The sequence below is a fragment of the Brachypodium distachyon genome, chromosome 1, assembly GCF_000005505.3.
Source record: "Brachypodium distachyon strain Bd21 chromosome 1, Brachypodium_distachyon_v3.0, whole genome shotgun sequence".
Classification (NCBI taxonomy): domain Eukaryota; kingdom Viridiplantae; phylum Streptophyta; class Magnoliopsida; order Poales; family Poaceae; genus Brachypodium; species Brachypodium distachyon.
Window position 1 is genome coordinate 29,647,065 of NC_016131.3, and position 222,614 is coordinate 29,869,678.

Sequence of the window (222,614 nt, forward strand, 5' to 3'; positions counted from 1 at the left end):
GCCAACATCCGTTCACTCCTTGGGCCCATGTCCCATGCATGAAACGGACCCCACCAGATAAAAGTCCTGAAACGGTGCGGGGCCCACCTGATCATCGGCTCTGAGCGGGACGTCCTTCATTTGCGATCCAAGTTCACTCCAGATTTCGGATTTTCAGGCGAGGCTTTTCGATTAAAAAAAAGGGTCAGATTTTCATCGTGACATACAGAGTTCACAGGATTTTTGCGTTCAAAGAAATCATGGGATTCACCCAAATCTATGGCACTCTCAACACCTAAATCTACGGTTCCAGTACTTTACTTGGTGCTAAGCTAAGCTGGCCATTGCATCTTGTCCCCATCTAGTCACTGCGCCGGGACGTGCGGCGCATGTGGATCCCTTTTGCTTCCCGGATTGAGGTAGCCCATGTGTGGTCCGCAGCTTGATCTTTCTTTACCTTTTGTTTCCATGTTAAACAATGACAGTGTTAGACTCTGCATGCATAATCATTTGCTCCAACGGCATGTTCAAATTTTTGGCGGCATGCATGTTTCGACTGCCGGCGAAGGGCATGGACTGTAATCTTGTCATTTGTTTTCCATTCCTTTTATTCAAGTCACACGTGATAGGTTTTGGTCCCACAAGGCACCAAATGTAAAATGTAAATAGTATGTGATTAAAAAGAGGTAGTAAAAAAGAAGAACAAGTATAAGCAAAAGTATAAGGTGGGTGTAGATTGGTCAACTTGTCGAAACCGTCCATCTCTTTTCTTTTTTATTGCGGGATCCATCTCTAAACAGAGAAAGCTTTGTTCTTCCGTCGATCAGAGGTAATCTGGGCTATTTCTTCCTGTTGTCTTCTCAACAAACCACCACACAATTCCCATTGTATACCTCTCATTAGTCTTATTTGCGAGTTGATGATGAATAACCTTTTAGAGCTGATCATTCACACGGTTTCCTTTTCCTTGTCTCGCCTTTTGAAGCAAAGATTGCTTCAGCAGTTCTCCGGTGGGAGGCGCATGATTACCTTGGGGGTTACTACATATATACGCGTACACAAGTGAAAAGCAAATTAACTGTTTCTATGATCAATCTCAAATTGTGATTTTAATACTGGTTCCTGGATGCTACAATGCAGGCTTAACTTGACCGGTAATTGTTCCGTCAGGCACTGCCGTAAAATAGACAGCTTTTAAGAATTTTTTTTGAAATAAAAAGGATGTGTCATTGCCTTGTCATTTCATGGGATGAACACCTGCCCGGGCACCGCTTGAGCCCTGGCCACTGAATGCCAAGTACAGACCGGGCCCGAACAGTGGTTCGTGTCAACTTTGCTCTACGACAAGCACGAACGAGGTGACGGAATCACGGGGAAACATGCATACACCTATCATCCACCTAGACGCTTCCGAGGTATAATTCAAATATTTTCACGGTGAAATTTACATGGGTTTCTTGTGGGACTTTTTTTACCATCCACACGACCGTAAGTTGAAGCTATGTGCTGTGGTGCAGTCTTGTAAGCAACCAACTAATAAACCGTGTTTTAGCATCAACCACCGGCCGGCAGTTTTCTACTCGTAGTACTACTAGAATACATGAGCAAGTCAACCACAGTAGCTAGCCTAAACAAGAGCTTTTATTAACATGCAAGGAATGAAGGAATGGTCGCTTTTTTGTGACCTCATTGCACGCCTAATCGTTTACTACTAACTTTGAAATTAGCCATGCTCTGAGGTCCCGAGTCCTGACTTTGCCAACCCCAAACACGGAGTACTTTAAACTCGGGATCGGCTGTTGTTCATCAACCGTACGTTCGTCCATCCAACCCTGCCACTAAGCCCCAACCAACTTCCATTGAAGCGCTTGGCTGCACCTGCACCAATATGGCAGCAACCACACTTGCCTTTAAAAGCCAACACGTACTATATACGCCATAGCAGTACTGTCAGTATAAGTAGACTCAATAGCAGTACGGGAAATTCAGAACGGAACCGAAGCTCCTTATTCTCCGTTGCGTGCACGTCATTCCTCGTCTCCCATTCACGTTTTTTTATCACTGGCATATGTAGCAGCGTACTGACAACAGAAGCGTTGCACTACAGAGAGAGAGAGAGAGTTCTAAGAAAAAGCATCCTACGCCGAGATGGGTTGGCACCCGAGTTAACGCAAGGCAGTGTCGCGTGACAGTACAAGCGTACTCACCACAGATGGATGGTCACTGCTCACCGGGTGTTGCGAAACGAACGGAAAGGATTAATTGCAGTGGAGCTGGCTGACGCAGCAAACAACAAGAAAGACAACCTCGGATTCCACTGACAGCACGAGTGACCGGACGCCAATCCATTGACCTGAAACTGATCGTACTAGAAGTGAAAAACGGGCGACCTCGCCCAAGTTCACCGCATCGGTTCTTGCCTCGCCCGGATCGAATCAATCCGGCTCGAGAAAACCCCCAGCGGCCCAGTTAATTCCAACCTGGAGCCAACACTGCCGTGTTGATTGCCGCTGCTTGACCCAAAATACCAACGGAGAAAGGCCCCGAAAGAAACAAAACCCAGCTCCGCGTGCGCGGGGCGAGCCGGTTCCAGGGCGAGCCGCGCCCGCACCCCGCTGACCGCTGCCGCTTTGCTTCGGGCGCCCCCGTGGGTGGCGAACCCCAGGTTTTCCTTTTCCTACGGCTTTCTTTCCACCCCTACGGCACCCAACAACAACAAACCAAGGCAAGGCCGCCGCCGAGCCGAGGGAGGCGCCGGAGGGAGCGCGTGGCCTTTCCTTCCATCCGTCCTTCCTCTTCCCATCGAAAAAAAAACTCCCCTTCCTTTTCCGCCTCTCCCTTTCTCGTTCCCCCTTTCCAACCTAAACCTCAGCCCCCCCCCCCCCCCTCTTCTTCCTTCCCCGCTGTTCCCAGCGCCCGTCACCTACCTGGACGGGTGGGCGTCCGCGTCTCCGTCTCCCTCGCTCGCCCTTTTCCTCGTCGGATAAGTAAGCAGGAGCAGCAGCTTGGAAGAGACCGGCAGACTCCGTCCGAAGCCTCCCCCCGTACGGCACTATCTCGCTCCCGGGTGGATTCCTCTGAAGATTGGTGGGGTTTGGGGATTACGGAGCTCCTAGTCCTGGGCGAAAGCTTTCGAGTGTTTTTTGGTGCGTTTTGGAGGGCGGATTTTCGCGGGTCGGAGGGGTGTGCGGGGGAGGGTTTGGGGGATGGGTCAGGAGGAGGAGCAGCAGCGGAGGGCGGCGGGCCTGCTGGCGTCGCGGGTGGCGCTGCGGGCCGGGGTGGAGAAGTCGCGGGCGCTCAGCCACGCGCTGGGCCGCTCCGCGGCGAAGGTGGAGGAGATCCAGGCCCGGCTGACGACGACGGAGGCGGGGGTGCGCCCGATCCGCGCGTCCCCGGACGCGCTCGAGGACGCGGCCGCCAACATCGACCACGCTGTCGGGCCCGCCGCCGCCGTGCTCAAGGTGTTCGACGCCGTGCACGGCCTCGAGCCGCCGCTCCTGGCGGACGCCGCCGCCGCCGAGGACCTCCCGGGGTACCTCGCCGTCGTCGCCCGCCTCGAGGAGGCGCTCAAGTTCCTCTCCGACAACTGCGGCCTCGCTGAGCAGTGGCTCGCCGACATCATCGAGTATGTCGGGGAGCACAGCCTCGCCGATCCCCGCTTCGTGTCCGACCTCGCCGAGGAGCTCGCCCGGCTCAAGAACTCCTCGTCCGACCTGGATGGCGGACTCCTCGCCGCTGCCCTTGACAAGCTCGAGGCTGAGTTCTGTCGACTCCTTGCCGAACACTCTGCTCCGCTGGCTATGCAGGACCCCGACAATTCCAAACCAACCTCCATCGCGCCACCTCGTATCCCCCCTGCCGCCGTGAACAAACTCAGCCTGACCGTTGACCGCCTCGCTGCTAATGGGCGGCTCAGCTACTGCGTTGCTGCCTATGCTGATGCTCGTGGGGACACAGTCAGTGCTAGCCTCCGAGGGCTCGGCCTTGAGTACTTGCAAGACCCTTCTGAAGACGCTCAGGCGCTCAGTACGAGCGTTGAGCTTTGGGGGCGGCATTTGGAGTTTGCAGTGCGCCACCTCCTAGAAACTGAACGAAAGCTCTGTGTCGCGGTATTTGAGCGGCGACCAGAGGCCGCTCCCTCTTGCTTTGCAGACATTGCGGCACGTGCTGGCATTCTTGATTTCCTCAAGTTTGGCGGCGCTGTGGCTGATGCCAGGAAAGACCCCATCAAGCTCTTGCGGCTGCTTGACGTGTTTGATTCTCTGAATAAGCTGAGGATGGACTTCAACCGGTTGTTTGGTGGAAAGGCATGCGTAGAAATCCAAAGCAGGACTAGGGAGCTTGTGAAGAGGGTGGTGGATGGTTCTGTTGAAATTTTTGAGGAGTTGCTCGTGCAGGTGGAGCTGCAGCGCAACATGCCACCCCTGTTTAACGGTGCAGTGCCACGCCTTGTTACCTTTGTTCCCAAGTACTGCAATCAACTCCTTGGCGAGCAATATCGTCCTGTGCTTACGCAAGTGCTTACCATCCACCGCAGCTGGCGCAAGGAAGCGTTCAATGACAAGATGCTTGTTGATGCGGTGCTTAAAATTGTTAAAGCTCTTGAGGCCAACTTCGATACATGGTCAAAGACATATGAGGATAAGACACTGCAATATCTCTTCATGATGAACACACACTGGCATTTCTTCAAGCACCTGAAGGGTACTAAGATGGTTGAGATCTTGGGTGATTTATGGCTCCGGGAGCATGAGCAGTATAAAGACTACTACTCGACAAATTTTCTAAGGGAGAGTTGGGGAACACTTGCACCCCTGTTGAGCAGGGATGGTTTGATCTTGTTCTCCAAGGGTCGGGCTACAGCAAGAGATTTAGTGAAGCAGCGGCTCAAATCGTTCAATGCTAGCTTTGATGAGATGTATCAGAAGCAGTCTGCATGGACCATACCGGACAAGGATCTGCAGCAGAGCATATGCCACCTTGTGGTGCAGGCTATAGTGCCTGTTTATCGTAGCTTCATGCAAACCTATGGGCCGCTCGTTGAGCAGGATGTAAGTGCGAGCAAGTATGTGAAGTACAGTGCCGAAGCCCTTGATAAAATGCTCAGCACTCTCTTCATGCCGAAGCCAACTAGGACCGGAAGTTTACAGCTCAGAAACTCAAATGGCAAGATTACCAGTGCAATGACAGGGTTGTATCGGAGTACTTCCACATTGAAGTAGCTTCATTTGAAGTTCGAAAAGACTGGATGTACAAATGTGCAATAATTTGGTAATCAAGAGTAATTTTCTTCGAGCCAGCCATTGAAGATCCCGGTTGCACGGGAGACATAATAATGGCTTGATGATAAGAGCAGCTGGAGCATTAGAACATAAACTTCTCCAGCACTGACATAGGGGGGGGGGGGGGGGGGGGAAGGAAACTGAAGTGTCTCCTCAGGGCGTATGAACATCCCTTTCCCTGGGCTATTCTCTTCACCTTCTATGCAAGCAGTATACTCAATTCATTTTAGGAACTTATGTGGGGGGAACATAAGTTGTGTAATCAGTTCTGGTATATGTCAAAGTTTGATTTTATTTTAGGTGGATATTTAGTCATTCTATATGTTATAAAGCTTTAATTTTATCAGCATGCAGTGAGTTAGATGGAAGTATACGACTATGAGTGATTAATTTGACTGACTAGTATATGACTATGAGTACTGCTGCCGCACTTCTTACCTTTTAGTGGCCTGTTATATACTTCTCCATGTTTTGCTGTAGAGATAAATCATGCATTCCTAAAGGTGCGGTCTCTGGAGTCCTGGAGATGAGAGTTTCCCTTTCTCTGAAGTGTAATTTTGCTTGTTGATGTTGTCAGTTACTACAGCTCCTGGATTACTGACCTGGCATAACACTCTGCAATGCAACTGCCATGGTATGTGTCCCATATCAAAAGAAATCGCTGAGATTCTTACCTTGTATGCAAGTGATGTTACATTATGGTTGTACCGAAATGGGAAACAATCACTTGCTGAAGTTGAATTGAGCATGACTGCTAACAGCAGTTCCAATGTTGATGTATATCTGCCGCTCACAGGATAAAGCGGCAAGAAGGGCAGCCACGGCGTTGCACGAAGCGAACAAAGTCATGAAACAGAAGCAATTGGGATAAGTTTTTTTTTTCTGTAGAGATGCTTGTGATAAAGCTAGAGCTGCCAAGTGAAATAGAAATGTCAGCGGGCTTTACCTATATCGGATGGCGTGCAAGGAAAAGCCTCCTAGTTGTTGCGCACCTCAGCTTGTCGTCGCAACATGGAGAAGGCAACAACCCAGATGAGAAAGTAGCCACAAGTAGGCGTACACGGGACCTCAGAGTTCCACTTCGGGAACATCGTATAGATGGAAAATATGGTGATAAACCACATAAGTTCGACAGGAAGACAAGCGTAAATGAGAGAATTGTGAACAACATTTTTTATACAAGACTAATTGTTTTGACAGAACCCAAAAGGAGGTGTCTAAATTCTGCAAGAATGAGTGGAGCAAAGACATTTGAGTAGGTGTTGAAAATCTTATGAATCTGGGGCGCATGTATACAAATCTATAATAGAAATTTTGTAGCATCAATCCTTTGGGGGCAAATGCTTTTATAGAAAGTAAAACTAAATAGCAAAATTCACATAAAAACTTGGATTCAAAAAATAGGTTTAGCCGAGCAAGTAGGTGAGGGTGACCAAATGACACGTTTCTAACAATTGAAACTAAAGAACTCACCAATAGTGAGATCTTGACTACCCACGATGGAGTTTTCACATGTAAGATAAGGCACCCTTAGATAAAAATGAAGCAAAATAACCATGTAAACAGAGAGCATAAGTACGGGTGCTGAGAACTCGTCAATAGTGAGGCCTCAACCTGCCAAGATGGGTTCACCATGAGTTTGTGTGGGGAAGCAACTTTCGGGTGACAAAACAAGATGGACCAGATCCAGATTTCACGATCGTGGTTCTCGGGATGGAAGTAGGAGCACCCGAGAATTCACGATAGCAAGAATACAACTATAATCAAGACGAGATTGCATAAATAGTAGCGAGATCTGACTAGCCGAGATAAGACTTGAATGTATGAGCATGAGAAGACAAATTCAGGTCAACAAATTTGCAAGAGGTAGATGTCCACCAGGACTTCGATGGAAGTAGAACCCAAGGAGCTTTTGCGAGATCCTGACTAAGGATTTGTTCAATAGCCCTCTGCTCCTAGAAATCTGCAACTTTGCTCCGGTCTCCTCGATTCCGCACTCCTTGACCCAAATCCGGAATTGGGTAATCTGTTCGGTAAAGAACCCCACTCCAATTTGTATATTTTGTTGTAACTAGTTTGGGATCTGACCTTGCGTGTTATGACTATGGCGCGGGATGTCGATGCGAGATCTTGTTGCGGTTGGATCCGTCGATGAAGAACTTTCGCAAACGGCGAAAGTTATTAACGGGCCTAGCGCCTTAGAGCGGCGAGTATAAGCAGGAGGGTGTCATCAGGAGATAGGTTCCGGTTGGGAGCGTCGGCGGAAAAACGGCATCGATGGTGGGGTGACGCTAGGGTTAGAGATCTATGCATATTGCCTTTGAGGACAGAAGGGGGGAGAGGAGGAGGGGGAAGGTCCGGCTCAAGGCACCCCCCCCCTCGAATAGGGGTAGTATCGTAAATACTTGCATCTCTGTTCACGGCCAAACGGCTCTACCCACATATCCTCGCTTTGAGAAGACGGAGTCCACCCTAAAATGTGCCAGGCTCTATAACCTGACTGGCTTCACCGGTACGACTAACCGGTATGGAACACTCACAAGTGAGCATGGAGAGGAAAGTGCAGGTAAAGAAAAATTGATCAATGGATCACATACCCTTGACCGGGAGGAATATGTTTTTTTGGGTCAAAGAACTCTTCTCGTAGCAAGATATAAACTAGGTGAAATGGTGGTTCCCATGGATGCACATAGAGTGAACCATATTAGCATAAGTAAAAACAAGCAGAAACAATACGCAAAATCATGCGCCGATCGGATTTCTAACCATATATGTATGATAAAATTCGCACAATCTAGTTACCATTAGAGTAGTCTGATTTTGTGGCCTAGCAAAGAGTTCATGGCTAGTAGATTTAGTTACAATTAGACTCTGAACTTAACAAATTCCATAGTATGCGAGGCAGTTCTGAAAGTAAAGTTTCAAGGTTGAGTGTTTCAGGAGGACGCGGAGAGAAATGTAACTTGTTTCACTTACAAACAGATACACATGCTTCGAGAGGGTATTGTCTTTAATAAGTTATGTAGAGAATAGGCAAATAAAAAGAATGAGAGATCTAATACTTAATGTTTTCTTGATGGACTTTCCCAAGCGAGCTTTCTTTTTCCGGCGAATGATGAGTCCTCTTTCAAGCGAATCACATAGTTCTAATGTAATTTTCCTCATTCCTTTAAAAAAAAAACTATATCGTTGGAGCCATTATCGCCGCAAAGAATAATGCAGATTTTAGCTGCGGCTACCACGAACTTCGCACACTTGAAATTTTTATTCGGCCAGTCCTTGTTCTGTAGACGTTTCAGTCATTAATTGGTACCAGCTGTCCGCAAAAATCCATTTCGTGTAGAGTTTCCACTTATTTAATTCGCGGTGGAACGTCCGTTACGTTTGTTTCGCTAGTCGTGAAACAGAAACGGCGCAGCGGAAAATAAGCGTGCGTTTCTTTGAAACTAGCGCGCACATTGCCAGGCATCCATATCGTGGAATGCGCTAGCCGAAAAAGGCCCTGCAGGCTCGCGAGTCGGTCCACGGGCCTCAGGCCTTTTTTCTTTGAGCGAACGGGCCTCAGGCCTTTCCCACTCAGATTGGACGACACCACCCGACGGTTGTGGGTTGGATGATTGGGCTGGGTCTATGGCCCAAAGCAATTTAACTCCTCCCCGTCCTTCTCCCCTCCCCGTCTGGAATCTGGATCTCCGAGTCAGCAGAACAGCGACAGACAGACGTGCAAAAAAGGTGAACAGACCCCGCTTGAGACTCTCCATTTTTCTGACCCATCTCATTCTCCCCAAGGATTTTTTTTTTAATGAAAATTCTCCCATGGATTTGAGTTGAGTGTACGCTAATTCAGTGTTATATCGATAATAGTACTTTCTCTGTTTTTAAATACTTGTCGCTGTTTTAGATCAGTTAGAACTAAATTCAACGAACGCTAGGATCTGCAGCAACAGAACTAGGATCAGACGAGCAGATCGGATAAGCTGCTATGATTACATGGCAGGCCTATCTCTCTATCCATATATGTCTCGATCCATCCATCCGTTTCTGTCTTTTTCATATGATAGGATACTTAGTACTACGTACGTGCTACTGTACAGAAGATGGCTACGTACATATACATCGTGCGCTGAATCTTGATTCCTTCTGCTTCCAGCTCCATCGGCGACGTCATTTTCGCCGGCCGGTAGCTTTGGATGGATAAGCAGCTGCCGCAGCCTGTCGGTTCAAGCTCATCGCTGCAAATGGTGACGCAAGCAAACAAGATTAAATACTACTCCCACCGGTCACATTTTTCTTTCAAAACCCCACCCCCACCCCCTTTTTTTTTTGCCTCGTTTCATGCACAAAACGGCCAAAAGACCGAGGTTTAAAACAAGGAGAAGTCTATTCTCCCGGCTCAAAATTCCCTAATAAACGCAATGTCTAGTCTCCTTCCCGCTTCCACTTTTGATATCCGATTCTTTTTATGTTGGATAAACTGCTGTTGAATGATCAGTCGGATGATGCCGATCATTTTTTGGATGGTCGTATGGTACGTGTTAGATAAGGATAAATAATGCCATACTGCCTTAGCTTACGAGTTATGAGCGTGACGAGGACGACGAAAGCTTGGTCGCAAAGTATCTAACCTAAGATACGCAGCTACAAGTGGAGCTTCTTAATTTGGTTACATGATCGATCAAAGATAAATTTCTGGGACAAGATCACAAAGATCCCAATTAGTTCCAACTCATACTTCTTGGATGTACTTTATTAATTACTGCTTCAAGCCCAGAGACGTCAGCTGTAAGCAAGTTCTCGACACGTCCTGTCTGGAAATTAACAGCTAGTCTCATAGAGGCTGCGCGCGCCAGGAAAATCTAGACATAAAAGAAGATTATGACAACGATGGATTAAAAAGTAGCTGATCAGGCGATAAGATAAGATTACTGAGAATATGCAGAGAAGTTGACTGCATTCTGCGTAGTAGAGTACTTAGTACTTCAAAACGAACGTCTATTTCTAACATACAGTGCTACCTCATCCAATCCATGGCAAGTAGTGGCGATCTGGACTCCTAGCAAAAATAAGGGGACCCTCGCAAACGGAAAGGTGGTCATATGTTTCACCTCAGAGATTATTTGTTTGGATTGCAACATTCTCAAAATGCTGGAATAGGAAAAAAGTTAGGATTCAATATTACTTCTTGTTTGGAGGGAGTACAGATTCAAAATACAATGGGTCTGCAAAACATAGTCCTTAATTTGGAAGTTTCACACAAATTTTGCAGGAATTTGAGGTTGGAGAAGATGCATGCAAGCCACATACAAAAAAATTCCATGATGCCTAGCCTCTTGTTAGACATTCTTGGAATTGCGGCATAACAATGCAATCTACATGATTTTTGGAGGTCACATTCCTTTGATCCAAAAGGCTTCCACATGATTTTTTTCCCCAGTGATTGAAATCCACCAAAATTTCTATAGAAATCCTTCAATCTAAAGAGGCCAATTATATCAACCAATTTATTGACTTTTTGGCTAGTTCAAAAAATGAATAGGAAAAGCCATTGGGTTTGCATGGTTTAAAGAATCCGTTTTTTTAACACCTCTAGAATATTCACCCATATTTATATATGATTAATTAAACTTAGTTCAAACTCCTAAATCATAATTTGTGAAAATAAAACGCAAGAGTTGACGCGTAGATAAATTCAACAAATAAGTTGAGGTTAGTGTACCGAAGATTTTGACATGTATCCCTTGCTGCAATGTATCAGAACTTTGACTCACCAAACTTACTTGGAGGATCTCGTCCTTTTAGCCACGCTATCTATTAGCGACCCAGGAAGGGACAAAGGAATAATACATGTTAGGCTAAGGAGTACCGATGTTTAGGGCATCTCCAATGGCACCCCCAAACCCTCTCCGTTTGTCCATTTGGGAGTCCATGGACAAATATACAACGCAATGAGAACCCCCATTTGTCCTAAAGATGCCCACATCCCCCATTTTTCCCCAAAATTTGTGCAAAACTTGTCCACTTGTCCTTTTAGACCACATGTCAAAGACTCAATAGAAGGACAGACAGGGGTTTTCATTGGGCAACATGATATTTTCTTCACCCCCATTTGTCCAAAAGCCCCAAATGGACAAATGGGGAGAACAAATGAAAGCTCACCTATGTATAGCCCTCCTAGCTTGTCCCTATACCGCCTGCCTTTGTCTAGAGGGTGGCTAAACTATAGTGTCACATCATTTTTTCAGGTAAAGAAAGAACGGGTCATGACACACACTATCTAGTGGCATGACAAACATATCAGTTTTCGACTACATTGGGCTAAATTTGTATGACATTGCTATTCTTCCACACCAAAATCGACAAGACTACAACATGTGGCATATATAGAAATCAAATTCAGGGAGAAGCTGTCAGGTAAAAGAATGAAACAACAACAATGTGAAATTCTAATGATGAACTAGCGTTACTGTGTACCATCCACATACTATCTCATCAGATAATTAACACCAAAGAAAATATAGTGATATGTATGGGTGTTCTAGTATATGTTGGAGTCAGCCGAACCAAATCCATCCCTTGAGTGACGTTTTATTTTATTTTCTAAATATTATGTTCATGATAGTCTGATAGGTGACACTTTCAAAACGTATCGGTTTATTTTGAAGTTTAAACTTTATATGTTTCCACAAAAATCAATTACTTTGAGGACTAATTCTCGTACTTACTAGCAGAATCTTCAACTTTCTTTCTTTCTATGATTATGCGCAGGAAACTCCTAGGAATTGGAAGAAACTTGGCAGGTGAGATATACACGGAAGGATGAGGATATCGTGAAAAGATGGCGGGGGGCACATGGCATGGGCGGTTTACATGGCGTGGGGAAGTTTATGAAGAGTACACGGACATACATAACGGTGGTGGCATTTCTGTTGTACATAGAATGCCCTTGGAGGATGATTATGTGCGGGAGGAGAAGAAGCTTCGCGGTCTGCGTAAGTGTGTACGCGTCCACAATGTGATGTATATCTCATGAGAACGAAAAAACTAGCGGGTGGAGACGGAACAAAAGGAAGTCGACTAGGTAACAACTAGGATACTTTTATCGAAGGAGCGTAGTCGCCGATAAGCGACAATGGTTTATGATTACAAAAAGTTGTGCTGAGTGCGTGCGATGGTATCGTGAGTGTGTGCGCGTCTACAATGTGATGTGTATCTTATGAAAAAGAAAAGACGAGCCGGTGGAGATGAACGGAACGAGAGGAAGCTGGCCGAGTGACAACTGGGGATACTCTTACCGAAGGAGCGTGGTCGCCGATAAGGCATAAGGGTTTATGATTAGGGAGAAGTTGTGTTGATCATGTGCGTGTGGTAGTATGGTAGGTGTGTGCGCGTCTACGGTGTGACATGTATCTTTGAAAAAGCAAAGAGGAGCTGGTGGAGATGGGATGCGGAGAATCGGCCGGATGACAATCGAGAATATTGCTATTGAAGGAGCGTATCCGATAAGCGATGGGTTTATGGTTAGGGAAAAGTTGCGTTGATCGTGTACGTGTGGTGTTATGGTAGGTGTGTGCACACGCCTACAATGTGATGTGTACCTTTTGAAAAAGAAACAAAAGAAGCCAGTGGAGATGGGGCGCGGAGAACCGGCCGGGTGACAACCGGGGATATTACTATTGAATGAGCGTGGCTGATAAGCGATAAGGTTTTATGGTTAGGGAAAAGTTGTGTTGATCGTGTACGTGTGATGTTATGGTAGATGTGCGCCCGTGCCTACAAGTGATGTGTATCTTTTGAAAAGGAAACAAAAGAAGCCAGTGGAGATGGGGGCGCGGAGAACCGTCCGGATGACAACCGGGGATATTACTATTGAATGAGCGTGGCCGATAAGCGATAAGGTTTTATAGTTAGGGAAAAGTTGTGTTGATCGTGTACGTGTGGTGTTATGGTAGATGTGCGCCCGTGCCTACAATGTGATGTGTATCTTTTGAAAAGGAAACAAAAGAAGCCAGTGGAGATGGGGGCGTGGAGAACCGTCCGGATGACAATCGGGGATATTACTATTGAATGAGCGTGGCCGATAAGCGATAAGAGTTTATGATTGGAAAAAGTGGCGCTAATCGTGTGCGGGCGACGATACCATGGGTGTCCGCACTTATGCAATGTGATGTTTATCTTATGAATAAGATAAGGGAAGCTGGTGGAGATGGAGCACAAGATACCTTTTATCGAAGGAACGTGGCCGATAAGCGATAAGGGTTTACGGTTAGGAAAAAGCCACGGATGATCGCGTGTGTCGTGGTATCATGGATGTGGGTGCGACGGCAATGTGATGTATATCTCGTGAGAAAACATAAAAACAGGTAGAGATGGAACAAGATAAACCCTTCGAAGGACGATCGGGATACTTTCATGAGGATGGTTGTCGCCGATTAACGATAAGGGTTTTATAATAAAGGTTTTATGATTAAGGGAAAAAAAAAGCTGCGCGTCATATATGGATGGCATGGCATGTCATGGGGGTATACCTGGGCATGGGTGGCCCGGCTTGGCCGGCCAGGCCCGAAGCCCGACGTCCCGGGCCGGGCTCGGGCCTCAGTTTCCAGTCCCAAGCCCCGCCCGAAAGCCCGAAATGACAAAAAATGGTATTTTTTAGGAAAATAGGTCTAAAAATTATTTATTTATTCCGAAAAATAATTATTTTAATGCTTAAATGGCATATTTTCAGGATTTCGGGCCAGGGTCGGGCTTCAGGTTTGACCGCCGGACTTTTATGAAGCCCGGCCCGAGATTTGCCAGGTATACCCGGGGTAGCAAAAAAAGGCTAAGCTAAAACGTGTTGCCGCGCGGTCGCGTGCATGCGGCAGCCTCTGTCCGGTGCGCCCGCCCCCTTCGCTGCTCCCGACACGTCGTCTCCCGCTCCACGCGTCCACGTCCACCCGTCCTCCTCCGCCCACCGCCTATATACGCCCCCGCGCCGCGCGCCTTCCTCTCCTTCTGTCTCTCTGTCTCTGTCCTCTCCGCGAACGCTAATAAGCGACTCATCATCTGGTAGGCCGTGGCCATGGCCGTCTGAGCCCGCCGGGCCGGCTGGCCGTGTCCCGCGCAAGCGCGCGCGGGCGCCATTGATGAGAGCAGCGCCCTTCCCGGCGGCCGGACGTCCCGATGTCCGTTGTGGCTGCGGCGGCCGTGGGCCCCCCCGCCCCGGTGGTGGCCCCGGCCCCCGCGGTGGCGCCCTTCGGTCTGTACGGCGGCGGCGGCGGGGGAGGGGCGAGGAAGAGGAAGGACGTTGTTCGGCCGGAGGAAACGGCTGAGGACGGCGGCGGCGGCGTGCATGGGCTGTTCGTGCTGGAGACGGTGGTCGAGGAGGAGGCGGAGGCGGAAGGAGAGCGGTCGTCCATTGGCGCCGTGTCGGACGACGAGGCGGTGGAGGACGGGGATGAGGCGGAGAGCTCGCCGGGGCAGAGGAAGAAGAAGGCTGGGCTCGCGTGCTTGGACGCCCTCGACGACGCCCTCCCCATCAAGTAAGCTAACATAAACTTTGCCTTGCCTCGCCGTTAATCAAACAATTAATCAATGAATTTGATGGACTAATTTTTGATTATCGATCGAGTCTGATCCGGTTTGATTTGATCTGTGCGTGCGTGTGCAGGAGAGGGCTGTCGAGCTTCTTCTCGGGCAAGTCGCGGTCGTTCGCCAACCTGCAGGACGTGGTGGCCGTGGCCGGCGAGACGGGCGGCGCCAACGTGCTCGCCAAGCCGGAGAACCCCTTCAACAAGCGCCGGCGCGTCCTCCGCTGCTCCTCCATGCGCCGGGTCTCCTCCACCTCGCTCACCGCGCTGCCGCCCTTCCTGCCGCCCGGGCCCAGACCCTCCAGCTTCAACATCGGCAACGACGACAGCGCCACCAATGGCGGCGGCGGCGGCAGTGGCTGATCGATCAGAAACAGACAGATGAAGGAGATCGAGGGAGGCAGTTACAGTCAGTCTGGGGGTCGTCTCATCTGGTCATCTCAAATGCATCCATCACCAATCGCCGTATACATAGAGCTTTAGGTTTCTTGATTTGTTCTTTTGTTTTAGATGTTAGCAGCAGCTTGCATTGTGACATGCAAGAGGGGAGGGAGGAAGAGCGAGTGTGATTACCAAACATACACAAGGTTATGGTGCATGTGTCATCCTAGCTGTGCTGGCCTGTGATCCAATAGAAGAAGGCTAGATTAACCTTTTTCAAGACTCAAGAGTGTATTGTATATCACAAGGAATGCAGACAAAGTCACCTTGATTAAGCTAGTTCCCGGCCATTTGATCATAATATTATATGATGAGAATATCTAGCAGTATGCTCCTTTTCGAAAGTGCCCTGCGTATGTGATTATATATATGTGCCGGTATAGTGTTTTTTTTTGCGGTAAGCCGGTATAGTAATTGACAGTACTAACACTTGCCAAGAACTGCACAGTCGTAATTATAACCACTGCACGTTGGGTGCACGACCAACTGACCATCCATGTTTTTTTTTGGGTAAATAGCAGAACCAAACCGTGGCTGGTTGGTGCCACTGTACTGTATGGGCTCTTTTTTTTTGAGAAAAAATATCTGGGGAAAAATCATGTTTTTTATTGCTTATTATTGAGTGGAACATATTTATGCAGAGTACAGAAAGCCAAGGAGCTGATGGCTCACTGAGATTGATCAGGCTACCATCTTTGTTCACAAAACATGGAAACCGGCGTGTGATCCCACGCTAATTACTGGTACCGCGAGATCTTCCTTAATTATTACTCCTACCCAGCCTGTGTATAGTAAAGATCGAGACGAAATTAGCAAGGAGCGTGACGTGGGGAGAGAGAGAGATGTGTCAAAAAGTGGTGTCGACCAAAGGATAAGCTTTTGGGGAGGAAAGAGACGGCTAGGCGGGATAATGACGAGATGAGACGCGGTGTCACGTCGTGAGAGGAGATGATGGGCCACGTCCGTTTTGTACACGTAATAAGCAATGCAGTTCGTCGGGGATCGATCTTATCCGTTTCCCAAATTAATTACTCCAACATTAGTAGGTACTGTTTCCGTCCATCCGTCGGCGCCGCTAATCAATCAATTCTTCAGAACCTTTGCTTGTGATTTTTCTTTCTAGGTTTTTTTTCCTAGCCCCGTAAACCATAAGAATCCCGCATTTCAGTAGGATGATGTTCCCTCGGTTTCGAAATAACCGACATGGATTTATATAAATTCTCGTTTTTTTTTTGAGGCGGAAGGAATACATCACTTGTTCTTTTGAACACTCGAGAGTGGGTGCATGGTGAGAATACTCCGTGTGAGTTTATTTAGCCGAGGTCTAACCCAGCTCACCATTTGTTAATTTTTACAACGCAGTCGTCAAATCTGTCGTGTGTGATGGTGATCATTTGTTTTGTGTCCACATTGTAATTTGATGGGATAAGCAGGTGTGCCACCTTGCAGTCAGTAATATTTTTCGAGTAAATTGTATTTAGACGTTTTTTGAGTATAAATACATTCATATTTTGTCAATTTTGAGTTACTTAACGTAGTACTTTCAATTTTTTTAGACACCCGCACCATGACCTCACAAACTTGCATTTCAGTTTATATTAGGAATGCACTACTTTTTTTTAGCGAAATGGGACTGCACTCTACTAGCTGCTGTAAAAAAATAAGGTTGCGCTAAATCGTTGGGCCTCTCGCGCAACACATGCTAAACAGAACAAAAGTACCGATATTACACTTTTCGGACCATGAAGAAACTAACAAAGCCTATTTCCTGTTATGGGCCACGAACAACCAAGCCTTTCTCGCCCCAACCATTTTCCTCGGCTAGACGCCTAGACGCTCGGCTCTGTTCCTCTTAAAAAAAAAAAACGCTCGGCTCTGTCACTCCAGCTCCCAACGTCACCCGCAACTCGCAGTCGCAGGCAGCTTTGCCGGCCGGCGATGGCGATCGCGCAAGTCCTAGCCCTTTCCTCCTCCACCTCCTCCTTCGTGAGGACCGATCGCCCCAAAGTCCGTCGCGCCGCGCCGTCCCGCGTTGCGGCGGCAGCGGCGGGGGCGACGGTTGGGGAGCCCGCGCGGCGGCTCGTGGCGGCGTTCGACCCGGCGATACCGCTGGCCTCTGCGGTGACGCCGCCGAGCGAGTGGTACACCGATCCGGAATTCCTCCGGCTCGAACTCGACCGCGTCTTCCTCCGCGGGTGGCAGGCTGTTGGTACACTCAATTTTGCGCCCCGACCCCTTGCTTGGAATTTCCTTTCAGTTTACAGAGGAATAGTCGCTAGTTGTACAATACATGCGCCTCTAACGGCTCTCGATTATGGAAAGCCAAAAACAGTAGATTCGATTTGAGCTGCATGATACGACGCGTCACTTTTCTGGACACGGTAGATCGACTGCTCAGTGCTCACTGGCTTGAAATGGACAGTTCACAGTTCAGGTCCCGTGGCCTGGCAACTAATTAGGGCCAGGACCAAGTTCGACAACAATTTAGGATCGGAGGGAGTACCTTATATCGTTTTCAACAGTTAACGCCACAGTTCCTTACTGAAAGCTTATATCGTTCCAACTTGTGTGCTACTTTTCTAGGTCACATAGGACAAGTCAAGAACCCAAATGATTTCTTCTCAGGAAGGTATTCCACCATGTTTTCATGCTCCTGTAGCTGGAATCAATTATACTTGCTACCGTATTTGGTTCGCAAACCTTTTTCCAATTGTAAAGGTTATTATGATATTGCTAAAACACAGATCTGCATAGAAAACACTTGCTTGAAAATTTGTATGTCATGGTTGCCTCCAATTCATTGTAAAATAAGACCATTTATGTAGGACACTGCTTATTTCAATCATCTAACAAGGTGAACCAACAGACTCGGAAATGTAGAATTTGTCATATGCCGGGATGCACATGGGAAACTTCACGCTTTTCACAACGTGTGTCGCCATCATGCCTCACTCCTTGCATGTGGAAGCGGTCAAAAGACCTGTTTCCAATGCCCTTATCATGTGAGTTCCTTAATAAACCACCTTTTAGATAAGGTAAATGCATCTATGTGATTGTATATCATAATTTCTGTTTGGTTTTCTAGGAGAATCTTCTGGATAGTTTTGTTACTGAGATTTGAGATATGAGAAGTGACTAGATAGCTTCTCTTAAAACTGTTGTTTAGTTGAAATTCCATGGTCTGGAATCCACTTGGTATGAACTAAAGATTATTTAAGATGTTAATATGATACGAGGGAAAACATCTCATTTCTGCTATGGAACCCTTAAAGTTTAATTACAAAGGAACTCAGTATGTTAGCTGGATTGACAACTTTTTGGTAGCTGTGCAGATCATCCAAACTATAAACAGGAACAGGTTTTATTTGAACTGCCTGAAATAGAAAGAATGAACGACTAAATAATGAAATGTATCTCAACTATTGTGGGAACTGTGTGGTGCTTTCTAAATTGAGCAGAAATTGAAAATAATTATTATGTCATTCTTTACATATTGGTTTGATTTGCATCAATTTTGTGAGTCAGTAGCTAACTTATGCAATTTCGTAGGGATGGACATATGGATTGGATGGTGCCCTCCTCAAAGCTACACGAATATCAGGAATCAAGAACTTCAACAAGAATGTATATCCCAATTCCTTTTTCAAGCCTGTATTCTTATCAATCCAACAAAATGCAACTTATGCTTATGTTTCGGAGACAGGATTTTGGTCTATTACCAATCAAGGTAGCTACATGGGGACCTTTTGTGCTTGCCAGATTTGATAATTTCGCTCAAGATACTGTCGATGATGTAGTTGGAGATGAATGGCTAGGCAGTGCTTCAGATCTGTTGAGTAGAAATGGCATTGACACTTCACTACCTCACATTTGCAGGCGAGAATATATTATCGAATGTAACTGGAAGGTCTATTGTTAATAAACTTGAATAGCTGACATTTTTTAATGAAATGTTACTAATGCGGTGAGCTTCTCTCGATTACATCTTTATGCCCATCAGATTTTTGCCATGCAGGTCTTTTGTGACAACTATCTAGATGGTGGATATCATGTTCCATATGCACATGGAGCCCTCGCATCTGGCCTGCAGCTTCAATCCTACGAAACACTTGTATAGTTTGTAAACCCCCTTTCCTTCCACAGATCACCCCTTGACAATATTTTGTTTCGGTATAGGTACTTGGTGCCAACTGATAATGCTTTCATGAACAGTTTGAATATCCTCTCTTTTTATATTGATGAGATTGTTTTGTTCTGAAACTATCAATTTTGATGGATTATTACTTTTGTGAATATTCACACCTGGCACCTTGGTTACTGCAGTACTGCTTTATTTCCTTAGAATGACTGTTGTTTTGCTTTTCTTATGATGATCTAATAATTAGCATGTTCTTATCTTTCACAGACATATGAAAGAGTTAGTGTTCAAAGATGTGAAAGCGCCCCAGCAGAACAAGAAGACATTGATCGCCTAGGGACAAAAGCTATCTATGCCTTTGTTTATCCAAACTTTATGATCAACAGGTGCACTGGACATCCTTCTGAACCTTTAGTTTCAACTTGCTCATGTTGTCGTTCCTGCAAAAGAACTTGCTCGCATTACATTCTTTATGCAGATCTGAACAAATTATCAATTTTCAGGTATGGTCCATGGATGGACACTAATCTAGCTGTTCCATTGGATGCAACCAGGTGTAAAGTGGTTTTTGATTATTTTCTCGACGAGTCTCTTCTGGTATCTATTTCCTGATCCCATATGCCCATTTTATGTTCTTTCAGTACATACCATGTATAACCCATATATCCCCATATCTCAACGTGTCATGTGCTTAAGTAGCTAAAAGTCCAGAGACTGGGTTAAGACACTCGCCCTCATCGGCAGGTCCTAATGCCTGCCGTGATTAGAGAGGTTGTGACTTCTGAGCCTCAGTTCGTGTCTTCCAATTGAATCCATTCCTTTAGTTACAAATGAGTACATGGTGGTGCATTGGACTATCTAAGAGACAGGCAGCAAAGAATCTTTAATTGAAAGAAAACTAATCTTTACTCTATCTTATTTTCTTAGCTATTTCTATTTCTTTAACTTCCTAAATACTCCCTCCGATCCATAATAAGTGTCGGGGATTTAGTACAATTTTGTACTAACTTTGTACTAAATCCCCGACACTTATTATGGATCGGAGGCAGTAGCTTCATCTCTTTATTTCATTGCATGAGATTAGGATCTATTGTATTATAGTACCACGTGGTGCAGTGCAGGTGAACTTGGGCCTAGGACTGGGTCCACCCACATTACACAATACTAGCATAATAAAAACTTAATACTATTTACACAGCTCAGGTGGCCCTCTAGTATGATAGTAATTTGAGTTGCAAATATGAGCACCTGACTGTTACATATTATGGCTACTCCTTTCTTTCGCTCAATAAAATAAGGATGATTTTGAAGATGGCCCCAGCTTTATCGTTGAACAAACTGTTGCGGTACATCATTTCTACTCCTATAATAAACGGCAGCTATTGACTTGTGAATTGAGAAAAAAAGAGCTAATAGTACAAAGTAGCAGCGTGACACTTTTGGTCAACTACTTTTTGCCCGAAAACAATTCAGAATGGGAACGCGCCATCGCTACGAAAATAAGCAGGGCGCAGGAGCAGAGGGAGAAAACTAAGAATAAACATGAAAAATCACATTACGATAGTCATGTTCTGCATTGAAGGTGAGTTACTGTGGTGATGGGTCTCTGCTGTTCAACTGAATTCCAATTTTGAGGGTCAGTAAAGGCCGTGCTTCTCTGAACAAATCCATGCTGAACAGATCTAATGCCGTTTCCCTAAAACAAAATACTCCCTCCGTCCCATATTAAGTGTCGAAATATCACATGTATCTAGACACTTTTTAGGTATAGATAAATCCATATTTGAACAAATTTGAGACACTTAATATGGGACGGAGGGAGTATCTGAAAGCCGAATGATGTCTCTGACCGGGTGACGATGCTAGCTTTGTACATTAATCAAGTTCCCTCTGAAACAAGTATTGATTGTTACACACACTAAACTTCAAAATGGAAGATATTTTTAAATTGGAGTGCTATTTTTTTTCTTGCTGGCTGTAAATATCTTCAATTAACTTTTCATACTGAATATGCAGGATGACCAGGATTTTATTGACCAAAGCTTAAAAGACAGCGAACAAGTACAGGTGCGTTAACATAAGCCCAAGTTTTTGTCGAGGTAGCTTGATCCAATGGGGCCATTGAGCACCGTGTTCATGTTCAAGTAGATAGTGTCTTTGAGCTAATAATCACATCCGTAAATTGCATGGTCTTCTAACCGCATTCACCAGATAGAGCACATGTTTTTCCTCCTACAAGAGCCAGGCTATCCGAAATCCGATGTAGTGACAGGCTATAGGGCATCAATAAATATGCATGTTACTGTAACATATAGTGGCCATGGCATGAAGGGTCATATATTTTCAACGTCACAAAGCAAGAGGTCAAGAGTGTGTAAACAAGCATAGTCTGATAATTCTCCCCACCAGGCACCAGCTGCTGACAACATGATGCGTTGTACACTGCTCTGCTGCAGATAGAAGACATCGCTCTCTGCGAGGGAGTCCAGAAGGGCTTGGAGTCGCCAGCCTACGGCGTGGGTAGGTACGCGCCGTCCGTGGAGATGGCCATGCACCACTTCCACCGCCTCCTGCATACTAACCTCTGTGGCTAGTGAATTCTTATGTGCATCATTTCCATTATATACTTGTAAATAAATTCTTATGTACATTGTTGGAAATTTACAACTGCCAGCAGCCATCGTCTCCATCAGACGCCTGTTTATCGACAGGCGCCTATGATAGCCAAATGGACGTCTCTCCATCTTGTATGAACAGTGAACAGTGGTATTATTGTACATCATGAATAAAAGGAGGCCTCCTCCTGATGCTTTTGCTGAAGTTGAACTGCTTGATCAAGAGATTTTGAAGGCTGACATCTCGTTTCATCGTGCTGATGCTTGGCAGCCGGTCTGGGGTAATGTTTTTACTGCTAGTAAGTTTTATGAGTTCTGCTTCAGAAGAATGGTTGTGCCCAGACTTTCAAATGGATTTGGAAATCCAAAGTACCTATGAAGATAAAAGTATTTGCTTGGCTGTTATTGAGTGATAGACTCAACACAAGAAACATGCTCAACAAAAGACACTTTTTAATTGGAGATGATCTGAAATGTGTGTTGTGTGATGCTGAAGTTGAAGAAACACTTGATCGTCTTTTCTTGTGCCGCCCTTTCAGCTTTGACTGTTGGTTGCAGATTGGGATTCACTGGCCTTTGGATGCCACTGTGTGGAGATTCTCCCTGAGATTAGAGCAAACTTTGGCAGCCTTTTATTCTTTGAAGTTTTTGCTTTGATTGCTTGGAACATTTGGAAGATTAGAAATAATCTAATCTTCAAGGGAGAAGCTGCTTCACTAAAAATCTGGCGTGCTAAACTTAAGGCTGATCTGATTCACTACAAAACCTTCATCGTCTGGACTCTGTGCGGGCCCTGCGGGTTTGAGCTGAGGTGATCTGAATGGCAGATGAGTTCCACAATCCACACTTCCACAGCATCACTGCAAACAGTGCAATCTTATTTCAGGAACGTGCTGGGAACATCCAGACGAAAACTTGTATACAATTTACGACGTAGGAATGACAAAACAGTTGTGGTGAATTTCCCTCCAAGCAATGAACAGCTTACAAAAAAGGGATAGGAAAAAATATTAAAGCAAATGAGTAAGAAAAGAAAATACAATCGCCAACAAAAAGACGAGGGGTCATTTGCAAAACCAGGAAAATAAAACCGCACAAAAAATTCCGTCGCCGGGACTTGAACCCGGGTCTCTCGGGTGAGAGCCGAGTATCCTAACCACCTAGACTACGACGGATTATGCTTACAGGTAGAATCATTATTTTTATACAACATATAATAACGCGATTCTTACCCAAGTTAAGCGGCTGAAACCAGACTCAAAATTAAATTTCCCATTCAGAAATATGTACTGAAGACATATACTGAACAAATATGCCGCTAGAGATCATCCGAATGTAAACACTGCAATCAGCAAATCAGACAACAGTTGCCAGATCCACGTTCTCATTTCCGAAATGTAAGTGTCAGGAATGCTACTAATTCTTTGCAGTCTATTTATGGGCTGTGCAGGGGGACATAGGTAATGGCACAGAATGCGGTGGCAACTAAGACATTTTTACCAGATTCAACTAAAATAAGAAATCTTCAGTTGCACAACAAATGTCTACTCCATTGAAGCAGATGGTTGACATGCATAAATATCAAACATCCTCGTCATTTGTTCATTCTTGATTCTTGTAGATTGTTTTGCCTAAACCTCCCGTTCCAAGGATTGACACGACCGACTGGTCTTGTCTCTCCGTGAGTAGCCATTTTGTCAACCTTCCAATTTCACTGGTATTGCCCGATAACTCAATATCATCAGGCGAGAACCAAGCTCGGCTTGGGTGGGTATGCGGGCTACCCACCAGGATTCGACCCATCGAAGATCGCATTCTGGTGTCTCACCTTGCGAAAATTAATATACTCCCACTGACCGGAATTACTTGTCAAAATATTACATGTATCTAGACGCTTTTTACAAATAGATACAACCGTATTTGGACAAATTTGAGACAAGTACTACCGGTCGGAGGGAGTATGTATCTATATACTGTCAGAATGCAATCACGCATCTATTACATTTTAAATGCAAAAAAAAGAAAAAAAAACTCGCTATCATGATCAGGCAGATAAGCTAAAACGGATAGACAGAGCTGCTTGGCACACTGCGGCGACTACCGTTTATGTGAGCGTATGCATTTGTACTGTATTCCTAAAAAAAAATCTCATCTTGGATAGCCTCTGAATTCGAAGTTTCATCTTGGTCAATCTAGCTGGAGAGGCGCCATGCTATAAAGCTCCTGGCCTGATGGAATTTCCTCTCGAAGAAGTTACTCTGCCCGTCGCTTGCGAAGGAAAATGCCCGGTCCGGGAACTGGACGTATTTCATTGCTTATACACATAGCTTGAGAGAGTCGGAGCACAAGTACATGTTTACATGGTTTTTCAAACGTACTGCTGCTAAACACGGCGAGCCTGCCATGCACAAAACATAGCCATGGTAGATGGGAAACGATACAAACTTGGAAGTCTGATTCTAGATTTTCAAACGAGTTTCATCGCAACTTCATTTTGCTGGCTACAGTTCACGTTAGCTTTGCCACATGACCTTGTACGACTCGACATGAAAGTTTTACACTTGGACCATGCAGATATTACCTATACCTGATATATTGTAGGACACCCAAATGAAGTGTTGCAAGCTGGGGCTGGAACCAAACAATCATTCATTTTGAACGGTACAATTCATGCCGATGTCCAAGTTGCTGAACGCAGCACATTAAAGGACGAATGGTCTTTATTCACCTGAATGTGAAGAGTACAGCTCAGACATGACTGCACATAGAACGAAACCACAGCAATAATGGTTTATTTGATTCCAGTGTATCAGTAAAGGTGCTGCGGTAAGAAATACAACATCGGTTAAATACCGACCCAAAAATCAAATAGTTCTTCAATACTTTTCTCGTGACTGCATAGCGCACAATGCAACACACATGAGCAAATCATAAGTTCCTGCCTTTTAAGCTAAAATAAAAACTTTTGACACAATACAGGAGACCTAAAAAATTGCTCTTCTAAACCATGGCAGTTCCTCATACGCCTCTATAAGAACACATCCTCCTTGTCTACCGGGAGGACTGCAAACCTCAAGACATATGGAGATGCTACACTTGGCAAGATTGCTTGTGTAGATGAATAATGCCTACAAACTTCTGTAGTCAAGAACAGTAACTTCCTCATCAGGGGCATCAAGGTCATTATAGCTGCAACCCAGGCAAGACGAGAGATGAGTTCAGACAGTCAAGGGTAAGAAGAAAATGAAGTAGCATGATATATGCGAAAATCAAGACATTCTAAATTGCTAAAACATACTCCCTCCGTTCCATAATATAAGGCACGCACGCATTTCAAGATTTTGCTTTGACCACCAATTAGACCAACAAAATGTGAATTATGTATTATAAAAATTATACCGTCGGAAACTTCTTTGAGATATGAATCTAGCGGTATAATTTTTATAACACATAAGTCACATTTTATTAGTTTAATTGATGGTTAAAGGTGGACCTCGAAATGCGTGGGCGCCTTATATTATGGAACGAGGGAGTATGTTGCTATAAATTACAGGGACAAGGTTATTTGTTTGCCGACAACAGCTCTCATATCTTGAGCAAACAAAAAATAACAAGAAAGTTAAATTTAGCACCATCACAAAGTAATTTACTAACCTTCGCAAACGACGAGGATCATGATGAAAAGATGGTGGCATGGCTATAATTGGTGCTGGACCTCCGCCCATCATTTGTCCAAGCACTTGTGGGTTGCCATGGGGTGCACCGTTTGGTTCAAATGGAGGAGGTCCTTGCTCTCTCAGCATATGCATGGCTATTTCTGGAGGCGCAGGAACAAATGGTCCCAGTGGACTAAAGAAAAGCACACACACACCATTTAGCATTCCACCAAGCTTCTTATAAGAATATATTTAAATGCATGGTTTTTCACGTACCCAGCACCAGGAACAGGCATCAATATTGGCGGAGCAGGGAATTCAGAACCGAAAGGAGCATTGGAGCCTCGTCCACGGAAGGCATCAAACATCTGATCATCAGGTCCATCACGGTTTGGAGAGCCATCACCTCGACCATATCTGCCTCCATCTCTATCTGCCCTATCATAATCTCTGCGATTGGTACGGTCATATCTCAGACGACTGTCCATACCACGCCTTGATTTGTCCTACAGAATCAGAGGTAGGATCATTTATCTGAATGTCAATTCGCTTAGTCCAGTAGTTGTTGATGCTGATGCAGTTTTCTTCTGTGTTAAATGTATTCAATCAAGCACCTCTGCTCATTGCAGCCATATTATTTTGCATGTTCTAACAAAAAAGAATTGGTTTCAAACTCTCCTGTTTCCTAAGCCCAAACACATGTACACTAACTAGTAATAGAAAGGCATACAGATGTATCTTCAACAGATATAGGGCCTTAATAGATGCTAATTTGCATCGGAGATTCACGGCCTTCAAAATTATAACAAGTAAAAAAAATATGAACCAAAACTAATGGAAGCTGTATAGTGTACAACAAGGACAAACTTTATTTGAAATTATCACAATTATGTGCAACACATGTGATATGTAATAACTAATAAGGATACTTAAGGTTTATGCTATTTTAACTTTTTAAAGCATGTAAATGGAGTTCTTACTGGTGCAGACTGCTGCATAACTGGTGTTCCACCTGGTGCATTAGGGTCACTGTTCATAAAGAAACAACTACATAAGTATCACCTCCTATAAAAGTGTGTTGTTACTATCTCTAGCTCCAGATAGAAGAACATAAGAACATACTTCATGTAGTTTTGGAAATAAAGATCCTCTCGGACTTTTGAAGTAACTTCTAACACCAGCTCTGGATGCTTGAGCCTCAAATGCTTGTAAACAAACTCAGGAGCGTGGAAAAGTTTCGTACAGCCCTTGGCTCCACATCCATATTTCCATCCATACTTTTCATCCCTTATTTTCCTGACATGAGGTTCTAAAACTTCAGCAGCTGCCGCATCAATTTTGTCCTTGGCTGTTAATATAACCATGGGATCTTGACCACTCAACCTTTCCTGCCAGAATGTATCCAGCTTCTTCTCCCAATCAACAGCATTGACATTAATTGTACTAGAATTCTTGCTATCTGCTCTCACATGACGAGGGCCTTTCGCCTCATTCGTTTCAGACATGCCATAGTAATCAACTCCATGAACACGCCATAAATAGGTAAGAAGAGTATCAAGGAGCTCAACGCCTTCAAGGCCCTTGACAGTCGTTAAGCCTCGAATTATAATTATAGGGCCCATTGATCCAATATGTGATTTGTCTACATCTGACTTCTCATGATCACCACTTGACAGGATATTCCCCAGAATACCCTTCTCGGTGTCCAGCCTACGCACCAGGCCTAAAGTTTGTTCTATGTCAGTTTGAATTCGTCGAGGTTCAGAGCTAACTGGATGAGCCTTGGGAGCAGCAGAAAGAGGATCTTTTTCTTTTGAGGAACCCCTGATGTGCTTTCTTCTTTTGTCACCATCTCCATCATCTTCAGAGTTTACATCGCTGCCATTTTCTGATTTACTTGGTGCAGCAGCAGTTATTCCAGGACCACTGTTCAGCAGAATATCAAGGTATAAACAAGAAACCCAAAAGAACATTGTTACAAAAAACTGTAGGAATACAACTCACAGGTCAAGGGTTCCATTTTGCAAATCAAGAAAGAAGTCCTTCGCAACTACCTTACAACGTTCATTCCTCCTGTGTCAAAAACAAATTACACCAATAGTAAGTAAAACTGAACACTGCAGCAGACATCGAAAATGAGATGTACAAAAATCCAGTTGATAAAGTTTGTTATAAGGAGATTGCTCAACCAAAACACTTCTCAAGTTTTCAAGCAAAAGAGCAACACAGAAACATTCACATATATGCAACTCCACCTTTCAATGACAGATAATAAGTTGGTTGGATGGTACTTGTCTTTCAACCTGCAAGTAAAAACAATAAAAATACAGTTAAGCAGTTGGGCTATCTGTATTCCTGCCGCACATCTTAGCGCCTGGAATTAAATCATTCTGGACATACCAGTCTTCATTTTTGTGGAGATCAAAATAAGCACGTTTCTGGGTAGTGATGTACTCTGTCTTGTATTCTTGGTACCTTGATAGCAAGACACAATGGTGAGTCAGAACTAAGAAGAGAAACGCGTAAGATATAACTGATTAGTTAATAATGATTACCGGCTCTCAGCTTCAGCTGGTGATATATCATCCTCAAGAACTTGGATGAACTGTTTGTATGTCATCAAGCCTTCCCTGAAAAGATCCACAACCATATAAGATCAAAGAAATAAGCCACCACACATATGAAGCTATGCTCCTATCTTCTAATTGAGATGTAAGAATGGATAGCTCTTGAAACTTAAGGAGATAAAATATGCCTTTTAGTATCAAGAAACAACTCAAATAAAAATCTTAAATATAAATACTAGCAAGTTTAATCTGCAATAGGAGTCTTCTTTGATTTGTTTCATTGCCAGGAAAAGAATGGATCAAACATCTCACAGAGCAATTATCTGTCTTGAGCAACATGCTTGCCACAAAATAGCTACCACCTCAACTTTTGGTGCAAAAATAATACACCTAGAATGTGTTGTTGGCATGCATCAGCCTCGCATGGGTAGAGCTGCAACATGGTGACCCTCAGGGTACCCTTTGACCCTCCTTAGTTCAACCGAATGAACTAAAATTTTAAAATGACACAACTTTTTGAAAAACTAGTTCATTTGGTTGAACTACGGAGGGTCAAAGGGTACCCTGAGGGTCACCATGTTGCACCTCTATGCATGGGATCCATGCAAGGTCTCCACCTTATGTGCATTTAGTTAGGTGCTTATATAAACTGCTGCTCACTAGAGCTCCAGTCAAGGAACGGCAGGACGCCGCCAGCTGTAAGATCCAGACATGGAGACACCCAATCAACGAGGGGCCTGAGAATCGCCACAAAAGCTCGCGCGGAGGAGCAGCGCCGTACGTCCTATTCGAGGTTTGGGAAGTGGAATGTAGAATGTTTTATTTAGGTTAATCAACATAGTACCTCGATCAGATATAAATTGTTTCTTCAAGACAAAAGGCACCCCAAAAAAGAGTAGTGTCACTTGAAAACATACTATACACTAGCACAAAACTGCTATGGAAAATAGACACTACATGTTACAAGATTAAATAAATTATTGAATCAAGGTGTTGCTCAGCATGTACACAAAGTACATAGTAAAAAGGGGTGTCTTTGCAAAGATTTTGAGTGGGTCATGAGCGATCTCATCTAAAACTCAGTCCTTGGTAGAAAATCGGACAGTTGGTACAACTCCAAGCTGAACAGACCATCACCACCAACCGGTTACTTTATAGTACTACCTCCGTTCCATAATTCTTGTCGGAATATTACATGTATCTAGACGCTTTATAGGAATAGGTACATCCATATTTTGGCAAATTTGAGACAAGAATTATGGAACAGAGGGAGTAGTAAAGAAACAGATTATGAGTGGGTCATGAGCAAAACCTCATCTCAAAATCAGCCGTTGGTAGCAAATTGGACAGTTGGTACAATTCAAAACCATCACTACCAACTGGTTTCTTTATACATATTACACAATAAGACTTTGTAACTCCAGGACCTAGTGAATCAGACATCATGAAAAAGGGAGTAGCTGAATAAGCATGTGAATACTTAAAAGGGATGCAACTATTATTTCTGTATAACAAATTCTGTAATCCCTTAAAATGGCAAATTAACAACCATAGGAGCAGAGCTGTGGAACACAGCAATATACAGTTCCTCCTTTTGTAGATCTCAATCCCAACCAAATCCAAGAAATGATCCTCAGGTTTGTTGATGCATAATTCAATAGCACAACACAACATGCTAAAATCAACAAAGTACTAAACTGATAAGGAAGTCTAAGTAGATATAGCACTAATAACATTACATAGTAGACTTGGGCCTTCAGATGCCTTATACAACAAGAACCTGATATCTACATAGAGAATGCTAATGTTGTACTCCCAAAAGTTGTGGTATAACAAACACTTACAAAATTTGGTGCCAAGTGCCAACACATGACCATACATGTCCTGCACAAAAAGGACAAATTGGTACAAATTCAATAGCAGATCGTTCACTATTGAAGACGTACCAAATTGATTTTTGTTCCACATGCATATGGTTCATATTTTGCACCAAATTTGAACGTGTATGTCATAGCAATATGTATACATCAAATTTAATTTGTAAAACTATTTGTAGCCAAAAATTGTATTTCAAGTGCTGGCTGCGAGCGCATCTGGTAGAAAAAAAATGCTTTAATTCAACCAATTAAAAAAAAGGCCATTCATTCACGCCCCCTTCTTAACAAGTACCAATCATCAAACGAAATTACAGTGCTGGTGAGGATCACAAAGTATCAATGCGCAAAGAGAGAAAAATGGTAATTCATCACCTTATCGTTTCTCATCACAATGTCAATAATGGCTTATCCAATAGCACAAGAATGTAAACAACACAAAGTATCAATGCGCAAAGAAAGAAAAATGATAATTCATCACCTTATCGTTTCTCATCACAATGTCAACAATGGCTTATCCAATAGCACAAGAATGTAAACAATATAGCTTAAACATCAATGCAGATATGCAGGAAAACAAGAATAGCTCGAAACTGCGTATATCCAAAATATCTTCCATGGAGTTGCTCATACAGATTAGTTCTTAACGTAATAGCTTGCACAACAAAATAGTGGGCTGTACTATGAACACAATTAAAATAACCAGAAAACTTGGCATGTGCCTACAGGTAAGCATGTTGGTGTTACATTACATAAACCACTGATAAAGGATTAAAGTAAAGCAAATGTGCAACTGCCTGATGTTAACAGATAAAGAATATTCTCATCAGATTCTCCATTTGACTGTATCCAAAACATTACCAATCCTATCTTTGAGGATATATCTGGTGTCTAACTGGGAGGAGGCCCTTTCTGGTAGTAGTACTAACTGTAAATAGAGCACGAGGCCTGCTGGTGGCTAATAAGAGTAATGAGGATCCAGAGTACAGACCGAGCTTCTAGCAGGAAAGGAGTTTCCTGATGACAACCTACATCTCTAATCCAACTCCAGCCTCCCCTTGCTCAAAGGATAAGTTTGCTTTCGAACATCAAATATGGAGAATTTCTGAGAAGATTCTCTATCTGTTAACGATGCCCTAGAGCATCTTACAGTAGAAGACTTCATTTGCATTTTCTGAAAAGTGATATTAATTGGTTTCAAATATTGATGATTTCCATGTAGTTACATTGCACAAAAGAGTAATGATAACAGGCTAATAACACATGCACATCTGCAAGTAATTGTGTAGATACCTTGTGATCCCAGGACCATCATTTGATGCCCCAAATCCTGAATCAGGCCAATCTGGATATCATTGAGTTGTCAGAAGATTTTTCATCAAATGAATAAGAAGTCGCCTTTAAAAAAATAAAATTAGTCGTGAACCCTGATATGAATGAGTGGTCATATGGTCTCCATCCACATCCAATCTACTGACAATTTGAAAGCAGTGAAGAAAACAGTGGATATAGTCAGGTGGTTGAAATTCTAACTGCAACTAAGAGCAACCAAAGAATGAACTAGGAGTGCTGACAGCTAAAGTCTCTACTTTTCAAATTATGTAATACATAGAGTAGCAAGAACTACTATGTTTAACAAGCACACCACACCCATCAATCCTTCCCAGATGTCGTGCTGCTACATATCCTTTCTTTTGGGGATTGATAGCACTGAATTTCGCAGAACAGGAGGAATCATCACCTGAAGCACGATTCGGATGCCTGCCATGGTACCGGTCATTGCCGTACCCACCTCTGCCTCCGCCACGGTCGTACCTGCACAAGGCAACACCGAGACAAATGAAACATTAAGACAACTCTCGGTGACAAGAACAGACATTCAGTACAAAAGCTCTATCAGTGACCGAGGAGGGACATGCAGTCCCAGAGATCCAGCCGTCGTATAAGTACCGTGGTGGGCTGCCGCGGCCTCGGCGGTCGTATCCGTCGTCCCTCCGCGACCGCTTGAACGGCGGCGACGGGGACCTCCTGGACGGCGAGTGGCGGCGGCGCGGCGGAGGGCTGGTGCTGCCCCCGCCACGCCCGCCGCGGTTGTTGTCGCGGTCTCGGTCGCGGTAGCGCTCGGGACGCGAAGAGCCGAGTGGCGGCGGCGGGGGGAGGGAGGGGCGTGGCGGCGAGCGGCTCCGCTTACGGGTGGGCGGTGGGCCGCCGGGGGGCGGTGGTGGGGGAATCGGCAGCGAGCGGTCCTCTGGGCTGTCGGGCGGCGGAGGCGGCGGACGGCGCGCCCGGGGAGCCTCGGAGCCGGGGTCTATGACGTCTGCCATGGGAGGGGTCTGGGCGGGGTTAGGGTTTGCGAGTCGTCTGCCAGTAGAGGAGTGGAGCGGCTCGGGATGCAATCGACCGATCGAGACGACACCAAGATAGGCATTCTTTTTTAGCGGAGACCGGCTTGGGCGCACGAGAGAGGTCAGAGGTAACGTGACCGGGTTGTCGGGTCCCATGTATTTCTATTTTTCTCGGAATTACACGGCATCTGAATTCCTTTCCCTTTCACATGTAAACATAATATCCGAAAATTCAAGTTTATAGAAAAGACAACAACATAATTTCACATTCAATCGAAATGCATTTTGATATGTTAAAATTATAAAAAGCCAAGAAAAAAAACACTTGTACTTAACTCTCATGCAACCTTGAATGGTAAAATAAAGTTTGAAATGAAGAATCCCTGATTGATGGAGTTGATAGATTATCTTCCATAAACGCAAATTAGATAGCTTCTTTATATCCCCTGGCTGGATAAAATCTGCTAAAAGAGGCCTAGTGGGATGACACAAAACCATCAATAGGATACAGATAGTTTGATCTGCTCAAACAAAAGCTCAAAAATCACAACTAAGTGTGAACAGTAGTAGGTTTTAATAGCACAAAGAAATCCAGGCATCTGTTTTTTCAATTCACACTAACTTTTTTCTAACAAATGCAGAGTAATTTCTCCAAGATGCAGAAAAATGCAAGAATAATAGATCTGAGTAGTCTGATCTAAAACAATGTGACTATCTGCACAAAGTCCTGAAATTATCTTGAGCATCATCATCTGGTATGATATATTCTTGAAAGTTCAAATGAAACTTCTTGATAAGTTTCAGAAATTATTTTGACAGCCTCTCTGGTATACATCAACACCCAATCAAAACTGAAAAACAGAGCACGAAAATATATATACTTCCTCCGTCCAATAAAGGATGTCTCAATTTTGACTAAATTTGAATGGATCTATACACTAAATCATGTCTAGATACATTGAATTTTTGACAAACTTGAAACATCTTTTGTTGGACGGAGGAACTACTGGTACTGTGGGCGACGGCAATTGATGTCCAGCCGAAGGTCCTCGACAAGTTAGCAGCACACAGGAAGGCTCCCACAGAGGGTGGTGCAGTAGATCAGTCCCATGCCGATGCCTTCCCCTAGTTTTGAAAACAGGACCGGACCGGCGGTCGGACCGGAAAAAACCGGAACCGGAGCTGTCCGCGGTCTGTTTAGCGCACTGGACCGGACGAGCAAGCGGACCGGGGAAAACAGTGTGAACCGGCCGGTTTTCATGAAAACCAAGGAACCGGGCGGTTTGGCTCGAACCGGCAGGCTCACTTCCCATTCCAAAAATACACTCCAATTTTAGGTTTTGCTCTGCGCCTCTGCTCTCTGTCTCAACTCTCAACTCTCGCGTGTCAGTCTCCCATCCGTCTCCCTGTCCCTTGTCACGCCGCCACCGAGCCGCCGGCTGTCGGGCCACCGCCCTGCCGCCCGGGCGCCCAGCCGCGACCGTGCCCCGCCGCCCTGCCGCGACCGCGCCTCGCCGCCCCGCTGCCCGGGCCCAGCCACCGCACCGCCTCCTCGCCGCCAGCAACGCCCCGTCGCCCCGACGCTCGCGCCGCCCCGCCTCTCTGCCACCAGCGACAGCGAGGCCGTGGACTCCGGCCACTCCAGCAAGGGAGACAGGTATGAATTACTCAGTTTCTCCCTAGTCCCTCTCGCGTCTCCTTCTCTGTTCTTCAACTTCAGATTCAGAGAGATTCCCAAATGATTAGAGATTGAAATTGCAGTGGTTCATGGATGCATCCGAGACACCAATTCCAATATCGTTGAGTTTATTGCTTTGTTTGATGAAGTCTCAGTTTAATTATGCATGTATTAGACTGCCTATTTCAAGTTTTGAGACAGTAGCTATCAGGCTATGTGCCTGATTGATTTTACTTAAACAAACTTATGTATGAGACTATGTGGCGATCAGCTATGTGCTTGTTTGTTTTCACCGGAACTTATGTATGAGAATAATGAGACAAGTAAATTATTGTGTGCACTATTATTCATATTGGCAGCATATATTTATCTTTTTTTGCAGTATTTAGTTAATTCTTTTTTATATCTTAAAAAACCTAACCGGTTCGCCGGATGAACCGGCGGTTCGACCGAGAAAAAACCTGAAACGAGAGCCTTGCTGGTTCGATCACCGGTCCGGTTTTCAAAACTAGGAGCCTTCCCTGACGAGGGCCAACTTCTCGGCCAGCCGACGGCCTCCCGTGCCCCTACCCATGGCGGCGTCGGCCGTGTGGTCGCTGGCGCGGTGCGGGTCGGGTAGATTCGGGTGCGGCGGCGGTGGAGATGTAGGTAGCCTAGCTAGTGGTCGAGGCGGAGTGGGAGGGAGGAGGCCTAGCGCGAGTAGGGGCGAGGCGCGGGGTGGGTCGCCGAGGCCGCGATGGGCGGCGGCGGGAGGGGGCAGGCGCGAGGAGGATGGCCATCGTGAATCGTGCGAAGGTTAGTTTTTTACCGTGAGTTAGGAGGGTGGAGGCAAGGGAGAATTGCAGCCGCTGCTTCGGCCGGAGTCCACGAAGCGAGCGGAGGAGATGGGGCCGGCGGCCACTGGAGGAGGAGGAGGTGACTGGCGGCCACCGGAGGAAGAGTAGGGAGCCGGGGGGCTCGGGAGGTGGAGGAGGGTACCGGAGGCGCCGGGCACGGGAGCAAGGAGCGGCCACGGGAAGAGGAGGGGTGGAGGGTGGAGGCAGGGGCCGGCGGTGCCGGGCACGCCTCAGGAGGTGGAGGAGGGGGCCGGCGGCACCGGGCACGGGAGCAAGGAGCGTCCACGGGAGGAGGAGGGGTGGAGGCAGGGAAGAATTGCAAAAAGAACCCCGGGTTTTGTAGAAAGTCCAGTTCAGCCTTCAAATTGGACTGCGTGTTGTTTTCTTGAAAAAAGGAAGGACCAAAACGCAAAATTGCCATGACGGACGAAACCCAACGATGGAAACACTACTCCTTTTATTATTAGGTAAATATACGGTACGTCATATTTGTCGCATGTATTTCTATTTTCTCATATACTTTCTCCGTTTTAAAAAACGCAATGCTTATAACTTTTGTTAACTGTCAATTCTCCGGAAAGAATGTGTACCATATGTGGTATTTGTCGCGTGTATTTATGTTTCCTATGTAGTCCCTCTTTTTTTTACAGCAAAGCACCCCTTTATTCATTAATGATCAGAGTTACTCCCTTTGTTCCTACTTAATTGGCGCCGGAAATTTCACAAAAAAAGCCTTGCTATTTTCCGAAATCGACCTGCAGTCCATGTTCTATCAGAATTTCTTTAAGTAAGAGAGGTACGATGCAAGGTTGACTGTCAAATCTACCCAACCTTCCTCCTAGTTCCTATGTACTCTCTCCGTTTCAAAACACAGTGCTTATAAATTTTGTTGACTGTCAAACCTTTTTAAATTTGACTAAGCTTTACATAAGAAATATCTACATCTACGGTGTCAAACTAAGATATTATGAAAATATATTTCACAACGAATCTACCAATATTCATTTGACATGGTAGATGTCTATATTTTTAGTTATAAAATTGATCAAAATTTACAAAGTTTGACAATGAACAAGAGTTATATGCCCTACATTTTGCAACAGAAAGCATATGCTTTTTTGTTGTTGAGAATATCAGGGCCATGTATTAAACCAATCAACCTTTGTAGGACCATTTTGAAAATAAAATTATGCGTAAGTCCTTGTGGAAAAAACATCATTTTTCTCCAGCACTTGCTGGTGGTGCGTCGCGAGCGAAGCTCAATGCTGCCCGTGGGCCTATGAACCACTTTGTGGCCAAGTCACTGGTTGGAGCCAAAAGACGCCGATGATGGTGATCCTAGAAACGAACCATTGTCCCACAGAAGAAGACAACGAAGTGGATGACCACCCCAGATTCAGCCAGAGTGATCCGGAGAAATCTAGCCTCACAAGCTCGGCAATGAAGTCAAAACTAGTCAAGCATCACTGATCGAAGAAGAAGCATCAAAACACGAAGACAAAACCAAATCCATGTCTAGAAAGAGCAGCGACCGAACCCATATTCTACCGCACGGTGCCATTGTATCCACCATTTGGGACGGAGCCAAAATTGAGTTGTAAGGAGCAAATAAAGAACATTACAATAATGGAGGTGGCAATTGAGCTTGTATTCTAGCAATCTTATTTTTTTTTTACTCTAAAATACCATTGCTTTTTACCTTGCATCGAAATTGTTAGGGAGGGCAAAGCCTAAATCTGTTAGTGTCTACCGTAGCACCACTGTTGCGGAACTAAACCCTAATTATAAGAGACCTAACCAGCACACCACAATGCAGATCCGAGTACCCACCCCCTCCTGTCTCGGAGCGGCAGGCAGAGGAGGAAGGACCCATTGCCTCACCGGTGGCGATGCGCTTTTTTCAGAGAGATGGGAGACTAGGTTCTCTATCTTCCAATTTCATGCAAAGTGGTTTATTTCCCATGTATGATGTATGAACTATATGGTCATAAACATACGTAAAAATAGCCACCCTCATTTATTCCAACCACTGTTGTGAGCACCAACCTCTACCACAAAAAATACGACATTTCAAGTAGGGTTTAAATGAATGTGGCAACACATCATGTACCCAATCATGTATCAATGTGCAAATCAAGTTTAGCTTTGAGACACAATGACAAATCTGAGGATTGAGTGAACGGAAACTTCCTCCCGAGAAGGCCATAGATGCCTATGAGTTTTACTTCCGAGTAGATTTCCTGTTAAGCCAAGAGGCAACTGCATTGCAACATTGAGTAGAGAGGTGCAATTAAGAGTCAATTGTGATAGGAGCTCGAGGATCAATTTGTCCTTGTGTTGTTAGATTTCTCATATTATAATTTGCTCCTTGAGTATTTCATGGAGCAAGTACATTTTTTCAGTGATCTGCCCCAATTTCCAGAGATTATGAGGAACTGACAACCTAATGGGCGCGATAGTACGATGTGTCTTCCAGGGTACACTACAAGCGTGTAAGCAGAATGAACATAAATCATGTAGACATATCGCAAAAATGCACACGGCACACAACTAGCAATAGATCACCTGCCGCGAAGAATAAAACAAAGTTACAACACAACATCTACTCCAAATAAAACAGGGTTACAACATCTACTCCAAGATCTACAAGTAACTGCAGGACATAAAGTTATTCACGCTGGAGCGACAAGCTCCAACATCTCTCGGCCTTCGCGACCCAGACAAGAAAGAAAATTGTTATAGCCACAACAATGGCTGTAAGCATGATTACATCAGATAAAACATTGTAGCATCTAATAAAACCTAAACCTACCAGTCCCCCACTCTCAAGTTATAGTACAACCAGTTGGCCTACACAGGAGGTTCACTCAAGGATGATGTTCCGGTCCCAGTTAAAATGAGCAGCACCCCACTCATGTTGAAGACTCATGACCATTGGTGACCACTGCTGTGGGATTTTCTTGTTCAGCGGCAGGTGCTACAACAGCATTTCCATTCTGTTAAGAGAGTAAATTCAAGCTTCAACACGACATGGCATTTTGGCTCTCGGGAGAATCAACAGTAAAATAAAAAAATTATATAAGACCATAAAAAATCTGATTTTTTTTGCAGAAAATGCCAGTAAATTTTCATGCTAAGAACATTTTTGCCGAGACCTGGACAAGAATATACATCTGTAAGTCTTTTCAAAATTCTTGGAAATGTTGATTTTTTTTCTTTCACCAGGGAGTGTGTGCTCCTGAAAACCACTCCGAATTGCTGCTTCAACCAGCAGTCATTTAAATTATCAGGTCATACCCAAAAAATTAGATGAAGATGGGAAAACAAAATCCGAAGTTGTAGGCGATACTTATAACAGAAGATCTTATGCTTGTTGCCTGAAATGGGAGTAACTTGAATAACTTACATGCCATCAAAAAACAATGTTACATCACAATATGCGCCTCAACGCGGTGCAATTTTGTCAAGCCATGGAAGTTAACCCATGGTTAATAAATAATTGATTCCATGACAAGCAAGACACTGACCCATTGACACAACCGGAATTTCAAACCTTCTGAAGCCATCAAGTTGTAGTTTACGATTTCAAGTGTGTATTGAAAGTGGTCAATTTAAACTATTTCCCAGCTTACAATTAAATAAACCGTTGTCAGTCTTCCAATTTAGAATGAAATAGCTACAGCCAGAGACTTGTGCCCAGAACATGGAACCATAATTTTATTTATGGTTTAAAAGATCAAAACAACATAGATTAATCAGTTTTTCAGTCAATATTTTCGAAAGTTTTGGCTACTTATTAGTATTGGACACCATCATCAGGACAGTCGTCATGCAAGATGCAGTACTTCTAATTCATCAGACAATTAGATGCGGACTCAACCCACTTGAGCAAGCCAAATAGACTCATCCTGACGCAAGTCAAAAAGACGTCCAGCTAATAAATAAGAGACTTACACTATCATTTGGAGCTGATACCATAACCTGAAGAGGAGTGGGAGTAGATTTTGCTAGATCCCTCAACATGCCCTATGGAAAATATAGATGGAAGGGGAAGGTTAATTACTTCAAATTATATAAAGTGCCGCAAAGAAGTACTCAATCTACTATGAAATACGTACATCAAAATGGACAAGGCTAATATGACGGTATTAGTCATTTGTCAAGATTTTCCAGAACAAAGTTAAATGAAACCATACATGCACACCTTGCATCTAAGTTCATGTTGATCTAGATTAAAAAAATTCAACTAGAAATTTCAACCGAACCAATGTTAGCATAATCATTTTCACAGAAAACAAGGAATAAACTAGACACTAAGCATTCTAGAACTCTAGACTTTACCACCATGACATAAAGCAAATAAAAAAAGAATGCATTATATTACAGCCAATAGAGCGATTGCAGAGACACAAATGAAATCAAGATAAATGCTGGATTATGGGGTGGTCTAGAAATTTTAAGAAAAAATGAATTAATAGTAAAGCAAGAAACCTCAAGTTTCGTCTAACGGATAGTGAAGCTTTTACATAGTATATGATCTAAAACTTACATTATATGCTCCTACCGGAATCCATATATTTCCCATTAAACTCATATCCAGGTATACAGTGCCACTAGTAAGCATTTACCAGTACCTTATTGGCCCACATGAGACCGCAAGCATTGCATAATGTTCTTGGCCCATCAGGTCCACGACGCATCATAGGTGTATTCTTTGCATTAATACCACAATGATGGCACCTGGAAGAATGGAAAGAAGACGGCCATCACCACAATTCACAAAAACTACTCCATATGCTAAAAGGCAGCCAAAAACGGTAATATGTAAATATGTAATAAATAACAATAATATATGGAAAGAAGCATTTGTACCAACTTTGTACTAAATTCAAGACACTTATTATGGATCGGAAGGAGTATCAGATAATACGCTCAATCTATGCCAAACTTACACAGCTAACAAAGCAACCAAATTTGAAATATCCCAGGTCAGACAAGCTAGACGGAAGTACGTTTGCCCCAGGAGGATGGCTGGGCAGCATGGCTGGTCGGGAAGAGGGTTAGATTAGGGATTGGAAGGACGAAATAGACAGGAGATAGACTGCAATAAATTTTCTTGCTTAATAAAAATAGATGCACAATACTCTTTTCTTTAGGTAAAGCCATCATGGCAAATTTTATTACTTCGGCAAAGAAGATTAGAAGATGCACAATACCCTTTATATAGAGCTGGTCCAACAAACTGAATGTAAGCAAATCCCATCTATGAGGAAATATCTTATCTCTAACTGGTTAGATACCCAAGCTAAGGGATAACTTATCTGTAAGTGCTCGTTTGGTTACAGTGTTCCCCGCAACAATCCTGGCCCTTTCCCTAGATGGAGTTTCCACATGTTTCCGGGGAAATCCGCAGATGCGTTTGATCGTCAGCCCGACTGTGGCACACCGGCCCGATCCTCATTGTTTCGACGCAGAAAAAATACACTACTTGCGAGGTCGGGAGGAAACCCTCGCCCCTCACGCGACGTCGCAAACGCTTCGACCTCCTTCACCTCGCGACCCCTCCTGGCCCCTCGTTCCTCTCCGGCAACCTCTCCTAAGTTTCCATCATCTGCCTCCCTTTCCTGCATCCTCTTTCAAATCGGTGCTAATTCTAATCCCAGCTCCCGGTGGTTTTAGGTCTTCACCCCCTCCCCACTCACGAGGGCCGACAATGGCCCGGCTTCGGGATCCCATCTGGCTGGTCTCAGTATTCTCTCCCCTGCCAACAGATGCCTATTGAAGATCTGTTTGTTTACCACTGATTTGTACTTGTGGTAAGCTACTCACTGATTTAATACTTATTTTCTTTATTTTGTAACAAATCTGCGTTTATTTGCTTCAGAATGAAGCCTTTTCTTCATTTGTTCTGTCTGTAAGCCAAGCTGTTTATTAGAACTATCCTCACAAAGTAAAGTTTGTGGCTAACTGCTTTAGAAACAGCAAATGTGTCTCAATTTGTTTTTTCTTTCTCTTGTGATACCTAATTGACCGATTCTCTCACATTTGGACAGCTGGACCATCGGTTGAATCCCTCACACTACTATCTCCACCAAAACTGGTGGATTGACACAGGGGTAATTATGGGCAATGCTCAGCATGCTTAGAAACTTAGTTGATTTAGAAACTAAGTATTTATTTACGTTTGATTTTCTAATTTTTGAATGGTTGCCCCAAAATTTTCAAACCATGTGCTTCATTAGATGTGTAGAATACTTCGGGAGATGGAGAACTTGCTAGACAACTGCAACTTTCTTTAGATAAAAGGCCTGGAATGTCATTCTTTGTTAGAACTTAGAACTACCATCACAAATTAAAGTTTGAGGTTAATTGCTTGAGAAGTTGCAAATGTATCTGAATCTCATGTGGAGATACCAAATTCTTTCACATTTGGCCATTTGGGCGATTGGTTGAGTCCAGGGGTGGAGGCAGGAAAGAAATATAGGGAAGGCCAGCTTATAGTGGTCGAGTCTCGCGGTTTGTCGCGTGATTCCTTGTAGAGCATCGCCATCACCTCTTATCATTGTGTTATTAATTGCTGGGGTTCGTTGTGATTTTGATGATTGGTTGACAAAGCTACTTGTGTGATACCCTTACACACATTGTCTTTAAGACACCATGTCCTCCGAGCAGCTTCCTGGTTTAGCATTAGATTTCACAGTATCCTCCTAGACAGTGTCTTTGGTGATACTGATAAGAAATCATTTACTTTCATTAGCAAAGCAGAGCAGATGATTACTTGTAAACTAGAGTCTAGTGTAAAGATGATAAAAAAAATCAACCACTTCCTTCAGTTACTGCGAGATCCACACTGGCTGGACCAAAATGCTCTATCAGTCCTGTGTTAGAAAGAGAAGCAGCTTCTTTTAAATCCCTCCGTATTTGCCTGTTATGTAATTCCCTTTCTGTGCTAGAATAGATTTGTTTCCTTGCAATTTATGTTGAATTTAGATCTCCTTTTAAGAAATAACGAATTTAGTTCAGGAATAAAGCTACGACTTATCTTTGTATGCTAGAATAGTACTACATAGTACAATGCACAAAAAAGCAGAGTTCTGGTTGGATAACTTGGTATCCTTTGGATACTCATGTATCGTTTTATCTTACTCCATTCCTACCTCTAGCTCCAGTGATTGTGTTGAAGCATACATGGATAAGAATTATACATTGCACTTAGGGGACTTATATTTTTTTTTTCTTAAAAGGATGTATGCAGAATTATATATTCCAAGAGAATACATAGTCCGAATTTTTGGACATATTTTGTAGTTTATTCTTCACCTTTGGCAGATGATTCCAACATGAGTGTTCTTTTTTTTGCAAGGAATGAGTGTTCTTAACTCAATGCGATTAGTTAGGGACATGGAGGCAATGGCTTGTGTACCATATCGATGTGCTTCAAATTCTGAACTTTGAGGGGGCTAATTGATGCATGTAATATTCTTTTAAATTCTAAACTTTCAGGTGGATAATTTATGCATGTAATGTTCTTTTAAATTCTGAACTTTTATCTGGGAGACTACTAAAATTATGAACTTTGAGATGGTTACCTGATTATCTAGATTCTGAACTTTGGATTTGCTTGATGCCTTAACATGCCTCTTAAACTCTCAGCACAATAATTAAGTCAATGTTTTGTACCATTGTGATGTATTATGGTTTTGTTTGCTCCACACGTGATAATTTATTTACATTTGGATGGGGTAACAAAGTTTGTCACATGTCCTACTAAGGATAACTGTGCAAGCTTCTCATTTTCCAGAACTAGATCCTTGTTTTTCAGTTGTGTATGCCTGGGATTTACACCCCTTTACCTTGTTCCCAAATGTAGACAAGGAGCTAGGGAGTTCTCCCCAGCGGCACCTCAAAATCCCCTCTGGGAATGTATGCCCTGGGTTTTCCTCCCTTTGTAACCAAACAAAGACTAATTGATAAATTTTTAGTTTAAATGATATTATTCCAAACTAAAACATAACAAGGATTACGTCCCACAGTTAGAGGCAGCTAGGGCTGACTGGGCCTAGCATGCGGGTAACCCAGACATATAGCAGGCATCTATAAATATTGTTGGAAATTTTCAAATGCATATAAACCAATAACAACTAAATACATTTCGTGAACTTACTCAGCAGCAGACGGAGGCCGACCTTCCACAGATCCCCAATTTGGGGAGCCATCTGGAGTTGCCAATTCTGATGTTGCTTCATCAGGCTTTGGTTTTGAAGATGTAAACTGACCTCTATTGCGCTGCATCCTATAGAAACAAGGCAAATATGACAAATGATTAGTGGTGTCTATGCATAACAAGTGCAAAAGTAACTTAGATAACAAGCACCAACAGCAAAATGTAAGAGTGGACACGAATGTTTTTAAACCCTTATGGCGAACTGTGCGGACCGAGACCCTTCACAACATTATGACGCTTATGGTGTGTTGCGAGACGACTTCATAGACACATACTAACTTAATATGACACGCAAATTAAATCACAACACCAACTTAGCATCATAGTTTTCAAGCCGCCGAGTCGCCCTCTCACAGACTAGGGGACTACCGGACTAGGTGGACTAGTCTGTGACTAGGCTGGACTAGTTGACCCAAGTCGACTTGACTAGTAGGAATATTTATAGCTCATTTAGTGCATCAGAGATAGGTTTAGCAGCATCAGTTGAAGAGAAAGAGACACAGGATAGCAAACAGCACTAGATTTCAGAAGTCAGAACACATTCTCGAAAGAAAAAATCAGAACAGACCACACAGCATGTCACAGACAACACAGGCACATGAGAAATGGAGAACAGAGGAGTGGGGGACTAGGAGAGGGGGACTAGCCTGGGGCGCCGGCGAGTGGTGGCAGAAGTGGAGTTGGGGCGGCAGAGGTGGAGGAGTCAGGCGGTGTGCAGATTTCTGGAGAGGACGGGAGGAGTGAGCAGCCAGGCAGCAGAGACGCCCTGCGGAGGAAGCAGCACCGTCGAGGCAACGGCCTGGAGGGCGGTGGTGGCAGCACCGTCAGCCAGGTCTTCCCCGCCCTTCCCCTCCTCTTCCTCAGTGAATCCCGCCCGACTCTCTCTCCCAGGCAACCTATATACATCCCAAAGTTTCCCTGGCATGTCGGGCTTTCACTGGGCAAGTCAGGTGGCTCATGGCTTCCAGTCGCCGACTAGTCGGAGCTAGTCTCCGGCGAGTCCCCTAGTCGTGCTACTCGCCCTGCAAGTCGAGCCGCCATCGCAAGTCTCGCCTGCTGCACAGACTTGGGGACTAGTTGCCAACTAGTCAGAGACTCAAAATCCATGTTTAGTATGATGGCTGATTAAATCACAGCACACACTCACTACCAAATTAAGTCACAACACAACTTAGCCTAGTATAACCTGCGCAAATACATAGAAACGGCCGCAGAAAATCTCAGCCTCACACAAAATGGAAAAAATAAAAGAAAAAAATAAAAGAAAGAAAGATGATGATGCGAAGCACAGCAACGTGAAATCTTCCTCACTGTAATAGTCTCATCCCGTGCCTAAAAGAAAGAAATCTTTCTTTCTTCTCCACAGCTCTTCCCTTCCCTTCTCTGCCAGCACGGGGGGCAGGGGGTTGCGATGCGCAGCTCAAACAGAACAGAGAAAAGAGGAGACACTGCTGTGGAGGTGGAAGAGGAATATCTGCTGCTGAGGTGGCTTCTCTCCCCCCCCCCCCCTCCTCCCTATCTCTCACCTGGGCACACCTCAGCTTTTTCTTCCCATGCCTGGTACTTTCCCTCCTCATGCGCCTGCTAACCATGCACATGGCGTGGCTACGCACGCCTTGCGATATGGACAAGATAGAAACGCCACGGGACTACAGCGGACGCCACAGACCAGTTTCTATCACGAGGCCCGATGCAATAGCCTGGAGAGGCGCCACATTGTTATAACACTACAACGACGGTATAATGATGAATTGATGACTGAAAAAACATTGTGTGCACACTCTTTATAATCTTATCTAAATCAAGAAGTGGCACAAATAGTATTATAACTGACAAAATTCACAAGGTAGTTAGAAATGTTTATAACCAGACAACTAGAAACAATGAATCAATATTCATACTGAACGGATTTCGTTAAGATAAATGCTTAGGATGTGCATATATTCCCAAGAAAAATAAGTACAGGAGAACGCACAAAGGATGTGGCATATTCAAATGTACACGGTAATATTTGGCGTGTCCGAACACAACAAACTTGATATCATTTCAGACATAACGAGTGGAATTGCTGGTCTATGTTAAACTTAAACAGCTAACACCAACCTTAGCGCAACCTCCTTCCGAACGGTATACCGGATCTTCTTATCGAAGTTCCGCTCTTTCCGCTTCTCCCTAAACCTCATCAACGATGCCACCCGGTGTGGAAAATTCAACCTCTGGAAGCAAAGTACACCCAAATGAATCATCGGGCACATGATCTTACCAAGCATAATTCATGGACATTTAAAAAACTCTGTCTCAACCTTACTGTAAGGCGTTGATGAAGATGATCCGGCACCCAAGCCTGGGTTCAGCTCCCTTCCGCCGAGCAGCAAAAGTACCGCTTGCACCTACAAAGCAAAAAATCAGGGATAATTACCACCTTGAAATATCATTCCGGTCTACTGAACCACTCCAAAAACCAGCAGAGAATACAAATTAACCTTATCAGGGGAAACAGAATCGAAAACGTAGACCTCCCCCTGGAACGACAGGGTGAGCTGGTTGGTCGAGGCGTTCGCGGCGTTCGCGGCGACCATCGCCCCATGCGGGTCCAACGGCACACCCGCTGCGGCAGCTGCAGCGGCCGCGGCGGCAGCGTCCATCGGGACGGACTCCCCGTTGCCGCCGCCATCCAGCTGCCCGTCCCCCTCAGCCTCGTCGTCGTCATCCTCCTCCATCTCCTCCTCCTCCACTTCCTCCTCTTCCTCGTCTTCCTCTTCCATTTCCTGCTGCTCATGCTCCTCGTCGAACCTGTTCATCGCCTCCGCCTCGGCTGCCGCCGCCGCGAGGTGGTCCACAGCGCTGGCACCCAGCGCGGCGTCGTCCGCCGGCTGCGGGGCCGAAGGAGGGCGCTCAGGGCCCCGGCGCGGCTGATACGGCTTGCCGTCGTGCTGTGCCATGGCGAGGGGTCGGATCGGATCGGACGATGGGGATGGAGGTCGGGAGGGTGTGGTAACCCTAGGATTTCGATCTGCTTTTGCTTTGGAGGGTCGAAATGGATTAATTGGACACAGCAGCGAAAAGAGCGTGGGGACTGGGGACAGGGCGAGCGCTTCCGTTGGCGGATCTCAGCCGTGGCCGTAACCCGTCGTCTCGGACAAGGGTCGCTTCACATTTCATATCATTTTTTTTCTTCCAAAAAGAACTTCATTTCATTTTTCTTAGACGGCTGGTCTTTTTCCTTGTAAAAGCAGCTACTCCATATGCTGCCTAGTTGATCTCTCTGTTGTCAGCAATAGAACACAAAACGCAAGCAAGCCATACACCGAAAAACATTAGCAGACTGCTCTACAGAAAAGAAAATCGAACATGGAAAATATATTCTGGCAAACTGCTGCGCAGAAAAGAAAATCGAACATGATGCTAACTGCAACAACAAGAACACGAACTGCCTCCTCACAAACCATGTTCAGGACTGCTTTCAACAACCCAAGCAAGGAGCTTTTAGCATACAACAAGACAACAATGTCATCAAATATGATGACTTGGTCCATGGCAAACCAGCTTGACAAGAATCAATCAATCAACTACCTACAAGGCTACATCATTGAAGGACTGTACTTGGTCAAACATATATTGTACAACATGGCAATTCACAGACTCCTGCTCTTATAAGTAGACATTGTGGTACAGATCGTCTTCACTGCATCTCCACAGGACCTGCTCATCGATTTTGGAAAGCTTTTCATCGTCCAGCAGCTTCCAAGTCTGTATGGACTCAACTTCCGTCCATGATCTCTGCTCGTTCTTAAGTTCAATATAAATCATACGAGCTCTCCTCGGCCAATGAGGTATTCCATAGGCATGGTAACCAAAGCCGCCACCGTAACAGAACCATATACCTTTAAGGCCGCCACAGAAATCATTAAGATGATCATGACCAAGAAAGACACCTTTTACATCTCCCATGGAGGCGAGGGTGCTAAGGACACCCGAGTTTACTGATGAGCAAGCCACTCCCTCCTGATAATGACCCTTAAAACTTGTGTACCACAGATCTCGGACTTCTGGAATTGGGATGTGGAAGAATGCCAATGCAGGGGCATGCAAATTTTGCTGTCAAATAAAGGCGATTGTCAAGCGCCAAGGGTAGCATTTGTTATTTGAAAAAAAATGCTGATAAACAACAAGGAACCAATGGTATGTGCCTGAATAACGAGCATGCTACAAGATCAAATACTGTGAATGTGGCACAGGAGACAAATGGCAAAACTCTAATTGACAGCAGAAAATGGATTGCCTAGAAGACAGCTCATCAGAAACAGAAAAACACAATGGTAATAAAAAAATGTGACGTATTATAGTTGCAAGCATCGCCATCCACCCTGAGTGACATATCATAGGTGCAGCGTGATTAGGGGTTAGTATTGATCATAAGTACCTGAAGCTCTCTTGAAGTAGCACTGAGCCAAATTAGCTGAGATTCTTTGATCCAACCATAAGTTTTAACTCCATTGACGAGTTCACGATCCCCGCTATCCAGGAAGTACAGGTTAAGGAGGCTGGTGTTCACCAACTCCGATCCAAATGGTCCATGGATGCCAACATGATAATTGCCAAACCCATGTACCAAAAATCCAGGAGGATTTACTTGAGATACTGAGTAATCCATCAAAGACAAGAATGTCATCAGTTCTGCTCGGGTCATTGTGGATTCCTGGTCATGATTCCCTAATATGGCAGCCCATGGTACCTTGTACTCCACAGCAGGGTTAATTGCTCTGAGTAGTGATTCTGCTGCATCGGTTGCACTGCTCCCAAATATGTTGTCCCCTGATTAACATTAAAGTTTAAGTCAAGCAACCATTTTTTATGATTAAAGAAATTGGAAACGGTTAGATAATGTACGGAGTAGTAAACTCAGAGTGGCACGTTCTTTCTTACCAGAACAACATGTAATATTTGTCCTCAGAAAGGAACTAATATAGAACAGTTGTTCTGGTTAATAAAGATTTACTCACAGCATGCTTATTTTAGGGGGTATACCATGAGTCCATAGACTGTGTTTATAGTACAAACTGTACTCACTCAGGAGGACAAAAAAATAACTGGCTTTACTTCACGCGGAAGCGGGATGATCCAAACCCTATTACAGCTCAGAAGAAAACATTACTCATGCACTTCTAAAATGTAACAAGATTACAAGACCCAGATTCCAAAATTAACTAACAATTCAGTGATCTCGGAGTTCAGTCTCTTTGTATCAATCACTTTACACTAATGTGATGATGCATAAATCCCACATCAAAACCAAGAGGAGCGATGCATGAAACCCTTGCACACAAGAGAGAAATCAACCAGATATAGTTATAGAAGCAGGACATAAGCTTAGTACTCTGTCACCAGTTTCATCCACACTGTTAAACCCCTAAGCATGAGTGTCGAGTCCACATTACTTGTAAAGTAAAATTTCACTGGGATATGACTGCCGTCAACAGCTCGCCAGAGATAGTCCATAACACCTGAACTTTGATGAGAAAAAAGTGAATAGGCATGGCTAAATGTAACAGTCGTCCCTCTGAATGCAAATGGAAACCGGAAAGCATTCATATGTTCAACTTACACGTTCCAGCAAACCACTCCCTCCGATCCATAATAGTTGTCGAAATATTACATGTATCTGAACGTTTTTTAGGCATAGATACATTCATATTTGAGCAAATTTGAGACAATTAATATGGATTGGAGGGAGTACTATGGAGCACTAATGTTTTGTTGTTAATTGCGGATTTGCGGGTGTGTTACATGTAAATTAATGAACTAATCAGTTGGATCTGAGGCCGTTGCCTTACTTCATCAACTAACAAATCCGCAAGACTATCAATGGCGACAACCGCATGAGCAAAGGGCAAAAGAGATAGCAAAAGAACCACTGAGCAGCCGCAGCTGTGAGAGGAGAACCGCGCACCAGTGAAGACTATAAGGTCGGGCCGCTCTGCCTCGATGAGCCGCCGCAGGAACCGCGTGGTGTTGAGGTCGGAGCAGCGCGCGCCGCCGAGCTCCGGCGCCACGTCCCGGCAGCGTGTGGCGGCGCCGTTGCCGAAGTGCATGTCCGCCACCTGACGCCAGCAAACGAGCGAGCGGGGTCAAGTCGACGAACGAAGTATAGCCCGTGGAAATCGGGGCGACCAACTGACCTGAAGGATCTTGAAGGCGCCGTCATGGCGGAAGCGGAGAGGGAGGGGCGGGGACCTCTTGACGCGGGGGACGGCGGCGGCGGGGTCCAGCAAGGTGGAGGGGAGGCGGAGGAGGACGAAGGAGAGCAGGCAGGGGAGAAGGAGAGAGAGGAGGCAGGAGGAGCTCATCGACATCTAACTGCCTCCTGATAGTCTGATACTGGACTCGTCAGACTCATTAGGTCAAAGATTGCAGCAAGCAATGGCTTGCTGCAATTCGTCAAATAACTAAGCCAGGCGGATAAACCAATGTAAGACGACGGCGGCCTTATAAAATGAGTACAGAAGACTATTAAGCACAAAAGTTCACAAGTTCACAGAGACTTCGAGAGCGATAAGCAAAAAAAATAGTACTAACAAGCTCATCGATGATGAATATAGTTGCAGGATTTGCTGCGCGGTCAAACATAATAGAATACAGGAAACATCTGTAGCTTCAAGTACTTCTTAATAGTCTTTCAAAAAGGGGTACTTCTTAGAACAGGAAACATGAGAGTGAAGAACTGGCGTTCAGGAAATCAACTGATACATTTGTGATCCGTCTCTTGGAAGGAGTCTGGCACAAGAAGAATCAGAACATGACATTCGCCATCCCCGTCACCTTCTCTGGTTCTTCAGGTTCGGCGCTTGTCGCTGCGCCTTTTACTCTTCCTTCGGCTGCCCTTGTCATCAGAGTCAGAATCCGAGTCAGATTCAGATTCAGAGGACGACGACGACGTGCTGTCCCTTCGGTGCCTTCGCTTCTTCTGCTTGGTTTTACGTCGACGCTTCTTGTTGTCCTCCGAGTCTGAGGAACTGTCACTTGAACTGCCGCTTTCAGAAGAATACTCAGAGCCAGTCGCTGATGATTCAGAATCGGAGTCAGAATCAGACACCGAAGCACGATGTTTCCTCTTGCTCTTCACCTTACTCTTTACCTTCCTTCTTTCAGACTTTTCCTTCTTCAGCTTCTCTTTCATCAGCTTCCTTTCCTCCTCCATCTCCTTCTCGAGATCAGGGTTCACAAATTGAGAGGAAGCTGGTAGCCACGCCTTCTTCAACCTGGGATTCTTAAGCTGCTCTGTCCTCGAGGGACGCGAGATGTAGACCCGTTCATTCTTGCACTCGTATGTCCAATGACCAGGCTGGAAGCACTTCTGACATTGGCCACCAGCAGAAGAAGTTGGCATAGCATTTGGTCTCACACCCAGTTTCACAGCCTTCTCCGTACTCATCAAATACATCTGCCTCTTGGCTTCCTTCCTCTCCTGCCAGCGGCTTGGCCCCTCTTCCTTCTGCCCATAAGCATTGACATTGCGAGCAGCAGCTTCCGCTGCGCGTTCAGCTTGAGCCCTGCTCAATCCCTTAGCGTTCGATAAGGCCTGTGCCTTTATTCGATCAGCTGCAGCCTGAGAATCATTTCCAGACATCTTGATACGCCCAAGATGTTAAAAAAGACCAGTAATCTCACTATCCTGCAAGGAAAACAAACTATATTGGTTAGTAATGAAGTGATGAGGTCTTTCCATCTTTTAGCAAATTAAATAAATAAACTTCAGGCTAAGTGCAAACTAGCATGGAATGATATCAGTCCTATCTTAGCAAAGCCAAGGAGGATGATTGCTGGTGTGGAAGAGAGAGAAATGTAACGAAGGTACAAGCCTTCTCTTAACTAAGAGATGAGTTCTTAGTGCCCAAGAAACATTAATCGCTCCATAATTTTAGAGGCATGAAGACATTGCTTGCTAGGTAGCATTAAGAGATAGTTCATTATGCAACATTTTTTTGTTGTCATCTCTAAGTGCTTTGGAAGACTAAGAGAAGGCTGCCTCACCAACCACTGTACATGCCCTAAGGAACTTAATCACTGCTAGGGCGAAAGCATACAATCCTAACATAATTCACACAGAGACTGTGTTGTCAAATTGCAAGCAGTACTGCTTAAAACTTGAAGGTAAACAAATCCAACACATCAAAAAAAAAAGGTAAGTACATCAGAAGTAAGCCTTTGGGCATGTAGACTGAACAATTGTAGCAGAGGATTGCTTTTCCTGCAACTAACTAAGTACTAAAGTACATAGATATTCTAGTAGGAAGTGCAATACCAAAACCTTAAAGATGGCATGCTAAACCAAAGGGATATGGTGGCAACTCCAAAGTATTCACTAGGTAACACATGAGGAGTTACATACCAAATCCGACGCTTCTGCGTCAAGGTCATTTCATGCACATAACCTCTAACATAACAACTAAGTTACATCACAATACACAATCATCCAGCCAATAACCAACAACAGACTGCCTAGAGAAAATACATTTCGACGCTCGAGATCAGAATCTAGCAGTACATGTGAGCTTTTGCGCACATGTAAAACAATGATTTTGCACGATATTATGAAACAACAAAGCTAAACTGGACCACAACAAACAAGAAGAAGCTGCCTGAAACATAAGGGAATACGTCGGCAACTGATAAGTGATAACTGATGCGCACTGATTAAAGTTGGACCTTCTGGAATTCCAGATTTATTGATTTTGAGCCAGAGGTTTCACTACATTGATTTCTTGGAGATATGAACTTTATCAAACTAAATCGATCGAACTACCTTCTGTACCCTAAGAGGGTGTTTCAGAGAGCTCCACTATACCTCTAGACTCCAGAGCTACACGTAAGTGTTTAGCTAACAAGTTAGATCCAGGTCCTTGCTAGTGCTCCTATCAATATCGCTATGTGAATCACGCACTGTATCTTGCTCCTCTCTTTTGTTGGCAATAAAAGTGCACCACGCGCAAATCTGAGTTATTCCGTTAGGCTTTGTTTGGATGTAGATATTGGGGGGCTAGGAATTGAATTGGGATGGAATACCAATTCATCAAGGAATCTGAATTGGGCCTCAATTCCAATTCTATTGTTTGGTTGTTCATTGAATTGGCTTCATGGAATTTAAGGGAGACACCGATTCCAATTCATGTTTAAATGGACAAAGTGAGAAATTCCATGGATGTTGGTATGAAGCTTAACTTTTCTATACATCTTTCAAAATAAAAATATGCATAACAATTAGGAATCCTAATTCATCGTCCAAGGGGGATTACATGGATCACAGCTGGACTGAAAATTATTCATATGCAAATACAGAAAAAGAGGAACCTTGCACAGAAATGACTTGGGGTGTGAATGACCAAACGTATGACTTAGATGCCACTGATTATATTTATAATACAAAAACTAGAAACAGTAAAGAACAAAATTACATGATAGATACATGACAAAAATAAAATCAAAACTGCTACAAAAGGTGAACCGCAAAACTGAATTAGGAGGATCTTCAGCAACAAAAATTGCTACTGTATCGTCGGACAGAGGAGCTAACTGAAATTAGGGTTCTTCTGCTGCTCCATTGGAGGGAGTGGAAGAGGAAGGGGGCTAGGAGAATCCGGCCATGGGAGGAGTCAAGGAGATAAGGACGAGGGGGCGAAGGGGATGCCGCCAAGGCGAGAGGGGGAGCTCAGGCCGCGGCGAAGCTCTGTGCGTAGGGAGAGGTTGGGGGTGAGAGGGGGATGGGGCAAGGCGCATGGGTGGGTCTCAGGCCGATGGGCTCAAGGGACAGCGAAGCTCCACAAGGGGGATGAGGCGAGATGGGGCGCTCAGGCGGCGGCGGAGACTCTGCGCGGCGAGATGTGGGGCGCTCGGGTGACGGCAGACTTCTGCCTGCAGGGAGGAGCAACGGCGGCAGAGGGCCTTCCACGGCAGGGAGAGCGGCGGCGCCGGAGCTCTGCGTGCGTGCTTGGAGGAGTCTAGGCCGGAGAGGAAGGAGACAGGGAGGAAGATGGCTGGGACTAACCTGCGCCACCGGCAATCTCGCGCCTCTCGCCTCCAGCCTCCTCGCGTTGGTTCTTTCTGTTCTCTTTTCTAATTTTGGCTCCGAATTGCCTTGTGAAGCGGGGGCCTCTCCGCATTACTGTTGGGTATCAAGAGTGCATTATAGGGATGAATTTTGTAGCCATCCAAACAGTGGAATTGAAGACTGTCCAATTCCATGCTTGAATACATACATTCAAACATAGTGTTACTGTTTTCTTGCTCACGTGATATAAGTCAAATTGCACGAGAATCGCTTGCTTAGGAAGAAAGTATACAAAATCTTTAAAAAAAACTAAAATATAGAGATCAAACAACTAAAACAACCATAAAAGAGGTCATTCTTTGACATGTCACCATTCAAGAAACCTGGTTCAAATTACCTAGAAAATCTGATTGGAGAAAGTATGGAAACCAACACTACGGCGAAAATTCCACGTAAACCAAGTCTAAAGGTTTTCAAAAGTTCTTACAACAATATAGTAGTATATTAGGTGGATGGTTTTCTCGAAACATACGAAATTTCAAGTTCAAACTCATATCCATTACGGAGGTGTGTAGAAACAAATCAGAAGTTAACAGTACCATTTACTGTTTGTCTATTCACTGCTGCGTTTTGTTTTTCGTGTGTTCCAAATGAGCTGAGTTGATCTTGAAATTTAACATGTTTACGGAACTCCAACATCGCAACATAAAATATCTTTTGAGAATTTTTTTGGGGACTTAGAAATATGATTTTTGGGTGGTTCACACCGGATATGTTTTCATCTGATAGGTAGCCATGTTTGGTTGGGTTTAAAACTGCCTTTTGACTTTTGCCTTATAAGCCACAAAAGCACCTATACTAGCATACTCGGCCCAATAGCAAAAGCCCAAGAAAAACTGAAAGCCCCGACTGATGAACTAGCTAAAAAAATGTTTTCCTTAGAGGGCACACAAATGTTTCTTAGCCCAACTGGCTTGGAGGGGCAGCGGGGAGGCAAAGGACGGGAGTTCGACCCCCCAACGAAGCAAATTTTTCCTTTGCTGGGGTTGGTTTCGGTTATTTCGGTTTAACCGAAAACCGGTCGCTTTCTAACCGAAAGCCATTCGGTTCAGCTTTTCTGAAACCGGGAAAACCGGAATTTCGGTTCGGTTTCGCTAATCTTTTTTCGGTTTTCGGTTTCCGGTTCGGTTTTGCACAGGGTGACCTGCAGGTACCCAGAGCAGGTGGTGGCGGCCGAAGATCCTCCCGTCGTCTGCACGGTTCGCGGCCGGCATGTCGACTGCCCCGCTGACCGTGTGGAGGTCATGGTGACGACTCATGGCGTCGATGCTGGCAAGGGCACCGCAGAGAGTGGCGCGGTCCCAAGCAAATCCGGCAGAACGACGAAGTTCCCCCTGGAGAAGCCGGATAACGTTGCTGCTCAAGCCGGCACGTCGGCTCTGCCGCCAAAGCCGACTCAGCTCCAGGCCTCCATCGAACAGCTGACCGCGCCGGTGGCGTCAAACGCTAACCCGGCCCAGCTGCAGGCGGAGTTGGAGTTGGAGCGCCAAAAGCTGCTGAAGGAGGCCGTCGATGTGGCCCGCGCTCGGCAAGAACTTGATATTTCGCTCCGTGAGTATAACAAAGCCCATGATCTCAATTCTACCGCATTGACTAACCCTAGTCGAGTTGGGGAGGTGCGTAACCGTGGCAGGAACTTGAATGCCGAGATAGACAGAGATGGCAGAGGGGTGCCCGCAGTGTCGGCAAGTTTTGCCTCGGTGTTGAGGCCAAAATACAACACCCCTGCCAAGAATCTTAGGGCCGCCGAGGCTGCGGCCGAAGAGTTGCCGAATCTCATGGGAGAGGCACTCCGGCTGCAGCAATTGCGCGTGAAGGAATTGCTCCACACAGCCAACGAGCATAATGAGGCATACATGAGGTTGCACGGCAAGCCCGGTGCATCTCAGGTCGTTCACTCGGCAGCCGATGGCCGGGCTGACAAACAAGCGTCCTCGCTTGGTGGCAAACGGGACAAGAGTGTCAACTCAGGCCGAGATAAGCGCCTAGAGTATTATGACCCGGTTCTGGCCGAGAAGTAAGTGGTCAGGAGAGTCGAAGACAGCCAGAGTGGCCTGCGTCTTGGCAACAATGCCGAGATCAGCAAGAGCGTCACTCGGCTGATCATGGACACCAACCTCGGGGTCCGACATCCAATACTGCTGCAGGTCAGCAGGGTGTCGGGCGCAACCCCCCGTATCGAGGTGAAAATCGCCGGCAATCAGCAGTGGGTCAAGAAGGGAGAGTAAAAGAAACCCTGGCAAGATAAGCAGAAGTATACGTTCGAGGTAATGCTGGATCAGCCTTGTCGTTTTCACACGACTAATCCCAGCAAACCGGCGAATCACACAACCCGACAATGCATCTGGATGCAGCGGGCCGAGAAAGGTGAGGCAAGTCGGCTGGCCCCGCCTCCACCGCTTACAGGCGCTAATTGCCCAGGTCCAATGACCCCCACCGGCAAACAATGCTGCCAATCAAGTGGAAGACCATGGTATCCCGGAATATGCCGGATGAAATGAGTACAAGGAGCATCACCAAAGCTACATGATCTTCATCACTGAGCCGACTGACAAGCAAAGTCAGCGCAGGCGAGAGATGGAGGTCAATGCCGTAATGCCGGCTGTTCCGAAGTTCATGTACTGGTCGGAGCAGAAGATCAACTGGAACCAGGCAGATCATCCCAAGGTTATGCCCAACCCTGATGGATATGCCCTGGTGGTTGACCCGACACTCACCGGGCCCGACATTAACGTCAAGTTCACTCGGGTTCTCATTGATAATGGGAGCAGCATAAATATCATGTTCCGGCACACGATGTTTAAGCTCGGCATCACTGATAACATGCTTGAGCCTAGCCGGACTATCTTTCATGGTATTGTGCCGGGAGTGTCTTGCGCCCCGGTAGGCAAGATCCGAGTGGACGTATTATTCGGCACCAGGGAGAACTGTCGGACCGAGAACTTGGTGTTCGAGGTGGTGGACCTTAGCAGTCCGCACCACGCGCTGCTTGGCAGACCGGGACTCGCCAAATTCATGGCAACTACTCACATTGGCTATCTGAAGATGAAAATGCCGGGACCAAATGGTACCATAACTATCGCTGGCAACTACAAGCGTTCAATAGAGTGCGCGGCGGCAAGGTATGCTTTGGCCGAGTCACTAGTCATCGCTGGCGAGAAGAAGAAGTTACTGGAAGCTATCGCGATGGCCTAGGCGGCACAGATTCGTCTGCCGGCTATGATCAATCCCCATGGGAGAGTGGCTTTCCAGGCAGCCAAGGAGACGAAGAAGATACAGGTCGACAGTGAGTTTCCGGATCGCACCGTCATCATTGGTGCCGGCCTGGGTGTGAAATAGGAAGGCGAGCTCACCAGCCTCCTCCGTGAGCATCGGGACATCTTCGCATGGTCGAATCAGGACCTACCGGGTGTGCCGAGGGAGCTAGCTGAGCACTCATTACATGTCAGACCAGACGCAAGACAGGTGAAGCAGCCCCTTCGACGCTCCGCCGATGACAGAAGGAAGATCATATCGGAAGAGATATCCCGGCTTCTAACTGCCGGCTTTATCATGGAAGTTTTGCATCCCGACTGGCTGGCAAACCCGGTCATGGTCGAGAAAAAGAAAGACGACCCAACTGCTGCCAAGGTGTGGCGCATGTGTATCGACTACACCAGCCTGAACAAGACATGTCCCAAAGATCCTTTTCCCTTACCTCGGATCGATCCAGTGATGGACTCCACTGCTGGGTGTGAGTTGCTGTCTTTTGTAGACGCGTACTCTGGTTTTCACCAGATACCGCTGAACCCTACTGATCAAATAAAGACATCATTTATCACCCCGTTCGAGGCTTATTGCTATCGCACTATGCCGTTTGGTTTGAGAAATGCAGGGGCTACTTATCAAAGATGCATGCAGAAATGCTTGCACGATCAACTTGGCAAAAATATGCAGGTATATGTCGACGATGTCGTCATAAAAACCAAGGAAAGCACCACGCTCCTGGATGATATCCAGGAAACATTCGCAAATCTGAGGAGATTCCGAATGAAGCTGAACCCGACCAAATACACATTTGGTGTGCCGGCAGGAAAGTTGCTTGGGTTCCTGGTATCAAGCCGAGGTATAGAAACGAACCACGTGAAAATCGCCGCCATAGAGAGAATGAAACTGCCGAAATGCCTCAAAGATGTGCAAAAATTCACTGGATGCCTAGCATCACTAAGTCGTTTCGTTAGTCGGCTGGGTGAAAAGGCAATGCCCTTATACCAGCTGATGAAGAAAACCGACAAATTTGTGTGGACGCAACAGGCAGAAGTAGCTTTTCAAGAGCTGAAGAAGATGATTGCTACGACGCTGATATTAGCCTCGCCGATGGAGAAGGAGCCGATGTTGTTATACATAGCAGCCACAAACCGAGTCGTTAGTGCCTGAAAGGGCATTTCTCTCCTAAGTGGTTTTGACGGTGATGACAACATGTTGTGTATCTAATCGTGTGTCAAGTATTTTAGATTTCATAAAGAAATTAGCACAAGACGTTGTTGTGGACCCTCAAGATGCTATGAAGCGTAACGGTGTTAGCGGCTTTTTCGTTTTGATTTGAGTCGTAGGACATCCGTACTATTAAGAGAGAATCCACAAGGGAAGGTAATGGGTGAATCAATTTCACGTACACAACTACACAATTTGCACCCACTAAAAGGCCTACCCCAAAAAGTGAGAGAGAACAACTAAAACTCAGTATGTTGTGTTCTGCCTGCGGTCCAGGTGGCGGAACTTCCGGCCGGAACTTCCGCCCCAACCTCCGGTCGCTCTCTGTTAGGATCGGCAGAATATGCGGAACTTCCGTCTCACCGGAAGTTTCTGCGCAGTGCATAACGGCTCGATTTTAGGGACCCCATATATATACCCCTTCGTACCCAACGAGCTAGCTAACCGTTTTCACAGCCAAGAACAGCCCCTCTCACCCCAAGAACACAAAAAGCTCAAATCTCCAAGATCTCCCTCCCTAGCCACTCCCAACTCTTGATTCTTTGAGGATTGGAGGAGAAGATCTTGCTCTAGGGTTTCACCAAGTCAAAACGTTGATTCCCCTTGTTTTCTTTGTGGATTTCGTTTCTCTTGGGTTGTTGGGAACCCTAGACGGAAGCGGTCACCTCAAGCTCTCCCTTGGTGTATGAGGAGCTTGAGGCTTGGATTGGGAGCCTTCTATTGAATTGTGGAGTTTGCCCCGGTCAAGTTTGTAAGGGTTCGGCGTTCGCCCTCAAGGAAGCCGTTAGTGGAACTCACATCACCTTTGTGATGTTGTGAGAGCTCATCCCACCTTTATGGTGTGGTGAGTTGGAGAATAGAGTGAGCCTTCGTGGCGTCTCTACCTTTGTGGTAGAGCACTCCTCCAAACGGAGACGTACACCGATCCAAATAGGTGGAACTCTGGTGAAATCTTCGTCTCCACGTGTGGTATCATTTCCCCTTTACATTCTTACTATATATTGTTGCTTCGGCTATTGCATTTCATTCTAGGGTTGCATTCACTTTAAAGAATTTAGAAAACCTTATGATTAAGTGTTTGTATCTTTCAAGAAAAGAAAAAGGAAAGCTAAAATTTGTTAGTCTCCTATTCACCCCCCCTCTAGTCGACCATACCGATCTTCCAGTGCCGTCATAGTGGTGGAAAGAGATGAAGACGGCAAATCGGTGTAAAGGCCGGTATATTACTTGAGCGAGGTGCTGTCATCGTATAAGCAGAATTATCCCCATTACCAGAAGATGGCATACGGCGTTTATATGGCGGCAAAGAAGCTGAAGCATTATTTTGATGCACATCAGATCCGGGTTATATGTGAGGCGCCCATCTCGGAAATTATGCGCCATAAAGACGCAAGCGGCCGGAGAGCGAAATGGGCTATTGAGCTAGCACCCTACACGCTGCAGTTCGACAGACGGGACAACGTAAAATCTCAGGCTCTGGCGGATTTCTTGGTGGATTGGGCTGAGATGGAGTATGAACCACCCTTTATCTTGGTGGATTGGCGGATTTCCAAGCGAGTTTGTCGAGTTTAATTTTTTGGAAATACCCGAGACCGGAATGAAATGTCGGATTAAGTGAAACAACGCGCATCTCGGCTCGCTTCTTTATTTATTTCCACGATCGTTTTTCATGTGTTCAGTTATCTCGTTCCCAATCTCTAGCTTGCCATGAATCCGGGTTGCGGACAGCTGCGAAGTCATAGAGGGGATTTTCAATACCGACACAGTACTAAACCGACATAGGATTACACAACTAAGCCATGCCGAAATACAAAATGATAATTGCAATATAACACTTAAACAGCATGGAAGTCCTCGAGTTCCTTTTGAGAACCCGGCGGATAATTTCATTGTCTCAAAACATTCAACATAAGGAGAAAACGATACAAATACTCATCTTTCAAGTATAGAACGGACGAAGCAAAGCTACATTCCATGGCCTCTTGGTCTCCTCGCCTGACCTATCCATCCTATTTGCTTTGGGATCCTGCGCATCTATAAGATAGTAGAAATCGTTGTGCAGCGCTTTGCTCACAATGAAGAGTCCTTCCCATGGAGGCAACAGTTTGTGCATGCCAGCGGAGCGCTGCACAAGTCGCAGCATGAGATCTCCTTCCCGGAATACTCGCCGGTTTACCCTCCGGCTGTGATAACGCCTTAGGTGTTGTTGATAGATGGCCGACCGAGATAGAGCCAACTCCCGTGCTTCTTCGAGCATTTCTCAAACCAAACGGCATAGTGCGATAGCAATAAGCCTCGAACGGGGTGATAAATGATGTCTTTATTTGATCAGTAGGGTTCAGCGGTATCTGGTGAAAACCAGAGTACGCGTCTACAAAAGACAGCAACTCACACCCAGCAGTGGAGTCCATCACTGGATCGATCCGAGGTAAGGGAAAAGGATCTTTGGGACATGTCTTGTTCAGGCTGGTGTAGTCGATACACATGCGCCACACCTTGGCAGCAGTTGGGTCGTCTTTCTTTTTCTCGACCATGACCGGGTTTGCCAGCCAGTCGGGATGCAAAACTTCCATGATAAAGCCGGCAGTTAGAAGCCGGGATATCTCTTCCGATATGATCTTCCTTCTGTCATCGGCGGAGCGTCGAAGGGGCTGCTTCACCTGTCTTGCGTCTGGTCTGACATGTAATGAGTGCTCAGCTAGCTCCCTCGGCACACCCGGTAGGTCCTGATTCGACCATGCGAAGATGTCCCGATGCTCACGGAGGAGGCTGGTGAGCTCGCCTTCCTATTTCACACCCAGGCCGGCACCAATGATGACGGTGCGATCCGGAAACTCACTGTCGACCTGTATCTTCTTCGTCTCCTTGGCTGCCTGGAAAGCCACTCTCCCATGGGGATTGATCATAGCCGGCAGACGAATCTGTGCCGCCTAGGCCATCGCGATAGCTTCCAGTAACTTCTTCTTCTCGCCAGCGATGACTAGTGACTCGGCCAAAGCATACCTTGCCGCCGCGCACTCTATTGAACGCTTGTAGTTGCCAGCGATAGTTATGGTACCATTTGGTCCCGGCATTTTCATCTTCAGATAGCCAATGTGAGTAGTTGCCATGAATTTGGCGAGTCCCGGTCTGCCAAGCAGCGCGTGGTGCGGACTGCTAAGGTCCACCACCTCGAACACCAAGTTCTCGGTCCGACAGTTCTCCCTGGTGCCGAATAATACGTCCACTCGGATCTTGCCTACCGGGGCGCAAGACACTCCCGGCACAATACCATGAAAGATAGTCCGGCTAGGCTCAAGCATGTTATCAGTGATGCCGAGCTTAAACATCGTGTGCCGGAACATGATATTTATGCTGCTCCCATTATCAATGAGAACCCGAGTGAACTTGACGTTAATGTCGGGCCCGGTGAGTGTCGGGTCAACCACCAGGGCATATCCATCAGGGTTGGGCATAACCTTGGGATGATCTGCCTGGTTCCAGTTGATCTTCTGCTCCGACCAGTACATGAACTTCGGAACAGCCGGCATTACGGCATTGACCTCCATCTCTCGCCTGCGCTGACTTTGCTTGTCAGTCGGCTCCGTGATGAAGATCATGTAGCTTTGGTGATGCTCCTTGTACTCATTTCTTCCGGCATATTCCGGGATACCATGGTCTTCCACTTGATTGGCAGCATTGTTTGCCGGTGGGGGTCCTTGGACCTGGGCATTAGCGCCTGTAAGCGGTGGAGGCGGGGCCAGCCGACTTGCCTCACCTTTCTCGGCCCGCTGCATCCAGCTGCATTGTCGGGTTGTGTGATTCGCCGGTTTGCTGGGATTAGTCGTGTGAAAACGACAAGGCTGATCCAGCATTACCTCGAACGTATACTTCTGCTTATCTTGCCAGGGTTTCTTTTACTCTCCCTTCTTGACCCACTGCTGATTGCCGGCGATTTTCACCTCGATACGGGGGGTTGCGCCCGACACCCTGCTGACCTGCAGCAGTATTGGATGTCGGACCCCGAGGTTGGTGTCCATGATCAGCCGAGTGACGCTCTTGCTGATCTCGGCATTGTTGCCAAGACGCAGGCCACTCTGGCTGTCTTCGACTCTCCTGACCACTTACTTCTCGGCCAGAACCGGGTCATAATACTCTAGGCGCTTATCTCGGCCTGAGTTGACACTCTTGTCCCGTTTGCCACCAAGCGAGGACGCTTGTTTGTCAGCCCGGCCATCGGCTGCCGAGTGAACGACCTGAGATGCACCGGGCTTGCCGTGCAACCTCATGTATGCCTCATTATGCTCGTTGGCTGTGTGGAGCAATTCCTTCACGCGCAATTGCTGCAGCCGGAGTGCCTCTCCCATGAGATTCGGCAACTCTTCGGCCGCAGCCTCGGCGGCCCTAAGATTCTTGGCAGGGGTGTTGTATTTTGGCCTCAACACCGAGGCAAAACTTGCCGACACTGCGGGCACCCCTCTGCCATCTCTGTCTATCTCGGCATTCAAGTTCCTGCCACGGTTACGCACCTCCCCAACTCGACTAGGGTTAGTCAATGCGGTAGAATTGAGATCATGGGCTTTGTTATACTCACGGAGCGAAATATCAAGTTCTTGCCGAGCGCGGGCCACATCGACGGCCTCCTTCAGCAGCTTTTGGCGCTCCAACTCCAACTCCGCCTGCAGCTGGGCCGGGTTAGCGTTTGACGCCACCGGCGCGGTCAGCTGTTCGATGGAGGCCTGGAGCTGAGTCGGCTTTGGCGGCAGAGCCGACGTGCCGGCTTGAGCAGCAACGTTATCCGGCTTCTCCAGGGGGAACTTCGTCGTTCTGCCGGATTTGCTTGGGACCGCGCCACTCTCTGCGGTGCCCTTGCCAGCATCGACGCCATGAGTCGTCACCATGACCTCCACACGGTCAGCGGGGCAGTCGACATGCCGGCCGCGAACCGTGCAGACGACGGGAGGATCTTCGGCCGCCACCACCTGCTCTGGGTACCTGCAGGTCACCCTGTGCAAAACCGAACCGGAAACCGAAAACCGAAAAAAGATTAGCGAAACCGAACCGAAATTCCGGTTTTCCCGGTTTCAGAAAAGCTGAACCGAATGGCTTTCGGTTAGAAAGCGACCGGTTTTCGGTTAAACCGAAATAACCGAAACCAACCCCAGCAAAGGAAAAATTTGCTTCGTTGGGGGGTCGAACTCCCGTCCTTTGCCTCCCCGCTGCCCCTCCAAGCCAGTTGGGCTAAGAAACATTTGTGTGCCCTCTAAGGAAAACATTTTTTTAGCTAGTTCATCAGTCGGGGCTTTCAGTTTTTCTTGGGCTTTTGCTATTGGGCCGAGTATGCTAGTATAGGTGCTTTTGTGGCTTATAAGGCAAAAGTCAAAAGGCAGTTTTAAACCCAACCAAACATGGCTACCTATCAGATGAAAACATATCCGGTGTGAACCACCCAAAAATCATATTTCTAAGTCCCCAAAAAAATTCTCAAAAGATATTTTATGTTGCGATGTTGGAGTTCCGTAAACATGTTAAATTTCAAGATCAACTCAGCTCATTTGGAACACACGAAAAACAAAACGCAGCAGTGAATAGACAAACAGTAAATGGTACTGTTAACTTCTGATTTGTTTCTACACACCTCCGTAATGGATATGAGTTTGAACTTGAAATTTCGTATGTTTCGAGAAAACCATCCACCTAATATACTACTATATTGTTGTAAGAACTTTTGAAAACCTTTAGACTTGGTTTACGTGGAATTTTCGCCGTAGTGTTGGTTTCCATACTTTCTCCAATCAGATTTTCTAGGTAATTTGAACCAGGTTTCTTGAATGGTGACATGTCAAAGAATGACCTCTTTTATGGTTGTTTTAGTTGTTTGATCTCTATATTTTAGTTTTTTTTAAAGATTTTGTATACTTTCTTCCTAAGCAAGCGATTCTCGTGCAATTTGACTTATATCACGTGAGCAAGAAAACAGTAACACTATGTTTGAATGTATGTATTCAAGCATGGAATTGGACAGTCTTCAATTCCACTGTTTGGATGGCTACAAAATTCATCCCTATAATGCACTCTTGATACCCAACAGTAATGCGGAGAGGCCCCCGCTTCACAAGGCAATTCGGAGCCAAAATTAGAAAAGAGAACAGAAAGAACCAACGCGAGGAGGCTGGAGGCGAGAGGCGCGAGATTGCCGGTGGCGCAGGTTAGTCCCAGCCATCTTCCTCCCTGTCTCCTTCCTCTCCGGCCTAGACTCCTCCAAGCACGCACGCAGAGCTCCGGCGCCGCCGCTCTCCCTGCCGTGGAAGGCCCTCTGCCGCCGTTGCTCCTCCCTGCAGGCAGAAGTCTGCCGTCACCCGAGCGCCCCACATCTCGCCGCGCAGAGTCTCCGCCGCCGCCTGAGCGCCCCATCTCGCCTCATCCCCCTTGTGGAGCTTCGCTGTCCCTTGAGCCCATCGGCCTGAGACCCACCCATGCGCCTTGCCCCATCCCCCTCTCACCCCCAACCTCTCCCTACGCACAGAGCTTCGCCGCGGCCTGAGCTCCCCCTCTCGCCTTGGCGGCATCCCCTTCGCCCCCTCGTCCTTATCTCCTTGACTCCTCCCATGGCCGGATTCTCCTAGCCCCCTTCCTCTTCCACTCCCTCCAATGGAGCAGCAGAAGAACCCTAATTTCAGTTAGCTCCTCTGTCCGACGATACAGTAGCAATTTTTGTTGCTGAAGATCCTCCTAATTCAGTTTTGCGGTTCACCTTTTGTAGCAGTTTTGATTTTATTTTTGTCATGTATCTATCATGTAATTTTGTTCTTTACTGTTTCTAGTTTTTGTATTATAAATATAATCAGTGGCATCTAAGTCATACGTTTGGTCATTCACACCCCAAGTCATTTCTGTGCAAGGTTCCTCTTTTTCTGTATTTGCATATGAATAATTTTCAGTCCAGCTGTGATCCATGTAATCCCCCTTGGACGATGAATTAGGATTCCTAATTGTTATGCATATTTTTATTTTGAAAGATGTATAGAAAAGTTAAGCTTCATACCAACATCCATGGAATTTCTCACTTTGTCCATTTAAACATGAATTGGAATCGGTGTCTCCCTTAAATTCCATGAAGCCAATTCAATGAACAACCAAACAATAGAATTGGAATTGAGGCCCAATTCAGATTCCTTGATGAATTGGTATTCCATCCCAATTCAATTCCTAGCCCCCCAATATCTACATCCAAACAAAGCCTAACGGAATAACTCAGATTTGCGCGTGGTGCACTTTTATTGCCAACAAAAGAGAGGAGCAAGATACAGTGCGTGATTCACATAGCGATATTGATAGGAGCACTAGCAAGGACCTGGATCTAACTTGTTAGCTAAACACTTACGTGTAGCTCTGGAGTCTAGAGGTATAGTGGAGCTCTCTGAAACACCCTCTTAGGGTACAGAAGGTAGTTCGATCGATTTAGTTTGATAAAGTTCATATCTCCAAGAAATCAATGTAGTGAAACCTCTGGCTCAAAATCAATAAATCTGGAATTCCAGAAGGTCCAACTTTAATCAGTGCGCATCAGTTATCACTTATCAGTTGCCGACGTATTCCCTTATGTTTCAGGCAGCTTCTTCTTGTTTGTTGTGGTCCAGTTTAGCTTTGTTGTTTCATAATATCGTGCAAAATCATTGTTTTACATGTGCGCAAAAGCTCACATGTACTGCTAGATTCTGATCTCGAGCGTCGAAATGTATTTTCTCTAGGCAGTCTGTTGTTGGTTATTGGCTGGATGATTGTGTATTGTGATGTAACTTAGTTGTTATGTTAGAGGTTATGTGCATGAAATGACCTTGACGCAGAAGCGTCGGATTTGGTATGTAACTCCTCATGTGTTACCTAGTGAATACTTTGGAGTTGCCACCATATCCCTTTGGTTTAGCATGCCATCTTTAAGGTTTTGGTATTGCACTTCCTACTAGAATATCTATGTACTTTAGTACTTAGTTAGTTGCAGGAAAAGCAATCCTCTGCTACAATTGTTCAGTCTACATGCCCAAAGGCTTACTTCTGATGTACTTACCTTTTTTTTTTGATGTGTTGGATTTGTTTACCTTCAAGTTTTAAGCAGTACTGCTTGCAATTTGACAACACAGTCTCTGTGTGAATTATGTTAGGATTGTATGCTTTCGCCCTAGCAGTGATTAAGTTCCTTAGGGCATGTACAGTGGTTGGTGAGGCAGCCTTCTCTTAGTCTTCCAAAGCACTTAGAGATGACAACAAAAAAATGTTGCATAATGAACTATCTCTTAATGCTACCTAGCAAGCAATGTCTTCATGCCTCTAAAATTATGGAGCGATTAATGTTTCTTGGGCACTAAGAACTCATCTCTTAGTTAAGAGAAGGCTTGTACCTTCGTTACATTTCTCTCTCTTCCACACCAGCAATCATCCTCCTTGGCTTTGCTAAGATAGGACTGATATCATTCCATGCTAGTTTGCACTTAGCCTGAAGTTTATTTATTTAATTTGCTAAAAGATGGAAAGACCTCATCACTTCATTACTAACCAATATAGTTTGTTTTCCTTGCAGGATAGTGAGATTACTGGTCTTTTTTAACATCTTGGGCGTATCAAGATGTCTGGAAATGATTCTCAGGCTGCAGCTGATCGAATAAAGGCACAGGCCTTATCGAACGCTAAGGGATTGAGCAGGGCTCAAGCTGAACGCGCAGCGGAAGCTGCTGCTCGCAATGTCAATGCTTATGGGCAGAAGGAAGAGGGGCCAAGCCGCTGGCAGGAGAGGAAGGAAGCCAAGAGGCAGATGTATTTGATGAGTACGGAGAAGGCTGTGAAACTGGGTGTGAGACCAAATGCTATGCCAACTTCTTCTGCTGGTGGCCAATGTCAGAAGTGCTTCCAGCCTGGTCATTGGACATACGAGTGCAAGAATGAACGGGTCTACATCTCGCGTCCCTCGAGGACAGAGCAGCTTAAGAATCCCAGGTTGAAGAAGGCGTGGCTACCAGCTTCCTCTCAATTTGTGAACCCTGATCTCGAGAAGGAGATGGAGGAGGAAAGGAAGCTGATGAAAGAGAAGCTGAAGAAGGAAAAGTCTGAAAGAAGGAAGGTAAAGAGTAAGGTGAAGAGCAAGAGGAAACATCGTGCTTCGGTGTCTGATTCTGACTCCGATTCTGAATCATCAGCGACTGGCTCTGAGTATTCTTCTGAAAGCGGCAGTTCAAGTGACAGTTCCTCAGACTCGGAGGACAACAAGAAGCGTCGACGTAAAACCAAGCAGAAGAAGCGAAGGCACCGAAGGGACAGCACGTCGTCGTCGTCCTCTGAATCTGAATCTGACTCGGATTCTGACTCTGATGACAAGGGCAGCCGAAGGAAGAGTAAAAGGCGCAGCGACAAGCGCCGAACCTGAAGAACCAGAGAAGGTGACGGGGATGGCGAATGTCATGTTCTGATTCTTCTTGTGCCAGACTCCTTCCAAGAGACGGATCACAAATGTATCAGTTGATTTCCTGAACGCCAGTTCTTCACTCTCATGTTTCCTGTTCTAAGAAGTACCCCTTTTTGAAAGACTATTAAGAAGTACTTGAAGCTATAGATGTTTCCTGTATTCTATTATGTTTGACCGCGCAGCAAATCCTGCAACTATATTCATCATCGATGAGCTTGTTAGTACTATTTTTTTTGCTTATCGCTCTCGAAGTCTCTGTGAACTTGTGAACTTTTGTGCTTAATAGTCTTCTGTACTCATTTTATAAGGCCGCCGTCGTCTTACATTGGTTTATCCGCCTGGCTTAGTTATTTGACGAATTGCAGCAAGCTATTGCTTGCTGCAATCTTTGACCTAATGAGTCTGACGAGTCCAGTATCAGACTATCAGGAGGCAGTTAGATGTCGATGAGCTCCTCCTGCCTCCTCTCTCTCCTTCTCCCCTGCCTGCTCTCCTTCGTCCTCCTCCGCCTCCCCTCCACCTTGCTGGACCCCGCCGCCGCCGTCCCCCGCGTCAAGAGGTCCCCGCCCCTCCCTCTCCGCTTCCGCCATGACGGCGCCTTCAAGATCCTTCAGGTCAGTTGGTCGTCCCGATTTTCACGGGCTATACTTCGTTCGTCGACTTGACCCCGCTCGCTCGTTTACTTTGCGCCACGCGGTGAGGATAAAACCGTTGAGACATCTCGGCGCCGGCCGAGATCAGAATATTCGTTCTTATCCTGCAATATTATAAGACAATATAGTAATGCCGGCATACAATTGGTAAGCCGGTTTAGTATTAGTTTGACTTAACGATGCCGGCATACAAGACTATGCCGACTTTGCGTTCGTCATCTCGACTAAATCGTGTCGTCATGACCCTACCGTCCCCCGGCACTCATGTCAAAGCCAGCTGATCGAAACAATGGCAGATTGAGTCCGATAACCAATTAACACAGTAGCAAGTCACATGTGATGGGTACATGATATATCGATCGCATGCTTGTAATGTAGCACAACAGACAACAGAAGATAAGTAAAGAGACATGAGATATATAAGAAGCTTCCTGTTCGTAGCAAAGATATTTTATCTCCATGAAGATAGCGATCTTTTTTCTAAACCATATAGACGTGACCGCATCGAATCGTTACACCCTGCGTCATTTCTTTTTCGCGTCAGGAAACTGGGCACGCTGGCCGATTCGTCGCCTCAAATGTACGTACGTGCAAACCACTCTGTCCAAGATCATCATCCGGAAAAATCCCACGCGGGGCGTGCACGGAAAAATGGTTGCCCGCCCTCCGTACGTCGTACTGCTGCCGTTAGGTTTGTTCGGGCACTGGCGGTGTGGCGGAAAAGGCCGCGCTTTCACGAGGGGGAGCAAGGAGGAAGATCCCTGGAAAGCGGATCGAACAGGTGCTCCGTATAGGAAACGAGGGCCACGTTTCTGTTAGGGGAATTTGACACGTGCGCTCTTCTTTTCCTGGTACTCCGGTGATTTGGTCGCCTCGATGATTGGCCGTCTCGTAGGTTGGGCTCGCACAGAATATCGAAAATGCCCTTATCAGTTAGCAGATCGAACAAGTGATCGATCCGGGGGCATAGATCTGCTTCGGTTATCTGGCCGTCAATTCTGCTTTTAATCCTCTGGCGGATTTGGAAGTCTAGGAACACCAAAGTCTTCGATGGTGTAATCACTCATGCCAAATTGCCAATATACTCATTGCTATCATATCTCTCGAGTAATACGGAGTATATCAGGGAGGGATGCTCTTCCCTAAAAGCAAAGACGAAATGATCCATTCATCCAAGCTCACGCTCAGTATTCTCCATCCTTTTAATTAGATCATTCGTCTCAAAATTGATGGTGCTAGTTATAAGCCTCAAAGATAGTTAGATCATGACACTAAATTGTTGGAAATTTTGGTGGTCTACCCCTATTTCTCTGCGCTTTTTCGTGGTGTCGTTCACAATTCCGCAATCTGAGGTTAGGGGGTAAGGATCTTCTTATATTGTATCTACAGATAAGAGTCCTAGCTAGTTTTAAATCATCAGATTTAAACTAGTTTTCAGATAGACCGCAGATTAAACTACCAACCACGATATAGTTCATCCGTTAGGGACTCTAACTGTGGGTCCTTGGAACACGCACTTGTGCACAATGCGCCATGATCATGTTTAAATTCCACTAATCATGTAGGTCGACATTAGGGCTGTAGTCTAATCAATGACCTAGCTCTTTCAAATTATCAATGTGCCCGTGCAGTCATTCCAATATTCATCGCCAACTTTCTTAAAACACATAAGTATATTTAAGTACCTTCCAACAAGCACACATTCCATGCATCATATAACCATGAGCACATGATTCCATAATGAGGTAACCGAGTATTAATTGTTCAATAAATCATAAAGTTGCAGGACACAAAAATAGTTAGATCATGACACTAAATGACAATGTTAGAGGATACACATCATGTTCATCTTCCTCACATGACACTGACCTGCATAGTGGCGCTTTCCCTATCAGCGGTGACCGGAGCTCTCAATATTTCCCACAACCTACCTTGTGCCCCCTTTTGAAGCCACCTTAGCCAGAGGAAGATGTGGAATGCGCATGACAACAATGAGCACTGGCAGTAGCCATTCCCTCAACAACAAGAGTTCGGGGGGGGGGGGGGGGGGGGGGGAGGCAGTGCTCGCCAAGATCTCTGACATGTCGCTCTCTCCCATTACGTGTCGTGCTCCCAGCGGCAACGAGTAGGAGAAGGCGTGCGGCGGCGGATGAAAACCTTAAAGGTTGAGATAAATGGCAAGAATCAACAAGGGGAACAATATCAAGAGCAAGAAGGTGAGGGAAAAGGAGGTAATGCCAAGAAGACAAACCATTATCAAACCCTGTCATGCCGCTGTGGATAGAGAAGAGAATCTAAAAAGAACCGAGCGCTTCCATTGTGAAGAAAAGAATCTTGAGAGAGAAACCAATGCAATAGAATGGTTCCACATTTGGGCATCATCTTCACGTTTGGTTTCATAGAATATATGATACTGGAATTAAAACATTTGGTTCCTCAAAAGAAAATATTCTCCTATTATGCCTAACCATTTCATTTTCTCAAAAAGTAGTACCGCAATAGGACTCAGTTGGTTCCAAGTGGAACAAATGGTTTAAGTGTTTGCAGGGCCGGCCCTGAAATTTTGGGGCCTTGGGGCGAAACTTAAACCCTCGGGCGTTTAATAATAATAATAATAATAATAATAATAATAATAATAATAATAATAATAATAATAATAATAACGAACATGCGCATAGAAGATATATTGTCGCTAACACTTAAAGACATGCAAAAGTAGTATACGTATTAAATAATTTAAGCATATTACCTTAAAAAAACTCTTCTAACATTCTTCGAAGCAAAATCAGTTATGATGGGATCGATGTCGATCTCATCCAATAATGTATTCTCGATGCATAATGTTGCCAGACCATTTAACCTGTCTTGAGACATTGTTGACCTCAAATAATTCTTCAATAATTTCAAGTTTGAGGAGATTCTTTCAGCCGATGCAACGGTCACAGGCACAACAAGCAACAGGCTGCTGTAGAACCGTATCTAGGGGGGGGGGGGGGGGGGGCAAGACTGCCGGGGGCCTAGGGCCGGCCCTGAGTGTTTTGGTTCCTAGATAAAGCTAACATCGTTTCATTCATACAGGTTCCATTTCATTCGACCTTACTCTCGAACAACACTGCCTAAGGTACACTGTTTAATAAACTGTCTTATCTTATGTGTTATAGTAAGTAGAAAAGATAACGAAACATGTTATACAATAGGTAATCTCTTAATGCCATGTCTACAATGAGTGTTTAGCTGAATGAAATTAATTAAATAAATGTTACGAAAATGTAAAATCTAGCACAATGAAAATTGGTCTTATATTTGTCTTCTTCTTCTTCTTTTTCTTGTGAAAGAGAAGACTCATGTCTTTCTTCGTCCATCTCTCTTCAAATCAGCTATTATCTTACATGACATCGTTAAAAAAAACTGACGTCATAACATTGTACACGCTCTAAGGGACTCGATCTGGAAGAAACCAGTTGTCATCCGGTGTTAAAAAATATTATACTCTCTCTGACTGTCGCTATTTTAATACAACTTTGTATTCCGATCCAGATTACTTGTCTCATTTTGGACAAGTAATATGGTCCGAGGGAACAGTGTATTTTAGTCCTCAACTTTTGTTAAATTCAAAACTCCGGTGAGAAAAAAGAAAAACAAGTCAAATCGTGAGATCATCGTGAGGACAGCAAGGGCACCTTTCGAGCGTGCGGCGCCTAGCTGCGCCACGCCAGTACGGCACGCACGGCAGCTGTACCGCGTGCGGTATTGCCGATCCCGGGCGGCCCCGGCCGTAAAGCCGGCGGGCGGGTTACCCGGAAGAAGCAGAAGAAGCAAAAGCTGATCCCGAGGAGAGGACCTGGAGTCCTGGAGTGGGAGTCTCGACTCTCGAGTCAGGGCGGCGGCGTGCACCATGTGTCGCGTGGCCATGTGAGCTGCTGGGCCGGTGCGCCCGGGTATCTATGGGCGCGGCTCGCCGCCGTGGTTCCCTGTGCTGCCGCGTGTTCCTTTCCTCGCTGTCGTCTCTGACTCTCTCCTCAGCGGCAAAAACCCATCGCCATCTCTCGAGCCAGCAGTGGCACTGGTGCGCCTCTTCCCTCCCCCCCCGCAATAAAATATAGCGGGTGCTCCCCCTCCGCGCGGTCGCACTCTCTCTATGCCCTCGCGCTTCCCCTTCCTTTCCCCGGGCTGCTTCATCCGCTTGCTCTCCGGTTCGGCCTCTTCAGATCTGCTGCTGCTGCTGCCAAGGCGAGGCCAGTCGGCGCCGCGTGCCCGCGTACTGGTGAGTGGTCGATCGATCCCCTTCGGGAGCTCAAGGGGACGAAAGCCCCTTCTTCTTTTTGCGATGCGTAGTAAAAGCGGTCCACTTGCTGTATTTTCCGGCGAATTGGGCTGCTTCCGGCAGCCGCTAGGATGCTCGCGTTAGGTAGCATGGCAGGGCAGGAGGATTTGCGTCGGAATGCGGGGAATTGAGTCCGATTCGGCGCTGAATTGTTGCTCCAACGCTGGGATTGGGGGAAGGGGTGTGTGCCGTGTGCGGTGTGCCTCCGGTACACAACAGAGCACTGGGCCAGCCAAACAAATGTTAGACACTTGTTGATTGTTGTGTTAAGCGTGAGGACTGAGGAGGATAAAAGCGTGGGAATTTTGCCTACCATGGTAGAAGTGTCAAGTTCAGAGTAGAAAATAGTAACTTTTTCCTGTTGTTGGACTTGGGTTATCTCCTCTTCTAGAATGCTAACTGTATCTTCCCTTTCCTCAGTTGAAAATGGCGATGATGGTGGATCCTCCTAATGGCACGGGAAACCATGGGAAGCACTACTACACGATGTGGCAAACCATGTTTGAGATCGACACCAAGTACGTGCCGATCAAGCCCATCGGAAGAGGAGCTTATGGGATAGTTTGCTCCTCTACAAATCAGGAGAACAACGAGAAGGTTGCGATAAAAAAGATAAACAATGTCTTTGACAACCGCGTGGATGCACTGAGGACGCTGCGGGAGTTGAAACTCCTTCGGCACTTGCGTCATGAGAATGTTATTGCTTTGAAGGACATAATGATGCCTGTACATAGGAGGAGCTTCAAGGATGTTTACTTGGTCTCTGAACTTATGGATACTGATCTGCATCAGATAATCAAGTCATCTCAACCGCTTTCCAATGACCACTGCCAATATTTCCTTTTTCAGGTACATGCGTGCTATGTTTTCCATTCTTACTTTTTGCTTACCGGCCTGTCCACGTAATGCTTCTTTTATTCACCATTCGGCTCATAGTTTTGTGATTTCTCTTGTCTCTGCCAACCAATCAATATTCTAAGATGCTGCCATTTCTCTTGACTGTAGCTACTCCGAGGTCTGAAGTACCTTCATTCAGCAGGGATACTCCATAGAGACCTGAAGCCAGGGAACCTTCTGGTTAATGCAAACTGTGATCTGAAAATCTGTGATTTTGGTCTGGCTCGCACAAATAACACCAAAGGTCAGTTTATGACTGAATATGTTGTCACCCGCTGGTACAGAGCTCCTGAGCTGCTGCTCTGTTGCGACAACTATGGCACGTCCATAGATGTCTGGTCTGTTGGCTGCATCTTTGCTGAGCTACTTGGCCGCAAGCCGATTTTCCCAGGAACCGAGTGCCTCAATCAGCTTAAGCTTATAGTTAATGTCCTTGGCACCATGAGTGAGAATGACCTTGAGTTCATTGACAACCCGAAAGCTCGCAAGTACATCAAATCCCTTCCATACACCCCAGGCACTCCCCTCACTAGTATGTACCCACAAGCACATCCTCTTGCCATTGATCTGTTGCAGAAGATGCTTGTCTTCGATCCTTCCAAAAGGATTAGTGTCACTGAGGCTCTGGAGCACCCCTACATGTCTCCTCTGTATGACCCAAGTGCGAACCCTCCTGCTCAGGTGCCCATCGATCTTGATATAGACGAAAACCTCGGCGTGGAGATGATCAGAGAAATGTTGTGGCAGGAGATGCTACAGTACCACCCTGAGGCTGCCAGAATGGTGAATATGTGACAAGCAGTAATGAACATGTGAAAGCAGCGTGCCACACCAGGGTCTTGACATGTTCGGCTTTTGGATAAAGCTTACTGCGATTATCGCACCTATCAAGTTGTTGCAATGCATGTCCAGTGATCTGTTTTGTAAATATATGTGTACAATAAGGTAGTATGTGGAATTTTCCTGCCATGACTACTTGTAGTATATATGTTATAACTGTGTACTGTGTTGTAGAAGCGGAATTCGGGTATTATGAGTTCAGTTATGAAGGCCGGTGTAAGTTGTAATCTTAGACGCTGCTCTACATGTATGGAGGTCTGAACTATTAAGTGACATTGATCCCATCTATTTGCTTCATGGTGATTTGCCTTTAAATCTGTCTTGGTCCTTTCAGAGCAGTAGAAATTGCAGTTTGTATGGTGTTCTTATGTTTGGCTCAAAATGTATAGATTCTGAAGCTCCCTGCAATATCCAGTGCAGTACTAAACTGGTATACTCAGTGATTGTGCTAATACATGGTGGTGAAAGTTTTAGCTCTATTTCCTGGGAATGTTTCCCTGGGAAAAGAACCTATCAAACCTAACCTCAAAAGAGTTCTGAACTCTCAAGCTCTCAGCTACTTTAAGTTTCTTTCACTCTGTTTTGACGTATTGCATGTCACAACTTGCCAGAACACATAAACGGAATAACTCTGAAGCAATCAAGCAAGCAGATCCTTCATTCGGCTGAATCAAAGCACGGTTCAGATATGTGCGGAACATTAACTGGCAAAGATCGAAGAAGCAAGTGATACACGGTGGGGTATTTTCCGTTTTTGAGGGAAACTATGGCGATAATATCCCGACATCATCTGGTGACCTACTGATGTACTTGTCAGAACGTCGATCCGTTGAAGCCCAAATTGTATCCCTGCAGCGCCAAAACGAAGGGACACAAGCACATTTCTTGTTTCAGCTACAGATTTGCTTGCAAGTTGCAACAGAAAAAGGGAGATGGTACAAGCTAGCGAGAGGATCAGAGTGGGTACCTGCACGTCATCGAATTTGACGTAGAATCTGCTGCTGCTGATCGAGAGCTTGGTCTCCAGGATCTCGGCGAGTGCGGCGCTGAGCTTCCCGTTCACGCCGGGGCCGAGCCCGCCGATGGACATGATCTCGCCGTAAGCCGCGGGCTCCTCGCTCCCAGCGAACGACGTCGGCACGCACCCGTTTATCGAAACCATGACGTACTGCGCCAGGCAAAGGTAACGGCCACACGAGTAAGAGCTCAGAACATGAACAAGATGCGGCATCGCATTTCGTCGAACAGATGGACTGCGCCCCTGGAGGGGAGGGGTTAGTAGATTACGGATTCTGGCTTGCCGATGATCTTGGCGAGCGCCCTGGAGCAGTCCTTGAGGATGTCGGCGGCGACAATGGCGTCCACCGGCACGTTCGTGCTAATGCTCAGCTGCGGCATCGCTCGCTCGCTGCGCCTCTGCGTGGCGTGGGAATCTATGGACAGGCAGACAGGGAACGAGACGATAATGCTAAGCCGAGCAGGAAGGGACAAATAGAGGATAGCCAGGTAGAGTGGCTGGTTTTCTTTCTTTCTTTTCGAACTTTTCTTTGACTACTTCTTCCGTCGCAAAGTGATTCAAATCTGTATCTATATATTAAAATATGACTAAATATTAATAGCGGAGCTATCTTGGGATCAAATCAGGGCATGGCCCGTCCAGTTTTTTTATGATTTCTACACGATATTGATAATGTTTAGGCACTGTTTAGACACTGTTTGTTACTGTTGGCCCGCCTAACTTTTGAGCTGTTTGTTATTGTTAAATACATGTAATATTTTGACACTTAATATTAATATGAGACGAAAGAAGTATTTTTAAAAAATATTTTCATTAACTATAGGAGCGTATATTTGGTTGGAAGAAACTCTGCTTGGTGTGGGTAAGGTCTAGCTATACCTAAGTTGGCTGATTTTCATTAACAACGACCAAAAACAGCAACAAGCTCAGGGGGGGTCCAAGAGAACGAATTGATCTCACTTACGCATGCGAACATGAGGAATGCTTTACAAAAAGAATAAGGGATCACCAACTACAGCAACGAAACACTAATGCAAACACTCTAGATCTACTAGTATCCAACAGAAAATCGAGATCATGTATGCCTGTATGGTTGGACCTTTCAAATCGAAGATGGAATCACCATGATCTTATCGTATGTGCAAGCAACGGTCGGGATTGCCTCATCTCATACGCTGTTGAAAGTGATGCTGTACCAGTGATCCATGTACAGCGTCTCCCTGCAAAGATGGACGGTGAAGCCATCCAAGGATCCCGCAACGCTCCCGCCGAGCACGTCCCGCACGGTGAGCTCCGGCGGGCTCCGGCAGTAGCCGTACGACTGAAGGAGCCAGCCGTTGATGGGCAGGAGCTTGACCAGGACGCCGACGTGCAGCGGCCGCCGGTCGCACCGCACGGTGGCCGCGAGCACGCGGCGCCAGAACCGGGCGTCGAGGTTGGCGCCGAGAACCCCGCCGAGCACCCTCGCCTCGAGGTAGGTCCGGTCCATGTGCTCGCAGATCTCGCGGCCCACCGCCGCCGCCCGCGGGTGCTCCCGGGGGTCCGTGCCCCGGAACGCGAACGCCTTGAAGTAGTACCAGTACTCCTCCGGCGTCGGCTTGCTCAGCACCACCGGCTCCACCGTACCGAGTACCCGGGCGGCGTCGGCGTCGCGGCACGTGAAAGAAGCTTCATCCTGCCCTCTCCGGCTCCGGTGGACGCGCCTGCGAGCTCGCGCCAGGCCGACTCGTCCATGGGCCAAGCGTCCTCGAACACGAGGAGCAGCGGCTTCGTCATCCCAGGCCGGGGCCTGCTGATGATGCGGCGCACGCCGGCCAGGTACTCCGGCCCGTCGCTCTCCCACACGGTCTGCCCCGGCAGACCGCCCTCCTTCACCACGTCCGGCGTCTCGAACCACTCGACGCGTGCGAAGTGGCCGCGCACGCGCTCGTCGGCGCAGGCGTGCTTCACGAGCGTCGTCTTGCCGACCTTCTTGGCGCCGACCACCGCGAGGGCGCTCAGCTCGTACGGTGGCGGCGGCGGCGGGCGGAGGAGGAAGTCGACGACGCGCTCCTTCTCGACGTGCCGCCCGAACACGCGCCGGTCCATGTACAGCGTCGTCGCCACCGCGCGGTGCACGTTCCGCGGGTAGCCCTGCACGAGCAGGATGAACCCCCTCATGCAGTCCCGCGTCAAGCTCTCCAGCTCCTGGTTCGCGTCCGCCAGCCTCCGCGCCGACGCCGACGTTAACCCGGCGCCGCCGTCGTCGCCAGCGCGGAAGACGAAGCTCGCGACGCGGGAGCGCTTCGCTCTGTGGAGCGGCGCGGATGACGACGAGCGCCGGTCGTCACCGTCGGCGTTGTTCTTGATGGCGTCGTCGAGGTCGGCCGCCTCGAGGGCGAAGCGGCCGCGGTACATGGCCTCGGTGAGCGCCTTGAGGCTGCAGAGCAGCTGGTGGTTGGTGATGTGCCGCCCCTCGGCCTCCTCGACGACGCTGCCGACGCTGCCCAGCAGCCGTTCCAGCTGCCGCCGATGGTGCACGTCCCTGGCGCCGCCGCCGCCGGCAGCGGCAGCAGCAGGCAGAGGGAACTTGTCTGCCAGGAAGGAGAACACGCGCCCAAGAATCTCGGACAGCGCTGCCGGAACAACGACTTGATTGATGAAGTCCATCGTTTTTCGACCTGATCTTCACTGACTCACTGATCACTACGTACTTCAGTTCACTGATACCAGTACTTCTCATTACAAGAGCATTAGTTTGGCTTACTACAAACTGAAATACAACCTATTTATAGTGAGCTAACCTTCTGGTTTTTTTTTTAAGATAGTGAAAATGACGTATAGGCTGCTAGCGACCAAATCCGGGGTCATGACGTCGTCAACAACTTTCAGCGGCTACAATTAAACCCGTGAGTGTTATGTTGCTCATAATTATTTCCTTGATCAATATTCATGGCCGTATCCACCAAACCTGGCTGAGTAGCTGACTCAGTAAGGTGAAAGAGAGAACCACCCTCGTCTCAAGACCGAAGGTGACACGCGGAGTACCATCAACGACAACGAGATGGCGAAATCTGGAATTACGACTAGATTTTTGCCCTGACAAGGATGAAACGGAGCCTGAGAGAGGCTGAGAGCGATCCCTGTTTTTTTCTACAGAAGAATGTAAATAGGACTCTGTTTTGGAGACAAACTGAAGTTCAGGACAAAAGCATCGCTCATCTTTTTGTATACACTGCTGCGAGTCGTCTAATTAGGTATGTGACGATTTGTTTTACTTTTCTAAACGATGACTACAATCTTGAGATAACCTATACCAGGATGATAACGATAACGAGTTAGCTCGACTGGATATTAACTCATTATTATCTACGTATCTGCGTAGATCTTGAGCAACTTCTTTTATTTCTAAGATGACAACAATTTTGAGAGAAGGTGACACCGATCATAGGACAGATACAGGGTGAGCTCAATTTGATTCGGCTCGAGTCACTCGATACGAGTTAGATTCATTTGACTACTTAACAAGATATGGACTTGATGGCTTGGGTTCGATTTGGTAAACTTGCGAGCTCCCTCCTATCCATGTTAGCAGTGGCGGAGCCAGAATTCTACTGAATCCTGGGCCAACTTGATATCATGCGTTGTTTAGCCTAAGCCCCACGCCATAACCACTCTTTATACTAAAACATAAGGGAAAATTACTTCCAAGCCCCAGGCCATGGCCCTTGTTGCCTGGGGCTAGCTCCGCCCCGGCATGTTAGTCATTTAGTACAGAGTCAGTACAACTTCATACTAGATCACCGACATTATGAATTGGAGGAAGTGACTCGTTACGTTGGGTATAAAGAGCACGTACATGTACACTTGAGTGAACGATAACAAATGTACAATACAAGATATATGCTTACCTAAATATCATAGTAAATATAAAATATAATGAAACAATTATTTCTATATTGGTTTCAAAACTCGACTTGTTATAACGCAAGTTCAAACCGAGTAACGAGCTTCCGTTCGCGAGTTCCGAAACCACCACCACTCCTTAATACAATTGTACTCCAAATTGGAGTACTAGTTAATTAGATGAACATGAAAAAACTGCATCCTGGAACGGAAGCACACACAAGGCTTGGATCGAATGGGAACACACGTGGATAATGAAACAAAACAAAAAGAGAGAGAGAAGATAAATCAACCTAAGAGAAACACTAGAGACTACCTCCATGCATTCCAGCGAAGCGTAGAAGAGTTCTTCAACCTAATGACCGTGCATTGCGTTTGTTAATGGCGGTAGCTTTACTCTACGTAACACGTATATGACGACGGCAAGCCGACAACGTACGGCCGCTGGTAAAGTACGGAATCATGTCGCTGTTCGCGGTTAAGGTTTGAAAGAAGAAGAGTTATAAATACGAATTGCGTAGCGTTCAACCTTTTTGTACGGAGTCGTACTACTTGGTTTGTTATTATTGTACTGCAACTGTATCGTGTACAGACGCGCTTTGAATTTTCTTTTTTTTTTCTTTTCAGACATTGGGCTGCTCTCATTCAGGACTTAGGAGGTGGCGAGCTGGGCCTTTGTAATTTTGTCCACCCGCCCCAGGTGAAAGGGCCAACATCAAGCGAGCACTTTGGTCGTGGTAGGCTGTGTCTGGTAGTGGCGAAATCTCCTGGTTCTGCTAAAAATAAAAACAAATCTCATGGTTCTAGACTTGTGTGTACTCCCTCCGTTATGTCATGCGGAGTATTAGCTTTTATTAGGACAAGATTTTGATCATAAATTATCATGTCAAGGTGTAGTTTATATGATATGAAATTAGTATCGCTAAATTCGTTATCAAAAGTATTTCATGATACTTGTGGTTTCATGTCATATAAATCATACTTTGACATAATAACTTATGGTTAAAATCTTGTCTTAACGAAAGCTAACATGACATTTAAAAAAACGGAGGGAGTATGTCGTTGCCGGAGTATGTTTTCCTGTTGTGTTTTGATCTGGCTTTGAAGTCTCTCTCCGTTCACAAATAAATGTATTTTTAGGTTTTGTTCTAATTCTTTCTGTGTTTACTCTGGCTTAAAAGCGTACTCATATTGGCCAGTGACTTTGGTGGTGGCAGTGAGTAAATGTGTTTTTGTGTTGTCTTCTCTTCCCATGATTTGACGATGAAGTGACGCTTTAGCATTGTGCATTCGTGACATAATGCAAAGGTCTTAGGTTTTTAAGGTTAGCCATTTTCTCCATTTTAAGGAGCACAGACGCTGGTCTGGAATACCAATGAATGAATGGACGGTGAGTATCATACGATCTTCATACGCTGTGCGATGGTCGGCCATCGGTTTTCTGCTCCCGCTATAGCCTATCGCGGTGAATCCTTGTCCCTACAGAAAAGTCTACTCGGGAAGGATTTGTCTTGCAGATCGAGGTGTCTATTATGTTGCTTCCTGGTCTCTTCAATTTCCTCTCAAGTTGTCAACGATGTGTTTCATTGTATCCGATTGCCTACGGTAGATCACACTTCAGGCCTCGTTTGGTTTGCAGGAATTTTAGAAGATTTTTACAAGATTTCAAACCTTATGATTTTGTCCTACGTGTAGCATTTGTTTCATAGAAATTGAGGTGCCAGACTCCGAATGATTGGTCCCAAATTGCTCTAATTTCTAAGTATTCCACACATTATGCGAGATCTCGTTTAAAGAATTTGGTAAGGATTGAATTGGACATCACGTCCCAATCCTTTACCTTTTCTATTCACATGATTTCGACGTCATCCAAACCGAATAGGCCGTAAACATGCAGGTACATTTTCTTAAAAAAAAGAAGGGTTCCGTAGCCCGTGTTGTTTTATATTTTACGATTTACTGTTTCACCGATCCGTCGTTCAAGCTTCAAAGAAAAACGAAAGAAATGCACAAAACGGGCAGTTTGCTGCTGCTCTGCGGTCATAATCATACCGAGCGAGTGCGACAGCCGGCGAGCAAATAAAAAATGCCTATCAGCTGCTATCAAATCAGAGAGCTCTGAACCGCTGGATCGTCCGTCCGGTTGATCCCACACGTGTACTAGCCCCCGAGCCAGCAAGGGTTGCAGTTGCACGAACCGAAAGATGCAGGGGACACGTGAGCTAGCTTTCTCCCTCAGTGTGGGCCCTGTTACCAACGAGAGATGGGTGCCGGGCAGCGGGGTCCGCACGAGGAAGAAGAGTAGGCGGCTGCTTGCGGTTGCCGGTACAGCTGAAAGCGAGCTTCGTCTGTCTCTTCCTCTGGCTCCACCTCCTCCCCTCCCCTTCCTCTATCTGCCCAACCCCACAACTAAACCTCGCCGCTGCCGGCCGGCCGGCTCAAGATTGATTGGCCGGCGAGCTGTTAACCGATGTATATTGGCCCCAATCGACCAATCGATACCAGCTGCTAGTCTGCGTCCTGTGTTATGCTCTGTTGTTGATATCTCCGCCTTGCCCGCCCGACCTGCTTTGCTTGCTCTGTTCTTGATATCTTCCCCTCGTTTCCCGTGATATATGGGTTCCTGGAGCAGAGCGTGTGGGCTCTTGATTATCTTTTGACGAGTTAGCCCGTTCCCCGAGGCGCGGTAGTGGCGAACCCGTGAACGCTCTGCCTCTGTCTGCCGCAGCGCAGCGCCGCTGTGCATAGGGTTCCTCTTTCGTTCTATTTAACCCTTGCTGGTGATCAATCGTCTTTTCCCCAGGATCGCATTTGTTTGTTTTCCGCTTTTATTTTTCTGGCCGTCAGCGTCGGTGGTGGCGGCAACGCTGCTCCGTCCCGAGCTTGGCTTTCGAGACAAGAAATTCCTCGGTTTCCACGCGCGCTTTGGACTTTACCCTGCCCCTTTGTTTCCTTTCCGCTGGGGGGCTGCTAGCAGGAGGCGTTTGGGGGGTTTGGCCGTTTCGGGTTTCTGCGGGGCGCATCGATGCGATTTCGCGTGCCTTCTCCTCCTGCAATTTCGGGCTGGGATTTCCAGATTTAATCTGCTTGATTCGTGATCTTACTCAGCGATTTTTCTGCTGCCGGGGGGTTTGCGGCGGTCCGATCGATGGCTTCGTCGTGCCTGCCGACCGGCCTCCGGCTGGACCTGGAGATGGTGAAGTCGGCGGCGGCGGCGCCCCCCGGCGGGGCGGCGCCGCTGCGGCCGGCGCACTCCTCGGCGTCGGCGTCCTCCACGCTCTCGGAGGCGTCCAACTCCTCCTCCACCTCCTCGCTCTCGCTCAAGCGGGCGCGCACGCCGCGGAAGAGGCCCAACCAGACCTACAACGAGGCGGCGGCGCTGCTTGCCTCGTTGTACCCTTCCGTCTTCCCCGCCACCGGCGAGGGCGCCCCCGGGACGGCGCCGCGGCTCCTCGGGCTAGCGTCTGCCCTCGCCGACGACCCCTCCTGCTCCGACCTCCTCCCTCCGTTCCCCGTCCTCGGGAACGCTGCGTGCCTCCTCCGCGACTTGCCGCGCCCGCAGACGCCCAGGAGCCCCGTCGTCACGAAGAGCTGCCTCTCGCCGTCGCCCGTGAGCAGCGTCTTCACCGAGTTCCGCGACTCCGCGCCCTCCCCCGGAACCCCCGACGGCGCCGCGGCGGACGAGCCCCGGGATCTCGACTATGACGATGACGATGGCTTTGACTCTGATTCCTTTCTCCTTGGCGGCGAGGAGTGCGCCGCTGTGAGCATCGACGGCATCATGGGCAAGCTCAGTATGGAAAGCAGAGCAGCCTCCGGAATGAACCCTGTCCTGTCCAGTTCTGGCACAGACAATTATCTCCGAAGTCTCATGGTGCTTGGGCTCGGGTTCCAGCGCTCCCGGACCACCATCAAGCAAGCACTGAAGCGGCACGATGATGACAGCGAATGGTGGACGTGCCCGGCCATACCGTTGAAGGACATCACGGCCGCACCTCCCCCGGCGTTGGCACTGCCGCCGCCGGCTGAGAAGACAAAGAAGAAGAAGAGTAAGAAGAAGTCATTGAAAGACATTGCCGTTGGGGAATGCAGGAAATGTGAGGAGGAAGTTCCTGAGTCTGCTAATGGTGATGCTGGAATTTTATCGCTGCCCAAGACTGGTTTGGGCCTGAGCCTGAACACCGAAGAAGTGCTGAAGGCGTGGTATGATAGAGGCTCCGTGTTTGGTGACAGCAGCATACCTGATTCGTCGTCCACTGATGGACTGGTAAGTATTTACAACATCATGCACCCCATTTAGTTATTTAGTTTGTAGCTGGTTTCTGCCAGGGCTAATTCTTTCAGTAAAGTAAGTAAATTTATAAGTACTAGTACTGCGTACTACTATACCATAGTCTAACCGTCACCCATTTACTAAGGAAAAGTGCCCATCATGTCCAAACCAAATTTTGATCATTAAGATTCCACTGTTTAAATGGAAGAAAGATAGATAACAAATTGTCCGATTTGCACCTGTTTAATCTACATTAGGGTGGCCATTCACAATTGTTTTATTTGCTATGAAAAATTCAACCATTGCAGTTCATAATGGCATCATATTCTTGTCTTGTATCTTCTTTGAGTTAATATTCAGGAAATGCTTCTTCTAGTGTTTCTGGATTCTCAGGCTCATTTACATCAATCAAATTTTAATACAGTACATCATACAGAATGAATGCAAGATTACAACAATTTAACCAGGACAAGGAAAAGGCAGAGCTCAAAAACTTTTGTCTAGAATGACACATATGAAGAACTGTTCATTTGTCAACTGATATTTTTACTCCTATGCATAATCTGGACAGTGGGCATAAGCTGCATGGTTAGTTTGGGAACATAAGAAACTACAGAAACATGAAAGGAGGAAGACAAAAGTCTTACCATCTTCTAACTTGCTAGTATGCCCAAGATGTCAAAGTGAAAGTGTTGAGTTTGACGAGCTTTCTGTTGTAGGCATGGAGAGCTCACCACACGCCCCCATCCCTTAGTCCCCATGCCCCAAGCCATCTCTCCGACAAAAATAGCGGGGGTGGAACAGGAACAGTGTGGCGTTCACTCCATGCCTCCAGCAGAAACCTCTAGCAGTTCTGTTAGGTACCTGTACCTAATAGTTTGACCTTCAGTGCTTTCGTTATGAAAAAGGGGCACTAAAGATCAATCTGCAAAACTGTGGCAAACTAGTTATTGTTTCATTTTCTATGAAAAATCTCAACAAGCAGTCTCTAGTTCACAACTCTGGCATCTTATTTGCTTATTCAGGCCTCATACATCTCCTTGAGTAATGTCTTGAGCAAATGCTTCTGTGTTTCTGGATTCGCAGGAGCATCAGAATTTTGATACATTCATACATAATGAATACAAATTTACATCAATCTAAACATGATAAGGAAAAGGAGTTAAAATGAACTATCTTCTCTTGCCATTTCTTGTAAATGATCGAACTTTATGACACTGGCATGTCAACCGAACCATTTTAATGAGTGATGATGCATAACCTATGTTGTCAACTGTGCAACATTGGACCACTAGACACCTCAGTGTTTGCGGCACATGCCTTTTGTCTTGTTGGGGAGTGGTAGGGCTCAAAATGGTGCTCTTGGATCCATAAGACATATCTAATGTACTCCCTCTGATCCTAAATTCTTGACTCAAATTTGTCCAGATATGGATGTATCTATTCTTAAAAAGTGTCTAGATACATGTAATATTTCAACAATAATTTAGGATCGGAGGGAGTATCAAATTATCCCATATTTGCTTGCCATTTTCTGCAAATTTCCTTAGTAAAAGGCAAATGTATTTTAGCCGTTGTATCTGGGGAATATTCATGGTTCAGATTTGTCTACCTTGGTCTCTAGATACACCTATTTGGTCATCATGTATCCTCAGAGAATTGCCCAATTTAGGGATGCTTTTACTGTACAGATTGTGTATGACACTGGCATTTTTTTCATAAAAATATCATTGTTGACAAACATGTTCCACACATGCGTAATTTACAATTACCATGCCTTTGCCACTATAAGCATCCTACTTATCTGTTTCTTTACTTAGATTTGTTAGTAAAGCAAAGAAAGATCTTACTGATTAGTCTATAACCTATTTTTGTACAGGCTAAACTTTCAGAGATTGAACTGTTTCTAGAGAATGGCCCTGCTGGTGTTAGCAGGGAAGGCGGCATAGAAAAAATGCGGCATAAGCAGAAGCAGTGCACTCCCCTGCTCGCAAACAAGAGTCGGTACCAAGCACGGAAGGTGAACGCCGAGTGTCGCCCTCGGGTGAAGGCAAGCGCCATAACTCATTCTTAAGCAGATCAATTTTCGTGAAGCGATAGCTCGTTCCAACCCAAACACCAAATATTGGGCGTCCCGTGTGTTGTTTGGTAAAAAGCTTGAACCAGAGCTTCTGAAGGATCTCATGTTGTGTTTTCGTTCTTGCAGGGGCGGTTTGTCAGCCAGGCTTCTCTTCTCAAGAAGGCCGCGGAGAAAGGAAGCTAGAGGAAGACGGTTGGTCGCCCCCATGGACATTTTTTGGGATTCGACTCTACCTATTAAGTGAAGCAAATGAGAGTTTCTGTCTTCTCATTTGTGTGATGATGTAGAGTGGTAGGGATGCCTGTAGAGTGGCTTGTTGTCATGGGGATCAGATAGTCGACAGCAAGTTTCCCGGTTCAGATGCTGCTGAGGGTTGAGAAGGCCATAAATCAAAATCTTCTTATTATGACAAAAAGTGCTTCAGCCAGATGCTATACTTTCATCCTATATTATCAGCAATGTAAATGATGAAAAGGCAAAAAGGGCAAGAATGACTTCTTCGAGCCCCTAACTGCGAGCCGCGCTGAGCCTTGGGTTATGCTGGTGGCTCCAAATGCCATACATTGTTGACAGGAAAAAAAAAAGTATCTACTGTGCCATAAAAAATTAAATCCAAACTGGATCAGCACATGGAAGAATAAATAGCCGTGGATGATATTAATTTTTTTTAAAGATTTTAAAAAATTATCTATCCATGAACTACGAAGGTGCAAATTCTGAACTTCTTCTTTTTTAACTTCAAGTTATAAACGTATTTTAAAAAAAACTTCAAATTCTAAACGTCTTTGTGAAAAGTCGGTGTAAGTAAAAAAAGTTGAGAAAACGAAGGAGTATTTTTTTTTGGGAAGAAAGTTTGGTGCAGCCTTTTCCGTCACCAACCCAACCAACCCCCTGGCCCATCTCCTCCGGCCCAGTGGACCGCAGAAATGGAGGAGATCGAGACGGAGACGGCACTGGGCACAGCCGCCAAGACGATAGCAGCAGAAAATGATTCACTCGTTCATAAACAAATAGCCAAAATAATTCGTCACCAAACAAACCACCACCCTAGAAAAGGAGAGCGCCTTTTCCCTCCCCTGATCTCCCCTTCCTCCTGCCGACGACGTTACAACAGATGGCCGCGCTCCGCCTCCCAGCGCCGCCGACGGCTGCGAGGTGGCCCCAGCCGCCGCCTTCCCCTGCCGGCTCTGCCTCCGCTCGGCTGCTTCAGCCCCCCGGCCAGGGCAGCAGCTGCCCCAGGCGGCTCGCGGCGCGGTGGGCCAAGGGACGGCGTGGGGACGACGGCGCGGAGGCGCCGCCGGTCAGGACGCTCCTGATCGACAACTACGACAGCTACACCTACAACATCTTCCAGGAGCTCTCCGTCGTCAACGGCGGTGAGCTTCTTAACCACCTCTCTTAAGCTACTGTCCTTTTTGCTCAATCTAGCTCCGCGATTAGTAGTCTGTTTTACTTTTAGAGCTTACCGCGTGTCCATGTTTCGAATCACGAATTAATGTTGATGTGAGAATGGTTCCTGGATCGAATTGAACAATGGAGACCGCAGACCCCGTGGATAAACACAGCTTTCTACTGCTTGCTGGTTGGTGTCCTTATTACGGCCGTTTGTGTTTCCCAGTGCCGCCCGTGGTGGTGCGCAACAACGAGTGGGCGTGGAAGGACGTGTACAACTGGGTGTACAAGGAGAGGGCCTTCGACAACATCGTCATCTCGCCTGGCCCTGGATCTCCGGCGTGTCCTAGCGACATCGGTAAGCATATACACGGTTTCTAATTCAGTTAACTGCACTTGTATATCTGTGCAAGGATGGTGTTTTTATCTATGTTTGCTTTTCAGGCGTATGTCTGCGGATACTTTGTGAATGTGGAGATATACCCATCCTGGGTGTCTGCCTCGGCCACCAGGTGGTTTCCGATCTAATGTTTGTCCTTGTGAACTTGTTTATCGATCAGTGTGATGAAATGGAAACATGTGGGCAGTGTGGTGGCATCTTAGCCTGATATGGATGTTGTGTTTGATCTTTGCAGGCCTTGGGATTAGTCCATGGCGCTAAGATTGTCCACGCTCCTGAAGCTATACATGGACGACTTAGGTAAGACATCAAACTATTTTACATGCCAATATGTACTTTCAGCTTTTTCATTCATGCAAATCCATTTCTTCAGCAAGCTGTTGTGCATATCATGATCTTCAACTTTTAGCTTCGCTTATGGTTAACACATGACCTGACACTTCTCCTTCCTAAATCAGTGAAATTGAACATAATGGATGCTACCTCTTTAATCGTATCCCATCAGGTATAAACTCTGGATTCAAGGTTAGTGTACCGCTCGTGTTACTAGTCCTGTACCATCTGTGTTTCAGCCTGCATTATCCACGTGTGCTGCAAAAAGCATTGTACTTACTGCTCCTATTTTCAGGTAGTGCGCTACCATTCTCTTGTAATAGAAGCAAGCTCTCTGCCTGAGGATCTTGTATCAATAGCATGGACTGCTTCTCCCAAAATGCTATCTTTCCTTGATAGCGATCAGCCTGATAATACTCCCTTCTGGGGATCGTTGAATAACTTACCCTTAATAGGCCCTTCAGAGTGCACTAACAATGGTGAATTGCCAATTACCTTAAACAATGCTAGCAAGTCAGATAGTTACAAGATTGTCATGGGCATTAAGCATTCTAGCAGGCCTCATTATGGAGTCCAGGTATACTGGCTATTTCTGTTCACGTTTTCTCTTACAAAAATTTTCATGTAATTGATTACTTCTTATTTCAGTTTCATCCAGAGAGTGTTGCTACTCATTATGGAAGACAGATTTTTCAGAACTTTAAGAGGATAACAACTGAATTTGGATTACAATCATCATTGTTTCAGGAAAGAAAGGTTCACCGTATTGGTAAACTGGAAAGATCTCAAGTACTATATATGACTATATATTTCCTGCACATACTCTTCATACTCCATCGTTGTTGAGTTTTTTAAATGCCTGACAGGTCAATTCTCTGAATCAATGCGATTTTGTTCCGAAGGGCTTGCTACACACTGAAAGAGTGGATCTTTGCAATTCTGTTGGCTCTCTGAAGCTCCCAGAGAGAAGCAATGAGAACAAATACTTACGGTTGAGATGGAAGAGGATTGATAACTTCCTCAGCCACACAGGTGGCTCTGAAGACATTTTTTCAGTGCTTTTTGGACATCAAAACGCTGAAGATACATTTTGGCTGGATAGCTCATCAATCGATCAGGTATCAAATCAGTTGCTTCATTCTATGCAATGAAACTAGCAGAAATATGTGGATAATATTTGTATTCATCTGTGTGAATAAAGTTGGAATCAATTTTTAGTTTAGTCAGGAAATTGGATATGTATCAACTATCAACTTATCAGGGATACAGATCTGACCTCATATTATGTTTTTATGATGGTAGTCTTGTATTCTGTCACTATATCCAAGCTATGTAGTTTCTCTGCCCACAGATCACAACGCAATAATTAAGCGCTTATGAAGCTATATATACCCATGGTCAAGAAATAGAAGTGATGTTTTTAGGAAAATGAATATAAGCGTTTCATTGATAGTGGAGATGTGTCAACATAATATTGATCCTAGGCATGTCAGTAGAAGCATTGTATTTCACTAACACAGTGGTTGTATTAGATGACCATCTTTTCTTTTAACTATTGCTTCTTGCAGAACAGGGCACGATTTTCATTCATGGGTGGTAAGGGTGGACCTCTGTGGAAGCAAATGACATTTTCTCTCTCCAGTCAAGGGTAGGAAGATAGTCCCGAAACAAAATAAAAGAAATTTTTGAATTTCCTTGTGCCATAAATCTTCATGTTGTCCTGAATTTCTGAAATTATTTTCCAGAGCCAATTGTGGAGGAACCATCACTACTCGAGGTGCTCACGGATCTGCTGTGAGAAACTCTCTCAAGGATGGCTTTTTGGAATTCCTTAACAAGGTATAAGTTGAAACGGTACACTTGATGGCATGCTTAATCGAACCTCACGTTATGTTTGTACGATGGTACTCTTGCATTCTGCCACTCTGTCCAGGCTAGGTAGTTTCAATGCCCACAGCGCATATCGCAATAATTAAGGCATATGAGGCTATATACACACGGACATGAAATATAAGAGAGTTTTAGGGAAACAAAAATAAGCGTTTGATTGGTGCTGGAGATGTGTTAACATGATCCATTGGTCATAGACATCTCAGTATGAAGCATTGTATTTGACCAACACAGTTTTTGTAGTATGCACATTACCTAATATACTGACGAACTCAGGTTACGGTTCGTTTTGCATTAACCTAAAATGTGCTATGACTAACCTTTGAGCTTTTCATCAAAGCAGAATCTTGCTTGTGATACTCATATTGTCCGGGAGTTCCAGTTTTTCACTGTTTCACATTTTGCAGGAGATTCAGTCCATTCAATACAATGAAAAAGATTTTGAGGGGCTGCCATTTGACTTCCATGGTGGATTTGTTGGATATCTAGGGTATGTTGATTTGGGATCATGGCTTAATCACATGCTGGATAGTAAACTGTTTCTCTGCCCACAGTTGGGTTACTTCATACGATATTATTTTTGTAGTTTTTTGCTTCACAGATAATTGCATCAATCTTTTCTTGCCCTCATTCCCAGATTTATCTTATATGATTTCTCTTGATCTTCTGTATTGTAATCAAGTACCTTCATGTAATATATGTTTTTAAGTTTTTCTTAGCTCTTCCCTGACGTCGGTAGTTTTCCTTTGATACAAGGTATGGTCTTAAAGTTGAGTGTGATGCATCATCTAACAAAGCTAAATCAAGAACCCCTGATGCATGCTTCTTCTTTGCTGATAACCTTGTGGTGGTCGATCACAACAATGGTGATGTATATATTCTATCACTACATGACGAATATTCTTCAAGTCATGGAAATGGAGACGGAAATTACAGCAATACAACACATGCTTCATGGTTAGTGGAGACTGAGAAGAAGCTTCTCAGGATGGTTCCTATGGCACCAGTACCACTGATTAATGGGAAACCACTTATTAGATCATCGAATTTGAAAACGCAAAGTTTTGTTGTTGAAAAATCGAAGGATCAGTATGTTAAGGATGTTCGTAGTTGCCTGGATTATATCAAAGACGGAGAAAGCTATGAGTTGTGCCTAACTACTCGGATGAGGAGAGAAATAGAGTATATAAATGCTCTGCAACTGTACCTTAAATTGAGAAAGAAAAATCCAGCCCCTTATGCAGCCTGGCTTAACTTCTCATCGGAAAGCCTGAGTATATGCTGCTCTTCTCCTGAAAGGTTTCTGCGGCTAGATCGTAATGCAATTCTAGAGGCAAAACCAATCAAAGGTACTATAGCACGTGGCAGAACACCAGAGGAAGATGACTGTCTACGTTTGCAGTTGAAATACAGGCAAGTGTATGAAATATATATATTTCTTCCTTTTTTACGAACTTTTGTTCTAGTATGTATGTCAAATTAGGAAATGTTGTTTCTTCTTTATCTGATTTGTTTTTATATAATATTCATAATCATTACTGTCAGATTTTTAATTAAGTTATTTCACATTTCATCATTTGGTTAAGTTTCTTATAATTGTTCTTGCCATTGCGGTACGCCGGTACCATGGTTTTATCATCAAAAATCATATGATAATATATGCAAAAAACTGTTGCTATGGTTGTGACAAGATTGTCATAGTTATCTCTGTTTCCCCTTTTGCACTTGGAATGTCTCTTTTCCTTTAACTATGTGGATACCCTGCATGCTGATGTGCTCCATTCTGTGTCTATCCTCATGGCTATTCAGTACCGCTGTTATCTGGGTGTGGCGATTGTTGCACGTGTGAATTGGGACGTTGTAGTGCTCATAGTGCTGATAGTGGTTTTTGTTTTGCATCTGTTCAACAGTGAAAAGGATCAGGCTGAGAACTTGATGATTGTTGATCTCCTACGAAATGACCTGGGTAAGGTTTGTGAGCCTGGGAGCGTCCATGTTCCTCACCTCATGGATGTGGAATCATATAAATCTGTTCACACCATGGTGAGCACCATCCGTGGAACAAAGAAGCCCAATTTAAGCCCTGTCGATTGCGTGAAAGCTGCCTTTCCAGGAGGATCGATGACCGGTGCTCCAAAAGTCAGATCAATGGAAATTCTCGATTCGCTCGAAAGCAGCCCCCGAGGTATCTACTCGGGATCGATCGGATTCTTCTCTTACAACCGGACATTCGATCTGAACATCGTGATCAGGACGATCGTCCTGCACGGCAGAGAAGCTTCAGTGGGGGCAGGTGGGGCTATAGTTGCTCTGTCAGACCCTGAAGCGGAGTACGAAGAGATGATGCTCAAAGCGAGGATGCCAACTAAGGTGGTTGAAGAGTGCAGCCTGACAGCACACAATCCAGACCGATCAGATTCGATGCAGACGACTGTAAGTTAGAATGGAGGGTAATATGAAACCTGCTTCTCACGGAAGCTTCACCACCATTAAGGTTCAGCATACAAACGACTACCGTGGGTTCAACCTGACAAGTTTTACCTTTGCTGTTGGTGCCCATGCTAATGATGGCCTTTCAGAGAATAAGGCAGGGATGGAAGTTAAGGCGTTGCAAGAGCATGCTGGGATTGAAGTGTTCATGGCGGCATATGGTAGAGTGTAGTATTAACTACTCCAGTATGGAGTACAATTTTACAGAAAAAGATAGCACACGTATCAGCTCAATATGTTACAAGTTGTTTTTTTTTTCAAGGAAACTACGGCGGGCCAAAGCCAGCCTACACCACATTTTATAAAAGCTAGAAAAGTTTATGTACAAGAAACAAGTTGGTATTTACAGGTTGTGTTTCCCCCAGAAAACAATGGGCACACTGGTGCTTGCTTTTTTCAGAGCCGTGGTGCGATGATATTGGTTTGTCTGTATTTTGGTGGTGCACCTTGTAATAAATCGATATACCACTCTGTCATGCCTGCTCCATCAGTCTCTATGGAAGCAGCCGACACTGACAAGCCGGTCCCAGATGAACTGTCTATGAGACTATGACAGAGGAGGCCCACGGCGAGCTGTCACAGTATTCTGTTCATTCTTCTCTGTCTCATGGCCATACAGGTAGCTGGTAACTCTGGTGTTTGCACATGGTAATCGACTTGGCACAGTAAGAGTGGCTTGTGAAAAGAAAACATTAGACAAGCATAGAACTGAGTGTATCTTTATATATGGATCTCAAAAGACTATATGCACATGTTAAGGAACATGGCCGGTTTCGTTCTGGGAAACACAAAAATGCTCTCGTCTAGTGATTCAAAACACAGAAAATCAGGCTATGTTATGCCAGCCATCACACCCACTGGTTCTGCTCCCAGTTCCGACAAAGATGCTTATCCTCTTCACATTGACCCCATGCCTGTACAGAACCCCTCTCAAAAGAAAGAAAGAAAAATACTACTGTACTGTACAACCTATGCAGGCTCAGTTACAACTACTTCGGCGAAGGCAAAATTTGCCTCTTCACCATGTACGTCATTGCCCCTTTGCTTGTGTGAAGTGTGATCTAAGCCTCTTCGTGACACTCCAGTTCACAGGCTCTTCCTGCCTTGGCTTGCCTCGCACCGATCTCTCAATCTTCGTGACACTCTGGGTTCTTCCTCAGGATCACAAAGCCCTCCAGAACTGGCGTCAGTGGAAGATATCTGCACACAGAAAAAGCAATAAGCTCAAGCAAGAATCAAGTTTAAAAAAAATATAAAATCATTTCCATGCTGTTCTATAATTACTTTTCAGTTGCTAGCTCGGCTCGTTCGCCTGCCCCAAGCAGTACAGGTGTCAAGTGCGTCTGGAATCCAGTGACTGTCCTGGGTCTTCCCGCCTGACCAACCACGTCAACTGCTTGGCCGGCACGAACAGGTACAGAAAGGGGCTTGAGATCCTCATTCACCGTCAGTAACATCCTAGGCTGTTCCCAGCAGAGAAATATTTCAAATCAAGAGTTTACGGCAATTCTTCTTTAACTATACCACTGAGTTCTTAGGACTTGGAGACGCATACCTGCATAGCAAGGACAAGGATGTACAGAAGGCAGTGGTACTCTCCGAGAATGGTGGAATTCATGTTAAGGCATGCATGCAGAACGGTTACAAGACCAGCTAGCGCTACACTGAAAAGTAAAAATAAGAGGAGCTCTTCAAAATGAGCTTCCAATAAAAATCAAAGGAAATTCCTATGAGATATGTTGCTCACGGGGATAGAAGTTGCCGGTTGGAGTGGTATGGGTCAAGTGTCAACAAGCCCTTCCCCAGGTGAACAAAACCTTGAGCAATCCTCACCTGAAGCCAAATAAAATAAACTAATATAAAACTTGTAATGATAGAAGATCTTAGTAACTGTCAAAACAAGGACAAAATGTTTGCTATAGATTTGTACATACGCAAAACAAAGAATTGTCGCTCTTGCAGTGACTTGAGAGGCCACGAAGCAATTTAGCTATGCGGGCATTGTTAGTACCGGCACCTATCAAACCCAGTGAGATGATTGAAGCCTGCACGTACCAATTTGATCAAATCTATAATATATGATCTAAGAGGCATCAGTATGCTCTCTGACGAAGTTACTAACCATTGATACTTCACTGTTCTCATCATTGCTCAGCCTGCTCAGTGTGTCAATAACGTTTGCCTATATGATAGGCAGACAGTATGAAAGTAGACCCAAAAACCAGGCACGTGAAGCAAAGCAGTAAAGCATATTACTAGTCGTCTAACAAAGCATGTTCTTCAAGCACATTGAATCAATATGCCTGATGCAACCTGCACTGGCATACCCGCCCCTCAGACTTGTAGTTTTTGATTGACCCTGTAGTTTTTTCGGTTCTTCTTGTTCTTTCTTTTTCACTCTTTTTCTGGTTTTTGCCCTGGCTTTCCAGGTTTTGTAAGACTTGGTCATCTTGGTCTCTTTTATAATGAAAAATGACGCACGCTTAGGCATGTGTTTGAGCAAAAAAAATATGCCTGATGCAACAGATGTGAAACTAACTGGCATGCATGTTCTTAGCCTAGTTCTTCACTGCAATGTGCAATTAGTATATTGCAAGTACGTGTGCAACAGTTTAGAGATGCCAAATGCATCTGGCACCCATCAGTCAACCCAAGAAATGTTCCCTTTAAATATATGGTGAACTTCAAAGGACTATTAATATAGCAAAGATTTTATTTTTTCTCATTTAATGTTAATGAAAAACAAGCACACACATTAAAACATCTATAAGTTATAGATGTACCTTTGGATTAGATATGCAGAGCATGCCTAGAGCAAGAGGAACCGCCCTTCTAATATTATGATCACCATACTGTAAAAGGCGCTCAAAGAGCCTTACAGCCATTTCAACTCCTAATTCTTCAGCCATGGTAACAAGAGCAATTCCAATGACTGCTGGTCCTTGACGAGTTCCACCTTTCTTATGACGCTTTGAGCAAATACGAAGGAGTTTCTGCACCTGAAAAATCAGATGGTACGGTTTGTAAAAGCCAGTTATGCATTCAATATATTTTTGATATCGTACAACCTCTCTGCAATTTATGCATCTTCTGAGGCTTCCGAAGGCAAGTTACCTTGTCCACATTCCCTGTTCCAGCATATGCCAAAGACATAAGAGTCACGACACAATACTTCTTTATCTTTCCATCAAATGTTTTAGAAACCTCGACAGTAGCATCCACAGCCTCCTGAAATAGTTGTACACCATAATAATTAGTACACACATATCAGAACATATGCTGATTAATTCATTGAATGGACAAAATGCATAGGCACTCACGCATGGAGACGTATACACAAATAGAGGTATTTACATATAGATCACATAAGCAGATAAACCTAATTTACAACAAATGAGAGAAACCAGAAAGAGTATGGGTGTAAGATATACCATAAAACGATATCCACCGGCATAAGGGCAAGCACAGCCAAAATTACCTGTTTTCCAAGATACAGGAGGCCAAGGGCAACAGGAAGCAGACGTATAATGGGATTTGCAAGCTGTGCTTTAGTACGATCCATCAATACAAATATGATTGACTCTGCAATCTCTTCATTGCAGGACCCAACAAATACCAATCCCAAGGAGATGGCACAGAATACTAAGAGCTCAAAAGGTGTTCGGTGGTCACTCAGTATAAATGACAAACATGCTCTAACCTGAAAATTCAGTAACTGTATCAATAAAAAATAGCAATGGCATTTCAGGTAACTGATGGGGACTCTACTGATTTGACCTTGTTGTTCTGGGAGCCAGCATAAGCAATACCAAGTCCCAATATTCCCCCAAGTCGTTGAAATGAATTATCAGTTTTCATATGCTCGGAAATACGAACTAGTGCCTGAAAAACATAAGAGGTTATTATTTACAGCAGAAGACTTACATAATTGCAAGAGTGGGAGGATGAATAGAGTAGGGGTGAGGTGAAACATACAGGATCTGAATTATTCCTCACACCGCAAGAGACAATTCCAATACCTAACAAAGCTCCTGCAATAATATCAGTGTTATTGCTGTGCAGGTACTTTTCAAATTTGGTAAGTCCTGAATCAGGATCCCACAGAAGAATCATGCCCTGAAAAATGATATTTTTCGTTACTACTATGATCAATTGATAATCTAATAGTATAAAGGGTCTGTTTATGAAAATTTTAACAGAATTATCAGTACCAGACTAGCTGCCGCACTAGATCTCATGTGTCCTTCGTTCATGAATAGCCAGATTCCAGAACAACCATCACCAGATGAAGCTGATGGGACAGTCATGAGCTCGTCCTGGAACAATAATATGATCTTAATATCCTTCCTTTCCCAAGAAATGGTGAGGAAGTTTTTATAAACTAGCCTGTCCAAATCCAGCATTCACAAATGCGTTGACAAATGTTGCGGCCAAATTCTGTTTTGCGGAAACAAGGCTGGAGATTATACCACCGCGTCGGTGAATCAGATGTTCCTGACAAATTAGCATGTTTAGAAAATGTTTGTTCCATGACACAAACAAAAAGTGCAATTGGAAAATAAAATAACAAAAATAACCTTATATATGTCCTCTGGAGATTTTGGCTCCATGACACAAATATCCCGTGCAAGGGCAAGGTACCCCTCACTTAATTTTCTGTTATAAACTATTTCCTGCAAAGCATCCTTCTCATTTTCATCTGCAGCCATCTCGGCATGGATCTCCATGCTTAAACCCTTCAGCAAAGAAAAGCTCATTGATAAAAAAAAAACGAAATGAAAAACATAGAGTCTGCTCAAAGATTTAAGATACAGTATAGAAATTATAGATACAAACTATCTCCATCATCAAAAGTACACATCAGTAGAAGATGGCACAAATTTGTAAATTTGCTCCTGTTGCATGTCTGTGTGCATGGATGAGACTCACATAGCGTGCTATGATATATGCGAATTGCTGCTTCAGGGGAAAATCACCAGTTGCTGCAAAAACCTTCTTCACACACTGATCACAATATTAGAAGACATTGACATTGATGTTAGTGCAATTGAATTCTGGACCCTGAAAAAGGCAGGCATCATTCATTAACCCACCTTGCTGTCGTCAAGCAGAAGCCCGATCCGCAAAGCACTTTCAAGTTCCCCAAACTTCATGTACATGTTATGAACAAGACAAAGTGCCGACAGATCATCGGGGGTAAGAAGGTATCTGCCAATTTTCACCCCGACATAACAAGAGTTCAGAAAGCTTAATTTCAATAAAATAAGAAAATACCAACTTTTAATGAAGAAAAAAATTAAATCCACTCGCATACTTAGAACAACTAGTGATGTACAAGCATGCCCTTTTGTAGTTTGTAGAGACAACTTGCACATGTAGCTCCTCAAGGTCATCGACCTGTATAGCAAAGAATATAAAATGGATCCCCTTAATTAATACAAACAGAAATGTTTCATCATACATTCATCGGAAGGTTTCATCTGCGTCTTAATAAATATAAAATGGATACTTTGAATATAAACAGAAATGTTTCATCATACCTCCATCAAAAGATCCACAGCTTCATGCTCAGCATTATGCTGCAATCATAAGAACAATATGACTCCCAATCCCACTGTACCAATCAATTAATCAATACTGGCTTTCTTTTAAATAACTGCTGCTTGTTTATCAACTAAGTTTAAAATATTATACAGTATAATATGTTACATGATGAAGTAACAAAACTGGAACAGATGCCACTAAGGACTAGAATCAGAATCAACCTTCATGTGAAACGCGACAATTTTCTGTACTAGTCTGATTGGGACTTCAAATGGATTGTCTTTTTTCTGCAAAACAACAAATATTATCGTTACAAACAGGAGACCAGAGCATAAAGTTTGCATTATCTCAGCCCAACCACATCGAACAACTACTACTTGAATAAATAGCGTACATAAAATTAGAAAGAAGTGCACGGACCTTCAAAAGTTCCAATAAATTAAATGCATTAAAAGGTGACAAACCAGCAATCACAAGTCTTGCCAAGTGGAGAGCCACAGAAAATATGGCAATCAAGCAGTATGTTATATCCATATGGACAATAGAAGTCAAGAGATTCAAGGGAAAACAATTAAAAAACTTCTGATTACCATCAACAGCATCTAGACAAAACAAATGGATGTCATACTACACAATATGGTACTACAGAGAATTAAAAAAATGTTTCAGTACATAAGATGAAGTGGATTATGGTCCAACCTCAGCCTGGATTTCCTGTATAATTTCACCAGCCAAGTTTCTGACAAATAGAACCATTAGCATAATTAGAATCCAAAATTTGAAACAGCATGATGACATTAGTCTTGATAACAAAGAAAACTACAAGAGCAAAACCAAAACTCAATGATTTCCAAATAATATAGCTAAGCCTTGGTATGCGAGAGATAAACAAATGTGGATGGTAAGTGAAAAACATTCAAACTGGAAGAACAAAAGGTTACTAGGAACATTTCTTCAGATTTAATATTACACTTTGAGGCACAGCTAGCATATCAAATTGAAATGCATGAATTTTATTTGTAGCTACAAGGGTGAAAAATAAAATAAAAGGTATAGGAATAAAAACAGTAAATAATAGTAATAGGAAGCTGGTTACAAGCTACATGAAGACAAGGAAATCTAGAATTTAAGTCAGGGCGCCTGGATAATGTTACTACCTCACATATTCATGACCCCATGAACCTATATCATCGTGAGAGCCCATCATACAGTACTTGAGGCTCTCCTAAAACATGAAACGAAACTTAGCAAGCCAGTTCTGTACAATAATGGTGAACTAAACTTAGATGATCTTCTCAGTACTCCACTTCCTAAAAATATACAAATTATAATGCAGACTAAGCAGTTTAAGGTGAGGCCAAATCTTTAGTGATGTAAACTCTATTACATATAGGTTGCAGCATAAAAACATTCGAGCAAAGAAAGGCCTGTTAGCCAGTTGCTTTTGACAATGGCATAGCTCATGTTCTCTCGGCAGAGAAACTGGGTTCAGGTTGATGAAATCCAGAAGTTAAATAGACCAGTTGATGCTTGATGGCCCGGATGATGCTGGTCGATTAAAGGCAAGTAAGGAAGTATTGGATGAGATATGATAGAGCTTAGGCAAATAATGATGAAGATTAATCCCTACCATTGGCCCCAGCAGCATGCACGGCATAACAGATACACGAGACCATTGATTTTTATTTGTTGTTTAAGGCCTTCACATATTGTCTCTTCACTTATGTAATCTAGCATGTAGCATGCTTTTAAGATACATATTTAGGAGTACTGGAGCAAACTCTTGTCATTTTGCTAGAAAGAAATTTAAGCTAAGTTTGTATTCCTTGGGATTTTACGTTAATCATAAAACAAAGAGATATAAACATAATAAAAAGGACAAATGTTTGCATGGTATTTCCGTATTCCCCATACCCTTTTTCCTTCGGTAGACATTGTCAAGGCCAACACTGACAGAATGTCAGCCATATTTGTCTGCAGAATAAGCAAAGAAATTCAACTTAAGCTTGGCTCAACTGAGAGATCAGCGATCCACTGATACGTACCTTCAGATCAAACTCTGGAACAGTCTCAAAGTAAGCCTTGAGAGCTCCATAGTGTGGGCGGAGGAATTTGAGAGGTTTCGGGACGGACGTCATTGAGCTTGTCGCTGTACGAATCTCTTGCCTGTTAAGCATCAATCACCATTACTATGATTACTATGGACCAAGAAGAACACAAGGAAAAGGAGTACATCTGGTTGCATAATGCAACAGTAGACACAATATTCCAAATGAGCGAATCACAACGTATGTCACCATAATCTGATTTCCCTAGTACCACGCCTCAACTTTAAGAATACGTAAAAGGATGTGACGAGCCTCCAACAGCTAGCGGCAAATCGATACGTACCCTTGCAAAATAAGCAAACCAGCACATCCAAAAACCCAAGTAGGATTTGCGTTCTTCCGATTTTTGGTGGCCGTGAAATTCGCAGGGCACAACCATTGCACCGAGCCACACCCATGAAGGCATGAGCATGAACCCACCCGCAGTATATACCGGCAAATCGAAAAATCAACCAAGACTCCGAGGTGACTACAAAGTACAAACCAAGCAGCAGTCCGATCGACATTTCCATCCAACCCGAACCGAGAGAACTAAGAATCACGCGGAACCAGGGTATTCGCGCCTGAACTGAACAACGAAAATCGACCAGCGCGGCTCAAGGGAAAAGCACCTGACACGAACCAGCGATGCAGCTGACACCCCTGGAAGTCTGGAACGGCGAGATAAAAAACCGGCATTACCTCAAGGTCTCGAGAGCGAAGCCCCGGACGGCGGGATCGGCATCCTGCGCCCGCAGCACGCACAGCTCGAGTCGCTCCTTGAGCTCGAGGTCCTCGTCCGACTGCAACACACGCACACGAGACGCGAGCCGCGTCGACCACACCCGTAAGAGAGAGGAGCGGGCAACCGGGAGGAGGAGGATTGGCCGCGGGGCTCTTCGTTACTCACCAGATCGTCGTCCTTCATCTTCCCCTTGCCCTTGGTCGACTGCGGCGGGGAGCCCGCGGACGCTCCGCCACCGCCGCCGTTGGAGTTCTCGCGCGGCGGCATGGCGCGATCGACCCCGCTCGGCGAGGAGAGGCGGGGCGATGGGGTTCGTGAGGGAGTTCGGGGAATCGGTGAGGAGAATGGGAGGGGAGGATTGGGCTCGCTGGTGTTGCTAAATGCTAATGCTCTCTCTGATCTTCGGGTAAGGAGGAGTCAATCGAAGTAAACTCGAAATGCTTTTATAGCCAGCCAGGCCAGGGTGCCTCTGGGTGGGTTACGTGTGCTCAAGCCAACGAACCGCCTACTGACTCTGGTCTCTTGGTGGTTACGTGTGTTCAAAATTTGGTCCCCATTTTTCGACGGTGACTTTCTTTTTATCACAGCTGTGCAAAGCGCACGTACATGTACCCAGCTCAACGGGGTAGGACCATATAAACAAATATCAATTTGGCCGCGGCACGGAAATCCTAGCGCGATGCTACGACAGTGCTGCAAAATCAACACTAATATCTAATTTTGTATTAATTTTTTCATTATATAACATAAGTTTAGGTCTGGCGCTAATTTTATGTACGCCGTTATTGCGGCTAAAAGATGCCGCCACGAAATGATTTAGCGGGCGATTTAAACCTTGATTAGGGCCGGGACTTCTAATCCCGAACATATTTCATATATATTTTAGACAGAACAAAAGTTATTAGAGAATTTTTCTAGTTATATCAATTTGGAACCTATGTTACACACCGTCAAAGTCGAAAATGGAATCTAACTTTCTGATCCGGGGCACTTTATCATTATTAACCTCATCTTATATCAGTCTTCGAGAATCCAATACTGTTTGAGAGAACGGGATTGCTGACATTTTTGTAAAAGTTTGAGATTTGCTGACTAATTTAATTTAGTCTATTGCTATCGGGTTCACAATGGTAATTTAGAATAATGATTCGGACTATTGCATGTGAATGCAGCATGCTCGTCCTCATCTGAAGATTGAAAAAAACAAGTGATTGGGGATCAATTAGCACATGTTAAACAGCTTACCTAGGTGCATTCCATGTATTTTCTAGCAACATATAAAGATACTGGATTTTTCATGTATTTTGTCCACCATGTCGACAATCGTGCTCTCCCAAATGGGATTTAGTTCTGGGAGGCTGAGATCAAATGGGAACAAGAGCAGGGTGTTGATTCCTGGAAAAAGAAAAAGAACATGATGTAGGGCCTGGGAAGTTAGGATTTATATCATACTTCATCTAAGACTTTAAGGTTTGAAATAAACTTTATTCTATTAGTGGAGTTCTATTGCAATGGACTGGACTAAACAATGCACAACACGCCCACGGTCATCGGTCGATCAAAAGCAAATATTTTTGAATTTTTGAATCGTTTAGCTTCGAAACTATGTACCCAACTAGCGGTCTAGTTTCACCATTAACTTTATCGTAATGAGATCTTCAAAAATATATCTCATGTTGATATGTTTTGGCAACCTTTTCTGCCGGTATTCATTGAGTTATAGTGATTTGCCTTCAAGCAGCAACATTTATGACACGAAATTAGTATCATTAAATCCGTTTTGAAATGTAGTTTAATAATATATCGATTTGATGTCATATGTATTGCTAATTTTTTCAACAAAATTGATCAAATCTAACATGTTTGACTTATGACAAAATCTAGAAATTCATTTATTTGTGAACGAAGGGAGTATATCTTACTCGTCGGTGAACACTTGAATGCTCAGTCTTTGTACTCTCACGACATTACAAATCATGGCCTGGTACCCGTATACTAACAAACATGGCAGGGGGGAAAAGGAAAAACATTGGTATTCAATCCTAGTACGATCCTCGTCCTGTCGTCGCATGCCCGATCCTACGATCCTCGTCCGATCTGTCGTCGCATCGCACGCCCGACCCGATGAAAAAAAATCAAAACGCGACATGGCTCTGCCATCACCAACGTCTCTCCTGCGGCGGTTCCGCGGAGCATCTCGCCTCTCCTCCCCCGACACTTGTTCCTCGCCGCGGCCACGGCTCGGCGCACCAGCACACCTCCCGAGAGTGCCGCCCGGGACGAGGGCGCTGCATCCGGCGTACGTGGACTCAGTCGGCCTCGCTTCCTCCAGGGTGGGACCCGCGTCACGTTGGCGGCTGGCCCACCGTCGGTGCCTCCCACCTCGCACGGTCGCGCCACTGCAGGGAACTCCTGCACGGCCGCATTCACTCGGCTGGTCGGTCGCTCGGGCACGAAGAGAGAGCGCACGAACCCGGTGGCTCCAAGGAGTCACTGACGTATTGGGCCCACGTAGCTGGTCCGCGTAAACCGGGTGCCGCGCGCTCGCGTCTCCAGACTCCAGGTGGGAGAGAGAGAGAGAGACAGAGGTTGCAAAAGCGAAAGAAAAAGAACTGTATACTATTCGAGGCCTCGCTCCCTCCATTAAAGACAAAGGCAACGCCATTAGCCCACGCTTTGCTTTGCCTCCTCGCTCCCCCACCGCTCCCCCACTTCCGCTTCCCACCCCCCACTGCACGCCGTGCAAACCCTAGCTATCCCCTTCCACTTGCTGCTGCTGCTAGTACTGCTCTCGCTCCTCCTCCTTGCTGCGGAGCGACGTCTGACGGGGGCGGTGCGGGCTAACCGATCGAGGCAGCAGGGTGGCGGCTGCGCTTCGTCGGGGAATGCTTTGGTTCTCAGGTGATTTGTTCGTTTCTTCGATTCGCATTTTTGTTCCCTGTGCAAAGCAAGATGTTTCTGTCACTGGGTTTTGTTCTGTTGATTTGCTACTCTTTTTTTTAGGTGGCTAGGCGTACAGCTTAGAACTAGCTAGTACTCCAATAGCATAAATGGCCACATTATAATGGGATCGGGGAGAAATTTCTTTTAAACGCGCTTTTGTTTGAAAACAAAAGTTTCTAGAGTTGGCCCACAGCTGTACATTTGATCAGACAACAGCGTTAGCTTCAGGTTGATATCTCAATTTTTTTTTGTATTTTTTTGCGGCCGTGATTTGTTCTTTAGTGTTTGCAGCGGGATAGACTTTTTTGTTCAGTCAGTAATCGAGAGATCTCTATTTACTGTGCGATTCTCAACTCTCAAGTGAAGAAATATACCACGAATATCATTTTACTTTCATGTAAATATAAATACCAATCTGTTCTCAGGTGGGGACAATTGAATTGATTAAAAGTTTACACTGCACATGCAAGGTAGCCGTTTTATTATACTGCTAATAGTATCATTCTGAAATGGCCATTAATAGCACTGGGCAACCTTTAAGAGGTTTCATAAATGCATACTCATGTGAGACCTATGAGATCGGCAACTCCAACATCACAGAACAATGGTGGGCACCATTCTGGAGTCGGGACCATTCCTGTGACTCTGGTAGTGTGTGATTTACAACAGTCCAGTGCAGTGCAGGCATCTTGGCGCGCTGTACACTTTGCCATCCATACATTCAACTAACTCCAGGCACTAGAACTGCAATTATCATTATGCCTATGTTAAGTGTGTCTCTGATAGTCTCTCTACTTGGAAGGTTCACTGGCATTGCTGTTCAGACATTGGTGAACATGAAGGGCCTCTGCCTTGCCTGTTTTCTTCTTGCCTTTGTTCTACAAGTCGTACTTGGAACACACGATGTGTACATTGTTACCATGGAAGGCGACCCGGTTGTGAGCTACAGAGGCGGAGTCGAAGGATTCCCAGCGACCGCAGTTGATTTGGACGAAGAGATGGAAATTACCAGGTATTGTACTCTTGCTGATGCCTTTCCTATGTCTCTTAACATTTCTTTTGTGTTGCCCCGTGCAGCGATTCATAGAGTCTATCTTGGGGACTCCACACTTTGTAACACAAGGCTGCTTATTATTGAATTGCTTTTCTTAACTTCCCCTGCAGTTTGAACCTGCTATTGAGGAGCGTGCTCCCTAACAAAGTGTTAATGGAAAATGTTCTTTATTCCCTTTACTAGTAATTGTGTTATGTGATGGATGTAGTGGTATAGCAGATATGGTTCGAGCTATGTGTTCTTTACTCATAGAGCTAACTACCACTAGTTGCAGTTGTTAGACCTTCCAACTTAACTATTGTCTAGTATAAAGCCCTCAAAAAAAAAATGCTTGCCAATCTTTGTTCCACCTTCAGACCCCTTGGTTTCAAAAATCAAAACTGCAAAGTTCTCATTGAGTTGTCTACTGCAGCCTAGTTGGTCTATGGCGCAAACACGATAATTTTTTCTCACTCCAAATTTCCTTGTTTGCAGTGAGTCTGTCGTATCATACTCGCTTCACCTTCAAAGGCACCATGAGAAGCTTCTAGACTCACTTTTTGTAGCAGGAACTTACGAGAAGCTTTATAGCTACCATCATCTTATTAATGGTTTTGCCGTTCACATGACATCTTTGCAGGTATTTGGCATCCCAAATTTGCTAACAGCACATATATTTTTCTTCCCAGTTTTGTATTATTATCATGGCTAAATACAATAATATTTCACTTGTTAGGCTGATTTCTTAAGGAAGGCCCCAGGTGTTAAGTACGTGGAGCGAGATACAAAGATACAAAAATTGACGATACACACTCCACAGTTTCTTGGATTGACAACAGGGGTATGGCCAACAGGAGGTGGATTTGATAGGGCAGGTGAAGATGTGGTGATTGGTTTTGTGGATTCAGGAATTTATCCTCAACATCCAAGCTTCTCTACCCACAAAACTGATCCTTATGGACCTGTTCCTCATTACAAGGGGAAATGTGAGATAGATCCAGTGTCACGAAGAAGCTTCTGCAACGGGAAGATAGTTGGGGCCCAGCATTTTGCAAAAGCTGCAATTGCTGCTGGAGCATTTGATCCCGATGTTGAGTTTGCGTCTCCATTAGACGGTGATGGTCATGGAAGGTCATGCTCCTGATGATCCTATTAGCTCTTATTCGGTCGTTTCTTTTGCTCTTGTTGCACTGAAAGTATCACATATGAAAAAGAAATTGTGTTTGTGCTTATAATTTAATCCATGCATTCTATTCTTTTCTTCATATTTATTACTTTGGTTGTTTTTAGTCTCACGATGGCATATCTAATACATGTATACCTTCTACCACTCAACAGTCATACAGCTGCAATTGCTGCTGGAAACAATGGGATTCCGGTGCGAATGCATGGTTATGAATTTGGCAAAGCAAGTGGCATGGCTCCACGAGCTAGGTAGGCTTTGATTTCTTCAGAATTTTCTGAACTATCAACAACAATGCTTAAACCACCTACTCAAATAAAGGTTTTTTTTTTGCATGAGTAGCATTATCCTGTTACTCCAAATATAGTACCTGTATTTTTTTAGAAAAAACCTGTAAGTTCCTTCGGGATAAGATCGGAAGCACTCATCAGCAGTCAGTATCATTATAGCTTCACTTTGAGAAAGCATTTTGATCTTGCTTCCTCGCTGCTGCCTTACTTTCTTGAGTTTGTGCTTGTCAGGATAGCTGTGTATAAGGTTCTTTACAGGCTTTTTGGTGGTTATGTATCTGACGTTGTGGCAGCGATTGATCAGGTATTTAACCAAACTTCTCGCCATATATAATGCATTTAATTGTAGGACCATTGTTTTTGCCAACTAATTCCTTGTACTTGATATTGAGAAGATACATGTACTTTTTATGCTTATTATATTCTAGGGTATGTTGAAAGATATAATGATGTACTCCCTCCAATCCATAAAAAGTGTCGCTCACTTAGTACAAAATTTGTACTGACTTAGTACAAAATGGGCGACACTTTTTATGGATCGGAGGGAGTAACATTATCAAAGTTTGACGACATTTTACATTCCTTTGAGAGGTTGACTGATGCATAAAAGCATGGTTGTTGAAGCAAAATAAATCAGTTGGTACTTGGTAGGAGAGATCAACTAGGGTGTTGCAGATCTGGAGTTTATAAAGCCCTCAAATAGAGCCTAAGTTTACTTCTAATAAAATTGTGAACTATTATCTTTGGTTTACATTTAGTAGTATGAGTTAGAATTGGAGAGCTGTATTTCATGTGAGACGTATGCTGAAATACTTGTGATGGTAACATGAACATTCAATTTCTGGGACCTAATAACTTGCTACCGTTTTATCAATAGACTGTATTGTGCGATGAATGAAGATATTACCTGCTGGATAACCCTAATACATGCCAATACTGTAAGCCTCCAAAATGTAGGAGCTAACACACGTAGATGATGCCTGCAGGCTGTTCAAGATGGCGTCGACATTCTCAACCTTTCGGTTGGACCAAATAGCCCACCGACAGCTACACGGACTACATTTTTGAATCCTTTTGATGCAGCACTTCTTTCTGCCGTGAAAGCTGGCGTGTTTGTTGCCCAAGCTGCAGGAAATGGAGGACCATTTCCAAAAACACTGGTGTCATTCAGCCCATGGATAACTACTGTTGCTGCTGGAGTTGATGACCGCAGATACAAGAATCATTTGATACTAGGAAATGGAAAGCTTCTTCCTGGACTTGGAGTTTCACGTAAGTCCATTTGGTGCATTTGTCTGACAAAAACTTGGGTTACACTGAAGTTCATTTGGTGCATATTTTCTAAACAAAAAATATGCTGCACTCGTGATTTTAACATGTATACAGCATGTGCAATCCTTGACTATGCCCTACACCCTTTACTTACAGTCTTTTTTCGAAGACCTTTTATTTACAGTCCTAGTGATTAGATTCGGACCCTACTATGGGGTCCTATTAGAATATGTACCCAGATGTTTACTGGATCCTAGTATTACTACTAATATTCAAACATTTCTTATTTTACTGTGTAAAAGCTTTGGTTGGAAGACACTTCTGAGTTATGTTTCTTTCGTATTTCCTTTGACTAGCTAAATAGCCGTGCGATGCTACGGGTAAAACAAATTAGACTTTTCAATGAAGATAAATTAAATTAGAAAATAATATTATATATTAGTGGCACTTGCTACTAATTTTATCTCAATTTTACTAGCAAACATCATCACTATATTAATCATTCAATAGATTTAATTGTTTGTAGTAGAAGGTGAGAATCGTTTTACAATAGAAGAATGTGGGACATAGAAGCCGGGATCGTGGGTCGCCGCCGCGTCCCCCGACCCGGGGTCGGTCGACCCAATTCGGGATCAGGGTCGACGGGGTCGATTCCCCAAGGTAGATCTTCCTCAAATTTCCCAAAGGTGCCGACCCGCCGCCTGCGTCCCGCGATCCCGTTCCTCGACCTGAACGAACCAGGTTCTTGGCAACTATGTGTGGGAGGTGACGGACCACCGCCACCAATTGTTTCTTTTATAGGAGTAAAGATTTAAGACCTGTAGTCCTTTTATGTTATCTTGTAACTACTGTCAACAAATGTCCAGTTCATATTACAGTGGGTGGTGCTGAACTGCTTATTCTGACAATTAAAAATTTGCACCAGTGGTTTGTTGACAATTGTCTCATCTGACTACAGCTGCGACGCATGGAAATAAGTCATTTGGCCTGATTTCTGCTACTGATGCCCTGTTGGGTTCATCTACAACCAAGTACAGTGCACTAGATTGTCAAAGGCCAGAACTCTTAAATAAGAGGAAAGTTCAGGGCAAAATTCTTTTGTGCGGCTATTCTTATAATTATATTTCTGGGACAGCTTCAATCAAGAAAGTGTCTCAAACGGCTAGGAGTCTCGGTGCAGCCGGCTTTGTTGTCGCTGTAGAGAGTAGTTACCCAGGAACAAAATTTGATCCCGTGCCTGTCAACATTCCTGGGATTCTCATCACAGATGTCAGCAGAACAAAGGTATTTCATCCCCAATGGAGCCTTATTGTGCAGATATGTATGAGCTGGGCTGTGTGCATTTTCGTGTGCAGAGGCTGGAAGAGTTGTTCTCTTTCACTGCATAAAAAGGGATATGCATGGGTGTTAACCCATAGATAAACACCATTCGTACAAGTATAGAAAGAACAAGATGCAGCCTCTAATATGAACATGCAATAGATCACCGTCATGATATTAGAAAGAACAATTTTCAGTTCTGTTTAGTTGTTTTCTGTCTAGAGCTGCTCTTAGAAGTTAGAACTCCAAAAGTTTACACACAATAGAAATATTCTCATATCTTACTGAACCAACTTGGGGCTAATTCCAGTGCAGTTACATGGAGCGTGTAGCCATCAAGTAAATTAGTTAAAATACAATTGAGTGTTAGTTTCTATAATATATATTCTGATATAGGTCATTAATTTTGACTATGCAGGATCTTATAGACTACTACAACTCATCTACGACAAGAGATTGGGCTGGAAGGGCTACAGTGTTCCAAGCAACAGTTGGTATTGCAGATGGTTTAGCACCAACACTGTTCAATTCAGCTCCCCAGGTTGCATTATTCTCTTCTCGAGGGCCTGATGTAAAAGATTTTAGCTTTCAAGATGCTGATGTTCTTAAACCTGATATACTTGCCCCTGGCAATCTTATATGGGCCGCATGGGCGCCTAATGGAACAGATGAAGCAAACTATGCTGGTATGTTTTTGTCATAGTTTTTCTCCTCGGCGATGGCACACATGATTGTTTTCAGCATGCTATGGTCAATCAATTATTCATGGTACTTCGTTGCTTCCTTTTTTATGCCCACATGCCTGCATGCTTCGAGACCACTTCTAGTTCAAATGATCGTTCTCTTATGCTGGTGGTAATCAGTAAACATAAAAGGCATCAGTCATGCCATCTGAGATAACAGAAATTCTATGTCGTGCCAATATGTTTTTTAGGAGAAGGATTTGCAATGATGTCTGGAACTAGCATGGCTGCACCACATATTGCTGGCATTGCAGCACTAATAAAACAGAAGAACCCCAAGTGGAGCCCCTCAGTGATAAAGTCTGCCTTGATGACTACGGCCAATACGATGGACAAAGGGAACCATCCTCTTAGAGCGCAGCAATTCTCCACATCAGAAATAATGACACTTACACGAGCCACGCCATTTGATTATGGTAGTGGAGCAGTTAACCCCAAAGCTGCCCTGGATCCTGGCCTTGTTCTAGAAGCAAGTAAGCTCGATTTTATTGATGCAAGTCTTGCAGATTGCTCTTCTGCGATATCCAGATGAAATTCTGTTGCTAAATAACCAGTTCCAAGTTATTCAGATAGTGATGCATTCTCTGTTGTCTAATTTTGTATTGTTTGTGTTGGCAGCTCATCAAGATTACATCACATTTTTGTGCTCCATCCCTGACGTCGATCATAGTGAAGTATCGAACATAACTGGTTCACATTGCAACTCCATCCCAAAGGGGCAGCGCCCCTATGATCTCAACATCCCTTCGATCACAGTCTCTCAGCTTAAAGGCACACAGACCGTGAAGCGTACTGTCACAAATGTAGCTACTGAGGCAGAAACCTACACCATCATGACGAGAATGTCATCTGAGATCGCACTACAGGTTTCACCTCCCGCGGTGACGGTGCTCCCTGGGTCATCGAGAGAGATAACTGCGACCCTCACGACAAGGTCGGTGACCGGCACCTACAGTTTTGGCGAGATCACGATGAAAGGCGATCGGGGTCACCTTGTCAGAATCCCAGTGGTAGCTATGGGATTCAAATAAACCGTGTTACACCTCTCTGAAGCCCTGAGCTGAGGTAGGAGCGTTGTGATTTTTTGTAGCTTGGTAGGAAAAATAAGAGCTGGTGTCATGTTGCATATCTTTGTTATGCCACTGCGCCAGGTTGTAAAAATGTGTGTTTTTAGCTTATATATACGATGACACGATAGATAGATCTCCGAGTGTATTCATCCAATCTTCTGCAGTTGCTCTGATGTATCTCAGTCTGAATATTGCAGTTTATTTTTCTTCAATTGTTCCTGATGCTCCTCAGTTGCCCTAATGCGTCTTGGTTTGAATATTGGAATTTCTTTTTCTTTCATTGTTGCTTGAGATTATTATTCTAGGCAACGAAACGGAAAACTGTTTAGTGGTGGGACAGTAAGCACGGGACAAGTTCATCGCAATGACATACTCTATTAGGTGCACGGGACAGTTTATATTGGTGCAAGCACTTGTTGCCCCAAAATATAAAGGTTGAAAAATTCTCAACCTATTAGGTGCACATACGGCGTTTACCCACGTCATACATGATTTCGAATCTGAGTTTAATTTTTTTGAAAAAAAAGACAAATCAGGCCGTGAATTAGGAGTGAATTCCAGTAGAGATTTAAATTCGGCCCATTATTACTATCAGCGCCGGATTTGTCTTTTCTATGTATCATGTTATGTTTTGAATTTGTATTTGAGATTTCCTATTATGAAGCATACGTATTGTGTATATCATTTAAGAAAGTTTCAGAATTTAAAACAATCGAAATAGTATGACGCAGTTATTGTAGAAACAATACATTTTTTTAGAATAATTCGTAACTTTATTCAAACTCCATAACCGTTACGTGTACAATGCGTTAGATCATAGACCCAAAAATTACAAAGCAACTCATATTATACCAAAGAGTTACAATGAAATCTCTTGAAGACATTTCTCCATGATATCAATCTTTGCAGCACAAAATTATGTCGATGCTCAAGTAAAGAAACTGCAATTAGACTTGAGCGGCAATGCTTCCACTCGTACATCTGTACGAAGTTGACTTCCTTTAAAGGTTTCAAAAGGCCTCTTGAGTCACACGTCCGAAGAAATGGGAAGCCATGAGGCCAGGATGACTCTCTAAAAGTACAGGTCGTCGGATCTCAAGATTTTCATCAGAACACGAAAAAACTCCAAAGTCACACAAGACCATACCGACAAAATTACCATGACACACTGACATAAACTTATCAAATCTATATGAACGGATCTTCGAGAACACAAACTCAAAATCCGCAAGATCAGATGCATTGAACCTACAGTGAGTAGAACTCTCTGGCCCCGTGACCTGCCCGATAAGGCACTGTCGCAGTAGAGGAAGAACCAAAAAATCTTTATTCTCAATGGCATTGCGTCCTCCGCCATAGCGTTGCCGATGAAAAACACACGACTCATAAAATAGACACTTCTGAATATGAATACTAGGACCCAAGGTTCCCTTACCTCACGGCAACAATATGACGGCAGGAGGCGAGGGGAACCTGCGGATTCCGATGAAGATGTACCCTGTCCATTCAAAAATAAGTGATTTGAATTTATATAAATTCTTATACACATCACTTATACAAGAATCTATACAAATCCAAATCGTTTATTTCCAGACCGAGGAAGTAACTCGAAATCCTAATTTTCTCTGCCGCCAGGCTCTTTTCCGAGTATCGATTGACCTTTTTATATTTAAGGCAAGTATCGATTGACTAGGCAACGATGACTGGCTTTGTACAATTGAGGTCGGTCCGTCGGTGCAACGAGAGAATCTGCCAGTACGCTGAACTGCTGAAGTCTGGCCCGGCCCGGCCCATTTATCTCCAATCCCGAAAGACCACCAGCACACAGACAGTAGCGCATATCGCCCCAACTCCTCCATCGTCCTCCCCTATTTACCTCCCCCATTTCCGTCTCCCACACCCCAAGCCCCTCCTCCCCCAAAAACGCACGCCTCCGATCCCCACGCCGAGACTGCAGCCTTAGACCTAGCCGCAGCCGCCGTCGGACAGTGGACACCCGCGGATTCAGCAGGCACTGGGATAAGGTAGGGTCGCACGCCCCCGATCGCCGCGACGCGAATGCTTTTGCGGTTGCTATTCTGCCGCGCGCTTAGCTCTCAGTCTAGTTGCCCGTACTGCGGTTTTGCTTCGGTTCAGGGCGGGGGCGCTTGATCGGACCCGGGGTGGCGGCACAGACCGCTGCCGTGGTGCCCGTCTCTGCGTTTTAGGATCGGAACGCCGCGGAATTCGGCCACGTGCACGGCGGCGGTTGCTCGGGGCTCCCGAGGGATCTCGACGTGTGGAGAGTTCGTCGGATCTCCAAAGGATGCTTGCTAGGCTGGTGGATGGTAGCTTCGTTTTGTTTGCTGATGGTGATCGGATGAGATCTTTGGTTTTGCTTTCTCGTGGCCTGTGGTGTGCTTAGATCCCTGGACACTGCAATCCGATAGGCCATTTGATGATTCGGGAGATGATACCGCAAGGTTTTAGTGTTGTGTTACTTCTGCCAGCTATTTGATGCATGCATACTGGAGTGTTTGTTTTACCAATGATCTGCTTAGCAAATGCAGCATGTATTTTCTGTTCAAAACAGTTGCCATCTCATCATGTTGTGTTGTACTCCTACTATATTTGTTTTAAGATGTATGTTTGTTTACTCTAAAATGGAACTGCTTAGCAGATGCCATCGCCCATTTATTTCTTAGTTGTGCTTACATTTTGTATAAAAATAGAATGCCTTAGCGGATGCATCATGCAATTAATTAGTTGATTATTATGTCATTATGTATTGATGTACCTGTGGATGTTTGTGCTAGCGTGCATTGTGCGTGCTATGGAATAGGGTAGTTAGCAAATGCAACATAAGCTTCTTGATATATGATTAGTTTGTCACTGTGCTGCTTTGGCCGTCACTGAGTCTCATATTTCCATCCGTGCAGATCACTCTACCCCAGGCCGAGTTGTGTCTGTTATTGGTGATATAAGTATTTGTTAGCTGTTTTCTCTTGTATGTTGGGTCTTGATCTTTGATAAAGCTTCATTGAAAAGACTGTACATGAGAAAACACTGTTGTTGAAACATTTCTCTTGTAATATGAATGTATTGTGACAATCTTCTTCCTGTGCTAGAATCATATATTTCAGCTTCATAGCTCTTATGGTACTTTTATGTTCCTTATTGAACCGAATACCTAATGCTTTAACTTTAAGCTTCTGATGAACATTCATGCAAATTCATGGATATTAATTCAGAACCTGGTGGCATATTGACCCTGGATACTTGGTCAAACGGAAAATTGAAGCTCCTTGTTCATGCCCTTGATGGAGAGCCTAGCACAGTTAGAGGTGTTGTGTGAAAAGCTTTACAATTCTAGAGATTCAGCTGAGAGAGCACACGCAGAAAGCACCCTCAAGTGCTTCTCAGAGAACAGTGACTACATTTCACAGTGCCAATATATATTGGACAATGCGTCAACTCCATATGCCTTGATGTTGGCCAGCACAAGCTTGGTGAAGCAAGTCTCTGATCGCAGTCTTTCTTTGCAATTGCGCCTCGATATCCGTAATGTTTCTTTTCTGACAACATAGCACAATATCACATATCGTTGATTATTTTTCATTCGTGTTCTGTTGCATCTGCTTCGCATGTTAGCATTTATTTCTATTTCTAGATGCCCAAATATAAGTTGCATGACGTGTGTTGTGTGTAGCCGTACACAGTAGTTGTAATTCATTTACATTGATGCTCAGCATACATTACCATATGTATAGGTTTTGTTGCCTCCTTGGTTCTCTAACTTATTTTCGTTTCAACCTTGAAAACACTTATGCATCTGAGTTCATTTACAGTGATGTTCAGTATATCTTACCATAGGTATAGGTTTTGTTGCCTTCTTGGTTCTCTAACTAATTTCCATTTCATTGAAAACACCTATGCATCTGAGTTCATTTACAGTGATGTTCAGTATATGTTACCATAGGTATAGGTTTAGTCGCCTCCTTGGTTCTCTAACTTGCTTCCATTTCATCCTTAAAAACATTTATGCATCTGAGTGTACGTTCCATATTTTTAGGTTTTGTCGTTTTCTTGATTCTGAACTTATTTCCATAGTTTTTTTTTTCCTTAGAGACATCTATGCATCTGAGTATACATTACTATATGTAATAGGTTCTGTCGATTCCTTGATATTCAACTTTTTGTTCGTTTTGTCCTTAAAAGCATTTGTGCATTTGTAACATAGATGAAAAGGTAATTTACTTGTTTTCACTGTAACCGTCAGTTTATTTTTTGACATCTGTAACATAGTTGGAATTGATAAGTATTTATTTCCACAGTATCCTCTTCCACTGCTTCATCTTTTTTCACATACTTATGTTCCATGCCTTTTACATCTGCAATTTAGACTAATCTATTTGTGATCTGCGTGAAGGGAATTATGTCATGAACTATCTTGCGGCGAGAGGACCTAAATTGCAGAACTTTGTGACTGGTTCCCTAATTCAGCTCGCATGTCGGATTACAAAATTTGGCTGGTTTGATGATGACAGGTTCAGAGAGATTTTCAAAGAAGCAACAGATTTCCTAGCTCTTGTAAGTATGCCTTGTGTTTTGTAGGCATTCATATGGGGGTTATCTAATTGCCTGTCACGAATGCCTTGAATAGGCTTTGTTACTTAAATCTGTATCATGACATAAACCATATGTGACTCGAACCTTTTATTTAGAACTAACCTTCAAAAACAAGCTTTGCCATAAACCTGCATTCTTGTTTGGAAATGTATGCTTGTTATGACTTATTGCTTAACCATTCACGGATGCCTTGAATTTTGAACGTGTTATACAGAAAAGTTGTACACTCTCCGTCCAACAAAAGATGTCTCAAGTTTGTCAAAATTTGGATGTATCTATACATGATTTAGTGTATAGATACATTCAAATTTAGTCAAAGTTGAGACATCCTTTGTTGGACGGAGGGAGTATGTAAATTGTAAGAAAATCATGTAGTGCTTATTTCCTAACCATTGATGGCCTTAGCAGTATGATTAGGAACTTTAACTATTTTTGGAGATATTTAACAAAAGAGTTATTTTGGTTTTGTCCCTTGGTAAACGCAACTTAATTATCTTAGTATCATATTAGAAGCGCCACCTTTCAATTCGGTGAGTAATATTGATGAAGCTTGTATGTGCAGTTGATAATCATATTGAGAGTTGATTTGTTTAAATTATTCTACATGCTTTGTAATTTATACATGCCGTTTATACATTACTATAATTATTTCCAGATACAAAAGATCAGAGGGGATAACAAGTTAGTGTGATGGATTTTACTTTTAAAAACGCCTTTCCTTTTTGAGTTTTTGTCATGCAAAAAGTCTTGTTCATGCTAAAACTTGGTTGCATGTCTTCAGCATTGATCATTGGTGTCAATTTCAATAAACTCATATACTGAAAAAGGAAATTAAATGAGAAAAAGTTTCTGCTATAAAGTAAATCCATACGTGACAATTTTTTATTTATAAATCTATGCCATGTTGCAGGCTACCTGATGCAGTTTACTAATTTGTTGCTGATGCTTGTATCATTTCAGGCATCTCAGGATCACTATCTAATAGGATTGAAGATACTAAATTCTCTCGTAGCGGAAATGAACCAGGTGAGATCTAAAAAATTCCTACTGGTTATATTGGCTCCGAATGTGGTTATGTATCAGTCTGCACAATACTTTGTTGTTTAAAACTATTCGTCATGTATAGAGTTAGGAACGGAGCCAGGGGAAGCCCTAAAATCCCAAGAAACAGTTCAAAACCATTATAGACATGGCCCTCTCAGATTCACAGTAACATATGAAGAACTAACAGTGCTTATGCAAAGTAGCCACCAGCGAAGTTGAAAGTTTGCCGGCAGCTAGATATCTAGGAGCTACTGCGGCGCCGAAAGCTTGCAACTGTGAAGAAGCCTAGGAACAGAGAATGATCGATTGTCTACAGAATGTACATGCGTAGGACGAGCGTACCATCGATTATTGCAGTCTAGGCCTGCTTTATCTGTATTCCATTGCCCTTATCCTCTGTGGTTAAGGAACGGTAAATCCGTTGGGGGGCGCGCGCGCACGGGGTTGGGTGTGGGGGGAGGGGTGCTCGACCCCTTGAGTCTGTCCCTGTATAGAGTTATTGACAGACTTATCTAGCTTGGATGTCATGTATGAAAGCCAGGCATGTACCTTTCCAGGACAGTGCGTAAGAGTTGAGAGATTCAAGCATAAATAAGAGAGTACATATGCACTTGTGAACGCCATAGACTTATGTCACTATGTCCGTACTATGACAAAAGGTTATTGTTGGTATGCAAATGAGCGTGTAGTCTCAATTGTTGGAACATTACTATTTAGTCCCACCAAGTCGTCAAATATCACTCATAGCGATTTTTTGTATGTTGATCTTCAATCTTATCTCTATTTGTGCATGTTCAGACTTTAATTAATGGCTGCAGTACATATATATTATGTGTTTGTGCTTCCCTATTTTAGGAATAATTTATGCGATTTATTCCATACCTTGTTAGAAGGGTTTATGTATTGATTATATAGGTGGTAACATAATAGGCAGGGCATCACTTAATTATCAGTGTGTGAGGATAAGTGCTTTTTTTACCTGCTTGGAGCTGTTGTAGGATATTTGTTATATTTTTGCTAGAGATATGTATATTTTTATTCCTTCCATCTGTCATGGAAGTTTACTTTTGGTCTCTTGTCTTTGGTTCATAGATATGGTCCCTCATCTTTCAAAACCTGACAATTGGTCTGTCGTCCCACCCGAAGCGGTATTCGTGCCTACGTGGTGTGGTTTTGCATGTGGCTTGCCACAGTGGCATTTGACCTTTGCCCTTTGTTCTCTTTATCTCTCCGGGTTGGCATTTTGTACCTGTAAAAAAAATGAATTAGAGGGAGCAGCGGTGGCAGGCCACCGGTGTCGCTCATTCTTTCACCTCTGTAACTTCTTCCCCTCTTGTCCGCTTCCGCTCATGCTTGCGACAAGCTTTAACATGATCAAATGCCTGCACGGCATGACACGTGCAAAACCGCTTCATGTAGGAACGAATACCACTTCGGGTGGGTGGTGGGACCAATTGTGTTCAGTTTTGACAAATGAGGGGTGGAATATCCATGGGAAAAGCATAAGGGACCAAAAACGAACATTTGTAACCATTGAGGGATGGAAAATATACTTCTCTTTTAGCTCATTTTTTCTATGATAGTGTTTCCTCTTTAAGGTGAGAAACTTATATGTGTATTCTCTTGGTGTATGCATATAGGCAAACTCGGCAATGCCTTTGACACTTCACAGAAAAATTGCAACATCATTCAAGGACCAGTTTCTTGTACAGATCTTTCAGATTTCTCTTACCTCATTACACCAACTGAAGATTGAAGGTAATGTACAAAATGTTATGTAGGCATGTCATTCCAGTAGATCATATCAGATACCTGCACTGGTTCCATTTCCATCTTCTAATACAATTATACTTAAACTGCAGTACCAGATGATATTAGGAGTGTTCCTCTTTCGCTTGCATTGAGGTGCTTGTCATTTGACTTTGTTGGTTCTCCAGTGGATGAAAGCTCAGAAGAATTTGGAACAGTGCAGGTATATTGGTTGCACAACTGCCAGCTTCCCTTTACGATGGCTAACCTCTCAGTCTGCCACACTCTGGCCTTTTGTTGTAGCTTACACTTCTTTTATCTTAATGCAGCTTCCTGCATCCTGGAGGCCTCTCCTTCAAGATCCTTCCACTGTCCAGATCTTTTTTGATTACTACAAATCAACTGAAACATCTGTTTCAAAAGAGGTACACTTTCAGTGATTTGAATTTGCATTTCTAGAATACATACTGGAAATTTATTACTGAGTGATTTGTTCATTGATCGAGATGATACATTTGATCTATGATTTAACATCTTTCAGCTACCTTTTGATCTCCGCAGTTATGTATGTGTGCATGGCTGTTGTTTTCTGCAGGCTTTGGAATGTCTTGTCAGACTTGCTTCTGTGAGGCGGAGTCTTTTTGCGGAGGACCCTGCAAGGTCCCAGTTTCTCTCTCATCTGATGTCAGGCACCAGGGAGATACTCCAGACAGGCCAAGGTTTAATACCCATACCTTTTGTTGCAAGTTTAGATTTGTTCTTTTTGTTTCCACTTAAGAACATCGGTCTTAGATTGAAGTCCTTCAGGTGAAGGTAAAAACCTATTATACGTCGGTTAAGAAGCATTAAATAGTCCCACAAGAGTTGATTAGCTCACGGCTGGTTATGTTTACCTGAAGTCTTGAATGGACTCAATTACAAGTCACAGATGTTATGTATGTTGGAGGAGAAGTCAAACTTGCTGATGCATTTCATACAGGAAAAACTTAGATGATGTTATAATTTCTTTTGACTTGCAATTTACAGGTCTTGGTCATCATGACAATTACCATGAGTTCTGCCGTCTTCTGGGACGTTTCAAAGTGAATTATCAGGTTACGATCCTGTTAGCCGTACTTAATTTCTCGGCTTTTCTATAACCAAGGAATTGTTTTATATTGTTTCTTGTAATATTTATTAGAAATAGACAAACTTGTCCGTTGTCTGGTAATGATAGATGCAACAGTTGTGAAGTATGCACATATCTTTCCTAAACAAGTACTCCTGATATGTTGTTGCATGAGTAATACAAGTTTGGTTTTGTAACTTCTCCTAATCATTTGGCTTTATTGATGAAGGAAACAAGTTGACCAGTTCTGTTACACTTAATTTCCATCATTCTGTTGTGTCACTGCTGATGTATTCTTAATATTATTTTATTACTATCCATAGAAAACATTACTGTACTCTATTGACAAAGAATTCATATTATTTTCATTATCCTTGTCATATGTCTTAAGTGGTGAACTGTTGTGGCTATGGCTTCCACAGCATGAGCAAGTGTCTTGTATGTTACTAAATGTAGCAAATTTTTCTAGATACGCATGTATCTACACACTAAAATCGACACTTGATATGGGACGGAGGGAGTAGTATCTTCTGGGAGTATGTGGTACTCCCACTCCTTGTATTACCAACTACTCCCTCTGTCCCATATTAAGTGACTCAAATTTGTCTAAATATCGACGTATCTATATATTAAAATATGTCTAGATACATCTAATATTTCGGCACTTAATATGGGACGGAGGGAGTACAAAATAACCCAAAACAAATTGTCTGAAAAAAAATGTTGCCACCATATACCTTTTTTTTTACAATATACACGGTTATACATGAAAAAATGGAATCAAAGGGTACATAATAAGAAAGAGTATATTGCAATGGTTTTTACATGTCTACAACATTGACTTCCAGGTGATTTACTTTATATATTTCCTTCTTATCCATGTTGGTGTGAGAAATGCAAAATATATTACTCCCTCCGTCCAGCAAAATATGTCTCAAGTTTGAAATTTTTTGGATGTATCTAGACATGACTTAGTGTATAGATGCTTTCAAGTTTAGTCAAAGTTAAGACATCCTTTGTTGGACGGAGGAAGTATTTCATGTTTCTACTGGTGTGTTGTCTCATAATAATAGGGGCATTCTTTAGGCTAGGAATGAACCATTTGTATTTTGCAGTTGTCAGAGCTTCTGAATGTTGAGTTTTATGGTGAATGGATTGGTCTAGTAGCAGAATTTACAACTAAATCGTTGCTATCATGGGAGGTTTGTGTTCATTCTTGCTCAGTTACTAATAACCGTAGATTTTTGTGCGTGTTATGACTGGTATACTATCAATTATTTATTTTGTAGTGGGCCAGCAACAGTGTCTACTATCTTTTAAGTCTTTGGTCAAGGCTGGTGACATCAGTGCCTTACTTGAAAGGCGACACACCAAGTCTGCTTGACGAAACTGTACCCAAAATCACAGAGGGTTTTATCACTTCTAGAATGAATTATGTTCAGGCACTGTCTTCTTCGAGAGATCAACTACTCTTCCAATTTTAGTCCAAGGAACTCTTAGTCATTTATATTGTTTTGTCCTTTCTGTTCATCTCAGGCTAGCATCGCAGACAATTCATCAGATATAGATAATCCATTGGATAATGCAGAAGGTCTCCAGGATCAGCTGGAGAGTCTTCCTTATCTTTGCAGATTCCAGGTTGGTACTACTAAATGCATTTTGCTTTCTAATTTAGAAATGATTTTCTTCTGTTCAAACTTTGTTTTGCTTCTATCTGTGATATCTTATCTGATTGAAAATAAGATGTCTTAAGTAGTAATCAGTTGGGCACTTGTGTTAATAGGATTTAGCCCCTGTTCCAGCTTCACAATAAATGGTTCAGGGTTCGCAAGTGTTAGTTGCATTTAGAGTGGGTTCTCGTATTCAGTTCAAGAACTTTCCTGCTGGCAAAAAATATATTCCACATAAAGATAATTCAATAGAATATTCTGCTATTCATCTTGTTGCATTTGTTTAAATGTTGACTAAATGTTAGCAACCGCAGAATATTTGTTAGAATTAGTTCTTTGTTCAAATTCATATACTATACAAAGATAACTCATCCGATTAGCACTCTGCTATTCATCTTGCTGCATTTGTTAAGATGCCGATAAAATGTTGGCAACCGTAGATGATGTTTTTATTAAACGGGGTGCTTTTTTCAAATTCACTTATGGACTAACTGTGATGTGAAGGATAAGCCTATTTACGCTCCCAAACTATTGGAAAGGTCTGGATAACTTACTCATCTGTAAAACCTCTTTTATTCTATTTTTTATATATTTACGTCAGAGGGTAGGATTCAAACATAAATCTTATCTGCTCCATTTCTTACGAATTATGGTATGATTTTGTTCCCGTATAAGTTGTAGCTATTCACTCTTCCACTCGGAAAGGAGGTTCAATAGGGATTGCTTTAGCAATCCCCTTATTTATTGACCCCTTTTTTGTGGATTCTGACTTGATTTGGAAGAATGGTGGCTATTTAGGGAATGCCATGTAATTCTTTGAATTGAGCTAGGATTGGATGAAATTGTTGTTATGTATGTCCAGTCACAACTATGAGTTCACCTCATTGTTTCTTGGGAGCGGTTGTGCTTTATACCAGTTATGATTTTTTTCTAGTAAAACTGATATATCACTTTCATTGGTATCTCTCACTCTTTATCTGGTTGTTTTTTAGAATTACTTCAATCACACGTGATTTCCTGGGCATTAGGATGCATGAGTTACATGAAAATCTTCAGGGCTGTATTGTTTTGAGGCCTGGCTTGTTGGCCAAGTCCCGAGAGGCTTCCCCTTTCTCTTTTTTCTTTCATGGCTTTTGTAACCCCCTTCGTATTTTGGAAATGGCATGTACTATGTTTTTTTTTGTTTTTCTTCATGAAATGACATTCAGGGCCTTTTCATGTTTTCTAAAAAGGAAACCCTTGTTTTTGGAAAATTTGAGACTTGCATGTATTTTGTTCCGTGCCTTGATTATTACTTTCTTTCGAGTTGCAGTACGAAAGTTGCAGCCGTTTCATCATAAATATCATGGAGCCTCTTCTACAAGCTTACATGGTATGTCAGTGTTGTTCCATGCATCCCTTCTTCCAGAAGAGATTCAGAGTCCAATATTTTAACAGGCAAGGTCAAGGTTACCAACTGCTGGAGATTTAGCTGAGCTGTCTGTCATTGAAGGGCAGATTACATGGATGGTCCACATAATTGCAGCCATTCTCAAGATTAGGCAGACTGTTGGTTGTAGGTGAGCAATTAGTTTTGCTTGATTGATTACTTTATTTCCTGCTATTCTTTCATGGATAAGGTTTTTCGTTTCCTCTGCAGCCAAGATTCACAGGAGTTATTCGATGCAGAACTTGCAGCCCGTGTGTTACAGTTGATCAATATTACCGACACAGGGGTGCATGCACAGGTTAGATGAACATGACAACACGATTTGATCATTTGATATGAAAGATGAGCTAGTGTACTTGCAGGCTATGTAAGCAGGACTTGTATACTGGTGTTAGATGTGAGAAAATATGCAACTTGTATTTCCTTAAGGGTGAAGGCCAAGGGCTAGTACATATCACTTACATGTGTGATAAACCCAGCCACCCACCCCACCCCACAAAAAGAACTGATGGTGGGTCGACACTGAAAGCATCTGTATTATCAGACATAATAGGAGTCAAGTGACTGAAACACCAAAATCCTCAAGCAACCAACATAGCCAAGTCACCTTTGCAGTTAAAAGAGTCATAGCTCGCAACTCAGCCTCTACACTCGAACGGGAAGCTGCAATCTGTTTCTTCATCAGGCAATGAGAGAATCACCAAGAAAAACACACTAAGTAGGAAAGTGACCGATGATCCAAAGGATCGCTAGCCAAGTAGCATTCGGATATGCCCTCAGCTGTAACGAACTGGAGAGTGGAAAGAAAAGAAGGCGAGAGATGGTCCCACGAAGAACCCGAAGGAGGTGACTTGAGTGGGAGAAGTGACAAGCTGACTCTTGGTATGAACTGGATAGAAGATATCTGGATGAGTGACAGCTAGATAAACAAAACTTTCAACAAAAAGGCTACATTTCTGTAATCGCTTGCTTTTTGATTAACATTGTGGGAGTTCTTTATAATGGGGCTAAAACAACCTCATTCTCTTGACTTATTTAAAGATCTCAATCTTTAACTGCGTTAATTAAAAGATAACTTCACAACTTAAAGAGTGAGAACCGGCAGTGCTGTGGCCCCACATAAAATCCACAATGTATTGTTTGGGATGACATTCAGGCATCCTATGTTGTAGATATCACTTCTGTCTCTTTTTGACTCAAAATTCTTCCCACGTGTCACAGTAATATTAGTTGGTTACATTGTGTTGACAGTTTTTTTGATTGGTTCTCAGCAAGTAGCAAATGACTTGGAAACGATAACCATATATCAATATATGATGCAGTAAATATAATTTCCATGGGATATAAGATTATGGTCCGTTTGGCATTGTGGTGGCTTCTCAAAAGCACTTCATATATGTTTTTGGATAGAACAATTAGTGGAAAGCATTGTTTTTGGAGACATAAATCCTACTGGAATTAGTTAAGTTTAGTGCAACAACAACAGACTGAAATTAATGCCATGTTCTTGCCTTGTATTTCTATTGCCCTACCAAGGCACTTCTGAACATTGTGTTCTAGTAATGCTGCTGAACTCGTGTGATTTTTATGTTGTTCTTTCCTTATTTTATGGCATGCCCTCAAATGTGGCCTTTACTTTGCTTATCATGTACTATTAGTTTGCTTATGAGCTTCATGGGCTTATTGTGTGAATAAACTGATTGTACATTTTTTGCAGAGATATCAAGAATTAAGCAAGCAAAGGCTTGATCGAGCTATTCTTATATTTGTGCAAAATTTCAGAAGGTCATATGTAGGGGACCAAGCCGTGCATTCTGCAAAGGTTTAGAAGAAAATGAAATTATATGACAGACTAATTAATTTTCAGTGCATCTTGGTATACTTTTCTGTCATGTCATAAAGCGCTGCTTCTTTGGTGCAGCAGTTGTATTCAAGGTTGTCTGAGCTTCTTGGACTGACTGACCATTTAGTTTTACTCAATGTCATTGTTGGGAAAATAGCTACAAATCTAAAGTGCTATGCTGAGGTGACTATTTATCTATAAGCTTTTCAGCTTTGATTTGATCTATAAGTTGTTGCTGACCTTTGATGTGTTCACAGTGTGAGGATGTTATTGATCATACTCTGTCACTTTTCTTGGAGCTTGCATCTGGGTAAACTTTTATTTTTATGTATTCAATATTCACTTTTAGTATGATGAAGATTCTTCATTTTGTATTGTCATAGCAGCTATATGACTGGAAAGCTTCTTCTCAAGTTGGATAGTACAAAGTTCATCATCGCAAATCACTCTGTAAAGGCTTAGCACTAGCTTTCGTTTGATATGATCTTGCGCTCCTCCTCAGTCTTAGAAATGAATCCTTTTTATAATTCATCATGGCAGCGAGAAAATTTTCCATTTCTTGGAGAATACAGATACGTCCGCAGTAGAACTAACTTCTACTACATCCTTGGCTCCTTGGTCTTCATGGAAGATGGCCCAGTAAAATTCCGGAGTTTCATGGAGCCACTTCTGCAGGTGCATAGCTACTTATATTTATGCTACTACATATATATTTCTCGCATTCTTATCTGATTTTATATTATTTTTTTGCGATTGAGATTTTATATATTCTCTGTTTTCACTATAGGTTGCAGTTAGTTTGGAGGCAAGTGCTGATGCTGCTTTCCAGACTGATGTTGTAAAGTACGCATTTACTGGATTGATGCGAGATCTACGTGGCATTACGATGGCGACAAACAGGTGTTTCTCTGAACAGTCAGTATAAGTCTGTGATTTCGAAACTAACTGTGCCTTTGTTGATCTAATCCAGCCGCAGGACCTACAGCCTCCTATTTGACTGGTTGTATCCATCTCGCATGCCACTTCTACTGAGAGCCATCTCCCTGTGCACTGATGAGCCAGAGGTAATCAACCATCTCAAATGTTACATTGTTTTTTATAATAGATTGGTGTCACTGTATACCTATCTGCGTTATCTAGAAGCTGAGGCTTGTAAATCTTGTTTTCAATTGCTCTAAACCACATCACCGCATGCAGGTCACCACACCCTTACTCAAATTCATGGCTGAATTTGTTTTGAATAAAGCTCAACGATTGACATTTGATTCGTCATCACCAAATGGAATACTTCTATTCCGGGAGATTAGCAAGCTAATTGTGGCTTATGGTTCACGTGTTCTATTGCTTCCAAATGGCACTGATATTTATGCAAGTAAATACAAAGGCATGTGGATTTCACTGACTGTTCTTTCAAGGGGTGAGTATATAGATTTTGTTCTGAAACATGTTCGTTTGTACCTGCAAGTGAAATCTGCACATTTTCTACTATACCAACTTCATCTTCTGATGCAAACTATTCAAAGGTTCAAACACTTCTGTAGGCTTGCTTCGTCCAGTTGAACGATTCTTGCGCACTCTATATTAGTGTAGAGTTTAATTTTTTTGGCATTTGAATTGAATCTTTAAAGATGACCAGAGGCGAATATTCAAATTGACTGCAGTGGTTGAGAATTTGCATGATTGTTTTCTAGTTCCAGTATACAAGTACAGAATACAGTGCAACTGACTAAACAGTAGCATAAGTCATGGTTGTAATTATATGATCGGAGGGAGTATGTTTCATCATTATTCAGGAGGGCCTGGTGTTACTGATTTATGTGTATTTGGTACTCATATTATTATGGATCGGAGGGAGTACCTAATATTATTTGGACATTCATGAGTTGGCCTTTTGTCTTGTAAAGTGTGCTGATTTTATAATCTCAGTTTGCAAAGCTCAGCTGCCTGTTCCATTTTGATGTGATTCATCAGGCATGCTAATAACATCAATGTAAAGTATTCCTGCACTATTAAACTCTCATGTTGGACTGGAACCTTGTCGACTGTTTTAATGAGCATTCAGACTTCACAACACTAGTTGCAAACTGGCAACTGGCTGATCCTCCACCTGTTTCTGGTCAAACTAGTAGTTCTTGATTCCCAATGGTCTTAGGTTTTCTGCAACGAGTTACTTGAGTTATGATTTAATCCTAACTACTAGAAACAATTTTTGTTTTTATGGAGTTGTGACTTCTTCTGGCAAATATTTTGAATCGCAAATTCTTTGTCGGTTTCTAGGAAAACCTTTTGGGACAGGGAGACAACTTTGTTCAGGTTTTGTTACTCTTCGCTAGGTTGTAAGAAGGGCCATGTTTTGAACTTTACTTCTGTTTGCATTATTAAGAGTAATACTTTTGTACACAAAGTAGAATATTGGTTGTGTTCCAAGTAAATGTGAGCTTGTTACTACGATCATACTTTACTTATTTAGAAATATCGTAACTAGTATGGCAGACTTGTAATCTCCTTGCTGATTATGTAAATGTTCTTGTGACTGGCATCTTACCTGAATTATACTTGCAGCCTTATGTGGGAACTATGTCAACTTTGGTGTATTTGAGCTTTATGGTGATAGAGCACTTGCGGATGCACTTGATATATCCTTAAAGATGGTCCTCTCAATTCCGTTGTCTGATTTATTGACATTCAAAAAGGTATTCACGCCATCATTGGTAATTTAGTGTACAATTGTTTTGCTGTCCTACGCAATTGCTTTTCTTGCTATGGTTTCTAGCTATTTGAAAAAATTTGTACCAAGTTTGGTTTCTCTGAAGTAAAGTTGTTTCCCCAAATCACATATAATGTGCATAGGAACAAGTTAGCAGGGGTAACTGTTCGCTCGTTATATACTGGACCAAGTGATTGTAGAACCAATGCTGTTTAGTTATTTGTTTTCTTTTATAAATTAATCAAATGTACTTACATGGTTGGTGTGTTAATATGGTGTGGATGTACAACCCCACCTCTTGGGTTCAAGTCCTCATCGATGCGGGGTTCAGTTCCTATTACATTAGAGGTCTCCCTTACAGTTTTATTCCAGTTCTTTTTGTGCCAGTGCTGCATTGTGGGTGTGAAAATTCCTTAAGGTTCGTGGTTTTCTCTTACACCCCGCCCTTAGATGTGGGTATAGGTGCAATTCACTCTTGGAAAAAGATGGCATTTTTCATACTTGTGTTTTTTTTATAAAAAGTATGAATGAACCACCATTCATTTTTTCTAACGGAAGGGGAATTCAGTAATATTGAATAGAAGCACATAAAAATGATGAGAATCAAACAGACAACACAATATGATCTATGGAAAAATAGTGGAGTTCCGAATCTTTGATGCTGTGGTTTGTTTTATCTTATAAACCTTGAGATCTAGAAAGATCTAACACCATATTCCAATCCCTAGGATTCAACTTGTCAATCAAAGATATATAGAAAATATGAGTCTAGATAGTTAGCAATATCCTTTGTTCATAGTTTCCTTGTAATATATCAAATTAACCCATTCTTGTTACGTGCTGGTTATGATAGGCTAAATCTGAATATTAAGCAGTATCCTTTGTGTAAAGTTTATATTTTTTTTGTTTAGGTTAAACCAATTCTCCCTCTCTTTTCAGATTGTAAGGCATATCTCCTAATTCACACTATCAATGAGTGCCTAGTTAGGTACCGGACTAATCATTAGTGAAGCATATATGCACACATGTCCTCTTCAACCGTTGGTTGGTTTCTCATTGGGAAGCAAAGTTTGCTTGTTCCCAAAACAAATGGGCTTACATACTAAAAATTGAGATTTTTGTGATAGGCCTTATAATCTGAAAAGGAGGGAGTGCAATATTCTCCTTTTTTTTGGACTGAGTATGCAAATGTCCAGATCTTGACAATGTGATCCAGATCTTTTGACAGCCCATATTCTTTCGTGGTCAGCTCGATTCTTGAACTGCTTTGCATTTTATTTTAGTCATTTAGAATAAGCTGTTTATTTATTTCAGCTATCAAAAGCATACTATGGATATATGGAAGTTCTGTTCAACAACCATATCACTATCAGTTCTGTTCTCAATTTGGATACAAGCACATTTGTGCATATTGTCAGCTCACTTGAATCTGGATTAAAAGGATTAGATACGGGAATATCAACACAGGTATGCTACTATGGATCCTTTTTACCACTTAAAAATGTTCCTGTAAGGCTGTACCAACGTCATGTCCTAAAGGGGTTACTTGCTGTCGAATTTGTTGTTACCTGCACTACTATCTCTTATGTGTTTGCTGAAGCATGTTTATTACTCTTTTATTGTAAGGAAAGCTTATTTATTAGTCTAGTAAGAATAATGAGTTCTTGGAATCCACTATTATTCTTCAACTGTTGTTTGGCTAATCTCTATTATGTTGTTTCCTTCTGGCAGTGTGCTTCTGCCATTGATAGCTTGTCAGCTTTCTATTTTAACAATATTACAGCTGGCGATAATCCTCCATCACCAGCTGCACTGAATCTTGCTCGGCATATTGGAGAGTTCCCCAATTTGTTTCCTCAGGTTTGTGATACCAACCTGTTCTACAATATCCTGAAAGGTTACTACGTAATAATAACATTGTTTCTGCACCCAGATACTGAAGACACTTTTTGAAATCATAATCTTTGAGGATGCTGGTAACCAGTGGAGTCTAAGTAGACCAATACTGAGTTTGATAATGATCAGTGAACAGGTGCCTATCTTATTGCTATTGTTATCATTATTAATCATGTCTCTATTCTTTCTCTTATTTAACTAGTTTGTGTCGTTTTAATGTCATTTTGATTTGTTGTGTGTGTGTTTGTGCAGATGTTTAGTGACCTTAGAGCCCAGATATTAGCGTCACAGGTTTGTACATTTCCTCCTTTCCTTTCTCTTATTTTGATTTTCTTCATATAATCATATGTTGAACTTTCTCTGTTGTCAGCATTGTTTAGCCCATTATTTTATTTTAAAGGATATAATTTTCTTGAGTAAATATCACAAAACTACATTTCGTTATCAATATTATCACAAATTTACACTAGAGCATGTAGTATTTGACAGAAATATACTTTAAAAATGTAAGTTTATACAAATTAACCTCACTCTCTAGTACTCCCTCGGATTCATAAAAAGTGTCGCCCACTTGGTACAAAATTTGTGCTGACTTAGTACAAAATGCGCGACACTTTTTATGGATCGGAGGGAGTATGTAATATTGTCACAAAACTAAACTAAAACCTACAAAAAAAATCTACAGTTTTAAGACAAAAAGTATCTTTTGCCATTTGTGTAAACGTTTGCTTAAAAGTGTGGTTTTAAGTGTGCATCATGTTGTGTATATCCAGTTCTGGGTAACTGTTCGGTATTAGTACAAAATAGATGGTACAGGTGAGCACATACATCTCTAGTGTTTCCTCTTACAATGATGTATATGGAATAAGGAGGAGTACATGAGATCGGGCTGCAACAAAAATAATATTGCTTCGGACATAATTCAAAAGGCTAATAATATTGCTTCAGACATAATTCAAAAGGCTTGGTTTCTTGTCTCTGGAACTAGGCGGTTAATTTTACATGATAGCACCAGAAACTGTAAATACTCCTGCAAAATAGTTCTTGTGGGAAATGTTTGCAGATATCGTCATGGCGTTCAACTATGTTTGCTTGATAGTCACATTGCTTGACTCCTCCAAAATAGTTCTTGTGGGAAATGTTTAGTAGAGATGAAATATAAAAGTTTTGATATGTTTAGCCTACAAGTAATGTTTATTGCAAAAATAAGAGCAAGAGGCTGCAACTTGTCTACTCCCTCCGTCCCACTATATGTGGCGCGCACGCATCCCGAGATCACAAATTTAACTACTACCAAAATATAAATTATATTTCATAAAAAATGCTCCTATAAAAATCATTAGATTCGTAGTCAAATGAACTTTTTAATGATATATTTTTTACGTCATATAATTTACTCCCTCCATTTCACAAAGGTTGCGTATTTTGTTTCGTTAAGAGAAGTTTTTGACCAAAAATTACTCTATTAATATGTAAGTTATATGATACGAAACCATGATCATTAGTAAGAACTTTTAAAGACGATTCTATTGATATAACTTTCATGTATGTAAAAACACATATCAATAGAGTTTTCATTGGTCAAAGCCTTGTCTTAACGAAACAAAATACACCAACCTTTGTGAAATGGAGGGAGTATATTTTAGTAGTTAACTTGATGATCTTGGGACGCGTGCGTGCCTCATATAGTGGGACAGAGGGAGTATTAAAGTTACACTGTGACATCATGATTTTGCATGGATCCAGTGTTTGAGGAAAGGCCCATGTTTATTTGGAAATGCGTTGGTTCATAGCAACTTTATGACACTTTTTTTTACTAAGTTTTGGCAAGCCATAAAAATGGTGGCGGAGAAATTTCTCGCCACGACTGGCAAGATTTGGCAGAAGTATGCGTGCATGACAGGTGGGGCAAGGCTGGTAACTAATCATGTCATGCGACAGTTGTGACTGAAACAAGCAGTAGCCACAACCAGCTGCCACACTTGTGGCAAAGTTTGGCAAGACGTGGCTATGAACCAAACACGCCCTAAATAATGCACTTGTTAGAAATTTGAATTTTTGTCTTTGCATAACCTCTGGGTGAACTATTTTTTTTTCATTAATATGCTACTTCTACAGTTTTAAAAATCTGAACTGGCAAGCTCACTATGCTGGGATAGTTATATAACTGTAACCAACAGAATGAGGTATTATTGACCTGAAGAGCTAATGCACCTGCTGTCTGTAGCCTGTAGACCAGCAACAACGCCTCTCACAATGCTTCGATAAACTCATGACTGATGTCACAAGGAGCTTGGAACCGAAGAACAGAGACAGATTTACTCAAAATCTCACAACATTCAGACATGATTTCCGAATGAAGTAAAAGCCATTCAGAATGAGCTGCTAATTTTGGAGGTGCTTCTGCTTTGCTGTAAATACCCAGCTTGCTTTCATCTTAGGAATCACCATTCATTGGGACAAAAGCTTGAGCTAAGAAACTTGGTTTGGCTTGCATTGACTGAAAGATGAAGTGTTCTGTCGCTGCATGATGTGGTGAAAAGCAGTTAAAAATCTCTTAGTTTGTCGCTCGCATCAGGATGGTGAATGGTGGGGATTGACTTGTTTTACTTCTGCAACCCTTTGCTTGTACAGCAACATTCATCATGATTGCTGTTTCCCCAAGTTGTTAGGGGGGACAACACCAATCACTTAGCTAATTCATTGGTTAAGAAGTTAGAAGACGATGTTGTAAATGGTCTTGTTGGCTTTGCTAAAAGGTGGAAATTATAGTCCGGGAGAAAGGGGGAATTTGCCCCATGTGTATCAATGCTGTCAATTAACATCATTTCTGTAGCTGTTTGTGTCAATATTCCGTTCTGTTTGAAGGTGCTGCTGTCCTTTCCGATGGTTTATGGTATTCGACAGAGTGACCATTCTGTTCAAGTGATGATTATATTGTCTGGCTGTTTCACCTTTTCTGTACGTTTATTACAGATCTTGTCAGCCGCAGAGAATTCAGCCTATGAACTAAGGGTAGCTACCTCTTTCCCAATATCAAATTTCTTTCTGCCGGTGAGATCGTTCGGTTTGCGAACAGCTGTAAGAAGTTCATTGATGACAAGAAAATACATGTGCATTATTCAGGCGTGTGAGTTAACCGCAAATAATTCATATGCTTTACGAAATGGTCTAAACACAGTACATGTGATGTAAAACTAGTTTCCGTCGGTCAAACTGATTTGTACTTCCTTCGTTTCTGTACATTTAGGGTTGTCATAAGTCAAACTATGTCGACTTAGACCGAGTTTGTGGATAAATATACCAACACATTCAATACCAAAGAAATGTACTCTCTCCGTTCAACAAAAGATGTCTCAAGTTGATCAAAATTTGAATGTATCTAGACATAGTGTATATATGCATTTAAATTTAGTCAAAGTTGAGACATCCTTTGACCAAATTTGAATACATCTATACAATAAGTCATGTCTAGATACCTTTTGTTGGACGGAAGGAGTATGAAAATATATTTGATAGTAGTCCTAATAACAGCCTATTGGACGTTGGTCTTTTCTTTTTAACCTGTGGCATATCTCTCGTAATTTACGGACATCCGACCACCGTTTGTAATTTAATAAATATAAATAGTAATAATAGACTAGTTATTTTTTCTTACAAGCCTTGTAAAAGTTGACAAAGTCTTACTGGGACAACCATTGTTACTGAGCTTTTTGTGTCCCTCCCCCTTTTTTTCTTTTGAGCTCTTTGTTCACTCAGGTACACTTGTTTTTGTTTTGTTTTAATTACACATACGATCCGAATCGTCTTCACCGTTGATTATTTTTTTCTTAGAAAAGAAGGATAGCCGCAAACCATTGATTATCTAGTCCGTCTAGATTAGGGATGCATAACCGCTTCGTTAAAAGTTTGGCTTCTTAAGCTTGTGCCAATAAGGCTAGATTTGGTTGGGGGAGTGGGTGTACAATCCTAACAACCGAGTTCAAATCCTCACGGATGCGAATTTAGTTTCCTATTATACTGTATGGGTCTTCCTTACAGTTCTCTATATAAAAAAGGGTAGGTTTGTTAAGTTTAATGAGCTAGCACTTGAGATTGGTTTGGTTTGTATGACCTCATTGCTTACTCCTTTCATGCTCCTCTGCTCTACTCATTCTCAACCCTAACCGGCGACTGTAGTGGATCCATGAGCTCGTCGACAATGAAAGAAGGAAAAAGACAACAGTAGTGGCGCCATCAGTAACACCTCACCTGGGCGGTTTCATAACAACGTGTGGGGATGCTCTCAGCGGGTGCCACAACACGGGGAGCATCTAGTTGGACAATCCCACCCGGTAGCAAGTGTCCCAGCTCTCGCCGAAGTGGTCCCACATCGTCCATCGCCGGAGTTGATGGGAAAGAAGAGAAGTGCCGAAATTTTACATGTATCTAGACGTATTTTAGTATTTTAGATACGTTCATTTTTATAGTATTTTAGATACGTTCATTTTTATATAAATTTGAGTCAGTTAATATGACGGAGAGTAATATTTGTATAATTGATGGTTTGTATAATTGATGGTCAAACTTTTGCATAAAATTCCATTAGCTTGCAAACCCAAATGGAGTAGGTATCAATTTTCATAAGTGACATGGGCTTTCCTGTCATTTTATTCCATGGAATCCGACGGGTCAAATGCCAAGTCCATGCCGGCGCCGCCATGACCCATGACCACCACCGCCGCCGCCGCCGCCTTGCGTGACGCTTGGGCTATCCTCAGCGCTCTCTCCCCGGCCTCCGTCGGCCAACTCCATGCGCACGCCCTGAAGCTCGGATTCCTGCCCGCCTGTCTCCACCTCTGCTCGTCCTTCCTGAAGTCCTACGCCGCCACTGGCCGCCTTGCCTCGGCGCGCCAGCTGTTCGACGAAACACCTCGCAAGGACATTCCTCTATGGAACAGCCTCATCTCCCTCTGCGCGCGCTCCCGTCAACCGCAACACGCCCTACTCGCTGTGTCCGCCATGGTGCGCCTGGGTTCCAGGCCTAACAACGTCTCAGTCACGAGCCTCCTGCCTGCGTGCGCGCAACTGGGGTGTCGAATACACGGGAGAGAGCTCCATGCATACGCTGTCAGGAATCTCCCTGTCCTTGATTTGCCCGTGCTCAATGCACTAGTAAGCATGTACGGGAGATGTGGGAGGCTGGCTGAAGCGAGCACGGTGTTCGCCACCATGGGAAATATGAAGAGTGTGGTTTCTTGGACCTCCATGATCACTGCTTGCTGTGAGAATGGACGCCCGGAAGAAGCATTGGAATTATTTGACGAGGCAAGGCTTGCCAGTGTCATGGTCGATGAGGTCACCCTGCTCGCAGTCATCTCAGCGTGCACAAAACTGGACTGTATGCCAGATTTGGGGGAGTGGGTGGAGGAATACTCACTTCACAATGGCTTCTTGGAGAATACCCGTGTCGCCAATGCGCTCATCCATATGCATGGTAAGACTGGGAGGCTGAAGAGGTCATGTGAGATATTTGACTCAATGAGGGTGAGGACTGCTGTCTCATGGACAGCCATGATACAGGCGCTTGCCGTGCATGGGCATGGGATCGCAGCCCTTGTCCGGTTTTCGCAGATGCTCAGACAAGGGTTCCAGCCTGATGAGGTTGTCTTCTTGAGCGTTATCAGTGCTTGCGCACACTCCAAGCTAGTGAGCGAAGGGCGCCAATTGTTCAAGTCCATGGTCCAAGAGTATCGCATCACACCATGGATGGAGCACTATGGAAGCATGGTAGACCTGTTGTGCAGATCTGGCATGTTAGATGAGGCGTTTGAGTTCGTCCTGGCTATGCCTGTGAAGCCTGATCCTGTAATATGGCGTGTATTGACCGGAGCATGGCGTGATCATGGAAATGCTAGTTTAGGAATGAAGGTGATTGGTCATCTGATCGACGTGGAGCCAAACCATGGGGGGAATTATTTGCTAGCATCAAACTTGTATGCTGCTAATGAGAATTGGGGACGTGTTGTGGACCTAAGGGTGGAAATGGGAGTGAGAAAAGAGACTTCAAGACGCACTACTGCTGTTTCTTTCGTTGAAGTCAAACGTGAAGAAAATGCAGAAAGCTTGTGTTCTGATACACGGCATTGGTAATGTTTCCATGCTTTAAGTATAATTTTTAATTTTATTTGCTGTGGCCACTGGTAACTTTGCAACACCTTCTTCTTTCTAATACAAAAAAAACAGAGTACTTGTTAGTCAGAAAAATGATTCTTGCTATTACTAGCTAGCATGTGCAACTGTTTATTTTTTGCACTAATTCAGACGAAACTGAAGAAACATTTCTGCTCCACGTCCTGTTCTCTTGCAAAAGGATGAAAAGAGAGGTCATGATGTGTTTTGCGGGTATAATTGGATTCTAATGTTCTTTTAATATGTGAAATTGACACTATCGCCACTATATCTAAGCTACATTTTTTCATCATGTTGGTGAAGTTTCCTGTCAGTCTCTTGGTAATCAATATCTATCGTGCTGTTGATTAGCTGTCTCTTGGGTGATACTTGTGTTGATGTTGATATCATAATAGGTAACCACATGTCAAGAGGACCACACTTTCAGTTCTTATTTTTTGTATGGGGACTTTGTATGTGAATATTGCTCACACAGCTCCCTTTAGTAGACAAATTAGCAATTTATATAGTTTCCTTTGTTTATGAACTTCATGTAATGCGTATTCTGTAAGATGATCCTTTTCACTTAGCAGCATTGACTGCTGCACCACTGGATTGACAAAGTCCTGCACCCTTACCTTTTGTCCCTAATCTGTGGGCGTTGATTGCTGCTGCAGTTTTGAACTTTGATAGCCCCCAAAGTCAAATTTTTGGGCGTCCAAATTCCAGAACAAAATGGTAGCATGATTCCACCAAAAACTTTTCACGCTAGCATCTTGATTTCTTGACATTTATAGGCAGACCCAGCACAAAACTTCACTAGGGCACTGTGAGTGACAAATGGTGGCTGGCACCATTGCTTGCCCAGTCCAGTGTACTAGGCTGTTTTGGTCACTTGACTGTATCAACTGGCACGCGGCGTCAGTGACAAATGGCGACACAGAGCTGTTTGTCCCAGGTTGCCAACAATCTTGAAGAGTTAGCAGGATGGATGCTGATGATTTCAAGAACCTATCTTTCGAGCATGAACCCAACGCCAGCGGTATCACCCATGGTGGCTGTCACCGGATACCCTTTTACATTGGACCAACAACTTCTTTTTACCAAAATTTGCAAAGTTTGAACCAGTCACAACCTTAATGATAATTATAAAAAACTAGCCATGAATTGAGATTCAAAGTTCCGGCGGCCAGCCAGGTCAGAAGTTGGTCACCGGTGGCGCAACGCTTCCTGGGTTAGTCAGCTAATCAACGTCGATGGCAATGCAAAGAACGGAAAAACAAAGCATTGAAAGTTGAAGCTTTTGCATTTCTCCCTCTGTATTCTACGCTGTCAAAGTGTCAATGTTATCTATCTGTGGGCGTAAGAAGCAGAGGTGCGGTCCGGACGCTAGCTGAAAGAGACGGCCCATCTAACTTTGGTCCCTTGAACATTATTGTTGTTGTCACTGGTTACTTTCACATCTGCTGTGAGGACAGAGACGTGAATAATAGGAGTATCTCACTAGTAGCCTAGCACTAGCAGGGTGTAGTGGCCCAGAAATTTTGCCGTGTCCAGCATGCCGGAACATGGAATTATGGAATATGGATGGGTTCTGCGATTCTGTAATAATAACGTCTAGTTAAAGGCATGCATTTGGAGCTGTGATAAGGCATCCCATAATTTCCTTGACAACGATAATACTACGTTGCAGGAATGGACTGAGGACCCGTGCATGATGTTGTATCTTCTAGCTGAACACCTGAATAGCAATCTTCTAGTTGTATCTGAACTGCACTTGTAAGATACTTCTTCTGTTCCAAAGTAGTCCGTACATGAAGTTTCACATGTGGACAGGATCAGTAACATGGAACTTTGACTGTTACTGCACAAACATGTTAGTAAAAGTTCAAAAGCAACAATACAACAAACCAAGTCATGTTGTTTTCTGCAGATCAATATCAATAATCTTCCATACACAAGTAACCAAAGTCCCAGATGTTCGGCTGCACCAATGATGGAACGGACATACTCGTAGTAGAAAACGGAAGAGTGTAAACGTAGGACAAAAGCCAAGAGAGACGCATTCTGATTCTTCGCTGGTTGTTGTCTCCACGGAAAGGGAGATGGCCTGGTTAATTTGTTAGGGGTCACTGCTTCACAAGATATCCAATCGAGGGACAGTGACCCCCCACAGCAACAGCCCAACTTGTTTTTATCAACACTAATGCATCATCAACTGCCGATAAAATACGAGTTAATCCTGCGTCAAAGTCAAATGAATCGTGCCCCACTTGCCAGAGTCCAGATGGACCCCAAAGACTTGAAGACTTGCATTCAATCTGCTGGAAAATCGGCTCCTACCTAACTTAACTTGTTCCTATCATTATTACCGCTAAGCAGATTAGTGGATTGAATCATCTAACATCATGAACAGAAAAGAAAGCAGGACAAGCGGTACTATCTATTCTTTCACGGTACTAACAGAAAACACTACAATTGTCGATGGTACAGCCTACATACAAATACTACTATAAATTACAAGCAGAAAAAGAACAAGAACAAGAAGAAGATTACAAGAACAAAAAAGAAAAGAAAAGAAAAGAAAAGAAATCTAGTCTTGGCTGCGGGCGCTGCAGGTGGAGGCGCTCCGTACGGACTCGTCGATCCGGTCGAGGCGGGGCTTCCACGGCGCCGGCGACGCCCCGGCCGAGCAGAACTTGCTGCCAGCCGGCTTCGCCGTTACTCGGGGGTCCTCCTCCGGGGCCCGATCAGCAGCGAAGAGCGCGTCGACGGGGCACGGGGATCCCCCGTGACCGCCGGACTTGCGGGCGAGCGCCGTGAGGCGGTTCATGAGGCAGGCGAGGTCGACGGCGGAGGACTCGGCCTGGAAGACGGAGTGCGGGAGCAGGAAGTAGACGGTGCCCGGCTGCAGCGCCTCGTCGGGCCGGAACGGGGCCCGGCCCGGCTGCAGCAGGTGGGCCGACGAGCACAGCACGTATCTCGAGGAAGAAGAGGAAGAAGAAGAAGCGAGGGAGGCGGTGGCGCGCGCGACGGTGACGGCGGGGCCGTCGGCGGCGAAGTCCTGCACGTAGCCGTTGGTGTGGATCACCCGCACCCCCGCGTGCGGCCGCAGCGCGCTCGAGGACGCCGCCGCCGCCGAGAAGGCGCACCCCATGGCTGTGCTGAGGCTCTCGCTCCAGAGTCCGGAGGCTGGAGAATTACTGAGATGAGAGCTCTCTCGATCTGTCGGTCTGGTCTATAAGCTGGAGTAGCTTGCCGGGCGGAGCGGGGGTTGACGGAGTGTTGGGCTTGCTTGGCGCTCGTGACGACGGACGGATCAGGACGAGAGCTTAGCACGCGGTGGCGTGGACTGCGGGACGTGGCGCTTTGCTTGCTTCCGATTTGTGGAAAATTCAGGCGCGCGGAGATAGCTAGCTGCTGGCGAATGCGAGGAGGAGAAGAGAAGAACCCGATGGAAACTTAGATATATAGCAAAACCGTTTGATTAATCGGTGACTCCTTTATATGCACGAGATGATGAGTGCGACTGGACAATTCTGAGGGCCGGGTTTGGATTTTTTTTCTTGGATAAGCTCGCGCGCTTCTGCGTATGTACTTATCTACGTGTGCTGCTTACTTTATACTACGAGTTTGCAATTTAACTTGGATGCAAATCATGTGAAATAATACCCCGTAATGTTAAGACTGCCTAGTGGCACGTAGGAGGAGGATACTACGCAAATCATATGAGATAAGCACTTGGTGGTAGCTTGTCCAGTTCTCTACTACTCCTTACATCAGTGGCTTCGCTTAGTTTTATTTAGTTTGGTGCGTTGAGTCCAAATCACGTGGCACGGAGAAAACAGAGTGACGCGATGCCATCTGCCGTGCGGCGTCTTCTTCCGTGCTTGCCCAGAGTAATTAATTACTACAAAATTGAAGAAGATAAGGTGGAGCCTATCTTGTGGGTACTGTCAGGTGACGGTTGGGAAAACCGTCCGCTCGCAGCCGGGGAATTTCTTGCGGCGCCGGCGGCCGGAAAACAAAACCGTGTACGTGTATATGTTGCATGCCACGCCAGCCCGCAGTTTGGCCTTTGTGTTTCAGGCAGTGGTGGCTTACTTTTCTGTAACGTACACTAGTTCTGTTTCTAAATATAAACATAAGATTTTCTTTGGAAAATAATGTGAATAAAATGGAGATGTTTTATCTTTGTTACAGGTCGAACTTCTTAAGATTTAACCCAGTTTATAAGAAAAATGTACTAACATCGACAATATTAAGTATATCGACAATATTAAGTATATTATAAAATATATATCATGGCAGATTTAACAGAACTAATTTATAGTTGTAGATTTTGGTAGTTTTTTTTTCTAAATTTGGCCAAACTATTTTTTTACTTGGGGCAAAACTAGGGGCTCATTTGGTAAAAAAATATGTAACATTGATTTATGTACGGAATATAGTAAAAAATGTTTCAACATGACTTTTTCAACCGGACTCGATTGATTTATGAACGATACATGTGTTTTCGCAGTTATGTTGGACTAAGTTTAGTCTAATGCACCAGTCCGGGGTGGTTTCCACCGGTCCGGATGGTTTATGTATCGCTCAATCGAGTCTTTTTTCCGTCTTGTCTTGTTTTCCACTTGAAAACTGTGGCAGTTCAGCGATTAGGCTGTGCCGGTTTGTCTAAAATAATATCATGTATCGTTACGAATTCATTGTAGTCGATTCAGCCGTCCTGAAGACATATAACACACATAAAAAAATGGTTGAATTCTTGATCTTTAGTTTCAAACAGATCACATGATGGGAACAAATCTACTTACATTGTCCTGATCAATGTCTCCGATAATATCTTCAAGATGTGGGTCTCCTATACCGAACTCTTCACAGGCTACTTCCTCCATCCAGCCACACCTCATTCATCGATCAGCTCAATGGTTCAAACTTTGCCTTCACAAACCTGATTGACATATATTCAGGTTCCTCATAGGCCTAAAATATTCTTGATATTTGAACTGCAACAATTCTGAATCGTCTAAAAATTTGAAATACCATCATAGTCTATTGATGCCAAATAGTTCTTTATATAGTTGTTCTAACATACACAACTAAACCTGGGTACCTTTATGAAGGATAATGAATGTCAGCATGATCATTTAAAACAGCATGAAAAAGCACAGAGAGCAACTAAAGAATATTAGGTTGGGGGCATGAAAACTGAAAAAAGGCTGGCATAAAAGTCAGAGTGTTGCTTTGAACAGAAGAAAAGGAGCACCATTTTAATTAAAAAAAAGAAAGGTAATTACATGTTATTATTGAAATCCATCATTCTGAACTCCTCGGTTAACTGCTGGATCGGTTTTCCTTGATAACAAGCTAATCATAATTATAGTTTTTTGACATAACCTATACACGAGAGTTGTCCGATAGGTACCTTATTATATATGTATATCACTGGTTTCAAGAAGGGGAATTTCCCTACTTGCAGATCACCTGTCCTCAACTGTCAAGTGTTTGAAGGAATTGTACAAATTATGAACCTTTTCATGTAAAGTTCATGTAAGAATTGAGAGACGTGCCTATCATTTTTTTTTGAGAGAAGTGAGTTATTGCAGAATAAAAATGTGGCAACACAATTCAGTTAAACATTTCATTCTAATATAAAATCTCCATTATACATCATACACCATATATACAATTAGATAGCACAAACTGAACTGAAAAGAAAAAGAAGAAGTAGAGAGATGTCGGACGTCGACAGCTGCCATAACCCATAAGGACTCACAATGCTCCTGCTGTTGGGGGTTTCAGGAAAGGAGCAGCGGGAGCCAGGAGGAGATGCAGGGGAAGGGAACAGGACAGCCGGGAGAGCCGCTGGTTGGGAAAGGGGCGGTCGGTCTTGACGGCGGTCGCTGCACGAGATGGAGGGCCAAGGCCAAGGAGATGCGGTCGACGGTTGGCCGGTTGGGTGGTGGCGTGGTGCAGCGAGATCCATGGCGGGAGGGACGGGGCCTGGCAAGGCAGCGCGGGTGGGACGGGGCTGCCGGCTGCGGCTGGGCGAGGCCTGCGAGGCGGGGCACGAGGATTTTGACAATTTGACGGCGCAGGATTCCTACGGACGGCTACAGTATTTTGTACGGAGTACCGTATAGGTATTTCTTGTTTAGTCCCATACGGCCTACGGAAGAACGACCCGACGGGTTTATAAGCCGGATACCGCATTGAGTAGACGCACCAAGCGGAAAGCCTGGTTAGCCGATACATTAACAACCGACTAAGTTAAGCTGCGAAACAAAGCCCGTGATTGATCTTGATCGTGCTTTGACCTGCTGTACACACCCAGTCAGCTAACTATAAGCTGCACATACGGACGTGTGGTAAATCAGCGAACTAAAGCCTGAGATTAATATCACCGCGGTGATTGCTTGCGGCTGGCTTGGTCCAAGGATCCCACACCGACACGGCTGTGGCTTCGCAATTTCTTTTTGTATTTTTTTTTGGAGTTCATACTGCGTGACGTCCGCGCAGCGTGCGTGCATCACAGGTTCAGCATTAGAGAAGCACATCCGAGCCAGTTCAGATCAAACTGGAATGCAGGGAGTAATTAATTGTGAAAACATGCTTGGAAATATCAAATGATTGCATAAATATTTGTATATCTGAGATGTCCGATCACTGCAGCATAAAACTCACACACACGTAACATTCTTTCATATGCATGCAACATCGTTACAAGAACATATGATTCCTTACTAGACTTGACATTAGGTTACAAGAGCATGTACCTAGCTATTGTTACCTAGCTATGAAATAATATACAATAGACAAAATTATAAAAAATCCAACACGGTAATGTAAAGGATGCAGACATCATAGCATGCTATTATTCCAATGTTTTTATGAGGAAGCTATAGGGGAACACCGACAGTATGAACCAAATTAAAGTCATTTTAACCCAAGTAATGGATCTGTACATCTACTCCCTCACCTCCTCACCCCTAATTTATGATTTTTGTATATCTGCATCAGTAAGTGCATCCATATTTAAATTTATTAAGAAGAATTTTATTAACATTTCAAATATTAAAAGCAACTAAAGCAGATAAAACCCACCGACAAATTTAAGGGAAATGAGTGAATATCTAGTGAGTCACTTTGTAAACAAAATTTCAAAAATAATTTGAATTAGTATTTGTTTTTTCTTCAAGACTAGTTGTAAGCTAATTGTAGCCAATTTATGCAAGTTTGGTGACTGGTCTTAAAAAATAGTTTAACATATGGAATTTTATTAAATGACAACACCATTAAATAGTAGGACTCATTCTTAAATCTTGCTATTGTACTAGATTTCTGGATGTTATAAATTAAAACAAAGAGGTAGAAAGAAGAAGAATACCTCTCCTAATCTATGAGGACCATCCATGGTGTGAATACCTCCAAGATTTGTGATGTCACCTTTATTATCATGTAACATGGGGATTGTTCCTCTTGGGCATGAAATGGTAGGCAGATGTGCCAATGAGTAGGTAGGTACAGATGAAGACCGGTTACGAAGCTCATATGAATGATAGCTAGGTTTCATATGTTTCAACAAGCACACCACAATAATGTCATGCTGAATATATTTTTGAGGCACTATCGTACTATATAAATAAATACATACTTAAATGGTACATTGTTGGTCTAGTTTGGTTCCACGAGATAACAATTAATGTATCCTTAATCTCCTTGATGTATGACAATACAACTTTGTTACATACACTCATTCGGAGGACAACCATCACATAAATTTTTTTACATGGACACACACATAAGAGGTCAAAGATGAAAAAATAATCTCATGCATGGATGGTGTCATGTTCATTTCGTTTGGCCCCGGCTCACAAGTGGAAGTGGTTGGAAATTATGCTTGATTTTTTTGTATGTGAATTATAATCACATATACAATATAGTGGAATATATATAGTCTTATTACGATGATTGATATAAAACTTGTGAATGGAGTACTACGACTTTGCATATAATTATTCAGATTTCAATATAACTGTTCTCAACTCATCATGCAAAGATAGAAAACAATCGGTGACATGCTAGAATGCTTCAAAATCTCATATTATTGAAGTAGAAAAGAACAACAATAAACGGTCCGAACGGGCCAAAACAGCGGGCTAGACCCTTCCCTTGCCCAATTCATTTCTATACTTTTTTTGAAAAAAAAACTAACGGGTCCTGGCCCATTGCTAACTACAAAAAGAGACCAAACGGCACAAAACAGCCAGAATATATCAAGCCTTCGGGACGGACACAAAACTAGGTCGGGCCAGGTTTTTTTCAGAAACAAGCATGTGGGCTGGTCCGGCATGGTACAAAATGCTCTTCGGCCAATCGGGTCGGGCTGTGCCATATCATACCGGGCCGTGTCGGGCCGATGACCACCTTCTCGCCGGCCCAAAGGCCTGGGAAAGCCCGCCTAGCTACGGCCCGAGCAAGGGTAGGCCACGCAGGGGAAAACTGTCATCACCGGACGGGCTGCCACGCGAGCAGAGGCTAGCAGGAGGAGCTCCGCCAGCCACAGATCTGAATCCCACGACCGAGCGCCGGCCACCATGAGCGACCGCAGATCCGGCGTGCCGGGCACCGGAACTGGTAGCCGAGCGTCGCCAGTAGCTGTCATCTCGCTGCACGACGGCTCCGCCCCCGCCACTCCATGTCGCCGCACCACCGAAGAGCCCGACCACCCGCTTCGGGGGCGGAACTCACCCAGTTGAAATTTCTATGACACTAACCCTTCCATTTCTATCATTTCCTTGAAATTTCTATTATATATGAAGCATGATAATGAGGCAACTCACCCCCTTCATGCCATAACATTGTCAAACTTTCCAAATATTTACTCAAATGTGCGCAAGGACTAGAAATCATATAACCTCGATGAGATTGCACTTCACAGGTAACATTTTAAATAAAATATACTAGCAAGAAACTAACCTGTACTTTGTGGCTCTTTAGCAATGGATGACTGAGAGTTGGTTGTTAATTTATGTCGATGCACTTGAAGACATCACCATCTTCAATCTATATTAAAGATTACGATCCGTTAGCTGCCTAGAACAACGTTATATACGTTAAAGAAATGGTAAAAAAATTAATTCCCCAATCCATATTAGTTGTCTAAAAATACATGCAGATTTTTTTAATTGTTTGTCCATTTTCTCTCATGTGTACCGGTTCTTGTGTGATCAATCCGATTTTGTCAGATGCTATACCCCGTGATTTTGTGATTTGTTCATCCGCGACCAAAATTTTGCAGGCCACGAGCCTGCTTTTTTTTAAAATCATGAGAATGTTATCAGTGTCGTGCTTCACTTGGAGCCCGCCACTGATGGGTATAGCATCAGCAACAGGCAAAAAGCCCGTCACTGATGGTGGCATCATCACTAACGGGTGGAACGACCGTTACTGATGATGACCATCATTACTGGCAGGAAGTTAGTAACGGCGGCCCCGTCCGTTACTGATGCTGTTTTTCGACCGTAGTAGTGAGACGCTTTTTATATATAGATGCATACATATTTAGAAAAATTTGAGACAAATAATATGAGAAGGAGTAACTAGTAATGCCTCATGTGTACCCAAATAGTCTTAACACAGTCCTGATCATTAGATTGCCCATCTCCCAAAGCCAAAGCAATAAATGCTGGAAAAAGAATCAGTGCGACTGCCATGTGTTGTAACGTCGGGGGCGATGGTGAATTCTCAAGCTATTTTTCTTTGCTAAGCAAGTACTCCTTACACCGACACCCGTTGGTGGAAGGTAATAAATTAACAGCTCATTTTAAAATACTATAAATTGTGCACATCAATTAGAATATCTTTCGAAATTTCAGTAATTAATACTCTTAATATTAAGTGACTCAAATTTATCCAAATATAAATGTAACGATGTCTAAAATGTCTAGATACATGTAATAGAAAGTTACTTAATATGAGACGGGAGAATATTCATTAAATATATAGCTAGGCTTTATGGCACCATTAATTAATGTAACATTTGCGTGTAGATCAAGACGGAGTCATAGGATCCGTCCAGCCACTAGAAAAGCACCCAGTTCCCAGTTAATTGGCGAGGAAATGGGGACTTGGGAGCGGCCGGTCACGAGCTTTCTTGTCACCCTTTCTTCCCGAGAAGAGATGTCTCATCCCTAGATCGTTTTACTCCCTCCGTTTCATGCTAAAAGACGCATAAGGTTTCATTAAGACAAGTTGTGATGTGCAGCTCCTAATTTCATCATTAGAAAGCCATTTTGTTAGTTAGCTATGCAAAACAATGCTTAGGCAAGTAGGACTTGTTTGCACATGTTAGGAAGTTGCGAGAGCTGAATGCAAATCTTTCTATTTAGGCCTCTCCCCTCGTTTGAAAATAGACAGTGAGTTGTAGTTTTTTTTGTTCTTGAGAGCTCTAGGTTAGGGTGAGAGGAGAGACATTTGATCCACCGAATTCACCTAAAATTTTGAGAGATTGTTGAGAATTTGAAGCCTCCCCATCCTCGTTGGATTCCACTTTGTACTCTTCGTCTCTCCAACAACCTGGACCTATGCAGTGGACTCGAAGGCGAGCCTGGCTCACGTGCCAGCACTACACACAGGCACGCACGCAATGGACACACCTGTCGCGTTTATTTGCTAACAATCTCCCCCTAAACCGGGACCTACACAAGGGCCGGCTCGTCGTCGACGTCGGTGACGAGCGTCTTCTCCTTCCTCGGCTGCCGGCAGTCACGGGAGAAGTGACCGCGAACGCCACAATTGAAGCACTTGCCGCGCCATCCCTTCGTGCCCGACTAACGCTGCTCCCAAAGTCGTCGTGGCCGCCGCCGTGCCTCCCATTGATCAGCCGTGAGCAGAAGCTGGCCGTCATTCCATTTGCCGCCGGCTAGCTGCGCGCGCGGCCGTGAGTGTTCCTCGAACGCCTTGAGCCTTTTCTTTGTGGCTAAACTTCTGACTTTATTAACTCACAAAAGTATGATTACAATCGCTGACTCCAGACTAGACGGAAGAAAACTAGGAGCCGGAGCATCCCAATCTGCCGAAGCACCAGCCATGGCATGGCTGCATAACGAGCACATGTGTGGGCAACAGTATTGGCCGAACGACGGACAAAAACAATATGAAAAGAGAAAACTCATAAAATTCAAACTAATCTCAGCTATCTCACTGAGGTTTGGGGCCATCACCGCTCGATGGGAATTTTGCGTCTGCCAAAGGCGAACCAATTCTTGACAGTCAGTTTCGCACACATGACATGGGTGAAGCCCTTCTCCAGAACTAAGCAGCAAGCATCCCGCAGTGCTAGCGCCTCAGTAATCAACGGATCTGATAATCCTTGACATATCCGACTTCTGACAGCAATAAAATTTTCTGTACTTCTCAGTACAACACCAGTACACCACTCGGCACTCGCTGCTCTGCCCTCGTCAGTATGGATTGCACCATCAGAATTGACCTTGACAAAACCAGCCGGTGGACCATGCCAAGTGCACAACGGCCTCGGTGAAGACACCGAATTAGCCTTAAATGAACACTCTACTACTCCTTGTTTCTTTCTTGTAGTATCAAAAGGTACCGTAAAAAACCGCTTAACCCCTGCCCATGTCCCTCTGCTGGCCTACTCCAATCCCCACCGCGGCGGCGGCGGCCGGGTACAGCGTCGGGACCCGATATGGCGGCGGCTCGCGGACCGCAGCGGCCGCGAGCGTGGCCGTGCCGAGGGCGGCTAGCCTCGCGAGGGCCGCTGCAGTGAATTCTGTGATGCCCGTGGTCGCCGCCATGGAGCTGCACAATTACGACGAGCCGACGACCCACCGAGGTCTGGAGACCGGCGAGGTGGAGGCCATCTCGAGGAAGTGACTTTGGACCGCGTCCCGTCGCAGCGAGGAGCCAATGATTTATTGATTTGTCCCAGTTGAGCCGTGACCCGTGAACTGCATCGGTGCTTGCAGCATATATAATCAATGGAATTGCCTAGATGGTTCCAACTTTCAAGTGTTTCTCATTAGCAAACTGTTTGTCAATACCTTCAAATGTGGCTTCTTCCGATTATGAAGCAAATACTAGATAGCTACTCTTCCCCTCGAAACAGGAGCTCGCACAAACTAGATAGATGTCGATGGGGACACTACAAGGGGAGCCTGGTCATGGCGTTCTTTGTTCAATTTCACAAGCTGCTGTTGAAGAGAGCATGTCAGAAAATTTCCAAGACAATCAAGGACTAGAGTCTCATGAGGGCAGTGCGCCAGGGTTATTTTTGCAAACTAAAAGGTGCTGGTTTTGGTTGGAGGCGGGCGGTTAAGCGCAAAGTTGCGGCATACTGACCTGGCCATGTAATTATACTTTGGGAGTATCAAAGATTTTGGTAAAAACTTGCGTCAACCAAACCAAGCAATAAAACCGACACCCACAAAAAGAAACACTGCAACATCATCATCTGTATTTCTTACCAATATCTGATGTGCATAGATGAACACGAAACAATTGGCATAAAAACAGTCAGCTTAGGTAGTCACACGAAATGCTTCAACCATACATTACCAAAAACGATATATCAAGCATACACTACTATCTGCCCTATAGTGCAGAGCGTCAACACACATAACTGCCAAAGACAGACTTCTTGCATCACCACGATAGGACATTGCATAAATAAACAAAGCAGCGAATGCCCATGCTCCACTACTTTGCCCGTTTGGAAAGCCCTTTCTTAACCATGGTAGTCGCAGCATAAGGAAAACCAACTATCGAAGTCCAAGTAAGGACCTTGACAGCTCTTCCACACCACACGGTACCATGCCTTCCAAAAAAAGAAACAAGGGAAAACATTAGACTTGAATCAGACATGTATTTGAAGAGTAAAATAACAAAGAATAGTAGCTCCTTTACCTATATTTTGACTCCAAAGTCCTCAGCTCATCAAGGTAGTATTGATGGCACATGTAAATCTCTTTTGCACGCTACAATTGAACATGGACAAAAAGAAAGCTGTTATGGCAATCATCTACTGATATGAAAGAATAACTTATATACATGGATTCGTGAATTCACCCTCAACAACATAAAATCCTTAAACCACTCCAGGTGGCATGGTTATTATTTGATGTCCAACATAAAACTTATTTGCGAAACAATCTTAACTCATGGTAGATTTGAACTTTCAGATCCTAAAGAACTAACTCAATTACACTGCACCGGGCTAATCATTTCCTATGTTAACCCAAATCATGCAGACTGAGTGACACATTGATGTCTCTAAGGAGTGAGCGCAAAGCAACAAAATCTTGACAAGGGGATTGCGACAAAAATCTCGCCGTCAATTACGCATTCCCTCTAACATGGATGCCCAACCGAACACGATGTTTGGGGAACTTGTACATGTGACCATCTTCTTGTGCATGTGAACTCCAATCAAAACCCAAAACATTTACAATCATGGGAAAATGAATTACATGTAGACTTCTTTTGCTGGCAGTTCTAACATTTCCAACATACCGACTTATGTGCAAAGGAAAAAGAAGAAAGTTTTCATAACAACACAATGGATCTCAAGTCAGAATACCTATAAAGCATGCAAGGCTACTTCCTCAACAACCAGTTTAAATCAAATGCTAATTTGTAATAGCCAAAGTATGAGAAACATCAAGACCAGTGGATTCAGAAGGCAGATACATGAAAATGATTCAGCGGTTAACAAAACGGCATTTTACAGCCAATTTACACACAATACTGAAACAATTATACGGATTGATGCAGATTAACCAGCGAGCATACCCTAAGAAAAACTACATGTATCACAACAGAAGATCCTCGGAGCGTGTTAGACCGTCCACAATTCACCACGTCCCTTACTGAAAGAAGGGCTATTGACTAATCCGGCAAATATGTGAATATTATAAACATATGATTTGATCTAAACAAGGGCGGTTAAGTTTCCGTGCGTGATAGACCTAGTAAATTGCATAACCCAGCAAGTCACGACACAACCAAGCCCAACCGGAGTACACGAATACACTAAATTCCCCAAACGGGCACAGCAAGCATGAAATTTTGTGCAGATCAAACTTTTGGTTCCGAAATCGATTGTTTGGTCACATCACAGATGGTTCCCATCACATGGGCGACGGAAGGGGTGAAAGGGGCAAACCTCGACGGAAGGGGTTCCCATCACATCGCCATGCGAACTCGCCCGCGCCGGAACGGGGGGCCGGGCAGGAGCGGCAGCAGAGGAGATCCTCATCCTCGTGACTAGGGTGCGTATCACCATCTGATCGCCGAGATCTGGAACGGGGGGCGGCTACGTCTAGGTTTTGTAATTGGGTGGCCAGCCCGGTCCAGCTTCCTCCTGCCAACGAGAGTTTGAGAGGAGACGCCGATACGGACACGTCATCAGAAGACGTATAATTCCCTCAAAAAATTGAAAATCAGAAGACGTATAAATGTAGGAGCCGGAGCAGGTTCGAGCCGCAGCGACGGACGAAAGAGGCAAGGAGGAAACCTCTAGAGAGAAGAGAACCCAATTCCAAACCCTAGCCGCCTCCCCTTGCAGATCGTTCTGGGCAATCACATGGCGCTGCGCACCCTAGTCACGAGGATGAGGATCTTCTCTGCTGCAGCTCCTCCCCGGTCCCGCGTTTCGCCGCCGGTGGGTTCGCGTGCTCTGGCTACCTCCCCCACCGAGGTTTGCCCCCTTTCAACTCTTCCATCGCCGATGTGATGGGAACCATATCTGATGCGACCAATCAATCGATCGGGATCAAAAGTTTGATCCGCGCGGTTTTTATGCTCGCGGTGCTCGTTTGGGGAATTTAGCGTTTTCCTGTTGGTTTGGTTGTGTACCAGATTAGTTAATTGCCCTTCTTAGGGTATCTTCTGTTGTGATACAAGTAGTCTTTCCTAGGGTATTTTCGCGGGTTAATCTGCATCAATCCCTATAATTGATTCATTACTGCGAGTAAATTTTCTCCAAAACGGCGTTCGGTCGATTGTTGAGTCAAGTCCATGTACCCTGCCTTTTCCATCTCATGGTTTTGATGTTTTCCATGCCCTGCCTGTTTGCAAATTACCATTTGATTCGTAAAAACTGATTGTTGAGGAAGTAGCCTTGCATCTGACTCATATCATAAGCATTCTGAATTTATCCCTTGTGTTGTCATGAAAACTTTCTTCTTTTCCTTTTGCACATAAGACGGTATGTTGAAATGTTAGAACTATAGCAAGGGTAATCTGCAAACTAGTTACTCCATGTCGTAATCTGTTTTCTCCATGATGTGTACACTAATATGTTCATTCTCCTGATACTTGTTTTGATATATCGGTGCATATCCATATCAGATATGGTATCCAATCCTTATCCTTATCAGTTATGGTATTCCAGTACAGGCATGCCAGGTTTTGTACGTGGCAGTGTTTCAGCGGATTAAAAAAATGCTTATTCGTTTTTTCAGAATTTGGATTTTACAGAAGTCTGAAAACGAACTTTTTTATCAAGTAAAAAAAACTATATGCCAAATCAAATCTCTTGAGAAGGGGGGTATTTTGTCTCATGGTAGCCTGCTCCAGTCCTCTTATGGAACTTTCGTTATTGGGTTAGCCGAAGTAGCAAAAATTCTTTGCTTTGGATCTTGTTACACTCTTCGAGTATTTGGACAATTCCAAAAAATTGCTCATACTATGATTATAGTATAATCACGAGTGGTTATCTTTGGCCCTATCGTCTAGTGATGCCCTTATCGACTAGTGGTTCAGGACATCTCTCTTTCAAGGAGGCAGCGGTGATTCGACTTCCCCTGGGGGTAGGGAGTATTACGAAAGGAGGGTAATGAGTGAAAAAAAAGCATATTGTAATAAAATCCATTTCACTATTTTCTGGGTCTTAGCATGTGTAACACTTCACTTGTCAGGATTTAGATGTGTCTCTGTTTGCAAAGGTTATGGATCTATAGATTTAGGTGTGTCTCTGTTTGCGAAGGTTTATAGTACTCCCCCCATCCGGAAGTAAGTGAATTGGATTTGTATAGTCCAATTCACTTACTTCCGGACGGGGGGAGTAGCTATATTGCAGTTTGCATTGCCATCCCATACTCATGTTGTTTCACTATTGAGCTTGCAGGGTGGGAACAATCTCAAACCCATAACTCCTGGAGAAGATCTTGCATCTGCTAGATATGACTATTTCTCATCTGTGGCAGAATCGGACGATCAGAATGATAAAGTTATGGCATCTTTCAGGTAAAGGGTTTACGGTTTATTCTTGTTTCATTTAGGTCACATGATATTTGCAATATGATGTTCCTGTACTGGAAGCTGGAATGCTGAGTTGCACTGTTTTGGATATAACTAACATGGTCCTAACATTATCCTTTTTTGTTGTTTTCTTCTACTACTTTATGAAGACAATATGTGGAACTCTCCGAAAAAATTGAGGCGGATGCATTTTCACTTGCAAAGAAGTATGTATTTGCTGGCTTCGTGTTATCTCTCCTAAGCTGGGCTACCACAAATGAGGCAGAACATGACGAGCACACCCCTGTCTTACCCGAGGAGCGCCCCGTGTCACCGCATGGAATATAGAACCCATGTCTTGTCATGTTTATGATGTATCTATTGTTTAATCAAGTTACGTTTGTTATCATGTCTAAGACGTGAAGACATGTGTTTTGTATTATGTACTAAAGTTATGTTTGTTAGTACGTATTATGTTTATGACCTCTCATGTGGCAGTATTATGATGGGTCATGTGCCATTGCAGATTTGTTATGTATGCATAACTTCCTCTGTTTCTTGGTTAGTAAGCTAACATGTGTTTTGTATTATATGTACTAACATGTTTATGACTTGTTATGTGGCAGTACTACGATGGCTCCTGTGTCATTCCCGATGTGTGTTCCTTCCTCCGTTCTTTGGTTAGGTTATATATGTTTCTTCCAACGTTTAGTTCTTGGGGCAATATTGAGTTTATGAGATATCTTTAGAATGTGTAACAAACAACACAGGCAAAAGTCTCGCTAAGCAAAGTCCGCCTCTGACATAGCCCTTCCGGATGCTGTCTATTTCCGATCGCACAGCGTTGCTTGTCTGAGCTTTCTCAAAGCATAACAAATGTAGCTTCGTTTAGTTCGGGGGCACGGGGAGGGAAATGGTTTTGGAGGCTGGAGCAGCCGTAGGGCGCGAATCGTCGCGGCGCCGAGGTCCTCGGGCACCCGGACGCACCGACAGCTCGCAGAATGCAGCTTGCTCGTGGAGCAAAGCGGCGTCGGCAGCGGAGCGGGAGCAAGACTGCTCGACTTTGGGCTGCTGAACCGGAGCTCCTGTCCTTCATCAGCTCGTCACCACGAAGCAGGAGATCGAGTTGCAAAGGTACCTGCTACCACCATCTCCCCCTGCAATGCTTCTTCTCGAGAGATAGCCTAAAGAAATAGTCTCTTTTGGTGCTTGTCTGTTCACAACGACTGACATATTCGGTTGTTTTTGTTCATGATTTGTCCATAGGGGCATTGTCCATAATTTATCGACCTCTTGTCTCCATTTAAGATTCAATGGAACAACCCAGCAAGTAAGTTAGTTCCCATTCGAAATTTCTTTACTTTTTTTGAACCGGACTCTAAAAGGACTCAATCTATTAATTAAGCAGAAGAGAGTTGCCCATTTCATTAACGAAAAATCAGGCAAAACCGAACACATCACACCAAGGTCTAGAACCGCCTGTCCTGACATCCACCACTCACGTGCAAGCCACAACGTCGCACGAACCGAACAATTTGCGGCCCAAGCTACACAAGATGATCGCTCACAGACCACAGCTGTTGCGCCAATTTCTGGGACCGCTTTCTCGACATCCACCACTCGCACGCGAACCATGACGCCACATGACCCGAACACTTTGCAACCCAAGCTGCACAGAAGACGCCTTATGCTAAGAAATGGAGGGAGTAGCGAAGGTCTAGTAAAACGTTAGACCAAGCATTGAATCTCATATATTAACTACTCATCTTTTTCATGCATGCATTGGCTGGTCAAAAAGTCAATATAACATGCATAGTTTGATTTGAGATGAGAGTTTCGGAGGAAAGAAAGGCCTTGTATAGTGAAATTTGGGTACTTCGAAGATAAGGCCATGTTTGTTTGAGCTTCAGCTTCAGCTTTTGGTTCTTCTAGCGTTCTAAAAATCAGTTCTTCCGTTTACGCATGAAGCCAAGAAGCACGTCGGGAGGTGCTTTCCTCCAGAAGCTGCCGGAAACACCTCCGGACTTGCTTCTCCGCTTCATGTGTAAGTGGGAGAAGTGCTTTTTAGATGGCTAGAAGCAGCAAAAGCTGAAGCTGAAACCCGAACAAACAGTGCCTAAGCACGGTATACCAGAAAAGAGGGAGTACCCATTTCGGTAACAACAAGATGGTTCTCGCGGTAGACGTGCATTCAGGGCGTGCATTCGGTTACTTCGATTTTATATTAAAATATAGCTATCTGGTAATAAATAATAACCATCAATTTTGGTTCGGTTTGGACAACAACCAAACAAACCAAAGTTGAAGTGAACTTGTGAGCAACACATAATTTTTTTGGCACATGTTTCAATTTTTAATTTAATCTAACAAAACTACTGAAATGTAATCAAATATTCAAGTGAATAAACATATCACCTTACTTCAAGACCGACCAAAATAAAATAAAACCATTTTTCCTCCGTACTCCGGCCGCATCTTTTGTTTTGTGGTTTTAAACTTATGATCCAGGTTAGCTGTTTTGCTAACCATAACCGAAAACAAGAAAAACTATTCACTCTGTTTCTAAACTTGGTTTATTTTGTTTTCGTTGGTCGAGTCTTTGACCAAGAATTAGTCTATAAATATATGTTTTGAAACAAATTGATATCTTTGCATTCATATTCAAAGTTACTTGTTTACGGTTGTTCCGACAGCTTTTTTGTGTTTTTTCTTCCAACTTTTTTCTTCATGTTCACTTTTTTTCCAGCTTTTAGTTTCAATTTCATCAACTTTCACTTTTCAGAGAGTTTTGTCACATATCATAAGCATTCTGAATTTAGATCCATTGTGTTGTCATGAAAACTTTCTTCTTTTCCCTTTGCACATAAGACGGTATGTAAATGTTAGAACTACAGCAAGGGGAGTCTACTTATTCAAATTTAGATCCATCCCACACTCATTTTGTTTCACTATTGAGCTTCCAGGGTGGGAACAATCTCAAACCCACAACTCCTGGAAAAGAAGATCTTGTATCTGCTAGATATGAGTATTACTCATCTGCGGCAGAATCGATGGCCAATCAGATTGATGAAGTTATGGCATCTTTCAGGTAAAGGGTTTACGGTTTATTCTTGTTTTATTTAGGTCACATGATATTTACAATATGATGTTCCTGTACTGGAAGCTGGAATGTTGAGTTGAACTGTTATTTGATCTAACTAACATGGTCCTAATATTATCCTTTTTGCTGTTTTCTTCTACTACTTTATGAAGACAATATGAGAAACTCTCGAAACAAATTGAGGCGGATGCAGTTTCACTTTCAAAGAAGTATGTATTTGCTGGTTTCTTGTTATATCTCCTAAGCTGGGCTACCACAAACGAAGGGGTTTCCGAGGTAAGCAGGTAAGAAGCTTTGCCTTCTAGATGGCTTATGGCTTCCTGGGACCTAAAGCCATACAAGAAGCTGTCCAGAAGGGGGCCATAGAACCTATGTCATATCATGTTTATGCCGTATCTATTGTTTAATCAAGTTACGTTTGTGAATATGTTTAAGACGTTAAGACATGTGTTTTGTATTACGTACTAAACTTAAGTTTGTTAGTATTATGTTTATGACCTCTCATGTGGCAGTATTATGATGGGTCCTGTGTCATTACAGATTTGTTATGTATGCATAACTTCCTCTGTTTCTTGGTTAGTAAGATAGTAACATCCAACAATAGAAACTCCAACAGATCACACCAAGGTCTAGAACCGCCGTCCTGACATCCACCACTCACGTGCAAGCCACAACGTCGCACGAACCGAACAATTTGCGGCCCAAGCTACACAAGATGATCGCTCACAGACCACAGCTGTTGCGCCAATTTCTGGGACCGCTGTCTCGACATCCACCACTCGCACGCGAACCATGACGCCACATGACCCGAACACTTTGCAACCCAAACTGCACAGAAGACGCCTTATGTTAAGAAATGGAGGGAGTAACGAAGGTCTAGTCAAACGTTATCATAAGTTCTGGTAATAAATAATAACCATCTGGTAATAAATATAAATAAATATATTTATATTTACTTTTTTCTTCATGTTCACTTTTTTGTGCAGCTTTTAGTTTTAGAGAAGACGCCTTATGTTAAGAAGACGCCTTATGGTAATAAAGCTGCACAGAAGACGTCTTATGTTAAGAAGACGCATTACGGTTGTTCCGACAGCTTTTTTGTGTTTTTTCTTCCAACTTTTTTCTTCATGTTCACTTTTTTTCCAGCTTTTAGTTTCAATTTTATCAACTTTCACTTTTTAGAGAGTTTTGAAAATCAAAATTTGAATTGAACGAATGTCAGCGCTCTGGTCCTATGGCGCGATGCGAGTTCCGTCGTTGATTTATTCGCACACGGTCCTTTTCGATTGAGCCAGATTCTGATTGAGGCAGAATGCCCCCAGGTTCGGGCGGCAGGCGAACTTAGGATTGCAAGTGGCTCCTACTTAAGTCCCAATTCTAGTTAATTTAAACTAATATTGAAAAATTCAACTAGAAGTGGGACTTCAGTAGGAGCCCACTTGCAACCATAGGCGGACTGCCGCTAAGTGCCTGGGCGACGCCCCATGAGCCGGCGGCATCCCCATGCTCTGGCGGTGGTGGCCCCACGCAACGGCCGGACGACGGCGCCCTGGCGCTTGCTCCCCGTTGGCTGAATCGAATTGGATGCTCACTGTTTGTTGAATCGAGTTGGATGCTCACTGTTTGTTGAATCGAGTTATGGTGCTTGCTGTCTGCTGAACCTGGTGTCTCCTCTTAGCTGTATCCCAGAGCTGCTATTGGCTGTACAGAAAAATGTTGCAAACTTGCAATGGTTGTTGTTCTGGTGAATGTACAAATAAATGCTTGATTTTTGTTGTACCCAAGTCAATTGAATGTACATGAAATCTTTGCTCTTTTGAATGTTAAACAGAAATTTGTGGAGTGAGATATGTACAGAAATTTGCGGAATTAGATATGTAATGTTTGAAACATATGATTTCTTCCATCTAAAATTCATGCAGTGTGAGAATACAGTTTGAAACAATGAAATAACCCGGTGCATGGCAAGGAACAGAGAATCGGCTGTGTTGTTGCTTATGATGATCGGCAGTGGTGCGTGGTCGGAAGGGCGAGGTGGCGTCAGAGGGCCAGGCATTCACGGCTCCCGGCGGATGAGGAGCTCCGGTCATCACGGTCGACGGCTACCTGTGCATGACGGCATCACGGCCGACGGCGAGTGGGGTTGCCACTTCAAATCTAGACCACATGTTATAGCAGGCCTGTAGAGTGACAAGGGCAGAGTGGATGATGGCACAAGGCCCCCACTTTTTTAGGACCCCAAAGTTTATCTATACCAATATATTAAATTGGAATTGGTGGTGATGGTATGGTCGCCACCGTAGGTTAATTTCGTTAAAATTACAACCAATATGCCACTGCCCGTTATTTTCTTTTCCTCCAGTTTTTTTTCACGATTTCTCCTACTCCGTCTTATAACCGACGCCACCACACCTGCATGCCGACCTCGACAGCACCATGAGTTGCCTACAAAAAAATAAAAATAAGTAGTTTGTGATTTTGTTGACCCGTAGCAACGCGCGGGCACACCTGCTAGTTTATACTAATCGCCTGTTAATCCGTCCATGATTAACGTGGATATGCAGAAGAAAAGAAGGGAAGGCCGGTGATAGCAGGAGAAAAAAGGGCAACGCCTATACCGCGGTCAGCCCACTTAAGGGAGAAAATCAAAAACAAAGCCTGCATTGCTGTATGATTCTTCGATCAATTGCACGATTGAAGCCTTAGGCTTAGGGCATCTCCAACAGTCCACATATACAATTACTAAAACAGGACATGTCGGCACTAGAGTGACGTGGACATGAAATTGGGAGGAAAAAGTATGAAACCGTATCTTGGGGCAGTAACGAGCACCTCACAGAAACCAAGACGAAGTATCGATTAAATGTTCTGTTGGAGCTATGTCGGTTACGAAGAAAAGCGATTCAGCAGGCCCCACTCCATTTAATAAATCAATCAGCCCAATCAACCCTCCGAGTCTCTCTCGCTCATGCTACTCTTGGTATCAGAACAAAGAAACCGTCGTTGGAGGAGTAGTTACTACGGATGAAATTTTCTATCTTTGTCTTGTTAGTAACGGCTATAATATCACCCCGTTGAAGATGTCCTTACTGTTCAGACAATCAAATTGCGTTTCCCTATGAATGAAACGGCTTCGAAACGTGTGCGTGTGACGTGTCTTAGTGCGTGAGTTCAGATGCTACAACTACAACTGTAATGTAAGAGATGCCTCAATATTTTTTTTGCTTAAGCCTCAAATTAGTCTCTTAAACAAATCAAATAGAGTAATCTATGGTGACTTCTTACCATTCCGGTGATAACTTCGTTATTTAGTTGGTGGCAACTTTCATGGATAAAAGAATTATGTCGGATGCTTTGAAGGTCTCGTCCAAACACGGAACTTAATTAGAGCAAATGGTCTGAAAGTTAAAACATAAAAATTCAAATCAACGCATGCATGCAGGACTCAAGTACTCAACATGTGAGCTGCTCTTGTTCGCAAAAATTAAAAAAATATAAGATATAGAAAACATGTGAGCGGCTCACGTCACGCCGGAGGTCGCACACTAGCGCAAACGCTCGACTGTCGCAGTCCTCAGATCACATGTTTTCGGTTATTATCATAATCAAACCGTGTTTATATACATTGTATTTTTCGAAGACCATATTGACTGAACCGAAATAACGAATTCACACGCTGACATGTACCCCAGTCCTCAGGCGCCACCGGCGTTATCCTGCCACATCAGTGCTCCCACCCACGTCAGGACCGGTCGCGTTGCCACATCAGCGTCGGTTACATTTTCGATATTTAAAATAATAATTAAAATCACAGAAAATTATATACAGCACAGCACAGAATGTATATACACCACAGCACATAAAAATACAAATAAAGCCACGTCACATCACATCACATCTAAAGCATACAAATGTATATAAAGCCGCACCATTTAAAGTATATAAAAAATACAAAAGTATCTCACTTCACCACATTGATTACAAAGTGTCAAAATTTCATAGAAGTATATAAAAAATACAAATGTATCTCATTTCAAGTTTGAAGCTATTGTCGTGGGTAAACCCTAGACACCACTTGTTCCACGCGTTCGTAGAAGTCCTCACTAGGCTTGATGACCTCATTGTTGATGAGATGGGCGAATGTTATAGACGACCCATTTAGGTCGGTGTCCCATTGTCATTCGGGGCCGCCAGTACTCTTCCATCGCCGCGACTGACCCCTTCCACTCAGGCTTGAACATGCTGGCATTCTCCATAAGGATGTGACAGCAGTAGTAGCCACAGAACACACTGCCTTGCGGCTGTTGCTGGCAAGGGAACCTGTGGTTATGGTGAGGCTCGTCTTTATATCCTTTACCGGCTAGTTTTCTCTTAGTCGCCACTTTTCAAGCAGTGTTAATGAGTGATTTAATGGGTTTTCAGAACCTACCTCGAACACCCTTCTTCGGAAGTAGTGAATCGAAGTAGTACACCACGGACCAAGGCAAACAAATGAGTAATGTGACCCAATGGTCTCTGTTTTCAGAAGAAACAAACTTTTAGTATCTAAGAGTGTATAAGAAAGATTGAATTAGAAAAAACAAACGGTTCCATATATAAAGTTGAACTTACTCCAAATTAAGGAAGAAGAGGATAAAGTCGTGGTCCGCATATTTCTCGAGACATGCCATCAAGTATTTGGATGCCATGGTTCTTGAGGCATCCTTTTCTGGCTCAAGACTGATGGCACCGTAATTAAACATCGCGGGGTTTAGAATGGCTACTTTTTTTACCTCCATTCGCCGCAGTTCTCTTATTTGGTAGGCAGACCACAGCCTTAAGAGGTTGATATCAAGCTTTTGGTGGTTGAAGAGGTGGAACAGTTTGTTGAACTCCACACCAAAGGTGATAGGACGTTCCTGAATGTTTCCGTTTTCTTGGTCAAAGAAGTCATAGTCTTTTGGGATTCGAACATTGATCTGTTGGGCATGCTGTTGAGAACCAGCTGATGCTTGCATGTAGAACTGATGAAGCTCTTGCATCTCTCTGGACACGGCACGCAAGGAATCTTCGGTGACCATCGGTCTTCCAGGATAGTAAATAAGCACCCGGTCAAACTCCCTAGCCACGAAATAGGATCCGTCTTTGAATTTCTGGCCTTGATATGGGTTCTTGATGAGAATGTCAGGCCTATTGTCCTCCCAGACTCCAGTTATGTCAGGCACATAGTGCATCTCATCTTGAGTGACATTGGAGAACTCCTTGATGGTGTTGCCGCCGCGCTCCCTCTTTTTATGCCTCCTCTTATTGTCCCATGCCTTCTGCTCCTCTACCTTGTACTTGTCATCGATCTTGCGGCCACCCATGGACTCAGCGGCACCCAAGAGAGAGAAGGTAGGAGGGACGCTTCCAGCCTGTGCTGACCCTGTGGTCTGGCTATCTTTGAGCTGTGCAGGCATCAACATTGCCCGCTCTTCATCTCCGCCGGCATCGACAGGAGGAAGTATCCTAGGGGAAAGGCCGAGCGGCGAATGAGAAGTACCTTTGTGGGCGGAGGGAGATGGAGTCATAGAGGGCCGGCGCTGGTTGTAGAGAGATACAAGCTCCTAGGCCACATAATGCGGTAGTTTGGACAACCGCCTAGGTATCCACGCCTTCCTCCAGAGGTAGCGGGATAGCATAATCCCGATGCTCCTCGACGACGGAGTCCACCATCACACTCACTTGTGCACCGTTCATAAGAATGCCGTGCACCAGTGGCGGTGATTGTCTGGGCATCAGGCGGCCAATGGCGCCTACAGGCTTCCCAGGCTTGTCAACGTGGATACGACACTTCACCGGTGCCTGCGCGTAACAAGAAGAAGGCATATGTGTGTAGGATCTTTATTCATGAAGGTAAGTAGTGAAAAAGAGTTCGAAAAGTATGCTTACAAGGATGTTGTCGCTCGGACCCAAATCGTTATCCCGGATGCCCTCGCTTGGGTCCGATTGGCTAGCGGGGGGGTTGCCCATGCTAGGAGCCGGGTTGTAACCTGGGGTGTAGGTGTCTTCGTCGTCCATACGTGTGTCGGAGGCGGCGCTGCTCTTCAGCGGGGTGCTCTTTCGCGGGGGAAGAGGAGGAAGAGGAGAAAGGAGGTTCCTCAAATCTTCTACTCCTCCCCTGAGTATGGCGTCAAGGGCGGGGTGGTCTTTGGCCAATGCCGATACCAAATGATGGACGGCTTGCACTGCATATTCCCGCGACACCTCTTGAGACACGATAGATGCCTGCTCTCGCGCCTCCGCCTTAGCTTCTTCTATTATTTCAACAGAAGCAGGGAGCTTTTTCTGGACCTTGCTTCGCTTCAGAACAGGCGGGAAATAATCATCCCAGCAGGCCCCTTTGCCTTCTCCTAGAACACGGCCCGTGTGCTCCGCCTTTTGCAAGCCGGCGGTCACAGCCGACTCCCACCTCTTGCTCTGCACGGAGTTGTCAGAGGTTTCTGACCTCTTGCTCTCCTCTCATTTGTGGGCATTTTCCTGTTATCAGATAAGACAGGACATGAGTCTATATGGATCAGGAGTGTCATAATTAACGCCGAAAACAAATAACTGCACGTGAACCCTTACCGTAAAATTTTTAACAGGCGGCTGCATTGGCTCAATGCCCGCCCACTCCTCGGGTGTCATGTGCTGACGTGCATATTCTCTAGCACGTTGGTCCTCCAACATGTCATGCACTGGAGGCACCCTGTTTGCCGCCTCGAGAACTCGGTTCTGCTTGCACCAGACCTTCTTCTTTCCCTCTTTCCCTGCATTCCCTAGCCTGTGGGTCAAGGGCTTCCTCGCGCGCAACGCCCTCATACGTTCACTCTTCGCAATGAAGGCAGGGTGAGACGATTCCTTCTTGAATTTTTCCCATTCGGCCTTATCAGTTACCGACGGCCATTTCTTCTTGATGATCTCGTAGGGTTTGTCCATCCACTTTCTAGAGGTGGTTTTCCAATTAGCATGTCCATTGCGCACTGCTATGTTGACGGCCGCTAGGAATCGCTCGCGCCACTCGTCGGTGACTTGGAACCTCCTTGCAACGTCCGCGATGCACGTGTTTCTAACGACTTCGGAGATGTCACCCCACTCGTCGGTGATCTAGCAATACTTACCTGCAATGGCTCCACAGGTCATTGCGAAGGCCTTTTGTGCCCTCTAAGGCGACTCCGGGCGGCCTCTCTCAGAGTGCCGGGTGACCACGTAACAAAATTCTTTCAAGTTGTGGCTCCCCCTCGGCGTCTTCTTCCTTGGCTTCTTAGCGGGAGTTTCAGAAGGTTGCGGGTTACTCTCTTCCACCCGTCGCTCGTTGTCGCGCTCTTCTGAACGAGAGCTACCTGAGCCAGAGCTGGCAATTTGCTCACCCGATGCTCTTGATCGACACGATCTACCTCCTCCCGATCAAGAACTGGTTTCTGGCTACTCTTGTCCATTTCGTACCTATGCCATCAAAACCATCAAATATATATCGGCCGAAAATTTCGGCATGACATATGCTAAAAAACTAGCAATTTTTCTCTACTAGGAGCTCGAAACCTGCATAAAAAACCCACCCGCATATGTACCCCCTCGGCACGATGGCCGGCCCCTTCTCCAATGACCCGACATGATGGTCGGGCCCACAATTCATTACTCAATTCTCCAAAATAGCATATAAAACCGCTATATACTCATGTGTATATAGCATATAAAACATCATGTATATAGCATATAAAAAACTACAATGCATATACTCATGTGTGCTATATATTATCAAATGCATATACTCATGTGTGCTATATATAAAAAATTACAATGGTAAATAAAATGTATGCATGTAACAAATTAGCTATTACAATATGTGTGCCCATCTAACTCAATACTATATCAAATTCACAATGTATACATGCTATCATGTGTGGTGGGAAATGTATTAACCCTAAATTAACCCTACAATGTACTAACCCTATATCAAATTCACAATATTTGTGCCCATCTAACTCAATTATCCACTACTACAAACTACCATGCTAATCCTAAATTAACATGCTTCTTTTCCTAAATCATAACTCTAAATTAACAGCAAGAAATCCTAAATCCTAACCCTAAATTAACAGCAACTAATCCTAACCCTAACCCTAAATTAACAGCAACAAATCCTAACCCTAAATTAACAGGAACAAATCCTAACCCTAACCCTAACCCTGAATGAAGCTAAATCAGAGGAGAGGGAGGGAGGCAGAGGAGAAGGAGGCAGAGGAGGCGCGCACCTGTGGCTCGGGGAGGACGAAGATGGCGCGGGCTTGGTGAGGAGGGAGACGGCGGCGCGGGGTGGCGGCGCTCGGGGAGGAGGGAGAAGGCGGTGCGGGGTGGCGGCGATCAGGGTCGACGGCGCTGGGGGTGGAGGCGAGGACGAGGCTCAGGATCGGGGACGACGGCGCTCGACGCGGGGCTCGGGCTCAGGGACGACGGCGCTCGACGTGGGGCTCGGGGACGATGGCGCTCGAGGTGGCGGCAGTTGGGGTCGACGGGCTCGGGGTCGACGGCGGCGGCGGCGGCGAAAAAATCCGGCAGCACTTCGCCTCTCCTAGGGTTAATCGTCCACTGCTGGTCGCTCTGTGTGTTGAGGACTCGCGGGTGGAATAACCCTAGATTTTGTGAAGTGTTCCTTTATATACCCCATGCACATTAGTAACGGGCGGCTAAGGGAGACGACCGTTACTGATGATCCTTCAATCATCAGTAACGGTCGCGCTAGAAAGCGCCCGCCACTGATGTCCGTCGAAGTGCAATGCCCATCTACTCATCAGTAACAGGCGCGTAGAAGCCTGACCGTTACTGATGAGTATAGGACATGGACTCGAATTCTCTAGCATTTGTACATCATGGAATTCATGTATTTAATGTTTGATGAATAAATTCATGCATTTCTCTAGTATATGTGCTAAATTAAATTCAAAAAATTCATCACATGCACACACAAAATTACATCGATCACCAATAATTTCACTTAGTACAAAGTTTGCATTAAGATTCAGTACGAGTACATTTTACAATGTGACTACTAGTGCTTCTCCTTCCTTCGGTAAGTCATAACTTGAGTCCTCGCACAACTGCTTCTGAGGTAGGGTTTTTGTGGTATTTTCTCGCTCTCGCTCCCATCACTTCTTCTTTTCCCTCTCCTTTTCCTCGTTAATATCGTGCATTCCGCTTCTTCATCATCTGCGGCAGTCGTCGGATCATGGAAACCTTCGTAGTCTTCTTGTGAAGTAACTCCGTCCACTCCAACAATGCTTTTTTTCCCTCTTCTTACTACGACGCGGCCTTTATTTGCCGGATCCTCTATGTAGAATACCTGCTTGCATTGTTTAGCAAAGACCCATGGTTACTCTCTTGCCTGGATTTTTCTCACGTCAACTTGTTCACGAGGGATCTCAGGAGGTAGCATCATCGTCGTGAACCTGTGACTTTCTTCTTTGTCACCTTTGGTCCATCTTACACGGAACATTGGGATTTTTGTGGTCGAGTACTCCAATTCCCAGATCTCCTCGATAACGCCGAAGAACGCTTTGGTTTTGCTGTTGTCGTCGGTCGCGGTCTCAGAAGTCATGACTACACCACTATTTTGATACGTGCTTTTACGGTCTTGAGACGCAGTGTAGAAGTTATAGTCGTTGATCGCATATGATTGCCAAGTAGAGACGTGGTAAGCAGGTTCCCGTGACAAACATGCAACCATCTCTTCTGATACATTGGTCGTCTTCCTGCTGTACCGATAATTCAGCCACACTGCGAATGTTTTATTGTGATCCCAGTGGATCCAGACTTCTCCTCTTTTAGGGTTTTTATTTCGCAGTTGTTCCATGTGCATTTCCTGATAAGGCCGGCAGCAATCGGCAGTTTGCAACACAACCAAATGTGCTCTTTCAAAGTCAGTTTCTCTTCCTCTTCCATAGATATTAAGGTATGTATGTCCAAGGCCACCTTCGCCATTGAGCGTGCCCTTGTGCCGTGATTCGGGAACACCTATTGATTTCTGATCGGCCAACCAATCCGTGCAGAACTCGATGCACTCTTCTGCCCTAAAGCCTTCCACGATGCTACGTTCCGGACGCGATTTGTTACGAACGTACCGCTTCAGAACCCTGTTGTATCGTTCAGAGCCATACATGTTATGCAGGAACGAGGGCCCTAGGGACAAGATCTCATCGCATATGTGGATCATTAGATGAACCATGATATCGAAGAATGATGGAGGGAAGAACATCTCAAGCTCGCACAGAATCTGTATCATACTATCCTTCAGTATCTGGCATCGTCTAACGGTGATTGACTTCTGCGAGATGCTGTCAAAGAAGTCAGAAAGCTTCATAATTGTCTCCCTTACGTGCGGCTCCATGATACCTCTAATTGCGACTGGAAGTAACTGAGTGAGTATGACATGGTTGTCGTGAGACTTCATGCCAGATAGCTTGTGACTCTTCATGTCAACTAGATGCTTGATGCTCGACGAGTAGCTCGATGGGACTTTAATGCCCTGCAGGCACTGGCACATCCTATGCAACTCGTCTTTATATAGGTTGTAACATGCAAGACGACACCGCGTGGTCACCGTCACGAAACCATTCTTGTCGGCTGCCGACACTTTATCTTTGCCCCACAACTCTTTCCTGATAGACATGAGTTTCAGGTCCTTCTGTGCAGTGGGTCCATCTTTCGTCTTCTCTGAAATGTTCATCAGCAACCCCAGCACGTTGTTGCATACATATTTGTCCACGTGCATGACATTTATGCTATGGTGGCATTCTAAATGTGCCCAGTACTCCAGGTCCCAGAATACAGACCTCCTTTTCCACACGACGCCTTCAGGTTTCTTATATTTCTTCGCAGCAATCTTTCCAGGGACAACCTCAAGATTGTTCACAATTTCGAGGATTTGCATACCAGACTTCTCCTTCGGCACTGTCCCATGCTCTGTCTTCCCATTGAACCTTTCCTTAACATCCCTCCAAGGGTCTTTAGCATCCAACCACTTTCGGTGGCCCATGTAAACAATTTTGGATGAAGCGGGCAACTTTTTCGATGTCGTGTTTTTCCCGCACTTTGTACAGGCCTTGTACCCATGTCTCACCTGGCATGAAGTATTTCCATTCGCGGGGTAGTCATGCACGCAGGTCAGAAGCGCTGCTCTCATCATGAAGTACTCCCTCCTGTTTGCGTCCCAAACCACTCTCCCAGGGTTCCAAAGCCGCTTCAACTCATCCTTCACTAGCTGCAGATACACATTTAGGTCAGCTCCCGGCTGCTTTGGACCCTGTATGAGCATGCACATATGGATGTACTTTCTCTTCATGATTAACCATGGAGAAAGGTTGTACACAAACAAGATCACTGGCCATGTGCTGTGCTTGTTGTTCATGTTTCCGAAAGGATTTATCCCGTCAGTGCTGAGACCGAGCCTCAGGTTTCTGGGCTCTGCCCTGAAATCAGGAAATGCCGTGTCGAAGTTCGTCCACTGAGTCCCATCGGTAGGGTGTCTTAGGATCCCAGCTTCCTCCACACGGTAGTGCCCGTCAGGATCGAATGCAGCCTGCGCCGGATCGTGATAGACGAGATACCTCGCGCCCTTAACGTTCTGCATCCAACGCTCAACTCGGCCACCTGCCGTAAGATACCAGACAGTCTTTGCCGGCCTGCCCTTCATCACTTCTTCCCCATCATCTTCGCCAGCTCTTCGTTTTTCTTCTTGTATCTCGATGCACCGCATATGTGGCAGCTCTCATGGTTCTCGTACTCTCTAATGTATACCATGTAGTCATTTGGACATGAATGATGTTTCACGCAATCTAATCCAAGCGGGCATGTAATCTTCTTCGCCTCGTATGTGCTCTTGGGCAACTTGTTTGGCTGTGGAAAAACCGAAGCAAGGTAACTCAACAAGTTCGTGAAACCCTTATCTGACCAGCATGATGCTGCCTTCAGCCTCAAAAGTTCGAGCGTCACTTCGCGCACGTTGTTTTCTTTCCCAGCTCCATCATACAAGGGTGTGTTTGCGTCCTCCAACAATTTTTTGAACTGAGCAGACTCTGCCTTATCTTCGGAATCCTCCAGCTGGTCCCGTAGGTACGGGTCATCTAGCATTTCGGTAATCCCGCCACGTGGAGCTCATTCACCTTCCACATTAGCCTCCTCATCAACCGTTGTTTCTTCCTCGGAATCATTTGCCAGATCATACCGCAGGACATCATCATCTTCGCTACCGCTACCGACATCAACCGCATCCTCCCCGTGACAAGTCCAGCGAGAATAACCTTTCATAAAACCCGATGCCAGCACGTGCATCTGAACATCTTCAAGCTTCATCATGCATGTGTTTCCACATTTGCGACATGAACAACGCATCATCACAAGTCCATTTCGTTCCATATCACCTTTCGCGACTCCAAAAAAGACCGTCCATTCGGTTATCCATCGAGCATTGATTCTTTCCTTGGCGTACATCCAAGAACGGTCCTTCGATCTACAACACAATACACAAGAAAACAAACAAAGCAAAATAGTTAGCCTAATCATTGACAAGGGGATTAAGATATTAATTAACCGGAGCTAACTAAAAATTTGAAATTAGAGACATTCGGAGAGAAATTGGAGGCCAACGAGAAAGATCGGGAGGGAGAGAGAGCTCGCAAGGGAGAGGGAAGCTCCGGGCGACGACGAGGAGGCCGAATTTTGGCCGGCGGCCGCGGAGCTCAAAAATTTGAAATTGTGGAACTTCGGAGAGAAATTGGAGGCCGGCGAGAGAGATCGGGGGGGAGAGATAGATCGGGAGGGAGAGGGAAGCTTCGGGGTCGAGAATCGAAGCTCGCCGGCCGCCGGAGCTCCAAAAATGGAGCTTGGCGGCCATGGCCGCCCGCGGGCCATGGAGACGGCAGCCACCGGCGCGGGGGGGAGAGAGGAGGAAGGGGGAGGGAGGAGGGGCTACCTGGGGGGCTCGTTGGCAGCCATGGCGCGGTCGGGCAGCGCTGCCGTCGCCGGAGAAGAAGGGGCCGCAGCTAGTCCGTTACGACGCGCAGCGCGACCAGCTGCGGCTCTGCCAGCGTATTTAAACCGCGACGATCATCAGTGGCGGTCCGGAATTGGGCGACCGTTACTGATAATCGTGGGTAAATCAGTAACGGTCGCGTTAGGGCGACCGTTACTGATGCGTGGTTCATCAGTGGCGGTCGCCTCTTAACCGACCGCCACTGATGTAACTCGCGAGGTATGATGGTTCATCAGTGGCGGTCGTCTCGCGCGACCGCCACTGATGTATGGCTGGCGGGAACGGGTAGAGCCCGCTCTGTTCATCAGTAACGGTCCCGCCGGACCCATTACTAATGCGTCGTTGCATATAGACCGTTTTGTAGTAGTGAAAACGTGAAGTTAAAAGTTAATTTCCAGTGAACGATTAGTCATGTGATTTAAAAACAAGCTAGGCCACCTAATTTTGCCCCACCCCCCTTCGTGCCTGGAAATGCAAGGGACGCCCGCCTAAGTGGACCCATATTTCACAAATCCATAACTTCTGCAGCAAGTTAACCACGCTCGAGGTGGCGACGTCCCAATTCCCAAATTTTCTCCCTAACCAAGCAGGCTGCAGGCAGCAGATTAATCTACTTCCTAGTCTACTTCTACTCAGATTAAGAAATTTATTTTGTTGTTCATAGACCATAGGAACTGCTGAATTGTGTACATATTAATAAATTTATTTTTTAAATAAATTTCGTAAAACCACACATTTTGCGTCAAGTAACCACAATTGTGACTAATTGTGTCAAGAGACCACTACTTTTCGGCAAATCTTCTAAAAAAACCCTAGTCCGTCAGTTTAGAGCATTTAACAGGCTTTCTGGCATATGTGGCACATCAATGAGGTGCCACGTTTCACTTGGGCCCGATTCATTGCAACGTAAGCTTTCTTCCCCGTCCCCATTGCAGCTGTAAAAAAAACTGCTTCGTACTACCTAAGGATTCCATAACTCCTCCGCCGCGCAGGCCACCCTGTCGCCCTGCCTCGACTCCTCCTCCGTCCCTGGTGGTGCGCGGTGCCGCCGCCTCAAGTCTGCCGCCGCCAAGGAGCTGGCCTTCCGCGCGTCTCGCGCAGTCCCAACCTCTTTGCCGGCGAGTTGCTTCTCATGGATGGCCGCGGCCTCCCACTCCTCTCCCTCAACCGCGGGTCAACCCGTACGGCTGTACCTCGTGGTGCAGCGGGCTTCGATTCCATGACGACCATGGCCCTCGATCGTGGTTGTCCTGGACCGGATCTGCCTGAGGCCGTACACACAATTGATGTGTTCTTCGTAGCCCGTGTGGTGAAATTGGTGGTCGATGAAGGATGAACGTCTGTTTGTTTGTGAGACAGGGAAGAAAGTCTATGTGGCAAACTAATCTAGTCAGAATACACGCGCGGCACCTAACTGGTGGGCCCTGCATGTCAAAAAGCCCGTCAAATGGCATAAACCGGTGAATTAGGTTTTTTATAAACTTTGTCTGAAAAGTGGCGGTTTTTTAGACAATTAGTCACAACCGTGGTTACGTGAGAAGTTCGACGCAAAATATGTGTTTTTGTAAAATTTACTTCGTTGTTAAACTGATACTTGCGTAGACATGAAGAGGAAGAGAAACCATCGGCCGCATATTCTGAACTTCTTCTCTCCAATTGCATGAAGTTCTCGGACTTCTCAAGCTGGGGCTGCTCAGCCGTGTGAAGGGCAAGAGGATGTGTAACTTAGTGAAGAACCAGAAAATCCTCATCCAGTTCCAGCCGAAGGTAATGTAATTTGCATTTATATTTTTGACTTCTTAGATCAGACTCTATTTGCTATGCTATGCCTATATATACATTGGATATCATTATCAAGATTATATGACTTCTATGGAGTTTGTCTTTGCGGCTTCAAATTTTTTCGCCTCCTCGTGCCAAATTTTTGGCTCCGTCCGTGATAGCATCAGCATGCATGTATGTACTGTATCATGGACAGAGCCACTCTACACTAACGGAATCTGCCATTTCAAAGAGGTAAATCATACGCTAACCACCCAGATATTCGGTCCAGAGAGCAGCAGGTCGATCAGGTGCCGTCTGAAAAACGCTTTGAATCAGGACTAGATTCTGACACCAGGTACAATACAACAAGGCTAGAGCCTCCTCCGTTCCTCCCATAACGGTGAAGTTCGAGAAAATGTTCATCAAATTGTCAAGCGCCTCAGGATAAAACTTGCACGGTCTTCTCTGCACTTGATGCTGCATGACCATGATGAGTTGTGAGATCCTCCATCAAGAAGAGATGAGATGACGGTGATGATAGGTAGCCTTTTGGTTGCAGGATGTGAAAGCCAAAACAACTAAACAAGTGACTACTACATGCTTTGTGGTTCCCAACTTGATTTGAATAACTAAAACAAGGAAAGTGCTTTCTACCTTTCGCCTTGCTGGTCACGTGAATACTCTCTTCATGTCTACATAAATCCCAAAACCATGGACTTTGTGCAAATTTGCCACAGGTCATATTCTTAAGCAGCTCAAAACTTGTGCCAACACTCAACAGCCCTATAAGCTTTAGGATGCCATTTCCCTTCGGACCAATCAACGCTTGTCACTGGCCAATTTGCAATTCCAGTTGGATCAACCATCTGCAGGCACAATAGCAATACGATATTACTGTTGAGTAAGTGAACAAAACACTTTGTTCGGGACTTTTGGGTGCTTACGTTAAATAGGGTCGACAAATAGTACTCATCAAAATACCAGTTATTCGATTCATTTCCAGGCTGCAAAGTACAATGGACAGAAGGTTAGTGGCGAAATGCAATTCATGAGATCAGGACAGAACAACAATTTGATGACTACCGAAATGCACAGAAGGGAATTAAAGCATTTCAGAGGTCATGGAAATTGATTAAAAAATATAGTTATAGCTCAAAACAGACCGGTGGAGTGTCGATATTTCCCCTCTCTATGGTTTAATGGTTTACCCCTCACGGTCGTCGTTCATTGCCGGCCAAAACAAATCACCGTTTTAACCGTTTTTATGAGCTATTAGCCAAAGATTTTTGGGTTTTCAACAGACTTTTCAATATCGTGGCCTCCGGTACACGTATTCGGCTGTATTTATGCGGTCGACAAAAATCACCATTCTGACGTTTTCGTGGGCTATTTCAATGTCCTTTAGGTTTCCAACCGATTTTCCAATATTGTGACCATAAGTATAGGGGTTTTCACTATTTTTCAACTGGTCACAAAAATCCACTGTTATGGTTGTTTTCGTGGGCTATAGTCGATTCTCTTTGGGCCTGGTTTCGGGCTATTTTTGCGATATGGTGACCCCCATTGCACAGTTTCAAGCCTTCATTTGTCGAACGACAAAAATTATCGTTTTGTCATATTTGTGCGCTATAACCCATGTTTTTTTTGGCTTTTGGCCAATTGTACGATATCCGTGGGTACATGGTTTCGGGCCATTTTTGGTCGGTCCACAAGATTCATCGTTTTGACAGTTTTCATGGGCCATAGCCCACACGTCTTGGGTTTCGGCTAATTTTCGGATATCGTTAACCCCGGTACACGTTTTTGGACGGTTTTGGGCTGTTGAAAAAAAAAATCACCTTTGGTTGTTTCGGTGAGCTAAAGCCACATTTTTTGGGGTTTTCGGCCGATTTTTCGATATCGTGACCACCCCCCCCCCCCCCACCACCACACACACGGTTTTGCACCATTTTGGTCAGGTGCAGAAAAAACACTATTTTGGTGGTTTTCATGGGTTATATTTCACGTTTTTTGGTATTTTGGTCGATTTTCCGATATCATGACCCTCGGTACAAGGTTTCAGGCCTTTTTGGACCAGAGCAGAAGATCAATGTTTCAGATGTTTCCGTGGGCTATAATCCATGTTTTTGGGGGGTTTTAGCCGATTATCCGATATCAGGACCTCGGTAAGCGGTTTCGGGACGTTTTGTTTGTGTGCGAAAAAAATCATCATTTTTGTCGTTTTCATGGCTGCAGCCACATTTCTGGGTTTCAGCCGATTCTCCCAATTTGTGACCCGCGGTACACGGCTTTGAGTCTGTCTAGTTTCTACTCCATTGCGGAAAATCACCAAAACAGTGATCCCCAACACGTTTTCAGGCCGCATTAGAAAAATCATCGTTTTGTCTGTTTTATTGGGCTATAGCAAATGCTTTTGGATTTTAGGCAGGTTTTCCCTTTTCCGATATCGTGACCTCGGGGCTCGGGTACACGTTTTTGGACCGCTTTGGGGGGGAGCGGATAATCACTATTTTGGCCCTTTTCATGTGCATAGACCACGATTTTTTTAGTTTCCAACCGATTTTTCCATATCGTAAGCCCCGGTACAAGGTTTCGAGCCTTTAATTTTGGGCCATTGTAAAAAAATCATTGTTTTGCATGGTCGTGGGCTAGTCCACGTTTTTTGGGGTTCTGATCGATTTTTCAATATCATGTGCCACCAGTACAAGGTTTTGGGACATTTTATTCCTGTGCAAAAACATCACTACTTTGGTCCAGCCCAAGTATTTTAGGTTTTCTGCCGAACTTTCGGTATCGTGCCCCCGGTACATGGTTTCGGTCCTTATAGGGCTAGTGAAGCAAATCACCGTTTCAATTGTTTTCGTGGACTATTTTTTGGATTTTCAGACAATTTTCTGATATCGTGACCCCCATACATGGTTTCGGAGTGTTTTGTTTATTTGCAGAAAAATCATGGTTTTATCTATTTTCGTGGGTTATTGGCTGGGAGCATATCTCGTGGATACCCTCTGCTAATGGTCGGGAAAACTGTCAGCCATGAAATTTCTCCCGTGCCGGCTGGAAAACAAAACCGTGTATGTGCATCTGTGAGGGGTGTATTGTCCGGCCACCACGCGTTCAAGGATTTCAAGTTCTTATCCTGGTTGGGCGGCTCATGCGGCTCTCTGAAATCTACAGGTTAGTCTAACTGTGGGGTCAATAAGCTAGAGAAGTGGGCTTCAAAGATTTTTTTTTTTGTAACTTTTGGTTTAACCGAAATATTTGTCGTTGTACTCGGTTCCACTGAATTAATAAAGTCAGATGTAGTCTTAAACAAATAGAGTACGTACGTAGCACGTTACGCATTTTAGGTTGTACTGTAGGTTTTTTTTTAGGGGATGGTTGTACTGTAGGTACTTCTTGTTTAGTCCCATACGAGATAGGGTTACTCAGATTGGGCATTGGGCCCAGGACCGCTTCAAGTATGTACTAACGTACGTAGCGCGTTACGTATTTTGGTCTGTATAGGTATTTCTTTGTTTAGTCCCATACGGCCTACGGGAGGAACGGTCGGACGGTTTATAAGCTCGAGACCGCATGTACTAGACGCCCCTCCACCAAGCGGCAAGCCTGGTTAGCAGATACCTTTACAGCGGACTAAGCCAAGCTGCGAAACAAAGCCTGTGATTGATCTCGATCGTGCTTTGACTTGCTGTGCACACCCAGTCAGCTAACTATAAGCTGCAAATACGGACGTGTGGTAAATCAGCGAACTAAAGCCTGAGATTATCACCGCGCTGATTGCTTGCTGCTGGCTTGGTCCAGGGGATCCCACACCGACACGGCTGTGGCGCCTGGCAAAGTTTTTTTTTTAACTGCAGCCCCTCTGCCCCTGATATCCAAATGCGTGGAAGATGTTGCCTTTGTCCTTTGCTGCATCAGTTCAATGGAGAAGAGGACACAAAATAATCAGTCAGCATTGGTCTGCCGCAGTGCTACAACTAGTCAGGAACGATCCAGATATTTTTTTCACTTTTCTACACTATCAAAATCTGCCATTCCGAGAGGTAAAACATACGCTAAACCATCCAGATATTCGGTTCAGAGAGCAGCACAGGTCAGGTGCCGTCTGAGAACGCTCTGAATCAGGACTAGATTCTAACTCCAGGTACAATACATCAAGGCTAGAGCCACGGTGGGCGAGAATGAGGGGCAAGAACAGAGACTACCCTGTTAGGCCTCCTCCATCCCTCAGATAACGGTGAAGTTCGAGAAAATGTTCATCAGATTGTCGAGCGCCTCCGGATAAAATTTCCGCGCGAAGAGGTAGCAAGGCCTCTTCATGCCGTTCCACATGCACGGTCTTCTCTGCACTTGATGCTGCAAGACCATCAAGAGTTGTTAGATCCTTCGTCAAGAAATGATGATGCGTAACCTTTTGGTTGAGAAAAATGTGAAAGCAAAAACAAGTGACTACAAGCTTTGTGGTTCCCAACTTGATTGAATAACCAAGACAAGGAGAGGAAAGGATCAAGGTGCTCTCTACCTTCGCGTTGCTGGTCACATGAATACTCTCGTCAATGGACTGCAAACATTTCATATTCAGTTAGATAAATCCCAAAACTATGAACTTTGCGCAAATTTACTAAAACAGGTACAAAAAAGATCTCACAGCTATATTCTTAAGCAGCTCAAAACTTGTGTCAACAGCCCTATAAGCTTTAGGATGCCATTTCCCTTCGGACCAATCAACGCGAGTCACCGACCAATTTGCAATTCCAGTTGGATCAACCATCTGCAGGCACAATAGAAATATGATATTACTGGTGAGTTTAGTGAACAAAACACTTAGTTCAGGACCTTTGGGTGCTTACGTTAAATAGGGTTGACAAATAGTGCTCATCAGAATAGCAGTTATGCCATTCATTTCCAGGCTGCAAAGTACAATGACCTAAAGATTAGTGGCGAAATAAAATTCATGAAATCAGGGCAGGAGAACAATGTAATGACCACAGAAATGCGCGGAAGGGAACGAAAGCATTCCATAGGTCATGGAAACTGATTAAAAGAAGTACTTCTAGCTCAAAACAGATATTTACTGGTGCAGTATCGATATTTGCCCACTATATGTTTTAGTGGTTTACCCTTCACAGTACTAGACTACAATGCTGAATAGTGTACAGAAACTGAATCTGAAATCCAGATATGAATAGCTAGGTTGGTAGTAGTAACAATTCTAAGTGAATATCATGAGAAATGAAACAGAATCCCCAAAATGAAGACAATATAAGCTATGTTTCACGGATACGCTCAGAACTGCCATGTCATGTATCCATGTACAGGATACACAGAGATATGTATCTGAAAGTATCCCCTTTTTTTAACCATTTAGATACACATGAGATAATTGAGCTACTTTGGGGGATACGCGTGTAAGGAAGGTACTTGCGCCAAAGCGCAGCCCAAGTTGATGAAAAATTTGTGAAATTCCAAAAGGAAAGTAAAAGAGAGACCAAGCGTGTGCCTGGGCTGGAGAGGCCACCGCCACCCACATCTCGCTCTGCTGCCAAGCACTGGATCTCCTGACGCAACCTAAATCTCCATCACCATCCGCTATATCTCCACCACCACTCAGGTCTCTGCTGCCCACCCCTGTCCTAGTGTCCTCCGCCTCTACATGTGCCGCCTCCACACTTGCAGCCGGCAACTCTCCCCTCACCCTCTGTTTTTTGTTGGTTGCTGCTTCTCGTTGGCTGCTGTTGTTTGTTGATTTCTTTGCTGCTTTTCTTTGGTTTGGTACGGAAGGTGATGGCTTATTATGTGGCGAGTGTCACAACCCTAAGTATCCTATATATATAGCTGTTTTTAGAAAATGCCATATCTCAGTACCCGCGTCCCAGTACCATGCAACTTAGAACATAAGAGCAATTAGACACTCATGACCATGGAAATAAAAGGAGGAGCTTTGGACACTGTTGGTTAAGCAATATCATGCAGACAGAACAAGTACTAGCTGAAACAGCTTTATGCAATAGCATTAAATTTTATCTAATACTTGAAATGTACTATTACTAGTTACCTACGAAATGATCCATATCTTACTAAGGTCTAATTCTTAAAGAAAAAGCACAGCATGATCTTTGCTTCAGTTTTCTTCCTAGTTCACTGATCTTTACCTTACAGTAGCGTTTGAACTTTCCATAGTAAAGAGTGTCAGCGAGAATAAGAACTGCATGCTGCCGTTTCACTGTGAACCACTGCAGGAGGGGAGCACATCAGAAATTCAGAATATGGGATATTGGACTATAGGAAAACATGCCAATTGCTTAGATTAGAAGATAAAGGATGATTCAAATTCATAAAAACTTATGTAAAGTATTGAAAGTGAGGAAAAGGAAACATGATGCAACATTTGGTTACCATATAATATAAATAAAAAGAGTTTCCAATTCATCCTTATTATTTTTTTCTTATTTTTATAAGGCTTTAGATAATCCACCAATTTCATTTTGACAGAGTAACTTGAATTAGTTAAAGGAGACGAGGCTTCAACTTTCTAGGAAATCAAGTATGTCAAACTATCACCTGTGCACCTTTTCTCCAATCTTTCTTGACAATCTCAGGTAACATATGCTCAGAGTATCTACCTGCTCCATGTGGACCTGGATCATCGAAACTGAAAAATAATAATTTTGGCATGTCAATAGAGAGGCTACGATGTTTGCAACAATAATGGATTAGCAGGAAACAACAGATTTGTAATGAAACATTTTTTCAACTTTAATTAGGAAAAAAATAAATTGCTTCTATACAGAATCATCTGTAACATAACCTTCATGACGTTCACTTACCAGTCAACAAAACTGATGTTCGTCTCCATGAGATAACTATATACATAATCGAAGTTATGCAGGGGTACACAACTGTAATAAGAACAAAGCATTAGGATAGGGATATGCAATGCAAATTTAGATGAGGACAAAGGAAATGACTAACCTCTCAGAGAGCAAGACAAAATGCTGGTTATCAGGATCTTGCAGTGCATTTGCCAAGAGCCTCCTCTCTGCATCAATCATAGAAACTGTACCCCAGGCGACCTACAGGCAAATTGAACTATTACTTTCTTTTTAGAAAAACAAATACTTTCTTAAACAATTAAAATGTTAAACTGTGAAACAATCTTGGATCCACTATGCTTATCAGGCAGCAAGCAATTGTACAGGCCATGATAGTGCCTCTTAACCATAATGGTCCAACAGCATTAGCAGACTCCAAGTCTTAATCAACAAAATGCAACATTGCATGAAACCAAAGAGTGTGGGTGTCTGTATTATAGAGAAGCTGGGAAAACCTTTCTTACGTCAATTAAAATTATACAAAAGGAGTCAATTTAAGAAACACAAAATAAGGCAAGCTCTAAATCAATTCTAGCCGCTTACCTTTTCACTGCGAATATCCCTGTCAGCGAATATTGGACTTGTATGAACTGGCCTTTCTCTTGAAGCATGTACGTATATCGTGTATCTGTCTTCATGTCCCTGAAAAGGTACATCCAGACAGCAAGATTCAGTATTTATGCACATGCAACAGAGCAATTGAGCAAATTTAGTTCCTTCATGAGGTAGGTCTATTAATTTGAAGTTCTTGTATCAAATAAAGCATGCATGATAATTAATAATCTGTTTTTGGAGAAGACATTCATATCAGTACCATGTCATGCAAAATCCACGGAGTGTACAAATTTTCAGTTAAGACTAGTCAAAGATGTATTTAGTGCAATTTTGCAAATAGAGCCAAAAATCATTACCATGAAGAACTTTTCCCAAAGCTTCTCAAAAGGCAGTGAACTGGGAGTCAAGAACATGAAAGCAATTTTTGGATTCTTTGACTGAACTGGCTGCGCCCGAATAATGTCTCTTATTACAACCCGAGCAGCTATCTCGTCATCAGTGTATACCCTTGCAGGTTCTGGAGGAGGCTTGGAACTACAGGAATTTGACAGGTAACAAGCCGTGTAATGCTGGGGTTTATAAAGATAAGCTGCAGTAACTATTGCACAGACAAGAGCAATCAATACGACGATCCAGAGAGGCCTTCTAGATGAAGATCTATTGCGTGGTGCCATGATCGAGGTGTACAGGGTACAAAGGCCGGACTTCAGAATCTACATCTAGCAAGTTTCCCCTCTGCAATCATCCGAGCATATTATTCTGGTAGAACAGCTGAACCTATGAAAACCTGGAAACACAAATGAAAGCATGTTATTCCTTTTCTTGTTAACAGATTCATATCTTTGACAATATGGAGGCCATGAAACTATTCACCAACATCTTCAAAACATCATAGTATAGGTGGCACTAAAATAAACATGAAAACATTTGCACAAGTTCTTGTTTTCAGAGCAGACCATCATTCTTTATATCGACTCAAAAATGGAAGGAACAATATAATATTACCTAAAACTGACACGACGCTAACGCATTTGGGTCATACTTTTAACTCTGGTTGACATGGCAGGTGAGCAACAGCACTCTTTATTAACAAAAGGGGAGATCAACTGAGGACAGTTGCGGCATTGATGCGGAATCCGCGGGGTGCAGCTACAAGAGGGACGAAATTCCTTCGGTTTGCTGTTGCTTGTCCTACAACCTAAGACTAAGAGCAACTCCAAGAGATGTCCGAAACGGCTCCCCCATACCAAATCCATCAACGAACTCATCGGAGCATTCCCTCCCACCAACGTACCTCTTCCTTCCCGGTTTCCCTCTTCTGCAGCTTGCCTCCCGTCGCCGCCCGTCACCAAGACCAGTTGCTTGATCCGGACGGGGGCCGCTGTCGGGGGAGGATGGGACTCGATCCGGACGCTCGGGGAGGTTGGCTGGCCGTGCTCTCCTCTCCGCGGGGGCGAGGCCAAGGCAAGGCGGCGCCGTGGGAGAGGTGGGCGTGGGCTCGCAGGCGGAGGCGACGGCTGAGGTTGGAGTGGGCGCTGGATCGGGAGTGGGAAGCGGAGGGGTTGGGCTTCGGTGGTGAGCACGGCGGCAGCTCTACGGCACGGCTGTGAGTCCGGATTGGAGCTTGCGTGGGTCAGGACTGGCTCGCTCAGGAGTCAGGACTGAGGACGAAAAGGAAGAGGAAAAGGCAAAAGAAAGGCGTAGTGGTGGAGAGGAAAGGTGATGGCTCTGGATTCTGATCTAGATGGAGATGGAGAGCGGTTTCCTTTTCTTTTATGGAGGCTAGTTTACTTCTTAATTCACATGGAAACAAACTGACTGTTACTATCATCATGTCATTCTTCTACTTACAAAGAAAAATTGGAGTTTGTACTTATTACACAAACATACAAACAATATAGAATAAGTTTCATCTGAGATCATCGAACTTGATTAGTCGTATAAAATTGTAGTCATGCGACATGAACGGTTTTCAAACAATTGTGAAAGGAAACTATTTACATCTATGAACGAAATTTGTATCTTTACTATCTTTTGATTTACAGGACCAATTCAATGATTAGGCCAATCAAATCTAATATAGCCTTCCTGATTCCAAAAGTTAGGACCCCTTAAGTCCAATACAATTAGCACGTCCCTAAAGCAGTTAAAAACATTTTTTAAAAGTATGCCCCAATAAACGGAAGAAAGAAATCTAGATGGAGAAGAACATTTACTACTCCCTCCGTTCCGAAATAACTAACGTGAATTCGTATATATTCTAATACAAATCAACGTCACTTATTTTGGTACGGAGAGAATATTAGATTAACAATAATATACTAGTACTAATAAATTAAGCCGCAATGTGTGGGCACTTAGCTACTACGAGTATTCTGGTAAAAAAAATAGCTAATACGAGTATAATATATTGAACTCAATAGATATTTTCATAAGTAAAATGCACAAGCGGTCCTTATTCTTAGGTAAATGTGCCAAGTTAATATCAAATCTTTGAAAATACAGGAGTGGGAACATCGTTGCTCATGGGCTGGCAAAGTTTTAGTTGTGTTAATCATTGTAAGGGTAATGCTTGAGTCAGTGCAGCACCTTTTTTTGTCAGACTTCTTTATCTCGTGGATTTGTTAATGCATTATTCAATTTTTAAAAAACTTTGAAAATGCACATTTAGGTACTAAACTATGTTCAGTGGTCCTTTTAGATCCTATATGTGTTACGCCCCTATGATTGATTGACATGGCGGTTTGATTTTGTCACGTCGGTCTTGGCCTATTGCATCTGAAGTTGTTGGCCGCACCGATACTGAAGCCCCTGACCACCCCAGCATCGTCATTGGGCGGTTCCGCAAACTGGACCACCACACTTCAAACCATCGTGCCATGAGAACGGTGAGAGCATCTTCAATGCAGGTGCTAAAGGCTAGTGCTTAGGAAACCGGTTTATTCTTAAACACTGGTGCTTATTTAAGCACCTATCCTATAGAAATAGGCACCAGTGCTTGGATAAATCTCGGTTTATTTTTTAAAAGCATCTCTCTAAACATCTTGCATTGTACATGCTCTGATGACGCTAAGTATTTTTTTTTTGGAAATATAAATACTCCCTTCATTTCACAAAGAATGGCACGCACGCATTTCAAGATTTTACTTTGACCAACAATTAGACTAATGATTTGAGATTTTTGTGTTGCAAAAATTATATCATTGGATTAGTATTTCATAAACCTTTCCAACGATATAAAATTTGTAACATATATCTACATACAATTAGTCTAATCATTGGTCAAAGTTCGACCTCGAAAAACGTGGGCGCCATTCTTTGTGAAAATGAGGAAGTATATTATATATAACCAGGGGTTACAAAGCAGCATACAACAGTGCAACTTTGCATGTTTTGAAATCAAGAACAGTGAGTCGCAAACCAAGACGGGGAAGACTACAACAGGAGTCTGATGGTGAGCCAGTTGAGAGAGTACTGACGCACAGCCACGGTTGAAATCTTCGAGGGCCTATTTAGTGTTAGCCAGCCGAAGAGCCAGCGACTCTCCTAGCAATCCAGAGGGTAGATGCATTAGAGGTGAGTAAAAGTTGAGCTGTAGATTTAGAGGATGCAACATTGAGCCCAACCTGAAACTTTCTTGCTCACACAATCTGGAGATCAGCAACAATGGCTCTCTCACCTGCCGTCGGTGAATCGGCTCAAGTGAGCAAGAACCACCGTCTTGAGCAAGATCATCAACCACTCTTGACTTTAAAATGTAAAAGAAACACTCTAAACTAAGGCACTTAACACCCCCAGTGAGAAGCTTCGGAACGAAATATACAGGAACAACTCTGAAGCACAGATTCTGAAACACACCGAGACACAGAGCACCAGCCTTCAAGAACATTGCAGAGCCCAAACTACCTATTTCTTTGACGAAGGCCACCAGCAAGATGGAGCCATGGAGACGACAAGTGACGAGAACGAAAGATACAGCCTTGCCCAAGAGGGGCACATCAATTGTACCTTGGATTCTCGTCATCGCCTTGCAAGAAATTGCTCCATACAACTCGCTGGACAGCAGGCACAAAGGAGCACCCTGGATCGGGGAGCCATCACGGGAACACATCCAGTGGAGGAAAGAGGCCATTCTAGTGCAGGCGCAGGAGGCCAACACCTTGGATTTCGAAGTAGTAGACGACACCAACCTCCACTCCGTTGAGACGGTCACCGGAACGCAGTCGACCTCGAGATCGAGATCCACCGCTGAGTTGAAGACGCGCTGGGATCTAGAAGTTTGGCGCCCATCATCTCCAACCATCTCCTCAACCGGCTCAAAAGCAGCTCCAATGATGAGGAAGCTCACACCGCCAGATCCATAGTGATTTAGCCATGGCCTACGGCAAAAAACATGAGAGAGAAGATTTGAAGGAAGCGGGGAAGTGCACTCGGTGGATTTATTGGGAAAGAAAAGAAGAAGAAAGGGAGCAATCCAGGCCAGGATGCATCGGGCCTTTTCCTCTTCATCCGCAAGAGGCAGGGAAGGGGAACACAGGTCGGCCGAGGCAGCCAAGATCGGGATTTCTCCAAGAAGATCCGTCGAAAGAACGACGGGAAACAACCTACTAGATATTACTAGAGACGCACATACTCCCCTTCCCCTCCCACTCGTTCATCTTGCGAGATCTTCATCCATGGTGATCTTTCAGAAACTTTTTCCTGGTACATTTTCCTGGTAATTCTATCAAGCTACGCTTGTCCTGTTTTTTTCCTGATTCGTGGTGGTTGTATAACTTCGCCCTTTTGGTCCTAATATTATTCTTTCTTTTGCAAGAAATTTCTATTCGTGTGACGAAACATCTCATTCGACTGCCCTGATACTTTTTCGGCCTAAGGTTGATGGCCACAATGCTTAAGGTCGATCGTAAGCTCCACAAAGTTTCTTGTGGCCGAGCTTATTTCCACATTGCTGATGCCTGACTAGTGTTTTGTCAAGTTCATTCAGCCCAGCAGGACGACCTTGCTGGATGAATTTGTCCATCTTCACCGGGCGCAAACAGAATCACTAAACATAGTTTTAGGATCCATACCTGCATTTTCCAAAATTTGGAACCAACTGGATACCTTTACAAAAGAATTATGACATTTTACTGTATTTCCACCTCCATTTCTTTACAGCTAATAACCAAATATATTTTTGTGTTTCTCGAATTTGAGAGATCCTGCTTGCTGCAGCACTGCCGCCCCCAAAGAAGCAGTCCTTCGCCAAGATTTCTATATACATAATTTGCCGCAGATGAAGTGCTGTAATAATTTTCGGAATCAAAGCGAAAATGTCAAGAAGAAAGGGTGGGAGCACCCATCCTGACTGCTGTAGTGATTCAGCTACTTGTCCCATATTAAAGGGATACAGCATTGCATACAGCACAAAACTTCCATAACTGAACTTAGTTAAAGGTGTTTTATCAGCATAACTAAATTACAGCTTCGTACTCTAACTAAGAAAATCTAAGATGAAGTTATTAACTTAACCACCTTTTTTCCAATTTCTTAAGCGCACTGATACGCTACGCACTAGTATATCTTTGCACTTTCTCAAATCCTTCAAAAGATGCAAAATCAAGGAGAAGACAAAAAGAGCAGCATCCTTTCAGACCGACAGAAACCTGCTTCACCAAAATTCAGACCTGTGCACCATTTCTTCAGCAGCAAAATTTAACTGCTGACGAGGCAAACTTTGGTCGCTAGTATATGCATATATGTATATACTTTCGATCCTACTCTACAACGATCTCAGGCAGTTTCAGCATGCTGTGGCTGCAGCAGTTGCGTACCCTGGTCCTGCAACAGCGACTGCCCGTGCCAATTCCACCAACTTGCCAGCTTGAACAAATGTCTTTACCTTTCATTTCGCATCCCTTGATGCTAATAGTGCTGCAACAGTTTATGCTGCTGCAATCTGTCGGAGCTGGAGCACAATCTTTTGCCTTCTGGTGATGTCTGCAGTCTCTCTCTTTGGGTTCTTCGCTCTGGTGACCGCATTGGCTTTGCTTCTCATGGTGATCATGCGATGCATCCTCGATCGATATCGAGAGCTCTTGAATTGACCCAGCTGAACTGTCTTCATGTTTATGGTCATGGCAGGAGTGTGTATCTGCGGTGTGCAAAGGTTCCTGTTCATCACAGCAATGATGCTGATGATCATCCTGGTCATGGTCATGGCAAACATGCTCATTGGCACAATGCAAGCTGATTGGTTCTTCGCAGTGCTTATGATCATGGCAAGCATGTTCATCGGTACTATGTGAACTCTTAGTTTCCTCACAATGGCCATGAGCATGGCCATGACAAGCGAGCTCCTTGGTAGAATGCGAGCCACTGGGTTCTTCGCGGTGGCCATGTTCATGGTCATGGCAATCATGCTTGTTGCTGGAGTGCGGGTTGCTCGGCTCTTTGCAGATGTTCTGGGTATGCTCATGACCATGGGAAGCATGCATGCTTGTGAACATCTGGTTGCTAGGTTCCTTGCAGTGGTTATGGCCATGACTATGATCATGGCAACCATGCTTGTCTGCAGAATGCAAGTTCCTCGGCTCTTTGTGATGGTTATGCTCATGGTGATGATCATGGCAAGCATGCTTACCTGCAGATGAATCTACACCACTGCCTGTTGATCTGCACGGACCATCCGAGCAATGGTGGGAAGTGCCGTGCTTCTTTGAATGAGATCCATGATGAGAAGAAGCGCAACATTTCTTTGCCACCTTTCCACTGCCTTTCTCTCTCAGCAACAGCATGCTGTACATGATCACCAACAAACATGTGCCAACATCAGCAAGGACTGCTGCCCAGATAAGCGGATGTCCGGCAAATGCAAGTCCAACAATTGCAAGCTTTGTAGCCACTGAGAAAACAATGTTCACGATGATAGTCCGGTGTGTCCTCCTTGCCAGCTTGATAGCCTTCGGAATCCTGCGGATGTCATTTGACATAAGAGTAATGTGGCTCGTCTCCATTGCAACGGCTGAACCGGAAACACCCATGGAGACTCCAACATCAGCCTTAGCCAATGCTGGGGCATCATTCATGCCGTCACCGATCATCAGTGTAGGGCCATCTTTTGCCTTCAGTTCATCAACAATTCTCACTTTGTCTTCTGGCAGAAGTTCAGAGTGAACCTCAGCAAGGAGGTTTCCCAGCTACCAGAAAGAAGGCAGAAGCAGCAAATTAGGTGTTGTGCTTGTATCCACTAGAGAAAAGAAAGCAAACCAAAACAGAATCGACATAAATTCTACGGAAAATCTTTTACCTGGTTCTGTGCATATGTGGCAGCGGCAGTACTATCGCCTGTAAGCATCACCGACTTGATGCCCAGTGATCTCAACTCCTTGATGGCTTCAGCTGCTCCAGTTCGGCAAGAATCAGAAAGAGTGAATACCCCAATCAATTCCTTGCTGCAGACCACGTATCCCACGGTAACTCCTTTCATATCCTTCATGTCTGGAACTAGAGCATAAAAAGGAAAATCTTACACAATCGTTTAGCAGATGAATACTTCAACATGAATCGTGCTTTGATGAAGCAAATAGAAGATGACATACGGTACAAGATCCTGTCAAAATGACTAATGTCAATTTCCCTGAACGAGAGCCATTTTTATTACAGTAACTTCATGCATTGGGAGTCTAAATAATTCAGATGGTGTGGATCAACGTGGTGTTTTCCCCAAGGAACCCCGTATTGTGCTTTTAGGATATAAGAGATTCCAATTGAAACCTAGCAACAGAATGTCAATGACACTCTTAACATACTTTGGAAGTGTTGATTTCACATTCGACCAACCTGTTTGACATGAAGCCCTTGACAAGATCCTTTTGTTCCCAACATATACTCCCTTTCCATCGATTTCACCATAAATTCCCTCACCAGGATAGATTTGGAATTCAGTAACATTTTCTGATTTTGGTTCCACGGAGTTTGATTGCGCATGATCAACAAGAGCAGAAGCCATTGGGTGGCTTGATCTGCTCTCAATGCTTGAGACCCTAAACAGCCATGAAATTGAATTCAGGCACCGAAGAAGATTGAATCACATACCGTCATTGTTGTGCAGTGTGACATCGACAAAGAAACAGCACTAACCAGTAAAGAAGTTTTTGCTTCGGAACACGCTCGCCAGCTGTCCGAAACTCCTCGACAGAGAACTCCCCTCTAGTAATTGTACCAGTTTTGTCAAAAGCAGCAACTTTGATACTGGCCAAGGATTCAAGGACATCCCCTCCTTTGATGAGGAGCCCTGTCCTTGCGGCCCTCAGTAACGCGCAGAAGGTGGCCACAGGTGTTGACAGCACAAGAGCGCACGGACAAGCACTCACGAGGAGGACTAGGGCCAATTGGAACCAGTGTTTGAGGTTGTGTGCTCTGACTATCACAGGGATCAATGCTACTGCTCCAGACATCAAAACAACAGCTGCAAGGTAAAAATAACAGTAAGAAAAACCACCTGATTCAATGTTTTCTATCTCTGTTTTTTTTTACTGCAGGCCCAATCTCGTCTATTTAGATTACCAGGTGTGTAGTACTTAGCGCACGTGTCAATCAGCCTCTGTGTATTGGATCTACTGTTTTGGGCTTCTTCAACCAGCCTTGCCATTTTCGCAACTGCCGAGTTGTCAGCCATAGCAGTTGTCCTCACAGCAATGTAACCTGGCATATCACCAACACAGGATCAACGCAGGATCAGTGACCACCAATGAATTTTAGGCATATCAGCAATGTCAATTCTGCTTACAATATAGTAGTATGTATTACCATCTATGTTGAGTGTGCCAGCCCAGACCTGGGAGTCTGCCTGCTTGGACACTGGGAAGGACTCCCCGGTGAGCGTGCTCTCGTCAACCTCACTCCGCCCATCGACAACAACACCGTCGATCGGAACGACTTCCCCTGCCTTGACAGCTATTACTGTATTGACCTTCACATCCTGGGTAGCAACCACTTGTCCAGTCTCTGCCAGAACAGCATTTTGTGGTGCCATGCTCATTAGTGATGACATCCCAGCAGTGGCCTACATGTCAAAAAAGTATTTAATAAGATATTTCCGAGACAAAGTAGCGAAAAAAGCCTATGTACAAAGGTAATAATTGGTATTACTTTTTTTAAAGACTTTACTTTATGTGTTGTATTCTGCTCATCCTCTTTCCAAAATTACTTTTCGCTTATCTGACTTAGTTTTCCTTAATCATGCTTTACACCTAGGTATGAGTGGGTATATGCATGTTTGAGTCCCCACTAGATGCAAAGTCATTTGTCTCTTGGCTGAAAATTGTTAGGTGGGGTATGCTAGAATGGTGATACAATCAGCAAAATAGACCTGACGCTGGTCCAACCAACTACGCCCAGAATGGCAGACCAAAATCTGTTCATATTTCCATCAGTAGGGCTAGTGCGCATCAAAATCTACATGCCGCGTTATGCTGCATTAAGATGATGAATACGTGCTCCTAAATGTGACACGTAAAAAAAGTTCCCTTTTCTGGTAAATTGGATCATGAAAGGACCTCAGCAATCCTGCAAATATTTTTTCTGCTTTCCTTTTTAAACATAAAGATACATGGATTATTCTGATTTTATTTTTTGAAAAGGAGGAAACCCCCCAGCCATCATGATTTGTTAGGCACAAGAAATTTGTGAAAAGAGAAGGAGAGACCTTGCGGCTCGCCCTGGTCTCGAGCCATTCGGCTGTGGTGAAGAGGAAGACAATGAACCCAGCCTCAGAATAGTCCTTGAGAGCTATTGCCCCAGCAACTGCAAACAAAGCAAATAAAACTTGTGAGCTCTTGGCCATCTCCTGCCAAAATTGCAGGCATTAGGGGACGGCAGGGCAGAAATGATTAAAGATATTTGATGATGACAAGATAGTAGTCCTCCTAGATGAGGAGATACTGCCTACAACGCCAAAGTGAATACTATATATATGCATACATATATATTTTGACGAAAAAGTAGCAACTATACATAGACTGCAAAAATTGTAGATACAACTTCCCTCTATATTTTATCACTACAAATAGACCACTTGCCATTTCAATGTCTCCTACTATCATAATTGAGTCTCCATAAAAAAAAGGGATGCTAACATGTTTCTATGTGTTGAATTGATCAGGCAATTTTGTTTTGGCATAGTAGTGAAAATAAAAACAAAATGCTTCGTCCAAGTTAGTATGCTAATTGCTTCACGGATCAAGCTATCTTGATACCACAGACCAAACTCCAAAAAGAATTGATTCGAACAAAGTGCTGCTTAATCCAAGTAGAATACGATACCCTATCTGAGTCGACATCGTCACATGGAGGAAACGAAGCAGATTTCTGTCCACTTAGCATATATATTAGCATCACGGCAACCTATCTCTTTATTACAGTGGAAAGTTGGGGCCCCTCCAGGATAAAAAAGGCAGGGAGAAGTTTGAGCAAGCGAGGCATAAGCTTTGAGTAATAATTAAGCATCCCACATGCATATTGGTCCTAGGAAAACAAATTGTCTTGACCCAGTTTTCTTGGGTCCTTTTGTCACATTGGAGAAACTGTTTAACAGCACATATTGACATATATCAGCATCAATAATTTCAGTCTGGTTGAATTTTCACCCTGGTGTCATGTCAGGGTCGCAAACAAACAACAGAAGAATATTTCGGCAACAGAAAATTCTTTCTTCTAGGACTCTGCTTGACATCGGTGATATTTTTAATAACACTATTTTTTTAATGTAGTACTACGTAAGTAGTTAATTCATAGCATTTCTTATTTGTATAAGACTACAAAAAATTCACCAGAACAAGCCAAGTATGTACTAGTTATACTTGCCCAATGCTACTGAGAATCTAGCGCAATGTATTTTTCTCTGAAAAAAAAGGCAAGCCCAATCACATGGAAAACATGTTGTGTGCGTGTGGACAACCAGCGAATCACATGGAACATCACCGTCAGTGGCAGCCAGCAAATCATCAATCCATCAGAAGGAACGGTACCTGCGATGAGCATGAGTATGTTGACGTCCAGGGTGAGCCTCCGGGCGGCGGCGACGCTCCTGAGGACGATAGGCGGCAGGCCGGCGGCGGCCCCGGCCAGCGCAAACCACTTGAGCGGCGGCCAGAAGTGCTCGAACAGCGACACCACCAGCAGGGCGCCGCAGACGAGCACGTAGGGGCTAGGAAACTTGTTGGAGATCTTCTCCGCGCCGCCGCCGCCGCCATAGGCCCGCACCGACGCCTCCAGCCTCGCCTGGTTCAGCGCCTTGACTGAAAAAAAAATCATTAAAACATAAATCAGTTCATCCACAAATTGGGGCGGTTTCTGCGGGAAGTGCGGATATAGATTTTTTTTTCAGAGAATAATAATAATAAGAGATTGTTAATTGGCCTGCGAGATTAGGAGGATTGCTGGAGGCTGATCTCATGGTGAACATTTGAGGAAAAACAAGAAGGGGGAAGATTTGATAGAACAATCACACTCCACTGACCGAGGACAGGACAGGAAAGGAAAGAGTGCAGTATAAAAATTCAGAAAGAGCAGAGACAGGAAACAAAAGAAACTGATCCTTCGCCGGAGTTCGAAATATTCTTTCCATTGCTTGGAGTAAACTAAGATTTCTTTATCTTTCAAGCTACTCTAGCACCGATCCAGAACTCCAGACAAAGAACATCAGAGACGGCGGCATCAAAAAAATCAGACTCCACTACTAACCGAGTACAGGAAAGGAAAGAGTGTAGTATAAAAATTCAGAAAGAACAGAGACAGAAGACAAAAGAAATGATTTCTTCCCGGAGTTCGAAATATCCTTCCTTTCAAGCTAAACTACACGTAGAACCGATCCAGAATTCCAGACATGGATCAGCAAGGACGGCGAAGTCGGTTTCCACGGCAGCATCAGAAAATTAGGAGGGGCCGGCGACAGGGCAGGCTGGCAGCACGTTACCATCAAAAGACGGACACTGGTCTTGTTCTAGTCTACTGTAGTCAATCAGTCCAAATTTCAAACATGATTAGACCAAAAGGTTTCATCAAGAGAGGGTAACATCGAAAGCAATCAATCCACTTGAAACAACCCGGCCCTGATGCAATCATAATTGGATCAAAATTTCCCCATCACCAAGAGAAAAGAAAGCAAGTCTCCATGGCACGAGAAGCGCGAGGAGGAAGAGGGAAATCTGGGCGGAAAGCGACAAGAGGCTGTAAGAGGAGGACGGGGGGGGGGGGGGGGGGGGAGTATTTACCGATCTGGGACTGGGAGATGGCGGCGGCGTCGTGGACGACGATGACGGTCCTGGAGGGCACGACCACCGTCACCTTGTGCACGCCGGCGAGCGGCTCCAGCAGCTTCTCCACCAGCGGCACCTCCGACGGGCAGCAGATCCCCAGCACGTCGAAGTAGCTCTTCTCCAACTTGGCCGCCGCCGCCGGAACCGCCGCGTCGTCCCCCATCCTTCTCTCTATCTAACTACCCTTCTTGGCAATCAGCCTCGAGCTCTCTTGGCGTGCGCTCTCCTCTCCCCTCCTGTTTGTTTATCCCCGTAGGAACCAAATTAACCTGCAGGCGAGCAATCTTGGCGTGCAGCCAACCGCGCCGGCGGTAGGTCGAGAGGGATTGGCAGCAGCAGTAGTATAATTTTCACTAGTTCCTTCCGCCGCCAGCCGCCAGCCGCCTAACGGACGCAGTGCAGTCACGGCCACGCAGAGCACTGTGATGTTGGAAACTTGGAACGCGAAGAGAGTTCTTGGAGAAGACGAGGAAGAGTGAGCGGGGGCATTTAACGCAGGCAGCCCGCAGAGCAGAGCAGAGGACGCCGACAGGACAGAAGGCTGGTTTTGGATGGATGATGACGAAGGGGGCACTGGGATTCGATCGGGAGAAGTGCTTCTTGACTTTCTTCTCCACGAATCAGAATGCTGGATTGCTGGGCTGCTTCGGCTCCGAGTTCTTCTGACACGCTGGATCCCACCTGAGAAAGAATTCTGGCGCAGAAAGACAGAGAGGGAGATGCGTGTGATGAAGCTGGTGAGGAAAAGGAAGCGTGATCTCGGAAAGCAAAGAGGGAACAGGAGTATATGGGGCAGGGGAAAGGGAGGGGGCGAAGGAAGAGGATAAACGTGGGTTGTGGCCTTGTGCCGGTAAATGCATTTGATTAACTCCTTCGATATGAACGCAAACTTCCAATTGTTTAGCTCAACTGCCTCCTTTCGTTTCGAAGCACAGGGTGGAGTAAATGCACAGTTAATATTCGAAATAATGCGCAGTAATAAAAAATAAAGAGAAAATAAATGAGTGATGACCAGTTGAAGGAACTACTGATCCCTCTTATATTTTTTTTTATTATTTGTTTTATAATACATCTCATTCTTTCTTGGCTCCCTCACCCAGCCAATAACAGCTCACACTCATTTACTCTTAATTCAATATGACTGATCATCAGACACTAAAAACGAGAATTGTCTCGGACCAAGTACACAACTCTACATGAGGTGTTTTGTGGAACGAAGTGAGTGATAGCTAATGAAAAGACAAACAAAGGAGTAAATGGCATTTAGTGTGGTCCTTTCTTAGACGTGAAATAAAGGGAGAAAATATCACAAAACCACAACCGTTACGTCCATCTTATCACTTAACCACAACTTCTGGGATTTTTATCCGAAAACCACAACCGAGCCTCCTAATTGCCTCGACTTCCCTTAACAGCAAAACTGACTTGCCCGGCCCACCTGTAAGTCCTGATTGGGCTGATGACGGGGATGATGCCGTCGCCGTCAAATTGACGGGGCTGATCTAAGAGAGAGAGACACGCAGAATAAAACACATCAAATTGAGACTCCGTCGCCGTCGCCTACTCTGTCACCTTATTTGAGGAGGGGCAATGGGAACTCGTTCAATGGAACTAGGTCGAAACCCCAATAAACCACCCTGCGCCCCGTCATCAGCCTAGTCAGCACTTACAGGTGGGTCATGCAAGTCAGTTTTGCTGTTAAGAGAAGCCGAAGGCAATTAGGAGGCTCGGTTGTGGTTTTCGGATAAAAATCTCAGAAGTTGTGGTTAATTGATAAGATGGACGTAAAGGTTGTGCTTTTGTGATATTTTCTCAATAAAGGGCTGTGCCTTAGCTAAGAGAAAAAGGTAGACACTTCTTTCTCCGTTCTCTATCAAATTCAGCCATCACATTTTAGTCCATTTGTTTCTATATATCCAATACACCGTTTTCTCATACAAATAAGTTAGAGAAATAAATTGTTGTTTGGCTTATATTTTATACAATTAGTTTTAAACATTCGATCATCCTCCAATTTTTCTTCATCTCCATATTGTTTCACCCAATAAAATGTTGTGCAGGAAAATTAAACATGACTAATTACACGATGATTGATTATGCTTTAGAATCGAGTTCAGATGTATATAAATTTGGCGAATGTTTGTCTGTTTTACATGTATACATAGGCGACTTGTGGTGAACAAATTTAAACGAAAAATAGAAGCTAAATTTGCAACATTTTTTTTGAAAGTAACCATATATTTCATTAGACAATCCGTTTACATAGATTACACATATGGTCACGACATGAGACAAACATGCTTGTCAAGCAACTTTGCACAAAGTATCCCGCAAGAAGTAAAATTACAATTTCACCTTTGGAGAAACTTGTACCTCGCCGAACCGTTGTCCACCCTCGTCCTCCGCCGCCACCATGGCAACGCCGGAAAAAAAAGGCGGACAGCCGCCAAACCTAGATCTGGGAGAGCATCTTCGCATAGAAGGATGCTTTCTGAACCGATGAAACAGACCACTGCAAGCGACGAGACCGAGACTCTGTGGCACGTCGGCCGGGGAACTTCCCCGTGGTCACCAGAACCAGACGTCGTCAACTTCATCCAACGCCGTCAAAGAAAAGGAACGTCGCCGCCTGCCGTCATCCACACACCCAATTACAAGACAACAAACACAACAACAACAGCCGACACGATCTTCACCTGTGAGAGTGCCAATCGCCAGCCACCAGACACGAATATCACTGGATCCAGAGACTGGCGAGACGACCAGGCCACCTGCCCCTCGACGCCACCGGTTGGAGTGACGCCAAGATGGAGGAAGAGCATAGACAAATTATTCTGACGCGACGCGTTTTCCTCCATAGAAGCAACGCCTCAAGAAACACTAGGCCAACCCTAACTGACCGGAGCAGAAGCACCAGGGTCCCCACCCCCTCCCGTCGCCTGAGCGGCGGACGAAGGAGGCAGGGACCGTCAGCTGGCCGGTGTAGTTGGGGGCAGATGGGAGATCGCCACCGGATCCTCTCTCTCTCTAGCTGGGAGCGGTTCCTGGGTATCTTCTACTAAATTTGCAATTTTAATGACAAAGCTAACTTGATATCTCGTCAATAATAGTAGGATAACGTATACGCTTTACTCATTAACTAATGAATATACAATCTTGTTTTCTCTCAAGAGTTCCTTGAAAGAATATCTGGCGTTCATTTTGAGAAGCGAAGTAGAAGTAGAAGTAGTACTCCCTTCGTCCAACAAAAGATGTCTCAAGTTTGTCAAAGTTGGATGTATCTAGACATGACTTAGTGTATAGATGCATTCAAATTTAGTCAAAGTTGAGACATCCTTTGTTGGACGGAGAGAGAACAAAAAATTATACACAATCAAAGAAAAATGCGAAACCAAAGTACGTACTTTTCGAAAACATTTAAACAAAAACTGCTGACATCATTTTTGTTTTCAAAGAGCTAGAGTCCTAGACAATGTCATTTTTGGGTGACAGTTTATAAAGAAAACCGTCGTCCCAAAACCAGCATTCCTCGAATCTAAAAGCCGTAACGCCCCGCGGACCAACTATTCTCCTTATCATTTCTTCACGAGCAAGTCTGGAAAATTTCTCCCTGCTACTAGAAACGAGCCGTTTTTTCCTCGCAAAAATAAAATAAATGCCGTTTTCCCGTCTTTCCCAGGGGAAAACCCCCCGCGTGAACTGAACCCGACGCCATCTCCGTGCCACCACCGTTTGCACTTTTCGAAAATTAAGCCAAAAGTGTACTACTCCGGAACGGCGGAACCGAGGCTCACGTCGGCACAGCTAGCGGGCGTGGGCCGGTTCACAAACAAACCGTGTACGTAGTACGTACGTGCCCCCGCCGGCCCGCGTGCGTGTGCGTGCGTCCACAGCCGTCGACAAACGACAGATACTTACGCTGCTGGCTGCTCCGTGGAAGTTCTGCCCCGGCACGCGTCCTGGATGCCTGGACGATGGACGATTCCATTTCCATGGACGACGGGTAGAAAGGTAAAGCAGAGCAGGGCGGGGTTGAAAGGTAAGTGCGGGCGAATTCAGGCGACACAATCGTACACCGAGACGAATCTAGCATCATATTGTTAACCAGTCGTGTCAGGTTCCGTGAGATGCTGCTTAATTGGTCTTTTCCTCCGTGCGGGCGATGCCTTTGCCGCGCGTCCATTAGTCACTGATTCTCAGTGGAGTGGATCAGCGGATGAGGAACGCGAGCTGGACACGCGCCCGCCCGGTCCTCCACGGGACGGCCGGGCTATATAGGTTGTGTTTGGCAAACAAAATCTCTTATCATCCCACTTTTACCGCATGAGAGTGTGTTTGTTAGGTCGGGTGGCCATGCAGGACTAAGCCCATCTCATACAAAAAGGAGCACTCAGCCTGCCTCGGTTGTGAAGCAGAAAACGAGCTTCGCATAAGCCTGGCCTGAGTTCAACCCGAAAAAAATATCTCGCCGACCCATCCGACCCAGCCGCCACTCCTCGTTTGACGCCCGCCGTCCCCGTCCTCGCCGTCCCCGACTCGTCCCCAACCGCGCCGTCCCCGCCTTCCCCGACCTCGCCGTCCTTGACTCGTCCGCGACCTCTACTCCCACCAAACAACATCTCAACTCATCATATCTCAGTAGATACAGTCTGTCAAACACATGTGAAAATCTCAGCTCAACTTGATTAGGGTCAGCTTGTATGGGATGAGATGTGAATTTTGAATTCACCCGGGGTGCCAAACACACCCATAGTTCACGCATGTACTTGCTTATCTGTGTTTAATTCGAAGTTGTCTATCTTAACTTGGATAAAAAAATTTAATATATATCTCAGGCATCTGCTTTTGCATCCAACTGTCAGCCATTCTAGCCATGTACAGTATCAATCTTGAAATGTGTGGTCGGCATTTTTCTTTAAGAAATGGCCGGAGAGAGTATATAGTGCTAATATGCATCTAGATCTGTTGCTGTTTCTTTTTAAAAGCTTGACTAATATGCTACGCTTTACTATAGACACTAGTACAACAGCGTTACGGTGTACCACGTACAGTAGTACTTGATCACTACATCAACCAAACATGCACGTCAACAAAACCAAACAACGAGCATATATATCTGCACAATCAACGAAGAAGGATCATGCATGACACATCTGGCATCCATCCTTTTCAGGAAGTACTCTCGCACGTAAGACGAAACTTTCCCAATCGCGATAGATGTGCATGCATGCATGTGTCATGGCGGACGAAGTTGACCTGAATTATCCACGACAGTCGTGACGTCTTGGAAATATGCTCAACTCCAGTGCATTCATTTTATTTTGCATCAATATCCTAATTAAAACCAGAGAGAGCAAGCCTAACAGAGAAACACACTCTGACGAATTGAACAGACGGACCGTATCATCAAATCATATAAGCCAATTAACCAAAGCAACACACTCTCCGTCCGACCAAATCGTATCAAATCAAAGCGAGCTGGTCACGGGCTCACAGCTGACATTTTTTAACCAAGTAGGACCAAATTGAATCAGAATGAGCCCAGATCAGGATCACGGCTCACAAGGAGGGTACATACACATAGACTGAGTAAGGGCGATCGATGTGCCAAAGCGCGGCATCCGGCAAGGAGTGCTCCTTGGCAGGTTGGCAGGAGTCTGCCGTCCCCCCTGGTATTCATTCCCTAGGATCCTAGATAGACAACTCGCAAGCGACGTGGTCAAGCCTCTGAATATTCATTCATGCATGCATGTTTGGTCCGGCCAGTTCCAATCATAGAGCCCACCTGCCCAAGTGCCCAGAATGAAATATGCAAGTGTTCAATCAGCTTGCTACTAGATACAGTAACTACTTCTGATCCAAATCCAGTCACATGCATGCATTGGGGATCGAAGAGTCGGCCCGTTCTGTCCATCCTGTCTGCCTCGCCCTCTCCCGTTGTCCAGTTCAACCTTTCTTTTTCTGAGAAATTAACACACGGTAGATGCAGATGCTCACAAACGTACGCCCAGCTGTACGAGGATTATACAATTGGGCAAGGAAATTCTCAGCGGTGGGCAGTACTGCTGTAACTCTTGGTTCCGTGGCCTCCGGATGTCCTCGTTTTGCCTCCGGGTGCATGCATGGTAAGACCACTATCACTCTCGGCTCCGGTGGCTTTTCCAACCCTTCCTCCTCCGACCCGCTTTGCTGGCGGCGGTCAAAGCAATATATGCCTCGACGACGTTAGATCCTGGGTTGTGGTCGGCGCAGCAGTGGTCTCCGTTAGACGTGTTGATTGTTCGTACCGTCCGTCGTGATAGTTCTGGAGGAATAGACACCTCGGTGGTTTACTTTTGCTAGAGACTGGCCTCATGCCATTTAGAGGATTTTCATAGGAAATCAGAGTGGATTTCATAGGAAAATTCGCTGTAATGCATGTTTTGTAGGAAACAAGCAACATGATTTCTTAGGAATTTCATGATTTTTTGTGTTTTGGGAGGAAAATGAACATTAGGTCCAACCTACTTTTTTTTCCATAGGAATGAGTTTGAGAGTAATTCCTTAGGACGACAAGTGCCGACCCTACGACAACCGTGTGTAACTTCGAGTTGTAATTTTAACTTTAGATAACGCCCTTGGTGTGTTTCGACTTGTACCGTTTAAGGGATCATCACTCCACCTCTGTTTTAATATAATGCAGTGCAGGGTCTTCCTTTTCTGTTCACTACCGGAGAAGGAATATTTGCCGAGTGCATCCACGTAAGCCGAGTGCATATTATTGGGCGCTCGGGATACAACTTTATAGGTCGAGGCCTACCTGAAATAACACTCGGCGTAGACATGACACTCAGATCTATGAACAGTAAACCGTGTGCAACCGAATGGCAGATACGGCACTCAGCGTATTAGCTCTCCACTTGTCCTTCCCCTCTAATTTATCTTGTTTTGATATAGTATTAAAACACACTGAACACCCGTTCTAGATCTCGATCTCTATATTCAGTTACTAACTGATATTCAGGCCGAGTCACGTCTCTCTCACGTGGCGTTGTTATATCATCTGTCACCGCCAAGTGTGTTTCCAGGAAGGAAGAAGAAAAATAGCGAATAAAAAGCCGGCAGCCGCCATCGTGCATATGTGCATAACAATAACGTGGCCACTATTTTCTATCGATCACTCTCTGTAGTTGCACGCCGAACGGAGTCCTAAATGAGATTAAGTATAGTCTACTGGTAGTATGTGTCGAAAATTTATCCGAATCCGTTACCAATTTTTGCTAAACGTAGCAAGATAGGTTTGTACTTTGTATTGGTATACGAGTTGAACTTGTTTTCCTTGTCTTACTAGGACTCATCTTTATTGCCCGTTATATATACCCCACGAATCGCACCTAAAACATCTCGTGCTTGTAATACTCCAACATAATGAAGTTGTGACTTCGTGCGTCCGTGGTTTTTCCCGCAAAAGTTTCCATAGTAAATTCGTGTCGCTCGTTTCTAATTTAATCTCTATTTTTTTCTTAACATACTTAACAAGATTGGGGAGCAAAGCATGAAGAGCAGTTAGTTAGGTCGATGCATGTGCCGTGCCATCCCGTCGTACGTGTACGCCTGTGAGCCAGCTGCATGCAGTCTCGATCGATCACCATCGTTGAGGACGAGCAGACAAGGACAGAATACAACTGCTGATCTCGAGAGGATCGCGATATACACCGGAGAACCAGCACTCGTACGACAACTGGCTAGGCTCGGTTGGATAGCAGGTTCAAAACCAGGAATCTTAACTCAAATAATTTTGTTTTATTAATTGTCTTAATTCCTCTTTGAGATGAAGGTTTTTTTTCGAAAAGGACAACGAAGTATGATACGATGGCGTGGCACTTTTGTTTTCTTTGACAGGCTTTTTTTTTACAGCTTGATCGACAGGCTTTGTTTCATCTGTCTTGAGATAACAGAACCGCGGTAGCAGGCGATCGGGATCTATCTCAAAGAATTTTATTCCCTCGTCGGCCCTCTCTCCGTGGCGCAGTAAACATATATACTTCTTCCGTCTAATAAAAGATGTCTCAATTTTGACTAAATTTGAATACATCTATACACTAAGTCATGTCTAGATACATTCAAATTTTAACAAATTTGAGACATATTTTGTTGGACGGAGAAAGTAAAAAATTCCAGATATTCTTGCAGTATTGTAGAGCGGGTATTTGACCCCGGTTGCAAGAAACTCCATTTTGGCATTCGAGCTTTGGGCATCACTCAACAGTGGCGAGCAGTCTCCACAGGTCGGTTGGTGATTGAAACTGAAAGGCAGCCGTGCACGTACGATGCATGTGTATGACTTTATATGTGCATGCTGAAGAAGCAGGCACTAGCAATAATACACATCTTTGCAATGTGCATGCCACATTTGCGGAGTACGTGCAACGATTTGACAACATCGATCATGTATAGTGCACCAGCCAGACGATCGATCGATTAATAATATTTTTTCCGTCCCATATTAAATGACTCAAATTTGTCCAAATATGAATATATCTGTACCTAAAAGTGTCTAGATGCATGTAATATTTCGTCACTTAATATGGGATGGAAAAAGTATATACATATTTCTTTTGGGGGTAACGCTGGTATAGAAATATAAGTGGACTGTCTTTCGTTTTCTATCAGTTTAAGTTTTTGGTTGAACTGGTTCGGTGCAAGAAATTGTTCATGGTATCAGAACCAAGAGGTTTTGAATTTAAAATCCGGCTGGCGCAATTAAATTACAACCCAGTTTCGGTTCACGTTTAGTCGTAAGGGAGCCACCTGTGAGAGAAGTGTTGAAATATAAGTGTATTGCGCTTCTTTTCCCATCAGTTTGAGCTTTTGGACATGCATGAAACTCTTGGATGTACTCCTTCCGATTCATTATAAGTGTCGGAGATTTATGTTAGTACAAAGTTAGTACAAATTACTAACTCCCCAACACTTATTATGGATTTATGGTAAAACAAACCTAGAAATTGCACGTAGATAAAATTCCGGTTAGGTTCGGCCTCGCCCCTAGTGGCAGACATGCATAGTCTTATTGGCGTTACATACGACGGCGTACGTGCGCGCACTGGCCTTTTGCGTGCACGACACGACACGAAGGCAACGTACGCCTGGTGATCGAGCGAGTGACCCGGCTTGATAACGAGGCATGTACTGTAACAACCAAGCTAGCTATAGGAGGGTGAACATGTACACACTCTGCGTGCCACGAGGAAAGCCGCACTCATCCGAGATCCGACTGGGCGACACGGCCGGCAGGGGTGGGGCGACGCTTTAAAATACTTTTAAAAATGGTTAAAAAATACTACTGGTGTCTGGTACTATGATGTAAAGGTAGGAGTAATAATGCATATAATTGACTTATTTACCTATGTGAATTGTGAAGAACATGCAACACACACTTTGTGTATATATTACGTGCCACGACGAAAGCCACACACGAGACCTGGTTAATACAAGCCAAACCCCGTACGTGCAGGTTAAATCTGGCTTAAGAGGGATATAACAAAGTTTAGTACGGGCTCGATGTCGAGTATTTTTCCTTGTGAAATTATAAAGTGCATCCTTACGGCTATAGGTGCAACATGGTGATCCTCAAGGTATCCTTTGGTCCTCATTAGTTCAAACAAATGAACTAGTTTTTCAAAAAGTTATGTTGTTGTGACTTGTGGTCGTTGAGCCATTCCTCTATTCCACAGTACAACGTGTATAATTTTTTTTCATTGTTCTACAATACATCTTATCTTTCTTTTGGTACCCGCATCCGGTCAATAACTAGTCACATCCATTTATTATTAACCCAATATGAGTGGTCAAACACTAACGAGAGCTGTTTTGGCCCAAGTGCACAAATCTATATAAGGTGTATTTTGGAATGGAGGAAGTATTCAGCTTTAGTATCCAATGAGCTAGTCAGACGTGAGCTCCGTGGGGACTTTGACCAATCAGAGTACATTATTATGAATGATGTTGACTCGAAGGCAGAAGATGCCCAGAAATAGCAATATAATGCGACCATGAGCTGAAGAAGCATGTCGATCGGTCAATATAAAAAACAAGCTTACTGTTATAAGTGGTGGTGGAATCTGACAAAAAGTAGAGTGGAAAAAACATAAACACATTGCTGTTTTGTATAATACTCACAGTAAAGTATTTAAGTGGGTTGTGTGTTGGACTAGGTGTCTAGATTGCTTTCGATCGCCATCGATAAGTTAGCAGAATCCCACTGTCAGGTTAGGCCAATCATGCATGGGAAGTTGGGAACTCCTGCCCTTTCCCTCTAATTTCTGTCAGAAAGCTGCCCGTGTTCTTAAATTGTTGGATTAAACATGAAACGAGATTGCACGTACGGCATGCCACAAATGGGTATGTTTCGTTTGAAAGGTATGCTATACCTTTATTTTATGTATCTGTCTATTTCTCTGAAAGAATACACATTTACCTAATGGCCTAATATTTAATTAGGTATTATGGATTAAGAGATTAATTAGGTCTTACCTTTGGCACCATTTATATATCCCCATCCAGATCAAAAGTATTGATTTGAGCTAGACATGTTAAAAATGGATTGTTCAATGGAACCTTTTTCTTCTTAAGAATTAGAAGTACAAATTATAGGGCTTACCAAAAGCACGATAACGCGTGTGATTCACAAGATAATACAATGAGCTGATACATTACCATTCTTTTTATCAATTCTGCTAGATTAAAATTTAGTTTGATAACTGTACTGTCCACTCACTCGCAACAATTAATATGTTGAAATTGTTACCTGTAGCTAAATGTTGCTTTAGATGTGCGTTAAAGGGTCATATGCTAACTACCCCCTATAATTGGTTAGTGCTGCTCTGTTTCCTCTTTGGAAAGGTGAAATAATACATTGGTCGAAGTTGCTGATGCATCACCCTATTTTTATTTGGACCGTTTTTATTTAAATTAATTCTGCAAGATCAAAAGTACTAGTTTGATAACTGTCCACTCACAACAATTAATATCTTGAAATTGTTAGCTAAATGTTGCTTTAGATGTGCGTTAAAAGGTCATGCTACCCCCCATAAGGTTGCTAGCTAGGTGCTTCATTTCCTCTTTGGAAAGGGAAGAATACATTGGTCGAAGTTGCTTTCCTACGTACTGTCAATCTACACTAACAGTAGTACAATATATTCAGGAGATCAAGCAGAAAGATAAAGCTAGCTATGAAACTTGAGAGTAATGAAAGGTAAGATCAAATGGAGATAACATATATACAGTCGAGAACCCAATAAAGAACAGATAGCGAAAAATGGCAAGATATCATGACTCATGTTCCCACCATATTGAAACACATGCACGCACTAGCTAGCTAACTTGGTCACCTATATGGCCTATGCTATTATACATATGGGCTAGATAGAATCTATGCAATATGCATAGATATATACTCCTACAAATACCGTATGCACTATATAAGAAAATAGATGGGGCAAATTTGCTTCTTGGGCTGTACGGTTCTATCATCGGCAAGCTAGCAAGTTGCTTGTTCTTCTGTTTTCTTAGTATTATCCCCTCGAAGAGATCACGCATGGAGCTATTGGCAATTTGGCTGCATGCAAACTGGCGTTAATTGGACGATTGGATCCGTGGTAGGGGCCGGGCGATTGATCCGTGCCGTGCGTAAAGAGAAGAGGAGGCAGGCATCGATCAAGGCAACGAAACGTGGCGGGCCGGCGTCGTAGGTAGTGCTGCATGCCACACGACGCCGCGACACTGCGACAGCCGTGGAAGCTAAGCTAAGGAACGACGACAATTCTTCTTAATTCTCCAGATAGCGCAACAAGGAGAGCGGAAAAATGGGAGAGAGGGAAACGATGAGGGGACGGGGACGGGGTCGAGCTATCTAGGAATCTAGGCAAGCTAGTGGAACGTGACGATGTCGCACACACGAGAAACAACTCGATGTGGCTCGATCGAGTCGTCAACCACTCGTGCGTCAAATCCATCGGACGGGGACAGACAATCATGAGTGCACTCATAGTAGGCTGCGCACCATGCGTCCATGCGTGCTGCCAAGCCATTTCAGCGAACGCAAGCAAAGCTAGCTCAGGCCGAAGCCCATGTAAGTTCGTCCGTAAGTTCCTCACCAGCTTTCGGCCCTCGCCATCTTGATCTTTCCGGCGCGGCCCATTCTGATAAGCAGCCTTTTCGCCGTCATGGGCCGTCACGTCGTAGCCGAGGAAAACTTAGGATGATCGGCAGCTGGTTTGGACTTTGGAGATAGCTCACAGCCTCAGACCAGCGCGTCGTAAAGCGATGTCCATGGCGATGCAGACTGCTGAGCCCCTGAACGGTTCATCTGCCTGCTCCCTAAGCCGAGGCAGCCAGAGCAGTTGGTCGACGCTGGAGCAGCACAGCAGGAAAACTTAGGTGATACATGGCGCAGACCAGGTTAATCCGGGGCAGCGTGCGCCGCTCCTGTGGAAGCGGAACCCGCGGCCAGCGCTACCGGAGCCGCCGAGCTTGTGTTCTCCTGGGCCGCCGCCGGCATGCCGTGCGAGGTACAGTTCCTGCAGCTTGCTTTCTTTGTTCAAGGTATCTTTAGCTCTCAAACTAAAGTGGTCGACCTCGACCCAAGCATGACAAGGAAAGAAAATTGGGAAGGAGTGGGTAGTCTGATGATCCTAGCATGGATAACACAAAACATTCCAGGTATCCAACAATTTCAACATTCCAACAACCAGTGCCTTTGTTTTCTTCCCGCGTCCTCAGTTCCAGACGAAAAAGAAAGGGAAAAAGGGGATTTCACTTCTCTTCTTCCTCCTTCACCGCTTCCGACCACACGCCAAATCCTTCAACAGCAACAAAAACTTGAATTGAGCAACACTTCTGACACCATGCCTGAGGGACTCTTGCAAGGTACTGCAAATTCAAAAAGAAAAGAAAAATATCTTAGGTTTGAATCATGTGAACAGGTAATCAACTTTGGAGAGATGGGTAGAACAATTACTTGCAATCTGGTTTGAGCAGCAGAACCCTTTTACTGGCACTGGTGACCTGGTTACTTGCCATCTGATCTAATGCTAGCATGATCTTTAACAGACTAAACTGACTGGTATAATATTTAACACAGAAGAATATATATCGGAATAAGACATAGTTCTTAGTCAGAATCTACTGGAAGGGATTTGCTGTTTGTCATCAGCATCTCATGGGGCATCCCTGTACAGGAAAACATCCGGAACAGAGGCTGGATCGAGCTCATAGAAGCCACGGAGCTTGCCACCACTTTCTTCTGTCAGACGGAACGAGGGGACTCGGTGAGAGAACTTCTGATTGTCCCTGGAAGGTATCTCCAGAGCTACCTTTCTCTTGTCAAGCTTGAACACCGCTCTGTAACCATCAACTTGAGCCAGCAAAGAAACTTTTGTGCTAGCTTCAGTGCGTTCAATGATCTCACCCATAGCAAATTCACAAGCATCAATGCTGGAGGGAGTCCAGTCAGGTGTCCAGTTCATGTAGATGGCCCAAATCTCGCCTACTTGAGGAAGAATTCGAATCTGCTGATTTGACTCAATAGGTCCGGCGTATACTAAATGAGAGAAAGTATCATTAGTTTCATACTTAGTTTCCCAGTTTCGAATTTTAAAGTTACCAGAGCTGAGAGGTATATCCTGCTTCAACCACTGTTTCTCCTGCTTCAGTTGAGGGCAAGCTTCGAGCCAGGTCAAGTGCACTTCAAAAGGTTCTAGCTCGACTTTACTTATCCAGCCATAGAACTTGGGGAAGTAATCAAGATCACTGTATAAAGCCCAGATTTGTCCACACTGAAAGTTCTCACATGAGCGGAATTCTTCAAAGTTATGGAATTCAGAATCAGGGTAGGTATAAATTCTTGGGGAGGGACAATTTTGTGTAGAGGAAGCACCTAAACCATTACAACCATGGGCAGTTTTCGGCAAGGATGTGTTCTGCTCAGAAAAAATATCTTCATCTTTACCTATTGCACCGTCACCACAAAAATCAGTGAATGTGATATCATCTTTATTGCAGGGAGACATGAATGATTCGAGAGTTACGGAAGGAAATGCTGCATCCAGGTCGACTGGGAGACATGCAGTGTCGAGTTCTAGGAACCCTCCTGGGACACCAGTTTTCTCATTCCCATTTGTCCTATAAAAGGGGATGCTGTGAGAGAAACGAAGTAGCTCACTTGATGCTATCACGATTTCAGATTTGTCCTTAGCTGTCGCAAATAGACTGACAAAGCCTTTAATCCTGACCAATGGGACAACAGAAACGCCAGCACTAACCGAGACATTTGACAGGACTTCAACCACTTCATATTCATAGGACCTATGGTTATCTGCATCTGATCCCCACTGCAAGCTCCATCCCTTATAAAGAGCCCATACCTCACCCTTACTAGGATGTATTTCATAGTTCCTTTTTTTGCATTTTGCCCCTGAAACAATATGCGAAAACATGGGCCTGTCTTGTGATATATCTGCTGTTCCCAAGCGAAAGCTTCCACAAGCAACAGGCATTTCTTCATCAGTCCATTTCTTCTCTGCTTCATTCGCTTCAATGTACTCCAGCCAAGTGAGATGAACATTGAAGTTGGAGGCGTCAAAACGTTTTATTCTAGCATAATATCTTGGCATGCCGTCAAGGTTATCATAAATGGCCCAGATCTGACCAACTGCAAACATATTGACATCCCTTAACTTCTCAAAATCAAAGAAATCTGTATCTGGGAGAGAAAGCTTCACAGAATAGCTTTGTTCATTCTGACCAACAGTATCTGTAGCTTCTGCGTTGATATTGTCCTGATCACCCATATCTCTAGTTTTAGCTTTCTCTTGGATGTCTATTTTGCTGGACACATGAGGTGGAACTGATTGCCTGTCAGCGTTAGTGACATTATCATCCAACATGTTCTTGCAGTTCAAGTCACTAGATTGCAAATCATTTATCCTTTGCTTCTTTTTGCTATTAGAGTCCAGGTTACTGCTCCCAGCAGCATCTTGCTTTCTCCTAGCCGATCTCCGGAGACTGGAGGATCCTGCACCATCTGACACTGTAGATATATCTTCTTTCCACAAGTTATTTCTGTCAACATTTGGATCAGCAGGATTTGGCATCCATCTTCCATCTGTGTTAATGTTTGTCGTTTGGGCAGAAGATTTAGCTTGATTCATCGTTGGAATTTCAACTTTCCTGCTTGTAATGTCTGACTGGTTGGCTTCCTTGTCACCACCTGTGCTGCCATTCCCTTTTATATCACACCGTGCCACATTTATCTTTACTTTCGTATATGTGTTTACACCTGTAGAGGAGAGCTTCACAGGACCAGGGACCTTCTTAGCATTTGGAGCTGCAGATGCCTCTTCTGTACCCGACTTCTGTATGCCAATGATGTCTGGATCAGCAGGAATTGGTATTGACCTTTCACCCACATGCGCATTTACAGTCGGTACAGAAGATTTATCTTGATTCATTGCTGAAAATTGATTTCCCACCCTTGTTCCTGACTGAGACTGATTAGCTTTCTCATCCATGCTTGACCTGCTATACCCTTTCATGTATTCATCACAATGGGCCACGTTCATCCTTGGCTTCACATATGTGGTTCCCCGTACAGAAGAAAGCTTCACAGGGTGGCCTTGTTGACTTGGAAACATCTTTGCTGGAACTTGAAAACTACTGGGAACACTTGATGAAGTTGGCACATACTGTTCCTTTAAGTTGTATGCAAAGTAATTTTTTCGACAGCTCAAACAGCACATCACAGTGTTTAGGACATAGATGGGGTACTGATATTGTGTCTCACAGTGGGGGCATATAGTCCAAAAAGATGCTACATATCCAGGCACATCAGATTTACTTGTGTCACTCTTCTTTTGTTGCTGTGTAGCTTGTTTTCGTACTTTTCTCAAAGCATTAAGCCTTCTGATGTCATAATGAGATCGCTTTGTTTGATCAAACAATACAGTATAAGCTTCAGAGACCAACTTGAAAGCAGCTTCAGCACCACTAAAACAATTTTTATCCGGATGGACTGACTTTGCAAGCCTGTGGTATTGCTTTTTTATGTGATCAGGATCTGCTGTTGGCTCCACCTGAAGGATTGCATACCAGTCCGTCTCTCCATTCACCCTTGCCTCTGCTGCACAATGTACATTGCATATGTTTAACAGTTTAGATATGTCTTCAAGCTCTGGAAAAAGCATTTGAGCTTGAAGTGCAATCTTTTGGGCACCAATGAAATCTTCATTTTCCATCTGTTTTAGAGCAATTTCCCTGGCCCTGAAGGCCTCTTCTCTGTTGCACTCCATCATAATCTCTGCCAAAAGAAAAACCACAAGAGCCCTGATGTGAAGTGCTATCAACTGGAAATCAGTATCCGCTGACTCAAGCGTTACAGCAGATAATGGACGGACATATCTGGATCAATTCTCAAACAACAATATGGCAGTGAACTTTGACTGCATCAAAACCTGAAAAATTAAGAAGGAATGATTCTTAATTACTAAAAATATAGCACCTGAAACACATAAAATTGTGGATTCCATAATAAGTCAAGAACACTGAAATGTAAAACCTAGTGCATGAGGCTTCCATATATGGTATAATTATTTTAAATAACATGCTTTGTGACACGTCCAACGAGGCAACAACCAACAACGTGCAAATAGAAAGGTAATACAAGCAAAGCAAGACATGCCGATATGGAGGCAATACTGCCAAAGCAAGACATGCCAATACGAAGGCAATGCTGCCAAAGCAAGACACATGAATAGGATTGACAAAAAATTGAAATTACATGTCAGGTTGATAGCATTCACATCAGTAACGTAGAGTGAATCGTTATTCTTAATCATCTATGTATTCAACATTCTTGATTAGGCTGTTTGTGCCAATGATCAAGAAATCGGCCGACTCAGCGATTAATCGCTGATGGGGAGGGCAACGTGCAGATTAATGCGAATCGTCAGAGGAAATCGAGCAGACTGATTTATCGGTCTGACAACCGATTAATCGGGAACGATTCCTGATTAATCGCATCAGGACCGATTAAACTTCTATCCCAAATTACAACAAATTGACTCACCCCGTTGCCAAATTCTCCCCGCCTCTGGACCCATCCCTCCTCCACCACCCCACCCCCCCCCCCCCACCCCCGCACCTCGTTGTAGCCCCAATTCACCCGGCCACTGCATCTGCTGCCCCCCCACCCCCCCGCTCTTCCTCCTCCATGACACTGCTACTCTGCTCCCCCTCAGCCCCTCCTACTCCCAAGCTTGTCATCGACCAACCGGGTCTCGGCTGCCATCCCCAGCCTCCTCCGCTGCTAGACCCAGCTGCCTCTGCCGCCACCCCTGCTCGAGGAGAAGCTCCAGTGGCTGCAGGTATGGCCTGCACCCTCTTCCTCTCATTCTCTGCTGATGTGGCTGCTGCTGCTGATACTATATAGCACAATGGCCGACAGATTAAACCGACTAATCGGTCCGAAATCGGTCCGAATCCGATTAATCGCTAATCCCTACCCGACCGAGCTGTTACCGATTACATATATCCCAAACATTGCTTTGTGCAGTAATTTAGTTTGCTTGCTGTCACCAAAAAAATGGTACTGTATGTACCAGACCAGTAGCAGCATGTCAACATACAACAAATTCAAGTATAGTTTGTATCGCCATTCACCTATGATTTACTGACAGAAAAATGGCTGCAACAGAGGGCCTAAGGTACAGGTGATGACTCGGGAGTCAGGAGAGGAAGACGAAAGGAAGGAACCAGTACGACAATGACAGAGAGAAAACCGTGGAGGTTGGATTTTGACTCTGAATGGAGAGCAGATTTGATTAATAAAAAGAAAACAAACCACTCCACTACTAAATCTAATTAGTTTTGTCTTTTGGAGTCTGTAGTTTTTATTTGAAAGAAAACTGTTAGAATTTATAATTGATACTGGTGTGGATATACATAAAATATGTTTGGTCCAAGTTCACAATCTCCTTGTCACATCTTTCGTCAACTTGATCTAGCACTATAGGGTAATCGATATGTCGATAATTCATAGTGATAGCAAAGGAGGAGAGATGCGGTGCAGAGAGGAGTCGAAGGCAGCAGGGCATCCCAGACACTGAGACACCCCAATCCTTGAAGTGACACACGAAAAGACCCAACTGATAGCTCAAATCACTCCTACCATTAATCTGATGGCCAAAAACGTGTTGTGTGGGACGAACTGAGAGGAGTTAAAACAGGGAGGGATAGATGTTGGAGGTAGGTTGGAGGAGATACAAACACATACTAAAGCAAGCAGATGAAATTAGATATATGCAGGGCAAATCGAACATGCATTCTCATCATTACTGAAATGAGAACTTTCAACATGACCAAAATACAGACACAAACACACATTAATGCAAGCACATGGAACTAAATATCTGCGAGCAAATCGAATCGTTACTCCATCGCATATCTCGGTAAAAAACACATAACCCTATGTTTTTCTTCATCATCATCAATGCATCAATCTCCTTCGTCATCATCTCAGATTAGAACAACTTGTGAACAAGGGTGGACATCCACGGGCGGAAGTAAAAGAATTGTGCAACTACTCCAATAGAAAGTAAAATAATCACAAGACTAGAAGAGCATTCAAAGAATCGGCAGCCTGTACTCCGCCACAGCGGTACAAGGGTGGACATCCACGGGCGGAGGACCCGGTAGGGCAAGGGAGGGCGGCCGCCCTACCTTGATGTTTGCCTCGGTTACGAACTGGGGGAGATTAAGGAGATGAAACGGGGGGCTAAACGGCGTCATCCACTCGTGGCTCGGAGAATATAAGGAGAGATCAACCTGGTGGCGGCGCTCGCGCGAGGAGGAAGACGAGCGACGGAGCGAGGGGGCTGGGGCGCAAGCAGCCGCGCGGCCAGGGCGTAACCAGAAATGGTGGAGAGGTGAGTGGGGTTTTCTAATCGCGATGAAAAAAACCTCGTACCTCAAAACCCCAATGGCCTTGGAATGATGGAGACACCAGGAACGCGATTTCCCGACGAGGACGAACGAGAATGGCGACGGAGGCGACGCGCGTTGGGGATCGACGCGTCGGCGGTGAAGGTAGGGCACGGCGGCGACGGCTGAGAGCACGGTGTTTTTCTTTTTTCTTTTTTTTTAAGACCTAGCGCGGTGGTAGTCGGGTAGATAGCGAGAGGGTCAAAATAGTCAAAATATGAACAGCCAAGCCACACGTTTACCTTGCTGTCTCTCTACTGGCAAAAAAAATATTTTTTTCCGCCTTTTTTTTTCTTTTTTTTGCGACGATAAATTCTTCTCACCGTGTATACTGTACGTCTGACCAACTTCTCGGTAGCCCTAAAAAAATGTTTGGACAATCTGATAATTGTGTGTGAATTATACAAAATTGATGTTAGAGGGTCTTCCCCTACTTACTAAGTCAGAGCCCTGGAGAAACATTGAAATAAAATTCAAAACTACCCATAGCTTTTATTTTAGGTTTCCGAAGATGACAGAAAAATGATAGATTTAATAGTTAACAATTTTTACTATAAAATTGGAATATAAGAGGTTTGTCGTGTTTTTACCTGTTGCTCGCGTTGAAATAAGAAGTCAATTATTTATTTATATTTAGCAAGGACCAATATTTAATGGGTAACTTGGTAGAGTTGGAAAAAGCTAAGAATAGATCCATACGAGCATAGCCAACAACGCCAGTTTAGCCTCTTCGTTCATTCCTTTAATCAACTGAAGCGATGAATCAATAGAGGCCTACATGGCGATTGCATTGACACATTCCTACTTCTTAGAAAGAGTTGCTGCTTGGAGGTTTCTGGTAATTTGAAATCTTCTGCTTATAACCTATCACCAAAGGAAATACATGGTTATTTTTCATGACCCTACGGTATAAATACCCCAAAGGGGTGTGTAATTCATTCGTCCCATTTTAATAGAAAAGAAGGGCTCCTTTCGAAGAGCCTGTAGAGTTTTACGAATGAATCCTCCAAAGAGCCCACCAAATTTCGAAGAGTCAACCATCACCAAAAAAGCCGCACCGAATTTTGAGGAGTCATAGGGTTCCGCACTCTCCTAACCTCAACAAAGCGACCAGACATTTTTAAAAAACATCGGCATACCTGTTTACGTACGATGCCCTTCTCTAATAAAGGTGGCATACACCCCCAACTAAAGACTTATATATACCTTAGTCAATCAACAGCCCCTACTATCGCTCGACGACAACATGATAATATCATGATGAATGTGCATATGGAAATTAAAGTTGACATGGAGATTTAAACATGTCCCTCACTACATGTTCCCATCAACGAAACCAGCAATAAAATTCCCATTTTAGCCAAAACCGCTTTCGAAATAAATGATGGTTTTAAGCAACACATTTATGCAAAGAAACATTTGGTTGTGAGCATGTAGCCTCTGCAATTTTTGTTGTTGGAAGATTTAGCCTCTGCATTTAGCATTTTTCTAGGATGTTACCCGGGGGTGCAGCTTAGTGCTTTTACGTACTCATGGATCATATGTTTTGTGTTGTTGATTCAGAGATATATAGAAAGGATTAAAGAAGGAATTCTGAAGATGACTTTGATGAGATCAAGTAGGAGGGTTTCAGGTTTGTGGTGAACTCTGTTGACTGCATGGGGGTTAAGATGGAGCCGTTACGATGGACGCCTGCTCTGTATGTTTGCTCTTTTCAATAAAGGCTTGATGTATATATTGGTCAAGTGACCAAAGTACTCTCTTGCAAGGCAGATAATAAGCTTTCTTTCTATAAATCTAGCATGTTGTTTCTATGGTAAGTGTTCATGAGTATGATCCTTGATTCGCACAGCAGAATTCAGATTTTTTTTTCTTTTTTTAGCGAACAACAGAATCAGATTTATTTATTTATTTTTTAGGGGAACAACAGAATTCAGATAGTAGCAATATTCGGGTGATGTGTTTTAGGGAGGGAGTATTAAAAAGGCGTGGAGCAGCCGGAGAGGTAGGATCTGGACATGGGCCTGGTGATGCGAAAGCAGAATGTGAAGATGGGCAGGTCTAAGCAGAGATCGGGCCTGTAACGCACGCCAAGGCCTCACTACATATACTGAGCCCGATGCAGGCCGCCGGGTCACCGAGAGCAGGGCAGACACAGATCGATCTATTCTTCCCCTCCAAACAAGAAACAGATTGATCTTGAGTCCTGACCATGGCGATAGGGATGGAAGCGCGTTACAGCGACGAGGAGATCAGGGCCATGGTACACCGCGGCATAGTCGACCCGGACGAGGAGGATGAGTCCCTGAAGGCCCAGCAGCGGGCGGTGCGGAGAACGCTGCAGGCCCCGACGGCGTTCCCCACGATCGCGCAGCTGGTCTGGGTTGACTACGTCGAGGGCACCGCCGTCGTGCTCGCCGACGACATGGCGGGGAACGGAGACAATCTCAGGAACGGCGCTCGCGTGTTCGCCGGGAGGAGGCTCGGCGCCTGCTGCGAGGAGGAGGCGGCGCTGGTGGCCAAGCTGCGGCGGCAGGCCGCGAGGTGCGAGGAGCGGCGCGCGCAGGCGCAGGCCCTGGCGGCGGACGCGCGGCGGCTGCGGGACAAGTACCTGAGGGCGGCCTCGGGGATCTCGGTGGGGAACAAGGACGGCGGCGAGGCCCTCCGCGCGGCGACGGCGGAGTTCCGGGAGCACGTGGCCAGGGAGATGGAGGACGACGGGGTGTCCGTGGCTGATATGGCGAGGCCGGAGGCGATAGACGCGGCGGCGAGGGCCGGGCAGGGCATCGGCCAGCGGTTCGTGGAGGAGGTCCTGTCGGGGCTGTCGCAGAGGCTCAGGCGGCACGCGCTGGATTACGGTGCCCGGGACAAGGCGCTCAAGGAGGCTCTCTGCCGGCGCGCCGCGGAGATGGAGGAGATGTGCGCGGATCCGGAGAAGCTCGTGGAGAGGATGCTGGCGTCGAGCGTCTGGAGGTATATGATCAGGCAGGCCTGACCTCAATCGTCCATGGCTGCCGACGCCAAAGCCTCCTATGTGATGATTAAAATTGTTCACTTCATATTCGTTCGTTTGTTTGTTTACTTCACGAATCACGCCAAAATCGATGTCACAGGGTCTTCCTCTGCTTACTAATATCCGTAGGATCCAATTTCTTTTGGGTATCTGAAGATGGAAGACAAATGATAGATTTAGCGGTTACTCCTTTAATTCTAAATTCTTGTATAAAAAACGTCTAAATACATGTAATATTTCGTCAACAATTTAGTACTCCAGCTATCTTACCACAAAATGGCAATATATAAGAAACATCGGTAGTCGTTTCTCTTCCCGGTTGGCGGCGCCCCTTGGCTCCGCACGACGTGACCGTCCAGGGCCAGGCGCTTCGCCGATGACGTGCACACGCTCGTCTCTGATGCCTCCTCACCGGCAGCTCCTCCCCCGGCCGCGACGGTAACCTCGCTGCCACCGTGGCCACCGACATCGGCCAATCCCGTCGTACTTGCCGCTGCTTCCGCAGACTCCACCCTGTAAGTCGATGCTGCCGCCCAATGCAAAATGCATGAATCGATGGACTCTGTATGCTCGTGTTTTCCCTTGTCTTGGGATTAAATTTTTTGATGCGATCACATATGGCGTAGTTAATTGCATCAGCCATGAGAAATATCATGTTGGATCAAGTTGACTTGCAACTGTTCGATGGAATGCTCGTGAGAATGTTTTTTTTTTTTGGTATACTGCAGATTTGTTCTTTACTTACTTCTCTGCAAGCTTGAAACACTGACCAATTTTACAAGATTTTATTGTCTGGTCTGAAGACGTATTCGATGGAATGGTTGGTGTGCTTGCTGACCCCAAGGAAGTATATCCAACATCATTTATGTTTGTGATATACAGCTACTTTCCTTTTTTCCTTTCTTTTCGTATTTGGTTTGTTCGATAAAAGGCTCCTGCTGGAATTCAAGAGGTTCATTTTCTGCTGTTCAATCCAACTGAACAAAGCTAATGCAGATTTTCATAAGGTGCAGACTTTCAGTAATGCAGAAAATGTCTATTGTTTCGGTAGTGTAGAAAGTAGTTGTTGTTGAGTTCAAACTATAAAAAATTGTAACTACAAACACATGGCCGGAACATGTGTGTAATATATGGCCTTCTAGTTCAAATCATGGCCGGAACATGACAAACTCAGCTGTAATATATGTGCGTTTTGTGCAATATTGTAAGGACCTATGTTCAGTTCCTCTGATATTCAACCTGCAATGCATAGGTGGCCTTCTAGTTATCATGGTGGTGGTAATGGTGTACTAAAGTCTAAAGCTGACAAGATTTGTGACCTGAAAACTTATGCAATCTTAGTTGTTGCATAATTCAATCTGGTAAGTTAGGAGAAATCGGATTGTTGTGCCCATGAATGTTATCAGTTTGATTTTGCTGTTGTGGCTGACCATTATTTTTAACTAATCTGTTTCAAGAACATGCTGGTGCTATTGTCAAGAAGAGTTGTTTATAAATAGCATGTAAGGTAGTACTTCTGTTGACAGGGGTTGCTCCGATTTTGTTTCAAGGTCAGCGCTGGTGACGCGAGAGGGGGCGAGGTGGTCCAAGCTCGATGGCGTGAAGGGCGGGAATGATGCTGGATTTGGAAGAACAATGGTGGATGCTGAGGTCGACGCAGACGCCGGCCCACAACTCGCGTCGTTGGGCTAATCGGCGACCTCGGCGCCCAGTCCGCCGCTCAGCCCAGTCCTACCTCGTCGGCCGGCTCCTCCCCACTGTTGTGATATTCCCCTCGCCAGCAGCTCGTGTGGAATTAGCTGCCACAGTGTGGCGATCGCCGGTAAACCAGGTGCGTCATAAGTTTTTGATTGCGTACATATATAGTTTGTGTGTTGATTTATTGCTAATTGAATAATTGTTTTCGTATTTGGAACTACGATTAATCTTGTGTTCCAAAATTACAATCTGTACTAATCTATTTGGAAAAATTGGACTTTGACTTTTTTCTTTGTGGATGCGTGTGTCAAAACTGACAGCTCAGAGCTGAGACTACTCTATTCTTGAAATTAAGAGAGCTACAGAGACATAAACTTCCACTGATTTTACTTGTGAGCATGTTGTAAGGTATGCTATGCTAACTCTTGTTTAACGTTGACGAAATTCTGAGGATAATAAAACTTGAAGTTAATTTTGTTTCGGTGAGAACTTGTTTACTTGTATTCCAAACGCTGCAGGTTAGGAGGTTGGACAAAAGTACTTTGTGTATGGTTCAAGATTCAAAGCCCACTGGACTATCAGATGTGAGTTTGACTAAATATATATTTTAGCCTTTGACTCTTTGTTTGATGAAACGAGACATGCTTAGAGTCTAAGATATGATTGCCGTTAATGATGATGATATAATCCGAAACCTAATGTCTTGTTGTTTCGACAAGTCTCGTGACAGATACTCAAGCAAGAATGTGCAAATACTAACTTATAGGTGCGGCATTTCTCAATTATATTGATGTAGTTTTAAAAAATATCTTGCAAACACAGAGTTGGGTAACATTGTGTTATGCTATCATTTGCAGGATATTGGGCAATTTTGCAGGCAGTCATTGTTTCAAATGGAGAGAAGTGTTGCCGAAGGAGGAATGATGAGTCTGAAAGGGCTTGCATAGTTACAATCATGTGTATACCTTTTGTCTTCTGTTGTTGTAGTGCTTGAGCAGTTACGTGAGGCATGCGTTTTACTTGTACTCGTTGCTGCTGTGAAAAAAATATTGTCTCACTCCATTATGCTCCCGGATTGCTCAATTTGACCTCTATAGTGATGCTTGAATTTTTTTGTTTGCCACTCTATTTTGTTAATCAAGCCAGTTCTTTCGCTCAAGGCAGTACACACTGCCTAGTATGAGGCTAGTTAGTATAAAAGGGGCAGTGCATGCAAGTATAATCTTGTTGTGTCACATGAGAATCTGCACCGGCAAAATAATTTTACACAGCAAGCACTAGAGCCTTCTGAACCACTCGATCGACCCTAACTTTCTTACGTCTCGTGCAAGCACAGGCGGGCGCTCGTTTCAAAGCCGGTAGCCTGGACGTAAATTTCTTACGCTGCATGCCGAAAAACTGAACGGGACGTGCGCTCGTGCTTTCATACTACTGGAATAACCCAACGTAATCTGGTTACGTCGCATGCAGAAGACTTGGTGCGGGGCGGGGGTCGCTCGGTGCTAATTTTAATGCCGGAAGCCCCAACGTAAATTGGTTATGTTGCATGCAGAGAAGCCAGGCGGGCCTGGACGGAAGTGCACGCGGGGGGTGGGGGTGGGTGCAGAATAATATTCTACTCCCTGTGGTATATATATATAAACGAAGTATTAGAAGATACCTCAAAAATATGGAAAGAAGAATTAAAAGAAGAAATTTTAAAAGAATTACGACTTGAATTCATGCAAAAATTTGAAGAAATGAAGAAAGAATATGATTTAAAAATTGAACTAAATCTTTCAAAATTTGATTTTAATCTTTCAGAAGATGATCACATGGATATTGCAGGCCATGGGCAGAAATCAGAATTTTAATTGATATTACTATCAATTATTCGGGCGGGGAGGACATATACACCACCTCCGAACATATACACCTATACCCGGATAGTTGATAGAATATAATTTGAATATGATTGAAAACTGAAAAAAAATAGTAAATAATAATTAAAAATAATGAAAAATATTAAATCTTAAGAACCATCGTTAGCATGTATTAGGCATATAAGACCCATCATCAGCATACAAGATCACAAATGCATGAGATCCTATGATTTATGGTGTGCAGACGAAGAATAGCCAAGGAAGCAGACAATAAGGCTGCAGTGTGTCGTAAACACTATCATTAAAACGCAAGACTACTCCCAAGATGAAGGAAGCCATGTTCGTATGCAACCAAAGAGTGAAGTGGCAGCCAAAAGACCCCTTATCACCATGCATGCATGCATCCAAAGGCTATAAAAGAAGCCTAGGACCTATAAAGGAGGTGCATCATGGACATGGAGAAAGGTGAGGTAAATAATGCATGAGATCACTATTTGAACCAGCCATGGTGCCTATATAAGAAGGCTCTTTGCAGCATTGGAGGACACACAACCATCGAGCACAACACAAGTCTTCAGAGCAGCAAGTAGTTCAGGGCAGCTAACCAGAAAACTATCTGCTCTCTAGTAGTAGTAGTACCACTTCCCACTGTAATAAAGCCCGTGTAATCAAGGCATTTGTAACATAAGACTGGGAAGGTAGTATGGTAATTTTTTTATCTTTGTGTGAACCCTTCGGGGGTTCCCGAAAGGGAAAACCGTATGTAAGCTATATTGTGAAATGAAATAGTTTAGTTTTTCCCTCGGTCTTTTTAGCATGTTTATACGGGTGGGTGCTTATGCTAGGGATCCTATAGGAGAAACCTTTGCGTGTAGTTCTCTGTTAAGCCGTGTGTATGGCGTTGAAATGAGAACCTTGTAACCATAGAGAAGTGTTCCCTTCGGGTGGAATTGCCTGGGAAGACGATAAGAAATCACCCATATAAACCTGACTAAAGACGCTTAGGGAAATAAACTTAGCTACTCCTGAAGCAAAATAGTAATAAATACGGTGAGTACTGAGTAGGATTATTGCATCACTGCGAAAACTGTCGGTATTTCCGTTGGCCTCACCAGCCTCTTAAGATCCTGCAAAAGATAATCATAATATTAAAATATTTAATTTACCATATAACCTAATATTAGCCTAAATAATCTGAATATTAATGTAGCTAATATTTATTAATATTGCATATTTGTGGTATCATATATCTATATATGTATATACACACACATATATATATATCTATGTAAGTTCATATGTAAAGTTTCGTACTTATAAAAATGCTATGACGTGCGATTTCAGGAAGACTACGACCACATAGCAAATGAACAAGAAGTCATCACGAATGATTCTAAAAATATGGGAGAAAAGGTAAGAAAAATTCAAAGACTTGTATCCTGCCAACATGGTAATGATATATATGCCTGTAACTTCATGTGTAAGGTTTTGTACTTATAAAAAGTTCTATTACGTGCGATTTCAGGAAGACCACGACCACATAGCAAATGAACAAGAAGAAGTCATCACGACTGATTCTGAAAATATACAAGCAAAGGTAAATATATTATTCCAAGACTTATATTCTCTTTTAAAAAGAATATAATTATAATCCTACAATCTCTTTTATATATGTGGGATTCAGTTACACACCCAGGAAGAATCACGTGCAATAGCGATTGAGGAACTGGAATATTTCGAGCCGATGAATGTGAGTTTTCTTTTTATTACATAAATTCGAATTCTAATTCTAATTATATCCTGCATGAAGTTTAACTATTATTTTTCTTATTCGCAGAAACTAGCAGACAACCAAACATCTCAAGAAGTCCAGCAGGAATGTACAGAGGAAGAAACTATGAAGGACATCCTGACAATGCCCATGCAGATGGAGAAACCTATGGGACGGCATAACAAACCCAAGAAGTCAACAGATTATGTGGTGACTCCAGAAGGCATGTCATTAACCATTTTTATGTCATTAATTTTGCTACATTATTTATTTCTTCATTACTAACTTGATGTCTTCTATCGTTTCAGATTATAGATGCACCATCGATCATTTTTTTGTGATTGAATGTATCCAATCGGAGCCAAGTGTCAAAAAAAAAATTAGTGTCCCTCGGTGACACATCACTGACCAAGGACGATTTAATACGTCTTCTAAACCCCCGGGAATATGCTGGCGACGAAGTAAGTATATATATTCATGAAAAATCTTATTTGAATTTGAATATATTGTCTCATACTAATAACCACTGAGTATACATGAAACCGTAGGTCGTAAATGCATACATCTATTGCATAAGTGGCGAAGAAGCTCTGCAGGTCAGGTTAGGTGGAAGTATGTTCTTCGAGACTTCATTGGTCTCTAAGCTGATACAGGATTGTGCAAATAAGCCCAAAGATGAAATACCAGAATGGATTGTAGAGAGGGTGAAAAAGTATCTGGAACATGACATGGTTAGTCCGAGTTTCCTACATATTATAATCAATCTTAACGAGGGTGTGTGTGTTCGTGTATAAAAACAACGATAAACTTTCTCCGTAGGTATTCTTTCCAATCAACATGACTCATTTTCATTGGTATCTAACGGTTATACACACCGGGAAACGATGTGTTCAAGTATTGGACTCTCTAGGTGTGGGAATTCATCGCGGGGACCTCGCTTCTTATGTGAGTAATCAATTCTACTGCCCCATCTTTTTATAAGATTTTGTGTTATTGCTTTTTTTTCTTATAATGCTACTACTTTGTCATCTATTAATATAACAGCTGGTAGCAGTGGATTTATTTTTCTTCTGATGTTAATACTTGGTCATTTGTTAATATATAACAGTTGGTAGCAGTGGAAAAATTATTCAAAATTGCATCACAGCAAAATGAATTAAATTCTGACAAGTGGAAGGACCTAAACGTTACATCGTGGTCAAGGGAAGAATGTATTAAGAGTACTATGCAGACAGATGGGTACGCCTCCTAATTCGACGAACTCAACATTTGGGTGGTGATTTTTTTATGCATGGTTTATTAATTGACGTAGATGGAACATTATATCCCACACGATCTCTCTAATGATAGTTTAATAACTTATCAATATTTGTTTATATTGTATTGACACCTCATTCTAATGATACTTTAGTACCTTATGAATATATTTGTAAAATGTCTTATCGAAATCCTATCGAAATCCTACAATTACGTAGGTCGTCTTGTGGTTTGTGGATGTTAAACTCCATGGAGTACTGGACGGGAGATATTTTGTCCGACATTCCTAATCAGGTACATTTCGTTGAGTACATGTCATATATTATTATATTTTGAAAACTAACCGTGATTACTGCTTGCTAGGATAATATAACACAATTTAGGACAAAATTAGCTGTCATTTTAGTCGACTCGGAATTGAACGATGATAATGTAGAAACCAAGACGACTTCGAACTTGATGAAAGGAATACCGATCCAGATGATTGTGTCATCTTGGAAAGTCCTGCTAAGAGAGCCAAAACATCAGACCCCTCATCACAATTTGACTTTCTATCGGACTTCTTCCCTGAATCACCTATTATCAATCCAACAAACGATGACCTCATAGAATTACTTTGCTTGCAACTGGAGATAATTGATCCCCGTTTATTCGGGTAAGCCACCTTTTCTAGCAAGTTCATTTTTTTGTGTTCAAATAAACTATTATTTGTTCCATCGTGCTTGACAAAATTTGCTCTTCCACAGGATCGAATGGGTCAGGATCTCTAAGCCTTATCCAATTAGTTTAACTCTAAGACAAATAAGGAACATATTGTTCACGGATTATGTGGACCCAGATTGCTTCAATGTGGCTGTGCGTGTACTAGCGAGCCACCCATCAAACTTATGTAGAGATCAGCTGGTTCACTTAATGGATCTGAAGTTTTGCGTAAGTTACTTTAATCACATAATCACATTTTCAGTCATATTGCTAAGACTTTTTTTTAATCATTTTAGACGATGTCCAAATTTGCACGAGACGCGGGTTGTCGTGAAATGTTAAACATTGAACAGCTAGCACAATTGTTTCGTAGCTGGCCTGGCTGCATCGACAAGTATACTTCATTCCTTCTTTCTTATATAAGTTGGGGTCATTTTTTGTCATAATGCGACTAATGTATTTGTAAACTTATTGTTACAGATTTATTTGCCTTATGAAATTTATGAGCTATATATGTTGTTCGTCTTCAACCTGCAGAAAAAAAATTGTCTATATTTTGAATCCGCTTCCAATACAATCTTGGGGGGAGCATTTATTTAAAACTATGAAAATAGGTAAAAATTTAAACCTTGCCCTCGAAGTTGCAAACCCTGGATGGAACGATGATATATGTAAATGGGAATGCAAAGTTTCTGATGTTATTCCAAGAAACTATCACGGGTACGAAGTTTCTCACTCCCACACAATCCTATCTCATTTGTTTCAACAAACAATGTAACGTTACATATGTTTGCAGTGATCTGGAGGAAATTGCATGCACGATCCATAAACTTGGCAGTGATGTTCACTTTCATCCATAAACTTGCGGATTTGAAAAATGTCCCCTTAAACTTGGCATGTGGGTTCACTTATAGTCCAAATTGATAAATTCAGGCTAAATTAGGCTACTCGGTCATCTTACGTGGCTGGGTGGGTCTTCTTTGCAAATTTGTGGCCATTGTTTTTATTTCATTGAACCCCAGGTATTTTTTGGCCTATAACCCGCGGTCCAGGCATCGCTACAAAGAGGTGACATGTTTGATTTATTAAAAAAAAACCTCACTCGTTGCGTGTTAAACCGTTGGGCCTTTGTCCTCCTCAGTTACACTGCCTCGCCCGAGGGAGACGAAGCGACGGAACAGAAGGGCCGGACTGCCGGAGGCGATTGTCAACAATCTCCGACGGCACAACCGGCAACACCCACGCAGATGGAATCGCATAGATGATGACGACTTGAACGGCGGCTCCATCGACGTCCACACGAATGACGTCGATGGCTTCTGCGGCAACTACTGGAATAGCGACACGGCCGGCGCTTGCTTCAAGAGAGCAGTGGGAAGATTTGGGAATTTCTGAGGCTAGGGTTAGGGATTTAAGCTGTGGGTTAGAACCCATATTTTTCCGAGGGGGCCAACGCAAGATTCCAGAAGCCGCAATTTTGCAAAAAGAACCCCCCGAGCCACATCAGATGTCAGCGTGGCCTAATTTGGTCCGAAATTGTCATTTTGGACTAAAATGATCCAACTTGTCAAGTTTAAGGAGCCGTTTTTCAAATCCGCGAGTTTATGGTTGAAAGTGAACATGGCTGCCAAGTTTAAGGATCTCTAATGCAATTTCCTCAGTGATCTGTCTGGATATTTGGTTTTCAATTTCATGCACTCATATCACAATGAAAGGCTACATTATTCAATACCGACGAGGAGTGTTTTTAACATGCTCATTTGTACCAGATTATTACATGAATTTTTTTATGACCATGTTTTATGACGCATGTGTAGGGCGACTACTTGCTCAAACGACGATTTGTGGCACATATTTTAAAGCATGAACTCAATGAAGTTGTAGACAATATCTCTCCCGAGGAACGAGACATTCTTGACCGCATAGAAAAATGGACGTTCACCGATTTAATAGAATAGTGGATAATATTGTGGAATACTTGTATTTTAATTATTGCTTCCAATTTCTGTCGAGTTTTAATATTTCGGTACCTAACACGAATTGTAACACACGTGCAAGCTCACTAGTACTTAATAAGGGGGAAGGCTGTTTGGCGGATGCTCGTGGAGAGGATGCTGGCGTCGAGCGTGATCAGGCAGGCCTGACCTCAATAGTCCATGGACGCCGACGCCGACGCCAAAGCCTCCTATGTGATGATTGTTCACTTCATATTCGTTCGTTTGTTTACTTCACGAATCATGCCAAAAATCGATGTCACAGGGTCTTCCTCTGCTTACTAATATCTGTAGGATCCATTTTCTTTTGGGTATCTGAAGATGGAAGACAAATGATAGATTTAGCAGTTACCAACTATCTTACCACAAAATGGCAATATATAAGAAACATCAGTAGTGGTTTGTGGTTTTTCTTACTTGTTGCTTACGTTTCAGCTTTACGTAAAAAATAAGAAGTCAATTATTTATTTATTATACGGAGTACTTAATAAGGACCAACGCTTAATGGGTAACTCGGTCAATTTGGAAAAAAAGTCAAGTCAAGAATAGATCCATACTCCTCACTTAGCCCCTATGTGCGCTAGCGAGCATAGTCAACGCAAACGTGGCTGTCAGCGTCGCGCGTGCTCAAGGCATGACTTTTTTTTTCTTTTACCTTTGGTTCTTTCTTTATCTTACTCTTGAGACCTATCATGGCTTCCCTCATTCCTTTAATCAATCAAAGCGATGAATGGGAGAAGAATTAGAGGGGGTATAGAGGAGATGATTGCACTAACGACATTCCTAGTTCTTGGAAAGAGCTGCCACTTGGAGGTTTCTAGTAATTTAAAATCTCCGTTTTTATCATCTCATGAAAGGGTATACTTCCTCCGAGAAGTACATGGTTATTTGTCATGGATGGTATAAGTATTCCAAAGTGGTGTATAATTCATTCGTCCCGTTTTTAATAGAAACAAAGAAGCCCACCCGATTTTGAGGAGTCATAGGGTTCCGTGCTCAAAGCGACTGAACCTTTTAAAAACATCGGCATGCATGTATTGTTGACTATGATGACCTAAAAAAAAGGCGGCATGCACACACAACTAAAGACTTATATACCTCTCTAATAAAGACAGGATACACACCCAACTAAAGACTTTGTTGTTGTCCCTTAACGACAACATGAATAAAATCCTGAGCATTACATATGGCAATTAAAGTTGGCATGGTGATTTAAACATGTCCCTCACTAGATGTAATTGCATTGACGAAATCGATGGTACAAAACCCATTTTTGCCTACAAGCTATCTATTCCAATGATCGACGATGCTTGGTTTCAGTTGGTCCGGCCGCCTGATCAGGAGCCTTTCTCTAGTCCTTCTCTATCTTCGTTTTGTTCTTTTTACTGTAAATAGCCTTCGCTTCTGTTGTTCTCCCCTTTGCTCTCTGGTTGAGGAGATTTGTAATGAATCACAGCGTCGCTGTTGCTGGCAAAAACAAAACCATTTTAGCCAAAATATCCTTCGAAGTAATGATGGTTTTCACATTTATGCAAAGAAACGCTAGATCAGATTTGCGCATGTAGCCTCTGCATTAAGTATTTCATTAGGATGTTACCGATCGAGGGGGCAGCTGACTAAGCTGAGTATGTTGTTTCTGTGGTAAGTGTTGAGCATAATCCTTGACTAGCACCGCATATAATTCAGACAGTAATCTTGAAGGCGTGGAGCAGCGGGAGAGGTAGGATCTGGACATGGGCCTGGTGAGGCGAAAGCAGAATGCGAAGATGGGCCAGGTCTAGGTATAGATCCAAACGGACTCGTATTTCGAATCGGCCTTGTAACGCACGCCGCGGCCTTACTACATATGCTGAGCCCCATGGAGGCCGCCAGGTGCCGCCACCGAGAGCAGCAGACACAGATTGATCTTCCCTTCCAAACAAGAAACAAAACACAGATCGATCTCGACTCCTGACCATGGCGATAACGACAGACATAGCCGACCCGCAGGTGAAGGAGGATATCATGTCCCTGGTCCACGACGGCATAGCCGACCCGCAGGTGGAGGAGGACCTGACGGCGCTGCAGTCGTCGGTGCGCAAAGGGCTGCAGGCCCTGACGGCGTTCCCCACGATCGCGCAGCTGGACTGGGTGGACTCCATCGAGGGCTACGCCGTCAAGCTCGCCGCCCAGAGGGCCGAGGACGCGGGCGACCTCAGCCACGGCGCCCACGTGTTCGCCTGGAGGCTCAGCGGCGGCGCGGCCGACGACCTGTTCGGAGCAATGCCCAGCGAGGAGGACGCGGTGCTGGTGGCCGAGCTGCGGCGGCAGGCCGCGTGGTGCGAGGCGCCGCGCGCGCAGACGGGCGCCCTGGCGGCGGATGCGCGGCGGCTGCGGGAGAAGCACCTGAGAGCGGCGTCGGGGATCTCGATGGAGAACAAGGACGGCGGCGAGGCCTCCGCGCGGCGACGGGGGAGTTCCTGGAGCACGTGGCGAGGGAGATGGACAGCGGAGGGGTGTCCTACACCGACGGGCCGAGGGCCGACGCGATGGACGCGGCGGCGAGGGCCGGGCTGGGCCTCGGCGCGCGGTTCGTGGCGGTGCTCCGGGCGGGGCTGCCCGAGAGGTTCAGGCGGCACGCGCTGGAGGATTACGGGGCCCGGGATGAGGCCTTCAAGGAGGCGCTGGGCCGGCGCGCGGCGGAGATGGAGGAGATGTGCGCGGATCCGGAGAAGCTCGTGGAGAGGATGCTGGGGTCGAGCGTGTGTAGGTTGTGGGGGGCTATGAACATGCACGCCAGACCTCGATCGTCCATTGCCGCCGCCAATGCCACGCCAACGCCGGCGCCAAAGCCTCCTATGTGATAGAATCGTTCACTTCATTCACATTCGTTCCTTTGTTTCCTTCACGGATCACGCCAAAAACATTGCAATGCAAGTCAAAATCAAAGTTCGATTTTTTGGAACCGGCGGATTAAGATCTAAATGTCATCTCCATTCTGCTCTTTTTCACAAATCATGCCGTTAAATTAATATATCCGGCAGTTTTAACTAAAAACAAGCGACTTCTCGATAGAAAAAACATTTTTGTATGAGTAGTATGCATGTATGCAGCTTTATAACATAGGTATAAACATGCACAACATGATAAAATCCTACTACTCCTTCCGACTCATATTACTTGTCTCAAATTTGCCCAAATATGATTATATCCATGTTTAAAAACCGTCTAGATACATGTAATATTTCAACAAATAATAAGAATAGGAAGGAGTAGTATATTCTTGACCTTTCTTGGTCATTTAT

The 222,614-nt window shown here is 44.2% G+C and overlaps 23 protein-coding genes, 4 long non-coding RNA genes and 1 other non-coding gene across 50 annotated transcripts; 14 read left to right on the plus strand and 14 right to left on the minus strand.

Annotated features, from left to right (window-relative positions):
• The first annotated feature begins 2,705 nt into the window (after positions 1 to 2,705).
• Positions 2,706 to 5,656, plus strand: LOC100838569 (exocyst complex component EXO70A1). The gene has a single exon (XM_003563441.4). It carries the CDS (start codon positions 3,186 to 3,188, stop codon positions 5,199 to 5,201), a length of 2,016 nt encoding a protein of 671 aa, XP_003563489.1. The 5' UTR covers positions 2,706 to 3,185; the 3' UTR covers positions 5,202 to 5,656.
• Positions 5,657 to 14,161: 8,505 nt separating this feature from the next.
• Positions 14,162 to 15,594, plus strand: LOC100838878. Its single transcript, XM_003563442.4, has 2 exons — positions 14,162 to 14,782; positions 14,911 to 15,594. The coding sequence occupies exons 1-2, from the start codon at positions 14,424 to 14,426 to the stop codon at positions 15,191 to 15,193; spliced, it is 642 nt and encodes a 213-aa protein (XP_003563490.1). The 5' UTR covers positions 14,162 to 14,423; the 3' UTR covers positions 15,194 to 15,594.
• A 1,477-nt stretch (positions 15,595 to 17,071) lies between these two features.
• Positions 17,072 to 22,247, plus strand: LOC100839185 (choline monooxygenase, chloroplastic). 4 transcript variants are annotated; one of them, XM_024457466.1, is made up of 10 exons: positions 17,072 to 17,480; positions 17,855 to 17,900; positions 18,138 to 18,273; positions 18,821 to 18,895; positions 18,975 to 18,998; positions 19,272 to 19,382; positions 19,677 to 19,795; positions 19,913 to 20,006; positions 21,426 to 21,476; positions 21,866 to 22,247. In XM_024457466.1, the coding sequence occupies exons 1-10, from the start codon at positions 17,210 to 17,212 to the stop codon at positions 22,001 to 22,003; spliced, it is 1,065 nt and encodes a 354-aa protein (XP_024313234.1). In that variant the 5' UTR covers positions 17,072 to 17,209; the 3' UTR covers positions 22,004 to 22,247. The 4 variants fall into 4 exon arrangements, with proteins under 4 accessions (XP_024313234.1, XP_024313235.1, XP_010227407.1 ...); XM_024457467.1 differs by having other exon boundaries at positions 19,287 to 19,382; XM_010229105.3 differs by having other exon boundaries at positions 17,075 to 17,480; positions 18,975 to 19,178.
• Positions 22,248 to 23,126: 879 nt separating this feature from the next.
• On the minus strand, positions 23,127 to 23,199 carry TRNAE-CUC. The gene has a single exon. It is a non-coding gene; the product is annotated as a tRNA-Glu (tRNA).
• Positions 23,200 to 24,726: 1,527 nt separating this feature from the next.
• On the minus strand, positions 24,727 to 32,523 carry LOC100839798 (serrate RNA effector molecule). Of its 2 annotated transcripts, XM_010229108.3 has the most exons (13): positions 32,072 to 32,205; positions 31,863 to 31,936; positions 31,415 to 31,466; positions 30,092 to 30,131; positions 28,236 to 28,310; positions 28,081 to 28,155; positions 27,936 to 27,983; positions 27,685 to 27,753; positions 26,803 to 27,606; positions 26,661 to 26,709; positions 25,957 to 26,186; positions 25,679 to 25,873; positions 24,727 to 25,213 (listed from the first exon to the last, which is right to left on the minus strand). In XM_010229108.3, exons 2-13 carry the CDS (start codon positions 31,899 to 31,901, stop codon positions 25,153 to 25,155), a joined length of 1,737 nt encoding a protein of 578 aa, XP_010227410.1. In that variant the 5' UTR covers positions 31,902 to 31,936; positions 32,072 to 32,205; the 3' UTR covers positions 24,727 to 25,152. The 2 variants fall into 2 exon arrangements, with proteins under 2 accessions (XP_010227410.1, XP_003563493.1); XM_003563445.4 differs by lacking the exon at positions 30,092 to 30,131 and having other exon boundaries at positions 32,072 to 32,523.
• A 1,222-nt stretch (positions 32,524 to 33,745) lies between these two features.
• On the plus strand, positions 33,746 to 34,502 carry LOC104581498. The gene is made up of 2 exons (XR_729462.3): positions 33,746 to 34,123; positions 34,228 to 34,502. It is a non-coding gene; the product is annotated as an uncharacterized LOC104581498 (long non-coding RNA).
• Positions 34,503 to 37,503: 3,001 nt separating this feature from the next.
• Positions 37,504 to 46,328, minus strand: LOC100821872 (GATA transcription factor 20). Its single transcript, XM_014897799.2, has 7 exons — positions 45,688 to 46,328; positions 45,508 to 45,594; positions 45,308 to 45,420; positions 43,145 to 43,273; positions 39,615 to 39,720; positions 38,935 to 39,006; positions 37,504 to 37,976 (listed from the first exon to the last, which is right to left on the minus strand). Exons 1-7 carry the CDS (start codon positions 46,144 to 46,146, stop codon positions 37,893 to 37,895), a joined length of 1,050 nt encoding a protein of 349 aa, XP_014753285.1. The 5' UTR covers positions 46,147 to 46,328; the 3' UTR covers positions 37,504 to 37,892.
• A 237-nt stretch (positions 46,329 to 46,565) lies between these two features.
• Positions 46,566 to 49,656, minus strand: LOC100840098 (probable inactive purple acid phosphatase 28). Its single transcript, XM_003563446.4, has 4 exons — positions 49,384 to 49,656; positions 49,155 to 49,305; positions 47,628 to 48,019; positions 46,566 to 47,302 (listed from the first exon to the last, which is right to left on the minus strand). Exons 1-4 carry the CDS (start codon positions 49,555 to 49,557, stop codon positions 46,856 to 46,858), a joined length of 1,164 nt encoding a protein of 387 aa, XP_003563494.1. The 5' UTR covers positions 49,558 to 49,656; the 3' UTR covers positions 46,566 to 46,855.
• A 112-nt stretch (positions 49,657 to 49,768) lies between these two features.
• LOC100840400 (zinc finger CCHC domain-containing protein 10) lies at positions 49,769 to 53,403 on the minus strand. The gene is made up of 2 exons (XM_003563447.4): positions 53,247 to 53,403; positions 49,769 to 50,876 (listed from the first exon to the last, which is right to left on the minus strand). The coding sequence occupies exon 2, from the start codon at positions 50,829 to 50,831 to the stop codon at positions 50,037 to 50,039; it is 795 nt and encodes a 264-aa protein (XP_003563495.1). The 5' UTR covers positions 50,832 to 50,876; positions 53,247 to 53,403; the 3' UTR covers positions 49,769 to 50,036.
• A 10,409-nt stretch (positions 53,404 to 63,812) lies between these two features.
• LOC100840896 (zinc finger CCHC domain-containing protein 10) lies at positions 63,813 to 67,460 on the plus strand. The gene is made up of 2 exons (XM_003563449.4): positions 63,813 to 63,969; positions 66,340 to 67,460. The coding sequence occupies exon 2, from the start codon at positions 66,385 to 66,387 to the stop codon at positions 67,177 to 67,179; it is 795 nt and encodes a 264-aa protein (XP_003563497.1). The 5' UTR covers positions 63,813 to 63,969; positions 66,340 to 66,384; the 3' UTR covers positions 67,180 to 67,460.
• Positions 67,461 to 72,009: 4,549 nt separating this feature from the next.
• On the plus strand, positions 72,010 to 73,887 carry MPK7-1 (mitogen-activated protein kinase 4-like). The gene is made up of 3 exons (NM_001279923.1): positions 72,010 to 72,135; positions 72,616 to 73,044; positions 73,201 to 73,887. Exons 1-3 carry the CDS (start codon positions 72,010 to 72,012, stop codon positions 73,885 to 73,887), a joined length of 1,242 nt encoding a protein of 413 aa, NP_001266852.1.
• A 671-nt stretch (positions 73,888 to 74,558) lies between these two features.
• Positions 74,559 to 75,413, minus strand: LOC100841922 (macrophage migration inhibitory factor homolog). The gene is made up of 3 exons (XM_003563453.4): positions 75,220 to 75,413; positions 74,900 to 75,100; positions 74,559 to 74,781 (listed from the first exon to the last, which is right to left on the minus strand). Exons 1-3 carry the CDS (start codon positions 75,328 to 75,330, stop codon positions 74,746 to 74,748), a joined length of 348 nt encoding a protein of 115 aa, XP_003563501.1. The 5' UTR covers positions 75,331 to 75,413; the 3' UTR covers positions 74,559 to 74,745.
• Positions 75,414 to 76,118: 705 nt separating this feature from the next.
• Positions 76,119 to 77,599, minus strand: LOC104582124 (putative disease resistance protein RGA1). The gene is made up of 2 exons (XM_024457615.1): positions 76,704 to 77,599; positions 76,119 to 76,653 (listed from the first exon to the last, which is right to left on the minus strand). The coding sequence occupies exons 1-2, from the start codon at positions 77,597 to 77,599 to the stop codon at positions 76,119 to 76,121; spliced, it is 1,431 nt and encodes a 476-aa protein (XP_024313383.1).
• Positions 77,600 to 81,144: 3,545 nt separating this feature from the next.
• Positions 81,145 to 85,715, plus strand: LOC100822180 (protein CHLOROPLAST IMPORT APPARATUS 2). Of its 2 annotated transcripts, XM_003560463.4 has the most exons (3): positions 81,153 to 83,102; positions 84,988 to 85,158; positions 85,315 to 85,715. In XM_003560463.4, exons 1-3 carry the CDS (start codon positions 81,984 to 81,986, stop codon positions 85,369 to 85,371), a joined length of 1,347 nt encoding a protein of 448 aa, XP_003560511.1. In that variant the 5' UTR covers positions 81,153 to 81,983; the 3' UTR covers positions 85,372 to 85,715. The 2 variants fall into 2 exon arrangements, with proteins under 2 accessions (XP_024315394.1, XP_003560511.1); XM_024459626.1 differs by lacking the exons at positions 84,988 to 85,158; positions 85,315 to 85,715 and adding an exon at positions 83,828 to 84,849 and having other exon boundaries at positions 81,145 to 83,102.
• A 514-nt stretch (positions 85,716 to 86,229) lies between these two features.
• LOC100842215 (probable aminodeoxychorismate synthase, chloroplastic) lies at positions 86,230 to 92,125 on the plus strand. Of its 4 annotated transcripts, none has more exons than XM_003563454.4 (13): positions 86,230 to 86,564; positions 86,807 to 86,938; positions 87,025 to 87,092; positions 87,216 to 87,280; positions 87,439 to 87,505; positions 87,609 to 87,890; positions 87,962 to 88,069; positions 88,180 to 88,431; positions 88,882 to 88,961; positions 89,059 to 89,152; positions 89,611 to 89,693; positions 89,960 to 90,616; positions 91,114 to 92,125. In XM_003563454.4, the coding sequence occupies exons 1-13, from the start codon at positions 86,303 to 86,305 to the stop codon at positions 91,643 to 91,645; spliced, it is 2,682 nt and encodes an 893-aa protein (XP_003563502.1). In that variant the 5' UTR covers positions 86,230 to 86,302; the 3' UTR covers positions 91,646 to 92,125. The 4 variants fall into 4 exon arrangements, with proteins under 4 accessions (XP_003563502.1, XP_010227414.1, XP_010227413.1 ...); XM_010229112.3 differs by having other exon boundaries at positions 87,962 to 88,060; XM_010229111.3 differs by having other exon boundaries at positions 86,231 to 86,564; positions 87,962 to 88,102.
• Positions 92,126 to 92,392: 267 nt separating this feature from the next.
• Positions 92,393 to 100,489, minus strand: LOC100842529 (26S proteasome non-ATPase regulatory subunit 2 homolog A). Of its 2 annotated transcripts, XM_003563455.4 has the most exons (25): positions 100,235 to 100,488; positions 100,027 to 100,127; positions 99,283 to 99,403; positions 99,152 to 99,211; positions 98,395 to 98,462; positions 97,937 to 97,976; positions 97,459 to 97,524; positions 97,234 to 97,272; positions 97,008 to 97,090; positions 96,787 to 96,901; positions 96,623 to 96,697; positions 96,271 to 96,429; positions 96,080 to 96,187; positions 95,905 to 96,009; positions 95,669 to 95,809; positions 95,471 to 95,575; positions 95,172 to 95,393; positions 94,808 to 94,921; positions 94,477 to 94,692; positions 93,816 to 93,875; positions 93,628 to 93,738; positions 93,441 to 93,526; positions 93,249 to 93,357; positions 92,978 to 93,156; positions 92,393 to 92,893 (listed from the first exon to the last, which is right to left on the minus strand). In XM_003563455.4, exons 1-25 carry the CDS (start codon positions 100,334 to 100,336, stop codon positions 92,821 to 92,823), a joined length of 2,658 nt encoding a protein of 885 aa, XP_003563503.1. In that variant the 5' UTR covers positions 100,337 to 100,488; the 3' UTR covers positions 92,393 to 92,820. The 2 variants fall into 2 exon arrangements, with proteins under 2 accessions (XP_003563503.1, XP_024315386.1); XM_024459618.1 differs by lacking the exons at positions 93,628 to 93,738; positions 93,816 to 93,875 and having other exon boundaries at positions 100,235 to 100,489.
• A 2,211-nt stretch (positions 100,490 to 102,700) lies between these two features.
• LOC100842833 (subtilisin-like protease SBT2.6) lies at positions 102,701 to 110,164 on the plus strand. Its single transcript, XM_003563456.4, has 11 exons — positions 102,701 to 102,970; positions 103,815 to 104,024; positions 104,541 to 104,685; positions 104,782 to 105,176; positions 105,384 to 105,479; positions 105,750 to 105,822; positions 106,505 to 106,790; positions 107,749 to 108,074; positions 108,529 to 108,796; positions 109,045 to 109,326; positions 109,472 to 110,164. The coding sequence occupies exons 2-11, from the start codon at positions 103,849 to 103,851 to the stop codon at positions 109,882 to 109,884; spliced, it is 2,460 nt and encodes an 819-aa protein (XP_003563504.1). The 5' UTR covers positions 102,701 to 102,970; positions 103,815 to 103,848; the 3' UTR covers positions 109,885 to 110,164.
• A 1,609-nt stretch (positions 110,165 to 111,773) lies between these two features.
• Positions 111,774 to 130,844, plus strand: LOC100843137 (exportin-7-A). 5 transcript variants are annotated; one of them, XM_010229116.3, is made up of 30 exons: positions 111,778 to 111,947; positions 112,842 to 113,061; positions 113,154 to 113,463; positions 114,332 to 114,492; positions 115,492 to 115,557; positions 117,216 to 117,333; positions 117,438 to 117,547; positions 117,654 to 117,749; positions 117,920 to 118,043; positions 118,351 to 118,418; positions 119,548 to 119,634; positions 119,722 to 119,874; positions 119,969 to 120,070; positions 121,415 to 121,474; positions 121,540 to 121,661; positions 121,742 to 121,829; positions 123,249 to 123,353; positions 123,453 to 123,557; positions 123,632 to 123,684; positions 123,761 to 123,824; positions 123,915 to 124,049; positions 124,162 to 124,274; positions 124,345 to 124,438; positions 124,572 to 124,791; positions 125,937 to 126,067; positions 127,396 to 127,548; positions 127,813 to 127,941; positions 128,015 to 128,113; positions 128,230 to 128,268; positions 130,205 to 130,844. In XM_010229116.3, the coding sequence occupies exons 3-30, from the start codon at positions 113,214 to 113,216 to the stop codon at positions 130,340 to 130,342; spliced, it is 3,183 nt and encodes a 1,060-aa protein (XP_010227418.1). In that variant the 5' UTR covers positions 111,778 to 111,947; positions 112,842 to 113,061; positions 113,154 to 113,213; the 3' UTR covers positions 130,343 to 130,844. The 5 variants fall into 5 exon arrangements, with proteins under 5 accessions (XP_024310432.1, XP_010227418.1, XP_024310429.1 ...); XM_024454661.1 differs by having other exon boundaries at positions 123,456 to 123,557; XM_010229115.3 differs by lacking the exon at positions 112,842 to 113,061.
• Positions 130,845 to 131,968: 1,124 nt separating this feature from the next.
• LOC100822493 (pentatricopeptide repeat-containing protein At1g11290, chloroplastic) lies at positions 131,969 to 134,440 on the plus strand. Its single transcript, XM_003560464.4, has one exon. It carries the CDS (start codon positions 132,685 to 132,687, stop codon positions 134,107 to 134,109), a length of 1,425 nt encoding a protein of 474 aa, XP_003560512.1. The 5' UTR covers positions 131,969 to 132,684; the 3' UTR covers positions 134,110 to 134,440.
• A 2,086-nt stretch (positions 134,441 to 136,526) lies between these two features.
• LOC100843439 lies at positions 136,527 to 137,695 on the minus strand. The gene has a single exon (XM_003563457.4). It carries the CDS (start codon positions 137,282 to 137,284, stop codon positions 136,721 to 136,723), a length of 564 nt encoding a protein of 187 aa, XP_003563505.1. The 5' UTR covers positions 137,285 to 137,695; the 3' UTR covers positions 136,527 to 136,720.
• Positions 137,696 to 138,411: 716 nt separating this feature from the next.
• Positions 138,412 to 140,565, minus strand: LOC112269964. The gene is made up of 3 exons (XR_002962242.1): positions 139,907 to 140,565; positions 138,945 to 139,081; positions 138,412 to 138,856 (listed from the first exon to the last, which is right to left on the minus strand). It is a non-coding gene; the product is annotated as an uncharacterized LOC112269964 (long non-coding RNA).
• A 31,653-nt stretch (positions 140,566 to 172,218) lies between these two features.
• On the minus strand, positions 172,219 to 177,450 carry LOC100843748. Its single transcript, XM_003563458.4, has 11 exons — positions 177,009 to 177,450; positions 176,071 to 176,501; positions 175,703 to 175,801; positions 175,260 to 175,360; positions 175,115 to 175,186; positions 174,849 to 174,939; positions 174,440 to 174,520; positions 173,138 to 173,197; positions 172,936 to 173,058; positions 172,810 to 172,848; positions 172,219 to 172,643 (listed from the first exon to the last, which is right to left on the minus strand). The coding sequence occupies exons 2-11, from the start codon at positions 176,386 to 176,388 to the stop codon at positions 172,515 to 172,517; spliced, it is 1,113 nt and encodes a 370-aa protein (XP_003563506.1). The 5' UTR covers positions 176,389 to 176,501; positions 177,009 to 177,450; the 3' UTR covers positions 172,219 to 172,514.
• Positions 177,451 to 179,041: 1,591 nt separating this feature from the next.
• LOC104581500 lies at positions 179,042 to 180,528 on the minus strand. Its single transcript, XM_010229120.3, has 2 exons — positions 179,341 to 180,528; positions 179,042 to 179,260 (listed from the first exon to the last, which is right to left on the minus strand). The coding sequence occupies exons 1-2, from the start codon at positions 180,015 to 180,017 to the stop codon at positions 179,233 to 179,235; spliced, it is 705 nt and encodes a 234-aa protein (XP_010227422.1). The 5' UTR covers positions 180,018 to 180,528; the 3' UTR covers positions 179,042 to 179,232.
• Positions 180,529 to 181,032: 504 nt separating this feature from the next.
• LOC100844246 (cadmium/zinc-transporting ATPase HMA2) lies at positions 181,033 to 188,784 on the minus strand. Of its 2 annotated transcripts, XM_010229121.3 has the most exons (9): positions 187,972 to 188,776; positions 186,727 to 186,996; positions 185,406 to 185,503; positions 184,508 to 184,763; positions 184,265 to 184,402; positions 183,839 to 184,166; positions 183,539 to 183,741; positions 183,006 to 183,202; positions 181,033 to 182,895 (listed from the first exon to the last, which is right to left on the minus strand). In XM_010229121.3, exons 1-9 carry the CDS (start codon positions 188,177 to 188,179, stop codon positions 181,474 to 181,476), a joined length of 3,120 nt encoding a protein of 1,039 aa, XP_010227423.1. In that variant the 5' UTR covers positions 188,180 to 188,776; the 3' UTR covers positions 181,033 to 181,473. The 2 variants fall into 2 exon arrangements, with proteins under 2 accessions (XP_010227423.1, XP_024312273.1); XM_024456505.1 differs by lacking the exon at positions 181,033 to 182,895 and having other exon boundaries at positions 183,178 to 183,308; positions 187,972 to 188,784.
• An 11,479-nt stretch (positions 188,785 to 200,263) lies between these two features.
• On the plus strand, positions 200,264 to 203,993 carry LOC106865899. The gene is made up of 3 exons (XR_001405489.2): positions 200,264 to 200,567; positions 203,342 to 203,446; positions 203,651 to 203,993. It is a non-coding gene; the product is annotated as an uncharacterized LOC106865899 (long non-coding RNA).
• LOC100844853 lies at positions 200,674 to 207,215 on the minus strand. Its single transcript, XM_003563461.4, has 3 exons — positions 207,020 to 207,215; positions 201,017 to 204,506; positions 200,674 to 200,928 (listed from the first exon to the last, which is right to left on the minus strand). Exon 2 carries the CDS (start codon positions 204,345 to 204,347, stop codon positions 201,216 to 201,218), a length of 3,132 nt encoding a protein of 1,043 aa, XP_003563509.1. The 5' UTR covers positions 204,348 to 204,506; positions 207,020 to 207,215; the 3' UTR covers positions 200,674 to 200,928; positions 201,017 to 201,215.
• Positions 207,216 to 209,127: 1,912 nt separating this feature from the next.
• LOC104581501 lies at positions 209,128 to 212,862 on the plus strand. 9 transcript variants are annotated; one of them, XM_014900508.2, is made up of 6 exons: positions 209,128 to 210,006; positions 211,597 to 211,877; positions 212,065 to 212,152; positions 212,263 to 212,328; positions 212,464 to 212,510; positions 212,602 to 212,862. In XM_014900508.2, the coding sequence occupies exons 1-2, from the start codon at positions 209,246 to 209,248 to the stop codon at positions 211,736 to 211,738; spliced, it is 903 nt and encodes a 300-aa protein (XP_014755994.1). In that variant the 5' UTR covers positions 209,128 to 209,245; the 3' UTR covers positions 211,739 to 211,877; positions 212,065 to 212,152; positions 212,263 to 212,328; positions 212,464 to 212,510; positions 212,602 to 212,862. The 9 variants fall into 9 exon arrangements, 8 of the variants coding, with proteins under 8 accessions (XP_014755994.1, XP_014756001.1, XP_014755992.1 ...); XM_014900515.2 differs by having other exon boundaries at positions 212,475 to 212,510; XM_014900506.2 differs by having other exon boundaries at positions 212,065 to 212,328.
• A 2,844-nt stretch (positions 212,863 to 215,706) lies between these two features.
• LOC112269911 lies at positions 215,707 to 216,436 on the plus strand. Its single transcript, XR_002962168.1, has 3 exons — positions 215,707 to 215,838; positions 215,926 to 216,108; positions 216,422 to 216,436. It is a non-coding gene; the product is annotated as an uncharacterized LOC112269911 (long non-coding RNA).
• Positions 216,437 to 222,614: the final 6,178 nt, after the last annotated feature.

Bases quoted from the DNA above. Each gene is read 5' to 3' on its own strand.
- LOC100838569 (XM_003563441.4), top strand. From the start codon at position 3,186: ATGGGTCAGGAGGAGGAGCAGCAGCGGAGGGCGGCGGGCCTGCTGGCG.
- LOC100838878 (XM_003563442.4), top strand. From the start codon at position 14,424: ATGTCCGTTGTGGCTGCGGCGGCCGTGGGCCCCCCCGCCCCGGTGGTG. The intron at 14,783-14,910 runs GTAAGCTAACAT...GTGCGTGTGCAG, and splicing joins GACGACGCCCTCCCCATCAA to GAGAGGGCTGTCGAGCTTCT.
- LOC100839185 (XM_010229105.3), top strand. From the start codon at position 17,210: ATGGCGATCGCGCAAGTCCTAGCCCTTTCCTCCTCCACCTCCTCCTTC. The intron at 19,179-19,271 runs GTCTATTGTTAA...TATGCCCATCAG, and splicing joins TTATCGAATGTAACTGGAAG to ATTTTTGCCATGCAGGTCTT. The intron at 21,477-21,865 runs GTGCGTTAACAT...GCTCTGCTGCAG, and splicing joins AAGACAGCGAACAAGTACAG to ATAGAAGACATCGCTCTCTG.
- LOC100839798 (XM_003563445.4), bottom strand. From the start codon at position 32,445: ATGGCAGACGTCATAGACCCCGGCTCCGAGGCTCCCCGGGCGCGCCGT. The intron at 31,467-31,862 runs GTGATGATTCCT...AATGATATCCAG, and splicing joins GCATCCGAATCGTGCTTCAG to ATTGGCCTGATTCAGGATTT. The intron at 25,874-25,956 runs GTACGTGAAAAA...GCTTTTCTTTAG, and splicing joins ATGCCTGTTCCTGGTGCTGG to TCCACTGGGACCATTTGTTC.
- LOC100821872 (XM_014897799.2), bottom strand. From the start codon at position 46,146: ATGGCACAGCACGACGGCAAGCCGTATCAGCCGCGCCGGGGCCCTGAG. The intron at 39,007-39,614 runs GTACTGGTAAAT...TATTTTCCATAG, and splicing joins GTCTCATGTGGGCCAATAAG to GGCATGTTGAGGGATCTAGC. The intron at 37,977-38,934 runs GTAAGTCTCTTA...CTCTCTTAACAG, and splicing joins TATCAGCTCCAAATGATAGT to AATGGAAATGCTGTTGTAGC.
- LOC100840098 (XM_003563446.4), bottom strand. From the start codon at position 49,557: ATGTCGATGAGCTCCTCCTGCCTCCTCTCTCTCCTTCTCCCCTGCCTG. The intron at 49,306-49,383 runs GTCAGTTGGTCG...TGCTGGCGTCAG, and splicing joins GCGCCTTCAAGATCCTTCAG to GTGGCGGACATGCACTTCGG. The intron at 48,020-49,154 runs GTGCGCGGTTCT...AATGTTAATCAG, and splicing joins CGACCTTATAGTCTTCACTG to GGGACAACATATTTGGGAGC.
- LOC100840400 (XM_003563447.4), bottom strand. From the start codon at position 50,831: ATGTCTGGAAATGATTCTCAGGCTGCAGCTGATCGAATAAAGGCACAG.
- LOC100840896 (XM_003563449.4), top strand. From the start codon at position 66,385: ATGTCTGGAAATGATTCTCAGGCTGCAGCTGATCGAATAAAGGCACAG.
- MPK7-1 (NM_001279923.1), top strand. From the start codon at position 72,010: ATGCCCTCGCGCTTCCCCTTCCTTTCCCCGGGCTGCTTCATCCGCTTG. The intron at 72,136-72,615 runs GTGAGTGGTCGA...CCCTTTCCTCAG, and splicing joins CGCCGCGTGCCCGCGTACTG to TTGAAAATGGCGATGATGGT. The intron at 73,045-73,200 runs GTACATGCGTGC...TCTTGACTGTAG, and splicing joins GCCAATATTTCCTTTTTCAG to CTACTCCGAGGTCTGAAGTA.
- LOC100841922 (XM_003563453.4), bottom strand. From the start codon at position 75,330: ATGCCGCAGCTGAGCATTAGCACGAACGTGCCGGTGGACGCCATTGTC. The intron at 75,101-75,219 runs GTAATCTACTAA...TGCCTGGCGCAG, and splicing joins TCATCGGCAAGCCAGAATCC to TACGTCATGGTTTCGATAAA. The intron at 74,782-74,899 runs GTACCCACTCTG...TTGGCGCTGCAG, and splicing joins TCAAATTCGATGACGTGCAG to GGATACAATTTGGGCTTCAA.
- LOC104582124 (XM_024457615.1), bottom strand. From the start codon at position 77,599: ATGGACTTCATCAATCAAGTCGTTGTTCCGGCAGCGCTGTCCGAGATT. The intron at 76,654-76,703 runs GTTCGAGGACGC...GCGAGCTCGCAG, and splicing joins ACGAAGCCGCTGCTCCTCGT to GCGCGTCCACCGGAGCCGGA.
- LOC100822180 (XM_003560463.4), top strand. From the start codon at position 81,984: ATGGCTTCGTCGTGCCTGCCGACCGGCCTCCGGCTGGACCTGGAGATG. The intron at 83,103-84,987 runs GTAAGTATTTAC...ATTTTTGTACAG, and splicing joins CGTCGTCCACTGATGGACTG to GCTAAACTTTCAGAGATTGA. The intron at 85,159-85,314 runs GCAAGCGCCATA...TCGTTCTTGCAG, and splicing joins AGTGTCGCCCTCGGGTGAAG to GGGCGGTTTGTCAGCCAGGC.
- LOC100842215 (XM_010229111.3), top strand. From the start codon at position 86,303: ATGGCCGCGCTCCGCCTCCCAGCGCCGCCGACGGCTGCGAGGTGGCCC. The intron at 87,281-87,438 runs GTAAGACATCAA...TTCCTAAATCAG, and splicing joins GCTATACATGGACGACTTAG to TGAAATTGAACATAATGGAT. The intron at 87,891-87,961 runs GTATACTGGCTA...TTCTTATTTCAG, and splicing joins GGCCTCATTATGGAGTCCAG to TTTCATCCAGAGAGTGTTGC.
- LOC100842529 (XM_003563455.4), bottom strand. From the start codon at position 100,336: ATGCCGCCGCGCGAGAACTCCAACGGCGGCGGTGGCGGAGCGTCCGCG. The intron at 97,525-97,936 runs GTTGGACCATAA...GTTGTTTTGCAG, and splicing joins TACAGGAAATCCAGGCTGAG to AAAAAAGACAATCCATTTGA. The intron at 92,894-92,977 runs GTAATTATAGAA...TTCTGTGTGCAG, and splicing joins GCCGAGCTAGCAACTGAAAA to ATATCTTCCACTGACGCCAG.
- LOC100842833 (XM_003563456.4), top strand. From the start codon at position 103,849: ATGAAGGGCCTCTGCCTTGCCTGTTTTCTTCTTGCCTTTGTTCTACAA. The intron at 104,686-104,781 runs GTATTTGGCATC...TTCACTTGTTAG, and splicing joins TTCACATGACATCTTTGCAG to GCTGATTTCTTAAGGAAGGC. The intron at 106,791-107,748 runs GTAAGTCCATTT...ATCTGACTACAG, and splicing joins TCCTGGACTTGGAGTTTCAC to CTGCGACGCATGGAAATAAG.
- LOC100843137 (XM_010229116.3), top strand. From the start codon at position 113,214: ATGCCCTTGATGGAGAGCCTAGCACAGTTAGAGGTGTTGTGTGAAAAG. The intron at 124,439-124,571 runs GTAATCAACCAT...CACCGCATGCAG, and splicing joins TGTGCACTGATGAGCCAGAG to GTCACCACACCCTTACTCAA. The intron at 126,068-127,395 runs GTATTCACGCCA...TATTTATTTCAG, and splicing joins ATTTATTGACATTCAAAAAG to CTATCAAAAGCATACTATGG.
- LOC100822493 (XM_003560464.4), top strand. From the start codon at position 132,685: ATGACCACCACCGCCGCCGCCGCCGCCTTGCGTGACGCTTGGGCTATC.
- LOC100843439 (XM_003563457.4), bottom strand. From the start codon at position 137,284: ATGGGGTGCGCCTTCTCGGCGGCGGCGGCGTCCTCGAGCGCGCTGCGG.
- LOC100843748 (XM_003563458.4), bottom strand. From the start codon at position 176,388: ATGGCACCACGCAATAGATCTTCATCTAGAAGGCCTCTCTGGATCGTC. The intron at 175,187-175,259 runs GTTAGTCATTTC...TTCTTATTACAG, and splicing joins TTTGTCTTGCTCTCTGAGAG to TTGTGTACCCCTGCATAACT. The intron at 174,940-175,114 runs GTAAGTGAACGT...ATTATTTTTCAG, and splicing joins AACATCAGTTTTGTTGACTG to TTTCGATGATCCAGGTCCAC.
- LOC104581500 (XM_010229120.3), bottom strand. From the start codon at position 180,017: ATGGTTGGAGATGATGGGCGCCAAACTTCTAGATCCCAGCGCGTCTTC. The intron at 179,261-179,340 runs GTTGGGCTCAAT...CTGGATTGCTAG, and splicing joins TGTGAGCAAGAAAGTTTCAG to GAGAGTCGCTGGCTCTTCGG.
- LOC100844246 (XM_010229121.3), bottom strand. From the start codon at position 188,179: ATGGGGGACGACGCGGCGGTTCCGGCGGCGGCGGCCAAGTTGGAGAAG. The intron at 185,504-186,726 runs GTACCGTTCCTT...CTTTGTTTGCAG, and splicing joins CATACTCATGCTCATCGCAG to TTGCTGGGGCAATAGCTCTC. The intron at 183,742-183,838 runs GTTAGTGCTGTT...ATGGCTGTTTAG, and splicing joins AAGCAAAAACTTCTTTACTG to GGTCTCAAGCATTGAGAGCA.
- LOC100844853 (XM_003563461.4), bottom strand. From the start codon at position 204,347: ATGATGGAGTGCAACAGAGAAGAGGCCTTCAGGGCCAGGGAAATTGCT.
- LOC104581501 (XM_014900506.2), top strand. From the start codon at position 209,246: ATGGCGATAGGGATGGAAGCGCGTTACAGCGACGAGGAGATCAGGGCC. The intron at 210,007-211,596 runs GTATATGATCAG...TTTTGTTTCAAG, and splicing joins CTGGCGTCGAGCGTCTGGAG to GTCAGCGCTGGTGACGCGAG.